Here is a 264,405-nt window from a genome sequence, read left to right as displayed (position 1 = left end):
TTGGGAACAAAGGAAGGGTCAGGCTGCACAACAAACCTATCAGGAAAAAAACGCAAAAAGGGCACAGAACAAAGCAGGGAGCCCAACTCCCCAATCCACCGAGCCGAAGTAATAGTGACAAGGAAAAGCACTTTGATCGTTAAAAAACGCAAAGAAACCTCATGCAGAGGCTCAAAGGGAGGCTTCTGCAAGGCCCCGAAAACCAAAGGCAGATCCCAACTAGGCGGGAAGGACTTAATGACAGGTTTCTGGAGGAAACAACTCCTCAACAACCCGGACACCAGGGGGACCACTGGCTCACAGTCTGAACCCCGTAAGGCCCGAATAGCCACCCACTGAGCCCTCAGGGAGGGCGCAGCCATACCCAAGTTGAACCCATCCATCAAACATTCCAAGACACGCACCGGATCCACCTCCAACGCAGACCACCCCTGCGCCGTACACCAAGTCAGAAAAGACACCCAATGCCTGGCATAGGACCTGAGAGTTGAAGGGCACCTGGACCGTTGAATAAACTCAGCCAAAGTAGGAGAACACCCCAAAGCCACAAGGTTCATCCTCTCAACAGCCAACCCGCCAGTTGCAGGTGGACCAGACACCCCCAAGACAGAGGGGGAAACAACAGGGGACAAGGGACCACGAGCAACCTCCAGCAAGGCCCAACCACCAACCTTAACAACAGAGGGAAACAAGTCCTCCTGGAGCAATTCGGAGCCACCAGTACCACCAAGACCTGATCCAGCTTGATCTTCAGCAGGACTCGCGGAATGAGAGCAATCGGGGGGAAAGCATACATCAGGCCCCCCTCCCACAGGAAGGACAGGGCATCCACCCTTCAAACTGCGTCCGACCGAACCAGAGAACAAAACCTCTCCCTCAAGGCGTTCCGCGGGGCCGCAAACAGGTCCACCCCAGGGACCCCGAACCGGGTCATCAGGCAACCAAACACCTCCTGCATCAGGCACATGTCGGACAGGGAGGGAAACACCCTGCTCAGGCGATCCACCTCCGAGTTCGAAACCCCCGGCAGATGCAAAGCCCTCAGAGATAACAAGTGTGACTCTGCCCACTGGCAGATCTGCTGAGCCAACAAGTTGAGGGAAGGCACCTTCGCACTCCCCTGGCGGTTGACATAACACACCACCACCGTGTTGTCCAACCGCACCATCACATCCCTCTGGAGGAACCAAGGCAGAAAATGAGCCAATGCCAACTGAACCGCCTTCAACTACTTCCAATTCGAAGACATTCCTGCCTCCAGCACAGACCAAAGTCCCTGCACCGACTCCTGAGCCAACACCGCCCCCCAACCCAGTTCGCTGGCATCAGTCGTCAGGATCAACCTCTCCTGGGACCCGAAGGGCGAGCCCTGCAAGAAGTTCCGATCCACTAGCCACTAGGACAACTCCTTGGTGATGGCCACACCCCCTGGAATCAACAGCTCGTAATCCAGAGAGGCCGAATCCCAATACCCCAGAACATGATTCACCAGGGGGTACACGTGCAAACTGGCCCATGGAACAATCATCACAGTAGCTGACATCAGCCCCTGAACACGCAACCACTGGCGAGCAGTGGAAGACCGAGCCCCTAACACCTTCCTCAGTTCGTGCATCAGAGTCAGTCTTCAGGGTTCCGACAGGAAGACCTTCCCCAACCTGGTGTTGAAACCCCCCCCAATAAACAGCAGTTCCTGAGTGGAGCAAAGATGGGACTTCTCCAAGTTTAGAATCCACCCGAACCACTGAAGAAGCCTGCAAACCCCCTGGGTGTGGGCCTAAGCCTGAAGGAGAGAAGAGGAAGAAATCAACCAATCGTCCAAGTAAGGGAACACCTGGATCCCTTGAGCATGCAACAAACCCACCTAGGGCGCCAACACTTTAGTAAACACCCTAGGAGAGGCAGATAGTCCAAACAGCAATACCTGGAACTGGTAATGATGCACCCCCACACAGAAACACAGGAACCTCTGCGAAGTCGCATGCACCGGAACATGAAAGTAGGTGTCCCGGAGATACAGAAAAGCCAGGAAATCTCCCACTGACTGGAAGGGAAGAATCAACTGCAGAGTCACCATTTTGAAGGACCGATGAGGGATACACAAGTTCACAGCCTTTAGATCCAGGATGGGACGGTAGTCCCTATTGGGCTTCTGGATCAGAAACAGGATTGAGTAAACCCCCTGACCTTGCTGACTCACAGGCACCCTCACCACAGCCCCCTTGGAAACCAAGTCCTGAACTCTGTCCAACAGAGCCCAACAGTTCATCTGAGATCTGGGAACAGGGGTAGCCCTGAACAGATCCACTGGAGGAACCCCAAATGCGATCCTGTATCCCAGCCAGACCACTTGCAGAACACATTGATCCTGAACGAATTCCTCCCAAACAGGAAAAAAAGAGGAGAGGCAACCCCCAACTGGCACTCCCACATATTCATGATTTGGAGGGACCTGCAGAAGAGGAAGCACTACTGTTGACCCCGGGATTTGTGGAAGGAAGGGACACCCTGGCCACGTCCCCTCCCACGAAAGCACTGGGCAGCCATTTTAGAATGAAACGCCTGTCCAAAAGCCCTCTTATAACCCGCAAACTTCCCCTTCTGAGAAGAGCAAACCGGAGCCAACAATTTCTTGTCTTCAGCAGTCTTTTTAATAAATGCCTCCAATGTTTCCCCAAACAGTTTAGTGCCTGTGAAGGGAAGCTTCATCATGGCAGCCTTTTGAGAAGCCTCCACCTTCCAATGTTTAAGCCACAACTGCCGTCGAGCAGCCACCGAGGCCCCAGACGCAGCTGCTTCCTCACTAAGGGAATCAAAGGACAAATCTGCTGGAAAACGCAACTGCTGCTCCAACATGGACAAAGACTCTGAGGGATCCTCATCCTGCAAGAGCTGCTCAGAAATACCCTGGCAATCTTTAAGTAGCGACTGAACCAGATAGCTGGTGTAAGCCGCATGCCGAACAGCAAGATTAGAGGCAGCAAAGGACCGCTTCAAGGCCCCCCAACCCGTTTTTGACCAGGATCTGAAGGAACCACATCCTTGGACACCGCCAGGCTCTGGGATGCCATACCAGCCAGCAGGGAATCCAACTTCACTACAACCGGGAATTCCTCAGCGAACCCCTGCAAGTGATACCTCTTAGCCAGGAACCAGGGAAAGGCATGCTTGTCCACATCCTACCACTCTCCCTTCAGCACATTTCTCACAGACTTATGAATATGGAGGTTTTCAGCCTCCTTGTTTTGGTAATTTGCAAAAAATTCTTCCCACTCTCCACCCTCCACGGGACTAGGGAACCCTAAATTGTCCCAAACAGGTTGCAAAACACTGTGAAGGTCAGCCCTCTGGACAAAACGACCCTTCACCTCCTCATCCAAATCCACGTCCGTATCTATGTTCGCAGAGACATCCACATTCAGCCTCTTAGGCCCCTTGGGCTCACAAGCCAGAAAGGCTGCCGCCACAGCAGCCTCAATCATCTTCTGCATATTAGCCAGGAAAAAAGCAGCGGAAGACCCCGCAACCACCACCTCCTCCTCCACACAGCGGAGCTCACTCATGTCTGAACCTCTACCCTCCATGATATGAACATGAGAACAGAGAACCAGCGCCAAATAAATACCAGAGACCAACCAACGCAAGAGACTTAACTTAAGGGCCAACCAGGGAACGCTACCCGGAACTACAGCCAATCCCCAAGAGGACAGGAGGCCGGTCCACAAACTGGCCAATCAAAGTCAACTCCAATCCCACAAAAGAAAAGAGTGAAACAGGTCCCAACTGTAAGGAACCTGAAGGAGCCCAGAAGCCCCTGCCACGGGAACCAGTGCACACCCAGGTGAGCGACCCACTCACATCCGAGAACACGTCTAACAAAGAGAGGGAAAAACCGTACCAGGGAACACCAGCCGCGAACCCAAAACCACATGAGGAAAGAGCGACCACCCCCTTCAAGACACAGAGTTTGTACATAAACCCCATCCCACAGCAGCCATGAAATTTCCTCCAAAGATAGAGAGACAGAGCCCATCCACTTCACGGGGAAACGGAAACCCCCAGCGGCGCTATTTACAGTCTCACCACAAGCAGGCAAATACTTCCGCCCACACTAAACCAACACATCTCTTAAATAATTTCCCAACATTTCTCATAGAAAGCACCATTGGCTATTAATCTACCTCAGAAACCACAACCCTTGGATTTGAACACATAACCGTAGGAGTGATAGTCAGAGACGTTAACCGCCAGGCCATTGCGACTCCGTGCAGAGATAACTGCCAAAAATAGAGGGGAAACATGGGCTCTAAACGAAACAAGCACCAAGCCCCCGCTGAAGACCTCCGAGGAGGAGTCGATAAGCCACGCTCCCGGCATGCATAGAAAGGCCAGCCGCGCCCAGCACACTTCACCTCCCTCCCCGGGTGTTCCTGCTAGAGCAGGAAACAAACCCGGAAGAGGGGAAGCTGCAGCAGGGACCCACTACCCCACACCAGGCAGTCCGGCCCCCCAACCCCACAGTCCCGCTAAAGCAGCGACTCAAAACGCACCCTGACAGGCACGTAGGAGAACCAACAGCCACAAAAGCAGACCGCTTCACACTCACCTACCAGAGGCACAGCCAGCAGCCCCCACGACAAAGTCTTGCCAGGAAAGTAATCCACAGAAAAAAACAACAGGATGGGAATAGGGGGGGTCACATGTTATATGCCTCAGGGTGTAGTTGTGGCCTGTAGGGAAGAGCTGGCCTTATAGTTTTGCTTGGGAGTTTCTGTTGGGAGGAGCTATGCTCATGTGGTTTGGACTGGGACGGGGAGGGCTGACGAGGAGGTAATGACGTTATGCGTCTGCACTCTACAATTTCTGCTTTGTACCATTGAAATTTTTGTAATAAATCCTTGTAATTCCACCCCAGAACTCACTTACTGAATCAGTCCTTTCTTACTTAACTGTATTTTTGATGCACTGATTTTGTACCTATTCTCGAAAGCACATTGCCTCATGAAATTGAGGTTTAAATCTGTCCCTGATCCACCCGGCCGTGGGCATACAATTGAGGTGTTTAGAGGCGTAAAATGTAAGTGGTATACCGTGCCCACAGGCCACAGGCAGAATGGGTGAGATCCCTAATTAGGGGGTCCCTGGTTGGTGGAGGACCCCTCCAGGGGCCTCTATCACGCCTCTATGCAACAAAAAAATGAAAATAATTATTTTTGTATTTTTGGCACTTAATTATAGGTGTTAATTGCCACCTAACTCACTGGTACTCATTTTACCAACCTCAGGCAATCAATCAATAAATCAATCAATCAATCAGTACTTGTATAGTGCAGCACTGTCACCTTTAGGGGTATATGGGCGCTGAGGATTCTGTGTCTCCGTCGAAGAGCCAGGTCTTGATCCCTTTCTGAAGCCTTCCAGGAAAGGTGGTGTTCAGAGGTGGAGAGGAAGTTTGTTCCAGGACTTGGCGGCGATGTAGGAGAAGGAGCGTCCCCCGCTACGGCTGCGACGGATGCAGTGGTGTAGGCGAAGGCGAATAAGGAGGCACACAGTTGTCTGCAGGGTCGATGGTTAATGCAGGATGGACCTTGATTGTGGAGGGCTTTGTAGGTTTGTGTGAAACACTGAAAGCTTGGTTAGACCTGCAAGGCTTAAATGCTCCTTGTTGCTCAGTGGCATAAAGCAAATTGAGGAGGCTCCCCTGCAGAACATGATGGGGCCCCCAAAATTCTCATCTTTCACAGACTTTCATTGAATTTGGATTGAATGGGGGCCCCCTGAAGGTTTGGGGCCCTCTGAATGGTTGGAAGCCCCCTGTGCCTCAGGGGTATGTGTTGCACCCCTATTGTTGATTACATGTAGGTATTTGTAGCAGATGCTAAAGCCACTGAACTGTGATTCAGGAAAGGAAATGTGGGACCCGCAGGTTATAAAAATACCTAAACAAAAAAAAATGGTATCCAGTGCACTATATTAGGAATCCAAAATGCGACTTGCACGTTATAAACAGTGCTTTCCGTGGGCACATTAATTGTTTAACCAGATGTTAGCACAAAGTCTACTTAGCATGACCATCAACCACCTGAGCTGTCTCTCAGTATTATACTTTGACAGTCTCTGGATACACAAAAATGTCTGCAGAAGATGCCATACAGCCGAAGCCATTTTTACCAATACACACAATTGGCCTGTAGCTATAGTTGGTGAGATAATTTAGTGGTTAATGTTACTATTACTGTAAACTTAGGGCAGGGTGAAGTTTACAGGTTGAAAACTTGTTGAGGTCAAATTTGTATTTTTTTCTGCCATCAGTGAATAAAACACTACTGAGTTGAGGAATAACTCCTATTAGCATTGCTATTAAACTACAAGTGGTATGGAAAAAATAATATAAGTGGTATGTGTATGTCTGTATATGTTCAAAAAGTTGTGGTAAACTTTATGCATACAGGTGATAAAGCAGATAAACTGCTGAATCCCTAGTTGACGCATACAACTGATTTTGACACCCTTTGAGAGAAAAATAGCAAATGTGCACAACTCATGCTCACTATACGTTGGAGAATCATGAGAAACAAATCATAAAAAGACTTAGGGCCCGATTTTAAGACTGCCAGACTCTAAGGGGCTCAGCGGTGGCAGTCCTGTGTCTGCCTCATAACGAAGCAGCTTATAGGACCGGCGACCGCTGTGCTGACTGCACCAGGGGAGCGCCGTTCCCTGGCAGTGGCGCAGCGCAGAGGGCCTATATAATATGCAAGGCTGGACCACCACAGTCCACCGAGCATATTGAGTGTCCCCTCTGCGAGCCTTTTCGCGACAGGCTCAATGCCATGAAAAAGCTTGCGAAGGGGAAAAAAGGGGGCCCTGCTCCGCCACCACGGGAATGCATTCAGGGGGGCACTGCATGTGTGCCCCTGTTTGCATGCACCCAAAGTTCCAGGGTGGCATGGACGTCACAGTCCATGCCATTCTGGAACTTCTTTTGCATTCCAATTGCAGTGCTCGTTTTCAGGGCACTGCAGTGGAAATGTGAATGAAAAGACAGGAAAAGCCCGCCAGACAGGAGTTTTACTTGTAATCTGGAAGGCGATGACTTCACAGCTTTAGCGGTGCTGAGCTGTCGCAGAGCCGGAGCAGCACCGTCAAAGTCATAAACGCCCCCTTAGTTACTGCATTGTAAAAACATGCAAAAGAGTGTAGATTAGACAAAAATGCTTGTTTGAATAACACAGGTTCATGTTTACAAATTGCAATGGTGTATTCTTCTAACGTGGAATAGAAATGCGAATGACTCACGTGTGATAGAGATTTCATCCTCCTTTAAATAATGATGTGTGTGAAGAGTGAATGAAACTAATGTAATTCAGGTGACATTATGTGTGCATTTTAGAAGTCTCATGTATGAACTCCATGTTTTGCATACGTGAAAAAGGTGCCCCAAGTGGGGAAAGAAATAAGGGTGCTGCATGTTTATAATAATTCAAATTTCTCTGAAACGTCTACAGAATAATCTTCATACATGTACTAATGAGAATTACTAGAAACAACATTCATTCTTATATTTCACAATGATTTAATATGTTGGTACTTTTGAGTTGTAGTAATCTGCCATAGTTAGACGTGCTAAGTACCATGAAATTGAAATGCTTTATAAGTGACATAAGTTGAAGAAAAGGATATAAAGTCTTCGAAACTTTAGAACGTAAAATGTGTTTCCATTTATTTACATAGTGTATTTCATGAACTAAAATTACATTTAGGCCTGCGTTTTCTTTCTCTTACTTGATTCTATTCTCATGGAAAGGCTTCATAACTTGCAGCATGAGATGAAACTATGTTTTCAAAGAAAGAGTTCTGTTGGACCTGGCCCTTTTGGCACGTTCACCCCCAAACTTTTTGCATTTATCCTGGCCTTTTTCCCTATGTAGTGTTAGTAGTTTTAGGCCTATAGGCACTTTTAGCACTGTGTCCCAGTGTAAAGTGCGTGCGCTCTGTGTTACATGTAGTGAGACTGGCCTGCCCTCCCATAGGAATGCATGGGGGATATGTGTGTCCGTGGTAGTTCCTGAGGTGAGAGGAGTGCAGGGGCGAGTTTGGTATGTGAGAACTTGTGGGAATAAATGCTGCGCAATGGTGTGCGCAGATTTATGGTGACTGGTGGAGAAGTGCCACTTCTAGAAGTTGGCATGTCTGTGTGCTGTGTGATGTGAATTGCCTGTCTGGCTTGTGATTGACAGGAGCTGAGAGGGCTGGGGGATTCCAGGAGCCAGGGTGAGTCTGCCCGGTGGTGAATGGAGAGATCTGCATGTAGATGGGAGGTAGGAGTTGCACCTGGGACCTGAATGGGGCTGGGCCTTCCCTTCACAATGCTGGCTGCACCTCCTGTGGTGTGTCTGATGTCCCTGGCCTGTCCTGTGAATAGAGAGGGGAGCTGGGCAAAACAAAGTGCTCCTGAACCAGTTGTATCTGGTTCTCCCCTTGCCCTACAGTTGCAGAAGAAAGAAAAATGCTGTATAAAAGAAGGGGCTGTGACCCCATGAAAATGTTCTTGTTCTTGGACTCGAATCTGCCAGGGGCATGTTGCTGCTGGGGCCCAGGGGAAGGCTTGCCTCACTGGGCTCTGCCCTGCCCCTGGACCTGGAGGCCTTCTTCCTGGGACCCTTCTGCTTTGCCTTTTTATTTCCAGGACCCTACAAAGACTTTACCTACACTTTTGCGCCCTGGGACTTATTCTGTTTTCCAATACCCCGGACCTCTTTCTGCCTTCAGCGCCCGGGGAGCGCTGCACTTGTGTTCCTTTTTACTTTCCCAGAAGAGGAGCGTGTCTGCTCCGCCCCACGAAGCTGCAGCCTATTTTGAGGGAATCCCGACGTAGGGATTTCCCCACGTGTTGCCCAAAACGGAGCTGATGCCCACCCCGCTGGTGTGCCTAATTGTGGGAGCCTACTCTGCAAGTCTGCTAGTTTTATCATTTTAATCGGGTGCCCACCCCGCAGCGATCTGTATCTAAAGACGGGTGTCCACCCCGCTTATTTTATAATTTTCTTCGCGGGTGCCCACCCCGCTTATGCCGCTATTTCATGGCGGGTGCCCACCCCGCGTTCCAGTGCCGCGGCCCGAGCCGCCAGGGGAATCTGTCCGGGCCGCTGCCCAGCGCGACCCGGAAGAAGAACAAGGCTGTGCTTCCCGTGGGCGGGGCTTCCTCGCAGGAGGAGTGAAGCCCTGCAAGTGAGAGGAGAGCAATGCTGAGCGGGGCTCCCGTTACCGAGGGGAAGCCCCGCGTTCAGCTGCTGAGGGCAGAAGTCCCGGGTCCCCGGAGGGGGCCCGGAGGAAGGAAGGCTGCCAGAGAGCCCTGCGTGCCGCCCCAGCCATCCGGAGCCTCGCCGGCTCCAGGTGAAGTCCCGGTGAGTGGGGCTTAAGTAGTGAGGCGGGAGGCACAGTGTTGGTGCCTGAGCGGTCCCAACAGTTGCAGGCCGCTCCAACTTGGGGGCGGATATGTTTTTGAGCGCCAGTATGCTCCAACAAAGTGGCAAGTTATTTCCAAGCCCCGTGGGGGCCAGGGGGGCACGTGTCCTCTCCAACGATGGGGCCAGTTATTTCCAAGCCCTGTGGTGGCCAGGAGGGCCTGTGTTCTTTCCAACTCTGGGGGCATATTTACTTTAAATGGCCAGAGGAGCCCGCGTTCTTTCCCACGTTTGCCCCCATCCTTTTTAGAGCCTAGGTGGCTCCAACGTTTGGTACATTTGTCTTAAGGGCTACTGAAAGCCCATGCCGCAGTTGAGTATTTACAGCTGCGCAGCAATTAGTGCCAGCTGCACCGTTTAGGCCCTCATTTAATATTCCCAGCTGCCCAGCAAGTAGTGGGAAGCTGCAACGTTTAGGTTTGCGCAGATTGCGCACCCTTGACTTTCGCTGCCTTTGCAGCGCGCCTTGACTTTGGGGACACCGGGCATTTGAGCCCACTTTCTGAGATGGCCAGTTGGCCAGGGGGGCATTGTTAGATTTATAGGGCGCCGGGCCCTACTGTGATTCTTGGGTGCTAGGAAATGTAATGTATGTAGAATGATTTACGCACCTGTGATGATACCTCTAAATGTGCGTTATGATTATGAGGTTGGTTCGCATATAATGGTTTATGCTAGTGAGAGTTGTTCCCTAATGTAGTTATACTTAGGAGATTAGGGTCTAATGTGTTTAGACTTGTCAGAGAATTGCATAATGTGGTTATGTTGATGAGGTTGGCGTACAATGCGTTTTGCGCTTAATGTGATACTGTGCATAAAGTAGTTTATGTTACAGGCTGATGCTAAGAACAGTGATTTCCAGTGGTTGCAGGTTGTATGTTTATGATCTGATGTACTTTTACTAAGTTCGCTTTGTGATGGTTCTGACAGTGGTCCATGTGGCCCTGTCATGTGTACATAATCCCTTGTAAATATTGCCCAGTGCCAGTTGGCACAGTGTATATGTGCTTACTATTCTAATGTGTTATGATAATACAAAGGCTATTTTTATATAACCTTGTGTGGAGTTTCTTTTGTGGTGGGCCTGGGATGTTGCCGCTGGGTGCGTGCGCGAATGCTTTACACATTGCCTCCGGGATAAGCCTGACTGCTTGTGCCAAGCTACCAAGGGGGTGAGCAGGGGTTATCTTTGGCGTGTAATTTCCTTGCCCTGACTAGAGTGGTGGTTTCTGCCTGGCTTTGGCGCACGCCTTAGCCAGCCACGAATCCCATTTCAAACAAGTTCCCATGCACATACTAGGACTACTCAGGGGCAGCTCCTCCACTAGGGTGGAGGAGCGATTTTTTTGTACTCCTAAACTTAAATGCTTCATATTGATGTATTTACCTTTCTTAATTTACTGATAAAATCTAACCACCCTTAAATCCTGTTTTCGTCTCTCTATGACTTGTCTCCCATAACTGATTTTGCATTCCATTCTGAGCATTAATGTTGCATGGTAATTCTAATAGAGAGGTCTCTGGCCAGCAGATACTAATCTTACTATTTTGCGGAATATTCAAAGTGGATTATCAAAGGCTTGTCCGTGCTGTGCAGCCCCTATAGAGTCCGTGGCGCATCTTATGTTCGCTTGCCCAGCATATAAGGTACCTAGGAGAAGTTGGTTAAAACCTTTATGCAAGGGCTTGGGCCTTAGATGCCATATAATGGCCATGCGGGTTCTATGTACTGACACATCCTCTCCTTTGTTAGTATGTGGTGTTGCCAAATTCATAGGAAGTGCTTGGAGGATAAGGATGAGAAGACTGAAGTCCTAATACACCATGTAGATCGGAGTACCTTTAGGAGGGTAGATCCCACGGGCATGTTAGTCGTCTCTGACAGTAATAAGGCAGGGGTGGCGTGGTCTTGTTGAGGAAGGCAGAGTAAGCATGAGGAGTTCTAACTGTTTCTTAAATTGTGAAATATTAAGATGTTTGTCAGTCCAAGTAAGGCTGATGTATTATTGCCTTTTTATATTATGATGTTATATAGGCTATGATTTTGTATTTTTACTTTTATGATGAAAAAATTTTATCGAATAAAGTATATTGACTGACTGACTGACTGACTATTTTGCGTAGCTCTAACTGAATTATTGGTTTGCATGATTCTAGTCCTACTGAATTTCTTCAGGAAATTTGGTCTAGCTGTAATAATTCTGTATTTATATTGTTTATTCTTGAGAGTTATGTACATGAACTTAATCAGTAGTCTGTAGGTCCATTCCCCATTTCCTGGTCCGCATTGGATAACTGGATTGGATCCTGATGAAAAGACGAAATCTTCGTGAGGTAAGGTAAACTCTTTATTCTCGGTCTCCTATGTCCACCAACAGTCAGGCACACATTACCTGAACATTCTAAGGTAGCCTGCAGAGGACAGCGGAAGATACCATGTGATATAACAAGGGGGGGGGGGCGAATGTACCGATATAACTAAGTGACAGGAGTAAGAAATAACATAGTAAATAAATACATAAGTTAATACGTTGTAACACATCTTCCCCCTACATAATGAAAGAGGGAATATGAATAAACCAAAGACAGTTATTTGGACATGACGTAGTCTTTTTGCCAACTGGGTGCTTTGTGTATTCTCTGCATCATAGGTATGTGCGGAGCCTGATTGTGAGGTTCGGTGGTGGATCCGATATTGGATGGCTCACTACATATGGGTTGAAATTTAGTCAATCTGTCCATGCTCCGCATTTGATCATTATCCAATATAGCAGTATTACTTTTGATCGCTGTAATTTGCATAGGTTTGGAAAATTTGGAGCCAGGATTATTAACTCTGGGATTTTTAACACACACCCAATCTCCAACCCTCCATTGCGGGATTTTGGTTCAATGCTTGATATTGTACTGAGTTTTGTATTTGGTTTGGTGTGTGTTTATTTTGTCTTTATAGGCCTGAATGTCATGCATGACACTTTTCCCACCTCCCAACTAGTTGGGAAAGAATTTGGTGCATGGTTTCCTTCTTTTCAAGGCAGAAAAAGGGGATATTCCTGTAACTTGGTTGAGGGTGGTGTGGTAAGCCCCTAACATCTCTTGTATTGCCTGTTCTATTCGGATTCTGTTACTACTAGCTAATTGTACACAGCCTTGATCATACGGTTTATTCTTTCTACCAGGCCATTGGCCCTGGGACAGTATAGGGGTGTTTTCAAATGAATTATGTTGGACTTACTAAGGAACTCCGTCATGGTGTGAGAAGTAAATTGGACCCCATTGTCCGTGATTATGGAGGATGGAATGCCTTCTAGGACAAATGCGTCCTTGAGAAATTGAATGACATAGTCAATAGTGATTTGGTTGACCATCTTCACTACAGTCCAGTGTGAATTGTAGTCTATTAGGGCCAGAGCAAAACGTTGTATTATTCCTCTAAAATTGAAAGGACCAATTATGTCAAGGGCCAACTTCTCCCATGGTTTATCAGGTACAGATACAGGGGAGACGGGTGCTTTCCTAGTTATTCTGGATTTGTCACTACTGGCACAGGTTAAACAGTTCTTTACCTTTTCTTCCAACATTGAGTCCATTCTTGGAAACCAGTAGCGTTCACACAGTCTAGCTTTTGTTAAACTCCTGCCCAGGTGACCCTCATGTACGAGATCAATAATTCTGCATCTAAGTGGTTCAGGTGGTATTATTTTCTCATTTCTAAACAGAACTCCCTGTTCAATGTTGAGTTCATGGCAAACCTCCCAAAATTTCTTTGTTTCTTCATTCATTAAGTGAGAAGAAGTGGGCCAACCCTGTACTGTGTAAGTTAACAGTTGCGTCATAGTGGTGTCTTTACTCATGCAATCTGACCATTCTTGTGAAGTAATGGTGGTGAGATTGAGTTGTAGAATAGGGTATTCAGGGGTGTCAAATTGTTCTTCTTTTTCTAGGGGACTCCTTGAAAGGAAGTCTGCTGCAGAATTTTGGATACCTGGAACAAACTCGACTCTGAAGCAGAAACCCTCTAACCATAGTATCCATTTGGCTATACGGGGAGTGTTACAAGAGTTATTTTTGGGATTAAACATGAAAATTAGAGGTTTGTGGTCAGTGCGTATATAGAATTGAATGCCCCAAAGAAAGAATTTGAAATGTTTAACACCCCAGAAACAGTCTAAGGCTTCCCTTTTGACTACAGAGTAGTTCCTCTCTGTTTTGGTAAGTGTACGTGAGGCAAAGGCAACAATTCTTTCTTTACCATTAATAACTTGGGAGAGGGTAGCTCCTAAGCCCTTGTTGCTTGCATCTGTCGTAAGGATAGTTTTACGGTTGTGTTCAAAATTGCATAAGTATGGAGCTGAGAGAATAGCATCTTTTACTTTTAAAAATGATGTTTGCTGTTCCACAGACCATTGGAAGTGAGTGTGATTCTTTGTGATTTCTCTGAGGTTGGAAGTTAACTCAGCAAAATGGTTGACATACTTTGCCATAAACTCTACGAGACCTAAGAATGACTTCAGTTCATCTTTGTTGGTAGGTGCTGGAGCATCTCTCACTGCTTCTAATAGACAGTATTTTGGTCTAAATCCTTCTTTTGAAATGCAGTGCCCTAAGTATTCCACAGCTTCCACATCCAATTGGCACGTTTCTTTCTTTAGAGTAAGTCCTGCATTTTTGAATCTGGAAAAAACTTGCTTTAGAATTTGATTATGTTCTTCAATGTTAGCAACATAAATCAATACATCGTCTTGAAAGCACAATGTCTTCGGAACGTTTTCCAAGACATGTTGCATAATTTTTATTAAATACTGTCGCCGCAGAGGCCAATCCGAAAGGCATGCGACGGAACATGAATGTACCCATAAGTGTGGTGAATGCAGTGAGTCTTCTAAAATCCGGATGTAGTTCCACCTGATGGTACGCCATGGAGAGGTCCAGAACGCTGAAACAAGTGGCCTCTCCCATAGTGCTTAACATCTCATGGATACGGGGTAATGGGTGTCTCTCCACCAAGATGTTGTTGTTGAGATCACATAAGTCAATACATATTCTGATGTCTTGGCTGTGGTTCTTTCTCACGATAACAATGGGGGCAACCCATTCCGAGCAATCAATAGATTGTATAATATTTAGCTTTTCCAATCTAGATAATTCCTTTCTCAAAGGTTCCCATATCAGGTGTGGTATAGGTCTAGTTTTATGAATCACAGGTTTAGCGTTCTGTTTTATTTGAATCTTGTGTTGAAAGTCTTTCAGTAACCCTAATTCTTCTGAAAAAACTTCTGGAAATTCATCTGCAATGTGTTCACTGTTGCTTGCAGGATTTACCGCTAAAACTTGTTCCGGATTATTACGGTCTAGTTTGATACCTAGTTCTCTTTGATGTTGCCATACTAATAAGCTGGATCCATTTTCTACCACATACACTTTTCCTACTGTGGAACGATCTTTAAAAGAGATAAGAGATTTGATCATGCCTTTTATAGGTATGGGGTCTCTATTATAACCGCTAGGTGAAATGTCTGCTTTACATAGCTTATCTTGTTCCATACCTAAGGTAGATTCAAAGTCCGCGAAATTAACTAGAGTGAATGGAGAGCAAGAATCAGCAAACATTGGAACGCTCTTGCCATCGATAGATACATTACATTCAGGATATCCTTGGTGGTTACTATTCTCGATCTCATTAACCTGTAGAATAATTTTCTTGACTTGATATTTGTCATCAGAGAACCCATTTCCCCCAGTTTTCTTTGGAAAACATCAACAAACTCTTGCTAGGTGACCCTTTTTGTTACACTTCCTGCACCAAGCTGACTTTGCTTGACAAATAGGATTATTGGCTAGATGATTGTTGCTCCCACAACAAAAGCATTTGAATTTAAAATGTTCTGAGTCTCTTGTTTGGTTAGGCCAATTATCATTTTTTACTTTGGGAGGATCCTTCTTTATTTTAGAAATTTCAGATTCTGCTTCCACGTTGGTAATCTCTGCTACTTTATCGTTCGAATCCAAAGAATTTATTTATTTTATGCAAATTGCTGTGTGCTCTATAGATTTGGCAATTTTAATGGCCTCTTGTAGGTTGGGTTGTTTTTCTAATAATTTCCTTTGTATTTCCTTATTGTTCGTACAACGTACCAATTGGTCTCTGATTAATGAATCATTAAGATCATGGAACTCACATAGTTTGCTGAGGCCTCTGAGTGCTGCAACATATGTGGAAACACTTTCTTGCTTGCCTTGAGAAAGACTGAAGAACTTGTGTCTTTCCAATACTATGTTTACATTGTTCCCAAAATGGATTTGTAGTTTTGACAAGGTGGTAGTATAGTTATCTTCATCATCTTCCTCATCCGTATCAACTTCAGGTTCTGGTAAAGTTTCAAATATTTTCCTTCCATCCGGACCTAAATTGTGTAGAAGGATATGCTGTTTCCTTAGAGCACTGCATTTTTCTCCTCCGATTGCTATGAGGTATGATTAAAAAATGTGTTCCCATTCCTCCCATGGAATGCTAGGTTCCCCAAATTCATTCAAGAATGGTGCAGGTTGGGACATGCTTGCGGCAGCCATCACGGCAATAAATGAGTTGTGAAAGGTAAAATAACAAGAAAGAAGTCAGAACTGAAGAATTGCGAAATTCTGTATTCAATAACTCTGCTGAATATAGGTGTACATGTTATCAAGAGCAATATTCAAAGAATAGTAACACGCTGTTCAAAATACACAACTGCTCCAAGGTATGCGTGTCAACATTAATTATCGAAGATAATGCAGGGTAAATTGTAATTGCTTGAAGGTGTGTGTGCCCCGTGTTGATGTGTCACCGTGAAAAGGGCAGGCTGTAATCCTGATCAGCTGATAGAGTGTGCGTGTCCCAGTGGAATGACATACTGCTATATGAAAATAAGGCACTTATGAGCATGAAATTTGCACGGTTGAGTGTGGTAGGTACTGATGCCCAAAGGTGTGCGTGTCACCGTGAAGAGGATTGACACACTGTAGAAGTGATACATTGCATGAAGGTGTGCAAGAAAACTGGTGCCCCAAGATTTGCGTGTCATCGAGAAAAGGACACGGCAAAATGTGAGTAGGTTGCTTAGGTGTAATATAATTGTACAAAAGAGTGCGTGTCTCCGTGAAAGCACACACTGAATGAAGCCCAAAACTGGATCCAAATATATGATGACACACAATTACAGGTATGCGTGTCACCGTAATTCCCTTGTCGAGTTTGGATGAAGGAGTGTGTGTCTCCGTGTCTCACGCTGCATTGAGCCAAAACAGAAGCCACAAATATGATGGCACGCAATTATAGGTGTGCGTGTCACCATAATCAGAGAGCGTGATGAAAGGCAGCGTTATTTAGAGATCAACCGGCCTCTCAGCCGCTCCGTCAGAGCACTAATGGATCAGGAGCCGCCCCCTAGGGGATCACCACACCTCTGGAGGCTGAAGTCCGCCCCCTGGGGAATCACCACGCCTCCAGGGGATGAAAGCGGAAGCAGAGAGGGAAGTCTGATATAGGCAAAGACTGCCGAAGCGTGAGAGGATTAACTCTCAAAAACTTCTGCGCTCCAAAAGTCCTGAATTGAGTTCCTCTGCGCTCCTTGAAGCGTCTTGAAGACTGGAGGACCGCAGGACAAGGAGCGTGACTGAAGCGCAAGTGCCTTAGCATTCCACTATGGCCCAGCGCGAGGCTTCAGTGAGGAGAAGATGTGTAAACAGCGGAAGATACCATGTGATATAACAAGGGGGGGGGAGGGGAATGTACCAATATAACTAAGTGACTGGAGTAAGAAATAACATAGTAAATAAATACATAAGTTAATACGTTGTAACAGATCCCATATATTCAACCCCTCTCAGAAGGGTTCAAGATCCATCGGAGGCCCAAGTAAATGACTTTGAGGTGTAGAGTAAGGAGCTAAGGTGAGACATTGTAAATGGACCTAGTAGCGCTTCAGCACAGTCATATACTCTGCATGTAACAATAATATAAGATGGAATCCCTAGGCAACCTGAGCACCTAGCCACTGCTGGGTTGCTGTCAGTTGATCTACAGCTGACACTACTGCTGCATCTCTGACTGAAACTTATATCATGGCAGATGAAGGTCTTCTGTTAAGTAATGTAGTGAAGTGGAGTGTAGATTATCCCCAGGCTTTGATTAAATTACTAATCCCATTGTTTTTTTCTGAATGACGTCCAGACACGCAATAGTCTAATTGTACCACTAGATCAAAGTTCAACATGTTTATGGACTAATAAACTACTTGTGGCAAAACATCTTTCAATTCATTTTGCAGACCTTGGTAAAATACCTATGCTCTTTTCTTGCATGGTCACCATTTCAACTTCTAAATGACTGAATGTGGTAATACAACATTATTCTTTCACCCACAATTAGTGGCTTGCTTCCTCATTGGGCATGCTCCTTAGTGGGAATCCAGCATTTACTGGATTATATTGGATGGATGTGCATGGGCATCATTTAGCAGATGACAGATGGTTGGAGGTACAAGTTAAAAATTCAGTATTCCCTACATCTGTCCAATTGTGGCTTGTCCTTAAACTACCCATATGTATTTAAACTGTGGGTGCTAGTTAAGCCTACACTGTGGTATTTCTATAAATTCAAGCGAAACCAAGTGATTGAGGGTGGGTTACAAAACCTTTCTGAGGCCCCCTACCGCAAATGTAAAACCACTGGGGCCAATATTATGAGCCTTTAGTGTCATTCAGTTTAGACATCTTTCATCATAGTTTCCCCTAAGGCTCACAAGTGTGAACGGCTTTGTGCATTGTTGGACTTGGCCTTTCTGCAGGGTCATCCCCAAACATTTTTCCTTCACACTCCTGTTTTCTGAATTCCTTTTTGTTAGCTTTTAGGAATCTGCGCACTTTACCACTGCTAACCAGTGCTAAAGTGCTTGTGCTCTCTCCTTTAAACATGGTGAAATCGACTAACACCCAATTGGCACATCTAATGTACTTGTAAGTCCCTAGTAAAGCTGTACTAAACTACTACAGGTACCCAGGGCATCCAAATTGAATGCTATTTGTGGGCCTGAAGCACTGATTGTGCAACCCATTTAGATAACCGTTTAAACATGTTCCAGTCCTGCAATTTAAGCCTGTGTGTGCAGTTTTGAACCTCTATTTCGACTTGGCAAAACAAACATTTTGGCAGGTCTAAACCTTCCTTTTTAACACATATAAGTCATGCCTAGGGATATGCCATAGGGCAGTGTATTTAAAAATTTGGAAATGTACTTTTAGGACATGTATATGTCTTGGTAGTGAAAAAGATTCGTTTTTCACTGCTGTGAGGCCTACGTCACCCACAGGATAAAATGTTGAGCACAATATTACATTTAATAAGGGGTACCTTTTGATTGGGAGCAAGTAAGAAAGTCTTGTTTAGTCTCTGTAGAATTGCAATTTACAACCCTCTTTTATGGTGAAGTCGGAATTTTAGTCCCAATTCTGAAAATACCACTTTTACAAAGTTGTCATTTTCTTCTCCTAACCATTTTGTACCTGCAGCCTGTCTCTGGTTCACATGACTAGTTGTGGTTTTCAGTTGGCCTTTGTGTACTCCTCCCACACAGCATCACAATAGATGGTCTGGGTATTGGCAGAATGGGCCATCCTGATTTAATGAGTGGGCGCATTGGTCACCTACCACACTTATACTTCAAAGCCACTGAACCAGCACACTCACAAAGGACTTCACACTAGCCTTTTGTGCCATGGACAGATAGGGACCAGGGAAGTGAGGCAGGAAATTCCAGACACCTCTGTAGGGGAAACTCCAGATAAGTCTTCCAATTCAAAGTGGGCACCAGGTATAAATACTGGACCCTCATACCGACTCATGCTACTGGAGGCCTGCCCTGCTTGCTGAGAAGGAAGACTGGTCCTGCACCCTTCATCCCAGGCTGCAGTGACTCTGAAGGTCAGCCAACCGTCTTCCTGTTAGAGCTACAGAGACATAACAAGCTCCAGACGCCTCCCTGCAGCTGCCCAGCTGATCTGCTGACTGCACCTGCAATTGTACATGCCTGAGCCCTGCTGGCCTCGGCTGAAGTGAGTTTCTGATCCCCAAGAGGTCCCCCTTAGTTCCTGGACCATTGGTGTGACATTAGTTGAACTCCTTGTAAAAAAGAAGAAATCCTCATGTTGTGGGCTCTTCATGACCTAGAACGGGCCTGTTCATGTCAAGATTAACCACCAATGAGAAGCTCTAATGAACCTAACTCTTTGTGCTGCAGGAACCACCAGCTGTGGCAGGCAACATGAGATCTGCACTTTACATTACAGCATCAACATCCCGCAGTGACTTCCAACGCGAATCTCCAGCAACAAACATTTGCAACGCCTTAGAGGATCTTCACGCTACAGCGACGACTGTCTGAGACGCAGAGCCTGCTCTTCAGGTTACATCAACGACCATTCATGATGCCCTACCTGCTCCTCGCAGCCTCCTGCATCATGAATTGAACTTTTCACAATGGGCTTTAAAAGGGAAATTTTTCAGCAGGACTAACCCGGTCCCTATATCCGGCCTGTACTCCATCGCAGTTGGCCTGAACTTGTGACTTTCACCGAGTGTGCACGGCCAGATAACTGTGAGTGGCACTTTTTGCATTTGGGCGCTATACTTACCTGAAATCTTTGAAAGTGTGTATCTCCGGGGGAATTTTGTCGTTTTGGTGTCAAATAATTTATCAAATATTACTCTATTTTTCTAGATTGATAAGGGATTTTTCTTGTGATTTCACTTTATTACAGTTTGAGTGCTGCATAAATAATTGCACATTGCCCCTAAGTTAAGCCTGACTGCTTTTGTGCCAAGCTACCAGAGGGTTAAGCATAAGTTAATTTAGTGATGTTTTAGGGTTCACCCAGACAAGGATAGTAGCTGGTGCATGCGCAGGGTTTCAATCCCCCTCAACCAACAACCCAATTTCCCACATACATTCATATTTATTTGCATCAATAACAACTTCCAATTTCCCTCATGCATTCATATTTTTATGCATCAATAACAACTTACAGAATGTAGTTTTACTCTTGATTATACATGTACACTTTGATATTGTGCCATTGTATTTGAAACACATTTTCTATGACATGTAGACGTGTGTTTTCCTTCAGCTTGGTAACTAAACCTGCATTTGGACCTGCAGCCATGCTTTCCAAAATAGATATCTCCTCCTGCACATTTTACAGTTTGTTATATTTTCAGCACATAGTCAAGCACAGCCATGTTTGTTTTTAATTCCATGGATATTGTTTTTGCTGTTCTCAATGAACTTTTCCTTAACTTGGTCACAAAACTGTAACTTGTTTCAAGATTTTTCTGCTAGCTCACTTTGCCCTATTTATTCATAATAGCTTGCTGTTGTTCATGTATCTACTTTGCCGTGCCATATCCGGATAATATCAGCATAAAGAGGGCAAAACCAATATTCATGTAGCCGAATAGTGTGTAGGTGCTAAGACAATATGACATTTAATAAAACGGTTCTCTGATTTGCTGAGAATGTAAAGTTTTTTCTCATATCATCATGATTCTGCAGTTTAAGTGATTTAATATGTGAAAATAGTGATTTAAATCCCTGATATTAGGGATGAGACAATTTTCTAGAGATGAGTTCAGATGCTGTCCATTTCTCTTTTGATTTTACTGCCAACGTTCGACTTATGATTCTGCATTACTCAGTAATGGCATATTTAATGTGCATGTAAGTCCCTTTTAAAGTGATACACCATACACCTAGGGCCTGGAAATTAAATGTTACTAGTGGGCCTGCAGCATTGATTGTGCCACCCACATAAACAGCCCTTCAAACATCTCTCAGGCCTGCTACTGCAGAACCTGTGTGTGCTGTTTTACTGCCACTTCGACTTGGCATTTAAAACCCTTTGCCAATCCCTAAACTACCCTTTTATTAAACACAAAAGTCACCCCTAAGGTAGGCCCGAGGAGCCCATACGTCAGGGTGCTGTATAAGTAAAAGGTAGGACATGTACTTTTAAGTTGTATGTTTACTGGCAGTGAAAAACCCTCTACACTAATTATTCTCTACTGTGATGCCAACTCCTTTAATAGGTTAACATTGAGAGTTCCTTAATACACTATTAAGCTGTAATTTCTGATTAGAAAGGCATGGCTGTGTCATGTGTTTTATCTTTGGAATGGTAATGACAAATCCTCTTCACTGGTAAAGTTGGATTTGACATTACTATTTTAGAAATACCACTTTTAGAAAGTGGACACTTCTCCGCTCTTACAGCTCTGTGTGCCTGCAGCATGTCTCCGATACACATCAAGGGTGGGTGACAGCTACACTTTGTGCATTTCCTCTAGACAGCCACAAACACAGGAAGGTTCGGTGTGTCTGAGTACTCATCTGCATTCTGGTGGCTCTTTCTGGGCAGGAAAGGAGGGTGTAGCTGACACTTACACCTGAATAGACAGTGTCCTGTCCCCACACAGAGGACGAATAACTCCCTACAGCTAGTCTGGAGCCAGGGCTTAGAAGAGAGGGTTTCTGTGAACTTCAGAGACACTTCTTTGATGTCACCTTCACTTCAAAAGCACAACTAAGTATAAGTACTAGGTCTCTGACCCCACCAAATCAGACACTTCTGGACTTATAAAGAACCTTTGTCAGAAGAACTGCTGTGCTGCTACAAGGACTGTCACTCTGCTGGACTGCTGATCTTATGTCCTGCTTTTCTGCTGTGCTGCCTTGCTGCCTGATGCTCTCTGGCCCTGTTTAGGGAGAGATGGACTCTGCCTTGCAACTGAAGTTGTCTCCAAGTGCTTGTTGGCCGGCCTTCTGTTGCTTGAGACTCAGGACTATAAAAGTCTCTACCTCTGATTCTCTGCCTGGTTCACTGGAAGTGGGCCCAGAAACTTGCACCAGAGAAATCAATGCATCTCCTGTCTGCCTGGAGTAGAACCAATGCATCGACCCTGTTGCGGGAGTCGAATTGGCGCATCGCACTTGGAACCAGTGAATCGCCTCCATAACCTAATGCATCAGAACTGCCCATCCCCTCCGCAGCAGTGTGGAGAACTCGATGAATCCTCTCAAACTGTGCAGAGAAACCCGTCGCATCACATCCGAACCAACGGTTCTTGGCTTCGGCACTTTGTCTTCGGAACTGACGCAGCACTCCACTGCACCCCACAACTCGCTGTTGCGACCAGGATGAGGGTACTCTGCATGGCTCCTCTATCCGGCAAACACTCCATCACGGTCAGCCTGAACGGTTGACTTTGTCCTAGTCCAGCATGACCAGATAGCCCCATTGGCGCTTTTAGCTTCTAAACGCTAGAAACACTTTAATTAATTAAAAATTCATGTCTCAACTTATACTTATCTGATCTTTTTCATTTTGGCCTTGATTTATTTATAAAAATTCTTGTTTATTTTTCTAACCCAAAGTGGAGTCATTTTGTGGTATTTTCATTGTTTTATTGTGTGTGTGTGTTGCACAAATACTTTACACATTGCCTGACTACTCTGTTCCAAGCTTCCAGAGGGTGGGCACAGGTTATCTTTTTTAGTGTGTATCTGACTAACCCTATGATTGTGGTTCCTACTTGGACGGGGTGCATACCTCTGCCAACCAGGAACCCAATTTCTAACAATTTCCATTTACCAATTCTGTACCACACCTTTTGAATTTTTGTAAAAAAAAAACCTAAAATGTATTCAGCTGATCTAGCACTAAGTTATTGATTGGAGCCTGATAGACCTGGCACAATTGACGTGGGTCTCCCTTCCATTTTTTGCTGTTGCCTCCTGTATTTTTGCTATATGTTTTGCTGGTCTAGATGCTTTGGGCACTTTGCCACTGCTATTCAGTGCCAAAGTGCAAGTGCTCCCTATTGTAAATTGTTGTAATGGATTAGTGACTCCATGATTGGCTTATTTGGTTTACTTGTCAGACCCTAGTCCAGTGCACCATGTGTGTCCAGGGCCTGTAAATCAAATACTGCTGGTGGGCTTGCAGTACTGGTTGTGCCACCCACAGTATCAGCATGTAAAGTGTGTCTCAGGCCTGCCATTGCACAGCCTGTGTGCAGCCCAGTACTGCCATGTTGACTTGGTAAGTGCACCCGCTTATCTGTCCCTAAACCTTCCCTTTTCTACATGTTAGCCACCCCTAAGGTAGGCCCAAGGGCAGGGTTCATTGTATGTGAAAGGTAGGACATGCCCTGATGTGTGTGTCATGTTCTGATAGTGAATTACAGCCATTTTCGGTTTTCACTATTGCAAGGCTACCTGTCCCCATAGGCCTGAATGTGCAGTTTGATTATAACATCTTATAACCCTAACTGACCCAGGGAACATGGTAGAAAAACGAATTTAGCATGCCTGAATTCAGAATGATAAAATACATCTTTTAGTGAAGTTGGTTTTAAAATTCTGTGTTTGAGAATACCACTTTTAGAAAGTAGGTATTTTTTTGCCTAACCATCCAGCCTGCCTCTGCTAGGTTTGTGTATTCCATGTCTGGTTTGTGAGTGACAGGGGCTGGGGTGGCTCTAGGAGACAGGGTGAGTCAGCACTAGGCTGAATAGACCTATCTGCATTGGGAGTGGTGAGAGGAGTAGCACCTGGGCCTGAATAGGGCTGTGCCTGTGATCCAGCGGCGTACCAACAACAATTGCTCCAATACCATATATTCATCTGGGCCCATCAATAATACATACACTCAAAAACACCTGGTTAGCCGCTGGGGGGGTTTGTTGTTTATTTATTTCGTGAATTGATCAGTACTGCAATAATTTGTATTTCTTCCTAATTATTATCACTGTTCAATAAGTTCTTTCCATTAGGTCGATAACCAAATTAGTTGGTACTAGTTGATGGTGACGATGCACTTAACCTATCTTGCAATTATTTCATCTATAATAATAAACACAGACTCAAGAAATGTCCAAAACCTTTATCTAAAGTTTTAAATGTGAGTGAACCATTCAAATATACCACGGACACCATCAATTATTAAGGAGGAAGAATCAATCAATTCAAAATACTCTCACAAATTCAAGATTGACATTGCTCAGAAAGGAGAGGATAGAGACAGCAGTACATCAGGAAATAATAAGAATTTTATAGTTACCACAGATGGTGTGAAGACCACCCCCTGGCCAAAGGGCTGGAGGGTCCCCGGGAAAGATCAGGGACAAAGACTTCACGACAGGAATCAGGACCGGATAGTGAACCTCTCTAGACCGCCAAACACATCGCACCCCTCTCTGACACTCTCTTCCTCCTCGAGATTCTTTCGCGATCTTCTTCTAATCAATTGGTTTGATGTAGGTAATTCTCTTATCGAATCTTCTTCAGCAGCTCACTCCAACAGCATCTTCCCTCTCAGGCATTCTCTCAGGATCACGCACACCCAACTAACTAAACTACATTAGTTATACCCTTTGGGATTCATGTACCACCCCCTAAAGTTGCAATGTCGTAAAAATACGAATTCTGATTGAACAGGCAAAGGGCATTTGGTCATCACACCATGATGGCATAGCACTTTTCTTTGTTCCCAAACCCATCCCCTTAATATTATGCATTTCATTTTATTCCCACCCAAGTTTATTCATAGTTGAAACATTTTTATCAATGATGTTCATATGACTTTAGCCACTGCACTTCTGACATCCGAGTTTCCCAGGGTTTTGCGGACGATGGCCTTAGATGTGGTCCAATCATGGGATCATTCTTCATGGGGAAGTAGCAGTCACACATGCGCAGAAGGCTTTCTTTCAATCACTCGGGTTGTGGCAAGAAGGCCCAAAATACGAACTAATAAAAGGTCAAGAGAGAAAATATTAATTCAAGAAATAAATGATTTCACTGTATACCACCTACATCTACTCTATTCCCCTTTATTTATTTATTACTATCCCTGCATTAGCTCTTAGTAAATAAAGCGTTTTCTAAATAGCAAAGCAGGTGTCAGGCATGTGGGTCTTGAAGACGCCACGTTAGTGCATTCTGCTCATGCGCAAGAAATTCCCTCCAAAGCTTGTTAAATGTCACATTACGTAGATGCAATTGACGCATGCGCAGTACATTTTTCCCTGTTAGAGCTGCGCTTTTAGTCCGCTCTCCGTATTAATGGTTAGAAAACACATAGGAAAGCTTCTCTGTCTTATTTATGTAACTGTAATGTGGAAGGATTAATCACGAAACAAGATTAATAATTCATGTTAATAAGTTAAACGAGTGAATTGAATTCAAGCAAGTCTCACATAAAAGAGTCCTTGCTCCATCAATCCCCTCTCTGATGGCATCTAATGCCATCATAAACTACCCACCCTAAAACAGATACAAACTTTTCGTATTCTCTAAGTTCCAATTCCGTTTCCACTTTCCCTTCTTTCTCACTATTCTCAAAATATTTCTTGTCTTTATAAAGCTTGCCTTTCATTTCTTCCATTTCTATTTCATCATTTTCCATCTTTCTTTTCCTTCCTTTTTCATTTATTTAATATTTTCTTCTACTTCTACAACACTTACACCAAATCATTATTGTTAATGCTCTTATTGCCATGCCTACTAGGCGCAGAATGATTTGACCAAAAAGACTTTTCCCTATATTAGTAAACCAAGTCCCTATTGAAGTTACACTTTTTGTTATTCTCTCCCACACACTGTCAACCTCCAGTGGATTCAAAATTTCATGAAATTTTGTAATATTCTTTATGTACCCTTCAATTTCTTTACTTTTGTCAGGAATATAAGTGTAACAATGTTGAACTTTCAACATTCCACAGTCTCCGCCCTCTTTTGCTAATAGGATGTGAAGTGCAAGACGATTTTGTAAAACCATTGATCTGATCGCAACCATTTCTGTATTGATCATCAAGAAACCTCCAGCAGTATCAGTCGATAGACGATCAACTACTGTTGATATCTGACAAATTCTACGTGAATTTAGTATGACTCCCACTGAAGGTATTAATGCACTAAAGATATCACCTACAATTTCAGAAAAAATAGCTCTCTTTGTTCGTGTTAGTCCATTAGAGTTATCATTGCTTCCAGTGATTCTTTTTATATGGTAGATTTTCGGAAATACAATCCCCAGATAGCAACTTCCATACCACTGGTCATGTAGCTTAAAATAAGCATTATTACCACACAACTAATAAATCCCAGGAAATACAGAATCAGTTCCCCTTTTAGTCCCCAACCTCCCAAGATTATGAAGTTATGTTCGCATTCACTGGAACCAATAAATATGTTATTGCAATCTGTCTTTAATCTGTGAATGCAGATCTTCCCTTTCTTTACAAAGTCCAGGGACATCGCAGCATGAGCCTTGCCAGCGGTATAAATTCCCTCCCTTTCAGTCCATGTTGGAACATGAGTTTTCTGTTCAACAGCTTTCTTTTGGAAGTCCTGCCTTCTTTCCTCAACTAAATTCAGGAATATCTTTTCCTCTTCACGTAATGTACAGGTTAAATTGTTTTTGTGTGCTTTAACTAAATCTATAGACTTCATCGTCAGGAAGAATTCACCCATGAACTATGCATTCTGAGCACTAAGTACTGGATTCACGTTCCCTCGAATAGAAAGTTCTGAAAATACTACATCTAAGTTTGAATAATAATACTGTAGTATCCCAGTTGCATAAAACAGACTTGCTAATACACTACATGATATACCATATGTCAAAGGTATGTGATGGTATGTGACCCCCTCTGACACTGACGTTGGTAACTTCATACAAACATAACAATCACTAACTTCCATTGTGTCAACATATTCTATTAATAACTTTGTGAAGACATTTAATGATGTGTCATTATCTGTCACTGTGTGATGGATATCTGTCTCATCTGCTGCTTGTAATTCTACCTTATCTCTTTTTGTATGTAGCTGTATTCTCAGTACTTGTATCACTTTTATTGTTTGTTGTCATAAGTGACGGAACTGCTACTGTTAAAAATAACCATATTAGTATCACTATTATAATACTACATATCAATGCTTTACAAAATCTTTGTATACAATTTCGTTTCGGTTGCTCAGTAACTCTGTTTCTTGCCATTGAATTTTCAGAATTTATTGTAAAGAAATCTCACTCTTTTTCTTTTACTGGTATAGGATTCTGATTTTCAGATTCCTCTCTCAGGTCCAGATTCTCAAACTCTTCCAATATAATATAGGTCCATTCAGGGCCTTGATACTTAATGTTCAGAGTTTTCAATCTCGGACTTCTTTGTAAGTTTCTCTCTTTCTTTTGTCTTGTCCGGGTTTGACTTGAGATCTCATTCACTTGTTCTGGTTTTTCAATTATTCTTTTCAGAACATTTCTCAGTCTTTTCACTCTTCCTGGCCAGTTGTCATCCTTTCTGTCTCTTTATATTTGTACTGCACTTTCACCCTCTACGTCTTTATTCACTGTTCTTTTATTATTACAGAGGTTTGGCACAATTTGTTCTGTCTCAGTTGACTCACTTTCTATCTGTTCCTGTTCACGTTTATTGTTTATTATCTCGTCCACCTGAACATGTTCCTCTTCTTCTAGCTGGTCCTGTTTGGGACTGTGTTTAGCTTGTCCTTCTTCCACCCAAACTTGTTGTTCTTTTCTTAACTGGTCCTGATCAGGTCTTATTGCAATTTTCTTTGCTGCTGCCCAACCGTGTTCTTCTTCTCCCGACTGTCCCTCCTCAGGATTGAAAATAGTTTCAGTTTCATTTACCTGAGTATGTTCTTCCTTCCCCGTCTGTTCCTGCTCAGATTCTGGATTTGCTTTGTTCTCTTCTTCCTGAGCGTGTTCTTCTACACCTATCTGGTCCTCACTATCATCCTGTCTGTCTAATCTTGTTCTGCTTCTTGTTTGGACAATTACTTCAGGTATATCAAATTCTGGTATCCATCCCTCCTGGCTTGTGCTCGGTTGTTCCAAGTCTACTATTACAGAGTCCACTTCTCTAGATTCTTCGACTTCACAACCTTCAGCTACTTCAACTGTCTCAGTCAGTTGTTCAGTCTCAGAAGGGGCTGGTACCCGTTTGGTATGACTAGCATGAATCCAATTGGGTAATCCTGCACACTTTACTGCAGTGGTAGTAACCAGTATGACTTGATGAGGATCATCTCACCTCGGTGCTAGGCACGTTTTCCTGGCGTGTTTCTTCACTACAACCCAATCTCCAGGATTCAAATCATGCACTTGCGTTGGCTGCCTGGCAAATGCGTCTTCTCCAACCTGGTGAGAGACAGAACACACTAGGTCAGCCAATCCTTTGCAATAGTCCAATACCAAATCATCATTTATACTCATCAATTTATTTCCAGGAATAAATGCTTGTCTCATTGCCCTTCCCATGATGATTCCATGGGGACTTAATCCTATTTCCCTGTCAGGAATACTTCGGGGTCCCATCAACACAAGAGGCAATGCATCTGACCATGACAATGATGTGGATGCACACACTTTACCCAGTCTTGATTTGATTGTGCCATTCATTTGTTCAACCTCTCCAGAAGCCTCTGGGCGGTGTGCACAGTGCAGTTTCTGATCAATTTTGAATGCTTCACAGATTCATTGAATTACCTCATTGTTAAAATTAGGTCCTCTATCTGATTCCAAAGTGACTGGGAAACCGAAACATGGGATGAGTTCTCTCAACAATAACTTGGCAACTGTGAGACCATCATTTCTCCTAGTGGGATATGCCTTCACCCATCGTGAAAACAACCACACTATAACAAGGACATACTTCAGTCCTTTACATGGAGGTAACTCAATGAAATCTATTTGTAGTCTCACAAATGGACCTCCGGCCTTTCCAATTTTTCCCCAACTGACTACTGTTTTCCTGCCTGGATTTTGCTGTTGACAAATTAAGCATCTCTGGCAAAGGCTCTCAGCAACCACCCTGAACCTTGGATTATACCAATTTTGTCTGAAAAGTCCAATCATGGCATCCCTGCCTACATGTGTGTCACCATGATACAATCGGGCCATTGGGGAAAGTAAGCAGTCTGGCATAAATGGTCTACAGTCAGGGTACACCCACACCTGCCCTTAACCGGATTTCCTTTTTGCTCACCTCAACCTCATCCTGTAACTGCCTCACCTATTCCCATGTTTCTGGAACTGAGAAAAACATAAGTTGGCATCTGTTTTCATTTGTTTCAATTTTTCAATTCTGTGCCATATTAGTTTTTGCACAATATTTAGCAATTTGGTCAGCATATCTGTTACCGGCTGTCACATAGTCATTTCCTGACTGGTGAGCAGCACACTTGACCACTGCTACTTCTTTTGGCAACTGAATTGCTTCCAATAGCTCTTTCACAAATTTCCCATTTCTTATTGGAGATACTGAAGAAGTCAGAAATCCCCTCTGCAGACAAATCTGGCCATAGTTGTGCACAATTCCAAAACCATATTGACTGTCAGTGAATATGGTTATCCTCCAATTTCTCCCAAATTTGCATGCTTTAATCAAAGCCATCAATTCAGCTACTTGTGTAGACTTTACTCCTGGTAAATGGGTTGATTCAATTACACCTGAAATTTTACAGACTGCATAGGCAGCATTAAGTCCTCCTCCCTCAATTCTCAAGCAGGAGCCATCTACAAACAGCTCGTGATCTGGGTCTTTTTAAGGGGCTCTTCTCTAATCTCTGTCACATCCAAGCAATCATGATCTATCTCATCCATCACCTTTTCACAGGTGGGATCTGGCAGTAGAGTTGTGGGGTTTCATACTGTACATCTCACTACTGTCACGTTTTCTGCTCCCAGAATCACTCTTTCATACTTAGTCAACCGACTGGGAGTAAGGTGCTGAGTTCGAGTTCTGGTTAGAAGAATTTCAACTGAATGTGGGACGCAAACTTTGACAGTATGTCCGATCACAATAGGTTCACTTTGTTCTAAGCTCATACAAGTAGCAGCCACTGCCTTTAAGCAGCCAGGTAGAGCTGAAGCTACAGGGTCTAAAGTAGCAGAGAAATAGGCTACTGGACATCTGCTCAATTCACGTCTTTGGGTCAAAACCGAAAGTGCACAATTTTCTCTTTCACAGCAGAACAAAGCTAATTCTTTTGTATAGTCAGGCATGCCTAAAGCAGGGGCCTCACACAAGCTTCAACACATTCATCAGTCCAAACAATTGAGTCATTTGCGCATTTCAGGTCATTTTGATTTATGGTTTTGCCAACAGGGAAAACCCCATAATCCACTGTCTACAATATCCAACTATTTCCAGAAGCATTCTCATTTCTCTTTGAGTGTGAGGTAGTGACATTTGTTTTATTCTTTTTATTCTTTCTGTTGTCACTTTTCTAACACCTCTTTCTAATGTATGGCCTAAGTATTTTACTCCTTGTTTACAAACATTTTTCAAGGGATACTTTGTGTCCTCCTTCTGCCAAATGGTTCAGCAATGCAATTGAGTCAGTGACACAGTCCTCGCGAGTCCTCGATGCGACCAGCAGGTCATCAATATACAGCACCAGGACTGACTTTCGGGGCATGACTAGTGTTTCCAGACACTTTTTAAAGATCTGGTTAAATATTGAGGGACTCTCGGTATACCCTTGAGGAACTCGGCACCATGCCAACACACGGTCATCAAACTTAAAGGCAAACAGATACTGACTATCTGGATGCAAAGAGATATAGAAAAAGGCATGGCATACATCAATTATTGTAAACCAACCTGCATTCCAGGGTATCTGATATAAAATCACTGCAGGGTGTTGTATTACTGGACAACAAGACACTACAATTTTATTTATTTTCCGCAAATCCTGCACTAGAGGTGGGCGGAATTTGTGTAGCAGCGCTACGCTAAGCTCCACCAAACGGTAAAAAATCCCCACGAGCACGTAGAGTTCTGCGAACACGCGGAATTGCTTGTTCCGCCCGTTCGTGATGCTTTTTTCCTGTTCGCGAATGCTGTTTGCGTGGTCGGTGGGAAATATCTTGTGAACACGCATTTTGAAAGCACAAACAAGCAAAAAGTTCAGCGAAGCCGTGGATTGCGGATTTTTGGCCAATTCCGCGTTCTCCGCGGAACGCGAAATTACCAGAATATCACAAATTCCGCCAGCGGAATTTACCACCCAGGCCTACTTTCCATTAGGCTTTTTAATTCCTATTATGGGCGAATTACAAGGGCTGCTCATTATTTCTTTTAAAATGCCTTGTTCAATCATTTGTTCGATTTCTAAAGCAACTCCTGCTTTAACTTCTGGACTCATCTTGTATTGTCGGGTGTTTAGATAGACTGCACCTTCTTTCACTGTTACTTTCACAGGATCCACATTTGCCATCAATCCAATTTCTTTTCCTGTAAATTCCCACACCTCTGGATTCACTGTAGTTCTTAACTCTTCTGGTAATTCATTTGAGGTCATTAGAGAAAACATCTCATTCACTTCAGTACCTTGCTTCGCTAACATTATCTTATAGACAATATCTTCATCAGGGGTTTGGAAAGCAACACCATCCGGTGTGCAATAGATTGTGCAGTTCATCATGCACAGCAGGTGTCTACCTAATAAATGTAGAGGTCTAGAATCACAAACACAAAATCGATGCATATCTTTGAAGTTACCAATATGCACCTCGATTGGCCTTGTAAGTGGGGTTTTAATTTGTTGGTTTGAAACACCAACGACTTGGATACTATCTCCCGAGAGGGGTAGGTTTGGGATGTCTGCTGTTCTCACAGTAGACCGGGTAGCACCAGTATCCAATAGAAAAGTGATATCGTTACCTTCCACTTTCCCATCAATAAATGGACCTGACTGATCTCCCGGCAAGGATACGCCAAGTACGCACTCCTCTTCCTCCCCTCTCAGGCACCGTCAATCATCTGAGTCACTGTCAGTACTTTTTAAAAGATATTGTGAAATCACAGAATTTTTCTTACCACTTCCTCCTGGAAATCCGTCGTCCGTGTTCTGCTTTTGAGGGTTCACAAGGTTTGGCATAGGAGCTGGAGGCACCTGATACTGTGGATTAACTTCCTGCTGTGGCTGATTCACAACCCCTTCAGTCTGCGTCTGTGGGTTTAAATTTTGATTTGGCCCATTATTATTCTGAATATTCGTACACTTATTTCTCCAATGTCCAAGCTTTCCGCATCTGTGACATGATAACTTCTTTTTTGCATCCTCTGTATTCATTCGCCATCTCAATTTACCACCATTCATTCCCTGATCACTCTGGTTCAACCCTTTGTCAGTCTCTGCATTTAATTTTAATTCCTGCTGTTCTGCTAATTTCACTTGTGCCCACATCATCTTCTCTTTTAACTTTTTAAGTCTGGCTTCAATATCGTCTCCACAATATTTGGCGAACTTTAAAATATTGTCAATGCTTTTGCTCTGCCAGCAAAGCATATGCTGTTGAATCATCTGACTAATCTCTGTTTTCAAGCCATACACAAACCGACACCCAAAATGCCCCCTGTCCTTATCGCCAATATTCTCAAAACCACTGTACTGCTTGAATACCTGTAACAGCCTCTCATAATAGACATGTACAGACTCATTTGATTCTTGAGTTGTCCTGTCTATCTTTACTCAATCTGTCTCTTTTGGAGAAATGTTTCCTTTTAAAAAAGTAATCACTTGGTGATACTTTTTCATCACATCATCTGAGGGTGCTCCTGTTTTAGCATCCCTTGGTTACTCCTCAATTGGCCAATCAACTGTGATTTTACACTCTGTCCACAAATCTGCAGGTACCACAATGTCAAACAAACCATCCAGGTCCTTCAACAAAACCTTATACACCTTCACGAACCTCTCAATCTGTTTGTACCACTCCACGGGTTTTTCTCTCAATTTCGGAAAATCATTTGTAAATGACAAAATATCCTGTCTGCTCCATGGGACATGAACATATCCAACACCAGGTACTTCTCTCATGGGACACAACCTCGCTACCTTTTCTGTGTCTTTCAATAAGAAAGCAGATGTTGACGCTTCCCTAGCCTTTGCTTCCTCTTTCTTTCTTGTCCACCTAGTTTCCCACTGATCCATATCTCCCCACTTCTGTAAAATGTTCATTAGTTCTTTTACTTGTAATTTTCTACCAGACACATTCAAGTTTTCCAAATCCTTGTCTGTGAATTCCACTGGATAGGGCTTTTGAAACGCCTTAGATTTCCCTATGTCTATTCCAGTTTCTGCAGCCATTTCCATCAATTTTTCATGATACACCTTTGCATTTTGCGTAATACTCCTACATACAAACAACAATTATTCTTCATTGTAATCATTCAATCTTCCTAGTCCCACATTTCCAGCAAACATTTCCTCTAACTCCACTTTCAATTTATAAATGTCTAAAATCTTTGGGACTGAACTACGTCTTTCTATTCCCTGTGACCATCTTTCCAAATCTTCCAGAGTGACCGCTGTTGTTCTTTTAGTGATTGCAGGTGCCACTGTCCCTCTTTCCCTTCCATGATCAGGTAAACTTATTTTTGGAGTTCCAATTACTGGCTCTCCCAAAGGGAGATCCATTAATGAAATGACTGAACTGCTCTCACTGGCTTGATCTTCCGCAATTATTATTTCTGTTCTGGAGTTGTTCACTGGGGCAGGCAAAGTTTGAGAATTTTTAACATTCGCTTTATTCCCGAATAATGGTATAACAGGACCTATAGTTACAGGTACTGACAGGGCATCTGAGGGCAAATTCAACTGATTTATTTTCTGTATCAATTCTTCTCTATTTTTGTTCAGAGCCTCTATTTCTTTTTCTTGGAGTACTCTATTTAGTAAATTATCATGTAAAATTTGCGGAACTAAAGGAGTTCCTAATACTGGGGCACTTGGGGTGACTACTCTATTGAGTCCTTCCTGATATGGGGGAGGATTCTTCGTTAAAATATCCTCTAAAAATTCATCCTCTGATTCACCGTACCCTGTCACACTCATGTGCTTGGTTTTTTCTCTACACTTACTTCCTGTCTGTTCTTCAGCCGTCAACACTGGATATAACCCTTCTGTAATCATTGCTTTCCTCCATTGCTTCATCTGACCATCTTGTGACTCACGTTAATATCTTGAGAAAAATCCTCTATAAGTCCTGCTACTTCTAGATTTATCACGCTCAAATGACTCAGTCTCCCATTCTTCTAAAGCTTCATACTGAGTTAAACTAGGTCTGGGTTCCACATTATTCATTCTCATTCTCAAATTTTGAAGAACCCTCCCATTGAATGTACCATACCCTGGGAAAGATAAGACTCCATCACCTTTGGTGTAATTTACCCAATTCTCCAACCACACACAGGTATGATAACCTCTCTCCATCATCATAAATGAAGCAGGTGTTTTTGGTGGAGGGATAAGAATCCCCTCTCTAGTCAATACGGGCTTGTCTTTCTTTAAAAAAAATTTAATTCCTTTTATTAATGACATTTTTATCTCTACTCTATACATATTGGGTAAGCATTGATGTATAAAATTGTATTCTGCAAATCCTAAAAATCTTCTGTCCGGGCGATGCCCTACAATAGCTTTTTCCCAATCTCGCATACAATTTTTCTTTGTCCAATTCTAATGTAGCTTTTATTTTTCTAACCAATCAAACTCGGGCAACGCTCGTGGTTTGACCAATCCCAGTGCGGCCTTTTGTGATGTCAGTATCACTCCTTACTACTGACCCCTCCTTTACAGTCTGCGTTTGTCATACACGCCCGCTGTTTCCACCAATCCCAGCGTGGCACACTGTGACGTCAGTCTAACTCCGGCGACTGACCCTCCCTTTACAAGGTAAAGCGATGACTTTTCTCAATACTTTTCATTAAATTCTTAATTTAGTAACAACATAAAAACATTTGCTACTCTGCCTGTTCCACTAAACAAAGGATAGATTTATTTTCACTGCGAGTAACACATTCCGCTTACTCTTCTTTGAGTAAGAACTTCCGTTTACTCTTCATACACTGTGAGTAAAACTTTCCGCTCACTCTTCATTGAGTAAAGTGTTCCGTTTACTCTTCACTCAAGCTCAGAAGAACCTGCTACTCCTTCCGTGTTACCCTTTCCAGGTTATGTAAGACCAAAGTTTCGCCAGCAAACTCTTTTGCTGTCACTCTAGCTTGGAAGAACGTGCTACTCCTTAAGTGTTACCCTTTCTAGGTGATATAACACCAAAGTTTCACCAGCGAACTCTCTGCTTTCAATCGCTCTCGCTTTTATATGAAATAGTCCCTAATTTAACACTGCCAGCCCTGCTTAGCTTCTCAGTGCTATTCCAACAGACGAGTAACCTCAGAGCAGTGTGGTTACTCCCACCACCCGCTATTCCTTCCTGGGAGTTCCAGGTATCACCATACCCGTGTTTCCAGACAACATAAAATGCAACGCAAATGGATTTGTTAAAACATAAATTAATAATCAATAATCAATGATCAATACTCATCACCAAACTAGTCAATAATAACCATAACTCAGCTACCAAAAAACTGATCCAGCGGCGTACCAACAACAGATACTCCAACACCATATATTCACCTGGCCCCATCAATAACACATACACTCAAAAACACCTGGTTAGAACGCTGGGGGGTTTGTTGTTTATTTATTTCGTGAATTGATCAGTACTGCAATAATTTGTATTTCTTCCTAATTATTATCACTGATCAATAAGTTCTTTCCATTTGGTCGAAGAACCAAATTAGTTGGAACTAATTGATGGTGACGATGCACTTAACCTATGTTGCAATTATTTCATCTAAAATAATAAACACAGATTCAGGAAGTTTCCAAAACCTTTATCAAAAGTTTTCAATGGGAGTGAACCACTCAAATACACCACGGACACCATCAATTATTAAGGAGGAAGAATTGATCAATTCTAAATATTCGCACAAATTCAAGATTGCCGTTGCTCAGAAAGGAGAGGATAGAGACAGCAGTACATCAGGAAATAATACAAATGTTATAGTTACCACAGATGGTGTGAAGACCAACCCCCTGGCCAAAGGGCTGGTAAGGGTCCCCGGGAAAGATCAGGGATAAAGACTTCAGGACAGGAATCAAGACAGGATAGTGAACCTCTCTAGACCGCCACACCCCTCTCTGACACTCTCTTCCTCCTCGAGATTCTTCCGCGATCTTCTTCTAATCCATTGCTTTGAGATAGGTAATTCTCTTATCAAATCTTCTTCAACATCTCATTCCGAAAGCATCTTCCCTCTCAGGTATTCTCTGAGGATCACGCACACCCAACTAACTAAACTACCTTAGTTATACCCTTTCGGATTCATGTACCACCCCCTAAAGTTGCAATATTCTAAAAATACGAATTCTGATTGGACAGGCAAATAGCATTTGGTCATCACACCATGATGGAATAGCACTTTTCTTTGTTCCCAAACCCATCCCCTTATTAATATGCATTTTATTTTATTCCCACCTGAGTTTATTCATAGTTGAAACATTTTTATCAATAATGTTCATATGACTTTAGCCACTGCATTTCTGACATCCGAGTTTCCCAGGGTTTAGCGGAAGATGGCCTTGGATGTGGTCCAATCCTGGGATCATTCTTCCAGGGGAAGTAGCGGTCACACATGCGCAGAAGGCTTTCTTTCAATCACTCGGGTTGTGACAAGAAGGCCCAAAATACGAACTAATAAAAGGTCAAAACAGAAAATTTTAATTCAAGAAATAAATGATTTCACTGTATACCACCTACATCTACTCTATTCCCCTTTATTTATTCAACACTTTCCCTGCATTAGCTCTTAGTAAATAAAGCGTTTTCTAAATAGCAAAGCAGGTGTTAGGCATGTGGGTCTTGAAGACGATATGTTAGTGCATTCTGCTCATGTGCAAGAAATTCCCTCCATAGCTTGTTAAACGTCACATTCCATAGATGCAATTGACGCATGTGCAGTAAAGTTTTCCCTGTTAGAGCTGTGCTTTTAGTCCGCTATCCATATTAATGGTTAGAAAACACATAGGCAAGCTTCTCTGTCTTATTTATGTAACTGTAATGTGCAAGGATTAATCACGAAACAAGATTAATAATTCATGTTATTAAGTTAAACGAGTGAATTGAATTCGAGCAAGTCTCACATAAACGAGTCCTTGCTCCATCACCTGCCTTCCACAATGCTGACTCCACCTCCTGTGGTGCGTCTGATGACTCTGGCCCACACTGACAAAGGAAGAAGTTGTGCACTGGCAGAATGCACCCAGAACTGGTTTGGACTAGGTACAGACACCCTCTGCCTTCAGAGACAAAGGATTTGTGTTTATAAAAATACGGGGACTCAGTCCCCAGAACTTTAGGTCACTTCTGGGAATCAAGACAAACCCCTGCCAAGGAGAAGAACAGCGACAGCCCGTATAGGGCGTGTTACCGGGGCGGTGACGTGGGGCAGAGGAGGGGCAGGGTGGGGGGTTGCAAAATGCGGCATACGGCCGATTGCAGGTAAGTTACGGAAAAAAAATAAAAAACGAATTTCGTTGCGCGCGCAACATCGCCAAATGCGATGCAGCGCGCGCAACAAAATTTGTTTTATTTTTTTCGGAACTTACCTGCAATCGGCCGTATGCCGCATTTTGCAACCCCCCATCCTGCCCCTCCTCTGCCCCACGTCACCGCCCCGGTAACACGCCCTATACGGGCCATCGCTGGAGAAGAACCAAGGAAGCTGAAGGAGAAAACTGCCCCTGTGCTGGGCTGTTGGGCTTGGCCTGCAGTGGTAACTTTATTGCCAAGGAAAGGAGAAAAGGAACTTTGTGTGTACTTTTGCAATCTTGAGGAAGATCTCCAAGGGCTTGAAGCTGAGCTTGCCTCCTGTTCTGAAGTCTCAGGGACACAAAGACTTCACCACCAGCTCCCCCTGAATTTCCTTGCTGGGAATTCTACTTGAAGAGAGGTGCCTACTGTTGTTTGGGCCCTCTGAGAAGACTGTGTGTTGCTGGGAGCTGGAAGCACGACGCAACAAGGAGAAGCGTGTCGCCGCCGCAGCAGTTCCCGTTACATCGCCGAAGAAGCGTGTTGCCGCTGCAGCTGTTTTCCGTTGCATCACCGATGAAGCGTGTCGCATCACCGGAGAAGCGTGTCGCCACCGTAGAGATCGTCGTCGCATCACCAGAGAAGCATGTCGCAGGGCCTGTCGCGGCTCAGAAGTTACTGAGTTCGCCCCTCGGCCGTAGGGCGAGCACTCATCACTTCCAACGTTGTCGCATCACATCAAGGACGCCATTTTACCGCATCGCACCGGATCGTCGCATTGCATCGAGGCACCATCTTGTCGCATCGTCACCGGGCCGCAGTAAGAAATGACGCATCAACTCCCCACACAGTAAGGAAGCGAGCCTCAACTCCCCTGTGCAGCAGTAAGGAACCGACGCATCCGCTCTCCTGAGTGTAAGGAACGGCGCATCAACTTCCCTGCGACCCTTTTGCTTGTTTTGCGTGACGCATCTAAGGTACTTTGAGAGTAAAGTGTCACATTTACCATCTACAGTGAACTAAGCTATTTCTACCATTTTAAAGTCTATTTCTGAATACAGTATTGTGGATTTTTGTCGTTTGGTCTTGTGTTAAGTCTAGTAAAGATTACTTATTTTTCTAAACTGGTGTGGTGCCCATTTGTAGTGTTTTCACTGTATTACTGTTTGTGTTCACAAATGCTTTACACACTGCCTCTGAGATAAGCCTGTCTGCTCGTAGCCCCTTGCCCTGACTAGAAGCAAGGGTCCCTATTTGGTCAAAGGTACCTACCTCTGCCAACTAGAGACCCCCAGTTCTAACAGGGCCTTACGTAATTGACTGCATTTTTGGTATTTTCATATGTTGAGAGGACACATTCTCTCATCAAGTTCAGGTTTAACACCATCTCCAATTCATCGAACTGTGGGTGTTCTGTTGAGTTAAAGTTATGGGGTGCAAGAATTTTCGGTTTACCCCAGCCCACCCAAGCGTTCACCGCGACATGCAAATAGGGTTAGCAATGATGATAAGTCACATCAAAAGTACATTAATGACTACAACAATAGAGTATTGAAAAGGATATCATCTGATCCCAATCCCTGGTGTTGTACTCTTCAGGGTCTGCAGGAATTGTATGAACAAATGGAACAGCTGGATGTAAGATGCTTCTTTTTGATAGCATATTTAACAGAACAGTTGGTTAATCCTGTGACATGAGCAGCCGCTGCCAACCCACATGAGAACTATAACATCAAATATTAGATGCTCAATTCGCAAAACTGGGAATTGGATTTTGGTGGTGCTACCCTTTTCAATGCTTAAAGCCAATTGACAACTGGCTCAAATCTGGCAGTAAAGAGACTAGATAATATTGCCATGTACTATTTGTGGACTATAGCAGCCAACCAGTAGCAGTTGTTGTTACACATTGACACAAGTCCAGACCTGAATGGATCTGGTTGCTGTTGCAGTGATTGTTATCATTTCTAGGGCTTTGTATTCTCAAAATGATCTCTCATAGTCACTCTTCTTGCTTCTTGGATTAACAAGTTTACAGAAGCGTGCCATGCTTTTTCAAATTGGGTGATCGAGTTCACATGGTGTTGGTATTTCAGATGGCATGGACGGTGTCTCGTTGCCTTACCTCGCTTTACACCTGCATGCAAAACCATTAATTCGTTAGCTGGTTTCCGCTTGTCACTTAAGACGTCTCAAACAAGTTGGGGATTGAGGAAAGGCTTCTTTAATTTGGGCCACAGCGGGTTTGTAACTGAGAAGATAAGATGGCATCATGCATGCAAAGCTTGGCTTTGACTAAGGAACTAGGGATGTGAAGCGGTGATGGCGAGGCCGGACAGGGATCACTGGCACATGACAGCCAGTATCCTGTCCCCAGCCCAGAGCTGATGTAGCTCCAGTCCTCCTGTCTACCTGCTCTTCGCCCTATCAGGTGGCACAGTGAAAGATGAGAGCATGGTGACCCCAGCCAGACAGACACCTGTGCCTGCTACCACCTTCCATGAATAATGGATTGTCCTCACGGGGAATCTGGTTGTCGTGGAAACTGAAATAGACCCGGGAAGGCAAAGACTCAACCTCCTCACTTGCGGATCCCGCCAGGCAGATGCCTTCACTCCCAGCTCTGCTCACCATGAATTACTGCAGATTCAGGCTTCTGCTCTTCCTGCCGCTCGTGTCTCCGAACAGTAAGTCATTTTCCACCTGGGTGAGTCCGTTCACGCCACGCTTCTTGGCAAGAGTCTCAGATGTCACGGGGCTCTGTGCATGGGTTTCATTTCCATCAGTCCTGCGTAGGGTACTATGCAAAAGCAAGTGTGACTTCTCTACAGCCCAAAGTTCGAGTCGTACCATACCTTATGGTAACAGTATATGCTAATATAGTAATGAGTTACAGGGCATATTTTAATTGGAGACAGTGGAAGAAATAATCTAAAAGTGTGTTCGAAGATTGTTTACTGTATTTCCCAAAGGAGTGTTTTTCAATTCGAAGATGGGAAGTTAGGAAGGGTCTGAACTCACGTCCTTCCCATCCCCAGGACACAAGACTAAATCAACTTTTCTCTTCTAATCGGTTTCTCCCACTGCTAGGCTTAAGGAGAAACGGATGTAGAAAGGGACTCACACATACACTATTTGAAGAGGGGCACCGTAAAATTGCATACTTAAGTTCCATTAAGTTCGCACATGAAATGGAAAGCTTCGCAAATGTCATGAAATGACATGGAATGTCCAAGTAGTATTTTAAAGCAAGTCTGCAAAAATTGCTTTTGCATGAACAAAAAATTCACCGTGTGCTGCAAAAAAGTACTCCCAAAAAAGGCAATAATTTTACTAGACGTGTGATTGAAAGAAATCTAAATTTACGAAATGTAAGCATTATGAATTTCAATTGCCTAGGGTGGTGGAAATGTAATTGTGGACATCACTTAAAAAAGGTGTATTACAATCTATTAATAATTTCATTTTTTGGTATAAATATGACTGAAAGAATCAAGAATATGTGTGCGAGAGACGGTGCATGGGGGTATTCACAACATGGTCTTAAATTGCAAAATAAATAAGTTAAATACATAAACAAACAAATAAATAATCGCCAGTGATGCCTAATTCCAGAATTGCCTTTACTGTCGAGTCTTGATTCTACCTCATGCCTCTTTTTCCTACCATCCTACACTTCCTGTCTCTTTACCTCTCTCTCTTGCCGGTTATTTAATATCCCCACTTTCTCCATTCATCAATGTTTCTTTGCTTTTTCTTTTTCAATCAGTTAGCTTTATTCGGCAATTAAGTCATAAAAGCACATACAAACATTACATATAAATACATATAAATTACCTAAAAAGATAAAATTACAATTAAATTTATAGTGGCCGACGAGCTTGTGGTAAAAATTAGATTTAAAAGACTTTACATGTCAGCTTATAATATACAAAGATTAGCTAGGCATAGCTTTCACATCCCAATACTCTATTTGTTAACAACAGGTAGATTCTCCATAGAGGATATGCAATTAAGTGTTAAGTCAAAGAAGAGGGATTGGCAATTTGCCTCAGGGCTTTTGTTCTTATACACCAGGCCCACCCTAGGAATTTAGCCACTGCTATACATATTGGGGGGGTAGGATCAGTGCACAGAATACGAAGGGCAGTAGCATATCTTCTAGTACCAAAGAGCTTGCAGATGGGTTGTATCCATCTTTTACGAGGTGCCACATACATTGGGCAGAAAAATAATACGTGTCCAATATTCTCACATGATTCGGCACATCTGTAACACCTATCATTATTACTGCCTTGCCTCCCCCATCTAGAGGTGAATTCCGCTATGGGTAGTGTACCCACCCGCAGCTGGAAATATAACTTGCGGTCAGTGGTTTTTTCAATGATATCCCAGTAATCTTCTCGATGGGGAAGGGCTTTTAAATCCAGAAAGCGGGCTGTTAAATGGGTAGAGAGGCCTTGGGTAGTTTCCAATCTATATACCCATTCCCAGTACATGTTTTTAAAATTTTCTTTGGAAGGAAAAATGGTGTCTGCAGGTTTTTTCCAAAGATCTGTCAGGCCTATACTTCCCAAAAGGGATTTTATCCCTTGTAGCCATGATATTTTTTGTGACCTGTCAGATTCTATGATATCTTTAAAGCCACTCCTATAATGGGTTAATTCATCAGTACACCAGAGTCGACGTCAGTATAATATTGGACGTAGCCTCACCAAATGTTCTAGGGGTTTTTTGCCCAAATCCAATAATAGCGGTCGCAGTGGTGTGCTGGAAGGGAGGTTTGTGACTTTGCGCAAAAAAGCATTTTCTAGAGCTTTCAAGCTATTCAAGTTATTAAAGCCCCAGAGCTCAGCCCCATAGAGGCATGAGCCCAGGACCTTAGTGCCATAGATTTCTAAAACTGGAGAAATTGGCTTAGTTAGTGAGGTTTTGAATCTAGCCAACAAGGCCCCTGCTTTTTGTTTATGTTGTAGGCCAGCCCGATCTAGTTGGCAACCCCAACGCATGTCATTTTGCAATGTTATCCCCAGGTATGTAAATGATGTCACTTCCTCCAGGGGCGACTTATTCATGATTATTTTCCCTCTAAAGGTTTTTGATCCATTAAAGGACATGAACTTTGTCTTCCCCGTGTTTACCTCCAGACCTCTTTCTGCGCAAAATTCCTCGAAACACCCGACAGCCTTCTGCAATCCGCCAGGGGTCTTAGAGATTATCAGCGTGTCATCCGCAAACATGAGGATAGGGACACGCACTCCTGCCAGAATCGGCGCGTCGGTGGGGGTCCGCGAAAGCCAGCCGGCCACCCCGTTGACAAAGAGCGAGAACAGGGTCGGCGCCATGACGCAACCCTGCCTCACTCCCCTGCCGACCGGGAAGTCCTCGGTCACCTCCCCCGGGCCCCCCCAGCGGACCCTGGCAACATTTCCCTCATGCAAGCGGATGATCACGGTGAGGAGTTCAGGTGCGATTCCCAGCTCCATCAAGACCTGCCAGAACTTACTTCTTGGGACCAAGTCAAATGCAGCTTTTAAGTCTACAAAGACTGCATTAAGGGCGCCTTTCCCCAAGACCACCGTCTTCCAATATAAGTTGACAAACCGGAAGACTTGGTCGATTGTACTTATCCGGGAACGGAACCCTGCCTGCATTGGGCTAAGGATGTCGTAGTCATCCATCCAAGTTTGAATTGTGTATAGAAGCATACGGCCTACGATCTTTTGGACCGAATCAATCAAACTGATTGGTCTGTAGTTGCTGGGGGTTGATTTGTCTCCTTTTTTAAATACTGGGACAATTTCAGCGCACTTCCATGAAGGCGGGATGTCCGCTCCCTGGGCAATTGCGTTGGCAAGTCGCATAATATAGCTCGACCAGAGGCTTCTGTCATTGGTAAACATGTCTGCGGGGATACCATCCATTCCCGGGGCCTTTCCTCTGACTACTCCATCTAGTGCTCTGTCCACATCCTTAAGCGTGAATATGGCCTTTTTGTAAAATACATAGGAAGAGGTCTCAGTAAGAAAGTTTTGGGAGGGCGCGGCATATTGAGGTTTGAAATGGTCTATCCAAGCGTTCTGTGGCACATTGTTTTGAGGACGCTCTGCTATACCACCCCTATCCCATTTGTAGGTATCCCAAAAAACTTTGCTGTTCTTACTTTTTGAAGCCTCAAGAAGATCCTTTCAAATTTCATTTTCCCAGTTTACCTTTGCCTCTTTGAGAGTTTTCCCATATTTTGACCTAGCAAATCTTACGAGTGTTGGGTCCTTCTGCTTGAGTGCACTGCCTAATTCATCCCGGGCTTTCCTGCACTTACTATTATACCATCCCGCTTTTCTTTGCGGCATGGAGCTCCTGGGAGGGGCGGGTTTGAGGAAATATTTCCGCAGGCCCGCAAAAAGCCTTGCGTGAATTTCCACTATACGTTGATGGAAGTCCTGACCCTCGACCGGTGAGCCCAGTTCTTCCAATGCAAGGGTAACTTCTTCTTTTATTGCTAATAAAACTTCTGGGTCATCTACAACCTGGTCCCATTTTAGGTGGCGCATGTCGTTAGACAGGCGGTGCTCTGGCTCATATATTATTTGTGGCTTTTCGGTAGCGCCAAATAAGGATGAATTAAATGATGAGACCAACGGGTGATGATCACTCTCGGTTCTATTTACTACCTCCATATCTATAAAATAGGGCCAGAGTTTGGTATGAATCAATAAATAATCGATTCTGCTTGCCCTACGACCATTGTCAAAGGTGTTTGAACCACTTTTGTCAGACGGGCTCCTGCCATTAGCTGCTCTCAAATGACTACCTAGACATAATCCACTTAGCTGGATTGCTGCCCCAGACCACCTTTTTACTGGGGCTATCTCAAGGGGTGGGATTCCCCAGCTTGCATCTTCTTCAGCAGCAAGCTGAGATATATCGTGATCCAGGGGCTCAAACGAGGCATTGAAATCGCCTGCTATAATGGGTAGATAGTTAGAGGGCAAAGAGTCAATTGATTCTTCCAGCAGTCGTACTACTGGAGACTCTTTCCCCGCCGGCAGACCTCGTGCGTAAACATTAAAAATTTCGAGGTTTACCCCGTCATTTGAGGCAATCTTTACAGATAATATATCGTTACTAATGTTAGAACTTTGGGTGACTTGACATCCTAGGTCTTGCTTAATCCATATAGTTAGCCCGCCAGATGGTCGACCTCTTCCTTTTTTTAAGGCTGGGGTATGATAATTGAGAAATCCACTGCATATCAAGGGATCTATCAACCAAGTCTCTTGAAAGAGACACATGTCAAATTTTGATATAAAACCCAGCCAATCGGGGTCTACCATCTTTTGACCTAGGCCTGCTATGTTCCAGGACATTATTGACAATTGGCCACTTACTTGTAGTCTACCCTTGTGAGGGCTTAAAGTCCCTTGTGACAGGCTTGAGCTTTCCCTTGCTAAAGAAGTCAGGTTGTTGGTACTACTAGTTTTCTCATTAGTTAGAGTATCAAACATAACATTACCAGGTGTACCAGCTACAGCAATGTCAGTGCTTGATAGGGATATAAGTCCGGTCCCAGCTGGAGGCCGGTATATTTCCCCCAGCTGGCGCTGGTCCAGTAATGTTTCATTAATTATGTTAGTGTCAATATTATCGTCCTTGGTTAGGGTGTAGTAAGCTACCCAATTTTCTGCAAGGATTACATCTGTATTGCATGAGTGTTTCCTAGACCTACAGGAATTTGATCGTCAATCGCAATCTTCCAGACCAGAGGATCTGATACCCTCCGTCTGCACGTTAGGATATCTGTTATTTCTAGGCCACGTATTGTTACCACTGTAGCCGACATCCGCTATATTGGGCCACTGACAATTATCATAGAAGTAGGACAAAGGCAGGGAAAGGATGGGAGAACGAGAATTTGAATTTGGCCAGTGACAAATGTGCTCAACTGCCCTAGGATCTCTGAAATTAATTATTACGCAATCTCCTGCTATGTTTTTCTTTTTGGGGCCCATCCAATTAACTCGACGCACGAAAAGGATTTCTGTGGAAACATTCTGGGGTAAGGGGCGATTGGAATTTAGCCAATACACACACTTGTTCTTTATGTCCCTGTAGTCCTCCCTAGAGTCTGGACCCAAGGGTTTAAATCCTGCCAATATTGTAACGTAGGGGCTTGACTCAGGGGGGAGGTGGATATTTGGATGTTTCATTGTCGCTCGAAGACTATAATCTACCCTATCTGCTATTTTTGTTACATGGCTACTGTTAGCTGTCGCTTGTATAATCCCCCCACTCTCTAGGCTACCTACATGTGAGGTGTGCAATGAGTTCCCTAAGACCTTGTCAGGTGGGTTGGTTGTAGCAATAATTGGGTTAGAAGTAGGTGCAGTATTAGTAGTTGAAACATTTTTATTCGGGGTTTTCACAGTAGATTTTTCACACCCCCGGCTATTGGTAGCATGTTTCTGCCGGGACTGCGTTGATGAACACAACAACTCTAAACAAGTCAATCTGTTTTCAATTCTATCCAGCCTACTATAAATTGGTTGGCAGGTTTTGTAAAAGATTGATTCCAGTTTCCCCCAAAAATCTTCATCCAGATTATGCAAGTCCTTGGGCGGGATCAAGGGGGGCAACATAGGAGCGCTCTCCTTCCCACTAGCTGAAGATACTCCTTTGGGAACAGGGATATTCTCAGATGTGGCCCCTAAGCTAATTCTTCTGGACTTTGCTGTGTGTCCAACGTCCAGCGGTTCTCTCCGCTTTCTCTTAGGTTTCAAGGTTTTCAGGGCTTCTTTGTTATTTAGGGTGGGTGCTTTAGCCTTTGGATTCGTGGCGGACCTAGTCTTTACACTTTCCGTCATACTAATGGTTTGTGGAGGATTAGTGGAGCCCTTTTTTGGTCTCGTATTGAGATTAGTTCCATCAGAATCTGGAATGCAAAACATTGGTGAGTCGTGGCAAGAAGGATTATTATCAGGATCGTCCGGCACAAGGCTTACATTGCCGGTATCAGTTCCCGATTCCAAGGTACGAACAGGGGAACGTACTTGTGACAGATAGCCCAACGAGGAGCGTTTGTTGGTAAGAGAACCCAGCGACATACGCTTCTCGGTAACATCAATCTCCTTATCCAAGATAGAAGAAACCCTTACCAAAAATTGGTCTAATGTACCAACAAGGGACTTCCGGCCTGTTACTGGTGAGGTAGACATCATTCAGTGGTGAATATTCAACTCCTTGCGTACGGTTTCAATTGGGCAGCAAAACTCCAGGCACCAGTGCAAGTTATACAAATGTTATACGGCTATGTTATGTTATGTTATGTTATAATAGTTTATAGAGCGCACGATTACCTTGCGGTGTCCTGGCGCTAAACACTGAAAAGCCTGCGCTGACGTGAAGAATTAGAACTCGGAAAAGAACCAGGTTTTGAGAGTCTTCCTAAAGGAGGTGAGATCTGAAGCATTTCTCAGTGTGAACGGCAATCCATTCCAGACTTTAGCGGCTGCATAGGTAAAGCTCCTTCCTCCCCAATTTACCTTGTTTATGTAAGGAACTTTTACCCGCTTGGCTCCAGATGATCTGAGCGTTCTACCTGGTCTATACCAGGAGAATTTATTTTTAAGAAATTCGGGAGCTGTCCCATTCAAGGCTCTGAACACAATACACGAGGCCTTGAACCTGGCTCTAAAATGGATGGGGAGCCAGTGCAGTTTTTTCAACTCGTCTTTAACTGATACCCATCTAGGGGTTCGAGTCAGGAGTCTGGCTGCGGCGTTTTGGATGACCTGCAGCCTGTTTTGATATTGTAACTGCATATTCAAATAAAGACTGTTACAATAGTCAAGTCGGGATAGTATGAGTGCGGTCACTACAGTGCGAAGGCATCCCTCAGTCAGATAGGGCCTGATTTTCCTAATCATTCTAAGTACAAAGGAACAGCCTGAAGTGACACTGCTCACCTGGTCGCCCATATTGAGTTTATCGTCAATCATCACTCCCAGGTTTTTTGCCTTCCTACAGGGAATGGGGCAGAGACCTAGTGAGTCAGGCCACCAGTCAGGAGTCCACATCCGGAGGTTATTGCCAAACCTCACCACTTCTGTTTTAGCCGAGTTCAGCTTAAGACAGTTAGCTGACATCCACCTGGAAATGGATAGCATACAATTCGAGAAGCGATTGCCTGTTTCGTTCTCAGCCCCCTCCCTTACCGATAGCACAATTTGCGTGTCATCGGCGTAGGAGGTAAGCTGGAAGCCGAATGACCTGATGATACCGGCTAAGGGGGCCACATAAACATTAAAGAGGGTGGGGCTTAGTGAGGAGCCTTGCGGCACCCCACATGGCAAAGAAAAAGCTTCAGATGTAGTGTCGTTTAATTCGACTGTTTGAAGCCTGTCTTTTAGGAAGGACTCCAGGAGCTTCCAGGCTTGTCCTGTTATCCCGGTCTTTGACAGCCGATTTAACAAAATTTCGTGATGCACGGTGTCAAAGGCCGCGGATAGATCTAAAAGGATTAGCATAGCACTTCCTCCTTTGTCCAAGGTTTCTCTAATCTCCTCTGTCGTTTTAATGAGCGCCAGCTCCGTGCTATGATTTGGTCTGAAACCATATTGTGAGTGATCAAGAGAATCATTCAGCTGAAGAAAATTGCTGAGTTGTCTGTTCATAGCTCTTTCGAGCATTTTCGCTGGTAGAGGGAGTCTGGAGATGGGGCGATAATTAGATGGATCTTTGGGGTCCAAGGATTGTGTCTTTAGAAGAGGAAGTACTGAGGCCTTTTTCCATAGGGTAGGAAAAGTGGCCGTTTGAAATATATTATTGAAGAGGGGTGTGAGGGCCCTGCAGGAAATATCTGCCACCTGTTTGATCATCCAGGTGGGGCAGGGATCGCTGGGCGCACCTGATTTGATATTATTCATAAGATCCTATGGTGCATGGTGGGCTGGAACCGCTACATCAGGAGTACCTGGGGACACACAGCTTTCAAATATCCAGCCATTACTGACCTTTTGACGTAATTTGAAGGGGGGAGGGCCCGGCCCGGCCTTACTCGGTCTCTAACGGGCTCAAACGGGCCCGCCCTTGGCCCGGGCTTCGCCGGGGCGCTGCCCGCGCGCGTCCCGCGCTGCGTGAAGCCTGCAGGGCTTATGAGGAGCCCGGGCGCTGCCTGATGTCGTCAACGGCAGGCGCCCGGAGCTGAGGATGCTGGGGCTGCCATCTAGGTAAACTCACACATTGTCTTGTGATCTTTTTCCGCATCCTTCCTTCACCCATTCTTCCTTTTCCTTCAATTCTACCTCCTCTTGTAGTTGTCTTACTTCCTCCTATGTTTCTAATCCTAAGAGTAGCATAAGTTGGCAGCTGATTCCACTTGTTTCAATTTTCTTGTTCACTGCCATTTGATATTTGGCACAATGTTGGGCAACCTGGTCAGCATACCTATTACTAGCTATCACATAGTCATTTCCTGACTGATGTGCGGCACACTTGTTCACTGCCACTTCTTTTGGCAATTGTAATGCTTCAAGCAATTCTTTTATGAATTTTCCGTTCTTAATTGGGGATCCTGAAGAAGTCAAGAAATCCCTCTGCATCCAGAGCTGGCCAAAATCATGCACAACCCAGTAAAAATGGTTACTTTCCAATTTTTCCCAATTTTACATGCTTTAATCAAAGTCACTAATTCGGCTACTTGTGCAGATTTGACTCCTGGTAAATAGGATGCTTCGACTATTCCAGCCAATGTACATACAGCGTAAGCAGCACTTAGTCCTCCCTCCTCATGGCGCATACACGAGCCGTCTACAAATAGCTCATGTTCAGCATTCTTCAATGGTTCTTCCTGTATGTCTGGACGGGGTTTGGTGCAAAGTTCAGTCACATCCAAACAGTCGTGCTCGACTTCATCTCTCACCTCTTCTCCATATACATTTGGCAACAAGGTAGCTGGGTTTAGAACTGTACACCTGACTATTGTCACATTTTCAGCACCTAATATGATTCTTTCATACTTAGTCATCCGACTAGGGGTAAGATACTGAGTTTGAGTCCTTGTTAACAGAATCTCAACTGAATGTGAAACATGCACCTTTACTGGATGTCCCATCACAATTGACTCGCTTTGCTCTAGACTTGTGCACATTGCAGCTACTGCTTTTAAACAACCAGGTAAAACTGAGGGTACAGGATCCAAAGTAGCAGAAAAATATGCCACTGGACGTCGCATTAAACCATGTCTCTGAGTTAAAACTGAAAGTGCACAACTATTCCTTTCACAACAAAACAGTGCACATTCTTTCGAGTAATCTGGCATACCTAAGGCAGGAGTTTCACACAGACACTGCCGTAATTTTTCAAATTCTTCCATACTTTCATCATCCCATTCTTTTGGATCTTTTGCTTGCTTCTTGGTCATTTGTATTAGGGGTTTGGCTAGCAAAGAAAACCCTACAATCCACTTCCTACAATATCCCACAACTCCAAGGAACATTCTTATTTCTCTCTGCGTTTCAGGCAATTTCACCTGTCTTATTATTTCTATTCTTTCGGAAGTCACTCTCCTGACTCCACGTTCTATTTGGTGTTCAAGATATTTGACTCCGGGTCTGCAAAACTGCAATTTTTCAGGGGACACTTTATGTCCACCATCAGCCAAATTATTTAATAAGGCAATTGGATCAGTAACACAGTCATCTCTTATTTTTGACGCGACCAATAGGTCATCGATATACTGCACCAGTACTGACTTCTTAGGCAGAACTAAGGTTTCAAGACACTTTTTCAAAATTTGGTTAAAAATTGAAGGACTTTCAGTATAAGCCTAGGCAAAGCACTACGCTACGCTCGCGTAGTTTGCGAAGATTGCGCTACTTCGCACTACGCAAATTGCACGTAGCACAGTGCAAACATGCGTAGCATAGTGCAGCGGTCATTTTTTGCTTGCCCGCGGTCCACAATGTCAAGTTGGCGACTGCGAGCAAGCAAAATGACATCCCGGCGAGACTTTTTCCTCGTTCACGATCAGCAACATCAAGTTGCTGATCGCAAGCGTGGAAAATAAACCTCCCGGCAAGCTTCTCCACGCGGGGAGGTCAGGTTTCTCATTGCGAGTGGTTGTGTATGCTCACGACCGCTCGCGATTAGAAACTACCAGGCCGCGTTGAGAAAGCTGCCGCTCGAGTAGAAATCTACCCGAGTGGCAGAAAACGATCGCTTGCACTGTGCAAGATGCTGTTTGCACTGATTGCACAGTGCGGACAAGCATCCGGCACTGTGCAATCAGTGCGAGCAGCATCTTGCACAGTGCACTACGCAGTTTGCGAAGCTAAGCGCAGCTCGCGTAGTGCGAAGTGCACTTCGCGTAGCTTCGCGTAGCTACGCGTAGCGCTACTTCGCAAACTACGCCCAGGGTTATTTCAGTATACCCTTGAGGAACATGATTCCAAACGAAAATACGATCCTCAAATTTGAAAGAAAACAAATATTGGCTATCGGGATGCAATGGAATAGAGAAAAAAACGTGACATAAATCAATTACAGTAAACCATCCTGCCTTCCATGGTATCTGGTACAAAATTACTGCAGGGTTAGGCACTACATGGCAGCATGGTACAACAATCTTATTGATCTTTCGTAAATCTTGAACCACCCTATATTTCCCATTGGGTTTCTTAATGCCAATTATAGGTGAATTGCATGGACTGTTCATTATATTATTATTTCTTTTAAAATTCCTTGCTCAATCATTCGATCAATTTCTGCTGCAACACCAGCTTTAACTTTGGGACTCATTTTATATTGTCGGGTGTTCGGATAGACTGCACTTTCCTTCACGGTTACCTTTATGGGATCTACATTTGCCATTAGCTCTACTTCTTTTCCTGTAAAATCCCACATCTCCGGATTTACTGTCAATTTGACCTCATTTGGTAAATTGTCTGTTGTCATCAAGGAATACATCTCGTCTACCTCTGTGCCTTGTTTATATAGCATGATTTTATAGACTCCGTCTTCCTCCGGGGTTCGAATGCAACACCGTCCGGTGTGCAAAATATTGTGCAGTTCATTTTGCACAGTAGATCTCTGCCTGAAAAATTTACGGGACTGGCGTCACACGCCACGAATTTGTGCATTTCCCTGAAATTGCCAATGCATTCCTCCATTGGTTCTTTAATAGGAGTTCTAATCTGTTTGTTTGAAACGCCCTCTACTTGGATTGAATCTCCTGAGAGGGGTAGGTTTAGAATGTCTGCTATTCTCACAGTAGAACGGGTAGCACCAGTGTCCAACAAAAGGTAATATCTTTTCCTTCTACTTTACCATTAATATATGGACCTGACTGATCTACCGGTAAGAATGCGCCAAGTACACACTCCTTTTCCTCCCTCCTCAGGCACCATCATTGGTCACTGTCACTGAAATAATTATCCTGCAAAAGAAATTGTCACAGAATTTTTCTTACCACTTCCTCCTTGAAATCTGGTGTCCGCACTGTACTTGGCTGGGTTCACAAAATTTGGAATAGGGGCAGGTGGCAACTGACTCTGTAGATTTACAACCTGCTGCGGTTGGCTCATTATTACCTCATTCTGCGTCTGTGGATTTAAATGTTGATTTGGGCCATTATTATTCTGAATGTTTTTACACTTGTGTTTTCAATGCCCCAATTTTCCGCACCCATGACAGGTAAACTTTTTCTTTGCCTCCTCTCTACTCATTCTTCCCTTTGGTTTCCCCCCACTATTTTCACCTTGGCCTTGCTCTTTCCCTTGATTTCCTGTTTGACTATTTAGTTGGAGTTCCTGCTGTTCTGCTAGTTTTACTTGGGCCCACATCACTTTCTCTTCTAACTTTTTCCGTCTATTGTCAATTTCGTCTCCGCAATACTTTGCATACTTGAGTATATCATCTATTGGCCTTGCTTGCCAACACAGCATGTGTTGACGAATCATATCTCCAATTTCTGGGTTTAACCCTGTCACACATCGATATACGAAATGTCCGATATCTTTATCTCCGATATTCTCAAATCCACCATACTGCTTAAACACTTGCAGCAGTCGTTCATAATAAGTATCTACTGACTAATTTCTATCCTGGGTAGTTCTGTCAATTTTTACCCAATTTGTTTCTTTCACAGGAATTTTTCCTTTCAAGAAGGTGATCACATGGTGATATTTCTTCATTACCTCTTCTGAAGGAGCTCCTGTTTTCTCATCTCTTGGGTATTCATCACTAGGCCAATCAACAGTAATTTTATATTCTGTCCACAAATCTGCAGGTACCACTATGTCAAACAGTCCATCCAAATCTTTTATCAAAACCTTTGAAACTTTCACAAATCTCTCAACTTGCCTGTACCATTCAACTGGTTTTTCTCTTAGCTTCGGGAAATCATTAGTAAAAGAATAAATATCCTGTCTAGTCAATAGAACATGTACATATCCTTCTCCTGGTACCTCTCTCATGGGACATAATCTCTCGACCTTTCCTGTTTCTTTCAACAGATATTCAGAAGTTGTTCTATTTGCCTGTGCTTCTTCCTTTTTCCTCATCCATCTAGCTTTCCACTTGTCTAGATCACCCCATTTTTGCAGAATGGTCATTAATTCTTTAACCTGTAACTTTCTTCCGGACCCATTCATATTTTCTAAGTCTTTATTACTGAATTCTGCTCTGTATGGTTTCTGTAATACCTTGGATTTCCCTATTTCGATTCCCATTTCATGGGCTACATCTGTCAGTTTCTTATGGAATACTTTTGTATTTCTAGTGATACTTCTACAAATCAACAGTAACTCTTCTTCACTGTAAGTATTTAGCCTGTCTAGTCCCACATTTCCAGCTATCAATTCTTCCAATTCTACTTTTAATTTGTAAATATCTCAAATTTTCAGTGGCTGTTTTGGCTTGTCTATTCCCTGTGCCCACCTTTCTATTTCTTTTGGTGTTACTATTGTGCACTTTTGACTCCTGTGGAAGTCTCTATTTGTACTTCCTTTGAACTACTAGGTGAAATTCTTCTCGGGGTTTCATTTATCTGTCCTCTAATTGGTAAATGTATTAATGAAATCACTGACTCACATTCACTGCCTTGGTCATCAATTATTATTTTCTCTTTTCTGGGTTCAATTACAGGTGTGGACATAACTAGAGGTTTGGGGCAGATCCCCTTATCCCCATACAATGGAACAACTGGACCAATAGTCACTGGTATTGTTAATGCTTCGGGATAGGTACTCAATTGGGTTATTTTCTGTATTAATTCTTCTCAGTTCTTATTTATTGCCTCTCTTTCTATTTCCTGAAATGCCCTTCCATTCGTTGGGTCATGTATAACTTGTGGAACCATTGGCATTCCCAAAACCGGAGCACTAGGAGTAGTTCCACGGGCTTCATCTTGGTATGGCCGAGGGTTTTTCATTAAAATATCCTCCATTAAATCATCTTCTGATTCTACCTGTCATCGTTAAATGTTTTGTTTTCTCTGTGCACTTGCATCCTGACTGTTCCTCAGTCATCAGTACAGAATATAAACCTTCAGCCACCATCGCTTATCTCCATTGTTTCATCTGACTATCTCGTGTTTCACGCTTCAGTCTAGGATAAAATCCGCTAAGGTTTCTGCTACTTCTGGATCTATCGTGCTCAAATGCTTCAGTTTCACACTCTTCTAATGCCCCATACTGAGTTAATCTAGGTCTGGGTTCTAATTCAGTTATTCTCAATCTCAGATTATGTGGAATTCTTCCGTTAAACGTACCATTTTCTGGAAAAGCTAGCACCCCCTCACTTTTCGTATATTCTATCCAATTTTCTAACCATACACAGGTATGATAGCCTCTTTCCATCATCATGTATGATGCGGGCGTTTTCGGGGGAGGGATAAGAATTTCTTCTCCAGCCATAATGGGTTGATTCTTCTTCATTTTTTTTTAAACTTTCTGCATAAATTTCATCTTCCTCTTTTCTCCGTACATTTTTGTTGTCAATCCTTTATATACTGGTCTCTGGAAAATCCTAAATACCTTCTGTCTGCGTGATTCTCTATTAGAGTTGGATCGTGTTTCCACATGAAAAACCCACTATCAATTATTATTATGGCTTCTATTCTTCAAACTAATCAAATGTTCACTTTTGCTTGGATAATTGACCAATACCAGCGCGGCTTCTATTCTCCCAACCAATCAAATTCTGTCTCACTCTATGCGTATAGCCAATACTAGCGCGGCTTTTCGTGACGTCAGTATCACTCCTTACTACTGACCCCTCCTTTACAAATTTCACGTCCGTCACACGCCCGCTGTTCCAACCAATCTCTGTGATGTCAGTGCAGCACTCGCAACTGACCCCTCTTTTACAAGGTAACACGCATGACTTATTTTCTTACAATTTTCATGCAAATTCATTAAATGATGGCATAAAAACATTTGATACACTGTTTGCTTCTGCTAAAAATCAGAAAATCGATTTACATTTGCTGCAAGTAAAACTATTCCGCTTACTCTTCACACGCTACGAGTAAAACCTTCCTCTTACTCTTCACTCAAGCATTGATGAACCTGCTACTCCTTCGGAATTACCCTTTCTAGGTGATATAAGACCAAAGTTTCCCCTGCGAACTCTTTGCTATCAATCACTCTCACTCTTATACAAAATAATCCCTAACTCAGCACTGTCGGCCCTGCATAGCTTTTCAGCGCTTCCTTTAGCAAACGAGCAACCTCACTGCAGTGTGGCTTCCATTTACCACCCGCTATTCATTATTGCCGGGAATTTCCAGACAACATAGAACAAGATACAAAACGGGTGTGTTAATACATTAAAATTAAAATCTCAATATTTACACCTAACTTGACTAAAACTAACCATAGCTCTGATACCAGAAAAACTGATGGAGCGGAGGGTTACCAGCTAACAATTCACACCATCCACATACTCACCTGGGCCCATAAACATTTATACATAAAGTAGTAAGCACCGCTCGGATCAATTTAGTGTGATGATACCTACAAGATGAATTTACATCACCAATTCTTACCAACCCTTTCATCCGAATGTAATTTCCTCTGATCAATGGACCCAGTTAGCAGTATAGGTGTAATACCATCAAAGTGGAATACATTAAATGACCACTGACTCGAGAGAGTTTTAAATGTTTATATAGTAAATTTCATGTGAACCAAAGAATACAAAGTACAGCTCGAAGACCGTTTTCTTCAAGGAAGGAAAATCAAATCAAGTCAGAAATTTCAGGCTAAGTTATAATAATGACAGTACCTTGAAAGGGAGAAAACAGAGAAAGCAATACATTGACATACTACACAGAATTATAGTTATCTAGAATGGTGTGGAAACCAACCCCTTGGCCTAGGAGCTGGAAAGGGTTCCCTGGGAGAGGTCAGGAGACCAAAGGATTCAGACAGGATAGGTGGCCTCTTCTAGATCTGACGCCTGCGTCGCACCTCTCTCTGATACTCTCTTCCTCCTCGATTCTTCCGCAATCTTCTTCTAGCTCTTTAGCTAATTCCCTCCTCGATTCTTCCACGATGTTCTTCTAATTTAGCTTTGGCTCTAAGTTCTGAAGTTCGGTTCTGCTTTGGATCTGCTCAATTCTCGGACAGCATCTCGGTCTCTCAGCATCTCTGCAGCACGAGCTCTCTAAATTAACTAACTAAACTACATCAATTAAACTCTTCTAATGGTAGACACCACCCCTAAATGTTTCAAGTTCATGAAACTCCTAATTCTGATTGCTACAACTGTGCATGTGAAATAATCACATGGCACGCGAACTTCAGTCCCACTCGGAGGGCCAAATACGAACTAATAGAGAGGTCAAAGAAAAGAATATTAAAATACAAAATAAATGATTTCACTGTATATCACATATCTCTACTTTAATCCCATTTACTTATAATAATCTTTCGCATTAGCATTTTAGTAAACTTGTACGGTTTAGTTTCAGCAAAGCATGCGCATTATCATGTGGGTTTCAAGCGGCCATTTTGTAAGCAACTGTGCAGCTGCAAAGATTTCCCTCCAACCGATAGTACGTCATACTACGTAGATGCAGTAGACGCATGCGCAATGCAGAGTCCCGCATTTAGCAGCCATCTTTAGTGACACAAGGATTGCTTGTTTGTAAAACACATAGGCAAGCTTCCCCTAGATTCAAATGTACGAACTTATGTTGCGAATTAGTACTTACACAATTATTATGGAGTTACGAGTTATTTGGGAGGACTGCTTCCGAGCAAGTCTCTTTTATACGAGTCCTTGCTTCATCATCTGTGCTGCCCCCTTTTGGCCCAAAATAAGAACTAGCAGTTGCCTCTTACTTATTCTCTAATGAGTTATGCTGTATTAAATGAGAAGTGTCAGCGGTCAGACAGACAAAAAAATCAGACACAGAATCTCCTATCTGAGGGTGATGATACTTGGAGCCCCAGCCTTGTTTCCCAAATAATTATGCACACGCAGTGCTTGGTATTTTACTATCATACGATTGTTCATTTAAGTTTACATTTTAGTCATGTTCGATTAATTCAAAACCATTACATGTCTAAAACTGTACATGACATAAAACAATTAGTGTTGCAACCAGACATTTAAAGACAATATGCAAACTGATTTCATTCATTGGTATAAAAGGTTAAAACAAGCCAAAGAGATGGGACAAATACATTGAAGACTATGGGACTTTGAAGTAACAGAGTCCGAGGTGGTGATGGTGAGGGAATAAAGTGTGTAGTGCCTGGTGCAAACGTATTGGTCCTCCTACTGTATGGGCACAAACTGCAGATGACTGGTCACCTCAGGATGTTTTGACTATTAAAGGGTCCTGTTAGAGTCGGGGATCTCTGGTTGGCGCAAGGTTGCCCTTGTGTCAAGCAGGAACCCTCTCCTCCACGTCAGGGCGCAGGATAACCCCTCGCGAATGACCCTTGCTCACCCTCTAGGTGCGTGGCGTGAGCAGCCAAGGCGATTCCTCAGGCGTTGTTGGTTAAGCACTTACAATCGTACACACAGTAAATACATCAATCCCCCCAGAAACGGACACCAGACTTGGATATATATCAAAATACGATTCTTTATGTAAAAATAAGGTATATATCTCTCAGCAGACTTATCACAAGACCAATAACGTTTTCGCTAGGCCGCCAGGTTATACAGCAGGCAAATGTTCTGGGTTCGTAGTTTCAAATGGATACTTTGTAGTCTCTTTACTTGTAGTTCCAGTACTCACAGAGATCGGTTCCTGCGAACGGGGGAAATAAGGCGTTGCGGGCCCCGAGCCCGATACTGGAACTTCTTTCGTGATGTGGAGAGTCGGCACAGGTCGGTGCGACTCTCAGCTTGGGAAGTGTTCTTGGGTCCTCAATCAGCAGGTGTGGGCACGTAGGCAGGCGCGGCCAGCGACCCTTTAGCACGGCGGTGCCGGAGGATCTCCACAGCGGGGGCGGCGCGGCCTGAGATGTCCGGGGATAGCGAAGCGGGGTCGCAGGGCACGGTCAGTGCAGCTGGATGACCCGGCGTAGATCACAGTCGTCGGACGGCTTCCGGCGGGAGGGGTGATAGCGCGGTCAGCGCGCTCCAGTAGCAGGCGGTGACAGGGATGCAGGCGGCCTGGCCCGGGGACAGAGAGCGGCTCGGGACGGAGCGGGGCTCTCACGGGTTTGAGGCAGGCGAGCTTCTGAGTGTCACGGCCCTAGGAGGGACGATGAGGGGCGCAGTCTCTTTCCAGCGGGATGCACACACGGCTCGAATTGGAGGACGAGCAAAAGCACAGAGAACCCACTGTTCCTGGGGTTCAGTTCAGGGGGCAAGCTCAGATCAAGCCCTTGGAGAATGTTCAAGCACAAAGTAGCAAAGTCTTCTCAGTAAGTCTCTTCCTCTCCTTTCTCAGCAAGGCAAGCAGCAGGCCAGCTCCTCCAGCGTCTTCTTCTCCTTCTAGTCGGGCAGAGGTTCTTTGTGGTAAACAGGATTCTGATTTCTTAGGAGCCAGGCTCCTACTTTTATACCATGGTTCTTTTGTTCTTTAGCGCCAGGGGGCCTAGGCCTGGCTCAGTCCAGTTCTGGAGCACTTTGTTATGGTGACTCTGCTCTTTCCTTTCAGCAGCAGGGCAGAGACATCAGCCGCCCCACAGGGGGTGGCGCCGGCTTTGTGGTGGCAGAGCACAGGTCTATTCAAGAGTCAAGGTGTACTCCTCCCACCCATCCAGGTGTAATCTCTCTACCCACCACCTGGCAGCCGACCTGTCTCTGGGGATTCCCCAACCCTGCTCCTCACTGTTGCCAGGCAGAACACATACACACAGCAGAGGCGGACTGAGATGGTCAGGTCAGTAAATACTAACTTTCCAAAAGTAGTATTTACAAACCCAGGATATTAAAATAAACTTGACTACAAGAAGTATTTTATTACTCTGAGTTCAGGCATACTAAACTTGACACTCTACCATGCTCTCTGAGTCCACTGGGGTCACAGCGTGGGCGTGATCCCAGCAGCCCATTCTGGCCTATGGAGAGCAGGTAGCCTTCAATAGTGAAGAACGGAAAGGGCTGTAATTCACTACTAAGACATGCCACACACACCAGGGCATGTCTTACCTTATGCCTACAATGCACCCTGCCCTCGGGCCTACCAGAGGGGTGGCTAATATGTAGGTAAGGGAAGGTTTAGGGACTGGCAAGTGGGGGCACTTGCGCAGTCAGCGCGACGGTCCCGGACCGCGCACAGGGTCTGCGGTGGCAGACCCTAGACACCTTTTACAAGGCCGCTTCTGTGGGTGGCGCAACCAGCGCTGCAAGCCAACCAGCGGCATTGGCATTCACGAGCCCTGGCACCCCTGGTGCACTTTACTGGGGACTGACAGTGAATCCAATAAACCAATCATGGACATCAATTACAGGTACACTTTACCTAGGGAGCACTTGCACTGCGGCACGGATTAGCCGTGGCGCAGTGCCCTGAGCGGACAACACCAGCAAAACAATCGAGGCACACCATCAAAAAGTGGAGGGGAAACTCACGCCAAGGTGCCAGGTCTAACACGTGTCCCCTCCAGCTGAAATGTGGGGAGAACTACCCTTGCCCAGGGGGTTCCTCGTCACTAAGGCGGAAATACCTGGACAGACCGTCAGCGTTGGCGTGATCTGTACCAGGACGGTGTTCCACCGTAAAGTCCATACCCTGTAGGGAGATGGACCACCTCAACAGCTTCGGGTTTTCACCCCTCATTTGCATCAACCATCTGAGGGGCCTGTGGTCCGTCTGAACCCGGAAGTGAGACCCAAACAAGTAGGGTCTTAGCTTCTTCAGCGCCCAGACCACAGCAAATGCTTCTCGCTCAATTGCACTCCACCTACTTTCCCGTGGAAGTAACCTCCTACTGATGAAGGCTACGGGTTGGTCCCAGCCCTCCTCCGTCATCTGTGAAAGAACAGCCCCTACACCATGCTCTGAAGCGTCTGTCTGGACTAGGAATTCCTTGGAGAAGTCGGGGGCCAAGAGCACGGGCGCCGTGCACATGGCAGTCTTCAGGGTGTCGAAAGCTTTCTGACAGGTGTCAGTCCAAATCACGTTCCTGGGCTGCTTCTTCGAAGTCAGCTCTGTCAAGGGGGCAACGATCGTTCCATAGCCCTTGACAAACCTCCTGTAGTACCCAGTGAGCCCCAGGAAGGCCCTCACTGCGGTCTGCGTCTTGGGGGGTTCCCAAGCCAGGATGGTCTCGATTTTGGGTTGCAAGGGTGCCACCTTGCCACTCCCCACCTGGTGTCCCAAGTACACCACGGAACCCTGCCCGATCTGGCACTTGCTTGCCTTGATCGTGAGGCCTGCTCGGCGCAGCGCCATCAACACTTCCCAGAGGTGGCGCAGGTGTTCAGGCCAGGTGGCACTGAACACTGCGATGTCATCCAGGTAGGCGGCACTGAACGCATCCAGCCCAACCAGTACCTGGTTGACCAACCTCTGAAAGGTGGCAGGGGCATTCTTCATCCCAAATGGCATGACTCGGAACTGGAAGTGCCCATCTGGTGTAGAGAATGCGGACCTCTCTTTGGCCCCATCGGTCAAGGCGATCTGCCAGTACCCAGACGTTAAATCAAACGTGCTGAGGAACCGGGCAGCCCCCAGCCGATCAATGAGCTCATCAGCTCTGGGGATGGGGTGCGCGTCAGTCTTCGTGACTGAATTGAGTCCTCTGTAGTCCACACAGAACCGGAGTTCAGGTGTGGCTCCCGGCGCAGCAGCCTTTGGGACCAAGACCACGGGGCTGGACCAAGGACTGCTGGAGGACTCAACCACCCCTAGCGCAAGCATTTTGGAGACCTCCTCCTTGATGCAAGCTCTGACCCTGTCAGTTACCCTGTAAGCCTTGTGCTTCACAGGTAAGCTGTCTCCTGTGTCCACATCATGGACGCACCAATCTGTGACACCAGGAACCAGGGAGAATCGGTCGGAAAACTGTCCCAGCAAGTGGCGGCAGTTTTCCTGTTGTTCGGGCGTCAGGGTGGGTGAGAGGTTAACTCCATCCACTGACCCATCTTTCTCAGAGGCCACTAAGAGGTCAGGAAGAGGCTCGGTCTCCTCTTCCATTCCATCATCAGTAGCCAGCAGCATGCCCACTTCGGTCCTCTCTAAGTGGGGCTTAAGGCGGTTAACATGTAGGACCCTCAAAGGGTTCCTGGGAGTCTGCATGTCCACCAAGTAGGTGATAGGACTTTTGCGCTCCACAACCTCAAATGGACCTGTCCACTTATCCTGAAGTGCACACGGCTCCACTGGGGCCAAGACCCACACCTTTTGTCCAGGTTGAAGCTCTACCAGAGTGGCATTCCGGTCGTACCACCGCTTCATCTCCTCCTGGCTGGCTTCCAGATTTGCCTCAGCAAGTTGCCTGAAACGCCGAGTCTGGTTTCGGAAGGCCAGCATGTAACTATATACATTCTGGGGAGGTTTCCTGGGAGATTGCTCCCAGCCTTCCTTTACCAAACTCAGAGGTCCTCTTACCGGGTGACCATACAGAAGCTCAAAGGGGCTGAATCCTAGAGACTTCTGTGGCACCTCTCGGTAAGCGAAGAGCAGGCATGGCAAGAGGACGTCCCACTTACGCCTCATTGGACCGTCCAGGCCCATGATCATGCCTTTGAGGGTTCGGTTGAATCTCTCAACCAACCCATTTCCTTGGGGATGGTAAGGAGTGGTGAACTTGTATGTTACCCCACACTCCTTCCACAGGGATTTCATATATGTGGATATGAAATTGGTCCCCCTGTCGCTCACCACCTCTAGAGGGAATCCCACTCGGGAGAAAATTCCCATCAGTGCCCGTCCCACCACGGGGGCCGTCACTGTCCTCAGAGGGATGGCTTCAGGGTACCGGGTGGCATGGTCCACCAAGACCAGGATGAACCTGTTGCCCAGGGCTGTCTTGGGGTCCAGAGGCCCCACAATATCAATACCCACTCGTTGGAATGGCGTACCGACCACAGGGAAAGGTTGCAGAGGAGCCTTGTGCTTCCCTCCGCTCTTACCACTTGCCTGGCAAGTCTGACAGGTTCTGCAGTAGGAATCTGAATTCTTATGCATTTGGGGCCAGTAAAAGTGGGTGACAAGCCTGTCATAGGTCTTGTCCATCCCCAAATGTCCTGCTAACGGCACATCATGAGCCAGCCCCAGTAGGAAGGTTCTGAACTTCTGGGGTACCACCAGCACACGGGCTGACCCAGGTTCAGCAGCCTTAGGCTCGGAATACAGGAGGTCACTCTCCCAGTACACGTAGTGTGTTTTGGCCTGAACACCATTGGCCTGGTCCGCAGCCTGTTGCCGCATACCCACGAGAGAAGGGCATTCTTTCTGCTCCCTGCAGAATTCCTCCCTGGAGGGACCTCCTTCTTGCTGCCAATGGGTCAGCTCAGGCAAGTCTCCCAGTTCGGCAATCTGTTCCCCGGTAGGCTCCAGAGCATCCCCCTCAGGGTCTACTTCTTCCTGGGCCGTGGGAACTTCGGGGGCCGGTTTCCCGCGCCTCCTGCGCCTTCTCCCTAAGGCCGGTTCCTGGACCTCTCCCTCAGGCTCCAGGACCCTCTCAACACCCCTACTGGCTGCCATGGACCGGGTGGTCACGCACGCCCAGTCGGGTAGACCCACCATCCTCAGATGCGTGGTCTTCTCCACCTTTTCCCAAGGGGAGCTCTCCAGGTCGTTCCCTAGCAGACAATCTACAGGCATGTCAGTTCTCACAGCGACTTGTAGAGTACCAGAGACCTCCCCCCACTCAAAGGGAACTTGAGCCATTGGACAACGACTCTCTACGTTGTCAGCATTGACAACCCTACAGTAGGCATTGGGTACAATTTGCTCTTGAGACACCAGGTGTTGCCTCACCGAGGTCACGCTGGCTCCTGTATCTCTAAGAGCCTCAACCTTCTTTCCATTGATGGTCACTACTTGCCCATATTTCTTAGTGTTAGAGGGCAGGTAGGTTTCAGGGACCATCTCACTGTCTCCTAGCGAGACTAGGGTCATCTGCCCGGGACCCCCACCCTCCTGGACTGCTACCTCCTCCCCAAAGTTAACACTAGCTACTTGCCGGGGTGGAGCACCAGTGGGTGCGGTCTTACCAAACAGGCGACACTTAGGATCAGAGGCAATGTGACCCGGGTCACCACACCTATAACAATTGAAGGGCCCCTTTGGAACAGGTCTACCTGTCGGGGCCCCGTTCTGCTGCGGGGGTGGGGGAGGCTGAGAACCCTTCTGCTGGTTCCCTTGGGAATTACTTTGGGGGCCTTTTTGGAACCCCTTCTGTTTACCCTTGTCCCCCCCACTCTTCTGCTGGGGACCCTGCCCACCTTTGGCGGAGTCTCCCACTTGACCCTTGTGGACCCTGGTGCTGAGCCAGCGGTCCGCCTCCTCAGCAAGCTTCCTCGGGTTGGACAGCTTGCTATCAATCAGGTGCTGGCGTAGCTCAGGAAAACATTGACTGGACAAGTGCTCCCATGCAATTAAATCAAGCAGCCCTTGATAATCATTCACTTTGCTACCCTTCACCCAACCATCCAGCGCTCTGCAGAAAAAGGTCACATATTCCACATACGTACTCTCAGGGATCTTCTTGGTCTCCCTGAACCTCTGTCTATATAGCTCAGGAGTTAACCCATACCTGGTCATTAAAGCTTCCTTCATATGGGGGTATGAGGTTTGGAGATCTAAGGGTAAATCTAACAGTGTGTCCCGCCCTTCAGCAAGGAACCTTCCCCACAACCCCGCTCCCCAGTCTTTCTCAGGGACCCGGTGTGAGGACATGGCCACCTCGTAGGCCCTAAACCACTGCCCTATGTCATCCTTTCTGAAATACTCCTTTACTACATCTTTGGGGATGTACACCTTGGACTCTACCTGCGCTGGTGGAGTGCTGCCACCAGAAGGAGCGGTGTCCAAACTTTTCGCCTTCAGCTCCAACTCCTTCAATCTTATATCATGATCCATTTGGCGTTGTTGTGCCTCCAGGGCCAACTTCTGCTTTTCCATTTCCATTTGTCCGGCCAACTTTGCCATCTCCATTGCATGCGCCCTGTCGGCTGCCCTGTCTGCCAGCTCCTCTGGCGACCGGACTCTGCTGGGCTCCTCAAGGTTGTCGGGTGGAACGATGTCCCCCGCATTCCGTGGGTCTCGTGACTCCTTCCAGCCTCTCAACGCCTTGGCGTACTGGACCCTCCTCTTGAATCCAGCATGGGGGACTCGGAATTTTACACTGTAGCCTTTCAATTGCTCCATCGAGTAGCCTTCCAGTCTCTCCCAATCCACCTCATCTATTCCAGAAATCACAGAGAGCGCTCTTCCAGCAGAGAGTGAGCCAGGCATGGTTGCAGTAATGGCAGATGTCTCGACAAAGTTCAACAAATGAAAACCTGTGGCTGCGTTACTTGGTCTGCTCTCACTATCTGGTGATTAATAATTCACTGTATGTAAATTACAAGTGCAAATCCGAAATCCCAACCGCTGCCACCAATGTTAGAGTCGGGGATCTCTGGTTGGCGCAAGGTTGCCCTTGTGTCAAGCAGGAACCCTCTCCTCCACGTCAGGGCGCAGGATAACCCCTCGCGAATGACCCTTGCTCACCCTCTAGGTGCGTGGCGTGAGCAGCCAAGGCGATTCCTCAGGCGTTGTTGGTTAAGCACTTACAATCGTACACACAGTAAATACATCAATCCCCCCAGAAACGGACACCAGACTTGGATATATATCAAAATACGATTCTTTATGTAAAAATAAGGTATATATCTCTCAGCAGACTTATCACAAGACCAATAACGTTTTCGCTAGGCCGCCAGGTTATACAGCAGGCAAATGTTCTGGGTTCGTAGTTTCAAATGGATACTTTGTAGTCTCTTTACTTGTAGTTCCAGTACTCACAGAGATCGGTTCCTGCGAACGGGGGAAATAAGGCGTTGCGGGCCCCGAGCCCGATACTGGAACTTCTTTCGTGATGTGGAGAGTCGGCACAGGTCGGTGCGACTCTCAGCTTGGGAAGTGTTCTTGGGTCCTCAATCAGCAGGTGTGGGCACGTAGGCAGGCGCGGCCAGCGACCCTTTAGCACGGCGGTGCCGGAGGGTCTCCACAGCGGGGGCGGCGCGGCCTGAGATGTCCGGGGATAGCGAAGCGGGGTCGCAGGGCACGGTCAGTGCAGCTGGATGACCCGGCGTAGATCACAGTCGTCGGACGGCTTCCGGCGGGAGGGGTGATAGCGCGGTCAGCGCGCTCCAGTAGCAGGCGGTGACAGGGATGCAGGCGGCCTGGCCCGGGGACAGAGAGCGGCTCGGGACGGAGCGGGGCTCTCACGGGTTTGAGGCAGGCGAGCTTCTGAGTGTCACGGCCCTAGGAGGGACGATGAGGGGCGCAGTCTCTTTCCAGCGGGATGCACACACGGCTCGAATTGGAGGACGAGCAAAAGCACAGAGAACCCACTGTTCCTGGGGTTCAGTTCAGGGGGCAAGCTCAGATCAAGCCCTTGGAGAATGTTCAAGCACAAAGTAGCAAAGTCTTCTCAGTAAGTCTCTTCCTCTCCTTTCTCAGCAAGGCAAGCAGCAGGCCAGCTCCTCCAGCGTCTTCTTCTCCTTCTAGTCGGGCAGAGGTTCTTTGTGGTAAACAGGATTCTGATTTCTTAGGAGCCAGGCTCCTACTTTTATACCATGGTTCTTTTGTTCTTTAGCGCCAGGGGGCCTAGGCCTGGCTCAGTCCAGTTCTGGAGCACTTTGTTATGGTGACTCTGCTCTTTCCTTTCAGCAGCAGGGCAGAGACATCAGCCGCCCCACAGGGGGTGGCGCCGGCTTTGTGGTGGCAGAGCACAGGTCTATTCAAGAGTCAAGGTGTACTCCTCCCACCCATCCAGGTGTAATCTCTCTACCCACCACCTGGCAGCCGACCTGTCTCTGGGGATTCCCCAACCCTGCTCCTCACTGTTGCCAGGCAGAACACATACACACAGCAGAGGCGGACTGAGATGGTCAGGTCAGTAAATACTAACTTTCCAAAAGTAGTATTTACAAACCCAGGATATTAAAATAAACTTGACTACAAGAAGTATTTTATTACTCTGAGTTCAGGCATACTAAACTTGACACTCTACCATGCTCTCTGAGTCCACTGGGGTCACAGCGTGGGCGTGATCCCAGCAGCCCATTCTGGCCTATGGAGAGCAGGTAGCCTTCAATAGTGAAGAACGGAAAGGGCTGTAATTCACTACTAAGACATGCCACACACACCAGGGCATGTCTTACCTTATGCCTACAATGCACCCTGCCCTCGGGCCTACCAGAGGGGTGGCTAATATGTAGGTAAGGGAAGGTTTAGGGACTGGCAAGTGGGGGCACTTGCGCAGTCAGCGCGACGGTCCCGGACCGCGCACAGGGTCTGCGGTGGCAGACCCTAGACACCTTTTACAAGGCCGCTTCTGTGGGTGGCGCAACCAGCGCTGCAAGCCCACCAGCGGCATTGGCATTCACGAGCCCTGGCACCCCTGGTGCACTTTACTGGGGACTGACAGTGAATCCAATAAACCAATCATGGACATCAATTACAGGTACACTTTATCTAGGGAGCACTTGCACTGCGGCACGGATTAGCCGTGGCGCAGTGCCCTGAGCGGACAACACCAGCAAAACAATCGAGGCACACCATCAAAAAGTGGAGGGGAAACTCACGCCAAGGTGCCAGGTCTAACAGGTCCCTTCTCTCAATAGGTGAGGCTCACCTGAAAAAGATATTAGTTCCAAGTTTGTGATTACCGAAGCACGGGCCGCTTGACTACGTAGAGCCGTGCACATATCCCATGGGGTTGTCTGTGCTATTTAGCGGATCTCCTAAGTGCTGACTGCAGAGTGCCGGACCTGTGGTATGTGGCCAGTCGCTGTTGTTATCACTTCAGCAAATGAGAGGCAAATAAGGCTCAGAAAGTTACCCAGTCTAGCTGGAGCGCTTGGAGTGTTTTCAGTGAAGCACAGTTCCGAGGCCTCCCTGTTGCGTTTGACGCATTTCCACCAAAACAAAGGGAAGAGCAGGCGATGATGTTCCTCAACCAGTTTAGGACAGTAGCACAGTAAATGGAGCCAAGAGTATTTATGATAATTGCATAGCCTGTGTGAGATTGCTTCCTCTTGACAGGCCCAAGTAGGATTCAAATCTGAGATTGGCAAAGCGATAAGCCTCATATAGAGAATTTGCATGTGAGCCTGGGTTAATATTGTATTTTGAAACCAGGACTGCGCCTTCCCTGGGATGTACGATGCATCCAGCGCCTCTGTCAGAGGGCTGGGCCGGAGGCTCCCAATGTTCCGTCAAAACGAGGGTAAAAGTGCTTGCCTAGTCATAACTCTTTTACAGGCTGACAATGGAATGACTTGTGTATGCAGACTTTCTGTCCTAATCTTCATAGAGCTTATTGCAGTTGCTAGCTGTGATTGCCAGGGGGCCTGCTCCGTCAACGATTGATCTCAGATCGTGTTTGAGCAAGGACTCGGGCCCCACAGGACCCTGGGAGAGAACTTTTTAAAATCCCCCTGTCCCATGAGGTCAGGGCTTCGAGGCCCAGCTTCAGCCTCAGCCTCGATCTTCTGGCCTGCTGGTGGGCGAGTAGAGTTTTCTTGGAAGCCTTGATCTGGGAGTTTGTTAAGAGCTTATCCAAGGCCCCCGGAAATGCAAGGTGACCATAATTGAGGGCTGGGATCAGTTTTGCTCTCAAAACTGTCAGCATGGGCTCAACTGTTGGACTTTGTAGGCGGTTGTTAATTTTGCAGTATTCATCTATAAATCATGTTTATCATAATCATCATAATAACTGTAAACAACTCAGTAGATAATATAGAGATCAGGGCAAATATTAGGTTAACCCTGACCATATTTCATTACACATCACTAACAAATCAGTCCAATTCCTACACAAAGTCTCCTAATATTGTCATCATTCAAATCATATTTCTGTATCAATTTTACTACGTTCATTGTGCCATGCCAGGTATAGATTCCCTGCATACCTTATGCCCTCATCTGGAGAGCAGCTGGAATTCATTCTTCCTCTTCATCCGGTCCATGTGTCAAACTATGTCCCTGCACTGATATCCTACGCACCTTTAATAATAATGATGCTGCTATGGATCTAACAGGATTTACTTGTGCTTGGCTCCTGCTTTGCTACAAAAATGTGCTAAAAATGCCCATTTGAGGACGCAAGCAGAAGTTACAGAAACTAATGCTACTTTTCCCTTCTTCCTACCAAGACTGATCTCCACAATGTCATTTTTCTTTGCACCAGGGAAGTGTAAAGTTGTTTCTTCTCACCCATATTAGTTGAACGGTGTTAATACATATGGGTCCCTAAACTGAGGACGTGGTGTTTGAGCAAGCTCTCATTACTATTTCCATCCAGCTAGCTTGTTTTTCTGGGCCCTATGTCTGTACATACATTCCGAATTTGCATTCCTAATTTCATATGCATTCGTGTTCGGGTGGAATCGGGCCTGGCTCTCGTGTGACACGAATTGGTTTCACAGAAAGAGTCCTGCCACACACGTCATAACCCTCTCAATCTGCATATTACGTCATTCTCCATCTTATTCTAAGGCTCTGTTTCCGACTCGGCCTGCTGCTGTCGCGAACTATTCAAATTCCCCATCTCTTCCGATGCGACGAAGGAGGGGAGGATTTCAAATCAGTGCTTTAAATGGGCCGGTGCTCTCCGGTACTCAGTACCGGCACTTTTTAGGTCTCGGGACCATCCGGTCGGCAGACCGGAAGTCCGGAGATTTAATGACTTGGGAGAAGAGGGGCTTGAACCCGCCCCTCTTCTGCCCTGTTCTCCATTGGCTGGCCTAGTAAATGCTGGCCAGCCATTGGAGAAGAGGTCCCGTCACTCCAATCATGCCCCGTCCTTTTCGGATCGGGGGGCGTGTTTTTTGCGAAAAGTCTCAAGGAGGAGACAACATCAAAACACGCCCCCGAATCCGAAAAGGACGCTGCCTTTCTCCGAGGCATCTGCTCAGCCTCGGAGAAAGGCGGTGGTGTCTTCCGGTGCCCTCGGCTTGTTCTTTGCTTGCAATAAACTCAATGAAACTTCTCGGTTTTGAATCAAAGCTGCTCTTCCATCTGCGGCCACACCTATTCTTGCCCTCTTGACCTAGAAGTAATTTACTCTCGTCCTGTTGCTGTTTTCGGGTCCTTCTGTGCTCTCACGGATTGTCTTCCTCTGTGCTGGGAGGTCACTCATGCTTGCAGTCACGCTTCATTGCTGCCAGCTAACATCTCACCTTCCCGCCTGCTCGTGCCCTTAGGTCCATACACATTCTGCAGACGCTCGGCTCCAGTAAACATCCAGCAGTGCCCCAACCCTACTGACTCTCTACGTCTGCTGCCCCGGAGTTTAAAGGAGAAATAACGCTCCCCTGCTCTGTGTTGTGCGCGGATGGGCTGCATTACTGTGCAGTAATGCCCTGTGTGTGTCAACATGTCCGACACTGCTTACAAACACCACGTCATGCTACTGCGCCGGAACAAATGCCCAATATGGGCCAGTATGGCTGACGCTGATTACAAGGCCCGACGGCTGCCTCCTTTAGGCATGGCGGGTTTTCAGACATTGGGTCAACTCTGAGAAAGGCAGCTGCTCAAAGTTTGAAAGCTGCCTCACTGTCACGACGGAGCAAAGGACTTGTATCTAGAGCTCGTTGGTGCTGATGCTGAGGATTTACTTGTTCCTTTTATGCCTGCTCCCTGCACCGGCCCACCTGACACCTCACAAGTTTCAGTAGCTGTTGCCCCTCCTGGGGCCCTTGCACATAAGATCACGGGAACCAGACTGGGAGGGCACAGAAACTCGAGTGCCTCTTGGGGTGAACAGGTGCCCGCCTGGAACCCCGCTGCCATCATGCGTAGGGGCCGCACTACGTGGCACCCAGGGAGGTCCGACTCTCGGGCTCGAGGCAGGAGGAAAGGTGCGTGCACAAACGGAAGCAGCAGTTGGCCGCGGAGCTGGTCCTCTGCAAAGTCCACGTTGTCAGTTCAGCAATGTCTATATCGTCCTGTCCAGCCTGCAGTTCCGGGGAGGAATGCCCAAGATTAAATTATCCCTCACCTCCCGCAGTGCCGGCCCAGTCCTGCTCTCCTGCCCTCATGGGGGCTGGTCAACCCTCTGGCAAGAGAGAAGAGCAGGGAGCAGAGGCCAAAGAGTCACGTGAGTGGTGGAGGGTTAGGAATCCACAGGTACCCCCAGCCTATCACCACCACCCCCTAAACAAGGTGAGCCTTCTCAGTGTGTCTGGCCTGGTGCTTTGGTGTGCGTGCACCACTTTTGCCATAGCTTATTTACTTAAAAGTTAGAGAAATAGTTGGGCCTCCAGAGGTTTTCTTTGAGGAGCGCACAACATCTAAATATACATGGCACATGCTCCAGTAGCCGCGCTGAGACCACCAACCTGATTTCGAATATATTGTACCAAGGAATAATCTTGAGATCAAACACTGCCAAATTATGCTGAGCTACTAGGTGTGTCATTGTTTTAAGTATGAGCCCCATTCTTTTTCCCTCTAGGTCCCCCCTCATTACCGTACGAAACATTTGATTTGGAGCTCTGGTTATTTATATTTGCAGTATTTCTGTGCTTTTTGGTGCTCCTTTTATTAGTGTTCCCTGAAAAGTGCCATTGTGCATTCTGTAGAATATGCAGGAAATCCGCAACAGTTGTGTTAGTCGTCTTTCTGCGTTTGGCATCTTCTAAAATTTGAACACAAACTTAGAAAAAAGACTGAAAATGTTCCTGGTTGTAAAGAAATATAAAGGGTTTGTTTCTGCTTTGAGGGCTATAACATTACATTTAAAAACGAAACTACATGTTATGCTTTTTGACTGCCCTTTTCCATTCTTTATTTGTAAACATGAGGTGTTCTCTCATAACCCTAGTGGACCGTTCAGTTGACAGTTTCAAATTATTTTTCCTGAATTTAATGGAAGCATAGAGGTGTTTGGCAATTTAACGAACTCCTGTGAAGAAAATTATATTAATACCAGTTTTATTTTTTAATCGGTTACTGGTATTTGATTGTATTTTTGGATCCAATCGACATCCGTTTTTTTCTTCGGAGATAGTGTAACATCGAAAAATGCTGTTCTGCAGCAGTATACAGGGCAAACCCTTTGTTGCTGCTCAACGGGAAGGCCACAAATAAAACTTAGATTCGTTTTCGCAAAAAGTACATTATTCTTTGATCATGAACACTAATGTATACTGGACAATTAATTATTATTATTTTTTTGTTGTTGCTGTTTTACATCGCACCGACTTGGCCTAATGACATTAGAGCACTTTGCTTTACTAGAGAATCTGAGTAGTTTCACGTTTTTAAGGCATGGGGAGATAAAGTTCTCTGCCCAGAGTCCAATAATGATGAGCCAAAGCCGGGATTCGAAACTGGTTCCCCAGCTCTGAAGTCGGCAGCTATGGTACTGTAGGCCACAATTCCTCCCTAGATACATATTTATGCTTTTGTTTCTGCTGTGGATGAGAAATTAAAATAAAAGTGCACAAAATCTCATCTAGCCCCTAAGACTGGCTTAATTGATTTGTCCATTTTAGTGCTTTGCTTTTAGCGCCTCTGATCCTAGTGTCATGCAAAATCCTTACTGTGGAAGAAATGGCTATTAAGACTTGCTTGTTTGCAAGGCAAATTAACTGGGAGACATCCGCAGTGCGCTTATTGGAAAGGGGTGGGCAGACAGGAAATCTTGGGGTGAATACCTCTGCATGTGTATATTTTTGTGAAAATGGAACACATACATTTACTTGCAATGCCATACGCAACACGAGATCACCAATTTCAGGAGATATCAAGTCCAATTCTCTAAAGAAGTGCTGGGCCCATATTGCACAAAATGTGGATCCCCGTTCTCACAAAATGAGCCCATCTGTTGTGGGATGGGCAAGAGGGTGAATGCAGCAGCAGCACTACCAAGGTTCTCTGTGAATAACAGTGCCACCAAATGCTTAGTTCTTCTTTGGTTCCCATCGTCAATGTGAATGAAGGAACATGGATCTACGGACATTAGCAGGCTCCTGGCTCTCCACCAACATGAGGTCCCTTTCTCTAAATTCTTTCTTTTTCGTTTCCACCTCTAACAAATGGGTGAAATTTGAAATGTGCATAGCAACATTCAAGCACGGTAAGAGCAAAGGTATATTGGGTGCTCCTAGACTGGACGAGCAGAAACTGCCTTCTCTGGCTTACAATTTACTCCTTTCCTTATGCCTTCTAAGATCATACGTTGAGGAAGGCCGTCTTGGAGTGGGCACACCTACGTGAACATGGATTACATGCATGAATGCTCTGGCAGTGCCGTACGTAGGCTGTTTGTGAACAGCCATTGAGCATATTGCTTATTGTTTGCGGAACCACAATGGATTGGCAGCTCATAAGACATTTTGTGGAAAGGCTTCAGGAGTGAAAGTAGTGATAGTGTGCCTTATTCCTCCAAAATAACTGAAGCAGCACAGGTTAGCACAACACGCCATCATTTTGTACCAGCCTCTTCTGGTTTTACTTGGGAGCATTGTCCACCAGGAGCACATTTGGGTTAATCACTCAGTTATCTGTGAAGCATGTCTGTATCTAGCGCCAAGCACACTATGCATTTATAGGCTATTTGAACAGCCTTTAACAATAAAAAAACACCTCGACTAAAGTTTGCTAGTAAAAGAGTTGTGTAGAAATGCCTTTTGTAAAATCCTTCTATATTATTTTGCCCGCTTGCTTTACATTTAGAGTGTGAGCTTAATTTCAGTACCCTTTTGTAGGTCTTGCCTACCAGACAGCGCAAGATCTATTGCCAGCTTACATTGAGCCTAGAAGCCTGCCCACTTCTTACCATTGGTTGGACTTATTGTCCCTCTCACTCACTTGCTTTTTATTTGTTAACTTTTGTGGGCTTTCCTCCTCCTCCCTGTTGTGTTTATCCCACCCCTGGAGAAAGGGCACATTACTTGTGTCCTTCCACTGCTTACTTTCCAAGCACTAGCGCTTTCTTTTTGGTTAAGCACTCCATGAGTGCATGTGCTTTTTCCAGCTCTCTCCCTCGTGTATTTCTCCCCCAGGACCCTTCTGCCCCACTCCATGTTTCTCTCTCTCTCGCCCATGTGCTTTTCTCCTCCCCTCCCCCTCTGGATACTTATTCCACCACACTCCTTGTTGCTTCCCCTGCCCTCTGTGTCGGTTCCCTATGCCCTCTGTATAGGTCCTCCCCACCCCCACCCTCTTTGTCATTTCCTCCCACGCGCACCTTCCATGTTGCTTCCGCTCCAACAATCAACCCTCCGTGTGCTTCCCTCACTCACTTAAACAAGCATTTACAATGCAATGGTCTCGGCATTGGTAAAGTTAGAGCTATTGGCATTGCTCATGACATTATTTTTGTTTATGTTTTTGTTTTTAAAACATGTAGAGAAACGGCATTGTTGTTTACAATGTCAATAGCTTAATCAGTGTGTGTGTAGGTGGCTCTGTGTGTGGGTGCAAATGCAATAGGTCTTGCATTTGAGAGTGATTAAGCTATTGACATTGTAAATAACAATGCCATTTCTTTAAATGTTTTAAAAACAAAAACATAAACAAAAATAATGTCATGAGCAATGCCAATAGCTCTAACTTTACCAATGCCGAGACCATTGCATTGTAAATGCTTGTTTATTTTGGGAGGGAGAGTACCGGCACTTCCTGGCGCTGGGAAAAGTGACGACCCCCGCCACAACTGTTCCAGCTGCTCCTACATTTTCAATTCTAAAACCGACAGCACACTTAATTATTGCGATTCTCATATATGTTTATAAAAATGCAGGTAGGGGCTTCTGATGATTAAAACGTCATGTACTCTTTTCACCCTTCTATGCAATGGCACCCAGTCACGATACTGAGCAAGAATTCCCTCCTTTGAACCCCAAAGCAGGCGGTTTGTAGAAGTAACCCACTGCCACCTCAAAGAAGATTTCTTCCTTGTCAATTAAAAAACAATGAAATGCTATTTATGGAAAAATTCACCTACTCTAAGTCAGAATGAACAGTTGTGAAAGTATCCCTCCAACTGTTTTTCAAAGTGGCAAAGAATGACAATCATTGTCTGCGGTCGCTGGACCTTTGTATATTCAATTGTATCTTGAACATGCTGCTTGTATGAAAAGTGTTCGCTCTTTCATTTTCTCGGATGGTTCACACTGTGAACCTAATCGCCCCGCTGTACTAGAAGCAGGACAAGGGACCTGACTGAGGAGGCGCAGGGAGACAATGTGATTTGCCCAAGATAAATCTCCTTTTGCCTCTAGGCCACGTTATCTCCTCCCCCCACTCTCCTCATAGAAAGTGCATTGTGCTCAGAAGCCTGCCTGGCCTGTGGTCATTCTTCCGGGCACAGTATCTGAGGGCACTGGCTGTGGTGTGGTTTCAAATGTTTTTTTCTTTTTAAACTGTCTTGTGTTTTTTGTTAGATCCATAACTCTGATCTGTTCATGTAGGTATCTCTATTAAGCACACAAATGTATACTAGATACTAGATGTTTTCTCAATCATTAGATGAACGTAGGTTAATTTGTTGATCACATGTAAGTTGTACTGCTGTACACCTGCACTTATATTTTATGTGTTTCTTGTTCAAGCCTGTTTCTAAATATTTAGAATTTTCCCTGCGCTTGGCAAGTTATTTTGTCTGCAGGGGCCTCGGATTTCTAAAATGATTACTGAAATTGTGCGTCTTTTCTTTGTGCAGGTACTGGTCAGAATCACCTTTCGCGGATCATTGGGGGCTATGTTGTGGCACCATACTCGGCTAAATACATAGTGTCACTGAAGAGAAACACTGGCTCCCACTTCTGTGGTGGATCCCTGGTGAGCCGCAGATGGGTCCTGACAGCAGCCCATTGCAAGACGCAGTAAGGCCAATGACTTTCTCTCATGTGATAGACTGTCGAATCCTCCTATACTGCTTGTAATAGACTGTCTCACCTTAATAAATGCAACCAAAACACGTTACCTCCTGCAGGAATGTTTCATGTGATTCTCCATTTATGTAGCTTTTTATGGACTAGATAGACTACTTCTACAACCTTCATTGTAATGGGCTACCTCTTTCTAGAACCGTGCGTACATTACTGTTGGTTGCCAGTAATGAAGAATATGAAAGTTGTATGCCAAGTTACTCACTTGTATGGTCTGGCTTGACAGAGCAGCTATCACCAGACAATTATGTGAGCCTCAATAGGACATGTTGGGAGCCAGGAGTATTTGTTTTGATTGGGCAGAATTTCCCCAAAATATGCTTGCCCACCACACAGCTGTGATCATTTTGCATATTTGCCCAGTTGCCTGAGTTTGAGTATTTAGGAGCACAGATATGCCATTGTAATGCTATTAAAGTGTCTTATATGACTATATAATTTATGGTGTTATTCTCTGGTAGAGGCACAGATGGGAGGAGGGCAGTCATTAACTCACATGGATTTTTTGGTAAGGTTTCACAGTCCAACTGACCTTTTAACCTACACCAACATTATTCTTTAGTCCTTTGCTTCCACACAAATACATATCTTTTCCTATGCTATTTATTGGTAATGCTTTTCATTGTCATACAACACTCGTTTAAAGCCAGACCTATTGGCATTGCCAAGGCTTGTTGACCAAAGGTGTTGCTCAAAATATGTGTGACTCTAGACATGCGACACCCAAATGTGCATGGACCTAGGCAGCAACCCTAACGCAGCCTGCTGAGAGCCTGCAGAGAAATAAGGCCTCATTAAATATTAATATCCATCTTAGCCAGTCACACGAATCTTTGATCAGTGGGTAGAGACCCTTGTGGCACAAAATCACATATGAGGAATTGTTTCAATCTTTCTCTTGTTTTCCATAGGCAGGGGGACATTCTACGGTCTTGACATAAAACCTGAAAGGTTTTGCACTTGCTCTGGGGCAGCAGAGAGTCCATTGGTAAGAAGGCAAGGGAATGTGTGAATTGGTGTGGCGGCATACGTCTTTAGGCCTCTCAGGGTTCCTCAGAAACAGACTAGCATGGAGTCCCTGCCTGAGAAATATGTTGAATACTCAATCGACTAAGATTTAAGTTTAGTCCATATCTGTACCACCAGTGTTGGTAGGCCTAACCTTAGCGACCGGCAATATGTCACCCACACACAGCCTAACCAAAATCATCAGATCTTGATTTTCCCAGTTTCTCTTCATTGAAAGAACCTTGTGCCTGATAAAGACTTGTTTGGACCAGTCCAGTTCTTAGCCTGTCCATAGGATTCCTTTCTTCTTGACAAATAAATTGCCGTGCTTCCTCTTGGAGAACTAACAGAGGCTGCACAGTCCCGAAAACCCTTACTTTTGCTGTGAACACTCCATATTTTACACTCCCTATAAGGAAAGAGAGACCTATATTTGCTAAAACGGCCACACTGTAAGGATTTCAAAAATGCAATCATAAAGTGGCTGTTACTGACATTGTATTATATTGTATTGAAGCAATGATATAGTACCACTCCTATGTGTGATGCCAAAGTGGTTGCCTCTATCGACAACAAGCTACGCGATGTAGTGTGTGTGGTTGCAAGAGTGTTTGTTTTTGTTTTTCATCCTATGTGGGGAAATGTTTCCATGTCATGTGTGCGGCGTGCTAAGGTGCAGTTATTGTTTTATGGAATACAGTACCTGCCCATATGGTGGTTGAAGAGGTGTGAGAGAGACACACAGTTTATGGTTTTCAGTAGGTTAACAGCTTCTGCTCATAGTCTACTTAGCAGGTTAGTGCACTGGGTTGTCCAACCTGATATTTTGTTTAAAGTTTGTTGTGCTCATCTGACATGGTTAGAGGGAGATATGGTGAGGAGATCTGCAGAATGGGCTTTGTTACTATCAGCATGAGTCTGAATGTCATTGTGAGATGTAAAGATACGGTCATAGTATGTAGCTTGTTGGGCATGAAGGCAGTGGTCATCCTTTGAGTTTCAGAGTTTTTCCATTTCAAGAATGATTTACGTGTCATCTGTATAGTTTTAATAGGTGATGTTGGTAAGGGGGTTAGGTAGTTGTTGAATAAGGAGTTGATATGATGGACCCCTGAGGGACACACAGTGTTGTGTGTAAGGAGATGATAGGAAAGGGGGAGGCAAACTACAATTTGTCTGGTACTGAGGTAAGAAGCAATCCATTTTAGAACATTTTCACTTTTTCCAAAATGAAGTCTTCATAGTGTGGTGTAGAGTGTGGTTGTGGACAGTGTCAAATGCAGCTGATAAGTCCAGAAGCAATAGGACAGCCACTCTGTTCTTGTAATCCACAATGGATATGATGGCTGAATATGTGTCTTTGTCTGGTCTAAAGCCGGCCTGTTGGTCTGACATGAAGTCATTTGTTCTGTACATTGTGAAAGTTGAGTAAACGCTGCTATTTCAAATTCTTCCTAAGAGTGGTCAATTTCATATAGGCCTGTAGTTTGCTCGGGTTTTCCTTTTTGGCCAGTCGTCTAATATAGGAGGGTTTCAGCTCGGTGAGAATTAACTTTTGGGAGACTGGTTGACTAAGCATCTAGCTACCTCCGCTGCACAAGTTGTGTGAAGGATATCTTTGAAGATTTTTGGAGGTGCTGGGTCTGAGGTAATCTTAATGGTGTGCCTGCAATTATATTGTCAAGGAAATCTTTTTCTGAGAGGGTATTGAAAGTATGTAGTAGTGGAAGATTGCTTTTTAAGTTGGCTGAGCCATATGTTGGTGTGGTGGTGTTTTTTTTCTTTTCTTAGGATAATGTTATATCGTTCTAATTTTTTAGATCAATTCTGTGGTGATTTTTCACAGAAGTCTTATGATTGTGGTGTTTCTGTTTTGGCACTCTTAATTGCGGATTTCCGCTAGATTCTGCTGAAGTACCTTTGTGGGCAGTTGACTTCAGTTAAGAATTTTGAGTAATGTTGTCTTTTTGTGGTTTTAATTGTTCTTCCAAGGCTCTAATATAGTGGTGCAGAGTTTTTGTCCTTTTCATCCCTTCACTTTCTCTACTCGCATTGTGGTATGTTCAGTTATGTTTCAAATCTTTTGATGTTGTTAATAATCCATATGGTGGATGTTGATGTTTGTTGTGGTCACTCCAGCTAATGGATGAGTTGTCTCTCATTTTGAGCTGACCCACGGGGGCAAAAAGAGCATTCAGACTATGTCCACAAAGTGAGTTGGGCCAGAAACAATTTGTTGCAGTCAAAGGTCTCAGGGTGTGTTGTGATAGCTATGGTTATGGGTAGATTCTTCTCATCAACCCATATTTTGAGGTCTTCTAGAATTAATAGGTTTGTGTGTTTTAGATGGGTCTTGGTCACTTCACAAAAGGGGGATCAGAATCACTTAAAGGCCCAGCAGATTGGCCCCAAATGATACGTGTAGGAGAAGGAGTATGCACTTCCTGTGGGGGAAGGAGGAGGAGGATGCTGGGTTGGTCAACACCCCTACCCTAAGGTGGAAACAGGGTGTCTCCCAAATTGGGAAGTGGGGCCATCACACACCCGGTTGGGTGTCATGCTTCATCATAGGGCTTGATCCTCATCAAGCCAGCACTGCAATGCCTGACGGACACCCCATGAGGGGCTCTTTGGCGGAGATCTTTTTCCCAAGCTGTGAGGTGAAGTGCGGGTGTGGGGACTCATGGTGTAGGTGTGGGGAAAATGTTTAGTGAGGTGGTATGTGGAAGGCTAAAATTAAGCACAGTGGTGCTGCAAAACGATTTATTCTCTGAATCCACTGGTCTTAATTAAAAACATGGCAAGTGTCACCGCTGATGTAATGGTCAGAGGTGGCTAACTGTGAATGGTCAACATGTTTCTCGCCCGAAGTGTAGGAAATAACGTGGCGATTCGTCAGGACTGGGGATACTACACCACCTACACAGTGGTTGGTTACTCCGATGTAAACCAAGCATTCTAAGACCTAGCAATTTTCAATATATTTAGAATTGACCAACCCGACTTGGCTATTGATCTGGCTCCCTCGACTAGTAGGCAGAAGAATACACATTAATAAAAGTTAACGTCACTTCTCACGGAGAACGATGCCGAGAACCTACCCCTCGCTCCGCCAGGTCAGAAGTTAATAATCCAAATGGTGGATGTTGATGTTTGTTGTGGGTACTCCAGCTAATGGATGAGTTGTATGACATTTTGAGCTGACCCACGGGGCAAATAGGACATCCAGACTGTATCCACAAAGTGAGTTGGGCCAGAAATAATTTGTTGGAGCCAAAAGTCTCAGGGTGTATTGTGATAGCTAACGTTGTGGGTAGATTCTTCTCATCAAACCATATTTTGAAGTCTCCTAGAATTAATAGGTTTGGGTGGTTTAGATGGGTCCTGGTCACTTCTTTTTTTAAATGTATCCATTTTCTATATACGCAGTCAGTACATTACATACATTTCACCAGTAATAAATTCAAACATTTAGGTCATCATCCAATATATATGTCACAAAACAGCAAAAATTCCACTTAGAGGGACGGTTGTGTGCAGAACATCACAGTAGGAAGAATTGCCTGTTAATCCTTCTCTCCCAGATAGTTGCCTGCCTCCCCCCAGTTACCCTCAAATCTTAATCTTATGATTCCTGCCTGTTGTCTGCAGAACTCTTCTCGATCGCTCCAAAGCTAGTAAGGTTGGCAAATTCTCCTGTACTCTTAACAAAGGGGGAATCAGGGGTGTTTAAAGGTCCAGCATACGAGCCCAAAAGAATACGTATAGGAGAAGGAGTATGCAGTTTCTGTGGGGGAAGGAGGAGGAGGAGGCTGGGTTGGTCAACACCCCTACTCTAAGGTGGAAACCGGGTGTCTCCCACATTGAGAAGTGGGGGCCTCACACACCCAGTTGGGTGTCATGCTTCATCATAGGGCTTGCTGCTCGTCAGGCTGGCGCTGCAATGCTTGACGAGCAGCCTATGAGGGTCTCTTTGGCAGAGATCTTTTTCCCAAGCCGTTAGGTGAAGTGCAAGTGTGGGGCCTCATGGTGTAGGTGTGAGAAAAGTGTGTAGTGAAGTGGTATGTGGAAGGCTAAATTTAAGCACAGTGGTGCTCCAAAACCAATTTGTTTCTCCGAGCCCACTGGTCTCAATTAAAAACATGGTAAGTTTCACAGCTGATGTAATGTTCAGAGGTGGATAAATGTGAATAGTCAACATGTTTCTCGCCCAAAGTGTAGGAAGTCACATGGCGAGTCATCGGGACTGGGGATACTAGACTACCTACACAGTGGTTGGTTACTCAGAGGTGAACCAAGCATTCTAAGACCTAGCAATGAGCTACATTTTCAATATATTTAATACATTTAGAATTGACCAACCCAACTTAGGTATTGGTCTGGCTCCCTCGATTAGCAGGCAGAGGAATGCACATTACTAAAAGGTTGCACTCAAATCTTAATCCTCTGATTCCTGTCTGTTGTCTGCAAAACTCTCCTTGATCGCTCCAAAGCTAGCATGGGTCTCCGACTATATGGTGGCAAATTCTCCTGTGCATGGCCACCCCTCCTACACTGACGGAGTCGCATCTTTTCGGCTACTGCCCATCCTGTCACATATTTGATTCACCCCTGGGCCCTAACAGAACCATCCATGAAATGGCAACACACCTTTTCACTAGTAGCAGGGCCATTTGTATACATTTCCTTTCCTTTCCATTCCATTTACCTGTTCTTGCATTTCCTGACTGTCCCCAAGAGACAGGTGGCTGGATCTAATTTCACTTCTATACCCATGATGCCCTCTAATCGTCAGACTGAATAAGCGTGCACCAAGGGACAGTGCCGGGCTAAGTGAAGGAAGGTTGCAGGTCTACCTTGACATTGGTGGTCTATTCTATGCAGACACAGGGGTGACATATGTGCAGTGTATATAATTAAAATGTCCTAATTTGACAGCGCATTACTCATTCCTTGCTTAACAAGTGCACAAGCTCCTTTCCATTGTGTGTCTTCTAATGGTGTACCCAGTTCTTCTTCCCACATTGCTCGAGCCTGAAATAGGGTCCTGGTTTACAGTTGGTTACAGTCATGGCTCTGTATAAGTGTGAACAAAGTGTAACATTTGAAACAGTTCAGAGAAAAGGGGCACATCCTGGTATGTAGGCCAGACCTCTCGCACTATGTCCACAATTCTTGCATATGTTAGAAACAGGCCCTGCTCCACTCCAAAGGTCTCCGGTACCACCTCAAATGTGATAAACATGTAATTGGGGTAAGGGTCACCCATAGTCAAGCACCAACCAGCACTCCTGGCGCTAGTATCAACTGCGCCGGACAACAGACAGAACGCTGGGAGATCCCAGAAATTAAACTCTTGTGCGAAGGGGGCACGTCTGAGCACCACCTTCACTGCACGCTTCCATAATGATGATATATGGGTAATTAAATATGGCACCATCGGCTCATTCCTCCCACCATGATGAAGCAACTGTGACAACGTCTCCTCCCAAGAGTCATCCGTGAGTAAAAACTTTTCCCAGCTTTCCCCATCAGACAACCAGTGTGCTGCATGTTGTAGCTGAGATGCTAGGTAGTATAGTTTCATATTGGTCAGTGTCAATCCCCCAACTTCCAACTGTAGGTGCCGAATCTCATGGGTGACCCTGCTCCGACCTACCGCCCATACTAACATTGTTAATAAGGAGTATAGCCGCTTAAAAACTGCCATAAGTACTGTGTCCAAAGAGTGCTGTAGAGTGTAAAGGCAGCGTGGAAGGAACACCATTTTTGTCACTCCTATAAGAGAGAGGGGATATGAGTTCAAAAACTGTACAGATTTCGTCAGGCCCTCTGTCATGCAAGCAATATTATACTGGGTCCACTTCTGAGGTGTATGTGCCACCATTATCCCCATATAACGGAAGTGGTCAGTCTCCCAGCGCAATGGCAAAATCAGCAGTGCAGTGGGGTCATCACCAGCCGGACCAGGGGGAATAGCAAAGATTTAGGGTCCGATTCCGATGTTTTTCGGAAGGTCTCCAAATCAGATTTTACTTTCCCAGATCCGATCCGTAGCCCTTGTTTACAACCAAATCGTACACAGGTCCGAACGGCCAAGTACGATGCGAAGATCACGAACGTGCCAACCGAATAATTTCTAGGACCCGAACCTGTCCGTGCATCTCATTCGTAGGCCAATCCTGCTGCACTATGGAGCCGTATTCCGACTGAACGAGTACGATGCACGATTCAGACAGCCGCATCGCCTCAGTCTCAGCGAGACGAGAAGGCTGTCAAAAGCGTACTTCGGGGGGCCGTAGCAGGCCCCCCTTCACCCGGGGCCCTCCGAATTTGTCACAGGAGTGTGCACATAGGTCGCCCCGATCCAGGCATGCACAGTGTGGCGGGCACTGTGGGGTGCCCACCACAGGGTGTACGCTGTTCCCCACCCACCCCTTTTCTGCTATCGGAGCCTGTGTACGCGTCTGCACACAGGCTCCCATGGAGTTCAATAGGAGTTCAAGCGAACTGAGTCCGTAAGCATACAGCAGCATCGTACTTGCTCGTCCGGACTCCCGGACCACGTCTCGCTTGGAAATCCTTCCGGATTCGAGATGTACGGAGGGCTTTCCTAGCAAGATTAGAATTGGGCCCTTAGTCATATTAATACACAGTCCACAAATGTCCCTAAATGGGTCAAACTGCTTTAAAAACAAGGGATGCGACTCTCTCAGAGTCGCAAATAAAAAAATGGGTCATCTGCATAAAGTGAGATTAAATTATCCTTTTTTTCCCACTCGGATTCCCCACCTCGCCACGCCCCTCCCGAGTTTCAGGGCTGAAGGTTCCAGTGCTATTGCAAACAACAGGGCCAACAATGGGCACCCCTGTTGCTTGCCCCTCTCGACTTTCAGAGGAATGGAGCACAGTCTAACCAACCGGACCCTAGCCATGGGCTCCGTTTATAACAGACACACACCATTTTCTAAAATCGCAGACCAAAACTGATGTCCTCCAGGACCGCTAAAAGGTACCTCCAATTCACGGTGTCAAATGCCTTGGCAAAGCCAATTGACACCAAAGCCAGCTCCCCATCTCTGTCTTCTACTTCATGCAGGACATGTATTAAATGTCAAATATTAATGGTAGTACTCCGCCCGGGTATGAACTCACACTGGTCCGGATGGACCAGCCTGCCAATTTCAGGGGCGAATTGTAATGCAAGAACCTTACACAGTTTTGTAACAATCCAACTCCTCATTTATCACACAGTTAAAGTCGCCCACCCAGAATGTATCAATCCCAGGGGTATCCACCATTATATCCACCATTGTAGGGTAAAAGGAGTCAGCATCAGTATTAGGAGCATATGAGTTAATGACTACCATGTCCTGGCCATCTAATGTACCTTGAATCAAAATATATCAGCCCTCTACATCAGCCTCCATATATGTCAATACGAATGGTACTCCCAGGTTCTATCCACACTAGCACCCCCTTAGAGAATGATGAATAATTAGCGTAATACATCTGCCCACCCCATTTTATTCCAAGCTTCAGATTCAGTTAAGTGGGTCTCCTCGAGACACGCTATACTAGCCCCATGTTGTGTGAGTAGTGACAGCACTAGGTAGCGTTTGTTACAGGTGTCAAGTCCTCGAACATTCCAGGAGAGAAGTTTATAGTTAGTACTGACAGTCATGGGATTGTGTGTTCTGACATCCCTGTTTCTGTGATGTCCATATGCGAAGATGGCTATAACCCCCTGGTATGAACCTGAAAACCCTTCTCAAGGAAAAACATGAAAAACAAACAACCCATGCCCCACCCACCCACAGGCAACCATTGTGCCAACATATGACTACAGGAGCCCACCCACAGCTATGCCAGGACTAACTTGACACCCCAATTGGTCCAACAGAGACCGAGGAACTTAGTAAAAAACAAAAACAATTACTCTGCCAGCCAGGAGCCTCATAATGCATGTGTACCTCAATGTATCATGCAAGTTCCAGGGTACCCCTAATCTCAAGTGCAGTTAGTGACCACAGTAGTTGAATGGATAATCAACAGATAGAAAAAATTAGGCAAGGAACTTTAAACTTTCTGTTGCTGAGTGATGATCGATATATTAAGAGGAAGAAGTAAGTCATAGCTACAGTTGGAGTGGGGTGACATCTATAGCAGGTTGTACTATGCCCAGATCTAAGGGTTTCTCCTTGACTTATTCTGTAAGAAATACCCTGGTCTAAAGAAAAAGTTTGCAAATGTATCCAATTGTGTGATTTTGCTTCATAAAAGTGTTTTAATCCTAACTGCCTTTAACAATGAGCACAGATTGGAATTAGAATACTTAGGTTTTGTTTACCTTTCATGAATAAATTGCTGACAAAACAATGGAGAGTGGTGAGGGCCACTGGATTAATAACGTTTTGGGGCTGCTGCATTTAATGCTTGATTGTGGATTTATCTAATTTGCCACAAAAGTTGCCACATAATTAGCCGATAAATACAAATAAAAATATCTCCGTCGCCCCCAAAATTCTATTTGCACTCAATTTTGAGTCATTATTTAGACATGAATCATTGAAGGTTGCAGGCCACTCGCGTCATGCACAATGCTTCTCCGTTGGGTCTGTTGGAGTTTTATTTGCATTTATCGCAGGTGTTAAACCAATTTTTGAACCAATGAATGATGACTATTTAATTGACATGAATGATTTACATGAGAAAATACTTTTCCGCAATTTACAGAATAGTATTTTTCTTAAAAAAGCTAAATTAGTCCCGACTCCATCTTTTATTCCAACTGGGTACATGTTTTCAGTCTTACTGTTTCCACATGCAGTGAAATGTGCACTAACCGTCATTAAATCCAATATGTTTTGTGATTCTGTCATTTACTGTCTAATGAAATGTTGTTTGTGGTAAGCTCTAGAGGTAACTTTCCCCTTAAATGTTGCTGTTCAAGTTTCTGCCTGCATGAAGTTCAGTGAGCCCAATAATTTCATACGTCTTTCATTGTTTTGTGTGTACAAGATTTGTATTGTTACGTCCACTGAGTTTAGGGCAAATGGGGACTAATTATAGTTCATTTGCCAGAGGGTATTAGGTATTGTTGCATTTTATCCTGTATTATGATTTGCTGAGCCTGTGTATCATTTTGTAAACCTCATGTTGACTTTATTAGTTTGCTGTTTACTTTGCTATAAAAGAGGGCTCATTTTAGATGTGAGCCAGTGTTGCTTTCCCTGATTTTCAGGAAGCAGACTCACATTGGTTTGTTGCATATTTTGGACTTGTTCAATAGAGGGAGAATTTATGTCAATCATCATGTTGATGTGATATGAAATTATCTTATTGTGAGACTAACCATATTTTGCCTTCTGTAATGAACTTTAAAATGTAATAGACCTTCATGGTTTCTAATTTATATGTGGTCTTAGAAGGTATGTTTAACTGATTATGCCATTTGATTTGTCGACAATCCTAATCAATTGGGGGCCATGTTTCTTTTTATATTCTTAAGGACAACACTGCCCCAATCCTGTGCAGGTGCTTAATGCTTAGATTAACTGATAAAACAGCGCCATCTGTTTTAGAGGAATATGCCAGTAGCACAATAGAGTTAAATTTACCCCACTATGGGTCAGTCTACAGTCTTAGCTCATTTAGGGTCCGATTTCGATTTCGTCCGGAAGGGCTCCGAACGATGGTCGGAACCCTTCCGACCGAATCGGAATGTGTCAGCCGGATTCCTTTCTGACCGAGCCATTCTGATGGGCTCGGTCGGAAAGGAATCCGACTCGGATTTCCGGATGGCTTACGACAGGCTCGGAGAGCCCGTCCGCCGTCCGGAAATCCCTCAGTACTCCCCCACCCGCCTCTTTATGACCGAGGGAGTACGATGGCAGTGATTGACTGCCTTTTCATGCCGGTCTTTCTGGCACGAAAAGGCAGTCGGAACCTGTCTTTGGGGGCCCCCAGTAGGGCCCCCATGGGTGCGAGGCTGTTGATCCCTGCACCCGGTGGCAGGAACCTTGTGGTGTCGGCCACAGGGTGCAGGGATAAACTGCACCCCTGCTTTTCACAATGCAAGCATGCATTCCGCTGGGAATGCATGCTTGCATTGTGAAGTGTACGAGTTCGGTCGCATCGTACTTGCAGGGCCGTAACCGACGACAGCAGGTCGGTTACGGCTCCTGACCGATGTTGGACGGACCTGAGTCCGTCTGACATCGGAATCGACACCATAGTGTGGATAATGTTAATTATTTGCAGTGTTCCAGTGTCCTGAAGCAGTTCTTGAACAAAAGAGTATGTGTGTTTGTATGTCAAATACTTTGTGTTGGAGTCTGGCATTCACCAAATGTATTGTGGTACTTGTAGTTTATGGGTGCAGCTTATTGTGGTGTCATGAAATATGGTGGGTGTTAGCTCTATGGTTATGCTACTAGGGGGCCGATTCCGATCCGGGTTGGAAAGCACTCTGACCGAGCCAGATCCGGAGTGTTTTCCGACCGAGCCGGAGTCCTGCAGTCCGACGGAGCGAGTACGATGCGGCCGTATGCTGTCAGACTCGATTCGGTCGGACTCCCATAGAAGTCAATGGGAAACGTACATGGGCTCCCATTGACTGAATGGGTACGTCGCGGACAAGGGCGCCCCCTATAGTGAGTACGCATCGGTGCCATCTGCACCGTACATGCCTGTGTTGGTCTGTGTCCGAGTCGTAGGGCTGCGGGTGACAGGGGGTCCGACTCGGACCCCCAAAGGCAACCACCCGGACAATTTGCGAGCCGGACACTCTGGCTCACACAGGCTGTCCGACGCGTGCATCGTACTGGCTCGGTCATGAATCGCATCCATTGCACGCCACGGTTAGCTTACGACCGAGACGTACGGAGCAGTTCGGATCCGGAAACAAGTCGGTCGGTGAATTTCATGTAGCTCACATCGTACTTGCTCGCTCGTACAGCTGTATGAGTCAGGCGGCAAACACGCGTACGGCGCGTAGTTTTTCCGGCCGGATCGGAATCGGCCCCTAGGAGTCTTAGTTATGGTGATTTGACGACTTTGTCCTCTCTTTGAGTTAGATTAGTGATGCTCACTATTGTGTCTATTCGGGTATCTTCGAAATCCAAGATTTTGAGATAGATAATTTATTTGTAATAATTGTCTGCTAAGTATCTCATTATAGTAGGGTTCTGAGTAACTAAAGGACCATTTGCAAGTCCATAGTAATCAAGATTGGTGATTGTTTTTTCTTTAGTGCACTGGTGTGCGTGCGCCAATCAAAGCTGGGTTACCGCTGGTGGATAACCTGCCTTAGCGTGTTTGATGGTGCCATAGAGGACTATTATCTTTTAATAGCAAGATTGACTACCATTTTATTAATTTTAGGGAAAGCAGAGTAAAAATTGTGTTAATTTGGGATTGTATTGTTTGTCTACGTGTTTAATTTTTTTTTTTTTAAATATTTTTATTGGCAATTGGTAAATAACAAAACATGGTATTGTTGATCTGGTTAACATGTGTACATGTCTCCTGTTTCCGCAAAGTACATTCCCGCCCAGTACAGCCAATACAATTAATACAGTGTACAGTGAATATTCCGGGATGACAACAGGGGGTCCCACCATGTTTACATTCTTGAAAGCATTTTGACAATGGGATTGACAATTTGTCAAATTGAGATGCTGTAATTGCTTGATTATTGCTGTGGGTTGCATTGTGATTGGTTGGTATTTACTGTAGCCGTGCAAAGATTGATTGGTTAGCATATATCATATAGTTTGTGAAGAGTTAGATTGAGCAAAAATTGGTTTTGCATTGAAAAAGCCTTCTATTCCCATTACTGAGGGGAAGAAAATGGTATGCAGAGAGAATATCGAGTTGGAAATGTCGACATACACAAATATCGAGTTGAAAATATCGTGACACAGAAATGTCGACAGCATGAATATCGTGGTCAACAATATTGAATTTGTGGTAAGAAATATGGGTTTTTAAAATATCGAAGTCATTGATATCATTTGCAAAAATATAATTGTGCAAAATATCATTTTTTGAATTAGTGTTATGTATTTTAGTATGCATTTTAAATGTATGTGATCTATTTTTTTGCATAAGTATTGTTTTTGTTTTTTAATATATGTGTTACATTTTTAGTAGTTATCAATTTTATTTTAATTACATTTTGCATGTTTTATTTCTGTAGCGGGTTGTGGGTTTATAGGGGAATAGGTTGGGAAGTAATTTAATTATAAGTAATTAATGATTATTTTTTATTTAGTCATATTTATTTAATTTCGATTTTATAGTTTTAATTGTGGAAAGTAATTTATTATTAATTAATTATTAATTGGTTGTTAATTAATATTAATTAATTATTGACAATTAATTATGTTAATTGTTTCATTTTTTGGGGAGTGGGTTGTGGGGTTTATTGGGCTCAAGGGTGGGAAGTAATTAATTTTTCATTAATTAATAATTATTTGTTAATTAATGCTAATTAATTATTTAAAATTTAAATATGGTAATTGTGTAATTAATTTTAGATGTGAGTTGTGGGGTTTATAGTGGTAAAGGGTGGGAAGTAATTTATTTTTAATTATAATTAAGTAGTTGTTAATTGATATTATTTAATTATTATTACATTAATTACGAAAATGTAATGATTTTCAGGTGTCGGTTGTGGGGTTTACAGGGGTAGAGGGTGGAAAGTAGTTTATGTTTTATTAATATTTAGTTGACCATTATTATTAATTCATCAATTGATAATTAATTAGGGTAATTGTTTATGTTTTTGTTTGTGTGTGAGATTTGGTTTTATAGGTGTAATGTTTGGGGAGTAAATTAATTTTTATAGGTTTTGATTTGTTTTTTAATTAATAATATTGCTTTAATTGATAGTTAGTCATGTTAATTATGGAGGTACATTTTTTTTAAATTTAGATATGTGTTGTGAATTGTGCGGTGTTAGAGGGTAGGAAATAAAAAAGATTAAATCTATGTAATAATTAATGTATTGTTTATAAATAATTTCTACTTTATAATAGTTATTTGTTTGTAAATCAGTTTTAAATGTATTTAATTTAATATTTCTAGGTATTTGTAATATATATTTAACATTATAATATGTTTCTATGTTTTAGATTTTTTAAATATTTTATATATTTTTGATTTTATTTTGTTTTAATATTTTGTGTTGGTGATATTTTGTTTGTTTTTAATTTTCAACTGACTAGAGTGTGAATAGTATTTTTTACCCCTCCGCTATCCAACACTTTCCCTACCGTTGCATTCACTGGAGTGGGAATAGTAACTTTTGTTCCTCCGCTAACCAACACTTTCACTACTGTTGCACTCACTGGAGTGGGAATTGTACATTTTACCCCTCCGCTACCTAACACTTGCCCTACTGTTGCACTCACTGGAGTGGTAATAGTAATATTTATTCTTCTGCTATCCAACACTTTCCCTACTGTTGCTCTCATTGGAGTTTGAATAGTCATTTTTATTCCTCCACTATCCAATACTTTTCTCACTGTTGCACTCACAGGAGTGGGAATAGTAATTTTTACCCCTCCGCTATCCAACTCTTTCCCTACTGTTGCACTCACTGGAGTGGGAATAGTAATGTTAACCCTCTGCTATCCAACACTTTCCCTACTGATGCACTCGCTGGAGAGGGAATAGTAATTTTTACCCCTCCGCTATCCAACACTTATCCTACTGTTGCACTCTCTGGAGTGGGAAGAGTAATATTTACTCTTCCGCTATCCAACACTTTCCCTACTGTTGCTCTCACTGGAGTGGGAATAGTAATGTTTACTCTTCCGCTATCCAAAACTTTCCCTACTGTTGCACTCACTGGAGTCAGAATAGTAATTATCTCCCCTCCGCTGTCCAACACTTTCGATACTGTTGCACTCACTGGAGTGGGAATAGTAATTTTTACCCCTCCGCTATCCAACACTTTCCCTACTGTTGCACTCACTGGAGTGGGAATAGAATTTTTCACAGATCTGCTATCCAACACTTTCTCCACTGTTGAACTCACTGGAGAGGGAATAGTATTTTTTACCCCTCCGCTATCCAACAGTTTCCCAACTGTTGCTCTCACTGAAGTGGAACATTTAAGTTTAAAGTTTTAATTAATAATATAATTGTTTTATTAGATTTTATGTTATTGGTGTATGTATATATAAATATATATCTATATATTTTTAATTGTCATATATACAATTAAAAAATACATTAAAATTAATAATGTATTGGCTATTTTAAAGTAAATATACATATTTATTACATTTTATATAAGTATGTTCAGATTTTTTTAATTATATTTATTTGTTAATTTTTTTAAAATGTAAATTAAATCTAATTTATTTATCTTTAAGTTATTTTAACTATTTACTATTTTTAATATCATTTTTTATACATATATTAAAATTAATATTTTGTACACCTATATTTTTTACATCGATATTTTGTTGCCGTTATTTTTGTACTTACAATTATAATGGGTGTCAATATTTTTGACATCGATATTTAAAACTCGATTTTTGTGTATGGGGATATTTTGGGGGTCAATATTCTATCAATGAACCGAAGAAATTACCTGCAGCGAATTCTCCTACCTATAAAATTATGTTACATTTTGGACTTCATCTGTGTTTGTGGTGAAAAGAATGGAACAATATCACAATTTCTTTTGAATGATCCCTTGTTTGCAAGAAAACTAAACAGCTAAACTTGCACATTTTGAAACATTGAATGAATGGGATCATACAACAATTGAAAAGGATCGAAAGAAAATGAAGAGCTAGGGTAGAAATGCTGTACTGTATTGGTTAGATTCCCAATGGGGAATGCAGAGAAAAGTGTGGGAAATGCTGTGAGCTGGTAGATGGAAAGGCTGAAAAGAAAATGAGAAAGAAAAAGAAAGGGAATTCGTAGAGAATGATTTGGATGTGGAGAATACATTTCGAGATGGTTTATTCGATTCAAGAGCTCCTCCACCTGATCACGATATGAGGCATGTTAGAAATGGGGGTCTCTAATTGGCAAGGGTTTGCACCTTTGTCCAAGTAGGGACCATTCCTTCTAGTCAAGATAAGGGACTACACTCCTAAAATAACCCCTGCTCACCCCCTTGGTTTCTTGGCACGAGCAGTCAGACTTATCTTAGAGGGAGTGTGTGAAGCATTTGCACAAAACCAACATTAATACAGTGAAGCCACTACAAAAGGACACCACACCAGTTTAGAAAAATATCCAATATTTTATGTACTTAAAACAAGACCAAAACAATAAAAATCCACAATTCGTACGAGTAGGTAGCTCTGTCTGGGGCTACCGCGATGCTGAAAACAACAAAGTCTAACTGTTCCAGCCGACCGCGTTGGTACGGGCCAGGGAAAGCATGAACAGACTTGATAACAGTACCTTTCTTGTTCTGGCTGACACGTTGGTGTGAGCCGTTCGTGGCAATCATCGCAGTTGCGTTGCAAAATGGAAGCGGTGAAGGGTGCGGTGTCCTCTCAATGCGGTGAAGGCAGCGGCTCGGTGACGATCATACAGACAGCATCAGTGAGACCAAGGCTTACGGTGCAGGGCAAGACAGTGCTTGATGTGGTGCTGGCAGGTTGCGGACCAGGCGACAGAGCCGGTTAGTGGGAGCTGGCGTTGGTCGGCCCAGACGGCTGTGTGGGATTTGGCGGTGCATTGTGAGACTTGCAAGCAGTGCCCCTAGCCATGATGTGGTCACGGGTGTCAAAGTCAGCTGCAGGGAAGGCGTTTGTGAGATCAGGATATCGAAGTGAAGCTCGGTGGCTGCGGCGGCGGTCGTCTGTGAGACTAGGGTTGGGGTGTGAGTTGCGGAAAGTGCCATCTGCAGTGCCATCTGCGGTGCCATCAGGACACAGAGCCAGTGATGGAGTTGGTGATGGAGTCTGGTGCCTTTCCCTTCTCTGTGGCAACTGAAACAGCAGTTCCAGAAGCGGTACCCAGAGGTGGGTGAAGTCTTTGCAGTCCCTGAGACTTCAGAACAGGAGGCGAGTTTTATTTCAGACCCTTAGAGATACTCAATAAAGAAGTTACAGAAAGTTCAGGCCAAGACAGAAGCAGTCACTGAAGGCCAACACGGCAAAGCACTCAGCAAAGTGGTAGTTCCTCCTCACAGGTTCTCCCGCTCTTGTTCTTGGCAGTCGTCTTGGTTCCAAAACAGTTCTAAAGTTTAGAGGTTTGGGCCCAACTTTTTATAGCCCAAAATCCTTTGTTCTCTGGGAGCAGAGAGTGTCTGTGCCCAGCCAGAACCAGATATGCCCTCCCTGGTGGAGCTTCCTGGCAGGCGGTGGAGACAGCATTGTCAGAGGCAGACCAGGCCCATTCAGATGAAAGGAAATCTCCTCCCCTTACTCTAAATGCAGCCCAGGTCTATTCAACTCATCCCTGACCCATCTAGACTCCCTGGAGCCACTGCTCCTCCCCAGCCCCTGTCATCCCAAAACCAGAAAGTCAATCCACAAACCCAGCTGAGGCATACTGGATGGCTGAGCAAGAAAATACATACTTTCTAAAAGTGGTATTTTCAAACACAGAGGTGCTGATTCCGATCCGTTAAAAAAAATTACCTTACGACTCTTATCCGTATTTTTTTATGTACGAATCGTACAAGTCCCGTACAACCGGTGAAGTACGATTCGTACGTGAAAAATACATACGAATCGCTTCGGGAAAAGGTCTACGAGAGGGAGCTGGACAATTTCACGTACAAATCGTAAAACTGAAGTCCGAGCGCGCAAGTACGATCCGTCCCGCCCTTCCGAATACACAAGCGCATGGAAAACGCCCCGTACGGAGCAAACGCCGTACCACTCGTATCCGGTAAACTTGTGCCCGAGATAGCATTCGCACAGCCCCCTCTCCCCCCACATATGTCAGCACCGTACCCACGTATGTCAGCACCGTACCCCCCACCATGTCCGCACTGTACCCCAGCCCCATACGTGTACACGTCGTACCCCACCACCGTACCCCAGCCCCGTTCTTGGATGCACCGTACCCCAGCACCGTACCCCAACACCGTACCCCAGCCACGTACATGTACGCACCGTACCCCAGCCCCGTACATGTACGCACCGTACCCCAGCACTGTACAACAACACCGTACCCCAGCCCCATACATGTACGCACCGTACCCCAGCACCGTACTCCAGCCCCGTACATGTACGCACCGTACCCCAGCACTGTACCCCAGCCCCGTACTTGTACGCACCCTACCCCAGCACCATACCCCAACACCGTACCCCAGCCCCGTACTTGGATGCACCGTACCCCAGCACCGTACACCTACACCGTACCCCAGCCCCGTACATGTACGCACCGTACCCCAGCACCGCACACCAACACCGTACCCCAGCCCCGTACATGTACGCACCGTACCCCAGCACCGCACACCAACACCGTACCCCAGCCCCGTACATGTACGCACCATACCCCAGCACCGTACCCCAGCCCCGTACATGTATGCACCGTTCCCCAGCACCGTACCCCAGCCCCGTACTTGTACGCACCCTACCCCAGCACCGTACCCCAGCCCCGTACTTGGACGCACCGTACCCCAACACCATACCCCAGCCCCGTACATGTACGCACTGTACCCCAGCACTGTACCCTAGCCCCATACTTGTACGCACCGTACCCCAGCACCGTACCCCAGCCCCGTACTTGTACGCACCGTACCCCAGCACCGTACACCAACATCGTATCCCAGCCCCGCACATGTACGCACCGTACCCCAGCACCATACACCAACACCGTACCCCAGCCCCGTACATGCACGCACCGTACCCCAGCACCGTACCCCAGCCCCGTACATGTACGCACCGTACCCCAGCACCGTATCCCAGCCCCGTACTTGTACGCACCCTACCCCAGCACTGTACCCCAGCCCCGTACTTGGACACACAGTACCCCAACACCGTACCCCAGCCCCGTACATGTACGCACCGTACCCCAGCACCGTACCCCAGCCCTGAACTTGTACGCACCGTACCCCAGCACCGTACCCCAGCCCCGTACTTGTACGCACCATACCCCAACACCGTACCCCAGCCCCGTACATGTACGCACCGTACTCCAGCACCGTACCCCAGCCCCGTACTTGTACGCACCGTACCCCAACACCGTACCCCAGCATCGCATATGTACCAACCGTACAACAACATTGCATATGTGAGCACTGTACAACATCGCGTATGTACGCACCTTACATACGCGAAAACGACTCGTACAGAACCAGGACACTGTAAAACACCACAAGGAGGGTCAATTCGACTCGCACAACACCACAAAATATGTCTACAGTACAAAAAACATCTAAATGACTGACCTGGCACATCCAAACAGGCAAACAGAGTCCCAAACTCACAACCACCTCTTAAAACAAACCCACCACAATTTCAAACCCAGCCACACCCACAAATGGACCAATAAAAAGGGCCCACACACACAAACCATGAGGATTTGCAACAGACCCACTGCTGACAGACACCACACACAAACAACTGCACCCATACACCTTAACTTACACACCTTCACACAACCTCCTTCACACAGAACCCCTCTTCACATTCAGACTCACACAGTCACATTTACACCCACACACCCACAACCATCCACACCCTCACCCCACACCATGCCCACAGATAAGAATCCAAAGTTCACAAGGGAGGAGCTGGACATCCTTGTCAACGAAGACATCAGAGTCGAGCCACAGCTCTTTGGAACATTGGTCAGACAGACCAGCATAGCTGAAAAATCACGCCTGTGGCAGAGGATCGACGATAGGGTGAATGCTGTTGCGCCCATCAGAAGGACCAGGAATGAATGCCAAGCCAGGTGGTACGATCTACGGAGGGCAGTCAAGCGCAAAATGAATGAGGACTACGCCCAGAGCAACATCACTGGAGGTGGGCTGCCCCGCAGACTGGTACATTACCATCCCTGGGAGGAGAAGGTGATGGCCCTGCTTCCGCCGGTGGGAGTACACGGAGTCGAAGGAGTTGCAGAGCCTGGTGAGTACTCAAACAACTTACGTAACATGGGGGTATTGGCATCCACACCCCAACTACACCAAATGCACGCAACTACCCCCAAGCCTTACCTGACACAACCACACTCAAAAACAACGCTCATGCCACTAACATGTGCATGCCCCATTCACAAAGCAAGGCCATGTCCCAGGCTACACAAACCACAAACACAAGACTGGATGTCCGTGATGCTGGGAGGGTGGGGCTCAAAAAACACATTGTTCAACTCAGAAGCAGACATCATTGCCCTCAGCCCATATGACCCAGGTACATACCCATGCACCATGCTCAATGCACAGAGACTGGCTAAGTACTGACAAGGTAGCTGACACTTTGCCCTGCTGTAGGCAGCACAAGGCCCTCCTGTGACCACTGTAAACTCAAACACCAACACCACAAGCTCAGATATCTAGGACAGGAACTCACACTAACTGTCATGCCAGCATGCTCCATGAGGGGACAGACACATCACCTGGGAGACCCAATGCCAAATCACACTACACCCAACAGCAGGCCCTGTCACACACACCCCTTACACAAGCACACACCCCCGGGGCAGGCAATGGATTTACCCACTCTCACAATGGACATGTGACACAACAAGATCAATCCATAGCCAAAGAAGCATCACAGCCAAAAATCTACATGGCAAACACTCATGAGAACATATCAATCTGTCCCCCGCAACATACCAATTCACAAGTGAACATTGAGAGGAATGCTAGGCACATCCAACTACCTGGAGGAACTGTGTCAATTTGAATATGTATGAAACATGGATGTTGCATGAAACAGCATTAACATTGTCTCTCTATCACACACAGGGCCACGTCATGGATCTCCCCCCAACAATGGGAGGTAAGAATCACAGTCCCAGGCTCAGCAGGAAGCTGATCCCACCCGCAGCGATGACTCTCAACACTCCGTGGATGACCCCAACCCACCTGGACCCTCTGGTGCTCAAGCCCCTTCAGCACCTGCTTCAGGTACATCTGTGCCAACCACCACCCCCATTCCTGCCACATCCCAGGAGACACCCAGGAGCCCTGCCCGCACTGAACAACTGAGCCAGTCTGACCTGGAGGGACAAGGTTCTCCGAGCACCCAGGAGGAGACAGACAACCCCGCAAATGCCACCCCTCAGGGGTCCCGTAGACCTGATGTGCCCACAACGGCAGGCCAGGCTCGTGTGGGTAGGGGTGGTGGGAGTGGAGGCAGGCGGAGGCGAGAACCTGACCAGCCAGCTGAAGGGACCGGTATGTCACACATACGCCACATCCTGGACACATACCGGCATGACACCAGGGCCATCAGCCAGGTAGTGGAGACCCTCACAGAGATTAAGAACCAGCAGGCCGAGCAACACTGCAGTCAAAAACAACACCAAGGACGGATGGAGGCAAGACTGGCTGAGCTCCTGGTGGTGCCAACGGACATAAGCCATTCACTCCGTCGGATCGCCGACAACATGGGCAACCCTCCCTGTGCCCCCAGGCGAAGACCAACACCAGCCACAGGGAGGGAGGAGGAGGAGGATTCGTCCGATGGAGCGTCCCAAGCATCGTCAAGGCCTGCATCTGAGGGTCCCCGGAGGAAGGTGGGTCGTCCACGGAAAAGACCGTGAGAGGCAGCGGACCATCCACATCTCCCAGGTCACCTGGCCTGGCACCTGGCCTTCATGCGCAACAGCAGCACCTCATCCACTGACATTCTCTGCCACATGAACTTGCTGGTCACAGTCTGACCAATGATGACAAACACTGTGGTCTGGACTCTGATGACTTCAAATGACAAGGATCCCATCTCCCCCTGTGAACTTTGGATTCTATGCACACTGTATAGCAACTATTTTTCCACACTAAACACGCCCCCCACCGAGAATAAAAGTTAATTTCTTTAATTATTTGTTGCAGTCATTTTGCATGAGTACACAACCTACGTGTGGCGAAATGTCAAACTATGCCTGAGTGTTGAACTAACTCCAGCCATCCATACCCGGGGAACTGAGTCTGGTACAGGACACACATGTGTCACAATGTATCATCCAATACAGACATGGCGCACAATACTCACCCGTGATGGCCTCAAGCTGCTGGGGGGGGGCTTGCAATACTGTGCGGACAGACCAATTTGGAAGAGTATCATTAAGACCTAGAGGTCATGGCTCATGTGGATGTTCCCGGGGAGGGAGTACCAGGTATGTTTGGCCAGGTGGGAGAACTATGTCTTGCATGCTGGAGTACGGTGGATGTGAAGAATGGTGGCCAGGGCAAGGTTGGATGCACGGAGTTGGCCCAACGGGGTCTCGGATGACAGACGTCCAAGGTTTGTTTGCGGTCTGGGGTTGTGGACTGCCTCCTGAGTGTGGTTGAAGAGTCTGAAGGTCATCCTGCAGCAGACAGTGATCCATTGCAGCTATCTCAGGTGGAGGGTGATGTGGCTGGGGTGCGGGATGTTGAAGCTGAGGTGTGCAGATGCACCCTGGATGTGGACAAGTTTCCCGTGAGTTTGGATATACTTGCTCCATAGAGGGCGGGGCAGTAGTTGACATGGCTGTTGTCGTGGACCTGGGGGATGGTCTGTCTTTCCTTGGAGTGGATCTATCTGTGGATCATGTGCATCATGCAGAGGGTGTTGCAGCATGAGGTACAGATGCTGGTGATTTGTATGGCAAATGTGAGCGACAAATCCATGATGCACACCATCTTGTGTGCATGGGCACTGGGTGCCTGTGTAGGGCCCTGGCGGGTGGGACACAAGGAGTTGACCCAGCTGTAAGGGGACAATGCTCAGATGATTACCTCAGTCCTGTACAAGTCCTGCCTCAGGTGGCCAATTATCAACGGACCTCATGCCTTCTTGAATGTTTGATCTGGCAATGGCTGCATCTTTGGTGAGGTTGAGGAGCACCTGGCTGTCAATGGCATACGAGCTGATGATGAGGTTGTGTGCGCATGTGATGGTGGAGAGGGGGGCCTGGACACATTGAAGATTGACATGCTGAGAGATGGGCCCTGGGCCATGTGCCAGATGATGCCACTATACTACATGCTGAAGGCTTGAGTCCCACTCCCCTGGCCTTGCTGGTGTATGGAGCCGGTGTGGAGTAGGAGGGACATGACCTGGTTGGTGTGACAGGGCCTGGAAAGCGGGGCAGCGCTGTGTAGGCAGTTGGAGTTGCACACTCAGCATGCAAAGGTGTCGTGTGTGCGCTTAGGGTATGCCTGAGAGCAGGCAGTTGATTTTCGGATGGACATTGCTTGGAGGGTGGCTGCAACATCAGACTGTAGTGTGATGTGGGTCATGCAAGGACATGAGGGTCATGCAATGTGCATGTTGCACGCGCTGACGGTCCTGCCTTTGGCACCGCGTGGCCGCAACAGTGGCACAGAAAAGCTGATGACAGCCAAATGAATGGGTGGAGGGAGGAAGGGAGGATCATCCTTGAGGTGTGTGTGTTGCCAAATCCGGCAACTTTGTGGGCCCTTGCTGCAGGGGCCGCAGCAGCAGGCGGCATGTCCTGGAAACTATGCCAAAAGTAGCACACAAAGACAAGGATGTCAGAAAGGACAACTGCAACAGGCGTATGTAAAGGAAGGAGTGTCCGGTTACCCATGGCACACCCAGAGAAAATGGATGCACAATCACCAAAGATGACTGACATAGGATCAGGAAACAGAAGGCCGAGCTGCGCACAGAAGACACACCCTCAGCAGGCGTTGATGGCCCGTTGTGGGGACCAACATGCCCAAATACATACACAACCATGGACTTCATGCACAATAGAGATTCTAACCCATGAAGAACTGCATGCATGTTGCCAAACTACACATACACTCATATGCACAATCTTTGACAACTATGCCAGAGATGCCGCATGCAAAGTGGCAAGAGACCTGAATTGACAGAGATGAGGCACCGTGGAGGGTGAGTGACACCTTTATTACTCAGGCTCACACTAAGGGAACTGCATCAATTGGCTGAACATGTGGGACCTACACTGGACACCCCCTTCACAACACAGATGTTGTAAATCCAAATGAACTGGCACACACGTTAAGGGGATGAGCCAAACACCTCCTGCTGCACACGGAGAGGCTGCAATTCCCCATTGAGCCTCTTATGGGGATGTCCCACACTATGTCCACCCGTAGCATCCCGTATGTTACTGAGGGAAGTTTTACAAACATTGATGCCTTCATCAGAATCCACAAACCATTACAGATGACTGTCACGAAGGTTGACTATCAATTCATGGGAGTCATGCTACATGTCATGTGCCCCATGGTGAGTCGACATGTATGCATCGTAACACAACATGCACAGGAGCAGTCCCCACACATTCCAAACACGTACCACCCCCAAAATGCCTTTCTGCAATCCTTACCCAAAATGACTTTTCCTCATGTCCGTGCATGGAACGCTGATTCAGCACACGTTGCAATACTCATGAGGAATAGCAGGAGGCCAACGATGACACGACCAGACAACATGCGCAAGAACCTGTGGATGAGAGACACACAAGAAGTCAGCTAAAAGATTGTTATCCGCATACATGGTCATTTACTCTACAGGAATAATGTTGTCACTATGCGAATTGAAAATTTAGTGTCTCAGCAAAAATGTGTGGAATGACATCATCACTCGAGTGACACATCAGAACACACATCTGAGTCACTTACAGTCAGCTGGACACACACATTGCAACACATGCCACACAAGGATCAAAGCGTCCACACTCAGACCCAGTGACTCACCATTATGAGAAGAAGTTGCGTATGAGCTGACTCCGGATATCCTCCTCCTCCTCCTCCTCCTCCCTTGCCTCGTGACCAAGCCCTTCATCCTCCACGGGTGGGTGTTCCTGCTCATCCTGCTCCAGGATGAGTGGCACTGCCGTCTCCACTGCCATGTTGTGCAGCATGCAGCAGACAAGGAAGATTTTGCAGACCTTCGCCGGTGCATATGGGAGGGACCCGCCTGTCTTGTGAAGGCACCGGAATTGGCTCTTCAGGAGGCCAAACGTCCTCTCAATCACTCGCCTGATCTGCCCGTGTGCATTGTTGTAACGGTGATCTGCAGCTGATCTTGGGTTGCGGAGAGGCGTCACCAGCCATGGCATGTTGGGATAGCCAGAGTCACCCACATGGAAACATCATGTAAAGAAGTGGGTCAGGAGATGCCGTAAGATACAAAGATACCGCAAAACACACGACAAACAGAGTATACCCACCAACAAGACATGCTCATTTGTTGTGCAGGCGCAGCATCATTTGTGGCACCATGCTACGCCTCATAATGTAGGCATCATGTGCTGACCCTGGAAAACGTGCACAGACATGGGAAATCAGCATGTTAGCAAGACACACCACAAGGGCATTTATAGAGTGGTTATGTTTACGGTTGCGATAGGCTACCTCCTGTGCCTGTGGTGGTACCAAAGCCACATGTGTCCCATCAATGGACCCAATTACATGGGGCATCCCTCCCAGTAGTACTGGTAGTACACGTACGGGTACGTGTACTACCAGTGCCTACACTACCAGTGCCTACACGTACGTGTACTACCAGTGCCGGCACGTACATGTACTACCAGTGCATACAGGTACGTGTCAAACGCACTGTGCAACTGGTGCCGTAGGGGTACGTGTGAAACGCACCCTACCTGTGTGTGGATTCGAAAATTACATAGGGGACACATAAGGGACAAGTATTAGGCACTAAATGCATGCTGGTTGTCATGGATACAGAGTTTTCAGTTCAAATTTTTCCATCAGGTGTCCTGGTAAAGTCAGATGGCCACAAAATACAATGTTGCAAAGTGGTTGTTGACTTGACATGATGCTCAAAATTTGAACGATGCAAATGCTGTCACTGGTGTATGTGGAAAGGGATTGGAGTAAAAGTAAGATGCGAATGAATCTGACCAATCACTATGTATTCCTCCAAATGAATGCCCCTCAGCAAGACAGATATAAGTCAGCCAGAACCCATGAGAGGGCACTTGCCTGCACAACTTTCCTGTCGACAACATTGCTGCTGTCTGTGCTTCCTCTGGCACCATGTCAAGGTCTGTGGAGAGGGCCCAGCCATTCACCCAGGAGGAGAATGAGGCATTGCTGGATGTCATCCTCCCACAGTACCCCAGCCTGTATGGGAGACCAGGGGAGCAGGTGAGTGCTGACTCCACTACCTTTGACTGTGCACCTTTTTTGTGACTGTCACTTCTGGCATTGTGTCCAGGTGTGACCGACATGCAATGTTGTTTAGAGTGGGTCCCAGAGAGGGGAATGGCTTATGTCTCTCATGCAGAGCATGATGTAGTTCATGCGTGCACTCCTCACTTGCATTGTGCTTACTGTGACATAGTGCATGACACATTCAGCCTGGCTAATCCTTTGTGGCATTTTTGGTCTATAGTCCTGAGGTGATTCTGGGGTCCCCCCGGTGTGACAGGTGACTGTACCCACAGATGTGTGTGAGTTGAGTGGAGCTGTGGTGAGAGTGTCCAAGTGATGTGTACGCCCCCTGGACATTGATGTGTGTGAATGTTCCTTGTCATGTGGGTGAGTGTCTATGTGAAGTGTTGCACCACAGCTGCATGGAGGAGGCTACAGCTCTACCCATCTGATGTGAGAAGTAAGCCGTGCTGTGTGTCTGACTTGCTGAGCTAGCCCCACACCTGTGACACCCCACAGGCAAGTGGCACATGTGCAGAGTGAGGTTTGTATCCACTGTTGCCAATGGCAGGTGATTTATCTGTGCCTGTGTGTGTCTGTGTACTCTGCTGAGGTTGCATCAGTGGCCTGGGGCATGTAACTGCTTGGAGGTGCTGTCCATCAGCCTGGTGTTGCTTGTGATGCACAGTGTGTGCCATGATCATGGAGTGTGTCCCAACCCTCATGCCACCTGTGTACTTTGCATTGGGGCTTCCACAGAGGACAATGTCCATCTGACAAAGATGCTATTCCTTGGCAGCATCCTATGCCCTGTTCAACATATCAAAGATGTTCAAATGTGTGTCTCTCTGACATGGAGCAGGTGTAGTGATGTTGTCTCACTTTGTCATCCTCACAGGTAATTGCCTACGAGAAGGGGGAAATCTGGAAGCGGGCCGTCAAGGCCGTGAGATCGGCGGATGGTCGCAATCGGTGCCTAGCCCAGTTCCGAAAATGGTGGCAGGACATCCGGTGCTGGACTCGGAGGATCGCCCGAGTCCAGCTGGGGCACTCACCTCCACGCCCCCATGGCAGGCGTCGACGCCTGACCCACCAGATGAAGTGTGTCCTGGCGGTGGTCTTCCCTGACATGGATAGGCAGTTCCAGGAGAGGCAGCAGCAAGGAGGGGGTAGGTACATGTGTGTTCGTTGTGTGTCACCAGCTTTTGGAAGTGCTCAGTCGCCTGGATACACTGCCAGGGTTTATATGTGCAGAGCATATCCTGTTCCCCCAAGTCAACCGGTGCTGTTATTCCTCCCTTCCCCTTCTTGACATGTGTTCCCTGGTCTGTTTGTAATCACTATTGCACATGGTCATCTAGGCTGCCAGTTAATCCAAGTGCACATTGCTTTCTGCATCATGTGTGGGGGTGGTCTGTGACATGTGTTGGTAACTTGCCTGTGCCCTGTCCTGTTCAGTCATTTGGGGGTCCCTATTTGTTGGCACTGATGATGAGTCTCAACATAGGAGTGTGAGGTTTCAAATGAACACACTTGCAGCATGCATGACCGTTGTTGTGGCCTCAGACATGATGTGCATGAGTGGGAGATATGCATAGTGCCAGGACGGTTGCTCATGTTACAGTCAGATCATTCCAGGACCATGGAGCAGTGTGCCCACTACAGTCCCCTGAGACACCCTTGCCTCGTAATCATGTGTGTCATCCAACACTGTGCCCATTCTCTGTGTGTTCAGCATAGGTTGGCCTCTGTGGCATTGTTCCCTGGCCTCATTTGTATTTATCTAAAGTGTGCTACATGTGTCCACTGTACAGGGAGACCCCAGTTGGCTTGTGCATACGCACACTGGGCAGTGCCTGTGTGACTATTCACAACTATCTGTTGATGGTTGTTTGTTACAAATATGTGTTGGCAGCCTCACGAGGTGATGTGGAGTACATTTGGGAATTCTTGCAGCACATTTTTGTAGACCCTGATTAAGAGGTGTCACTTCTTGATCTGTCTCAATCACATTGTCTCAGGTATGGGGGGTTTGTGCGGGCGAGGCCTACATGTCCAAACCTTATGTCTCCTTGCCAGGTCTGACCTGTGTGTGATAATTGTCTGGACAGACACTCGACATGCAGTGACCCAGTCATGTTGTGCAGGGTTTAATGTTTGTGCTTTGCAGCATGTGTCAATAGTTTAAATACACGATTCCTGTTGATCCATTTTTGGCACCAGTGTGTGGCCCAGATGCTACGTAGTTTTGTCTTTGTGTGTTGACATCTGTGTGGACATTCTGGCTTGCCATGGAGGTGTCTCGTCAGTGCAGGTATGCCTTATTCCAACACAATTGCAGGCCCATTAGCTTATGCATTGGCCTGTGTTTGGACATGTGTGCCACTCCATATGACAGGCAGTGGGTCAGATGTGTTGCGAACTGTGTCATCATGGTACGGATGGTCATGTGACAGGTGGCATGATTCAAGTTGTTAGTCAAAAAGTATTGTACCTTGGTACTCACTACACTTGTCAACATGTCTTCATGTTTTCAATGCTTGAGTTTGATGTAGTGTTGTGAAGGACAATAATGTGCCTGCATGAACGATGTCTCCCAAGGAAGTGCACAAGAAACCACCTTTACACTTTCAGGGAACACGCTGGCACATTTTAAAGAAAGGCACAGTTCGAATAAGACTGTTTTTCAGATTATACATATCCATGTTCCCACAGTGTGGTGGAATTTGTGTAACTCCTTGGTTGTTGGTGATACCAGCTTACGAGTGTCAAGTCATCCAGACTGCCGTGGTCTCATGTATATGTACTTTCTGAAACACCATTTCTTTCTAACAGTGGCTTCTTTGAATACGACTGGCAGCTTATCCAATGACTGGGTAAATGTAGTTTGGTGTGCACCTCCTTGTGAGACTTCTTTTATACAGGCACATGTGTGTTCTGTTCACAAAGTGGCACATTCACACATTCTAAACATGTCGATTGTGTAAAGTGGTGTGATTCCCAAGGGATCAAAATGTATTTTGTTTGGGTTTCCAAAGTACTTACAGGTCCCTGAGTGTGAGTACACCTTTAGCATTGAGGTATGGTATTTAGCCTTGGGTGCACCAATACTGTTTCATTCCCGGTAAACAAGAGGTGGCATGACTTCATAGTATTGCTGTGCTCAACTGTTCCCAGACACTAGCTTCTCAGTATATTTCTCAGACAAGTTTTTGGCTGGAGTGTCCTATTTTTCCTTGTTTCCAAGTGGCATGGTGGGTCAACCAACTGGGGAGGACAGGGCTTACATGTGTGCGGAGTCATCTAGATGTTACTCATGATGCATTGCCTGATATGCACTGGGACCTTTTTGTTTGGACTCATGTGTCAGATGTATACTGGTGACTGATTCTTTTTCTGTATCTTCACCTTGCCCACAGCATCATCGGAGGAAACCGATTGAGACACCTGCACGGACCTGGAGGAGGGATCCAGCACCGGTGCCACCAGTGCTGGCGAGTCTGCGGGAGCAAGTGGCACGGAGGGCGAGGGGAGTCAGTCGGAGGACCTGTCTGGTGGCGAGCCCAACTATGATGCTGACGGGTCTGAGGCTGACCTCATCGAGGGGGCGGAGGCTGCTACAACACCTGGCAGCAGCCCAACATCTGTCCCCGCCTCCTCCATTCCCATCACCGCCCTCCCAGTTGCTCCGGTCCCTTCTGTCCGTGCAGGGCACCACCATGTCTCCTTCGAGCCAGGCACTGCACCCCCCTGCCCCTGTCACCCCTGCTGCCCTCACTGCAGAGTCTGTGGACATCCAGCGGCAGTTGCAGGTTGGGCAGACATCGATGCTAAATGTCCTCCATGGCCACACCAGACTGCTGACACAGATGGTGTCGTTCATGGAGGGCATGTCAGCAACGATGTCTGAGCAAAAGATGTTGCTGCGGTCCATGGACTCTTCACTGACGGCAGCAGTGAGTCTCCTGCATTGCTTCGTCCCCCCCACCCCAGCCCCATCCACACTTCCCACTCCCATACCTGTCCCATGCACACCCAGACATTCCCAAGCACACATCCCACCAGACACAGGCAGCACACCACCAAGTAAGGGCAAGCACACACCTCCTGGCACGCACACTCAGGGGGATAAATGCACACCCACTGGGTCTGGGGCACACAGACATACATGCAGCCACAGTCTAAGTCTGCATGCCTCATGACCCAGGACCTCCAAAGCACTCCCCTTGGCTCCCCTGCCACACAGTCAGACAAGGAAAGCTACATGTCTGTGCTGGCCCTCAGCCCCACTGTGTCACCAGCCCGCGTGGGTCTGGGGAGTCAAGGGGGGTGAGGGGCATGAAACATACCCACTACCCAAATTAAAACATACAATATGGAGGACATACATTACCTCCAGGGTCTGGTCACTTCGGGGTGCTTGTCCACCAATCCCTGCGTACCGCAATAACAGAAATGCCCCTCACCCCCCTTGACCCATGGGTGTTGTTCTCACCTTCTGTGGCGTGTGCGTCGGGTTCGGTGCACCAGGTCGTAGGCTAGGAGGTCCGGGATGACACATAGCATGGGGTCCATGTTTGTCCGTCGCGTACCGGGGCTCCTTTTTCAAGTTGGACTCAGGTTTCCGGCTTTTTTTAGCTGTCATAAAAAAATTGCTGTGCGGAATGACGTAGGGACGAATCGTACTTGCTGGTCCGTAAAACGCTACCTGACTCTGTACGGACGTCGGGTACGCGCTGTCCAGGATCAGAATAGTAGGTAGGTATTTTTTAGCCGTACGGTGTTTTGTACGAATCGTACGGAAATGGTATTTCTGTTCGAATCGTGCTTGCTGGTTTCTACAGTGGATTTCCCAGGTACGAGTCGTACGGAGAATACGCTCCGTACGACCATTCGTACCCGGGTTTTACAGGATTGGAATCGGCACCAGAATGTAAAAATCACTTTACTAAAAGATGCATCTTTAGATTCTGAGTTCAGGCATAGTAAACTTTATTTTCCTATCTGATACCAGTGGGAAGATATATTTATAAGATGTTATAAATTAACTCCCATGCTTTCCTATGGGACAGATAGCCATTCTATAGTGAAAAACGAAATGCACTGTAATTCACTACCAGGACATGTCACACACACCACTACATGTCCTACCTTTAATATACACTGCACCTTGCCCACAGGGGTACCGTGGGCCTACCTTAGGGGTGACTGATATGTAAGAAAAGGGAAGGTTAGGGACAGGCCTGGCAAGTGGGTACACTTGCCAAGTTGACATGGCAGTTACAAACCGTGTTCAGACTCTGCACTGGCAAGTCTGTGTTATCTTTTCATGGCTACTCATGTGGGTGGCACAATCAGTGCTTCAGGCCCCCTAGTAAAATTTGATTTACAGGCCCTGGCACACTCAGTGCACTTTATTAGGGGCTGACTAGTAAATCAAATATACCAATCATGGAAACACCACTCCATAGCACAATTTACATAGAGAGCATATGCGCTTTACCACCGAATAGCAGTGGTAAAGTGCCCGGAGTCCTAAAACCAACAACAGCAAGTCAGGAAAAAAAAGGAGGAAGAAGCAAAAAGTTTGGGGATAACCCTGCAAATAGGGCCATTTCCAACAAGGCAGAAGAGCCAAGTATGAGTATACATACAGTGGGAGTGCCAAGTGCACACAAGAATGAAGCAAGCCCTAGTGGCAGTTTTGCTGCTAATGACATTGCACCTACTGCCGGTACATCTAATATTTGTACTGTTACTACTGTTGCTACTGCACAATCATGTGAACCAGCGAGGAAAGAAATTAATATTTTGCAATGCAAAACTGAATTTGGGTTAGTTTTTCAGAGTAGGGGAGTAACGCAGCGGCCTGAAACTTCAGGCAGGTGAGACTAAATCTCCCACAATGCACTGGACCACGTGGATTTGGGCGATCCCTCGTGAGACCCAATAGCCAGCGATTCTTTGAATCCGGTGAGCGCTTTTACCTGCAGTTTGCAGGGGACTAGTGCCATTAGTCCAGGGAAAGAACGAAGGATTTAACCCAGATCTCTTGACTGGGGGAGAATGTCTGCATTGTCAGCATTCCGTCCATCAATTGTTTGTTGTAACGCTTTTCGCCCTAAGTGGGATGGGTATTCCCAGACGTGGGACCCGTGCTCACTACGCCACTGGAGTCAAGCTATCCTGGCTGATGACGGCTGATAGCCAGAAACCGGTACTAGGATGCTTGATTCCGGTCCAGGGAAGACATGGCTTGGCAGTTTGGGCTGGACTGTTCCCATGAGGCACAGGGTCAAGACTGATTTGCATATGGCCATGTCTAAACTGGGGTGGTGTAGTGGACAAAAGAACGATGGATTTAACCCGGATCTCTTGACTGGGGGAGAATGTCTGCATTGTCAGCATTCCGTCCATCAATTGTTTGTTGTAACGCTTTTCGCCCTAAGTGGGATGGGTATTCCCAGACGTGGGACTCGTGCTCACTACGCCACTGGAGTCAAGCTATCCTGGCTGATGACGGCTGATAGCCAGAAACCGGTCCTAGGATGCTTGATTCCGGTCCAGGGAAGACATGGCTTGGCAGTTTGGGCTGGACTGTTCCCATGAGGCACAGGGTCAAGACTGATTTGCAGATGGCCATGTCTAAACTGGGGTGGTGTAGTGGGCAAAAGAACGATGGATTTAACCCAGATCTCTTGACTGGGGGAGAATGTCTGCATTGTCAGCATTCCGTCCATCAATTGTTTGTTGTAACGCTTTTCGCCCTAAGTGGGATGGGTATTCCCAGACGTGGGACCCGTGCTCACTACGCCACTGGAGTCAAGCTATCCTGGCTGATGACGGCTGATAGCCAGAAACCGGTCCTAGGATGCTTGATTCCGGTACAGGGAAGACATGGCTTGGCAGTTTGGGCTGGACTGTTCCCATGAGGCACAGGGTCAAGACTGATTTGCATATGGCCATGTCTAAACTGGGGTGGTGTAGTGGGCAAAAGAACGATGGATTTAACCCAGATCTCTTGACTGGGGGAAAATGTCTGCATTGTCAGCATTCCGTCCATCAATTGTTTGTTGTAACGCTTTTCGCCCTAAGTGTGATGGGTATTCCCAGACGTGGGACCCGTGCTCACTACGCCACTGGAATCAAGCTATCCTGGCTGATGACGGCTGATAGCCAGAAACCGGTCCTAGGATGCTTGATTCCGGTCCAGGGAAGACATGGCTTGGCAGTTTGGGCTGGACTGTTCCCATGAGGCACAGGGTCAAGACTGATTTGCAGATGGCCATGTCTAAACTGGGGTGGTGTAGTGGGCAAAAGAACGATGGATTTAACCCAGATCTCTTGACTGGGGGAGAATGTCTGCATTGTCAGCATTCCGTCCATCAATTGTTTGTTGTAACGCTTTTCGCCCTAAGTGGGATGGGTATTCCCAGACGTGGGACCCGTGCTCACTACGCCACTGGAGTCAAGCTATCCTGGCTGATGACGGCTGATAGCCAGAAACCGGTCCTAGGATGCTTGATTCCGGTCCAGGGAAGACATGGCTTGGCAGTTTGGGCTGGACTGTTCCCATGAGGCACAGGGTCAAGACTGATTTGCATATGGCCATGTCTAAACTGGGGTGGTGTAGTGGGCAAAAGAACGATGGATTTAACCCAGATCTCTTGACTGGGGGAGAATGTCTGCATTGTCAGCATTCCGTCCATCAATTGTTTGTTGTAACGCTTTTCGCCCTAAGTGGGATGGGTATTCCCAGACGTGGGACCCGTGCTCACTACGCCACTGGAGTCAAGCTATCCTGGCTGATGACGGCTGATAGCCAGAAACCGGTCCTAGGATGCTTGATTCCGGTCCAGGGAAGACATGGCTTGGCAGTTTGGGCTGGACTGTTCCCATGAGGCACAGGGTCAAGACTGATTTGCATATGGCCATGTCTAAACTGGGGTGGTGTAGTGGACAAAAGAACGATGGATTTAACCCGGATCTCTTGACTGGGGGAGAATGTCTGCATTGTCAGCATTCCGTCCATCAATTGTTTGTTGTAACGCTTTTCGCCCTAAGTGGGATGGGTATTCCCAGACGTGGGACCCGTGCTCACTACGCCACTGGAATCAAGCTATCCTGGCTGATGACGGCTGATAGCCAGAAACCGGTCCTAGGATGCTTGATTCCGGTACAGGGAAGACATGGCTTGGCAGTTTGGGCTGGACTGTTCCCATGAGGCACAGGGTCAAGACTGATTTGCATATGGCCATGTCTAAACTGGGGTGGTGTAGTGGGCAAAAGAACGATGGATTTAACCCAGATCTCTTGACTGGGGGAGAATGTCTGCATTGTCAGCATTCCGTCCATCAATTGTTTGTTGTAACGCTTTTCGCCCTAAGTGGGATGGGTATTCCCAGACGTGGGACCCGTGCTCACTACGCCACTGGAGTCAAGCTATCCTGGCTGATGACGGCTGATAGCCAGAAACCGGTCCTAGGATGCTTGATTCCGGTCCAGGGAAGACATGGCTTGGCAGTTTGGGCTGGACTGTTCCCATGAGGCACAGGGTCAAGACTGATTTGCATATGGCCATGTCTAAACTGGGGTGGTGTAGTGGGCAAAAGAACGATGGATTTAACCCAGATCTCTTGACTGGGGGAGAATGTCTGCATTGTCAGCATTCCGTCCATCAATTGTTTGTTGTAACGCTTTTCGCCCTAAGTGGGATGGGTATTCCCAGACGTGGGACCCGTGCTCACTACGCCACTGGAGTCAAGCTATCCTGGCTGATGACGGCTGATAGCCAGAAACCGGTCCTAGGATGCTTGATTCCGAGTCCAGGGAAGACATGGCTTGGCAGTTTGGGCTGGACTGTTCCCATGAGGCACAGGGTCAAGACTGATTTGCATATGGCCATGTCTAAACTGGGGTGGTGTAGTGGGCAAAAGAACGATGGATTTAACCCAGATCTCTTGACTGGGGGAGAATGTCTGCATTGTCAGCATTCCGTCCATCAATTGTTTGTTGTAACGCTTTTCGCCCTAAGTGGGATGGGTATTCCCAGACGTGGGACCCGTGCTCACTACGCCACTGGAGTCAAGCTATCCTGGCTGATGACGGCTGATAGCCAGAAACCGGTCCTAGGATGCTTGATTCCGGTCCAGGGAAGACATGGCTTGGCAGTTTGGGCTGGACTGTTCCCATGAGGCACAGGGTCAAGACTGATTTGCATATGGCCATGTCTAAACTGGGGTGGTGTAGTGGGCAAAAGAACGATGGATTTAACCCAGATCTCTTGACTGGGGGAGAATGTCTGCATTGTCAGCATTCCGTCCATCAATTGTTTGTTGTAACGCTTTTCGCCCTAAGTGGGATGGGTATTCCCAGACGTGGGACCCGTGCTCACTACGCCACTGGAGTCAAGCTATCCTGGCTGATGACGGCTGATAGCCAGAAACCGGTCCTAGGATGCTTGATTCCGGTCCAGGGAAGACATGGCTTGGCAGTTTGGGCTGGACTGTTCCCATGAGGCACAGGGTCAAGACTGATTTGCATATGGCCATGTCTAAACTGGGGTGGTGTAGTGGGCAAAAGAACGATGGATTTAACCCAGATCTCTTGACTGGGGGAGAATGTCTGCATTGTCAGCATTCCGTCCATCAATTGTTTGTTGTAACGCTTTTCGCCCTAAGTGGGATGGGTATTCCCAGACGTGGGACCCGTGCTCACTACGCCACTGGAGTCAAGCTATCCTGGCTGATGACGGCTGATAGCCAGAAACCGGTTCTAGGATGCTTGATTCCGGTCCAGGGAAGACATGGCTTGGCAGTTTGGGCTGGACTGTTCCCATGAGGCACAGGGTCAAGACTGATTTGCATATGGCCATGTCTAAACTGGGGTGGTGTAGTGGGCAAAAGAACGATGGATTTAACCCAGATCTCTTGACTGGGGGAAAATGTCTGCATTGTCAGCATTCCGTCCATCAATTGTTTGTTGTAACGCTTTTCGCCCTAAGTGGGATGGGTATTCCCTGACGTGGGACCCGTGCTCACTACGCCACTGGAATCAAGCTATCCTGGCTGATGACGGCTGATAGCCAGAAACCGGTCCTAGGATGCTTGATTCCGGTCCAGGGAAGACATGGCTTGGCAGTTTGGGCTGGACTGTTCCCATGAGGCACAGGGTCAAGACTGATTTGCATATGGCCATGTCTAAACTGGGGTGGTGTAGTGGGCAAAAGAACGATGGATTTAACCCAGATCTCTTGACTGGGGGAGAATGTCTGCATTGTCAGCATTCCGTCCATCAATTGTTTGTTGTAACGCTTTTCGCCCTAAGTGGGATGGGTATTCCCAGACGTGGGACCCGTGCTCACTATGCCACTGGAGTCAAGCTATCCTGGCTGATGACGGCTGATAGCCAGAAACCGGTCCTAGGATGCTTGATTCCGGTCCAGGGAAGACATGGCTTGGCAGTTTGGGCTGGACTGTTCCCATGAGGCACAGGGTCAAGACTGATTTGCATATGGCCATGTCTAAACTGGGATGGTGTAGTGGGCAAAAGAACGATGGATTTAACCCAGATCTCTTGACTGGGGGAGAATGTCTGCATTGTCAGCATTCCGTCCATCAATTGTTTGTTGTAACGCTTTTCGCCCTAAGTGGGATGGGTATTCCCAGACGTGGGACCCGTGCTCACTACGCCACTGGAGTCAAGCTATCCTGGCTGATGACGGCTGATAGCCAGAAACCGGTCCTAGGATGCTTGATTCCGGTCCAGGGAAGACATGGCTTGGCAGTTTGGGCTGGACTGTTCCCATGAGGCACAGGGTCAAGACTGATTTGCATATGGCCATGTCTAAACTGGAGTGGTGTAGTGGGCAAAAGAACGATGGATTTAACCCAGATCTCTTGACTGGGGGAGAATGTCTGCATTGTCAGCATTCCGTCCATCAATTGTTTGTTGTAACGCTTTTCGCCCTAAGTGGGATGGGTATTCCCAGACGTGGGACCCGTGCTCACTACGCCACTGGAGTCAAGCTATCCTGGCTGATGACGGCTGATAGCCAGAAACCGGTCCTAGGATGCTTGATTCCGGTCCAGGGAAGACATGGCTTGGCAGTTTGGGCTGGACTGTTCCCATGAGGCACAGGGTCAAGACTGATTTGCATATTGCCATGTCTAAACTGGGGTGGTGTAGTGGGCAAAAGAACGATGGATTTAACCCAGATCTCTTGACTGGGGGAGAATGTCTGCATTGTCAGCATTCCGTCCATCAATTGTTTGTTGTAACGCTTTTTGCCCTAAGTGGGATGGGTATTCCCAGACGTGGGACCCATGCTCACTACGCCACTGGAGTCAAGCTATCCTGGCCGATGACGGCTGATAGCCAGAAACCGGTCCTAGGATGCTTGATTCCGGTCCAGGGAAGACATGGCTTGGCAGTTTGGGCTGGACTGTTCCCATGAGGCACAGGGTCAAGACTGATTTGCAGATGGCCATGTCTAAACTGGGGTGGTGTAGTGGGCAAAAGAACGATGGATTTAACCCAGATCTCTTGACTGGGGGAGAATGTCTGCATTGTCAGCATTCCGTCCATCAATTGTTTGTTGTAACGCTTTTCGCCCTAAGTGGGATGGGTATTCCCAGACGTGGGACCCGTGCTCACTACGCCACTGGAGTCAAGCTATCCTGGCTGATGACGGCTGATAGCCAGAAACCGGTCCTAGGATGCTTGATTCCGGTCCAGGGAAGACATGGCTTGGCAGTTTGGGCTGGACTGTTCCCATGAGGCACAGGGTCAAGACTGATTTGCATATGGCCATGTCTAAACTGGGGTGGTGTAGTGGGCAAAAGAACGATGGATTTAACCCAGATCTCTTGACTGGGGGAGAATGTCTGCATTGTCAGCATTCCGTCCATCAATTGTTTGTTGTAACGCATTAGTCCAGGGGAGGCAGAGGGTGCTTCTGGTTTCCAAACGGGTCGCTCTCTTCAGGACTGCATAGTTTTAGCCAAGGAAGAGGGTCGTTCACTCAGTTTCAAGTCTGTTGCCTCAAGGACAAAGTATCCTTCTCTTACTATGTACTGGTGAGCAAAGTCCTGTTGTCGGTGACATTGGTCTCTTCTTGGTCATTCTTTGAAGTAAGTTGTTCAGATCTGTGGTTCTTGTGTCAAGGGCAGTGTCGGACTGGCCATAGCAGGCATTGGGCGTTTCCCCAGGAGGCTGGAAGTGTGGAGACTTTTGCAGTGGTGCTGAAATATCGGCCCCCAGTAACAAAGCCATCAGTGCTATACACTTGCACCCCCCTCCTCCCAGGGGGCTGGTCTGACAAACTTGCCAGGGGTTCTTTGGGTTCCCAGTCCGGCCCTGGTCAAAGGGGGCCCTTAAATTCTAGATTTAGGGGAATTAGGTGTGTGGAAGCTAGTAGCAAATGGGCAGCAAGTCCCTGCAGCCAGCCTGCCCATGAGGTGACCACATCCAGTGGTGTGGGTCATCTTTTGTACCCAGAACTCACTATTTTTACCCATCTAAAGATGGCATTATTCTCATTTAGGTATACAGATCAGGCTGGTCACCCTGGAGGTGTGGCCAGCCTTCCTGGAGGTGTACACCTCCTGCATACCTAATTCCCTACCTTGCCCAGGTGCAAGCATGCCTGGGGAAGGGGAGAGCTGTGTCCTCCTCAGGGGGACAGCCCACATGCATATCAGAGGAGGGGCAGCCTCTGAAGCTCACTGCTCTGATGTGTCAATTCATTAGCCTGCTGAGAAGGAGGAAGGTGTGACCTCCTTCCTGCCCAGCCTTTGTATCTGACTCCTGGGAGTGATCACACTATCTGGCAGGAGGTCAGAACCCTGTCGTGGCTGCTGCAGGTGCGGGAAAGCCCAGGCTGGTCAGCCAGAACACAGTCGAAACTGGGGCACCCAGGTGGGTAATCTCTATGGTGTCACCTCGGTGCATGCCATCCTTCCCTGAATACCAGATTCTTGTCAGGAGAGAGAAGGCATGTTGTTTGACATCAAACTCAACCCATTTAGATGGTACCATAATGGAGCAAGCAACCAGGGTTTGCCCGGGTTCATGTTATCCCATGTTATCCCATGGATCACCTATCACTTTTATTGTAATTTAATGGTCAATATTCTAAAGGGTCACATAAGGTTGCACTAACATGTCTACACTCCTAATGTACTGAACCATGCCTTCTGGGCAAAAGAGGCCTTCTATGCAGGTGACTGACATATACTGAAAGCAGTGCATTTCAATGTGCCACACAAGGTGAGGGCACAGTCAAGTTCAAGCAGTTTGAACTGCTCATTCAGTCTGCAATGGCAGGCCTGCTGTCAGTAGTTTGCTTGAGTCACTCAGAGTGGTACAAAACTGTACTGCAGCCCTTGGGACCCCTTTATCACCTATGCCCTGAGTTCCCCTCGTACCATACAGTTGAATAAGGGAAGAAAAATGTGTTCAGAAGTGCAAACAATCAGACAACAGCTCATCAGAAAAAAGGAGCCAAATATACTAATGTTCAACCCAAATGAACATAAAGTTCCTCATCAATATTAAGCTCTGTCGGGGTCTTGCTGTTGAGATTAATGATATATTACGATTTGAGGCATCTGAGGGCTTGGATTCTGTCACCCCTCCTTTTCATGGCAGGTATCCTATCAATGACAACAAATTGTAGTTTGGCTATATCTCTATTGTGGTGGTTGTTAAAGTGTTGTTCCACTGGGTATTGCGGGTCTAAAAGTGTTATGGCCTTTTGGTGTTCCACAATTCTCTTCTTAGTAGGATGAATGGTACTGCCTATGTACCATATGTCACATGGATATTTGAAAACATAAATGGAAAGTTCTGACATGCAGGTAAAATGTGATTTGATCTTAATGATAGAACCATTGAGAGAGGAGTTGTAATCAGTCACAACAATGCTGGATTTACCGCTTTGCATGAGGTCCAGGAGAAAAAGCCTATATATTATTACTATTGTTGGTCCTAGTCCCTACGTCACTCTTGTTGAGTCTATTCCTCAAGGTGACCCTTTCTCCAAATGTCATTCTGGGTTTACCGTCTAAGACATCTGTCAGACTTCATTCAACAGGAAAGATAGGCCAGTCTTTTGGGAGTATTTTCCTAACGTCCCCTGCCTTATTGTTGTATATCATTATGAATCTACTAGTGGCAGTAGATTCCATGGTCGGGGATTTTTTGGGACTTGCAGGTCTTCTCTGTTTCTGTCAAGAGCTTTTTGGGCTGTCGGGCTAGAATAGCTAGCTAGCACCCTGTCTGTTTGAATCTCTATTTGAAAAGCCACGTCAGTATTGCAATTTCTGCGAGGTTTAAGTATTCCCCGTAAGGCATACTTTAAAACTTTCAATGAGAGCTTGGGGATGGCTGCTGGCAGCAGGGAGTACTGTGTTACCAGCTGCGTTTTTCCGATAGAGATGTGTAGTTAATTTACCTTCAATTATCTAAATGGTAATGCCAAGGTTCTCAGCAGAGGTCCTGCTTATGTGAGAAGTGAGACTAGTGTTAAAGGGGTTGCCATTCAGTTGCTTGATAAATGTCTGAGCTTCAGATTTGGTGACTTTCCAAATTACACAGAGATTTTCAATGTAACATAACCACATTTCAACCTCTGTGTTGAAGGCTCTCATCACCCCATGAAGAGTCCAGCATAGCTGGGAGCAAATGAGGTGCCCATTGCTGTTCATTATCTTTGCCAGAAGATTTTGTCTTTAATTAGGAAAAAGTTATTTTCCAAACAGAAATGAATCATAAATAGTAGCATCTCTGTGTATACTTGGATGCAATAAACCCTTTTAATCATCAGCCACCATGAGTGTGCATTTACTCAGACTCAACTGAGTCCAGAGCCACTCTGTGCAGTTTATGTGTTCAAGGTGCCTCCCCTGTATGCATACCAATGCACTTCTTAGATCTGGTGGTATATGTAGAGAACAACACACTACATACTAAAACGTACAGAAAGCCAACTTCTGGCGATTCCATACTACACACCAGCAGTTTTCATTCCACCAAACTTAAAAATAGCATTCCCTATGTAGAATGCTTGCATATGATGCGCAACTGCTGTAGTGAGGGGGATCAGGGTGAAGCCACAAAAGATCTCTTCAAGAGACTGAAAGTACGAGCCTACAGTCAGGATGTGTTGGTGTCAGCAGAAGTGAACACAAAACCTAGAAATAGAGAGGAGATGCTGTTTGGCGAGAGTAAGATTAAGAAGAAAGCGGACCATTCTGGCCCAGTACAACTTATAACAGGTTACTCCGCATACCATGTACCACTACGCAGTATTCTCTATGAGATCTGGAATATTGTGAGAAGCGATCTCATCATAGGCCCTGAATTACCATGTGTCCCACATATATCATTCAGAAGGGCTAAATCCATGTGGGAGAGTTGGTTCATAATTCACCTCAGGCCAGGAGTGGCTTAGAGCAAAAAAGGATTTCAGAAATGCTCCAAATGTAAAGCGTGACGCTCTGGCCGTAATATGAAACCATACAGACACCACTCAGAGTAATACCATTTGAGATAAAAGATACATACAGCTGCAAAAGTGAATTTGCGGTATATGTCTTGGAATGTACCTGCAAGAAGAGGTATGTGGGAAGCACCATACACAAAGTGCACATCAGGATATTGCAACACCTCAGGGCAATAGCAAACGACGACCAAAGCTACCCAGTAGCTAGACATATCAATCAATGTCACCAAGGTAATGCTAAGGACTTAGTATACTTTGTCATTGACACTGTCCCCAAGAGCCCAAGGGGAGGAAACAGACAGCTCCTATTAAGGAGGTTGGAATCAAGGTACATACTTATGTTGAGAACAAAAATTCCACATGGGTTAAACTCCGATGAAGAGTTTTCAGTAGATCGCTAGCTGCAGATCCCCCCTCTCTCTCCAGTAAACAAGGTGGTAAGATGGAATTGAGAATACACTGCTTCAAACTCGTTCTGCTTAAATTTTGTGTTGTATTTTAATATAAGTGCTTTAGGAATGCATCGTCACGGTGTCTTGACAGTTATATGTGATAGTCGCATTAATGGATTTTATATCAACCACATCTAATTGGGTGGTACAAATTCTATTTAGGGGCCTCAAGGCTCTTTGGGACGGATCTTTGTCAAGAGTTACTGTGATAGGACAGTGAGCGTATTTTACATCTGACACACTTGGGCAGGATCCTTGTCAGGAGTTACTGTGATAGGACAGTGAGTGTATTTTACATCTGACACGGTTGCTCATTAGAAGAGTAACCCACTTTGTCCTACCTATAATAAATTTGGAATGTTGCCCCTCCACAATGGACTACTAACACTACAATAGCCAATTGCTTTTAGTTGTTGATTCAATATTTGGATGTATATCGTATCCTAAATGTGCTTGTGATTTCATCTGGTCACTTTCATCTATTTTTGTAACGTAGGTCATACCACTTTGTAATTAATTTGTATATCTCTATGACTGAGTTAAAGTCTTTATATTTAATTTATTTCATTTTAGAATTGTTTGTATACAACAATGATTCTTTATGTCTATGATGCTCCCCCATTTACCGTGACAACCACTGTGAGTGAAGAAGCATAAAATGATTGTCTTAAAGGGTGTCCGATGTTGTTAGCAAGGTGGTACGTCCGCCGAAACGCGTCAGGGCCTCTTTCATATAAAAGACAGAGCATGCTTTCAAATATGAACAATAAAAATTGAATTTCAAGTGGAATTGGGCACATGAAACAATGTGACATATTTGTTGCAAAAAGATATCAGTATTGGTTTATTATAAGTCAGTTTTCTTAAAAAAGGTGCAATAGCTCAGAATGTGTAGAAACATGCAACACGATTCTAACCCATCTAGAATTTCCCACAGTGTGCAAAACAATAAACAAAAAAATAAAAACATTTCCATACATATCTCTTTTTTGGTTGCCACTGCACAACTGGAAACACAGAGCAGAAGAAAGAAAAGATTTTGTTATGTAGTTGATTTTGTTCTATAAACAGCTGTATTATTAATGCTCTATTGACTTGAATTGTCTTTCCCCTTGGTTGCTAGCTCTGGCAACAAGCATTGTGACATCAGAACTTAAATGTAATAATTTATTACAGTTCAGTTCTGACATCATATATTTATAATGAGCGGCTGGGTGCATAACAAGTTGCCAATTATATTAAAGATAGCAAACAGCTTTTAAACAGGGATTGCAGAATCCCATGTATCAAATGGGAGTCTCTTCACTTTACTTTATTGATCCAATTCATATACAAAAGTGTGAAAGTGGTATGCCTGGCGAGCCATTCCAGGGGCAGGTTTCTAAGCATACTTTGGACTGTGACTTGTTAAAGGCTGTCTATTCAACCTCTGTGAAATTGTACTTAGCATAATAATATACAAAGTGGTATGGGCATTTTAAATGTTTGTTTTTTCTTAATGGGGAAAACAATTTAACCCATGGGGAATGTCTTTTACCTATACCCCCATCAAATGGGGGTGATCTGTTGCCTATTACCATCCTGGAATGAGAGTTACTCCAGCCCTGATCAACCTTACAACCATTTCCAGGGTTGAATTTCCATTTGTGAATGTCCACAAATGTCCACACTTATAGAGATTACACCAGATAGGTAAGTCAGTCTGAAGCCTAATGGCTTGTGGGGGGTTAAAAGTGAGGGAAAAGAGGCGAATGAATTGAGGTTTGCTGGATGTTCAGGGTTAGGCTCATCCTCTAAGTGATATTTGCTATTTATTGTCATGAAGTGTCAATGTTGGAACCTGTAGCGATGGACTGTATTAGAGTCTTACGGGGCAGCATTATGTGGTGGCAGATTTCTTAGCCTTTAGGTGCCTGTCTGTTTTGGAATTGAGTGCCTGCTGAGGTCTTTTGAAATGTAACCTATAATGTAACCTATAAAATATGGTATTCAGAAACCTGCTGGTATTGCGTCTGATTTGAATGTTATATAGGGCTGTCAAAGTATATTTATTATGTAGCCTACAATGCTTAGAGTGGGCTCTGGTATTCCCTAATTGCTCTGGTTCCTAGGTAGGACAATTTAGGTGCATGAGTGTTACGTCATTGGCTTGGATTACAGATGGTGCAGTGTCTTTCAGATTCAACCATTCCCTTATAGTTAAAAGGCCCGGGCCAGGTAGCCTGCCTGAGGAGAGTTGGCTCAGAGTGGAACCAAGCATTCATTATAATGTTGTGACTGTAATTCAGTATTTGCAAAAGATGTCCAGTGGTCTAGGTTTTATCTTGAAATTGTCCACTTTTTTACTCCCTGAATATTTCGTATCTTGGCTTAAAAGAAATTCCAGACTTTTGCCATCTCTAAAAGGAGAGTAGATCCACCAATATTCATTTTGTATATAGGAAGGAAGGAAAGATAATCTGAGGTGTTAGTTTTGCTTGTGCTGTGCTTATATGAGAATATTGTACATATTTCCCTTGCATTTTTCATTGATGGCTCTTTAAAGGATGCCAAGAAGTTTGAAGGCCAAGTGTCTTAGTATGAGTAGCCAGAGTATTGCTTGAAAAACTGGTGTTATATGCTCCTTTCGGTAGGATTTTGCAACATGTTCTAAATCTTTTTTTATTTTGCATTCAGGGATGCAGAGGACTTCAAGTTATAGTCTGATAGCATATTTAGTCTTTGCTATAACAAGTGCGAATATGGCACTATTCCAGGTAAGGGAAGATGCATTTCATTGTTCACATTTTGTAGAAGGTGCTATTGTGGTAACATTTACTTGTGGGATCAATGTAAGTTTGAACCATGATCACTCCAAGATTTCATGCTTCTTCTGATATGTATGGCAGTGTATCAAGGTCTTTGGGTCATAATATTGTGAGCTGGTGGTTTTGCCATTGTCCAAAGGTTATGATTAACCTTTCTGTGTTGATTAGTTTAAAGTTGTTTCTCATCTCATCTGTGACACAGAGACATTACTTAAGTTTGGACGTGTTTACATCCTTGAGGTTTTTCAATTTTAGGATGATCTGAGAGTCACCTATGTAGTTGTAGATTGTGAGGTTGAAGAACCTGACCAAGGTAGAGATTAACAAGACTAGGGAGGTAATTGAACTTTGTGAAACACCGCTGTGGGAGATTTGAGGGAAATTGAATTAGTTAGGGAGGATGGAAGTTCCAGTCTAACGTTTCAGTAATTTTATACCTGAGCTCAACCCATGGCAGCTACAGTTTTAGCTTAAGGAAAATCTGTAAAGCATTTGGTAATACCAAAATAGGTTAAAACAAAATTCACAGACAAAACACAATAAAAATCCCACTTCAACATATAAAAACAGAGAAAGAATTAATAAGCAAAATGACACCAAAATAAGACAAACAAATGGAACTAGATAATTAAATAAATACGTATATTTAAATAGAAAAACACAAAGAAAAAGTAAAATACCAATGGTAGTCAGTGCTTGAGGTAGACCGGGAGCAAGCTGCAATTTCAGGCTGATGCAAGGGGGCCTGGGTCAGATACACCCAGTGGATTGGTCCCAGTGAAGGTCTTGAAATCAAAAAGTTCAAAAGAGTTCAAAAAGGGGCTTTGTCACTTTCTGGAAGACAAAACATTACAATTTCTTCTAATTCCCAGCACACAATTGGACTTGTCACTTTTTGAGGTAAACATTCTCCCAACCATGGGTATTCACTGAAGCCCTAACCTATGCTGTGGAACCGAAAGCTGGATATCGGAAGCAGGTTAGTCCCACTGACATTTTGGAACTTCAGAGATTTCTCATTTAAAGGTATCTATGCCCCTGCACAGAATAGGACACAGTTATTTTTCACAGTTGCGGGGATCTATGCGTGGGGGCAAAGCTGAAATCTAATCTGACACTGCGGAACTGATGGTCATTTTCTTTTTCCGCCTGGTCCCACTGAAGCTCTGGAGGAAACGTTTTTAAAGGTTTCCAAACATTCTTCTAGTGCCCACACAGTATACTTGTAAAGCCCCCAAGCCCTCAGTGGAGTCGTTTACAGCCTATCAGGATGTCAGGCAGAGGCCAACAGCGGGGTGCAGTCCTTCTCCAGATCCTACTGGTCAGCTAGACACTTTAGGAAAAAGGCCTTCATGTTTCCTCGCACATCTCAAACAGCAAGTGTAGTCTTTCTTCTGCTCTTCCAAGTGTCCAGAAAGTGTTCTGAGGAGAGTGTCTTGCGGTGTCACCTTTATGCCTGGCACTAGCTAGTGGGAGGGGATTACCCCTGCCTCTTCGCTAATCAGTTGTGTAAAAGTCCCCAGGGGCAATCCTACCCACTAATGCAATAGTTCTTATTTGCCCTACTGCAAACAATACCACAGTGCACTTTATTCCAGCATGGGGAAATACATCTTTCCTTGTGGAGAGTGTGTGTGCCACCCCAGAGGTGTGGCTAGGGTAAAGAGCAGTCCCCTCCTCTGAAGTCACTCAAAATCAGATCTGGAGGGTTGCTTTCCTTCCAGTGGGTTTGGTGTCAGCGTGATCAGTGGAACAAAAGCTGTGAACTTTCTAGATGCCATTTGATATGTACTTGTGGGAAGACAGGCAGCTTTGAAGTTAATTAAGCTCATGAGGTCTATCCAAATGGTTTCCTACCAGTGAAAGATAATACCTCCCCAGTGCCAGGACACTGTCCCTGCTCTGCGAGCAGTTTTCACACCTCTTAAAGGTCAAGCATGTATTTAAGACTGCTGAAGATCTAACGTAAATTAGCATCCAGGAGCTTCAGGCAAGGAAAAAGTCACTTTCTAAGAGCTACATTTCCTCAATATTTATTAAAATTCCAACTTCACCATTGAGTTGAACTTTTAATAAATATTAGGAGTGGTTGAATTATTTTTCTAGCTGGTCCCAAACCTGAGATACAGAATTCATATTTTAATATGTACTCTAATATTTCTCATAGGGCAGCAGAGCCTTTCACAGCGAAAATAAGTTTTAGAAGCTTGTCAATTCAGGGATATGGTGACATTAGATTGCTATATATTCCATTTTTAAATACTATCCACCCTGCAATGCAGGTTATAAAGAGGACTGACTTATTAATCTTTAAAAGCAAGGTATTTCTCCTGTCAAACGGGTAATTTTGACAGGTTGGGAAGTAGGTTTCAACTGCAGCAATTAGGCTCCACAGGTAGGCCTGAAGTCATGTTTTCCTTATTGCGCTAGTGGATGGCACAGGGAGTGCTCTAGGTCATAGGTGACAGTTAACTTTCTATTCCATAAGTGTATTTTCTGCACCATCTACTATGGCTTTATAAGAAAGTAAAATCAATCATACAGAGATTAGCCAATTTCTTCATGTTTTAAGAGTACGACTAAATACACTGGGCACTGAACAGTAGTGCCCCAGTGAGCAGAGTCTAAAAAACCATCAAACAAATTCAGCAAACAATATGGGGGTGACCACACAACAATTGGCATTTTTTCACAGAGATGGAGATGGGAAGAAGTAAATGGAAGCATAATTCTCAATCAAGATCAGCTGGAAATAACCGGTGGTCAAGGATTTCTGAATGTATTAGAACCTAGTGCACTGAATTCGGTGGTGAGTTTTTATTTGGAGCCACTATTGTGAGTGGATTGTTTTGCATTCTTCCCATTGTAGGAGAGAACGTCTCGAAAGAGCATCAGTGCTGCAACCCAGATCATAGTTCAGCAGATGTTCACCTCATCAGAGCTGGCAATCACCACATTGTTATTATTTATGTCCGCTTAAATATGCTGTCTGCTTATGGGACAGGTACAGATGAGAGAATTCCCAAGTGCATCATGCTAGATTGCACACTAAGAAATGGAGTATCAGAAGGCTAGTATTTACCATGGCATCACTAGAGTTAATTAATCATGCTGTCCTGCTACTGTGAAGCAAGTGCCCGGTCCTGCTTGTTAGTACAGGGCATCAGAGGCAATGTTTGAGGTATGTGGTATTTCTGGGCCTGCATGGTATAGGCCACCCTGCGTTCCTTAGCTAGGCAAAATAATCTGTGGAATCGTAGCAGCTTCTCAGGACCAGACACTTTAACATTTAAAGCAGAATGCTTTGAAAATGGGCTCAGGTACCAATCAGCAAGTTGTTTCATGAAGTGTAACTATGGTGTCAGAGTGTGAGAAGTGCCAGCGGAATCGGGTCAGTGGAGAGTAGGGGCTTTGTAGTTTGGCCAGGCATCACTCCAGCCAGTGTATCTAGTCACAGCTCCCAACCACAAGGTTGCATGTTGCAAAACAGAAGGGCAAAAGGTGGAGAATTGTTTGTAGGGTAGCTGTAGCGCTGTACACTCACTTAAAGTATTAAGAAACGTTGCGGTACAATTCCTGCTGTTTCCCATTGGTGGTTAGGGACTCCAGCAATGTGCTGGAAGGCTGTCGGTCTGTAAAGGTTCCCTGGGTCAGAGGGGAGTGTGGGAGTCATTGTCCGCACCATCTCCTTCCCGGTCGTGACCCACCATGCTGCCGGGTATGATGAGTTGCAGCATGGACTTCTCCAGAAGATGTGAAGCTTGAATTTGGAACTCGGAGGAGAAATGGAAGTGTAGTGTCAGCAGGGCCTTCATGGTATTGCCTGCAAGGCCGAAAACAGCCCTAAATTATATCTTGTTGCAATCACACAGTAGATAGAGGAGCCAACAGTGAGGATCACATGTGCCAGTGTGAGGAGAAGATGCCATTTATACGTCAGCTTTGCCTGTGTACCCTGTCAAGCAGAGCTTTGTATTCTACTCGTAGTACATAAATAATCATGGCACTTGGATGTGGTGATTGTTGAACAAAATGACTGCTCGAGACAATGTGAAAAAGAGGAAGGTGCAAAGTGATCTTCACATAGTTAGAACCTTTGTCCCTACACATACTCAGAGTTTAAACTTGACACCCTTACACATAGTCCTAAACTCCCATGCACAAACCCACATACATGGACACATGCATACACACACACTGTCATTGGCGCAATGACTTTTAGGAACGCACACACACGCAGACACACACACACCAACACACAGGTGCATACAATCACTCACATACAAGCACACACTCAGACAAACACACAAGTCATATAGGAACATACACTTTCTCCGATCCACGGACCGACACAAAAATACATATATAGACAACATGCAGAAACGCACAGGTGTACACACACCAATACACAAACACACACATAGCTATACACACCCAAATATAAACAAACAATCTATCTTTCTCTGTCTCGCAGCTGCCAATTCTCATTCTGCTCCGAGGCACATCTGGGACCATGACGAATCAACAAGAACTTGAGATGCATGTTACAATTTGCAACCAGTGCCTGGCTAGAGCATTGTTAGATTTCCTTTCTAAGACTCAGGAAGTCTGAATTGCTCCTGAGGTCCTCCATGTAAACTGTGTTGGTCATTGCAAATGTATGTTTGGCTTACAAATCTATTGCTCTTTCCCAAACCTCTGATCAGATTTGGAATTCTTAACATCAGCAAATGGGTTAAACGTTCCCTGCAAATTTCTGATCCCTAAACTTTCAACGCATGAGATTTGCCTGAGCCCCTGACATGAGTTGATTGCTGCCTTTTCATTTCACCTGCTGTCTACTTTGGGAAATGATTTAAAGTAGGAGATTGTTATGCCGAAAGACTAAGGGCCTAATTACGAGTTTGACATTCCAACTGGGGGTGCAAACATGCAGGGTGTTCCTCCTGCATGTTTACACCCCCTGTTTCTGCACATGAAGAAATGTATGACATAGTGCATTTTTCCCTGTGCGAGGAATGTGCTGAGGTGCTCCCACGGCGCAGGGGCGTAACACAGACCCCCGCAGCCCCCGCGGTGCCAGGGGGGGGCAAGCTGCAGGGGGCCCCCTCAGCACAGCACTCTTGCCGGAGAGCTCTTGATTGAGCCCGGAGGGGGCCCCTTCAGGTTCCTTGCAGGGAGGCCCCCTCAATTTTCGATACGCCAGTGCCACGGCACTGCCTTTCTATGGCTCTCCTTTGAGCCATAGAAAGGCACTGGTGTGGGTCCACCACAGCAGGACCCCCCCCCCCCTGCACAGCATTAACTCATATTTCAGTGGGCGGTCTGACTATGGGTTTGGTGGCCTTTGTAGCGGGGCGCTGGCATGGCGGCCCGCTGCAGACCACCAAACTTGTAATCAGCCCCTAAAGCTTTGTGTGTAATATTACATCCATGCCTGCTCAATAGGCTCCCTTGCATGAAGGATCTTAACACTTTCTTCTTGTGATTCTCCTTTCTGACAGACTGGGGCAGATGCTAATTGTGGCTGGCGAGTATTCCCTGTCGGTCTTCGAAGGAACTGAGCAGATATTCCGCCCAATTCTAATGGTGCCCCACCCAAACTACAACTCTGTTTCCAGAAATGCGGACATTATGCTGATAAAGGTGAAAGTCACTTGCATCCTAACTCCACACCTCCTCTGTTTACAAGTCTTTATCCCTCTCAATTCCACCGAACGTCACCATGCTCGATCTGTTTTGCTGGCAAAGTACAGGTATGGTGACCGTGGTAATTTCAAGTCTTTGTTTGTAAATGATGGGTTGAGGCTGGTCCTGGGATGAAAATGAGTTGGCTTGATTCTATCAGCAATTTGAGTGCTACCCACACTCCGAATTACAATTCGAGCGCACCCATGGTGGTCGCATTCCCTGTATTTTGTATTGTGGCGGGGAAGCTGTCAGCAGCCCCCGCCGCAATACAAAAAATAGGGTGTTTACATATCTCTGCACTACGTGGCAGGCACCATGCTGTGCCCGCCACATGGTACGGGGATATGTAAGGGGGCACGGGGCCCATGTATCTGCCCCCTGTGGTATGGGGTCCCACTACTTGCCCCAAATCTGTTTCTGCCAACCATTCCGCCATGACTGCCGCAAAATGACCGCCAGAATGAGATATTGCAATCCCATGGCAGTGCCTGACAAGCACCGCTGCCATTCTGGGGAGGGAGGGCGGTCCACCAGACGGTCAGAATGCTTCCTACCGTCTGGACCATGTTGTTTGGGCTTTCCAACCACCAACACACTGCCCGCCATCGTAATGTGGTGGGCAGTGATTCAGTCACCGATAGCAGGGAGACCGCAACCGACAGCCTGTTGCAATCAGGCCCTTAATCTTTTTTTAAAATAATTTTTTAAAAACCAAAATTGGCAAAAAAGCAAACCACCCGACGTGGGCCTACATCCGCTACCTGCATAGGGATGAAAATGTTGGTTAAAACACTCAAAACATGCATACAACAACTATCCAAGATCTAACTACCTCCTTCCTCTTGCCTTACAATAACTTATGCCACCCACAATCCCTATTTATTAATAAAAATGTTAATTACCTGAGCATAGCTCTTTCTTGATTCCGATCTTGACTACGCCAATCCAGCGACTATTGAAACAGACGTACAATCGGCAACGTCATCTGTAAAAGTAAAGATGAAAAACTGAGAATTTCTCTCATTAATTTCAATGGGGAAGCATGAGAAAACCTACAAAAATTATTTAAAAAAATTGTTAATATACAGTTTTGATACAATGTATATTTTTGGTAAATAATATATAATTCAGGTTATTTTTATTTAGATTATTTTAAATTTTTATTAACTGTTATAGCTTTTAAAACTGAAATAAACATTTTCTAATAATACATTCTATGTTTTCTATTTTATTATTCCTTTAATAAAATTATGTATAACATTTTTAGATAATTATTTTATTTCGCCTGTCTCTTTTATTTTAGTTTATCCATCCATGTTTCCGTATTTTCAATTATTTAAATATGGTATATTTTACTTATAAAAATATTATAAATATGTTTTTTAAATAATAACTGGGTATTAATACACTCCCCCACCCTAAACCTATTTCCCTTACTTACCGTACCTAAGGATGTACAATATTATTTCATGAACATGTATAAAAAATAATACCTGGGTATTAATACACTACTCCACTCAAACCCTTGTTTCCCTTGCATCCCGGCCCCTAGGATAGGTGTCTGACCCCCATAAATATTACTTATAGTTAATTTTTTTAAAGTAACAATTTAAATTTAAATCACTATTAATTAGTATACACATGTTAAAAATAATTATTGGGTATTAATACATTTGCACAAACCGAGGCTCCTAATTCCCTTCCATCCCAAAGGATGGGTGTTACACGCGCTTAAGGATGAATTTTATTTATTTTTTAAATAATCAGTAAATATTATTAAAAACAATATTAATTAATACACAAGTATTACAATTAATACCTGGGTACTAAAGCGTTACCCACCCAAAAAACCCTATTTCCCTTAAAACCCATCTCAGAGGATGTGTGTCACACTCCCATGAATTTGAATTTTATATATTTTTTAAATTACTAATATTTAAATATATAATCAATATAGATTAATGAACCACTATTCAAATTAATACCTGGGTACTAATACACTCCCCCACCCAAAACCCCTGTTTCCCTTTCATTCCATCCCAGAGGATGGGTGTCAGACCCTCATAAATAGTAGTTATACTTTTTTTAAAAATAGCCAAAATTAAATGTAAATAAAAAACAATGTTCTTTAATTACCAAGCAATAATTTTAATAGACATTTCTATACATTATTACTAGGGTATTAATACACTCCCCTTTCCAAAACCCATATTTCACATACATCCCATTAATCAAATTTTTAAATTTCAATATTTTTTACAGTACCCTCAAATATTCATTTAAAATTAAAATCAATATTGATGAATACTCAAGTAATAAGCACTTACATTAAACACTTACCTTAATTCTCGATATAATAGCATACAATGAAATGGCACATGCGTTGTAATGGCATATGCGTTGTAAAGGGAGCGTTGTAAAGGCATTACGATGTAATGCCTGCATTGTGATGGATGTTTCCCATGGGCTCTTCCAAAGTTCAAGGACCATACAAACAAAAGTATTTTTTGCGGTTGGAAATGGCCCAATTTGCAGAATTGGTCCATAACCTACTGCAAAAATGCATTTTTCATATGTTCGAAACACAAATTGCGATTCTGTAACATGTTACTGAATCGCAATTTGTGTTTAGCAATTTGGTATTTAGAAGGGGCGTGGTTAGGGTGTCCCTTCCTAATACCGAATCGCAGTGGTACATATGAATATTTTGCAACCGAATTACTGATGCAAAATATTAATTTTTTACCAACACCTCAAGGGTGGTGGTAACCATTCACAAATGGGAAGGTGTCCCCAGGGGACTCCTTTTGTTTTGTAAATGTTGAAAGAAACATTTTTTAAGAGCAGGCAGTGGTCCAAGGGACCACGGCCTACTCTAAAAAAAAGGAAACTTTAATGTCTCATTTTAGTTTTTGAAACACACCCCATTTTCTGTTAAGGAAAACGGGCTGCATTTAAAGAAAAAAGAGATTGCTTTATCAAAAAGAAATCTGTCCCCAACAGGCCACCATCCTTGTGATGTCTGCAATTTCTAATGGGTAGCAAATTGTGACCAACCTCATTACCTCATTAATGCTCATGAGGTAGGTTGATTGCCACCCCATTAGGAATCGCTAAATGAAGCTCATTGGGTTTCATACATTAGGAATTGTGATTTCTTAATTGACTTTTGCATAGAATCGCAATTAGGAAATCACATTCCCTAAAATTTGTCATTTTGGCCCCAAATCTGGAAACTACAAAACGTACAACTTTAAGTAGTCAGATGTTCCCTTATAAAAAGTGCCTGGATACCGCTCAGATAATAAGCATGGTATCCAGATCCTCGTAACATAACATAAATTGGGAAAAACAACCACACAACCCAACAGTAAAAACTCCTTGCTGGGTTTCCATGCAATTTAGGGTCATTCTCAAGCTGCTTCACATAATGCATAGGGTCTAAAAAGGTAAATGTGGCATCTAGATTCATTAACTAGTCCCTATTACATTTCTAATAGCGACCTGAAATTCAGTCACACCTTCTCAGTTGAGCAATCTAGCTTCAAAGCTTCAAACCTACCTTTTCTGACAACACACAGAAGTTAAAATCTCACTCTTCAAGCAAGGTTTACTAGTGTCAACAGGCCTAGCTGATCTGTCTTTTCACTCCATTGATTAGGGCCACAGCCCTCTCCATCAGATTCAACAATTGATGCTTCCTCCACAATGGACCCCAAATTCCATTCATGTTAATACCCAACTGTAATAATGAGGTGACTTGCTAGCACTTAATAACAATCCAGAACAAGTAAATAAAGCTGGCATAATTGCATGAGGTTGACTGTGATCAGTTGGTGTCATCTTGTCATTGGAAGCAGAAGTCGATGAGATTCCTAATAGAATTAATAGTTCATAGGTCGGTCCACAATGCATCTCTTAGACTGAGCACGCTCAACCAAAATCATGATAACTGATGCTTATAAAAACCAGTAGTGTTGCAGAAAGGATCTGTGACTATTGACTTATAACAGGCTGTTTGACAGCAATAGGAAACAAAGTCAAGCCACAAATTACTAAAAATTGGCAGAGCAATGCTGCATGAAAATCTGCAAAGAATACATTAAGCATTTGATGAAAAATGGAGCAGTGTCATATTTACAAAGAGTTGCTGGCCAGAGATGTCATTGTCCACGCTTGTGAAAAAATTGACATTTTTTGGTGTGACTCGCAGGGACTTATTCACAAATTGCGCTTTGCACTACATTTTGTAGTACTCCAACCGTACTACAAAACTTACTACAAAGTGCACAAACTGCACTTTTGTAGTAACTTACACCTTTTTAGTAGCTTATGCTTTTGTTGTAAGTAAGTACTGCAATTATTTTCTATGGGATGGTGTTGCAGTACCAGTGGTTGGCCATAGAATGTGGTAAGATCGGCTTATGCTCAATTGAAATATTTAATTTACTTATAATTCCCTAGTAAAGTGCACTACATGTGCACATTCCACGTTAATTAAATGCTACTAGTTGGCCTGCACTACTGGTTGTGCCACCCTCTTAAGTAACCCTGTAAACATGTCTCAGGCCTTCTATTGCAGAGCCTGTGAATGAGATTAAAATGCCATGCTGACCTCGCAAGTTAAACTGCTGCCAGGCCCAAACTTTCCTTTTTAATTCCTAAAAGTCACCCCTAGGGTAGGCCCAGGACAGCCTTGAGGGCAGGCTGCAATGTATTTAGAAATCAGGAAATGCACTTTTTTGTTTTACATGTTCTGGTACTGGTAGTGAAAACATTTTACATTTGTTTTTCACTACTGCAAGGCATATATCTCCCATAGAATAACATTTGAATTACCTTATTACATCGTATACGAGTAATTACCAAATTAGAAGGTAAAACTGGATCAAGTTTGGTTTCTCTGGAATCCTAATTTCAAAAATACTTACTTATAGTGAAGTTGAATTTTAAATTGCAATTCTGAAAATGCCACTTTTAGAAAGTAAGCACTTTCTTGCCTTAGCCAGGATGGGAGTAAGCGACTGGACACAGCCTCACTTACACCTGAACAGGCTGTATCCTGTCCACACACAAAGGGATGCATACCCCTCTGTAGTGAGCCTGGAGTCAGGGCACGAAGGAGGACATCTGTGAACTTTAAAGGCATATTTTTGAAGTCTCCTCCACTTCAAGGGCACCACTGGGTATAAGTACTGAACCTCAGACACCACAACGTCAGTAAACTTCTGGACCTGTGGATACTCTGGCAGGAAGAAGGACAACTGTGCTGCGGAAAGGTTTCCACTCTGCTGGACTGCTAGTCTGCTGGACTCCTGATTTGCTGTGCTGACCTGCTATCTACTGCTCTCCTGCCTGGTTGAGAAGGACTGGACCTGCATCTCTTGAACCCAGAATCCAGAGTTACTCCAAGGGCTAGCTGGTTGGCTTCCTGATCTGCATCCTCAGGGACATAACAGGCTTCCAACAACCTTGCATTTGCAACTGGACTCTGCCATCTGTGAGACTACCCTGCAAAGCTGTGCCACCCAGTCCTGGACCCTTGGATGTGGGTCCAAGGTGGTTTTCAGCAGAGCCAATGCATCTTCTCTTCTGAGTGGCACATCCTCAAGCCGAACCAACGCATCTTCTTGGCTGAGCGTGCATCCTTGAAGAGTGGAGGATTGTAAAATGTAATTAGGTCATTTCAGTGCTATCCTACCGGCGGGTAACCCTTTCTGTAGTAAAAAAACAAATTTAAAAAAGGCTAAAAGGACATGTCCAACTTTTTTAATACATTGCACCTTGCCCTCTGGGCAGTCCAGTGCCTACCTTAGGGATGACTTATCAGTGGTGGCTCCTCCGCCAAGCATCGCCCCATTGCTTTTTGCAGTGAAAAAAAAGGAAAAATAAAATGATAATAACTCTAAGTTATTATCATTTTATTTGTTCCTGCTGTGGCGTCTCAGTGGGGCGGGTGGATCTACTCTGCACTCAGAGCAGGGAGAGGAGTGGTGGGTACTATGTAAGTGTGCATGAATGGCAGTATTGTGATTGGCTATGGGAAGCTCAGAGCCCGGATGCTTCCTGCTTCCTGTTTCCACATAAGAAGACAGGAAGAGAACTGATAGGATGGAGAAAAGGTAAGGTGATTTTTTTTTACCCTCTTCCTACTTTCCCGTCCCACTGCTGCTTCCTGGGAGCAGCGGCCACTGTGACTGATATGTATTAAATAGGAAGGCTTGGGCCTGGCAAAGGGTTTACTTTGCCAGTCAAAATGGCAATTTAAAAGTGCATGGATAGGCTCTGCAATGGCAGGCCTGAGATGTTTTGAAGGCTGCTTGAGTGGGTGTCACAATGTGTGCTGCAAGCTCACTAGTAGAATTTAATTTACAGACCTGTGCACAGGTAGTGCCAATTTATTAGGGACTTAAAAGTAAATAAAGATGCCAATTGAGTATAAGCCAATGTTACCATGTTTAATGGAAGGAACACAAGCTATTTCGCACTGTTAAGCAGTAGTTAAGTGTGTGGAGTGCTAAGACCAGCAAAAATCAAATCAGCAAAAACTGTTCTAAAGGCACAAATTTGGGGAAAATTGAACCAAGGATGCCAGGGCTAACATCACTTTACTTTGTAATCGCTGGTGATGTTTGGTGTTACATCTGAGCCTCAGGCGGTGCTATGATCTTTTAGTCTCTTTTGTCATTTACCATTTTATTTGTCTAATAATTTCCAGATAAACCCAAAGACATATTCTTTTGCAATGTCAAACTCTGGCTGAACATTCATCTTAATGATGTGTGTGATTGTTGTGTCTTTATTATGCACCTTGCTGGCTTCAGCTAGCTACCTATGGAGGACTAATAGAACAATTAGACTGCAATAATACTCAAAGCCATGAAACACCATAGTAAAGAACAGTGCCCCTCACCCAAGGCCCACAGAAAAGGCCTCCAAAGAGTTGTGTGCACATAAGGTTTTCTTGTGAGAAGGGTGGATCGTGATGTCATGAGGAAGCTGTCAATGAGAATGTCAGTTATGGTGCTGGTTTCATATTGTCAGTGAGGTGGTTATCTCTAATATGGGATTGGGTTTCTGCCTACAGGAGGCCCATTAAAAAGCAGATTTAGGGTACAGATAGTCTGCAAAGAGTTTCATAATAGTGGAGCAGAGATCATGGTATCATCTGCATTCTGTGTAAAGAGTATTCCATAGTTTGTTGGGTTGGTCTGTACATATGGAATGTCTTGCAGTAAGGTAGGTTTCCTGATGATGGGGTTTATTGTCTATGTTCTGGGGATTCTGTGTTGAGGGGATTTCTGCTGTGGAAAGCGATTTCTGATTTTGGGGCTAACATGGTGAGGTTCAATTTCTGCTTTCAAGAGAGGCAGAAGAAATGATGGGCAATGCTCTTGTTTGGCTGCAAGCCTTGGTGTTAAGAATTAGAAATTGCATGACAGAAGTCTTGGAAAAAGAAGGGTCTGTGATTTTCTGGTTTTGGTGAGGTATCCTGGTATTAACATGGATACTTGTTCAAAATATTCCCTTTACAGTATGTATTTTCAGCAGTCAAGGTACTATTTGTGGCCATGCCTTTTTTGTTAATTCTAGTTTCAGATCTTTGCTAAATAAAATACACATCTTATATTGTCATGTAGGTTGTTTTTTTCAATGATATGTTTGCGTTTTGATTAACTTTCGCTCTTTCTATATTTCTTGCCTATCTTTTTCATATATATCTGTCTGTTTTACCCTGCATTTATATACTCTTTTTTAAAACTTCTCATTTGCCTCTTTGATCTAGCCATATCCTCCACTATTTTTTAATCTCTACACCCACTTAGATTCCCCTCACCATTCTTTCTCCCACCCTACACACAAGGTGAACCCACCCCGTGCCAGTAAGCAATCTCTTTGTGTTTCAGCTGAGCCGGCCTGTGGTCTATAATACATATGTTTCGATCATAGCCATTCCTCTGCAAGGAGCTACTGTGAACGAGGGCCACTTCTGCCAGGTGTTCGGCTGGGGTTTCACCAGTATAGTTGGCGGAAAGACGTCAGACACCCTGCGTAGTGTACGGCTCCCCATCGTATCAATGTGGAGTTGTAACGGCACATCCTCCTACTCTGGACGCATCAATGGCAATATGATCTGTGCGGGCTTCAGCACCGGTGGCAAGGATGCATGTCAGGTATGTGGAGGGCTCTCTCTTAGGCATTTAGTTTGACAGCCATCATGTCCCTAGAGTGCTCATGGGTGCTGACATTTACACAATGGGATACTGGAGGTCTCACTTAGCAAGAGAATGGCTATCAGATACAAAGTCTAGTGGTCCAGCATTGAACCTGCACTCAGCTTTCCAGTTAATATGTTGGTTTATCCTCAGACACTGGCACACTTGAGCATAGGGGTGGATGCAGCACCCAAATGTCTATGGACTCAGGCTCAGACATAAACACAAAGGGAAGGCTAATTCATAGAGTCTTCTCTTATTTGGCATAGCCATCTGTCATTTTTAGCCTTTTTTTCACTTGTTAAGACCCCTTTTTCTCTTTAAATGTCAAAAAGTGTCTATGGCATACTATGGAAAAGTTCAAACAAGCTAAAATTATCATGTAAAATAACACTCAAGGCAGCTTTGGCAGGTTGTCATGTACTAAGAGAACCAGAGCCTGGATTGTTCTACCATAGTGTATCTTTTACCAACTTGTTGAATCATACAAACACAAATTGCCAAGGTGCAAATATTTGCACCTTGCAGATTTGCATCACAGCCAACCAAAACAGTACTTTGACCAGAGTTGTGTATTGTTGTTGGACTCAAAATAACCCTGCCAAGGGAAAAGGCACACCACTGCTAGGTTTCTTAGCTCAAGAGAATAGCAGGTCATTGACATCTATTCCAACAATGATATGGGTAAACACTTAGGGGTCAATTACGATCCGCCCGCCACCACAACGGCAAAAGGGACTGCCCGCCATAGGTGCAGTGGTCCCGCCATTCCCATTATGTTGCTCCCGCCACACTTGCGAGCGCATCCCGCATTTTTCACATTGCGGCGGGCGGTGCTGTAAGCAGCATCCGCTGCAATGTGTAAAATGCATGTTGTGCTTTTGCATGTACAACGTAGCAGGCACCGTGCGGTGTCTGCCACCTTGTGCATTCAAATGCAGGGGCGTACCATAGGTACCCCCCATGTGCACTCCCCACCACCCCAACATACTGGGGGCCCACAACGGGCCCCCAACCGCGAACACCACATGCCTTTCCGTGGCGGCAACGCCGCCATGGAAAGGCTGCTCTCCGTCTGCATTGTAATATGGATGGCGGTGTCTTGAAGACACCGCCACCATATTCAAGCCAAAAGCAGCGGACGGTCTTCCCGTCCGCAGGAGACCCCCCAGCCATCCTAATATGTATGGCGGGGGGTCATTCAGGCGTGGATGTCGGGTGGATCGCCCCCGACGGGCCGGCGGTGGCTACCGCCGGCCCGGCAGGGGCGATCCGCCCGCCATCTTAATGGGCCCCTTAGGTCTGTCTTGTCATACGTGCAGCTATTCAAAGCATGCATATTTGAGCAAGACATTTTACCTCTCTGAGACTTACAGGTCAAATGCAAGGAACATTAGGCACAGGAACTTTAGACACACACACACACATCAATATATATATATATATATATATATTCACTGAAAAAACCATAGGTTTCACACATGTTATAGTTAGCGGAAATTTTACTGATAAAAAACCAATGAAATTGCCCCGTTATAGTTAGTGCTGGCAACTATAACTCACGCGACCGCAATCCTCTGCTGATGCTAATACTGTATTTAGACACTTATTTGCCCATGTCTTCTTCCATACATTTTTAGCTATACATATATTACAAATATTTTTTTTTCATAAAGACACATATGTCATCAGCAGAAGATTGCGGTCGTGTGAGTTATAGTTGCCAGCACTAACTATAACGGGGCAATTTCATTGGTTTTTTATCAGTAAAATTTCCGCTAACTATAACATGTGTGAAACCTATGGTTTTTTCAGTGAATTTGCAAGGTTTTTTAAATGCTAATTCCTAACTATAACGTGTGTGAAACCTATGGTTTTTTCAGTGAATTTGTACGGTTTTTTAAATGCTAAGTGACTTTACGCCATTCGTGGCGTGCGCGCCCACTTAACGCAGTTCGTTCCGTGCGCGCACGGTGCGCTTCGCGCACCGTGCGCGCACAGTGAGCACGCGGTGCGCTTCGCGCACCGCGCACCTACTTTACGCAGTTAGTGCCGTGCCCACGTTACGCTAGATGGGCCATGTACGCACGATGCGCTTCGCGCACCGTGCGCACATGGAGGACATATTATGCGCTTCCTTGTGATAGGTAATCTGTTGAAATTTTTTGGGAAAATTTTCTGTGCTCTGATAAGCCATGCACAAATGGTGGCCTTCGGCCACTATTTGCACAAGGGGTGGAGAAAGTGTGGATAGTGTTTTTTTTATTTTTATTTTTTTTCCGTACGCTTACGGTAAGCGTACGGTAAGCGTACCCCGCTAAATTGCCGAAAAAAAAATAATGCCGTTTTTGCTCTTGGGGGATGTTTGGGGACTCCCTCAACATGACTATGTGAGAGGGAGTTGTCAAAACATCCCCGTAACATGTTTTTGGCCATCATGTTTGATACATAACACTCAGTGCGGTAGACAAAATGGCGGACGCCGCTTCCTGGTTTCTGCCGATTCGAATGTTTACTAAGATCTAAGAGCCAATCAGAATCGCGCTCGCGCACGCCACCGTACGCTTACCGTAAGCGTACGGTAAGCGTACCGTAAGCGGGCTCAGATATATATATTGATTTAAAGGCTATTTTCTCAGAATCTACTGAACAGATTTACACCAAACCTACAAAAGGCACTTCCTTGACCTAGGGACTACCTCTCTGCCAAATTTCTAGTAATTCTGTTCAGCCGTTCGGGCTGTAGCTCGTTCTAAAGGTCCTATGGAAAAATGCATGGGAAAAACGCGTTTTGGGACCCCCCTTTTATCTCAGCCCCCGCTTGACGAATCCCCCCGAGACTTTCAGGGTAGGAGCGGAGCGTAGCGCCCCACCTATTTTGAGAAATTCGCGAGGATTCGTCGACCGGCGCCAAAGTTATTCAAAATAGAATGTTGAGGTTTTCCTATGGAAACGTGGTCCTAACTATAACTACCTACTGGCGACCGCCAGTAGGTAATATATATATATATATATATATATATATATATATATATATATATATATATATATATATATATATATAAATATATATATATTTTATATATATATATATATTATATATATGTATATATATTACGAGTGTTCCTCCGCTGACTTTCCCCAAACGGCTCTCCCGAAGGATGGACACAGACCCAAAATATGTGCAAAGTATTCCTTTATTCCATTGTCGCCATAACGCGTTTCAGATCACATGACAGTGGCATAATGGTGATAACTCCCTTTTAAAGTGCAAATGCAAGTGAGCAAATGACCACGTGACAGGCATGACGTGTAGATTTCGAATGGACATAGACAAAAGCTTGACCTTGTATGCATTGTGTGAAACTTATATAATATCTAAATAATATTTAAACATTTGATGCAATTTCATTATCAAAGGTGCACTTTAATGCCCTTTTACTTGCTTTAGTTTTCACTTGGTCATATTAATCCAATTCGGTACATCTAGGTAAAATACCGTCATTTTGTTCATAATATCCATTATTTGCCAATGCTTGTCTGAGTATAAAAGCTTGATATAAATGTATCTGTTTTTTTATAATACTCTAATACATAATTCGTGGTACATGAATTGAAAACAAAAACAATAAAAACATATGATAATTGTTTCTGTAAAAGTGCAATGTGTATAGTGCAATATGTGTGCAAATATAGCCTAATAAATAAACCGGGTTTCAGTAGTTTATAGGACCATATGAATAGATTTCAGGAGTTCTTATAGATAATACATTATCATTTGGACTTCATTGTACTGTTTTAAGAGCTGATTTGTCATCTGTATATGTGGCGGGATTCAGAAAATGCCTCAAGTTGTTACAATCTCGTTTAAAATAAAGATGTAAAAAATGTGCTTGTGAAATACCTAGACCTATATTCTAGTAATAATTACATTCGTTGTTAACAATAAAGTAGTTTTAAATTATGGTCATATCTTTTGTGCAAATCCTCTGTCTTGTATTGCTGATGGGTAGAAACCTTGATCAAATGCCAGGTATATCAATACTCATTCAAAGTGAACCGACCGCACCTGTAAAGTGCATATGTGTCAGTGCAATTTAGTATGTGCAAAATATGCCAATAAATAGATGAAAAGGTGATTTAACCTCAAAATTATATCTATCGACCTATTTACATAGTTTCTCACCTAGATAGGTACCACTAAAGACAATTATGTTATAACCATATTAAATACAATAAAACTTTAAGTTACGAGATGTCGATAAAAACACCTTATAAAATAAATAAATAGTAAAATATCGTATTTTTTTAAAAGACATAAGAGGATCTGTTGATAAAAGGTAAAATGACCAATGGTAAAAAATCTAAAACGAATTGTGGTAGGTATTCGAGAGCTAGGGTTGCGTCTGATTGACTTCTACTGTCTGTAAAAACATGCAAGTTTGTTGTTTCAGATCAAACATGTATACAAGTCCTCCGTGGCATTAAGACCTGCAGGATGCTTAGTGTCCAGTTGTAGGATGTACCGTGTTTCAAGTTTTCTTAATTTATTTTCACGGTCACCCCCTCTCCTGCTTGATGGAATTGAATCTATGACAAAATATTTAAGGAAATGGTTGTCAGATTTATGTTGTTCCCTAAAATGCCGTGCAACGGGGTACGTGTTATCCTGATTCGTGATAGCTCTTAGATGCTGGAGGATACGTTTAAAGACAGGTAATTTTGTGCTGCCTATGTACCGTAAATTACATGGGCATGAGAGGACATAAACAGTGTACTCTGTCTTGCATGTTAAGAATTTAGAAATAGTGTAGTTGTAATCGCTGAAAGGGGTTTTGTATGTGCTGGTATTAACTCCCTGAATGCATGCCTTGCACGTTTTACATGTAAAGAATCCTTTGACCGATTGTATCCAGCTACTGTTATTAATCACTTCAGGACTTTTGTGGACTAGTGTGTCTCTCATTGAGGGCGCCTTACTGTAAGTAATGGACACCCTCTGCGATAGCAAGGGTCCTATTACTGGGTCACTGAGTGCCAATGGCCAATTTCGCTGAATAATTTTATTTAGACTTTTGTGTTGTTGACTATATTGGATGATCAGTCGGAATTCTTGTGGCGACCTCGATTAGAACGCCGGCACTCCTCCTCTTTTGGCACGGTGCGATTTTCCTCCGGCAGGGCAGTCGGTATATATAAACAGAAATGGCCTCTGAGCCCAGAGGTCGATTGCAAACGCACTCACTCGGAAACTGCTGCTTCAAGTTGCTTTTTATTTCGTATTAGCAAACATCGCTATGCCCATCGCGTTTCGGTTCTCCACTCGAACCTTGATCATGAGTAGATTGTTACAACCAGGCAAGACCAGACATTATTTATTCCTACTACCTCACCTACTTCCTGTTTGTGTGGTTGCAAGGCATTCTGGTCCTTGTAGTGCACAGACTATTTTTTACGTGTCTTTTATGTTTTCTGAAAACAAATGTGAGTTCTTATAAAAGTGCTTGATATGAAAGGTTTATTTACAAAAACAAAAACATATGTGAGACACAGTGCTTAGTGATTGGGTGGTTAAAACAATGGTATTTAGTATTTACAAGTAAGCCAAACAAGTGTTTTGTTTGCTTGCATTTACAGCATTCCAACAAAATGTTCCCTCCAGTGAGTATTTGTATTAAGACTAGTATTTGCGCATGCAAACCAGTAAATCAATAAAACAAAATTTAATTTCACAAAATCATAATGGCATTCTGTCTAGTCAGAAATACATCTTCTGATTTCCGATTTCAAACATTTCAAAAATGTAGTCACGACTAGTATATTTAGACTCTATCTGCCCTCCAGTGGGTATATATGCTTAAACCAGTTATTAAGCATATAATAAAATGAAAACCAATTTCTTAATAATAAAAAATTACTTTGTAAAACCATAATGGCATTCTATCTAAATCAAAGATACAACATAAAGTTTTTCAATATTATCCTGAATATAATCGTGACTACTATATTAGTTTGCCTGTCTAGTCAGGGAATCTGATTTATGCATGAATCAGTTATGTGATAATGTCCAATTCTAAATTTTAAAGATGTACAAATAATTCTTCATCCTGATTTGAACCTAACGGACTCAAAGTCCTGAACGACACAATGTGCTTTGAGTCTTTCTGTCTTAGTTGTTTCTCACGATTTCCTCCTCATTCTGGGTTAGGCACTTGTTCTATTGCATAGAATCTCAGCAGTTCCCAATTACTCTCATGCATTTTTTCCATGTGCTTTGCAATAGCATTAGAACGATCCTTGTTCACAATAGCTCTTATATGTTCAAGGATACGTTTTTCAATATCACAGATGGTACAACCTATGTATTTGAGTTTACATGGGCATTCCACTATAAATGCAACGTATTTACTCCTACAAGTGATGTGTTGTTTTATCTTCCACTTGATACCCTTTTTGATTTCCGCCTCTTTTTTAGGAATTGCTATTTTACAAGGTTTGCAATTTTTACATGGCCAGAATCCTTCGATCTCAGTCCACGATTTCTGTTGTTTCAGCTTGAAGTGGCTCTGGGAGAATTTATCACCCAAATTTGGAGCTCTCCTGTAGGTGACATTGGGATGGTCACCTATAAATTCTGCAAGTGTCATGTCTAGTTTCAAAATGCTCCAATGTTTTTTGAGTATCCAAGTCAAATCACTTGTTTCAGTTGTATAGGTTGTTATTAATCTTATTTTAGTGAGGTCCACTTTGTTTGTCTGAAGAATAGCAAAAACTTAAAGAGGAAATGATAAAAAATCTGGAAAACATGAGGAACGTGTTAAACAACGCAAACAATTTAAATTCCGGAGGGATAAGTTAGATTTTGAGGAAGGGCGCATCTTCACTTTCGCAAGGAAGTTTGAGCAACAAAGGAGTAAAGAACAGCTGGAAACAACCAGTGGCCAGTTTTCCAGCTATGAATCCTTGACAAGCACTGACGCAAGTGAGAATGAAGGTGCCAGTGCACCACAACCCCCAGCTATTAACAAGAAAATCACTTTAACGGAAATACGCTTGGCCCTGCAACAACAGAAGTGGGAAAAGATAAAACCAGCGGGCAGTGGAAGAGGAAGGGGAAGAGGACGGGGCAGAGGAGGATCAGGAAAACAAGGAGAGGCAAAAGAGGGCAAGGACGGAACCAATCCAGCAATGGAGACCCGGGGCAGGACAAAAACAGAACAAGAAATGACAGACCACAAAGAAGAAACAATGAGTGATGACACTCAAGAACTTAATGTCATCAACCTTTCAGACAGACAACTTACAGTTTCAGAAGAACAGTCACTAAAGAAACTTCTTAACTTTTGCCCCAACATACATTTGGACATCGCACAAACACGTATAGTTCTTTATAAGTACATCTGCAGAATAAAACTGGCCAAAATATTTGCAGAAAAAAACAAGTCAAGAAAGGGCAAATCTATAACAACTGTAAATAGCAAATTATTGGTAGAAGATGAACAAGCTTTGGCAACCTTACTAACAATGGGAGATGTCGAACCAGAAGATTATACAGACAGCTTGGAGGAACTATTGCCTCCATTAGGGGCAGGGACAAGTGGAAAAAAATCAAAATCCTATTTCTACCCAACTCTGCTGCCAGGAAATAAGATTGATTTGTTCCACTAAGCTGTAATACATGATTCAATTGTATTCTAGCATACATGATGAGTCAGCATTGACTTTACTCTCATCAAAGTGAAGAAGGTACAATCCTGATAATGACCCACGTAACCCATGATTAAGCAACATAAGACATGCCTTCTTTGAAGACAGTGAGACCTATATTTATCATTGCTGCATCCAATCTAAAGCCTTGAGATTTGTGAATGGTGATAGAATAGGCCAGACACAGAGGAAACTGTTGTCTTCTCATGTAGAAATATTTTACCAACAGAAATGCAAGAGTGCACCTTCCTGTTTTCCTATTTTCTTCAGTATGATCAAATGTAATCAAAATATAGTCATACTCTGTTCTTTTGGGGTACGTAATAAAGTCAATCATATTCCCCACTACACCATTCGCTAATCCCTCATCAATGCTCAGATTTCATCACAAAATTATTCTGCAGTTTAGAGTCTTTTCCTAAACCAACAGTATGTGAAATGGTTTTCTCTAGTGATTCCAGCTGCTTTGCCACCGATTGACATAGTGGTAAGTTTAAACTTTGATGTTCCATTTTGTATTTACTATTAAGACTTACTTACAATGTCTTGTTTTTCCAAATGAAGCATTTCTATGTCGAATTGAGTGTAATTGTCCAATGTTGGCATGAGGCACATAATCTGTTTGTGAGTTTTCATAATATGTTGCCTTTCAGAGCTGGTGAGCTGTTGTGTGGGAACAGAGAGTGAACCATGCGAGAAGCAAGAGCTTTCTTAGCTTTTTTCCAAAACAATTCCTATTCTCATGTCTTTTAATATATTGCCATACTCCACATCTGCAGCTTGTCTTGTATATTGTGCCAACTCAGCGTACTGAAAATGTAACCATATGCTCAAATTTCCAATACTTCCTATTGACTTTTTAGGTTGTTCATGAAGCAGTTTCTTAAGAACTGGTTGACCTATGACAGGAGTCAACTTTAGAAAGTCACCACCAAACAGATCATCATAGTACATTTTGCGGACTTCTTGCATGCTCAAATGAATGAAAGCTATCATTAGGTTTTATACCATGCTAACTGATTCAATATTAAGAACCTTACATTTTTTCAGAACTCTGGAGACTTCATGACGAGCATCACCAGATAACTTCAAGTACTATAGTTTGTTATCATGTTCCACAGGGAACATAAGTAGACTGTGCAATGTGATTCCTTTAATGTTGTCAGTGGCTAGTCCAGTAGGAGCACTCAACACATGAAAGACCACAGCTAGTCTTCCTGTAACGAAATGTAGTAATCATTTTAATTAAAAAATGTTTTCCTGGACATGCCTGACCACTAACATAGAGAAGTGTAGGCTTGGATGTTCTCTATGAACATTCAAATGTGTCATGTAGGAGTCCATGCTCTACAGATTTAATTTTCTCACACATTTCTAGCTGTTCTTGATTCAATTGAGAGTTCAAAAATTCCAAAACAATGGTCTCACTCCAGACTTGGCCCATAGGATTTTCCACTTCATTCATAGCTATGGATGCCTCATTTTCAATGATAGGCTGGCCAAGTAGATCTTGACTATTAGGTCCTGAGCTCTGGCTCTCTTGGGAACTGTTTTTGCAAACCTCTATAGTAATTGTTACATTTTCTGATATGTGGGAACACTTCGCATTGAATACTATCTTTGACAGCATTGAAAGCACCTTCATAACAGTCATAGTCACCTAGTAGTTCAGTCTCTGAACTCCAAAGTCTAAAAAGTTGTATAAGAGACAGAAAAAAGGATTATCTTTTCTCACCTGTATGACATCTCAGTTTACAATGAGGAGACTTTGTTTGGAATGTGCCACTAAACATCTGTTACAGCTGGTGACCCCAAACTTTCCTTGTTCAATATTTTCATCTATGTTATTTCTGGATGTAAAGTACTGCAGTATACTTCATTCAAACAAGGTTTTCTAGATGGACACTCTGATGTGCATAATAAGTGTCCATCATATTTGTTTTAAGTAGCTCAGTATTTTCCGGATAAAACTGAGCAAGATACTAAGTTTCAGGAAATGGTTTCAACACACATTTTGTGGGGATGTCAGCCCTAAACGGGCTCAAATTGTTGATTTGGACTACCCGTATAAGCTAGAAAATCTGAGCTTGTCACAAGTTTCATAGGATCCAATCTATCTGTGTGAAAGCGTCTTTAAACTGAAACTGTAAAGCTTTTTACTTAAACACTTGTCTGCTGCTATCTTTTCCCATGCATCCTTCATTTCTGTCTTTTCTGACTTTGTTATATATGAAATGATGTACCAAGCTACAGCAATAGAAATGTCTGCTACAAACTGAATATCCATGCAGGCATTCCACATGGACATGATTACAGGATTGTAATCACTGATAAGTTTTGAAGCCTCACTTATTTTCAGGATAAATGTGTTTTTGGGGGATTTTCTAGTAACAGTGAGCCTGATTCACAAAATCCTAACTTAATGACTTTCGGTATTCACAGAAGGCATTTAGGAGTTCTAAAGTTAGGATTCCTAACTTTACTACTCCTAAATGCCTTTTGTGAATACCGAAAGTCGTAAAGTTAGGATTTTTCTACGTTTAGGAGTAGCAGAGTTAGGAATCCTAACTTTAGTATTCCTGAATGCCTTTTGTGAATACTAAAAGTCGTAAAGTTAGGATTTTTCTCAGTTTAGGAGTAGTAAAGTTAGGAATCCTAACTTTAGTACTCCTAAATGTCTTCTATGAATACCGAAAGTTGTAAAGTTATGATTTTGTCTCGGATTAATTTTGTGAATCGGGCCCTGTGTGTCTGTCTGCAGACATAAAAGTGTTTACTCTTCCTTTGGACATTACATGCCAAAATGGCACTTAGTGTAGAGTTTCCATTTTGCTCTGTATATCTGTTGGCAATATTTGCCACATTTATGGGATGGAAATTGTAAGATTTACTGTCTAAGAGTTCTGTTCTGAAACCTTACTGGAATGTAACAAGATACATACTGCTAAATTAATGATAACATTGAGTTATCAGTATCTTCACCAAATGTTGGCACATCTTTTACCCACAATAACTTATGTATATCTGGTGCACCTCTAGCTTGGAATGTTTTTCTCCATAAAAATTCCACCACCTCATCCAGTGATGATTCTTTTTTGTTACAGATAACATTGAGCATAGCTCCACATCTGTGCTTGCAGTATATGTAAATATTTGCAGGATCATTGAAACACAATCCCCCAGGAGTCTTGAAATTAAGCCCTGCAATGTTTGCATTAGCTTGTCTAGGAAACTCATTAAGATCGTCCTAAGCATACTCTGCACAGCTGAATGTGACAAACCAGGTAGGTGCACCTAGATTGCATAAAATGCACTTTATCTCACCATGGCGAGGGCACCAATATTCATTCGTACCACATTGACAAGCCATGATATACATCAAATTACTCTATAGTACTTCATCTTTACCATTTACTTTTTCCACAAAATCTATTGCAGTGATATAGAAAACTGTGTCCCTCTTCTCATAACATGGGCCACATTCAAAATATGGCACTGACAGATCACTTTCAAACAAAAGGTGGAAAATGTATGGAATGTTTTGCCTAAACCGGGGATCTTCAGAATATAATGTAGTTGAACTATATTCTGATGCAGGAATCTGTACTGGACGTTCATCATAATGACCACCTTCTCCTGTAGGAACACATTTCTAAAACACTGTGATTCTAAGCTCTTTTCCCACGCACTTAGCAGTTCACCTATTCCTAAATTATCATCCATCTCGTCTCTTGATTGTAAAGGTTGTATGCTGTAATGTTTATAAATTTCTTCTGCTTTACCTAAGTCAACTTTTTCAACTGAGCAAAAGCACCAGAGGTGGACCTTTGGTTCTGACAGAAGTAAAATGTCTCTCTACATCAACTTCTTTGTCAAACACATTTTCTAGTTTAAGATATTGAAAAGCTTTCTTAACCCTATAAATGCTTACAAGTTCTTACCAATTTGTTTTATCTTTCGTAGGCACTCGATTTGCTAGAACCACTAGAGATTCTTCTTCTACTCGATCCACACCTATACTTTCAATTTTCTTCTTCATATTCAAAGACAAATGCACAATATTACCTTTTAGACCTGTAACACTTCAGAAGGAAGTAGTTTCTTGTTCTCCATTATAACAATTGCTTGGAAGCGATGCATGGTCTGTCTGAGAATACTGTCCTACTGGTTGATGATTTGTAGCTCAGGAGAAATTCCAATTTATTATGAAAACCTTTTATAATTACTTTTATATTTATTTAATTACCTTTTATTAGTATCCAGTTTGCCAATACAATATTTACAGACAATGTGGCTTCTGCACCAATCAGCCGATCTTCAGCTATTGAGGGCCTAATTATGATGGTGGTCAGACCTCAACCGGCTGCTCCGGTCTGACCGACTCATTACGATATGTGCAGTCGGAGTCAGCAGACGGAGGGACCGATCGACATTTTCGGAGGGCCCGTCATTCGGTCAGAAACTCACCATAATCCCTTAAGGACGGCGATCTGCCATCAGGATTATGATGTCAGTTTCTGACGGTCATTCTATCACAGCCTTTCCGACATGGGAAGGTTGTCAGAAAGCAACTTTGGGGGCCCCTAGGAGGGTACCTGTCCCTTCTTGACCTCTCCATTTGGGCCTGGGGGGCGTCGTGTGGCAGGCACCATGAGGAAGGTGTGATGTTCACAAACTTTCATTTTTCAATGGGAGCTTGTACTGCAGGTGTTTTCAGCATGCAGCACAAGCTCCCATAGACAAATGGAAGTCTCCGACCACACAACGTGCGGTTGCATCCTAATTGGAATTGTGGTGTCGGAACCAATGACCTATGGTTCCTTCTCTGAAACGGTGTCAGTGGGAAACAACTCCAAAAGACATTCTAATGAGACCCTAAGTAAAGAGTCTGTTTAAACCATTGCACTACATCACTCTCTTCTGTTCTTTCACAAATATAATTGTTTTGGGCTTGTGATCTGAAATGGGTTCATTTACAACAAACACAGACTTTGTGAGGAATTTCAGCAGTTGTAGTTTCCAATGCATCAATTTCCTTTTTAAGTTTTTTGTAAAACTGTGCTTTTGTTAGAAATTTAACTGTTGGTCCGCACAACCATCTCATTCTCTTCACTTTGCCTTTCAGGGCCAATGTATATCATCTGAATATCATTGTTAACAGAACTAAGGGGCCCATTAGGATGGCGGGCTCTTCATTTTCTGCACCTTGGGTGGCATCTTTAATCCACTACAAACCCTATGTATAGAATAAAAGACATATCATATTAATTTCTGATTCTCGCAAAGTTATCATTAAAAAATCAAATTCTTGCACGGTTCAGTTTACTAAGAACAGCCCTTTTACTTCCTTATTTAAACAGACTGAAGGATTTGTGTAGAATCACTAAAAGAAGCAGAATGCTTTGTATTATCATATTTTAGGACAGTGCAGATTTTCATGCTGCAACGGCCCGTGCAGGTAAGAGCGGTGGGGTCTGATGGGGGAGGGGGGGTTGGGCAGACGACAAGGAAAAAATAAATATTTATTTAATTTTTCCTTGAAGTCGTCTGATGAAACCCCCCTCTCCAACCCGGCCCCACCGCTCTTACCTGCATGGGCCGAGGCTGATTTCATGAAAGAGTTTCTCCCTTTCCTATAACTTTATACATCATTTATACTCAGTTTTTTATGGCAGTATGTCCTCTATGTTGAGACCTGTCAAGTTGGAGGCTGGGTGTGAAAAGCTTTACTTAGAATGTCATCCCTGTGTAAATATTTTCTGTGAGTGAAAAACCCTGTGCAGGGTAAAGGCTGGATGTAAAAGGTTTTAGGGAGTAATTCTGACCTATACAAACATGTTATCTGTGAGAGAAAATAGAGTATGAATAGTTTTACAGACCGCAATGTCTCTACTGATAACTGTGAGCAGTGAACAAGGATAATGTTCACTAGACCCTCTGGTAACACATTTTAACAGGGTACCATTTGAATTTCTCAAACAAAGAGAGAGGGGCCCTTTAAAACCAACGAGGTAGGGCACCAAATAGACCGCAGACAAGAAAAAGATCCTCTTTTGTAGGCACAGTCATCAAACATGCAGACAAATAACAATAAATAATATCACCAAAACATAAATACAATTTCCAAAAAATTGATTCTCAATAAATCCTATGTAGTCCAAATAATCATTCAGCAATTTATTATAAATTGACATGTTAAAAATACATTACAATGCAGAGTAAATCATAAAATATACATTAAAATAGTAAAATGACTTTAAAATATTTTAGTGTTTCAATTATTAAAAAAACACCTCAATTATACAGACACAGTGGGAGAACAAGTTAGACAATAGAAAAATTATACAGTGCATCGACGTATTTCGGTGGGTTCTAGAATTCTAGAACCCCCTGAACCGCGTCGATACTCTGTAGAAAACGTTAACACTAGATCTCTGTGACATTTGTTGGACCAATAAAGGTGAGTAGATGCACGGTTTTTACTTGGAAACAAATGATCTTAGTTACACTAGTGAGGTTCTAATGACAAAAACATTTTTGTGTCTAACTTGTTCTCCCGCTGTGTCTGTATAATTGGGTTTTTGTTTTTTTACTAATTGATATACTAAACTGATTTTAAGTCTTTTTACTATTTTAATGTGTATTTTATGATTTACTCTACATTGTAATGTATTTTTAACGTATCAACTTATAATAAATTGTTGAATGATTATTTGGCCTAAATAGGATTTATTGAGAATCCATTTTTTGGAAATTGTATTTTTGTTTTGGTGATATTATTTCTTGTTATTTGTGTGCATGTTTGATGATTGTGCCTACCAAAGGGTACCATTTGAATTTGGTAGAGTTTTACGAAAGAGTAATGCCTTCTTATCAAAGTCCATACAGGTGATTGGTAAATTTTTATAACAGCACACCATCTCTCCTGAAACCTCTTGACAAGTTAAACTGTGGGTGTGAAGTGCTTTACTAATGAAGCCATCTATCTCTATAGACCTTTTGTCAGATTGAAGACAGTGTTTGGTTCGGTTTACAAACAGGTATCTGTCGACTCACAATTCTGAAGAGTATAAAGAATCTATGTGGAAGAAAGGATCTATGGAATCACTATGCCTTATATTATCACATTTTAACCGGGTGCAGATTGCTTGTGGGAGAGTTTCATGAAAGAGCAACTCCTTCTTATGCAAGTCCAAAAAGAATTAAGGATTCAGTTTTATAGCAGCACACCATCTTTCCTGACACCTCTCTACAAGGTAAATGGTGGGTGTGAAGTGATTTAGTAATGAAGCCATCTATCGCTAAAGACCTTTTCTCAGATTCGAGATGGTGTTTGGTTCAGTTTACAAACAGCTGTATCTATTAAATCTTCTGAAAAGGATAAAGAATCTTTGTGAAAGGATCCAAGGAAACACTCAGCCTTAGGTTATCACATTTTAACAGGGTGCAGATTCTGATTGGTTCAGTTTGATGAAAGAGGGCCTCATTTTCTTATAAGTGTTGCAGGCTAAATGCTTCTTTTTTTAATAACAACATAGCCGCTTTTTTCCCAGTGAAGGCTGGGTGTGTAAGGCTTTACTGAGAAAGTCATATTTCTCTCTAAAGATGTTTTCTCTGAGTGAATATGGAGTTTATGTCTCTACAGTAAGACTACCTTCTGTAATGATTCCTGTGAACAGAATAGACAGCTTGTGTTGAAGGATTTAGAGAATAACTAGCCCAGTGCTAGTATATTGCAGCATTCTTTACATCCTGCATGGTAGAGTTTGATCAAACAGTGATCCTATCTCATACTACCTTTTAACAGTGACAGCTCAACAGAGAACTAATGCTTTGTGCAGAAGACCTTACAGAACCAGCACCTCATGTGTTATATCGCTTTACATTAACAAGCTCTCTACCAATATCTCTGAACAGAGTAAAGGGTGTGTGTATAAGGTCTCAGACAACTACTAGTCCTTGTGGTAATTAAAGGTGGGCGGAATTAGCGAAAGTGCCTTTCACAAAATATTGCGAAATGGCAAAAAATCTCAGCTATCAAGCGAAATTTTGGTGTGCTGATTAATGTGTTACTGAATTTGACCTTCAACTCGGGCACCTGCTTTATATATAATTATATCTGTAAGACTTACAGATATAAATAAAGCAGGTGCCCGAGTTGAAGGTCAAATAAAAGCGCTTTCTGTTGGGGTTTAATTTTTGTGACAGGAGCATCGTGCCAGAATGAATCCTGCCCTGCATATTTACCCAAGAAGATGCCACCGTTTTGTGCAATACCTCTACTCAACTGGAGTACTTTCTACTGGCTAATCAGTAAGTGCTACCTCGTTGGGTAAATGTATGTGCTTTTCCTACACTACAGCTGCGTAAAGGGCCAGAAGAGTTGTCTACAGCGACCATGTGTGTCTGTAACGTTGCCACCGCACCAACGGGCGCCCAAGAAGATGCCACCGTTTTGTGCAATACCTCTACTCAACTGGAGTATTTTCTACTGGCTAATCAGTAAGTGCTACCTCGTTGGGTAAATGTATGTGCTTTTCCTACACTACAGCTGCGTAAAGGGCCAGAAGAGTTGTCTACAGCGACCATGTATGTCTGTAACGTTGCCACCGCGCCAACGGGCACCGGGGTCCCTCGAGTGAGCTGTCCATCATAGTGGGGGAATGGGCGGGAAGACATTGCACACCACTGGTGTGTGGGGCGGGGCCAAACGGGCAGGGCTTCCATGCAGTTTAGATGCCTCTTGTTTATAAAGGGCCAGAGACGGATCAGAGCAGCAGATGAGGAGACAGAACCTCCTGGTGTCAGGAACTACACGGGGATTGCACTTGAGAAACTCATGGATGCACAGAGCTCCATCAAGGATGACAGCAAATTGTTGACGGTAGATATGGGGAGACAGCAGCACACCTGCTTAGGCGACAATTTCCATTTCCTCGCGGATTTTCGTGTTCCGCGCGGAACGCGAAAATGTAGAATTTTCGCAATTTCCGCGAGCGGAACGGAAATTGTCGCCCACCCTTAGTGGTAATGCACTTTATCAGAGGGCAGATTGAGGATACTAAAGTTTGATGTAAAAGTAACGCTTTGTATATAATTCTATACAGAGTGAACAGCTTACTTCTTTCAGTACATTCCCCCTCTACTAATAGGTCTGGAGAGGTTAAAAGTTGGCTGTAAAATGCTTTTGTGATTAATCCAGCCCTGTACAAAGGTGTATCCTCTGAGAGCACATGGTGAATGAAGAGGTTTACAGCTAGAAAGGTCTCTACTCATCCCTCTGAAAAGAGTAAAGGATTAGTGCACCAGATTGTAGACAAACACTTGGCCCTTGCCTACTAGATTTACACAGGGTACTGATTGGTTTCGGGAGAGTTCCATGAAAGAGTAACTCCTTCTTATCCAAGTCCATATAAAGTAAATGGTACAGTTTTATAGAAGCACACCATCTGTTCTGACAGCTCTTTACAAGTTAAATAGTGGCTGTGAAGGGCTTTACAAATGAAGCCAGCTATCTGTCTACTGACACTTCTGAAAAGGATAAAGAATCTTGGTAGAAGGATGAATGGAAATGCTAGGCCTTATATGTTCACATTTGAACAGGATGCAGATTTAGACTGGGTGTTAAAGTCTTTAGTAATATAACCATCACTATAGAGAAACCTTTTCCTCACAGTGAACAGGGTGTTAAATTTACTTTTCAAATATCAATGTCTCTATTGACACCTGAAAAGGGTAAAGGATCTGTTTAGAAACCACCAGAGAGATACTAGGTCTTCTATAAAATGTTTGTAAATCCATCTCTCTACAAATACATTTTCTCTGAGTGAACCACATGTATGATTGGTTTTAGAAACAGAACCCTCTCTAGTGACAAATCTGAACAGACCACATTTTTACATGGAGCATATGAAACAAGGTAGAATTTGATAAAGCCTTGAGTCTACCTTATACAATTTTATGCAGCATGAATGCTTCAGTAAATGACCTCTACAAAACAGCTCTGTACATAGTGAAATCTGTATGTTAAACAGTTTAGTAAGGAACTAATTCCTGTGCAAGCATCTTTCCTCGACAGAGCTGTATCTGGGGTTCAATTCAATTAGTGTAGACTCTAGTGTTAAATAACGATGTATTGACTAATACCCAGATACTATAACCATCATTAAGAAAGTTCCTCCTCTTCAAACACCTTTTATATTAGTGAACACGCTTTAGGACTGTGTTAAGGACAAGCACACTCCAAAATGATATATAATGAGTATAATGGGTTTCAACTTTCCTGTTTGCGGCACTTGCTGCACCAGCTGTGTCCGGTCCCGGTGGGGGGACCACAGCATCCAGCCTGCCTCCCGCTCGTGGCGCATGGCCATCACGTCATCCAACCGTGCCAGGAGGCGCTAGATATACTCACGCCGACTCCCGCAGCATGGGTTTCAACTTTTCTGTTTGCCGCACTTGCTGCACAAGCTGTGTCCGGTCCCGGGGGAAGACCAAAACATCCAGCCTGCCTCCCGCTCTTGGCGCACGGCCGCCACGTCATCCTGCAGTGCCAGGAGGCGCTAGATAAACTCACGCTGACTCCCGCAGCGTGGGTTTCAACTTTCCTGTTTGCCGCACTTGCTACACCAGCTGTGTCCGGCCCCAGGGGGGACAAAAACATCCAGCCTGCCTCCTGCTCGTGGCGCACGGCCGCCACGTCATCCAGCAGCACCAGGAGGCGCTAGATAAACTCACGCCTACTCCTGCAACGCGGGACGCGCGCGGACAGCGCCCGGACGAAGCCCGGACCAAGGGCGGACCCGTCTAAGCCCGTCCGAGACCTACAGAGGCTGGGCTGGGCCACGGTATTAATATCTGCTCATAGATCATCTTAGAAGGTACTGTTGTATTCATATACGGTTTTCTTTTCTTTGTAACATTGAGTCCGTTGATATAGATACACTGCATTTGGTTGATAAAGCCAATTATAATGAGTAAATCCAAATCTGGAAATGGCCAAGGGGTGGTGGGGACATTGGACGCTTTCCTGTTGAGGGCCGAGACGTGTCTTATTCATGAAATTGAACTTACTGAACGTAGACTGTCTCTGGACCCTCAGAATCTTCCCCAATGATTTACCCCTGTTACCCCTGTGTTAGTGCCACAATCCACTTTGGAAACGTGCCCCTCACGAATTGATATAACTCAATTGGCGGAGCATGGAAATATTGACGACCCAGTTGAAGCCTATACTGACAAATCTGATACTTTGTTGAGGCCACATGTTGTCACTCGAGGCCAAAAAGCAAAATCTAATGATGGAATCAGTAATGCTCCTTCTGTAAACAAAAAAAAGGGGCATGCTTTGTACAAATTAACTAAACACAACAAGCAAAGCCTTCCCACTCCCTAAGTCTTTGGGCCCTTGAAGTACATCTGTTGAGCCGAACTGCAACCTAGGGGTCTTCCTATGACAAGCTGGGGAGAATGCTGTATCCACTGTAGTTTGATCTGCTCAAGAGACGGAGGATTCCCTCATGAAAAATTTGGAACTTTTAATCTCAGCTCATTTGGACCCTATTTTAAAAAAGCTAATTGATATTGAGGGACGGATTAATAGTTTGGCGGGTCTTGTGCCTAATATTCCTGTATCTCATGGAGTTGGTGGTCAAAATGTGGTTGGTGGCAGTGGTGTTGCCAAGAATGCAGATGTTCAGTACCCCGACCTGCCCCCTATATTAGAGAGCCAGGTCGATCCCTCACACTCAAGGGCTGCGCACCTCCCTATAAATAGTAATAATGTTGCGCATGAGTCAGTAGGTTTGATCTGTGGGCAAGGTCAGATAGCAAAAACCACCAAAAACATCCAAAAGGATAAGCACGGTATTATTGTTGTAGAAGGAACCAGAAATACAGGAGGGATAGATAGTCAGCTTTCTGGCAAAATACATCTTAGCCCCCCAGACCTTAATCTACACCTACCCCCAGAGGTAACCCCATATACTGTGGTGCTGGCCAATGCTCCAATATTATCATCTGGTGAAGTGGAGCATTGGTCAACACTGAGGAATAAATCGCTCCATTTTTTGAGCACCAGGGCGGGTATTAGCTAAATGTTCCTATTTGAAGAATTTAAAATGGTCTGCTGTATAGGATGGGTGGGGGAATCCAATAAATCATTTCGGGGCGATTGTATTGTTCTGACTTTCATATCCCCAGGTTTGGTAAAGATCATATTGGATAGAATGGAGAACTATTTTGAAGGTGTGAGGGGGACGTCTGTTATGCCCTTGGGGTTTTTCTATCAGCCTCCTAGAGCCAGTAAATATATCAAAGATGAGGGCAGATTTGTAGGGCAAACACAGCCTCCCCCTCCCCCATCCTGGTTTCATTCTAACCACTATGAGGCACAAAGTAGTCTTGCAGACATAGATTGATTTACCCAAGCACAAAATAATATTGGGGATACTGTTGTCCCGGTTGATGTCCCGGAGATTGATACTAAGGAATTGGGTGGTATAGAGGCTACACCGCTTTTAAACTGCAATAATAACAGCCTATTTTACCCTCGGCACTCGAATCATGATCACAGAGAAGCTATATGGCCGGAATCTAATATTGAGATAGATGATCCAACATTTAATGATAGTGTTGATGAGGCATGCGGGGCACAGAATGTTAATGTCAATGATGTTGCCTATGAAGTACCTAGGATCCAGCACAGCAATGCACGGCCTTTTAGGCTCATATCTTGGAACATCACAGGTATTTCTGCAAAATTAATAGATGAGATTTGGCTACAATATGTGAAGTCATTAGATATTGTTTGTCGCCAGGAGATTTGGAGCCGGGTTGACGTTACTTTAGATGGATACCGCTCATTAAACACACACGCAAATCCGTCAGCTGCAGGGAGAGCCAAGGGAGGCCTAGTGACTTTTACTTCGCTTATGTATGACTCAATTAAGACAGAGAGTATAATAGATTCCCATTGGTACCAGCTTATATTAGTTTTTAATCTAACCGATATCATCATTTTATTAATTAATTGGTACTACAACATCTTCGACCCAAATAATACTGGTCTTATTAAGAAACTAAAAGAGGAGATCGATAATGTTGCCGCAAAATTTCAACCTCTGTGTATAATTTGGGTGGGGGGATTTCAATTTACCGTCTGTCCATATAGCTCACACAGAGTATGTGGGGTAACTGATACGGAACATTCTGTCCCGCATTTTAAGCATAAACCGCAGGGTGATGCCCTGAATACTATTATACTGGTGAATGATCTCTGTATGGTGAACACCCTGGTTAATAATCCCTCTGTACAGTTTCCAACTTATCAGGGGGGAGTCAGTGTGAGCACAATTGATTTTATACTAATTACTAGTAAATATACATGGATGGTTGATAGTTTCGTAGTTGAACCAAACCCTGTAAGTGATCACAATCCCCTGATTCTCTATATGAATGTTACAGCAAAGAAAGCTATGGGGGATGTGTGCCCGATAAAATATAATCATAATCAAGAGTTAGGCTTAAATGGAATCTAGTAGACTCAAAGCAATTTGAGGAGGCCATTCTTAAAGAACACTTAAGTAAATGTATGACTTGCCTAACCGTTGACTCCCCCCTGACATAGTAATACAGTCCTTTGAATCAATCTGTGCTGATGTGGGCAAAAAATTAAATAAGTTAATTAGGAAACGGGATACCCCCGAAATTAGGTGGTTTAATGCAGAGTGTTCCAGGGCGCAAAGAAATCTTAGGAAAGCTCCTGCAAGTAGTCCCCCGAAATAAGGCTGAGATAAAAATAGAGAGACAGTCTTACAGACAAGCTATTAATAGTAGGAAAAATTAATTAAGAAGAATAGCTTGGGAGGACTTAGAGAAAGCCAGCTCCCTCAAGGACTCAAAGAGCTTTTGGGAGATTATAAATCGTCCGCTTTTCACTAATGACGCAAGGGGCATGGACTCGACCATAACAGGCGAGGTTTGGGAAGACCATTTTTTAAAAATATTGAATCCACGGGGAATATCAATACAAGAGCAAAGGGATGAGATAGTTATTAATTTTAAAACTGTACGTGAATTAAGCCAAAGTATTTCCATGAGCGAGGTGGAACATGCAATACATTAGGGTATATCTCTGAAAGCGCCCGGTCCAGATGGGGTACCCTTAGATTTGATTAAAAGTAATCTTCACCTGTGGACACCCTTGTTGTCCAATGTTTTTCAGGCGACAATACTCAGTCAAATCCCATCTTCATGGAAGGAAGCAGTTGTGGTACTTATTTTTTAAAAAGGAAATAGGAATGACCCCACACGTTTTCAGCCAATTTCCTTAATAGATGCTACATGTAAGTTTATGGGGAGGGTGATTCTAGCACGCCTGGAGTCCTGGGCTAATGCTTCCGGATTAATAGCCTATACCCAATATGGCTTTAGGAAGGGGATGGGCACAAATGAACAGTGTCTTAACCTGTCCCTGATTATGGGCAAGTACATGAAGGTCAGGGGGGCCTCGATCCACCTGGCCTTCATGGACTTGTCCAGTGCATTAGACACTATTTGTAGGGGAAAGCAATAGAGAATGATGGGGGAAATGGGCTTTGAAGAGCCCCTTATTACCCTAGTACGCTGGCTACATGAATCCACTACTGTGGCTGTGCGCTTTGGACCAGGAGGGGAGAAGACTAGGCCCATTGCCTCCACGGAAGGGGTACGCCAGGGTTGTATCCTGGCCCCCTTCCTATTTCTTGAATATACAAATGGTCTAGAGTCATTCTTGACTAAACAGCAACTAGATTTTCCTAGAATAGGCGGTAGACCGGTCCCTCTGTTGTCCTATGCTGATGACACGGTATTAATGACCCTAACGGCTAATAGTTTACAAAATGCCCTGACCACCTTCACTGATTTTATATTAGGACTGGAACTTAAAGTAAATTTTGGTAAATCATTTATTATGGTTTGTGGTCCAGAAAAAACTAAAACCAGAAAGTTTATTGTGAATGGGAAAATCATTGAGAAGGTGCCCAATTTCACCTATTTAGGTAATGTTTTTAACAACATACTGAATTGGGACAAGCCAATTATGACAAGGGCCCAACAGACCAGTAGATTAACAGAGGGGCTGTTTCATTTTGCCTGCAAATTGGGACATAAACTGGTCACAGAAATGATAATTTTATATAAATCTAAATATTTACCTGTGGCTACTTTTGGGGCCGGAGTATGGGGTTACCATTACAGTTATCAGATTCAAGTTTTAGAGAATACATTTTTTAAAAGGTTATTAATGATTCCTAGTAGTACTTCAACTTCATTTTGTCACTCAGAGGTGAGCCTGGAATATGTGAAAGATAGGATAAACATCACACCATTTATTTTATGGGCAAAAATCTGGTCCTCAAAGAATTTAACATTCACTAGGAGTATACTTAAGGATTGTATGAACTTGGATAATGCATTGTCACTCCCTTAACAAGATTGTATGAACTTGGATAATGCATTGTCACTAGGGGTGGGCGGAATTTGCAAAATTCACTTTCGCAAATTATCGCGAAAATGTTAAAAAATCTCCGCAAACACGCGGAAATATCGCGAAGATGCGGAAGTTTTTTTCCCGCCCGTTCGCGGTATTTTCTGCATGGTCACGGCTCGCCAACTTACCCATGCGGTTGCTCGCGGGCGCGGCCATCTTGTTTTCACTTGTCTCGCGGTCCATGATCGTGAGAAAAAAGACGTGATCGCACAACGCAGGACGTTACTGCGGGTGCGAACTGTCGCGAGACAGCGCAAATGGCTACCAACAATCCAACATCTCGTGGAGAACGCGACCGGATTGGGAAAACTTGTCGGCGAACGCGGGGATTCAGGTAAGGCGATCGCGCGCACGCGAGAATGTATTATTTTACAGCGCGAGCAAGAAACAAATTATCCCTAAGCTGCGGAATGCGGAAATTTTGACATTTTCGCGCTTTCCGCGGAACGCAAAAATGCCAAATTATCGCAATTTCCGCGAACGGAACGGAATTTTGGCTCAGGCCTAATTGTCAGTACCTTGGCTGCGTTATGTTATGGATACTTTTTATAAGATTGGCCTGGAGGAATGTTATAATAACCCAGATACTATAGAGTCTAATATGAAAATGATTATAAAAAACGCATACCACAATGAATTAAGGATGTCTGACCAGGACAGGGGAACGTTAGTTGATAGGGCATTAGGTCTCCAGCAATTTTATCTGTATTTTACTTTGCATGTACAATCCCGTTTTCTGTTGCCCAGATTATGATTGGGTACACTGCATTTTTTAGTGGCCTATCCTAAACAGGCTGGCTGGTGTGACAGACTAGCCCCCAGTCCTTGTAATAATCTGGCCAAACAGAGTACAATGCATTTTATGTTGTTATGTTCCCTGTATAAATACCTAGAGCACATTTTATTAAACTTATATTGAACGTTATTAGGCCCTGCTCTTATCAAGAGAGCTATGCCTACTTAAGGTCATTATCTACGACTGTAATTTCAAGTGCAGTACTTAGTTTTATTAGAACTGCATTTATAATCAGGAAACGTTATGAAGTGTGAAAAGGAATCCAATTTTATTCCTTTTTACTAAGAATTTTTTCTTTTAGTCAATTGTACAAATTGAGGTGGGGATGGCTATGATGATTTTAAAATTGATTAATTTTGCTGGTTTATTAATATTTATGGAAGGGAATATGTGTGAATTTTGTAAATGTTTTATTGTGTAAACTTTCATGATTGTAATGAATCGAATAAAGTGATTTGAATGAACGAGTACAATGGTAGAATATACATCAACCACTCCTGAGAGATATCTACAAATTCATACAAAAATATCTCAATAGGCACCTATAAACTCACCAATATATCAAAGACAGAATCAGCTAAAGTTCAATAGTAAGCACTCTTAATTTATAGGTGGCACTTAATTTTGTAAAAATTCTAAAACTTCAACATCAACTAATACAGAAAAATAAATATAGACAACAAGTACAATTACCACCTGAACAACAATATTACTATAACATTTTCAAAATTAATTTGGTATCATTTATTTAAAAAAATCTAATAGTAAAGACTTTGGCAATCACATTCTTAACATCCAAATTATAAATACACTCATAATAAACAAACTGGTTTCTAAATATATTATATTGTTTAACTATTTAGTTACAGACTTCATACTTTAATTTTGCCATATTTTGAATTACCCACAAATGATGATGTATGTTGAAGGTAGTTGAATACACATCTCTTTTACACAAAATGTAAATGAGCTTTGCTGAGCACAAGTCAACGAGATTACACTTGCTTCACCTCCAATCCACAAAGGGTAATCTCAGAAGTCAGAGATTATGCAACGGATATACGTTTCTGAACTCTCAAGCCTTGCAGTCAATCACATCATAGCTTTTTTTTTTATTTGTAGAGAGAATGTCAACTATTGACCCTACTATAATTTCACTCTTGCATTCTTCATACAACAAATGTATCTGTTCCACATTACATGTATTACAAGTACCACAATCCCCTTTAAAGAGCTTTATACGTTTTTTTAGCTTAACTATTAATATTGAGAACCTGTATTTTAGTAGTTTTGCTTTATGGTTGTTTTAACCAGTTAATAACACTTGTACTTTGCTAGTATACACTTTTGTCTGCCCCTGTACAATCGAACTCACAAGACTCTCACAGGATCGTAAAAAGACCTCATGTCAGAGTCACCCAGTATATTACCATATGACTCTCACGATAGTCATGAGGAATTGTACAACGCCCCAGAGTTAGCTTCATCAGAAGAAGCTTGTAAATGACTCTTACAAGACTCTAGCGGGATTAAAGCATAATTTCAAAATCACCCAATAGAAAAGCTCACACCTTTTAAACTGTAACTGTACTCTCTACAAAGATCAGTTGGTCACAACCTTACCTACTTTTCTGACAGTCAAAAATCTATCAATTTTATGTGTACTTTTGCCTCACTCCCATTCTTTCTCCTCTCGTATAACTCTAAATTCTTCCTGAAGCTTACTCATTTTGCTGAGCACTCCAATTGTGACATATTTTTATACTGCATCATGGTTCTCCTCTGGGTTTTGAGACATAGCTTCATCCACTGGGCTAGAGAATATGCGATTGATTGGGTATTGACAAAAATCTTGGATTTTCAAATTTGGACATTACTTGGATTGACCATAGAGGTATGATGTGGCATCAATTGTTACCAATGGTTGAGAGAATGTTGTATTGTGAGCACCCAGGCTTGTTGATAGTGCACTGTGGTGGCAATGACCTTGGCACAATCACAGGGGTTGCTCTTGAAATCCAAATGAAAGAGACCTTTTTACAATTTATGTCTCTCTTTCCTCACACAGGCTTTGTATATTCTAATATATGTCAAAGGCACAAAAGGCAATGGTCAAAAGAGTTTTATCCTAAGGTTGAGAAGTCCCGGACGCATGTTAATTAAACAATTTCTGAATTTATTCCAGACCATGGCCTGGGCTCTATTTATCATAACAATATCAATTTTGATATAGCAGGTGTCCATAGGCGAGATGGAGTGCACTTCATTTCAGAAGGAAACAGGATCTTCCTTAATAACATCAAGGAATGCATCCAGTTATATGTGTAACTGAATGCAACACACTATAAATACAAAGACTCTTGTTAGAGCCACCCTATTCCTACAGCATGAGATTCTTTCATGTGATAACTCTCATATGCAGTAGGGTGTAGGGACATATAGGGGCATATTTATAAGAAATGTCATGCACTGTAGCAAGTCACCTTGCTGCACTGCATAACAGGGGAAGGGTAGGAATGTGCCATATTTAAAAGGATACAGCACATTCTTGCCTTTTTCCCTGTGCTGGCGCTGTTTCGGCTGCCTGGCACTAATGCAGGCTGCAGGCACCCTTGCACCATGATGCGAGGGTGCCTGTGTTGCATGCAGGATTGCTTTTGTGCCGGAAGGGGCACCTTCCGGCACAAAAGTGCGCAGGAGGCGTGTTTGTAGAGTGGTGGAGAAAGGGGGTGTGGTTACTGACCACCTCTTAGAAATCCAGCAGTGTCGGACATACTAGAGGGGTATTTGCCCCCAAGGACCCTCAAGAGGCAAGGGGACTTCATCCCCCAACTAGTGGTGTGCCAGGAGGCGTGTTTGCAGAGTGGTGGAGAAAGGGGGCGTGGATACCAAAACATTCTCACCATTCCCACAGTGTGGGAATACTGGAGGTAACGGGAGGGGTAGTTGGCCCCCAAGCTCCTCAAGAGCCAAGGAGACTTCCCCCCAACTAGTAAGGCACCAGGAGGTGTGTTTGCAGAGTGGTGGAGAAAGGGGGCATGGCCCCTGACAACCTCTCAGCAATCCAGCTGTGTGGGACTTACTGGAGGTAAGAGGAGAGGTAGTTGGCCCCCAAGGACGTCATTGTGGGGCAGATGTCCCAGCTATTACCTCCAACAAGTCCCATACAGCGGGATTGCTAAGAGGTCTTCGTAGGCCAAGCCCCCTTTCTCCATCACTCTGCAAACGCACCTCCTGGCACACTCCGTAAATTCAGCTTGGTTCATGGTGCACTACTGGTTGAGGGATGAACTCCACTTTACTCCTGAGGGACTTTGGAGGCCAAGAAGCCCTCCTGGTATCTCCTATAAGCCCTACTCAGTGGGATTCCTGAGAGCTGGTCAGAGGCCCTGCCCGCTTTCTCCACCACTCTCCAAATGCAACTATTACTTACAAAACTTGCTGAAAAAAACAAAGAGTACGTGGACGGTATTGTCAGGAATTAACATTCAAACAACCTTACAAATTCACTGAAAAAACAAAGGTTACAGAGACGTTATAGATAGGAAATGAATTTTTTTTAAAAACCTTAGAAATTCACTAAAAAAACAAAGGTTACAGAGATGTCATAGTTAGGAAATGAAATGAAAAAAAACCCTTAGAAATTCAGGTTTCACTCATACGAAACCAGTGAAATTCAGCCGTTATGGTTACTGAGCTAACTATAACTCATGCCCCTGCAATGCACTGCTTATGATCTCACATATTACATCACTCATGACATGGTCAGTGACATTACTGATAACATCTCAAATGACAACACTGATGACATCATCCATAGAATCTCTAAAGCCCCCACTCACAACCGTGTATAACCTTTCATACACCCAGTCCAACTTCAACACTACCATTCTCAAACCCATTCACATACCCATACCAGTATACACAGCCACAAACTGATTCATAGATCAACACACACATCCACTCATACACCCACTTTCTCACTAATACAGCCACATTCATATCCACTCATACACCCATACAACCACTCAGACACTGAGTCAGTCACACAAGCAGCTACTCACATACCTACTCACTCACCCATACAGTCAATCACACAGCCATTTACTCACCCATACAGTTACACACACATCCTCACTCACTTATACAGATTCTAACATGTACTCACCAATACAGTCACTGACACAAGCACATACTCACCCATACAGGCACTCACATTCACTAACTCACCCATACACTCACTCACATAGCCCCTCACTCACCTATACTGCCTTTCACATACCCAGTTACTCACCCATATACCACTGACACATATACTCACTCATCGACAAGGCCATACACACACTCACACACCCATACAGCTCTCACACATACACTCCCTAACCCATACAGCTACTTACTCACTCCATACAGGTAGTCATACACACCCTCACCCACCCACACAGACACTCAGGTACCCATAGATGAACTCAGACAACTAATCACTCACCCATACAGAAACCCACATACTCACTCACATACCTGAACAGCCACTTAGACACTAACTGACTGATACAGACATTCACCCAACTAATCACTCACTCATACATTCACCAATATACCTAATCACTCACTTATACAGTTAGTCATGCACCCACGGAATCATCCAAACAGGCACACATACACCCACGGATACACCAATACATCATGGTATATATATATTTAATACTCATAAACTTTTTTAAAACACTCACAGTCACTGGAAGATGTCATAAGTGATGTCATTTGAGATGTCATCAGTGATGTAACTGACCATGTCATGAGTGAAATCATATGTCAGGTCATTAGCAGTGCATTGCAGGGGCATGAGTTATTGTTAGCTCAGTAACCATAACGGCTGAATTTCACTGGTTTTCACTAACTGGTTGTCATGGAAAGTTTGAGGGATAATCTGGGTAGTGGGAACCGAAAAATGGGGGCACAAAATAAGGGTGCGTTTGTAATGTTCATTCCCTTGAAAACCTTTAGTCACAGCTACAGCCCAAACCGCTGAACAGACTAACACCAAATTTGGCAGGGAGGTAGATGTTGGTTCAAGGAAGTGGCTTTTGCCTATTTGGTGTAAATATGTTCAGTAGTATTTGAGAAATGTAAGCCAAAACCTTTAGTGATATCTCTGGTCACGAAGCCTTCGTGAACAAAGATGAGCTAGTGCAGGGAAATGCACTGCTCTGATTGGATGCCAACACTTCAAACAGGAAGTGTTGGCAGCCATTTTGTGACTTGGTTCAATTGAGTCACAGAAACAGCATAAGAAAAAAAGAAAAGGGGGCAGGGTAGAAACACCCTGATCCCCTAGGTCTTTAGGAGGGTCCCACAGGGACCCCTAAGTACAAAAACGGATAAAAAAAGAAATCGGCTGAAGTCGTGTTAGATTCACAAATAATGATGGGGGTCCATGTGGGGACCGCCACCTCAACAGGGCTTATTCATAGAAATGCGGGAGTGACGGCCATCTCCCCAGGGCTATGTTACAAATAATGCCAGGGTTCCACCCCCATGCAGCCCCGGGGATCTGCACCTTCCCGGGGCTTATTCACACAAATGCGGGGACAACATGCCCCCCCCAGCAGCCCGAAGGAATGCCACCTTCCTGCGGCTTAATTGATGTTGGAGAGGGCAGCGCAGCTCCCCTCCAGGAGCCCTATGTGGCCCTGGGGACCATCACACCACAGGGCCGGCTCCAGCAATGTCCCGGGGTGTCCACTCCCAGGTTATTGCAGTTTGCTATGGCTTGATTGGAGCTCCACTCCTGCCAAGCCATAGCAAACATTGCACCGCTTCATGCAAGCAAGAGCATTGGGAATGCTCTCGCTTCCATGAAGTGGAGCAGAATTGCTTTTGGACAGAGGGAGCTGCATGTTTGCAGCTCCCTTTGTCTAAAAGCAATGCCAGCTCCTTCAGGAGGCGTTGAGCTGGCAGGGACCACGGGGGCCTTGAGGCTCCCCTGTGGCACCCACGAGAGACCATGCCCAAAGGCAATATTGGCCGGGGAGAGGGGTCACGCAGACCATGTCCCCATTTTTTGAAAAATGTGAAGGCCTGGTCCCGGGAGATGGGGCCGAAATAGGCCTGGGGAGGTGGGCTGTAAGGCCCCTCTCCCTTTTTACAAATAATAAAGATAAAGGGCAGGTCTGGGGGATGGGTCGCTGAGGCCAAAATTGGTTTATAAGCAATAAATATAAGGAAAAGGTGGGGATGGGGTCCCCAGGGGCCTAATCGGCTCGGGGAGGGAGGCCGCACTGCCCCCCGCCTTATTTTAAAAAAAAAGACTGAGGGAAGGGGAGCTGCTCAGCCCCCTTCCCTAAAACTAATTAATTTAAAAAAAACTCTGGCAAGTCACCAGAGGCCATGCCCCCTTCATCACTACTCTGCAAACACGCCTCCTGGCACAGTGGTGGTTGGGGAATGAATGCACAAAAACAATCCTGAGAGGCATATTCCTCTATCTATGTGTGCCACCGAAAAGAGTTTTTTGTTTTTGCCAATAACTTTAGAACCGCTTGATGAATCAAGGACCTAAAGTGTCCCCCAACCAGTAGTGCACCAGGAGGTGCCTTGCACACTATTGGAGAAAGGGGGCGTGGTGACAGACAACCTCTTAGTAATCCAGCTGTGTGGGACATACTGGAGTTAACAGGAGGGGTAGTGGCCCCCAAGGACGTCCTTGCGGGCCAACTACCCCTCCTGTTACCTCCAGTAAATCCCCCACAGCGGGATTGCTAAGAGGTCTTTGGAGGCCATACCCCCTTTCGCCACCACTCCGTAAATTCAGCTTGGCTCGTGGTGCACTACTGGTTGGGGGATGAAGTCCACTTTACTCCTGAGGGACTTTGGGGGCCACCTGGTACCTCCTCTAAGTCCTACACAGCAGGATTCCTGAGAGCTGGATTGAGGCCCAGCCCCCTTTCTCCACCACTCAGCAAACGCGATTACTAGTTAAAAAAACATAGAAATTCACTGGAAAAAACAAAGGATACAGGGACGTTATAGTTAGGAATTCGCTTTTGAAAAACCATAGAAATTCACTGAAACAAACAAAGGTTACAGGCAAAACCAGAGAAATTCAGCCATTATAGTTAGTTGAGCTAACTATAACTTACCCCCCGCAATGCACTGCTTATGACCTCACATATTACATCACTCATGGTATGGTCCTGGCATACTAGTGGTTGGGGAAAAAAGTCCACTTTAATCCTAAGGCCGGCAAGAGCCAAGAGGACTTCATCCCCCAAAAGGCAATGCTCCAGGAGGCGCATTTGCAGAGTGGTGGAGAAAGGAGGCGTGGCCTGGCAGTCCAGCGAGTTGCTGGACTTTTTTCTTTTTTAGGGAAGAGGGACTGTGTAGTTCCCCTTTTTGATTAACTTTGATAAGTTCTAGGAGGGCGGCCCCATGTGCCCCCCTCCTATATTTATGATATGCTCCCGCGACCTGGCCCACCCGAGTGTTATTTAAAAGCAAGCATGGGAGCCTGCACTTGTTTTTTTCATTTTTTTTAAATGCTTACATACCATGGTGAGGTACCAGGGGGACCCCAAGACCATGGCATGGAGGTCAGGGTAATCCTACCCTGCTATCTCTTTATTTTCACATTTTTCCTTTCGACTCGGTGGCGCCAAGCCCTAAGATGGCTGCCAACACTTCCTGGTTGAAGTGTTGGCAGCCAATCAGAGCTGTGCATTTCCCTGCACAAGCTCGTCATTTTTTGTGAAGTGTCCGCGGCCAGATATATAACTATAATTTTCTCCTTAAATGTATCAACCACTACTGAATGTTTTTACACCAGCTAGGCAAAGGGCACTTCCTCGAACCAACATCTAGCTCCCTGCCAAGTTTGGCTCAGGCTGTAGGTGTGGCTAAAGATTCCTATGGGAATTAAAATTACAAATGCACCTATTTCTCGATCACCACTGCATGGATCATCCCATACTTTTCATGACACACACAACCTACCTACTTTTTTCATTTCCTATAACTAACATCCTCATGAAATCTTAAAAACTAATTTACCATTCACTTCAGCTGCTGTCTTGAAAGTTTCTGGGTGATTACTCAAGTGGGGGCCAAGGAAAGGGGGGGCCCAAAATGTGATTTCCCCATGTTAATTTTCATAGGAATTTTGAACACGGCTGCAGCTTGAAGCGCTAGACAGAATGACACCAAATTTGAAAGAAAGCTAGCTCCTGTTCCAAAAAGCGTGCTTTTTGTGATTTGGTGTAAGCCCGTTCAGTAGTTTTTGAGAAATCTAAAGAAATCCAAATTTGTATATATAGAAGAGCGGACTCACCGTGGATCCACCCGCACAGAATCCGCAAAGTTGAACGCCAAATTAAAGTCTTGATTGATGTGCTGCACCTTCACAGACAAGTTTAGGCTGCTACTTCTTTTATCCGGAACGATTGCCGGGGCTGAAAGTTGCATGTATAGTGAAAGAAGGGGTCCAGTGATAGCTTTTCTGACCTCTTCTGCGTGTGAAAAATGAGGGGTAAGCATGTGCATTAGGCAGTAAAATGCCTCAAAATGTGTTTTTTTCCATGCTCAAGATCCGCTGACCGCTTGCTGGGCTCGATGCAGCCCTCTGTAACTCCATGAGGGATCAGCACAGCTGGCACAACTCTCTCTCTATATATATATATTACACCCACTCTTACACCCATAGAGGTACTCTCCCACCCTCTAACATACCCATACAGATACTCCCACACCCATACAGATACTCTCACTCCCTTACCCATACAGACACTGTTACAACCACACCTATACTCATACAGACACTGTCACACCCACTCACCTGCCCATACATGTTCTCTCATACCCACATTTACGCCCATGCAGACACCCTCACACCCACTTGCACAGCCATACAGACACTCACACACACACTCTCACATACCTATAAAGACCCTGTCAAACCCACACCTATACCCATACAGATACTGTCACACCTGCTCACATACTAATACAGGCTCTCTCACACCTGGCCTTACACTCATACAGACACTGACTTTTGAGGCTTATTATGCTTATTTTCCCTAGTCCTATCAGACTCATTACTGATGTAGGAACTAGATCTGGTACTCCCATTCCTGGCTGCATTCTAAATTCTGGGAAGATTCCTCCATTTTATCTACCTCCTGGCCCATTGGATTGCGAGTTTCCCTATCAAGATAACAAGTGTGTAGTATGTTCTCCTCATTTGTGTCGTTGCAGGGGTCGCACTTTAAGGTGACTTGTTATGATTCACCACTGAACTATTAATATTCTTCTGCTTCTTAATTTTTTTCAATAATTTACTTTTTTCCTCATGGACAATGGGTCTTCAATAACTCTTTCACCAACGGACTCTTACTATTTTTTGTTTCATTCAAATCTATATCCCTTCATTTCTATTCTTCAGCTCTCCACGTATTCTAGCAACTTAGAAGCACTATGTGCTCGCTAAATATATATTTTTTCTCGTATGTGATAATTGATAACTTCGTTATCTCTTTCTCCACAGACCTTTTTTGACGAGGCATAAAAGCCAATTCATGCTAGTTATTTCTTTATTTTGTTGGTTTATTGTAGTACATTATATCAAGTTTTTCCGCCTTTGAAATACCAATACCGCCCTGAGGAAGGAAGACTCTGAAACGCGCGTCGGCGCAATTGTGTATTTATTGGCGCAAATGCATGTTTATATGGTTTTTGTATTGTATTACTGACATCTGTATGTGATTATTCTTTATATTGCACTACGGTCACCTTCTACATGTTTTTCGTCAATTGTATTGCTTCGTCTACTCTAGTTTGAATTATAGCTAGCGATGTGTGAATATTTATTTACAAAAAATGAAATGATTTATTAAAAAAAAAGAAATTGATCTACAATTATATATATTTTTATAAATAAAACAAAAGCAGATAATAATCCACTGTTCTCATTCTGTGGTTTTTGAGAGGTTATCCTGTCACAGGGGTTGTTTTTCCTTGTATTTTGAATTGTATATTCCCTTCTACTCTACCCCACTATCTATTAGTACAGGGACCCCCTGATGTTCTTATTATTTAAACTTTCAGTCACAGATGCACACATACAGTCTTACATCCACTCAGAAACATTGGGAATGGTAAATGTGCTATTTTCTATAGAATGTATGCTTTTGGTTTGCGGATCTATGATGGATCCACAGAGTCGAGAAAAATTGATCTGCAATGTGTTTATTTAAAAAATGACAAGTGTTTGGGGAATAAGGGTGGCTCTGATAAGAGCCTTTGTGTGTATTCTTTGTATGTGATCACTACAAATAAAACAGGATGCAAATTGTTCAGAAACACCATGTTGCCTGTCTCTGTGAAATGTACTCCATCAGGTCTGTAAATACTGTTCATGGTAAAGGGTAGGTTGTTGTAGATAGAGCCCATGTTATGGTCTCTGAGAACTGCGGAAACAGTATTATTAACATGTTCCTGGCTTTGTCTATCTGTGGAGAGAATTCAGTTGAACACTTCCATATTTGCCTCTAGCATATGTTGCAAAACACCAAGGCAGTGTGTGAGAAAAGTTTCATTAATTGACCAAAGATATCCTTCATTAGGATTGCTAGTCTTACCCCAGTAAGAGTGCTCAGGTCATTGCCACCCAGCGCACATCATGAGGTCTGGATGTTGGCAATCCATAATGCTTTCAACCAATGGAAGCAATTGTTGCCATTTTAAATCTCTCTGGCCAGCTTAAGTAATATCCACATTGGGCAAAACCAAGACCCTATCACTGCCACTCTTTCTAGCACACTCTCTCACTCAAAAAACATAGCTATGGCCCACAATCTTCAAAGATTTGAAAAAAAGACAGTTAAAAAGGAGTCTAATTAAAATTTAAAATATTACATTTTATTGAATGGTGTAAATATGCTAGTGGTTAAAACTAGGTTGAGATATTGAGATAAAAGTAAGTAGAATTGTTATTGGCTAAACAGATATTAGCAAGAAGTAATAATGTTTGGGATATATCTCTAATTGCATACTTTCAACCACACCTGCTATAGTTGGTTTAGGAGCAAGCATGCTTCTCTCAGAAAGTGTTGTGAACTTGTGACCTACTGCTTGCAGAGAATGTGACAATATTAGTCGCCATAGTAGCAGTGCTACAAGAGCATGGGGAGGGAAGAAAAAAGCATAGACTGTAAATTTGAGGGAGAGTGTTAATAGAAGAATTTGTGAATAAAATGTGTCTGGGTCCAAGTTAAGGCATTAAGTGTAAGTGATACTCTTTAGGAGCAGTTTATTAAAAAAGATTTCAGTTTGCAGTGCAGATTCGCAGATCCACCGCCAGGTTACATGGGGGCCACGCTGAGTGCCGCAATGGATCCATGGAGCCGCCCAAAGCCCCTACCAAACTCAGATTTCTTAAGAGGAATATAAGATAGGCTTAACAATTCTGACCATTCAAATGAGGTGTATTACTTATAAAAATTGAAAGCAGTGTGGTGATTAGTCTACAGGCTGTGCAACCTTGAAAGCAAAGTTAAAAGGGTTGCCATCAATGGTCCCCTTGTATGAGAGTGGTGTATCATCCTTGTGCTCAGTTTTTGTGTACTTTCTGAAAGAAAATATTCAATCTGTGTCAGGATCAAGGTGACGTATCCTGAAGTGCTTGCACAGGAACAGAGATGCTGGTTCCCAACTCCCACTACGCGGCAGCCAGAGTTCCAGTAATATTCACCTGGACTCCGTAACTACCCCGCAGGGGGAAGGGGGGAGTGGATAAAATAATAAACAAAGAAGAGACTGGTCCTGAAACACCGGTTCTTCACTATTTTCCTCAGCTTCTTCTTAATGCTGTTGCCAGCTCTTGTAAATGAGAACCTTGAAACAAACACAACACAATAACTTTCTAATTCTCTTCTACTTCTAAACTCTCTCTCTCTATGTGTTAACACCTACCCTGGGTTTCAAGCACTGTGCCCCTCTTCTGTATGTCTGTCTTGTTGTGTGGTGTTTCTCCTTCAATTCTTTTCTGTGGGTCTGGACTCTTCTTTCCAACTCTCCTTCCTACAAAACATCTTTCTATTAATTCTTTCTCATTCCCTCTTTTCCTTTTCTAAATTGTTTCTTAACTTGAAATTTATTATTTTTGACTTACTTCAAGAGTGGAATATTTCTTGCTTGTCCTCTTCTTCTGTGTAATCTTCTTACAGTGAATCCTCTACGCTATACTATTCTAGCTCTAGCTTGTGTTTTCCTACTTTTCCTTATTCCTTGTTATCTAGTGCTAGAGAACTGCGGTGAGTATATTTATTGTATTGTATTTCTTCAGCTCTATAAATCAGCACGTTTATCTTTTTCCCTCAGGGTAAATTTCTGTTGACTGGAGTTATTAGGTACATCTTCTATGCAATCTTTTCTGTCATATACTTTTCCCATTCAATCTCTCATGCCTCACTAATATACTTAGCTTCGGTCTTCTTTTTTCTGTCACAGGATGGCGCCAAAAGACCTCCAAATATCTGCTCGGGAAACACGGAGATGTATTGGAAGTCTTCACGAAGGTAGGAGCGAATTCGTCGTCTTTTCTGCCTCAGTAAATCTTTCTGAATTCTCTTCTGTAATTTTCTCGGAGTTGTGTGAGCTTTCTGACTTGGAAAACTATTCTGTTACACTGGCGCTAACTAACTAATTCTAATTCTACTCTCTCTAACTCTTTACTCAGGAACTCTAATCTCAAGCTGCTTCTCTCTGAATCTCCTCAGTGAAGTGTGCATTCCTCTTGAAGCGCGCGCCTCACCTAACCTCTGGACACCTGTGGGGGAAAGACTAGACTGCCGCTATGCTTCCAGCGCGGCCGCCATCTTGGAATTCCTCTTTCTTTGTAATTCAGTCCATGAATTGTTCTTTGCCCTTCTGTTCAGTCTTGGGCAGCAGAAAGACCCCAACGTTGCCCCCATTACCGCCTCTTCGTCCTCTGGGGGCCTGACAATCTGATACAGAGGAAAGAAAAATACCGAACAATAATCAGATTTAACAGTTATGTGAATTAAGCTGTAGAATAAAAGCAATCATAGAGAAGGCATGACTGTCTATAAGGTGAATGAATGTTAGTAGGATGTTTAGAAAAAGTAAAAGGGGATATGAAAAAGAAGAAAGCATATGATGCAAATAAAGAAAAGTACACTGATCCACAAAGGAGAATATAAATTTGTTAAGAGTAACAAAATGTATGTACACACCAATGTAGTCATGGACACAAGCGGTGACACACAAATGTAAGCATTGAGATACCTAGGCATTCTGTCATGGATATTCAGAGACGATCAGGAATACACTGATATATAGATTGAGACAAGCTAGCACACACTGTTGTTTACAGTGAGTATACTATTATGTATACAGTAGCACAGGTATGCACACAGGTGCAGAGTAATGGGGCACTAATACAGCTATGCACATACAGGTAGGTACTGACAGAACCAAACCAGACAGAGTAATTCAGGGAGAAACACATCAAAATAGAGACTAATATATCTAGAAAGTTAGCTAGCTAAATAATAATATCAGCATTTAGAAGGCCCAGGTATACAGTGAGGCACAGAATAATGGACTGATTCAAACTGTCTATCACCAATACCTATGACCAAGAGAGGTAGATGGTTATATAGTTATATCTGCTTACTGTGGAAAACAGAGCATAGGAGAAAAGGAAACTATTTACAAATTCATGTAGATGTTAATTTGTTTTTCTTTTCATTCCAGCTATACACTTCTAAATAAAGAAGAAGAATTACCATGCCTTACAAGAGACAACGAAGAAAGACACAGAGGAAACAGTATTAGCAACTTCAAACCGAGAAAGAAAAAGAATATAGGGTGGAGAATGTCGGAGGGAAAAAAAGAGAAGTTGGTAAGAGTACTAAGCAGTTTCTGAAAACAATATGTTGTAAAATGCAGAATGAGAGTAAACTCTTATCTAAAAATTGAATTTTCACTTCAACTGAAGAAAAGCTAGGAGTACATATTTTTGACAGTAGGAAATGTTCTAAGAAAAGAGGAAGTTTGTAAAGGAGACAGAAACAGTTTAAGGAGCTACGAGCTAAAATGTTTTGGATTAGAGTAAATCAGAATTTGTTTCAAAGGATGAAGGAATATAAGAGGAAACGTGCTGCAGTTAAACAAAAGCAACATATTGAGAGTGTTGTTGAGAAAGTGTTTGCTCTAAAGAGGAAACTATTTATCCGAATATTGACTAAAATGATGACACTACACAAAACAGTACTGTGTATGAAGAAATAAATATTTGAAAAAGGCTTATTAATAGAACTAATTTTTGCAAGATTTTTAACGGTGAATGGAAGCATACCTCTAGCACAGAAACATTTTTTAATGAGGAAAGCCATTTCCAAGATAACACACTAGTGCATGCAGTTGATTTAACTGGTTTTTGTTACAAGGTAAAAGATGGTACTCTAGTTGCAAAAGAGGAGATGGTACATACAAATGTCGAAGAACTGATAGCTGAAGAGAAGCAATGAAGGTGTAGACAGGCCCCTGTATGCACATGAAACTGTCGTACCATTTGCAGTGTTCAGCAGCAATCAATTGACATATTTAGAGATTTATTTACGTAATTTTCCAGATAGAAGTGTTAAGCGGAAATTGCAATTTTGCAAAGATTAAATCCATGCAAATTGAGGAAGTAGAGTAATTTACAGGGACATTCACTGACACGTCTATTAAGGAAAGTGTGCACAAACACCTTACATCATTTCAGGATGTTAGCTGTTCACAACTCCAAAATGTGAAATTTAGTTAGGAGACATTACTATGTAAAACCCCCTGCCTTATGTTTTGGAAAGATGAAAGAAATCTATTGCATGTGCAATAGGTGAGGTAGAAAAAGTTTGTGAATATATTCAGTTTCATTTCTTTGGTCCTGAAGAGGAGTCTATGGAAAAAATTAGTGGTTGATTGGAGGTGTAGAAGAGCAGGATACAGGAATTATTATTGAAAACTTTGCACATTCGATTGCAAAGTTTAACACAGTCTGTTCAGAGAAACCAAACTATGGGGGTGATTACGATGGCGGGCGGACTTGAGTCCGCCTACCATCGAGGTGGTGATTGGGACCGCCTGCCTGTATGGCAGCGGTCCCGCACGTGAAATCACGATGCGACCGCCACCGTGGCGGTCGCATCTTGCTTGTTTACCATTGCGGCGGGTGCTGCTGGTGGGGAAATGCAGATGGGTACCTTGGGTACCCCCCCAGTTCCCAATCACCTCCCCCAACACAAGAGGGACCCGCAACAGGCCCCCAAAACCAATCCCCGCCAGCCTTTCCATAGCGGTTTCGCCACCATGGAAAGGCTGACTACAGCCAGCATCGTAATTTGGTGGACAGTGCCTACTAGGCATGCTGACCGCTCTGCCAGGAAATCGGTATGATTGCCTGTGGCGGAAGCGTGGCAGGCGGTCTTTACGACTGCCATGGTCAGTAAAACGATTCCCCCCGCCATCGGAATGTGGTGGGGGGAAAATTGCTCTCCGATGGCGGAGGGCCCGCAACCGCAATGCTGGCAGTGTCGGGCCTCCCGCCATCGTAATGACCCCCTACGTCTTTATTTGATGTCGATGCACTCACTATAAAAGCCAAACTCGTAATGTAGTTGTGCACTCGCAGATTGAACAGGAGAGCAGAGATAAGTCGCAAGAGTTTGCTGTATATTTATTTGTAGAATACCGGTTTGATTTGAGCACACGGCAAACAATATGCAAGTACTGCTATAAGTTAGAGGATAAAAAAATTTAGAATTAGTTTCAATTCCACAAGAACTTTGAGATTTAAATGTTTACAAATCAATTCTAACACAATGCATACATCCTGTCCAAGCTATAGTTCGTATAGTTCGTATGGAACCAAAAACAGGGAGATTACCTCCAAGGTACACTTCTGTACTTGCCATTATATTTTTTTTAAAGAATATTGAGACTATAGGGGTACAAAGAGATTTCCCATGATCCACTCATTATTCTAGTAAATGGTGTCCCTACCAAGAGCAAAAAAATATGGCAAGGGTTAGGGGATGTTAATAAAGTAAAAAAAGCAAAATTAGGTCTGGTAGAAATTAATATTTATTATAACAATGCAGATGTTGTTCGAAATATAACACATATGGAGAAAGAAACATTTCCATCAAGTGGTCATATAGAAAAGGTGGATCGATTGAAATCAGAAGAAATTTATGAACACTATAGCATCAATCCTCTGCATTCTAAAGAAATAATCGCTGATGCTATTGATCTCTTTCAAATTAAACAAGCTAAAGGAGCTCCAATGAGTGTCTGGAAAAAAAACCTTAGAGGCTCACTGTTTTCCCCAACACAATTATATTCAGAGGATCCAAGATTTCACAAGTGCAATCCATACATTTTCCATCTTCTATTTGAGAGTGACATGTCTGGACTTTTATATGCTGTAAACCACATACTAAAGATAGGAGTTAATCTACAGTATAACTTGATGGCATGACAGCATGGTACCAAGGAATATTGGTATCGTCATCATGGAGAACTCAAATGTATGTTGAGAAAACTAGGTGCACCTAATTGGTTTCTAACACTCAGTTGAGCTGAGTGAACGCGGGATGGCCTGCTTCAATTTTTTTAGAGTAGCAAACTCAAAGATTAAGGACATCGATGTCAAGACAGTAGGAGAACTTTGCTTCTTAGATCCTGCTAATGTTTATGGATATTTTAACTAAATATTTCAAGCTATGCTGTCTTTCATCTGCAACAAAAGAAATCCTCCTCTTGGTAAAGTAACTGATTTCTCTTGGCGAAAAACCACCAGGCAAGAAGGCTCCTCATATTCACATGCTGTTATGGATAAAAGATGCACAGAACTATGGAACAGACAGTGATGAGTCTATCTTATCTTCCATAGAACAGTATGTGACGTGCACAATCCCAAAAGACTGTGGTAAAAAGAGCTTAAAACAACAAGTTCTATGCTTTTAAACTCATAGATGTAGGAAGTACTGTCGTCAAAAATACAGATGCAAAGGAAAATATTGAACAAAATATCGATTTGGATTCCTATGGCCTGCATTTCTTAAGGAAGTTCAAACAGCTTTTTGTCTGTAGTCAGACATACACTGACACGGAAATCATCAAAAACCAAATATAATCTGAGAAGAACAGAGGCTTCCTAGTATGTTAATGCCTACATCCCTGTGATTCTGCAGATGTGGAATGCAAATATGGATATCAAATTTCTTGCAGACAACTCCATCACTTTTGCTCAGTACGTTACTCTATATATTACAAAATCAGAGAAGACAGACATGAAGGAGATCTGGGAGGAGATTTCTGCAGAAAAGACTCTAATCAAGAAATTGAACAGCTTTAGCTTGAAATAGTTTTTTCCATAGGGAGATGGGTTCCTATGAGTGCTTTGACCTGTTGAGCTTGGTCCAGGTTTGTTCTCAAAGTCAAGAGGAATTGTTTGTGTGAGTCTAGGCCTTGCAATCACATGAAACAGAGTCTTGGTATCTTTCCAGAAATTCAGTACCTAGTAGAGTTTGACCCACAAAGTACAGACATTGTGAAATCAAATATGTTGAATACATACTATCCAAGAAGGAGTCCACATCTGAAAAATAAGGTGCCTTTATGAAGTACTTCAGCAATATAGAAACAGAAGCAATGTAACCTAATTACCACAGAAGTTATCAAACTCCAGATAGAAGAGAGTTTGTCATTTTGGCACTTCTACAACTCTGCAAGCATTAGCGTGCTGAATCAGAGCTACTAGGAGACTAATACTGCTATGAAGATTCTTTCAATGCTGTAAAAGACAGCATTCAGTGTTTAGTCTTCACAAAACTACTTGCAAATGTTGAAAGATGAGATTGAACAAGAAGAAGGCATTGCTGCTGAGATAGCTTAGGAGAGTTCACAAAGCAGTCATAATTCTGGACTGCGGAGTCAAGATCCTCCTGGACAACCGGTTATTGAAAATGAAGCAGTAATATCTATGAATGAGGTGGAAACTGCAATGCAACAAGAAAGAGAGGGAAGTGTTGATTTAGAATATTTAGTAGCACAACTAAACAACGAACAGAAAGAAATTTGAATCAAGGTAAAAGATAAAATAGAGCATGGATTTCTTTACAACAAGAAATAATTTTAATGCTCTTCATTTAAGCCAATACTGCTATACATCAGTGGTCAAGCTGGCAGTGGTAAAAACTTTTTAATTAAATTTCTTGCTGCTTACCTACAGAGGTCAACAGAATCAAATTTATTGTGTGTAGTAACAGCACCAACTGGATGCGCTGCATGCAATATTAAAGGAATTACTCTACATCGACTACTAATGCTACCTGTTGAACATGACAATAAACTGGCATCCAAGAAGTTATTTGGTGAAACTTGTCATGAGGTGTCTAGAGTATTAAAGAAACTGAAGCTTTTAATTATCGATGAGGTAAGCATGGTATCAAACGTAATGCTTGCCTTCATTTACTTGAGAATGTGCTGTTTGGAGGAAAGCACTTAATTGTCTTTGGTGACCTATTGCAACTATACCCCGAGAGAGGACAGACTGTTTTTAAGACCCTTCTGCATGATTAAACTCGTAATTGTTTAGGAAGTATTGAAAATGTATACATTTGGCTAAACTTTGAGTACAAGGAACTACTGAGGAATATGCAGAAAGCATCCAACATGGAATACAGAAATATTCTGAAGTTAAATAGAGTAGGAGTTCTGACAAAGGAGGGGATAAGTATCTTAGAAAGTCAACTTAACGTAACAACTTTTTTCCTCTAAGAACACAGCTGCAGAGCTAATGTTCAATTTCACTGAAAAAAGGCAAATCTCTAGTCTGTTTAATGCCTACCCTTCAAGAGTGCTCCAATTTTAATGACTAATTACTAAAACTGGAGAAAGAAGAAATTTTGGAACTCACAGCTATTGACAAAATTGAACACCAGGGAGTAACAATACTACTAGGTGGCAAACTGCAAGCAAAATTGGATTCATTGGAGAAATCTGTTTCTAGTACTGCAGGATTAGAAAAGTGTTTATGTGTGTGAAAAAACAGCAGAGTAAATTTGTGGTACAATTTAAATGTTGAGGAAAAATTAGTAAATGGTGTGATGGGTAAAGTGATTGATTTAATTAATTTTCCAAATAGGGATGAGGTTGTATACTTAGCTATAAAATGTAATCAAATTGATGGCTTGAAGCAGATTGGCCAATGTATTGTATATTTTTTTGCTTGCAAATACTTGTATGTCCAGCGACAGTTGTTCCCACTTTCTCTAGCGTATGCTGTAACTATCCTTAATCACAAGGTTTTAGTGTAGATGCACCTTTTTTAATATTGGAAATACTGTTTTCAAAGAAGGATCATATGCAGCACTGGCCCGAGTTAGAACATTATCCGGTTTGTTTTTGGTGAAAAGAAAGTTAGTGCTGATGCAAGTTGTGTCAGAGTACAAATGGTAAATAGGATACTCTCTTCACTTAGGACAGTATCCTATTTATGAGAAACATTTAATCTGTCATAAGCAAAAAATTACAAAAGAATTGATGGATGTTCCTCAAAATAAGCACAAGAAATACAAAGAAGAGGTGTTAACAAGAAGAAATTGGAAAATTTGTGAGATATTATAGGTTTCCAGTTGAAAAACAGTAATTGTGTCAACTGCTATGCTAATGTTGTTCTCAATGTACTCTTCCATTTACCACACCTTATAAATGCAATTCAACATAAAGCAGTCAACAGATTCTGCTCTCAACTGTATCATTTGCTGGAATTTTTATGCAGTGATTGGACTGTAGTACATTCTGCTTCAAGCATTAAAAATCTAGTAGACAGATATAGTGTATCTGTAGTATTTACTCTCAACACTCCACAAGATACATAGGAATTTATAATGGTCATCCTTGGAGTTTGGGAACAGGAAGAAGTAAACAGTAATGACTTATTTGAACTGATTTACACATGGAACCATTACTATAAAGATTGTTCTTTTACATCTACCACTCAAATACATTCTGAATTATTTCTCTACTAGACAGTAGAGGAGTCCATAAACTGTGCCTTTTGAACGGACTTATCAAAAAGGCTAAACAAAATATGATGTGCCCAAATTGTAGATCAGATTGTATGCCTACGTCGCAGTTACAGAGAGGTGAAATGCATTATAAGAATGCTACAACTATGCAGAGCAGATGGATCTAAAATGGAAGCTGAAATTAAAAACTTCAAAACAGGACATATTTACATTTTTGGAAGAACATACACTACAGCGGCTGTCATCTTTCATGAAGGACTTTGTGTAACTTCAGGACACTACCTTATGTACTTAAGAAGTATAAGTGGATGGATGGAATGCAGTGACAGCAAGCATACATTGAAACAAAAACTGCCTTTCAAACTTCCAAATTCATAACTTTTATTTCTTCAACCAAAGTTCTAAGGAGGATTAGTGTTTAAAAAATGGTATACAGTGTTTATTCATCATAGATCATCAGTGTTTAAGACATCATTCGGCCTACCAGGGGTGATGTGTTCAAAACAGACTCCAAAATTCCAATGTACTTTACATCTATTTTGAGAAATGGACTACTTGAAATATCATAACATTTTCTTTTTTTCTGATATGTTTCTTTAAATTAGTCCAGTAACTATAGCTAACATAACTTATTAATTATTTGCAGTGAGTGCAATGCATAGTGTCATTTATGGATCTAAGCTGTGCAGTTCTGGGTTTTCTTTGTACAATCTACATGATTCTTTTTCCCTCTGTTCAAGGATGAATATTTGTACAGTACATCTTTATGATGTACAAGTATGAAAGCTGAGAACAGGAAAAGGGGAAATGTAATGTTTAAATTAAATGTATAGGTTGTTTATACTGTTTTAGCTGTGTAATGCTTTATTAATATGCTAAGCATTTGAATTGCAGAAACTTAAACGTTACTGTGCAAGTTTATATCTAACAATAACTTCTATTTTGTTTTCTCACTTTTTACAGATATCAATGGAACCATTTTTTATAGTTATGTAGGTGACACATTGGGGAGAGGATGTAGCCTTACGGCTAGAGCGGTCGACCTCGAAGCTGGGGAACCAGGCCTGAGTCTCTGCTATGACGCTAAAACATCCTGTGATCCTAAGTAAATCACTTAATCTCCCCATGCCTAACAAAAATGAGTGTGTCCTGTAACGAACGAGACTGATGCTCATGTAAAGCACTCTGATACCCGATTTCTCAGGTCTCGTTTGTGCTATATAAAACTCTGAAAAAACCCAACTTCTTTAAGCTATATAACACATCCAGTAAGATATATTGGCAGACACTGCTGGATACGCTGTGAAACTAAAGCACACAGTTATACAGACAATAACATAGCCAGGCACACACTGATGCATACACTGAGACTCCATTGAATACATCTATGCATACCTTGACATACCAAGTCACACACTGATTCATACACTGAGACAGCCATGCACACACGTATTCATACAGTTAATCACCTAGGACACACTCATACATACATTGATAACCCAGGTATACTATTTAATATTGCTGTTTCACTCGTTTTTAAGTGCATTCTCATTGCTTTAATTCCATTTCTCCTGTGACATCTCCTTTATTTCACTAGTTAATAAAGTCATTTCATTTGCTTACCACATATTACTCCACTGTCTATGCTTAGTTTTTCCCAATGTCTAAATTCTTTTGTTTTCACTTTTAACCCATAATTTAAACTAAAAGCCACACCAACACTCAGGCATCCACTACAAGAGATATTCAACTACTCTCAAATTTACTCACAAACCCATGCACCCGCTCACACAATCATTCATCCTACCATACAATCACACACACACCCACTCACAACCCCATACAGTTACTCACACACACACTCATACAACCACAAAGGCACTCAGACACCCACTCAGAGACACATACTGGCATTTTCACAGCAAGTCAATGACCTACACAGACACTAACACACCCCCTCTCAAAGCTTACAGGTTACAGTTAAGATTAAAAAAAATACCTCTTTAATCCACTAAAACATTACAAGATTACAGGTACATTATAATTAGGAAATAGAATTTAAAAAAACCTTTGCAACGCACTGAAAAAAACAAAAATTACAGAGACGTTGTACTATGAAATAGAATTTAAAAAACTTCTAAATTCACTGAAAAAAACAATCGTTACATGTATGTTATAGTTAGGCTTACATTTCACATGTATAAAGCCATAGAAATTCATCAGTTATGGTTACCTGAGCTAACTATCACTTACGCTCCTGCCATCCCATAGAAAACTGCAATGTCCCCGGAGTGGGCACCCCGGGACATTGCTGGAATCGGCCCTGGGAGGTGGGTGTTCCCTGTGCCTTTTACGACTCCAGGAGGGGGGCCCTGTTCTATTTTTTAATAGCCGCGGGGAGGTTGTGGTCCCCGGGGCTGTGGGGGGCTGGAGCCCCCCCACGCATTAGAAATATAATAAAGCCCTGGGAAGGTAGTGGTCCCAGTGGCTACGGGGGGCCGCGTGGCCTCCCCGCACTTCAAACTATTAGCCCCCATGGGTGGCAGTCCCTGGGGCTGCAGGGGCCTGTGCGGGCCCCGCATCTTTATTTCTAATTGCCCCCGGGGCCCTAAAGTAAACAAAGCGATGAGCCTGCATTTTTTTTTTTTGTCATTTTTGGCCGGATTCACAGATCTGCCCCGTATCCTGCTTTAATTTGGCCCTGGGGGTCCCTGTGGGACCCCTGAACAGGCCTAGGTGTTCAGGATGTTTCTACCTGCCCCCTTTTCTTGTTTTTTAAGGTTTTTGGTTGTGATTCGGTTCAACCAAGTCACAAGACGGCTGCCAACACTTCCTAGTTTGAAGTGTTGGCAGCCAATCAGTTCTCAGGCACAAGATCAGGAGGGTTCGTGGAGCCGCCACAGTTGAATGTCTGGGAAATCTTTACATTTCTCAGGAATTACTGAACGGATTTCCACCATTGCAGAATGATTTCTGGACCAAGAGCTACCTTTTTGCCAAATTTGGTGTAAGTCCGTTCAGCAGTTCGGGCTGTAGCCGCGTCAATATTTTCCTATGGAAATTAAAATGGAGAAAAGCATTTTGGGACCTCCCCTCCCCCTTTATCTCGGCACTCGCTTGACAGATCACTCCAAAGTTTTTAAGACTGTAGCTGACGTGAATGTCCCATTAGTTTTGGACATTTTGCGAAGATTGTTCAAACGGTGCTAAAGTTATTGGCAAATCAAAAAATGCTTTTCCTATGGAACCTAGGTCCTAAATATAACTGCCTACTGGCGACTGCCAGTAGGTAATTCACTAATAAATTTAAAAAAAGGTACAGGGACTTTATAGTTAGTCTCAGATTTCACAAGCACAAAACCATAGAAATTCCGCAGTTATAGTTACCTGAGCTAACACTACCTTATGCCCCCGCAATGCACTGCTTGTGACCTCACATATGACATCACTCATGACATGGTGTTAGAAGGTGGTTCTGACCATCTGAGCCACCCAGGTTTTTCGCTTTTTGAACACTTAATTGTTTAACTTTTAATGTGGGAGAGTCTCATAAGATGGGACTCACCCACAGTGAACTCATTTATTTATTTATGCAATTTATATAGCGCACAAATACCCTAGGGTGTCTCGGCGCTGTGGAGTGAAAGAAGGGCAGTTGAGATGGGTGACTACTGGTTGAAGAGCCAAGTTTTTACTAGCTTCCTAAAAGTCAGGAGGGTGGGACTGGTTTTAATGTGAAGGGGGAGGGTATTCCATAGCCTAGCTGTGGCAACTGTGAATCGTCTATCTCCCCAAAATGTTTTCTTTGTGCGAGGAATGGTAAGAAGGTGAGCTGAGGAGGATCGCAAGGGTCTGTTGGGGGTGTATGGGCAGAGTACTTTTTTTAGGAACTCAGGTCCAGAGTTGTTAATCGCTTTATATGCAATGCAGAGTGCTTTAAATTTGGTTCGACTTCTGATAGGCAGCCAGTGAAGATGACGTATGACTGGAGAGATCGATTTGAACTTGGGGGTGCCGGACAGAATTCTGGCAGCTGAATTCTGAACTAGTTGCAATTTGTTCAGGACTTTCTCCTGGGCGTTTAGGAGGAGTTGGTTGCAGTAGTTGACTTTCGACATACCCAGTGTGCACATGAGGTCTTGTCGGCGCTGGGGGGAGGGATAGTAGGAGTTTCATTATTTTAAGGGTCTGGAAAGATGAAGAGACGACCGCGTTCGCATGGTGGATGAATGAGAGCTTGTCATCGAACATTATGTCCAGGTTCCTGACCTTGGTAACAGGTCCTGGGGGAGATCCCAGATCGGTTGGCCACCGAGTGGAGGACCAACCAGGGGATAGGCTGCCAAAAATCATTACTTCCGTTTTATCGGCGTTTAATTTTAGGCAGTTGATTGCCATCCAGGAGCTGATGGCTAGCATTCCCTCCTGGAAGCTGGCAGCAACTGCTCCTCCATCATTGTGTACTGCCAGCACCAGTTGGGTGTCGTCGGCGTGCAAGGTTAGTCTCATCCCGTGTGCTTTAATGACCCTGGCCAAGTCTGACACATAGATGTTAAATAAGGTCGGACTTAGGGAGGATCCTTGGGTCACACCACAGGCAAGGGTAAATACAGGGGAGTAGAAGACACCAAGTGTGACTGACTGTGTGCGGTTGGAGAGAAATGAGGTTATAAGGGCTCTGGCCTTATGCTGAATGCCGATGGAGGAGACACGGTGGATCAGGATGGTGTGATCGACCGTGTCAAAGGCTGCGGACAGATCCAGTAGAATCAGGACTGCCGCGCCGCCTTGGTCTAGGATCATCCTGATCTCATCAGATGCCTTAATGAGGGCCGTCTCGGTCCCGTGGCCCTTCCTAAACCCAAATTGGGTGTCATCCAAAAGATTGTTGTGGTCAATGAACTGAGATAGTTGAATGTTCATAACTTTTTCGAAAATTTTTGATGGAAAGGGGAGGCATGCTATGGGTCTGTAGTTTTTAGATTCAGATGGATCAAGATTGGATTTTTTCAGTCGGGGTTTGATGATGGCCTTTTTCCAGACTGAGGGGTAGGAGCCTGTAAGGAACATTGAATTGCAAATATTGGTAAGGATAGGGCTTATGGAGTCCGGGATGAGTTTTAGAATGGAAGGGGGCAAGGGTCGAGGGGGGATTCTGATCTGACACATGATGAAAGAGACTGCATGTGGATTTTACCGGTGTCCCCCTGGTGAGGGTAGGCCACTGCGTTGCAGCCGGAGTAAGGGGCACCGGACTGGTTACATGCAGTCACCTGTTTACATGTGTGTGCACACGTGTAGGGCTGCGCAGGGGAGATTCCTGGCGTGTGCAGCCCAGGAGCAGCTACAAATTGAATGGTGTGGCAGGAATGATGCAGAGCTGGGTGGTGACATTGAATAGGCTTTATACAATGGGAAGAAACATGTAAGGGAAAGTCAGTGTGCTGCACTGTTTTCACTAAAAGACCACTTCATTATTCCCCTATGAGGATGGGGACCACATGGGATAGTTTCACTTCCCTAGGGCCTACAAATTCCAGACACGCACTAATGTCCACTGTAACTTAGGTGGCAAGAAGTATTCTGCAGAGTCCAAAGTCATATCTGTACTGTGTTGTACTTACATTTCCTGCTGCACTATCTTCCTTCCTATATACCTTCACTCATCCTTCTATCCTCTGTTCTTTTCCAATATGCACTTATCTTTCTGCATCTCCATTGTTCTTGTTCATTATGCATCTTTTCTTCACCAAGTTTATATTCATTTGTATGCAATGTTGTAACTAGCCTTCTGCATATTCTTTTTACTCTCATATAAGCGTGTTTCTATTTGTTTTAGTTCTTTTATTTCTCAAGGGAAGAGGATGTGTTGTACTTACATTTCCTGCTGCTCAGCCAGGATACATGAGTGTGTGTTTGGAATGTTGGAATGCCTGATGACTATGTGGAATGTTGGTGTGCCTGGTGGACTGGAGGAATGACAGTTAGAGAGAGTGTGCTGAGCAGCAAAGATGCAGCTCCTGGTGGGGTCTTGAAATAGTCTTAAATTAGCCATTAACCAACTTATCTACTTGTATCTACCATCCTGTAACTTACCAATAAACCTCTACTTTGACTTACCTCGTGACCACAATCCATCTTTTCAACATACTGCTTTTGGGTCATCCAGAAATGTCATATTCCTCTGAGTTAGCTCATAACCAGAGCCTGGCTGGGGCTGACCCTGCCAGGCCTGGATTAATGACCTTCCTCCCCAAGCTGTAGCATCAGAGGCCTAGCCCTTCACGAAGGGCATTCCAAGGGCGAAGGTCTCCTCTCCAAGAAGAGAAGATGGGTGGTGCTACACGGTTATCCATCAGCAGCTGTCACCTGGTGCCAGGCACCAAGCAGCTCTGGAGAGAAGGTAGCAAGGGGGGAAGGGGCTTTCAGAGACCATGTGGCATGAGACCCCTGGACAATGCCATTTTGAACTAACCCAGAGGCCTGGGCACGGGAAGAGGAGCTCTCTCTTGGGTGTGATCTGCCGAGGAAGACTGGTGCTGGAGCCTGGCAGCATGGGTGGCTCGGTGGCTGGAAGGAAGAACCTCCAGACTGGCCCAGAACCCTGACTTGTGCCACAGGGGAAGACCAGGACAAGGGAGCAGAAGCCTGGGCTGCTGCGCAAGGAGAGGAGAGGCCCAGGAGGAGAGCCAGGCAAAAGACTGGCGCAGGGAGCCAGAGAAGACTGCTTCCTGCTGAGTTCACCCTCCTGGAGACCAAAAGGGCAAAACAAAGTGCTCCCAGTGGCTGGGAAGAGCCACCAGGAGCAAGAAGAGGCCAGAATGGAGCCGATCGCTCGCCTGGGGGCCGAGCTATGCCCCCCAGAAGGTAGGCGAACTTTGACCTCTGCAAGGACCGATGACGAAGCGGGTGGGGCTCCGCCGCCGGTCCAAAATGTGCCCCCGGGGTGGGTCAGGTCCGGGGGGCTGTCCCCAGAAGAAGTAAATTCGGGGAGCGCCGTTGCGCTTCCCGTGAAAACGCCTACAAGGGGTCCAAGGAGCCCTCCCTGGCCCCCAGTGACATCAGGGGAGGGGGAGTGCCACCAACTTCAGGCCACGGTGATGGCGCTGAAGAGGAAGGGGTGCGCCGTCAAGCAACCACCCTCCCCATGAAGATTCTTCAGGGACCCGGGACCCCAACTCTGGGCCCCGATGCGAGAAGCAAAGTCGGGGAGCGCCGTTGTGCTCCCCGTGAAGGTGCGCTGGGGGCCTGGGATCCCAACTCCGGGCCCCGATGCGGGTGGCGAGGTCGGGAGAGTGCCGCCGCATTCCCCCGTGACTGGAGAAAGGCGTGGGGAGTGCCGTTGCACCCCCCCGAGGTCCTGTTGGACCGGAGGTCGCCTCGCATCCAGACCATAACAGGAGTGCCGGGTCCCGCTGCAGCACGCGAGGGTGCTGGCCAGGCGGGGAGCCGGCAGGAGCTGCCGGGGATGGGCTTCCCAAGCAGTTCTCCAACAAGGAGGCCAGACGTGGTGCTCGGGTGGAACCGGGGCCCCGAAGAAGAAGTGAAGAGTAGCATGGTATGGGGTCCCCGAGCCGCGTTAGAACTCACCAGGCAGTACAGGGTCTGGGTGGGACCGGGCCCCCAACAAGAGCAGGAGGGGCGTGGGGCTGCAAGCAATGCAGAGCGTCTCTCCCCGGAGCAGCGGGAGAGCCGCTGCTCTAATATGCACGGTGCAGGAGCCCCTCGCCCCATAATGCCTCGAGGCCCGGACTGGCCTGCAAGGAAAAACAGCAGATTCTCTGTATGTGGTGGCCCCAGGAGACCGACGTCACCACTACGGGGATGTAAAGGTGCAGGAGAGAGGCAGGAGTAATGCAGTCTTCCCCAGCAGAAGAGACAAATTCCCCCCCTAAGTCTCTGGGGACTCCAAAGAAATAACCCCTCAAGGGCTCAGCCTACAGTCAAAGCATCCCGGGGCTGGAACTTTTGTTCTGCAGCTGGGGGTGCGTTAGGAACTGTCTCAATGTATGGAAGGCTGGCTGGGGATGTCTGGTGAAGGGCATCCCCTGGAGAAGAAGAGGTGCAATTGCACGAGAAGTGCATTTACCAATGTTATTTCTATGGTGGGACTGTAAGTCACGTGTAATGTGGAGTCATAAGCAAAGTGGGGTTATGTTGTCAGACATTCCTGCAAGGGTGTCTGGCTGTATATTCTTAATCCTGTGATTTTAATTGTGATGCCTTTTAGGGGCTTTAATTGCAATGCATTACAACTGTAATCAGCTATGCTAAGTACCTCATTTAAAGTGATACCCGAACATGTATTCTTGCTACTGCATTAAGGGAAGAACAACCCAGACTGTTAGCCACTAAGATGTAGAGGTGCATACTACATGGTCAGTATGAGATGCTCAGTCAGGGTTATGTGTCCAGAGGGCAGGTGTACCTATTTTTAATGCTTGTTGAAATGATGGGGTATGTCGCCACTGGAAAGGTGCCAGTGGGTAAGGCCCTAGCTCCAGGTTGTGTCAACCCACTGCATTAGGGGGCAAGATGATGTGCATACATGGGAGTGGGGGGTGACCTGCAAACATAATTTGTACTAGACCCCGACCCCCCCATGGGAGGAGTGGATATGTTATGCAATGTCACAAAGTAATTCTAACAGCTTATGTATATTTGTAAATTGGTGCATAGTATTGAGTAGTGTGTGTGTTTAATAAATGTACTCTTTCTTTTATAAAGCAAAGTACAGACTGGACAATCAATTATTGAGTATTATTTCTGCATACTGGTAAATGGTGATTACTAGCCTACACCACCTCCCTTAAGTAAGTCTTAGACTGCTCTGCAACGCTACCCTCTGAGAGTCAAGCACTACAATAGGGTGTTTGGTTCCCAGTGAAGGACAAATGTGACATGTTATTTGTGCAGGCCTCACAGATACTGCCTCATTTTCCAACACATGGTCAGTGACATAACTGATGACATCATTGATGACATCTCAAACTCATCACTGATGACATCATTCATGACATCACCCACCCAATCACACCTCATGCAACATCTCATATACCCACACACACACATAAACAACCACTCACATACCCATTCACAAACCCATACAAATACTCATGCACCCACTCACTCGTGTATTTTGCCACTTATATACCCACTCACTCCCTCGTACAGGCATTCACACAACCAGTCACTCACCCATACAGATACTCACACACCCACTCACTTACTCATACAGATACTAACACATGCAATCAGTCACCTTAACAGTCACTGAGACAACCACATAGTCTCCCATAGAGCCTCTCTCACATTCACTTACACATCATACAGGTACTCACACACCCATTCCCTCACCCATACACCCACTTACACACACATGCATGCACCCATATAGCCACTCCTGTACCCTCATACTTACCCATACACACACTCATGCATACACTCATGCATCTGCTCACTCACCCATAGAGCCACTCCTGCACCCTCTCATTTACCATTTACAGCCACTTACAACCCAACTCACTCATCCATACAGCCACTCAAACAGCCACTCAATCACTGACACAGCCACTCGCTCACCTATAAAAAAAACTCACACAACCACTCACTCATCTATAGAGTTGAGAACCCCTTCTTTAAATCAAGGACTCTATAACACCAACAGCACTGTGAATCTACTCAGCTCAAATGTCTGTTTTTCTAGCAGAGTTTTTAAGCATGGGATTAGCACAGTGCCCTCCATGGTGAGCTAGAACGTAACAAAGCCTTTTAACATTTTTACAATAAATTCTTTAAGCATAGGACTTATAAATCCATCCATGCTGAGCTGAAAAATGATAAGAGCCTTTTACTACTCCAGCCACAGTATGACAGCTTTGCATTCGGGAAATACCATACAAGCCAACCTGGATTGAATAATGTGTGTGTGTGTGCGTGTGTGTGTGTGTACTAGTGTGCGTGCTTGTGTTGATTACTATACAAAATGAAATAAAGAATATGAATGTTAAGCATCAATGGTTGGTTTTCTCTCCAGATCCTAAAACACTATTCTACCAGACTCTGCCTCATTTAGGTGTTAGTAATGTTATTAAACCACGGCAGTAAATGCTAAGTGATGCATTAATATTTCTATGCATACCTGGAAAATTGCAGGTGCACAGGTATGCCCTCTGAAGTCATTCATTCCACATCTTTCGCATCTCCGAAGATAATAAATACTACTCCTGAGACTTCCTGTTAAAAATGCAAGCACTAACTGCAGGTTTCTCCATGCCCTTGTGACACTGCTCCAACAGCATCTTCATTCAGCTCCAAGATCTCTCTACTTGGCTTTTAAAAGCCATAGATTTTATAGTAGACTTAACCACTCCTCCTAATTTGGGATTTATTCACCCAAGTATCTCATTTGTTTGGATCCAGTTACAATGAACTTACATTCAGATCTCACCAAATCAGAATTTATATGAATTCTCGTCTTTCAGCTGCGCAAGTCTTTTACATGTATCTTTTAGTTCTTGACCGATAGCGATCTCTTTAGTTCAAACTAAAGGCACATAGTTCAGTTCAACCAGTTAACATGTTCTGTGATTACGTTCTCTGTTCTGATGTTTGAACTGTACATGTACCTCACAGATGCATTACGTCAATGCATGGAACACATGCGAGAGCCATAGCATGCCCTTCATACTGAAGCATGATTTCTGTGCATGCTCCACAAATATTCTAAAAGTGTGCTCTGCTTTGAAAACATTGGCTGAAGCTGTAGGATTTCAAAAACTCCAATGACCCTGGATGACAGCCAATGTCTTAAGAGTTAAGAAGGATACTGGGAGCATAGAATACATTGACTTCTGAATTACTTCCCACTGAAATTCTGGTAAATTATTAATATTTTTATGACACATTAATATATTTCTAAAATATAAAATTCATAAAATATAACTTACTAGGTTAATGCATGGTGCACAAGCTCAAGGTATTAAGGGCCAAAATTATGTTTGCAGGTCACCCCTTACTCCATCACCCTGACAGAGGTGTCACTCACCAAATTTTGAAAGGCCCAGCAGACATTAAAAGCATTGACAGGAACCACATTCCTGATGGTTACTGCCCATGCACTGTATGCTTGACGGACGGCTCCGTCAACATGAAGGACCTGCACATCAAATTTACAATTATTTTTATATTTTCAAAAAGAAAATGCCAAAGCGTGAGTTTCTTTTTTTTAATAAAACTAAAAACAATACCCCCCTTGCTATGGGAGTCTCCTCCCATGGCTGAGGGGCATTGAGCACTTTTCAGTGCCCTTTGCCACCAGATTTTTTCTGGAGGTGACGGGCATTGAAGAACGGCCATACGTCAACCCATTTGAATTAGGTGGGCGGACATTTGGCCAAACCTCTGATGTCCTTTACTGTGTCTGAGGTGTTTGTCCATGGGGGAGACTGAGTAGTCTCTGCCATTGTCAAACTATAGTTTACCCAAATTTAAATCGGGCATGCGAACAGTTTTGTTGGTGGGGAACTCCATTGCTGTTGCACCAGCAACACATACATTAGTCCCTACGACTTTGTACTGTGTGCATAATCTTAAGAGCCAATAGTTAGCACTGTAGTAGCTTCACTATGCTAATATGGTGATAATTTCATGACTGCTCTAATATAATTCAGCCCAAAAAATTAAATCAATAATACTAAGGTATGGCCATGGTAATATAAGGTTGAGGCCACCAAAGCCAAAAGCTTATTAAAACTGGAAAATAAATTAATTTTGAAGTTACTAGAACCAAAACACAACACTATATCTACCAGAGCCACAATTCAAGGCCAGGACAAACATGCATGGATACAGATTCTAGAATAAAAGAAAAAATCAACACTACAACCACCAAAATAAAAACACCAGGATAAAGAAACTCAAGTCAAAATGTCAAAGCACATAATTCAGAGCCACGAGGCAATGGGTGGGCACCTTCCGTGAGAAAACCTCTTCTGGATGCATTATCTATTAAACTCCCTATTTGAGTCCTACAAGAGTTGGCTGTGTTCAGTTAATCTGTATTTGATATGTTATGCAATTAATCTGAATGTGATATATGCTGTCATTTTTATTTTACTTTAGGTAAATGTGTTTCATGAAGCTGCATCTTACATGTAGAAGATGTGCTTTCTAGGTTTCGCCTGCACAGCGTGCTTGAGAAATCTATTGTTTATAATATAAACTTAAAAGGGACTTACATCCTGCCTACTCTCTTTCCTGGCTTCTTATTGGTTCCTGTGTGTGCCACCTAACTTTCCTCCATTTCTATTGGCAGTAGCATATTTTCCTTCATTTACCAATGCTTGTTCCTTGCCTGCTTCTCTTATATGTTTCCCGCCACCGAAATACTGTTAACATCCGCTTTGGTGGAACTATATTTTCATAAAGTTTTGCCTTTTACCATTGCAGCATATTTATATAACAATTTATCACCAGGAGATGTTAAGTGAGTTGCATAGAATCACAGGATGTTACTGGGACACCCAGTTCTCGAGTCAGCAGCTCTGGCCGCTGCTCCACATCCTCCCCACTCTCTTATAGTCAACACAAAGTTGCTAAATCATCTTCTAAATGTCACTGCAAGAGACAAAAAATCTTATAACGATATCACACCAAATGTTTCTAAAATTGTTCACACGTCAGCTAATTAACCCAGTTACATTGTTTATCATATATCTATGTTTAAAGTTTCAACACATTTTCCAAGTTTGTTACTGTGGTCAGGCTTCCTTTACACAAGCCAATGCTTACACTATGAAAGAGTATAATTCAACAGCTCAATATCACCTTTAAGTGCTGAATAATCGCTTGTCAACTAGTGCAATGTTAATCCTGGACGTACCTCTTTAAGAGTCACAGAATGTCTAAAATAGACAGGATCATGGCGTGTCTCCATCCGTTTCAGGATTTTGATGTAGCTCTCCATTTTGCAAATCTTTGCATGTTTCCAATTTCAGTGCATGGCATGTGTATCGCTTAACACACCAAAATCTGCATGGTATGTTAAATACCCTATACTTTTCTCCAGCTAAATTACGATAGGCTTGACCCTGTCAAAACGTAACGAAGGGTGAAGTATTTAAGGTTTTTTAAAGAACACCCACCTTGGAATTCTGGGCCGGAAAACACTTCCCTGCTCATAATCATAACCAGGGCCTCTGTCTGTGAGTCAAATTTCCCATTATAAGAATTTGGTCTCTTCTCTACAAGATCTCATTCTGAAATGAGTGCTAGGTATTAGGTGAAAAATGAAAGGTCTTTATGTTTTTATGAGCCATGAGGAAAGAACAATTACAGGTGCAAAAATTGTCTTTTTTGCCATCCTGGTGCACAATTCATTTAGAAACAACATTAAGTATCCAAGTGGCTGAGAACGCTCAGTGGGTTCTTCTGCTGAAATTGCTGCATCTTTTCAAGCATCTCACTACAGCAAGCTCACCATTCAATAAATCTGAGGTCAACAAATTGGGTACAGCTGAGGTGAATACTAATAATAGGTATCAGCACTTGACCTAATTTTGACTAGAGCATGACCTAAAATGTCCATTCTAACGATAGAAATGCATTGAGAAGGTGTTACACAGCAAATGTATGTTGTATAGTCATATCAAAAATTTAAAGTAGCATTTCAATTACATTGTATTTTTGAAATCAACAGAGTCCTTTATCCTAAATGTTTACCAGATCTCTCTTATCGTATATTTTTCAGATAGAAAACACTTTAAAGTTCTCACTTCCTATAAAGCTATGTCCCAAGAGCCTACTGTGGTCATCTGGTATGAAGACATAATATGTATTCACTTGCAAATGACCATAAAGTTGTTGTAGCAGTATAATTGATTGGTCATTTGTATATTTTGGGACAAGCCCATCACTCTGTTTGCAGATTTTGTTTATGAATAGCTACCCCTTCATGTATCCTACACCAACTTCTCTCCCAACTTATCTAACTGTTCCTGACTCCTTTTCATATATATATTAACAAAATGGGGTGACCCTGTGTCTCTAGGAACCTGGGTATTTGATATATAAAGAACAATGGTTCCCTTGGGTAGAAACAATGCGTATTGCGGTTAGCCGTAGTTACTTCAGCATAACATATGATACATTTCTGAAAGCCAGAACATTTCTTAAGCAAATGGGGGAAGGAACAAGAACACAGAAAAAGGGTTTTTCATTAATTTATGTATCAGAATTGATAGCATTCGTTATGCGAACCAAATTACATACAACAAAAATACATTGCAGAATTTTTGCACTTCAAAATTCATACAGTGATACACAATGGTTTTGATAGTAGTGCTCAGTGGTGATATAGATACACAGTGCAGTGAGGTGGTAGTGGGGGGATGTGGTTTGCTTTGGAAGGCCAAATTCAAGAAGCAGTGACAAGTACGTTAAACAAATTATATAGTTGATAGCGACTATGTCCTGCAATCTGTGCCAAAATAGATCGTCGACATTTCAACCCTATGGGCGCTTGGTGGAGTGTCACAAGCGGGTCTTCATCAGGACTGTGGAGGAGGAGAGGCCGCCTATGGGAAGGAGTATTATAACAATGAGTGTTCAAGTTCCCATTGTTCGAAAGTAATTAAATCAAGGAATTGTATTATAGACTCACCCTAGAATTTCAAGGGCGGTCAAGGCAATTGATTGAAGGGGTTGGTTTATTCTAGCAACATGTCTGTGAAAAATAAGGTATTTGTAAGTGCTAACTCAGATGTGAGTAAAACACATTAGCTTGGAATAATTCTAAAATCTTACCAACTGTGATATGAATTGCACAGAAGATCTAAAGGAAAACAAGATAAAGGGGAAAATTAATCCCTAAGAAACCGAAAGTTGATTTGAGAGTGGTATAATCAGGGGATAATGGTAAAACTCACCAAAAAATTATTGTATTCTGGTAAAACGGAGTCCTCACGAAACACTGCTTTCTGGTTGCAGAGCAAGTGAGAAATGAGCTCTTAAGTACTCTAGGCCAAAGCTCCAGCTGGGAGCTTGATGATGATTGACAGGTGTGTTCAAGGAGAGCATCACAAGGCCTCACTGCCGAGTCAAAGGGCTACAGCTGAACTGTAGCTAAAACAATCAATCAATTAAATTCTGCCAGGTAAATGTGTGCAGACGAAGTGAAGGGAAAAATGCTGATTTGGATAGTTAAACCCGAATCGCTTTGGCGAATCTATTGGGTAAGGGAAAAAGAATATTCAGGGTGATTCTACCTTGCATGGAAACAATTGATTAATTCATAGAGGAGGGGCCTACGCAGGCAAGCTGGGTTGGGCTCCCACCATGAGCTTGATGATGATTGACACGAGTGTTCAAAGAAAGCAACCAAAAGGGTTTCACTAGCACTGGGTAGGATTGAAGCTGAAAAAATCCAGCTGAAAGAGGCTGTAATAAATCAATTGAACTTCTGCAAAGCAGATACATGTATTCAGGGAAAAGCAGTATTATAAAAATACACTTCATGAATTCTGCATGTGGGTGCTGATCATGCAATCTTGCCTAAATTTAGAGGCTTAGAAAGGTATTCGGTCTCCATGAAAAAAGTGTGTTTTATGTAATGGAAACACAGTGATTCATGCAGGAGTAACAAGAATATCATGAAAGAGCACAATAAATGATAGAGACAACAGATCTAAAGCACTCCGAAAATACAATGGTTTTAATAGTCATTAAATAATAATTTTTGTAAACAACGCTGTGGTTTTTGGACATGTAAAAAGAAACATTAAGTGCTAAAATCTGTTTAACATAACAAAGACATGTTATTTTAAAGGACATTCGTACTGTTGGGGGTTACTACATGTAGATGGTTAAAAACAAACAGTAAAAGTGCCCTTATGTAATGTGTGCAATTGTCCTTGAAAAGGGGGGGGGGGGCAGGGGACTGGGGAGAACTAAAGTTGGCCCATCTGTCTCGAAGTCTCTTCTTGTTCATTCAGCCCCTAGGTTACTGAATTAAGTGAATGTATCCATTTGCACTCTTTATACCTGAGAGCTTGAACAATGGAACCACCCCTGGGACTGGCAGTATCCTCTCAAGTATAAGCCATTTGAGGCTTGTAGCTGTGTGCATTTTGTTTGAAAAATGTTCGACTAGGGGTGCTCCTGGGACATTGCATCTCACCCTGCTCATATGTTGCAGTATCCTCGTTTTTGCCTTCTGAGTTGTTTGACCCACGTAAACTTTTTCACAGGGACATATAATGGCATACACAACATTCATGCTGTTGCAATTGGTGAATGCTGGAAGTTTGTGGGTTTTGTGGTTGTGTGTAAAGTTTACGTGGGTCAAACAACTCAGAAGGCAATAACGATGATACTGCAACATATCAAATTATCGCAATTTCCGCGAGCGGAACAGAATTTTCGTCCAGGCCTAGTCTTCAGCACATTTGTTACTGAAAGTGTGATTGTTACCACATTGAGCATGTGTACAATTGGTATTACTACTGTATATAATCTTGATAACAAAAGGGAATACCCCAATTGCAAACTAGCTAGCAGCACAACTGTATACAATTGGCAACCTTAGGTTGAGGTTTATGGTAAAGCGGTGAGAAAAATGTTAAGTTACTATTCCTGGATTCATGGTGACAATTTCAACTCGCTTTTCCTTCTTTGAGGGTGCTGATGCCTCTTTACAACAATTGTCCTTGCTTTAAGATGATCAGGCAGTGTCCATCCACTACACTATACTACCTCAGCTGGAACTATCCGTTTACTGTGAGTCCCTACTTCGTCCAATTTCAGTGCTGCTCACAAAACGGTCATCTGGTTGTAAAGTGGCCAAGATCCATGGCTTTCTAGAGACTTTGTCAATTGATTTATTTTCTTGTTTTTTGATTATGGTGTACATGATAATGCATTTTTACTACCTGGAGGTTGTTGCCGCTTGGATTTGAGTTACAGTTGATTGCCGAAAGTCCCAAATATATTGAAGTTTGGAAGTCTGATGCCACATTCTCCAATGATACCAGCAACTCTCTTACTATTACAAGTTATATTCTACTACCTACCCCAATATTCTTGTGACTTTGCATGATTAGCTTGCATATTATCTCACCTCATTGATCGTTATTGCTTACAGTCTTCGATGATTCACTAATTTCTGGCCAGGAACCCACCTCTGCCCATCTCAACTACTTACATGAGTAAGTTGATACTTACCGCACATATGGGAGCGAGACATTACCACACAGCTGCCACTTAATTCCCTTCAATGATTAAGATAGAATTCTTAGAATATAACAAGAAGATTAAATTCCAGCGCTATCTTGTATTTGAAATATCCTGCAGTTCTCTATTTTCCAGTAGCCAAGGTAGCACTCAATTATTTTTTCAAGTGGAGATGTGGATTTGTATGCCAACAGCTTACATTCCCAGGATGTATTAGTGCAGACAGGGTCCGGTGCTTCCTTGGTCTTGAGTTAAGTTTTCTTAAATCAATGCGAGTTATTAAATATAAAGAGTAAATTTTTAGTGCATGAAATCTTTTTGAAAATGGTTTTATTTGCTAAAGAAATGTTTTTCTATTGTACCACGCTTAGCTTGCCTCAATCTTTCTCACACAGCAAATAATAATACCACTGCGGATCGGGCAAGCCAGGCACATTTGCCTGAAAATTGAAATGTAGCTGTTTATACGACATTTTTGCTATTTGTAGAGTATCCAAACATTGACTGTGATCACTGTGTGAGCACAACAGAAATATCAAAATGGAATATAAGAGAATGTAGCTTGTGATATACCTATATACAAGAATCCTTGCATTGCCTACACATTTACACCTGGCCAAGGGTGGTAGTTAAACAGAAGAATAAATAATTTGATAAGAAGCTCAAACTTTAGAAAAAAAAGATTAATTAGAGCAGATATAATTTACCTCTGAAGGGACTCATTTGGAGTTTAGCAGATCGGGAACTCCGTCACAAATTTGGCATATATCCCTTCACGTTATCACAAGTGCAATGTTATATACTGCACTTGTAATAAGGTGGATGGGATGTTACGTTTACGTCAGAATAACTCATCCGCCAACTCAATTGTAAATAAGAAGAAGGAAAATCAGGAATGATTGTCCCGAAATATCGCCCCCATCATCCTCGTGTCATGTGGGTGGAAGGAAAAAGGAACAAGGGACGAAAATTGGGCATGGAAGAGGAGACAAATATCGCCCTAGAGTCCCATAAAAGGCAGCAACGTTTTCCATTCAATCGGCTGAAGGACTAGACCGCACTAGTTAATTTCATCCTGCAGTCAGGTCTCCCGGGAACTACTGCAAGGCCCCGGGCGGCCATTTTAGGTGCAGGTCGTCCTGCTGCTGCCTTCAGAGAGGCAGAGGAAATGAATGTGGACATTCCAGGCATTATGTCAAGAACTATCACTAGCTGAACAGGCATTATCTTTGACATGTAAACTTTACTGGTTCTTTGTAAAACAAGATCTAAAAGAAACGAAATGGTTATATAGGTAACAGTTACGAAACCAACTATTGCTATGTATATAATTGTTTCTTATTTAAAGCACACTGACATGCACTGGGACTCTATCACAAATTGCAAAGCTGCTATATAAAACAATACATTTTTAAACTAAATAATATGGTCTGTCGGGCAGATTTACAAGAAAGTGACGCATCGGTAGAGATGCATCCCTTTCCCTGTGCCACCCTGAGAAACCCTTGCGCCACCATGGATGTGCCGTATTTACAATACAGTGCACCATGGTACAAGGATTGACAGATGCGTCAGAGATTCTGACGCATCTGTTAGCGCAAAAGTCACACATAGTTGGAGTTGTGCAGCAAGCACAACGGAAATCCACCAATGCATGCGGAGGCCTATCCTCATTGTGCTGCGTCACTCCTTACGGAGGCATAAGGTTTTGACGCAGTGGCGTCCTAGAAGTGGCGCAGTGAAATCTTGTAGATTTCACCGCGTCACTTCTACGAGGCTTTCGTGCATGGGAACGCCCACCCTGCATACATTATACCTGACGCATTTCGCGGCCGCATTTTTAGGCCGCTGCTGCGTCATAAAAAGTGACGCAACGGCAGAGCAAAAATTAAGCAAGGGGCTTGTAAATCTGCCCCTGTGTTTTTAGAGGTAACATAAATGCAATCGATAGTTGTACAGCCTCACTTAGAAGATACTTTGTATGCAAAAGGCTAACATTATTTCACAGCTAAATTACTGCTCAGGCGTTTGAAGGTGGAAGGGGTGTCTTTGAGGAGGTGCTCTTTTCCAGGGTTCCAAGGCGTGTGTGTCTGTTGCTGAGCCTCTGTGTACATTCGGTGGTGAGTCTGTTCTTTCAATTGATATTGTGCCCTGAAATCACACGGAGCAGCTGGCAGAGGTGTTACGCAAGCATATTCCTTGGGGACCTAGAAGGTAATATTATCTGCTAAGCCGCTGGCAGACAGAATCGTTTATTTATTTATCAGGACTATTTCAGGATCTCAAGTTCACTTCTAATTCTGGAAACAGGGCGCTGTTCCTTCTGCAGCCCTGTGTCACAGTTAAACACAAAGAGTATTGATGACAACTGACAGAATGACTTGTCAGAACATGAGATGTTTTCACTCCTCCCAGGAAATCCTCTGAAGGTAAAACTAAACATTTGACCTGAGCTTGTGTTACAGGACAAAGCTAATACTCGAAAAGTTGGACAGGTGGTAAGAAACTTTGGCAAATTCACGAGAGTTCTTTACCACTGAAACTTAGGAGGCCCAAAGGATCAGAGAGTAGTCGGCTCGTCTACAGATGTCTCATAAGGTCTGGCTACACACAGCTTTAGCTGACTGTATGCATACCTATTGGTTCCCATACATAACACATGCTAAGGGCCGGATTTAGAGTTTGGTGAACATTTTACTCCATCACAAACACAATTAATATCCTGTCTATCTTATTACAAGTGCAGTATATAATTTGTATACTTTCAGCAAGGTGGACGGGATATCTCTATCACGTTTGTGATGGAATAACCTGTCTGTCAAACTCTAAGGCCCAAATTGACTATTATTTTTCATCAGCGTTGCATCACTTTTGTCTCGCAGCCCCAAAGCAAAAGATTTTTTTTGAATTTCCTTGGATTTTTTTACGTCGGATGCATGGGTGGATTGACCACTTTCAAAACAACAGTGGTCATTCCAAAGAACAAGCGTATGCCAATCAGAGGTAGGGCTTTTACAGTTCAGAATTCTCACTTATGGACAGTCTGCCGCTATCCCTTCATTACATCCCAGACTCACTGCGATTCCCTAAAGCACTAAAAACTTGGCTTTACACTATATAAATTATTAAGGAGCTAGTACTTTCTATGTGATGAAGCGTTGTCCATGCCAGGATGCCTTTTTAAGTAACAGTTTGCACTTAAAATAGAACATTAATAAAATGAATAAAATTAATAGTAATTATGCTAATTGTAATGCTAATAATTATAAAAGTACTTAATTATTTTGTGCCTTTATTGCATTATCTTTAAGCACTGGTTTTGGGGAGGACCTGATGGGCTGTTTTAGAGTTTGGTGGACGAGTTACTCCACCACAAATGTGACAGAGCTTCTAGTCGCCTTATTAAAAATATATTAAAATGCTATGGTATTTGTAACATTGAGGACAGGATGTCTGACACGATTGTGACCGAGTACCCATCAGTCGAACTCTTAATCAGGCCCTTATTATCTGCAAATCTCAAATAAATGACATATTATGTCGAGCATCCCTGCAAGAGCTTCCCCTGGCCCCTTCCATCCTTGTCATGCCTTGCGCGCCCATTTTTTTTCCTATGCCTGCTCATCGGCTCATTCCCAGGGAGGCCTAGCCTGCCTCAGCCCCGGTCTCGTCTCCTGCCCAGGGCACCGCCGGTGCTCCCTCCCACTATTACCCTTTGGGAAAAGGTTTACCCTCGCCTGCCTCCTGCTCCCCCGCCTGCTCCTCTGATACCCCCCACTGAGGTCACCGCCACTCTCTGCCTTCAGCTCCCTAGTTTTCCACAGCATTGGAGACTGCAGCACGACCATGCAGCAGACAGGCGCAGGATCCCCAGCACCGGGTCCCCCACTGATTGCCACTACTTCACCACAGACCAACTTTGAGCCCTGAACCCCAGACCCCAGGAGAACAACAACTGCTCCCCTGCCACCCCCAGTACCAGCGAAGCCCCCTTCTCCTGCTGGAACTGCAGCTCACTTCACGTGCATCACCAAGGATACCACCCACGCTTCTCCAATCAGCCACAATGCATTACACACACCCACCAACAAGACGGATGCCAACACCTCCGGAAAGATCAACTGTCTCCTGCTCACTCAAAAAACATGCCACGGAAATCTGAGACACCATCACGACCCACACCCCAGACACAGCTTTCATCACAGAAACTTGGCTGAACCCCGTGTTTGCTCCCAACATTACCACAGCCATCCTCATAGGATACAAGATCGCGCACCAGGACCAAACCAACAGAAGCAGCAGAGGCATTACAATTATCGACAAACAAAACCTTGAATGCTCAACCACCACAGACGATTCCACCCTCTTCATGGAGCACCTCCAGATCCAATTCCAACCAAACATCAAAACCACCATCAGAGGCATCCTCACCTACAGACCTCTGGGCCCCTGTCCTGCCTTCTGTAATGCAATCCCTGACTTCATCGTCCCTTTAGCCATTGACTCAAATATGTACATACTCAAAGGAGACCTCAACTTACACCTTGAGAACACAGAAGACGCCAACACATCCAACTCCTAGAAAGCGTGGTGAACCTCGGACTCAAGCAGCTTGTAACTGAGTCCACCCTCACTGCAGGGCACGCAATCGACCCCCATCTTCTCTGCCAACAACAGAGTTAAATACACACACACAGAGGAACTCACCTGGACTGATCTCCACTGATTCCATTTCATCATCTCAATACCTTCCAACACCACCCTCCGCCTGCCTACCCACCACCAGCAAAGACACAGAAAAGACAATGGATAACTTCACGAACTAGAACACAGCAATTGCTGAGGAAGTCGCACCAAGGAAACTCAGCAGCCCCCAAGAAACAAACACGAAACCCCAACTGGTTCACGTCAGAACTGAAAACCTTAAAATGCAACTGCAGGTAGAAGGTAAGAAGATGGTACTCCAGTAAGATCCCCGAGGACAGGAAACATTTCAAAGATGCCCTCAACAGATACCGCCACCTCCTGAAAAGCAATCAAGAAGACCACCCTAGCCATCTGCATCACCGACAGCTCCAACAACAGCAAGAACTGTTCAGTGTAGTCAAGGAGTTTACCTACCCCTCTGCAACCGAAAACATCATCACACCATCGCAAGCTCTCTGCAACACCCTATCAGACTTTTATACAACAAAATCAGCACCATCTACATAGATTTCACAACTCAGCCCCCCATCAAGGACAACATCACCCTCCTCATGCCGTCAGATACCCATCAACTCCAGCTCACCTCATGGAACACCCTCACTCAGAAAGAAATGGCATCCATCATGAGATTCATCCAATCTGGAGCTCAAGCTGACCCCTGCTCCTCCACATTTTCAACCTCTGCAATCAACCCCTCAGCAAAGAACTCAGAAAGGTCCTCAACCTCCTCAATCACCACAGCCCACTTTCCCCATAAATGGAATCATGCTGACATGAAGCTGTTGTTAGTGATACAGATCAGGGTATCAAAAATATGCCCACTACCGCAGATAGAGTAATCTCACAGTTACACGCACATACATTCTTCATACGCTAGGGCCCATTTCACTAACATACGCTCAAATACTCTACCAGCATAAGACCTGTGGGAAGGAAAACCCTGCATCTATATCTAGGACGATTGGATCTGATTATAGTGGTTATCCTTAATCATACTCTATACAAACTATACAACAACAATAATCAAAATGTACCCAATAATTGACAAGAAAGAATATTCAACACCATGTTTAAAAGTTATATTGCTTTATCTAAATAAGTCAAAGTAAATCAATCAGAATAAATCATTTCTCATAGTTACCTATTCTAACTAAGTGTCAGAACGGGTCAGGACCAGTCTCTCGGTAAAAGTCTCTCAGGATAATGTCCTCAGTATCGAACCTCAGCAACGCGTGAAGGCGGCCAAAGAGTGGGGAGAGCCCTCCCTAAGCTAATAGTTTTTATAATAAGAAATACAATGGAAACTCACATAAATTTGGCAAGAAAAACTGTATCACTGAGCAGAACGAGAAGGAAGAGATGTAACTTTGCAACATCTTGAAATCTCCGCTCAGGAAAAGTCACAATACGTAAACTACGGAACAGGAACCAAGAAATAGAAACTATTAAAGTATCCATCTCGTTCATTTCCCTCGGCAACCCGGCTTCAGCACATTGTTCATTTCAGAAGCTCCTTTGTGCACCAAGGACAAATCTTTTCTTTTGGAGATCCTCCAAACTGCTGATGTCCTCATGGAAAGTTTTATAGAAGGACTACGATCAGTTGTCTTCAACCGATTTCCAGCAGGGGTCTCTCTTGCCACATCACAGAAATATTCACTCGAGGCCAGGCTTTCAAGTCAGCCGACAAGAATTAGGCCTCCATAGGCCACAATAGACCATCTCAATTTAAAAGAAATAAAAACAACGTTAATACAACATAATGATTAAACAGTGTTAACCCCACTAATACCCTTATGTGTATGCATTTATCTAGCTTTGCGACATAAAAAGCATTAATTCTGACAGCGTTTTGTGCTCAAAATAAATAGCACACAGCAACATTTAAACATGAAAACTTGCACGCTATTGTAAATACATGAACAGCACAAATAAGCTAACCCTCATGTAACTTTCTCTTATGTTAGAACAAACGAGTTGATTATTGAAACATACCTTCACAAGACAAATAATTAGTTGTTAATTATTAATGAATTAATAAAACGCATAGACATGCCAGAGCTTCAAAAGCCCAGAATTTTCTAAAAGAAAACTCTGCTCCAGCAATCCCCCCTTTGGTGATTTCATCACCAAATAAACCCAAAAAAAAAATTAGTGAAAATTTTAGTCCCATTTTAGGAAATCAGAAATGTCTCTTCCCTTTAGACAACATTAAACACCAGTCACTCTTTCATCATCTCTCTTTGTTTCTAAATAAACACTCTCCCTCAATTCTTCTAGTTCAATCTCTTCTGGTTCTCTTTTCGAAATTTTCAAATTCTTGTTTTTCTTTTTATTTTTCAATTTCTCTTTCCCTCTCCTGTTTTTTACAACACACACACAAATCAGTAATATTTTTGATATAGACCTTCAGGTCTTTACTTTCATCAGGAATGTAAGTGCAACAATGTTGAACTTTCAAAATTCCACAAACTCCACCTTCCTTAGCCAAAATAATATCAAGGGCAAGTCGATTTTGCATAGACATGGCACGTACGGCACTTAATTCCGTATTCACCAAAAGAAACCCTCCTGCGGTATTTGTCGATAAGCGATCAACCACTGTGGACAGTTTCCGGATTCCATAAGCATTTAAAGAAATTCCCACTGCTGGAATTAAAACCCCAAAAATGTCACCCACAATTACAGACCAAGTTTCTCTCTTAAAACGTGTTAATAGATTAATGTCCTCTACATCTTTTACTTTATCCGTATGAAAAATCCTAGGGAAAACCAGGCCCACATAACATGTGCCATACCAATGGTCAGGCAACTTGTAATAAGCCTTGTTCCCACACACATAGTACACTCCTGGAAAAATCGTATCCTCTCCACCTCTGAAACCCCAACCTGTCGCAATGAATTATGTATCATGGCACTCACTAGTTCCCACAAAATATGTATCATATTGGGATTTCCTTCTGATAATGCATAGTTTACCCTTCTGCGGTGCATCTAGAGCCAAAGTTGGACTAGCCCCATTCCTCAATTCTTTTCCCATCTCAATGTCCCAAATTGTTTCACTCACTTCATATTTTCCCTCTTTCTCATGCATGTTCATTCTCCTTTCCTCAACCATGTCCAGGAAAGCTTTCTCCTCTCCTTTCAAATTGCAAGTTAAATTATTCTTAAAAATGTAATCTAATGTTAGTCCTTTTTCTTCAATAAAAATTTCACCAAAAGTGTTAGCTTCTTTAGCTGGATTCAGCTCTTTGTTCATTGGCAAGTGCCCAAAAATACTATCTCTGTTAGACATCTTATAATCTATTTTCCCTAACAAATAAAAAACACTACTTAAAATACTACAAGAAATACCATATGTAGCTGGTAAATGGTGATAAGTAACACCCTCTGAGACGGATGCAGGTAATTGCATGCAAACATAGCAATCCCTCACTTCCATTGTCTTCACATATTCATATAACAGTTTAGAAAAAACATTACTAGAAAAATTATTAATTGACCTATCTTTGTGTATGTAACTACTACTTCTAATTGGAACTACTTTTTGTGAATTCTTCTCTTCATTAGTCACATTTGCTATATCCATTCCAAATTCTACTCTAAAAGTAACTAATAAAATTAAAACACCCCATAGAAGCATTAATAATCCAGTACAACAGCAGCACATTTTGCACCACCTCTTTAAAAAGGCACATCTGTTTCTATTCTCCTCTATGTTAGCCATTTAGTTTAGCCTCTACTACTCCACTACTGTTTGAACTTCTCCAATTCTTCTGCAACTCTTCAGCTTTCAGTTTATCCAAATGACTTCCTTATTCACTTGATCCAAGTGAGTCTTTCTTTCACTCAGTTTGGATACTTGTCATTTTTCACTTCAATTTCTTCAACATCAAACTGTATCAGATCTCCAACGTCGGAATCCTCAGTACTCGACTCTTCTCCAATGTCAGTCAAGAGTACTTTCAGAATCTCACCAGTATCTTCCTCAACCACTTTTCTCAAGACCACTTCCGGATTATCTCGAGTCACTGTTTCTTCTTTTCCTTCTTCAGACAGTGTCACATAAGACCATTCCGGTGATCTGTACTTTTGGTTGGGTCTTTTAACTCTTCTTATTTCTACTGGTTCTTTTGATTTCTTTGATTCTTTTTCCTCAGCTCTTGAGGTTTGGCTTGATACTTCATTCACTTGTTCAGCTTCTGATGAATTTGCTCTTATTATTCTGTATCTCACCCTCTTTACTCGGTTGTTAGGCCAACGATCTCCTTTCACAACCTTTTTCGGCTTCAATTGTTTAACACTCCTTTCTCCAATCGAAGTTCTCTTTCTCAGAACTCGACCTTCTGTTTGTTCATCTTCATCATCTGTTTCAAGTGCCTCTTGTTTCCGTTTCCCAGTAGCTTTTCTTTTCTCCACAGATTTTTCCACCACTGTTTGAGACTTCCCTGCTTCTGTCCCTCCTCGGGTCTCCGACACGCAATCTTCTTGCTGTCTATTTGTCCCTTCACCTAGCTCCTCATCAATGTTCCCTACACCTCCTCGGGGGTCTTCCGCAATCTGTCCCTCTCTATCTTCTTCTGACCCTGTTTCTTCAAGGATAATCTCAAGTGGTTCTTCAATCTCCTCCTCTTCTGATTCAGGAGTAGGCTCAATGTGTTTCCTCTTTTCTTTTCTTTTACTCCCACTGCTACTTAAAACTTCAGGCTCTACAACAGAATTAGATTTTCCCTCTGATACTCGCAGTGAATCTCTTGAAGCTCTCTCCGCTTCTTCTCTCACTGATTCTGTATCTTCAGGATCTTCACCATCACTGGAATCTGACTCTTCATAATACTCTTCACCAGTTCCCTCTCTCGGGCTTGGAACTCTCAGAGTATGACTTGCATGTACCCAGTGCTTCACTCCAGCACACTTTACTGCAGTCGTTGTAGTCAGAATGACTTGTCTCGGCCTTCCCCACCTTGGAATCAAGCAATTTCTTCTTCTGTGCACCTTAATCCTTACCCAGTCACCTGGACTCAGATCATGGGCTTGCTTCTTCTCAAGTGTGGTAGCTTCTTCTCCAATCTGGTGAAACACAGAATGAACTGCGTCAGCCAGGCCTTTACAGTAATCCAAAATCATGTCATCAGTTATTGACACCAATTTATTCACAGGCACGAATGCATGGCGCATAGCACGTCCCATGATTATTTCATGCGGGCTCAAACCAGTAGTTCTATCTGGAGTAGATCTCATTGTCATCAGGACAAGAGGCAAAACGTCTGGCCATTTCATGCCAGTGGCTAAACACATCTTTCCGATTCTGTTTTTGATTGTGCCATTAATCTGCTCAACCACACCAGAAGCCTCTGGTCGGTATGCACAATGTAACTTCTGCTGTATTTTCAATGCTTCACAAATCAAACCAATGAGTTCATTTTGAAAGTGTCTACCTCTGTCAGACTCAATTGTAACTGGAAACCCGTACCTAGGAATCAACTCCCTTAACAGTAACTTTGCCACTGTTAATCCATCATTTCTTCTAGTCGGGTAAGCTTCCACCCACCTCGAAAACAAACAGACTACCACTAGAACATATCTCAGTCTGTTCACTTGGGGCATCTCAATGAAATCAATCTGCATTCTTGTAAAAGGACCTCCTTCTCTGCCTATTGTCCCCAAACTCACCACTGTCTTTTTCCCAGTGTTAAATTGCTGACAAATCAAACATCTTTGACAAATGCTCTCCGCAATTGTTCTAAACTTTGCATTGTACCAGGTCTGCTTAAAGGACCTTACCATTGCATCCCTCCCCAGATGTCCCTGACCATGATACATCCTTGCCATTGACGACAAAATTGAGTTTGGCATCACTGGTCTGCCATCTCTGTAGACCCAAACATGGTCTGTTTCTCTTGGAGCACATCCTGCTTTAACCCAATCTTGTTTTTCTTCCTCTCCTGCCTCATCTTGTAACTGCTTTACTTCATCCCACGTTTCTAGGACATTAGTAAACATCACAGAAAGGAGAGACATTTCCTCCATCCTACTCCGGTTAATAGATTAGTTGGTCTTAGCGCAATACTGCGCCACATCGTTGGCAAACCTGTTACCAACAGTGATAAAATCATCCCCTGAAACATGTGCGGCACATTTTACAACCGCTAACTCCTTAGGCAGCTGTATCGCCTCAAGCAATTTTCCAATCAACTCAGCATTCTTTATCGGGGTTCCACCCGATGTCAAGAAACCTCTTTGTAGCCACAGTTGGCCAAAGTCATGCACCACTCCAAATCCATACTGACTATCAGTCAACACTGTTGTTCTCATGTCTTTCCCAATCTCACAAGCTCTTGTCAATGCCACTAATTCAGCAACTTGCGCAGATTTCACTCCTTTCAATGGTGATTCTTCCATAATCTCTGAAACTTTGCACACTGCATATGCTGCACATAGCACACCATTATCATTTCTCAGGCATGATCCATCCACAAACAACACATGGTCATTCTCATATAAGGGAATATCTTTTATGTCTGGTCTCGGTTTTGTACAGTACTCAAGCACATCCAAACAATCATGATCATCTTCCATCTTCATATCCACATTTTCAATATCCGGCAAGAGTGTCGCTGGATTTACATTCACACATCTCTCAAGAGTCACATTTGATGCTCCCAGAATCACCTTTTCATACTTAGTCAGCCGACTATGTGACATATGCTGAGTTCTGCTTCTTGTCAAAAGAATTGCCACATTGTGAGGTACGAATACCCTTACAGGATACCCCATTATGATTCCCTCACTCTGTTCCAGGCTTCTGCATGTCGCAGCTACAGCCTTCAGACAACCTGGTAACCCCACGGCTACAGTGTCAAGTGTCGATGAAAAGTATGCAATAGGCCTTCTCAATTGCCCATGTTTCTGGATTAACACTGAAAGTGCACATCCATTCCTCTCACTGCAGTACAGTTCGAACTCTTTTTCACAGTCTGGCATACCCAAAGCTGGAGCCTCACACATTTTTGTTTTAAGCTCCTCAAATGCTGCCAGTTGTTCTGCATCCAGATCTAATTGATCTGTCATTTCACTTTTTGTCAGCTTAATCAGTGGCCTTGCTATCAGGGAAAAATTAATTATCCACTGACGACAATATCCCACCATTCCCAGGAACATCCTTACTTCTCTCTGTGTTTTCGGTGCTTTCATTTCTTTGATTATTTTGATCCTGTCAGTAGTCACTTTTCTCAGACCTTTTTCAATATTATGTCCAAGATAATGCACCTCCTTCTTGCAAAATTGCAATTTGGCTGGAGATACCTTTAACCCTCCATCTGCCAGATGATTCAGTAAAGCTATGGTATCCACTTCACAAGCTTCACGTGTCTTTGATGCCACAAGTAGGTCATCAATATATTGCACTAGCACTGAGCTCTCAGGCATGATCAAACTTTCCAATGATTTCTTCAATAACTGATTAAATATCGAAGGACTCTCCGTATACCCTTGTGGGATACGACACCATGCTAAAATACGCTGGCCAAACCTAAATGCAAAAATCGGCTGGCTGTCATGATGCAATGGAATTGAAAAGAACGCATGACACAAATCAATCACTGTATACCACTCAGCATCATGTGGAATTTGATACAGAATCACTGATTGATTTGGCACAATGGGACAACATGCCACCACAATTTGATTAACTTTTCTCAGATCTTGCACGATCCTGAACTTGCCATTAGGCTTTTTTAGTCCCATTATCGGTGAATTACACGGACTACTCAGTAGTTCTCTCAGAACTCCCTGCTGAATCATTTTCTCAATTATAGGAGTTATCCCTTCAATTATTTCTGGTGTCATTTTGTACTGAGGAATGTTAGGATATGTAATTCCCTCTTTCACTGCAATTTTCACTGGATCTACATTATTCATCAATCCCACATCCTCTCCTGTAAAATCCCAAACTGCTCTTTTCACTGTGTCTCTCAGCACTTGAGGCAAATCCTCCGGATTGAACACTGGAAATGCACCAATTAACTCATTTTCTCTATTCTCTAGAGTCATTCGGTAGAAAACATCATCATCCGGTGTTTCAAAAGCTATTCCATCCGGTGTACAAAAAATTGTACAATTCATTTTACACAATAGGTCCCTACCTAACAGGTTCACTGGACTCGTATCACAGACAATAAATCTGTGCATGTCTGAAAATTTCCCTATCTGTACTCTTACTGGCTCAGTAAGACGTGTTCTGATCTGTGTATTGGCTACACCAACTACTTGGATTGCTTCATCCGAGAGAGGAAGATTTTTAACATCCGTTGACCTGACAGTTGATCTTGTCGCACCTGTGTCTACCAAAAAAGTAACCCCTTCTTCATTTATTTTCCCATCCACAAATGGTCCTGCCTGGTCTATTTCTAGAGTTGCACCAAGTATGCACTCTTCTTCCTCTCCTCGGCACCGTCAATAATCACCCTCAGACTCACTCCCTTCACTTTTTAACAAGTACTGCTGTACTTTGTTAGTACGTTTCGGTTTGTTTACCTGCTCATCATTGAAGAATCCTGAGTCCTGATTGTACTTTTGTACCCCTCTATTCTGCGGTAAGGGCGGTTTTGGCTCTTGACTCTGCTGCTGTCTCACAACTTTCTGCTGTTGTTGCTGCTGGTTATTCCCATCATTCTGCACCTGTCGATTTAAGGATTTACCCTCATTATTCACTAATGGTGGATTAGGACATTCAGATCTCCAATGTCCCAGTTGGCCACAGTTGTGACATGGGAACTTCTTTTTCGCCTCTTCAAGACTTCCCCTTCCTTTTCCTGCAAATCTCGGTCTATTTCCTCCATTATTTCCTGGATTATTTGCCTGTTCCACTAACTGTGCTTCCTGTCTTTCTGCAACTTTCACTTGTGCCCACATTGCTTTTTCTTTCAGCTTTCTCTGTTTTGCTTCAATTTCATCACTGAAATATTTTGCATGTCTCAAAATCTCATCTACTTTTTTACTCTGCCAATCCACTGTGTGTTCACGAATTCTCTCACCAATTTCAGGTCTAAGACCATATACAAACCTGTATACAAAATGACTCAAATCCTTGTCACCCAGATGTTCATCTCCACTGAATTGTTTAAATGCCAGTATCAGCCTTTCGTAAAAAGCATGAACTGATTCTTTTGCTTCCTGTTGTGTTCGATCTATCTTAACCCAGTCTGTCTCTTTTGGAGGAACTTTACTCTTCAGGTATACCATCACCTGATCATACTTCCTCATCACTTCTGGATCTGGTGCCCCTGTTCTTGAATCTCTTGGGTATTCCTCATTAGGCCAACTCACAACTATTTTACACTCAGTCCACAAGTCTGCTGGAACAATTATATCAAACAGACTATTCAGGTCAACCCACAGCACTTTTGACAATTTCACAAACCTATCTACCTGCCTATACCACTCGACGGGCTTTTCTCTCAATCGAGGGAAATCATTCGTAAATGATAAAATATCCTGTCTGGTCCATGGAACATGTACATATCCTCCTCCAGGTATTTCTCTCATGGGATAATTCTCCACTGGTTTCTCTTTTTCTCTCACTGGAAATGCTGAATAAGTTGTTCTATCTTCAGATTCCTCTCTTTTCTTATACCACCTATCCTTCCACTTTTCTACATCACCCCATCTACGCAATAATGCCACCATTTCTTTAATCTGTCCTATTCTACCAGAAGTATTCACATTTTCAATGTCTTTCTCAGTGAAATCCATCCTGTATGTTTTCTGCAAAGCTTTTACTCTATCAATGTCAACTCCTTGCTCATTTGCTATTGCTCTTAGTCTATCATGAGTATTTCTTGCTCTCCATGTTATGCTCTTGCACATAAACATTAATTCACCATCATGATGACTCTTCAGGATTTCTGTTGGAACTGTTCCTGTCACAAGCTCTTCTAATTCTATTCTTAACTTAACCACATCAATAACTTGTGAATCTTTATCCTTTTTCTGAAGAACTTTCATCCAATCGTTTAGATCGTCCACTGTTATTTCTGCAGTTTTTCTTACTGGAACCACTTTTTTCTGCGGTTCTAAAATCGGCATCCCTGAACAACTAGGTTCACTGACATCCAATAGTTCACTACATGTTTCATGTCCGGTTTGTCTCAGGTCACTTCTCCCTGTCCTTTTTTCTGAATCTCCTGAAGGACCAACTGAATTTGTCGATTCATTTGCAATATATGGAATTACCAGTCCATTCTCACCTGTTCTCTGTTTGTCAAACACAGGCATTATTGGACCTATAGTTACAGGTACCGTAACAGCTTCCACATTCTTCGTTAACTCTCTAATCTTCTCAGCTAGTTCTGTTGTCGTCTTTGCTAATTTTCTAGCATTTTCCTCACTACCTCCATTCTCCCTCTCCCTGAAGGAACTACTACCTCTTGATTCAGGTGTCATTTTTTCTTTCTCAACTCTATCTCTTATTGGAGAAACAACTGGTGTACTCTCATCTTGTTCTGTTCTATATGGAGGTGGTCTCTTGTAAATCATGTCATTTAAGACTTCATCCTCATATTCTCCATACCTTCTCATGTCTGACTCAGAAGCTCTTTCTGTCGAAGGAGCAGAAGCTTCAACTGTTCTCATTGGATATAATCCCTCTGACATACAAGCATCTCGCCATCTTTTCATTCGATCTTGATGTGTTTCCCGATCATGTCTCCTCCCAAACATGTACCTGTAATACCCTCCAGACCTTTGTTTTTCTCGGTCATGAACTTCTTCTTCCCATTCCACTAAAGCCTCGTACTGTGTAGGTCTCGGCTTCGGGTCAAGACATAACATCTTTTCCCGTAAGTTTCTCAACACGGCCAAATTAAATGAACCATGTTCTGGAAATGCTAGAACACCATCTTCTTTAGTATATTTAACCCAATTCTGCAACCATATACAGGTATGCAATCCATATTTCACAGCCATGAATGATGCAGGTGTTTTCGCTGGAGGTAACAACTCACCCTCTCTTGTTTTAACATCCTTATCCTTGCTAAACCACTTTTTAACTTTTCCAAAAAAGGTCTTTTTCTTTTTCTCTTCTTGGTAATACATTTTAGCAAGCGTTTATCAAATTCTCTACTTTCTCCGTAATATAAATATACAATACGAGTTTCTCAACCAATAGCAGCGCGACTCACACTAACGCACCAATCCTGGAGCGTCTACGTCACTAAACAGCTCTTCCAATCCCTGCGCGACTCACACTAACGCACCAACCCTAGCGCGAACCCGATTCTGATTCTCTATCCAATCAGTGCGCGGACCTTCTGACGTCAACAGTCGCTGCAGTCTCTGTCTCCTGTCTCTGTCATTCGTCTACCCCTCCTTTACAAAACTCTCAGTAGACTTCGTGTATCAAAATTTCTACAAAATCTATTAGTTACAACATAAAAACATCTCCATTGTCTGCTTCGCTAACCACAGAATAGTAAAAGAGAGTCTATTTTCAAGAATCAACAACTTTCATACATCGCATAACCGTTTTCCCTAGGACTTATCCAAAGAGTCTTACAGTCAATAAATGTATATGCATTCACGCACATTCATACGAGAAAAATATAGTACATGCACACAGAATCCTGCTTCTCAAGAACAGCACAACCTGTCTCTATACAGAATTATAACTCAACAACTAAGCAGCTTACCTCTGCCCAGTTCCTCAAACAAGCTCAGAGAATACCTATTACTCCTCCCGCGATAAGCTTTAACGGAAATCCTTACGGATCCCTGGGACTTAAGACCAGAGTTTCACAAATAACCTTCACTATGACTCACACTCCTTATATACCAGAAATGTCTAATAGTAACATACGACAATGTCACTGATTCCGAATCCAGACAATGTGAACGCGCAACTTCAATTGTCACACGTAATTCCTTACAATCCCGTCTTTCCCGAGAGCAGCATATACACCTTACTCTGCCCTACTACGGAACTGTTTCCACGGCTTCCAAATTCCAGAAGCACTACATATAACTCAACATGACGACTCCAACATATAGTATTAGTACATATACCAATAACATCAAAATAAATCAATAATCAATAAGCTAGTTTACAAGCAATCTTATCTTATCTTATCAGATCAAGACAACCATCTACAACCATCCTCTGCTACCAGAGAAATTGATACAGATCAGGGTATCAAAAATATGCCCACTACCGCAGATAGAGTAATCTCACAGTTACACGCACATACATTCTTCATACGCTAGGGCCCATTTCACTAACATACGCTCAAATACTCTACCAGCATAAGACCTGTGGGAAGGAAAATCCTGCATCTATATCTAGGACGATTGGATCTGATTATAGTGGTTATCCTTAATCATACTCTATACAAACTATACAACAACAATAATCAAAATGTACCCAATAATTGACAAGAAAGAATATTCAACACCATGTTTAAAAGTTATATTGCTTTATCTAAATTAGTCAAAGTAAATCAATCAGAATAAATCATTTCTCATAGTTACCTATTCTAACTAAGTGTCAGAACGGGTCAGGACCAGTCTCTCGGTAAAAGTCTCTCAGGATAATGTCCTCAGTATCGAACCTCAGCAACGCGTGAAGGCGGCCAAAGAGTGGGGAGAGCCCTCCCTAAGCTAATAGTTTTTATAATAAGAAATACAATGGAAACTCACATAAATTTGGCAAGAAAAACTGTATCACTGAGCAGAACGAGAAGGAAGAGATGTAACTTTGCAACATCTTGAAATCTCCGCTCAGGAAAAGTCACAATACGTAAACTACGGAACAGGAACCAAGAAATAGAAACTATTAAAGTATCCATCTCGTTCATTTCCCTCGGCAACCCGGCTTCAGCACATTGTTCATTTCAGAAGCTCCTTTGTGCACCAAATACAAATCTTTTCTTTTGGAGATCCTCCAAACTGCTGATGTCCTCATGGAAAGTTTTATAGAAGGACTACGATCAGTTGTCTTCAACCGATTTCCAGCAGGGGTCTCTCTTGCCACATCACAGAAATATTCACTCGAGGCCAGGCTTTCAAGTCAGCCGACAAGAATTAGGCCTCCATAGGCCACAATAGACCATCTCAATTTAAAAGAAATAAAAACAACGTTAATACAACATAATGATTAAACAGTGTTAACCCCACTAATACCCTTATGTGTATGCATTTATCTAGCTTTGCGACATAAAAAGCATTAATTCTGACAGCGTTTTGTGCTCAAAATAAATAGCACACAGCAACATTTAAACATGAAAACTTGCACGCTATTGTAAATACATGAACAGCACAAATAAGCTAACCCTCATGTAACTTTCTCTTATGTTAGAACAAACGAGTTGATTATTGAAACATACCTTCACAAGACAAATAATTAGTTGTTAATTATTAATGAATTAATAAAACGCATAGACATGCCAGAGCTTCAAAAGCCCAGAATTTTCTAAAAGAAAACTCTGCTCCAGCATTAGAAAAAACATCTGCTGACCCAGGAGATCCCAAGAGCTACCGACCCATCTCCCTTTTCCCCTTCCCGGCCAAGGTAATTGAAAAAGCTATCAGCATCCAGCTAACCAGACATATTGTATACTAGCGCTTTGATCATTCTAGACTAAACGTTGATTGATTTGCAACATCAGTTACACTCTTTAGAGGACTAACGTGCAATAAAATAAAAATTTATATAAATCAGACCAATGTGATGCACTTGAAGGGAAGAAAATCTGCTTTCATTTGGTCTCTAAACAATGCAAAACAAACTGGTTTGAACAGATATAAATATTTCAGAATTGGATTTAATACAAATTAACTTATATTGAACACTGTACGCAAGTACAATAGAGGAAAGGGAGCCATGTTGGGTCTCTTACTCTTGAATTGCCAATACTGGTGTGTTTAACTATAACTCCATTGCTCAGGGTATTTCTTGCCAAGGTAGTCCCATTTCTGGTGTATGACGTGTGGTCTGCTGGGTCTAGTCATGGAATATAGGCATGGCGACATGCGTTACAGATGCCCTTTAGTATGGGTTTAGAGGTTATTACACTAGAATTGGGGTTAGGAGCATTACAAAATAGGATTAAACGCCTAAAATTAGTAGCTTAGAAAATGCTGATAAAAGTAGGCCGGTCTTTGAATCATTGAAAGTATTGCTACAGAATAACCTCAATTGTGGGATAACAGATAATAAATAGGATTACAAGATTATCGGGTAATTATAACATGAACTTTGGCCATAAAAAAATAATTGAATTGAGTCTAGTTTATGATTGGTGACACTACTGAGGCCTGGCAGTGTGGTCCTGTGCCCGACCTCATGGAGTGCAGCGAGGAGTACTATTATTACTGAGACTCACTGTATGAGGAAGCACCTCACGTCCATGCTCCAATAATCCCCAGAAGGATGCCAGGTGGGGTAGTTGGAGGGGCTTTAAAAATGGCCTCCATGCTCCCAGGTCTTCCATAACTGTCAGTTTGACTGACATCCAAAACGGCCAGTCTGTTCCTTTCTAGCACATCACATGTGATTCCAGAAACACATTTCATTCTTTTGCAGATCCCTGAAGTACCAAAGCAAAACACAAGTCCTCTTTATTGACCATTCCAACACTGAATTGCTGTAATGTGGGCTGATCCAATGTGTGAATGATAATTCTAAGAAGTGTTTGAGGCAGGCCGATCCTCTGTCCCTCTCTCAGTGTATGATTAATATGTATATTTATATTTGAAAAGATCTGGCACAGAGCTTAACCTATCTCTGTCAAAATAGAAAGGCCATTCATCGGCAGACTAAGAAAGCCATGGCATTGAACAGAAGAATTGCTCAAACAAACAAGCAACAGAAATATATGTTGGGAAATTCAAGATATGTTTATAGATACGATAAGCTTATATTGTTTTAATTTGTTTGAAAATAATAAAAAATAAGTAGGTATTACATTGGTAACCCTTCTTATTGAATATTTGCCTGTGGGTTCAGAACTTGTATTTCTAAGAAAAGTGATCTAACTGTGAATTAATATTCATATTTCGAAATGCTGAATTCATTTCAAAGATGTTTTGCTTCCCTAAACAAATGACAAGAGTTAAATGGATGGTTAACACTGCTTTTCCTCTTTCTTTCAGTACTAGTAAAAAATACTTTCATAATAGCAGTGATACTCCTAGGCTATTAATCGACACACCTCTCAAACTCACCCTTGCTGGCCAATCTTTAATCAGGCATCTACTGATGTCTCTTTTCTGGTGTCTGTAAATAAACTCTATCAATGCAAAATACAGTCAGCAAAAAGTTGCACTGTCCCACATTGCACTTTATTTTCTTTCGATGTGTATGTTTTTGTTAAACCTACTCTATAGTGTCAATGTCTTTGAAAAGTACATCACGAGTTAGAATACATGTTTTTTAATTTCCTTTCAATGTGTTTTGTATTTAAATTTTGATTAATAAAAATCCACATTGTTGCTAAAACAGATTTTAAATATTAGAACATAATTCCCAACAAAAACACAAATTTGTAAAGATTTTGACTGAACTATCTGCTGTTTCAGGCAACCAATGAATACAAAATGGATGAGGCTTAAATGTTGTAAAAGGATTACCAAAAGTGATATAAAATATTATGCGATATATAACGAGTAACGAGTAATATGGTTCTATATTGCACTCTGGGGGCTCGTATAATATTTAGAACCCACTCGGCTAACATGACTTCTCACTGTTTGATCCTTTCACGTGCCACTGTTAAGGTGTCACATTTTTATTGATCCCAGTTAGCAAACTGGGAAGAGGTGTGGTGCAGGGGCCAGGGCAGCTGACTCCGTAACATGGGGGTTCACTGTTCAATCGTCGGTGGCAGGTTAGCCCAGCACCATGTGACTCTGGGCAATAGCTAACTTAGGGCCAGATGTAGGTAATCCACAAATACCGAATTCTTAATACCGAATTTTACCGATTCGGTATTTCTTATGTAGGTAATGAATGGGTAAAAAATACCGATTCCTTAATATTCCTTATTACCAAATCGGTAATACCGATTCGCTAATAAGGAATACCTACCCATTCATTCCTATGGGCTTGGAGGCCCATAGGAATGAATCTAAAGCCACTCTGTATACCGGGAGGTATTTCAAGGGTGCCAGGGTGTCCAAAGGACACCCTGTTGCACCCCTGAAATGTGCCTGTGTGCACATGTGGCGCACATACATGCCTTAAGGGCATGGATATGTGCCACATGGCACTTAAAAAATATTCAAAAGTGAATTTTTAACGGAATTTGTTAATTACCACCAACTTGAAGTTGGTGGTAATTAATGAATTCTTAAAGCACATAAGCACTCTTTTATGTGCTTTCTACATTGCATTTACCGAATCGGTATATACAGATGCGGTAAATACAGATTCGGTATTTGCCGAATCATCACCTACATTAGGAATGGCTAAATACCGGTCGGTCATCCTCAAATTTACCGAATTTCGGGGTTACTAACCGGTATTTAGCCACCTACATCTGGCCCTTTATCTTCCCGACGGCACCTAGCGCCTTGACACCCTCGGGTAATTGTTTGCGCTTTACAAATACTGGATTTCATTTCATTTCAAACTTCTCCGTCTTTTATGTGCGTTTGTGGTGGCCAACGAGGACACAGTGTCTCGCTCACTGTAGACTGTCCAATGGCAGGCTTTCTCTCATGAGCATCTGGTCCTTGTTAATAGAAAGGAAACACCATACAGTCTCTCAGAGATGCAGTTTGCACAAACTCAGATGTTACAGAAACAGAAAAGGAATGGGCTCAGATCAATCAAGGGGTGCATTCTCATAGAATATATCCAGATTAGTAAATTACATTTAATAATCTGTGACACAACAGAAATGCTAATGATGTAAATAGTGAAAGTAAATAAAGGAAGTGTGCTTACTATACATTCCAAAAATCTGATCCCTTTTGTGCATGAGTGCTGCTGCCTTCAGAGTAATTCTAGTAACTGCAGCCCCTTTATTATGAGTTCCACACCATTTCCCTGGGGACCTGGGCATGCAAGTTGAGGCCTAAAGTACTATTCTAACTACATTTGATTTCTGATTCTTTTACAGGGTGATTCCGGTGGGCCACTTGTGTGTAACGGTCGTCTTTTTGGGGTCGTGTCTTGGGGAAATAGCTGTGGTAGCCCAAAGTACCCCGGTGTGTATACAGCTGTGGCCAAATTTCAAAGATGGATTTACAAGAACATCGTCTAATGAGTCAAGGAGTGAGGGTGAATCCTTTGACAAGAAGAGCCATCAAGAACCTGCTCCTCATCATCTTTTAGAGTCCTTTATTGATACGTCAAAGGAGATCTGTGAAGGATTTCCACATAAGACTATCCTTCCAAAGCCACTTCTGAGGATGACGAATACTGCACATTGGTACAGAATGGGTCGGCATTTGGAATGGCAACCCCTTTTTTTGTAACATTGAGACATTACAAAATTAAGGTCTTCAAAATGATTTGAAAATCGCAAAGGATAAAAGAAGTCTGTGCTGCAACTCAAGCGAACAAAATGAATGATGTTATTCAAGCCCAGATTTATGAAATCATCACATGCAAGAAGAAAATGAGTGAAATATTAAGAATACACCTGACTGGACATCTATTTTCTGAAGAAAAAAAAGGTTTTCTTTAATGCATGATTAACTTTTAAAGATAATCTCTACATGATCAATTCAATATATCCGGAATCAAATACATTCAGATGCTTTCCTATTTTAAGTTCTAATGCCTTAGGATAGGTTAAACATAGTATAGAATGCACTAAATTCATGGAAGGAAACGCTTGGATTAATCTGAACTACTTGCAATTACTGTAATGCATTCCATTCCATCGCATGTATGTTTTATTAGAGATTATCGCGATAATTTCTTCAGTACTAAATTTGAGCCTGTGATTTCCGGTTCTCGGCAGCGGCAATTTATTGCCATCTCTGACACAGTGTGCCACATGGTGGCGCTGTCCATTACATTTTGGGATGAGCAGACCTGTTTAATAATTCAGTATTGATTACAAATCAATAATAGCTGCCACAAAACCAATTCGTATGTCTTTGGGTGGCCTGGAGTAGCCAGATTTGTCACACTTGTAGAAGTGGGAGGGTTATTTGTTATGTTGCTACTGGCAGGGGCAATGGGTGGTGCAAGCTGCATGGGCGTCTCTTGGAGGACCCTAGCGCTTACTTTTTACAAATGAACCACTGGCTACAGTTGCCATACCTGCACTTTAGGCAAGGGGTCTGCGTGCAACAGCCATCTCACAAGAAGAGAGCCTGTTCTGAATAATTTGCACACAAACACATAACATTTTTTAGAGCCCATGCATCTGCGAGCAATCAGAAGGCTGCACTGGCTGGAGAGGTAAAAAGAAACAGGCATCCTAATCGAAATAACAGGGGGAACACTTACTTTCTTTATAAGCAACATAAGCCATGTATTATGGATTAATTTACTTGAATGCACTCTCCCTAGGGAGTGATCAAAAGTGGTGCATGCGATTAAATATCAATATTGTACACAATCACAATCTGTAGGTAAATGAACTGAGTTCACTCCTCCAAAATACGTTTTCTCTGTTGGTGCTGAGTTCTGGCCTTTAGGGGAGGAGAGGGAACCTAAATATGGTGGCAGGCATGGCTGCCTTGTGGTGGTAAGGCAGGAAAGGCTCAAAGTCTAGTGATGTTGGGGCTGCCTGAGCCACAGCCAAGTGAGAGATGACATCCTGGAGCCATTGACCAGAGATAGAAAGGTCTAGCAGGCTTGCATTCCTTCAAAGAGGTGAAAGACGTATTCTGGTAGGGTTCCTGGAGTTGTTGGGTATCCGATGGTGAAGGGAAGTGCATGCATCACAACAGCAAGGCTACCTTCTTTCCAGATTGTTGGTCTCAACCCAGATATTAGTCCCTTCTTCCTGACTGAGGTGTGGCCAGGGCCGGATTGGGAACCAAAACAGGCCCTGGCAAAGTGTTTGCCCCCCCCTCTCCCCTGGGGGGGTTGGGGGTGCCGCCAAGCTCTTTGCCAGGGCCGGTTTTCGGCCGATTTTGTTACGGGGCCGATTTTGCAGCTATGCTGCAAAAAACGACCCTGTAACAAAATCGGCCCACAGGGGCCCAAGAACTGCCCCACCCTTGCGGCCCACCGGGGGATTGCCCGGTGCCCGCTACGGCCAGTCCGGCCCTGGGTGTGGCCCCGACAGTGTCCTTGCTTCTTGGTCATTCGTTAGGCTGCAGCATTTCCTGTGACTGACATATGACTCTGGAGATCTCTGTAGAGAGGAAAGTGCAGTTTGATGTCCAAAATAGGCAGCGGACACAAAGGTCACTGGAGAGTGTAAACCTGTTACCACTGTCTCTGGTGTGTCTTGTCTCCACACTAATGAATCTTATTCTTGTAAAAAGCAATTACAGACCAAGCCTCTTTAACCATGGTGTTCAGTTTCTCGTGTACGCAACATTACTCTGTCACAATCATAAAAAAGAAATTCTGGCCATGAAAAAATAAATGTACAATAACTCATAATGCAAATAATACAATCATGACTCTACATTTATTTTATCACCTAGCATACTCTGATTTTTATTGAGTTCAACTTCCTAGCACATACTGCAAAGTGAATAGACTCAGTAATAGAGTGTGATTCAATAAGAATCACAGATTTTAGTCAAGTGAACCTTAGATCCAGATGCAGGTTGCATGTAGCTGAAGCTAGACTAGTTATAACTACACTCTACTCTATGCATGTATTAGAGGCCAGATGTTAGTAGCATTTTACTGGTAAAATGATTTTTGGTATGTACCAACCCTATTCTGCGAGTCGGAAACCTATTACCAACTCTAAAAATAGGGTGAGCGAGTTGCTATTAGGAAGGGGCATGTTCAGGGTGTCCGTTCTTAATAGCGAGTTACACTGGTATGTAGGAATGTTTTGTGACCGGGAACGCGGTCGCAAAACATTCGCAGTTACCACCAACTTCAAGTTGGTGGGAACCCATCCGCAAACAGGAAGGGGGCCGCAAAGGACAATTTCCCCTTTGTGAATGTGAGTGCCAACATTTATTAAGAGCAGCTAGTGGTCCAATAGACCACTGCGTACTCTTAAATAATGCAAAGGAAACTTTTCATTTTTTCTTTTTAAATGCATCCCGTATTCCTTTAAGAAAAACAGGCTGCATTTCAAGATAATATACTGCTTCATTTAAAAGCAGTCCAGTGGGCCACCATCCATGCGAGTGCTAATCATTCTCAATGGGTCGCAAATTGCGACCTGCCTCATGAATATTAATAAGGCGGGGTCCCTTGTGACCCATTGGGAATCGCAAACAGTGTAAAATACACTGTTGTACATAGATCTTTGCGATTTCCTAATAGCGAATCACAAAAATTTGCTATTAGGTAATCATAAACCTAAGTCTATGTATTTCTGTCCCCAAATTCATAAAAATGTCACGCAACGCAGTGAAGTAACTAAACTCGCTGTGCTCCGTTGCTGAAACGGAAAGAGCAGAATAGCGCCACATCTACTAAGCTTCGGTGCTGTTTTCCTATTTCCCTGCACTGGTGCACTTTTGGGGGCCATGCGCCAATGCACACAGCCTTGCACCATATCCATTCTCTAAAGCATATGTATTGTACTGGAATGGGAATCGTTCAGGAAAAAACGTATGCTTTAAGGCTTTTCCCGCTTTGTAGGTGTGCTACACAGTTTAGCAAAGTTGGAAAACTGAGTTTAAATTTTGGCCAAATCCTTTTTTTACTAATGTTAGCAGATAGGGATTTGCTTCAAAACTCATGGGTGATTACCTGGGAATGCCCATGCATCACCCATGCAATGCCCCCTTGACACAAAGTAACACAAAGCAGTGAATAGCACACTTTGTGAAACTTTGGGATGCTATCCTAAACAAAACCATATTTGCGTTGGATGGTAAATCCCACAGTAACACTTTGTGGCAGTTCATGGTATTTGTGTCGCCAAACTTTACTAAAAAAGGTGCAGAGTTAAAGCAAGCATACAGTCAAAGAGTGATAGGAGATTTAGCTGGGTTGTGGACTGTTAATTCATTTGGATGTAGCGTTCTTTAAAGAGGGGTATCTTCAACACTTTCGTAAATTGGAGCATCACTGGGGGCAGACCTGATGGACACAGGGATGTTGTTCCAGATCCTGGATAAATGGCCTCCTCACATTCCTCTTTCTGGTGGAGTCAGAAGGAAGAATAAATTGTCCTATGTATGTGAATCATAAAGTGGCAGCGTCTTGGTATGAAAACATTATTCTTCCTATTGCACTATTCTGAGGAATATTGCCTCTGCAACCACAACGTTTGTGCGACGAAAGGTAAAAAGAAAATATATCCTATTTCTTTTTCTCAGAGTAATCTCTGTCTGTGTTGGTGCACATAAACAAGAATTCGGGGGTGATTCGAAGGAAGCATCAAGACTTCGCCTTAACAGCAATCTTATTTACAAAAATAGTCATAAAATGATTTTTTTTTAGTTTAAAGAGCTTTATTGAAGCAAATAAGAACATAGGTACAACATTACAGCAATTATTATAGAGAAATAGCAAAAACTAGCAAGCAAAAATTATAATATGGAAGAATGAACACTTAAGATAACTACCATTGTCAAACGAATAAAACCAAAGATGAAAGCAATAGTGAAAGATTGTACCTTGAAACCAAATAGCATTTTTCATTTTTCAGAATAAAGAGAAAGTTAGAAGAGAGGAAAAGAAGAGAGGAGGGAAACGAAAGGAAAAGAAAAGAAAGAAAAAAGAAAAGAAAGCATCATCTTTATCAGATATCTTAAGTAAGACTACCGAGGTACAATCGTTATATTATTTTCTGAAAACAGAGTAGGAGCCATACATTATCTTATAAGAACTATATGTGAGAAAATAAACAAAATACTCATGGTGGTTGATAAACGAAGGAACTGTCTTTGTTGCGTAATGCAGATGCGGATAGATAGTTGATGAGTGGAGACCAGAAGGCTTCCTTTCGGAGAAGTTGCTGAGATGTGATGGCAGAAGCTCTATCAAGTCTGTGGTAATAGCAGAGAAGGTTCCACCAAGCAGAAAAATAGACCTTGGTGGCATCCTTCCGATTAGATGTAATTACCTGAAAGACAATAGCAATTAACAGATCCACAAAAATGCCCACCCTGCGGGATCCAAACCAATTTGCAGAATTACTTCCCAAGAATATGGAGTAAATGTCAAAGGGAAAATTAATAGAGCAAATGGAGGAGATTGATTCACAAGCCTTAGTCCAACACAGAGTAACGCTGGGGCAAAGAAAACATTAGTGTATAAATGAGCCAGGCATGTTTTTACAGGACAAGCAGTTCGGAGATAGATCTAAACTATACTTGGAAAGAGATAATGGAGTTAAAAATAACCTCTGATAGAAATAATAGAGGGTCTGAGTGGTCCTGGTAGTGCAGGAAGTGCGGTGTATGCAAGCCCAAATAGAGTTCCATGTATGAATAGAGAGGGTACGCTGCAAATCAGATTCCCATAAGAGTTCAACTTTACTCTTGGGGTGGTTGGGAGAGGAGAAATGAAGATATTTGTAAATTTGAGAGGCCCGAAGGGAAAGATTGGTGGACAGAGGTTCTAAAAAGGGGTCAAAAGTGGAAGGGGATCAGGTGAGGAGAGAAAACTGATTAGTTAAAAGCAATCTTAAATATTCATACCTAGGGAGTGAGGAGACAGGTAAGCCAAACTTAGATTGAACTTCATGGGGAAAAAGAAAAAGCGAACCATGTATGAAATGTTTAACCAGGAAGATCCCCTTAGCCGCCCAGTTTTTCCAGAAAATAGTACGATTGGACAGTTTAATGGGTTTATTATGAGGTGAGGTGTGTCTAGAAATATTTGTAGTGGAGAATGAGATTTGCGCTTGATCGGATGAAAGGTTGAAATAAATTGTGAAATGGTCGGGTAGCTAAAAGAGCGAGGAGGATGAGTAAAGTTGGCTAACGAGGAAAAAGGGAACGGGTGAATCAAGGATGCCTCCAATTTATGCCAAACAGATGCACGAATGTCTTCCGAAGAGGACAAATAAGGTAACACTTGACGGATTAAAAAGGAGTTAAATTGTCAAAAAATTGGGAAATGGACACTTCCCCTATCCTTAGAAACAGACAAGAAAGATAAAGAAATACGGGCTTTCCAACCATTACAAAGAAATTTACTCAAAACACCATTAAGAGTCTTGAAAAGATTTTAATGGAAGTTTCACTGGTAACATGGACAGATAAAAGTGGAAAACAGGTAGCATCATCATTTTGATTACGTCCAGTCTACCCCACCATGACAAAAAAAGGGGAGACCATCTTCCTGCCATGTTATTTACTTTTAATAAAACATCCTCCATATTAGGCTGAACCGTTCTCACAATTGAAGAAGAATATTTAATCCCCAGGCAAGTGATACTATTGATATTCCATTTGAAATCAGTCCAATTGAACATGCTTTTTAAACAATATTTGTTTAATGGAAGCACTTCGGATTTAGAAACATTTAACTTGTAACCCGACAAGGCGGTGTAAGAGGATAGGAGATCTGTGAAGGCAGGCAAAGAGGTAAAGGGATCAGAAATGTATAGCATAATATCATCTGCATAAGCTGTAAATTTGATTTCAATTGCCTTGTGTTTGAAACCTCGAAAAGTGGATGAATGATGCAGAGAATGAAGAAAAGGTTCAAAAGATAGGATAAAGAGCAAGGGAGAAAGAGGACAACCTTGATGAGTACCTCGTTGCAAAGTAAAATAAGAAGATTGAGATCCGTTAACAAAAACTGAAGTAGTTGGGGAGGAATATAACAAATTGATAAGGGACAGGATAGAAGGGTCAAAACCATGCCATTTGAGTACACGCATCATAAAAAGCCAATGAATATGGTCAAAAGCTTTCTCCGCGTTGAGGGTTATGGCTGCAACAGGGGAGGAACTCTTAGATGCTAGATAAATAATATTGAGGAAAAGTTCTAGAATTATCAGCCAATGTCCTTCCCTTAACAAATGCCTTCTGTTCAGAACCAATCAGTTCTGGAAGTACCTGATTAATACGGAGGGCCAGTACTTTAGCGAAAATTTTACAATCTAAATTCATCAACGAAATGGGGCGATAATTGGCACACAAAGAGGGATCCTTATTTTTTGGGAAATCATAGCCTCAAGAAAAGAACCACAAGCCTCATTGTGAGAAACAAAATATTGAAAAAGAGATAAAAGATGAGGCAAAAGGATTTGAGAGAAACAGGAATAAAATTCAGCAGTAAAGCTGTATGGGCCAGAGGCCTTATCTTTGGGTAACTTAGCCAAGGCTGACTTAATCTCCAAAAGGGACATCTCTATATCCAATATAGAACAATCAGGGGGGGAGAGCGGGGGGTAGTAAATCAAAAAATTAATCCAAGGCAGCATCAGAAGGGGAGGATTCAGGGGTATACAGGGTCTTATAAAAGTCAGTAAAGCATTTCAATACCTCTTCGTCTGCAAAGCGATTAACACCATTGTCATTGATGATTTTTACTATTCTAGATCTTTGGGACTTAAACTTCAAATAATTTGCCAGCAGTTTACCAGCTCTATTGTGACCGCCATAAAATTTTGAATTAATTTTTAGTAACGTCCCGGAAGCTTCCTCTGTGGATTTTCTATTAAAATTTAGTTTTGCTTGGACCAAATTCTTAAGAGTAACCTCATCATTGTAAGAAAAATATGCATGTTCCAATTTCTTAATGGAAGACAGAATGGAGGCAGACTCCTTACGATATTGTTTCTTTTTAATAGCAACATAGTCAATGATAAAGCCTCTGGCTGTCGCATTAAAAGCGTCCCAAATATTATGAAAGGGCATATCTGGATTAGCGTTAAAGAGAAAGAATTCTGACACGAAATCTTTAAAGTGGCCAATAAAGGTAGGATCTTTGAGAAGATAATTATTAAAGCGCCAACGGAAAGTAGGGAAGGGAGATCTAAATTGATAAAGATGGGAGCGTGATCGGAAATAAGAATGGATCCAATCTCAGCATGTTGTAAATTAGGAAGAAGCTGTGGGCTCAAAAAAATGTAGTCAATTCTAGATGAAGAGTTACGAGTGGGAGAATAAAAAGTTAATTCCAAACAGTCGGGATTATACATCCTCCAGGCATCAACCAGGCCTCTCGAAAGTGCTGTGCTAGCAAAGGTCTTGCATTTTATTAGGAATTTATCTAGAAAAGGATTTCCTATCAGTAAAAGGATCCATGACCTGATTGCAATCCCCACCCACTATGAGATTAGAGTCAGAACATGCATGAAGAGTGTGTGACATGGATTGCCAAAACTGTGAGTCAATAACTGTATGACCATAAATGTTTAGGAGAGAGATACGGGATCCATTTATGAGAGTATGAAGAAGAAGACATTGTCCATCCCCATCCTTTTTCTTGCTCTCTATAGTAAGGGAAAGGGACTTATGAAGTAGTATCACCACTCCATTTTTCCTATCTTTAGCTGGGGAATTATAAACATAGCCTACCCATTGTTTTTTAAGGGAGTTAACGTCACTGTCATTAAGGTGTGTTTCTTGTAACACTGCAATCTTACATAGTAAGTTGGAAAGATGTGTAAGCACCCTTTGATTCTTAACAGGATTACGTAAACCCTTTACATTCCAAAAGATAATTCGAACGTTATCAGTCATCACAAGGGGGAAAAGAGCATAAAACAACACCACGAGTATTATAAAATTGAAAAAAGTTGAAAATTCAATATGCAAAAATTTAAAGTCAACAAGGTTATAACATTGAAGTAAAAACAAATAAGAAGAAAGGGTGTGAGTACTTACAATTCAACTGGCTTCATAGAACATACCTCACGCCGCACAGGTTATGGATAGCTTTCGGGGGGGGGGGGGAGCGGGCTTGTCCTCCGTGTGCTCAGGTTGATGCTGACTGGACTCACATGATCTGGGCCTGCCCGCTGGTCCAGGAGTAGTGGACGAAAGGGGTGGACCTGATTAACAAGGTAGTGTCCCTGGGATTGGGGTGCTTACCAGCGGCTTGTCTACTGGGCCTTTTTCCGAGACCCAAGGCCAAACGGCTGCGGCACCGATTCGCGGACTTGGCCTTGCATTTGGCTAAGCGGCGAATAGCCCTTAGATGGAAAAAGCCGCAGGCCCCCTTGGTGACTAAATGGGAAGATGATGTATCCTTCTGGGCTTGCGCAGAGGAGCGAGCCTTGATCAAAGGAGACAAGGTAACTAAACGGTGTAAACCGCTAGCGGAACCCTGGGCGGATATAGTTAAAGCATGGGAAGCCCGAAATGAGACGCCCCCACACTCAGAGTCAGAAGTTAGTGACCCGGAGGCCCGCAGTTAGATGGCTCTCCTACCTGGCCATGAGCATTGACCATCATTGTTTCGGAGTACTGCGCCGACCTCTTAACATATAAGGGTGTCATTTGAGCTACAGCGACGGAGGGTGTAGGGGGGAACTGCACCGCTATCTAGTCTGCCCCGCCCATGGTCCAGCACACTTATTGATCCTGGGCTTTAGTTCACATACTGCCTGCCGCATAAGTCCCCTGGTAGATGGTTTTTATTAAGTTTAGTGTTTCTTGTTACACATAAGATGGGTCACGTATTGGGGACTATTTTGTTCCATTACTAATTATATGATCATTTTGGGCATCCATTATTAGCCACACCTCAATAGTATGTTCTCTGAATCTGAGATGCATCAGACTATATATGGCAATTAGCTTACAGAGACGTGAGGGAGCCTAAACTGTAAGGCTTGTCCCCCAGAGGGGCTGTCCACTTCCTTCATGACACTCACTTGGTTTCCTTTGCATCTCGAAAGCTCAATATGTTTTGATCTCCTTCTTGTATTTTTTCCTTTCTGTCTGTATTTGTTCGAATTGTGGAAGTTGCTTCCTTTTGTTATGGATATTTGTAAAATGTATTTTTAGGATTATGTCTGTTCACCCTCACATGCGATTCAAGTTGCGGATAACTGAAGAACTGACGTCCTTATATGGGAAAGGGTTGAGTTATTTGGAGCTATAGTATGAACAACAGTATACAGTGCATAGAAATGTAAAGATTGTTGACTATTGATTTGGAATTTTTCTTAAATGCCAATAAAAATTATATTTAAAAAAAATAAGAAGAAAGGGTGTGAAATAGATGAAAAGTAGGGGTTACAAAAAGGTAGAGAAGAATAGGAGATGATAAAACTGAGGAAGAAAAAGGAGAAAAGGGATCAGAAATCAAAGAGGAAAAAACAGAAAAAGGAAAACAAGAGAGGAAGAGAAAAGGAAAGAAAAAAGGGTGAAAAGAGTAAATGGTAGACAAAGAGAGGTTGACAGGAAGCCGAGGGACTTCAGTCAATAATGATGGAATACATATCCAGAATAAAGAGAATATCATGTGGAGGCGGGGAGCCGCAGAAGGAAGACAGATGGCAAAGCCAGCGAGGACACTGGGAAACGACAGGAACCAATAGATAGAAAAATGTGAAAAACAGGGATCTAATTAAGAGGTAACAGAAAAGGAGAGACCAACAACACAGAAAACATACATTGATAAATGTAAAATAGGCAAACAACTGCAACAAGGATATATGATGAAAGAATTAACACTTACCAAACATGGGGAGTAATAATGAACATTAGGAGCTGGATGGGAAGGCAGGAAGAGAGGAAACATCAGGGGAATGAGTCTGTATGGGAAGGGAGACATCTGTGAAGAAAAACCAAAGAAATAATAATAAATGGCCTCCAGAGAAGGCGGACAAACTACAGCAGTCTGCAATAACACCAACAGGCCACAACTAACAAGAGCAAAAGAAGACAGATGTCTTCAGAACATTAGAATGAGAAAAAATAACTCAGAGAACTTAAGACAAAGCAAGAGGGCCCCTCTAAAGTCCATCTCATCTCCTTTATGGTGAGAAATAAATTGTCTTAGATCTTGAGGATGATCAAAAGATTGGACCGTTCTTTATGGGTGACTTTAACAGAGCAAGGATGCACCAGGCCGTATCTGGCATTCATGGATCAAAGAGCCGGGTGAAGAGAAAGGAATAACTTTTGACGAGCAGCAGTGGCGCGGGCCACATACTGAGAGAAAAAAAACTCTTTGACCGGACCATAACATCTGCTTCCTTAGCTTTCCCGCAGAGAGAACCATTAACAGCTCAGTGTACTCCAGAAATAGAACGATTATCCCTCTGGGGTGATTGACTGACGAGGTAGAAGATGAACCTCCGGATTTAGGAACAATGCGATGGGCATGTTGCAAATTAAGAGTGGTGCTGTCCTTGAGACCAACAATTTTAGGAATGTGTGTTTTTAAAAAGGCTAGCATGTCAGACGCTTCCTCTCCCTCAGGAATTCCATAAATTCTAAGGTTGTTGCACATATTGCGATTTTCTAAGTCCTCCGTTTGCAATTTGAGGAGAGTAATCTCTTTAGACATACCTGCAACTTGAGGGATCACATCCTGATTATCACTGATCCCCTGTTCCACCACAGACACTCTTGAGTCTAAGGTAGACCACTTCTCCTCTAGCCTCTGAAGAGTAGCATTAGTGTCAATCACAAAAGGTTTAATAAGCTTTAACTCCTCCATGAGGTCCTCCAGTGTTATAGGGAGAGGAGATTTAGTAGGAGAGTTTGGTTCCTTCTTTTGCCGTTTGGAAGAAGCAGCAGTGTTGGAGTCCTTGCGGAGGGAAGACACATTTGCAGTGGTACTCTTCTAACCAAGGGAGGAAGAGGGCTCCATATAGATGAATGTATTAGGGTGTTGAAGACTCGAGAGACAGGCGGCGGTGTATAGGAATATAATGTACAACCTATAGAAACTGCTAAACAGAAAAAACGAGACAAATCTTTAACATGTAATCTCGCTTTAACAACGTGCAGAACAGTCAGAGGTGTCTCCAATAATCAATTGGTGGTGGGAGGTTTTAGAGTCAGCTCAGAGGAATCCAAAAGCGGTAAATGACTGTCAGATAGATATTAATGGCTGGCTGCTAATAAGGGTTGAAGCATATAAAAAAACATGCAGAAAAAAAATGCTCTTCTAAACACCACCACAATCCACTGGGAACATAGTGTCTAATGTTACTGGAGCACAAATGGAGAGCACACTTAATGCGTGACGACCAGACACAATTACAACCGTCTCGCAGGAAAGGCAAACCAGTTCAAAGAGCGAAGCCTCAATTGGATGTAGCCACCTTGTTATGATTCAAGCTGTTCCCAACACTTGACTTAGCTTTAGTCACATAAGGCGGTTCCAGGTTATTGTTAATGGCTATAATGTAAGCTTCTCATAAGGTTGCAGGTGGGAGATACTGTTTTAAGAACCAATAACACTGCCAAAGACATGGAGCTCCCAAAATAGAACAGCAGCGTTGCCCCCAAGACGCACCTCAGGCAGTACAGGGAAAGCCATAAATCAGGGCAGCATCCCGCTGCGAAGAAAATGGCAGGCGCAGCCGGAAATTCTGAGGGGAGCGTGGCACGGAGGAAACAGGGCGAAAAGCAGCTCAAAATAGTTGTTCCGAGATCGCCTCTCCAAGTTGCCTGCTCCTGACTGCGAGGACACTAAAGAGGCACAATGCTCGGCTGACCTGTTCCCTCTGCACTTTGCCCCAGCGGCCCCAGCACCAACTAGCCAGCTCTGCTCCCATGGTTCCCAGGCCCTTGTGACCTCCTCCCTCTCAGAGGACCCATCGGACTTACCTGTAAGTCCACCTGTGCAGTGCATTTACAAGTGGCCAGTTTCGTCTTTGCGCACCAGTTTCCAAGACCCTCAGTACTCTGCTCCCTCCCGAACCAGAAGTCTTCCGAACTTCTCCTGCTGGAAGTTTTGGACCTGGTCCTGACATCGACCTAAAACAAGAAGGTGAACTTTGTGAAAACATTGCCTGATTTTATTTGCATTTCTCCTCTTTTTCCCCATTGGTTCCTAATTGCAGCCAAAAGTGATATATTTTCTGAACTTTGAAAAGTTGTAACTCCAAAAGTACTTACCTTAGAACTGTGTTCTTGGTCTTATAAAAATACATGAAAATCGACTTTATATTTATAAATTGGTCCCGTATTTATTCTTGAGAGTGTGTCTCATTTATTGGCTCTTTGAGAACAACAAATGCTTAGCACTACCCTCTGATAAGCCTAACTGCTCACCCACATTACCACAGAAGAACATTAGAATTATCTGCTTTTACCTGTGTGTACCATTTGGGGAGTCTCTGGACTCTCTGAACAGTGTACCTTTTAGTACAATATATAGAGAGCCAGCTTCCTACAGTCACTATCTGAAGTCACATCACACCCTTGACTTATTACCTTTACCTTCCGAAAAGGACAGAGAATACACTACTTTCCTCCCTCTCATAAGCTGAAATGGTACTTTCCTGGTGATCAAGTGGGTTGTCGATCTATAGCCACAGATTAACTCTCTAATAGCAATTTTACAATTTACTCCTGATTTTGCCACACTCTGGATGCATTCCACTAGAAGCCTGTTGAATCTCTCAACTCTTTCATAGGCTGGGGGCATGATACAATCATGTACATAAATATTTCACTCCACACTTGTCCAAAAACTCTGTTGTGGTGAATGAGGTCAATTGGACCCCATTATCCATAAACAATTCTTCAGGAGTCTCTTCTCTACGCCTCGTACCTCTACCTACGTAGAAAGGTGATCGAATGATACAATAAAATATCTCATTTTGGGAGGTAACGGGAAACAACCATTACAACGCAGTCATTACAATGCATTTCCTTTACAACACAGTCATTACAATGCAACATCCTTTACATTGCATGCCATCACAACACAGCCATTACAACGCATGTCACTATAACGCATGCCATTAAAACGCATTATAAGGTAAGTAATGGGAAATAGTAATTTTTACCCCTACACTATCCAACACTTACCCTACTGTTGCACTCACTGGAGTGGGAATAGTAATTTTTACCCCTACACTATCCAACACTTACTCTACTGTTGCACTCACTGGAGTGGGAATAGTAATTTTTACCCCTACAGTATCCAACACTTACCCTACTGTTGCACTCACTGGGGTTGGAATTATAATGTTGCCCTAAAAGTATTATGCATTGTAATGGTATGCATTGTAATGGTATTGTAATGGAAGGCGTTGTAAGTGTAGTTTCTAGAAATGCGATGGCATGTGTTGTAAAATCATGTGTTGTAATGGATGTTGCGATGTAAAAACCGTGTTGTAAAGGCATGTGTTGTAAAAGTTTGCGTTGTAACGTGTCCTATTCGGAGGTAACACATGATAAGGTCACAAATACTCAACACTAACTCTCTGTCAGAGTTTGCTAGGATAAGTAACAGGTGCTGGCACAGGTACTGAAGTTACCAAATGCTTGTCACTGTAACAGCACTGCACACAATTCCTTACTAATCTTTCTACATTCGCATCCACTCCAGGCCACTAGAAATCATTCCTTATCCTATGTTTGGGTTGCACTCATGCCCAGATGTCCTCAATGAGCGGTCTCCAATATTATTTGTCGATAACATTCTGGGGGAAGCAACTTATCACCTCTTACCAGTAATTCTCCATCCAATGATAACTTGTCCTCAACCTTGCTATAAGATTGCAATGGTACCTCTAAAGCTCTTTCGCTTGGCCACCCATATTTCACAAAATGTATAACTTTGCTCAAAACATCGCCCCCTCTCAATCGTTCACAACAAACATTCATATCAGAACAAATTACCAAATATTCGACTTTAGCAATGATACTCTCCTCAATTTATTCATCCATCTCCTCCTTGCACAAATCCTCATCCACAGTTAACCGAGGCTGAAAATCTGCTCTAACTTTTTTTCCTCCTGCAATGTGAATAACTTTAAAATTAAACACCAATAATTTTGTCGACAATTCAGCCAATGTAGCAGTGGCTTGATTAAAGGTCGGTGATCTGTCCTTAAGCAACATTTTCTACCCCAGAGATATGGCTTGAATTTCTCGAAACCCCAGACACATGCTAACATTTCTTTTTATATGACAGAAAACTATTGTTTCTGCTACTTTCATTCCTCAAAATACAACCCTCCAGTGACCTCTTTACCATCTTTTACCAGAGATAAACATACCATTCCATATGCACTTACATCCACAGTCACGAAAATTGCACATTCTTCAGCATAAGGCTGTAGTGAGGGAGTAGTCAACTTTGTTGAGCTGGAAATAATCTGCCAGGTTGAATTGTTCACGGAGATATTTACTGATAAACAGCAGAACCACTTCAACATGAACAAAAGGCTCAGGAGATCTGAATAACTGACCTACTGTTCAAACAATTACACATGAGGTTCCATGAAAGAACAACCAAGGAACCAATGGCCTTATAATAAATAATTGTATCACATAACGAAGGACAGTAAAGAAATCCTACCTACAAATGCCACAAATCCCTTGCTCATTTTCTATGACAAAATGCTAAAGTTCTATTTATGTGTCCCACTCAAGTCTTGATGTAGTAAAACCGCATCCAAAAAACATAGTACCATGGGGTCGGGTTATGATTGCATGCAGTTTTTTATGCATTGCTGCACATTTGACCATTAGGAGTGGGGAATAACTTGGAAATTAATGTTTCCAAATGGATTCCTTCATATTTATTATCGATTTGAGGGGTTTTTTTTCTAGTCAGATTTTGCTAGGTTTTTCCTGGCAAAATGTGCATGCGTCAAAACCCAAATGAGCACTATTGCTGCGCAGATTGCGATATCTCTTTGGACAGAAACTCCTGTTTGCACTTGAGTCAGAATTAGGCCTAGGCGGTAAACTCTGCTCTGCCAGGGGAGTTTGCAGAGTTTGCCGCTCCGCATGGAGCATGGAGTTCCTCAAAAACTCCAGTAATCACCAATGGAGTGGAGTTTACCAGCGCGGTCACCCCAAGCGATACCTTAAACTGACCAGGAAGCGAAGCAGAGGCCATATGTCCTCTGCTTGTCATATTGCTTTCTTTACATTGTCAGTCATTGTAAGTCTATTTCTGCCTGTCATACTTCAGGGTTCTGGAACTCTGATTACCAAGCTTCAGCATGGAATGTGTATCTTTAATTTAGGGAAACTGTCATTCTGTTGTCTGCTCTGAAGGTGGTACTAGCAGGCTGAGGTGTTACCTATTACACCTTTGACTCTTTTGGAGGATCTTTACAATGGTGACTAGGATGGGATTTAAGAAGGAAAATGGAGAGGGACATAAGGAAGATAAACTTGATAGAGTCTATGATTCAAAGAACAAACCTAATTCTTTTACGAACACTCACCAAAAGAAAAATGACCCAAACAAATCGTTGTCCAACAAGAGTAATTCCAACATAAATGTCCCTTACACTGAAAAATTTCAAGTTACATGCTATAGATGTGGGGAACATGGTCATGTAGCCAATTTTAAAGGATGCATTGGATGGAAGGCAACGTGCATGAAATGTAAAACAAAGGGTCATTTAACTAAATGTTGTTGCTCTACTATAAACAAAAAACAGGTGCATGAAATTGGTTACTCTGAAGATTGTGATGTGGAGGAGATTATACTCAGAACCTTTGATGGTGAAAAGAGTGGTCCTTTTGAGACTGCTTACATTAAAAAGTCTCCCTTACAGGTGTTATTTTTACTGCGGGGCAAAAATTACGCTTATTCCCAAGGAAATTTTCATAAACATTTAAAGGGTTTTGTAGTTTTAAACGAACCAGACATCAAAGCCAAAGGTTAGGGAGGAGAACCTATTAAACTCTCTGGTTATTTCAATGGTGTCATTGCGTTCAAAGATTGCAGTACCACTGGGAAAGTTTATATTTCTGAAAGGGGTGATTCACTAGTTAGTTGGATTCATCAAAGAGATCTTAGAATGATCTTGGAACCTAATGAGACACCTTCAGTTTTATTGAAAACCTCTATCAGTAATAATTTACAACCTGCCTTGGGTCAGGTCAATTTGTGTAATTCTGGTATTTCATTTGAAAAAGAATTTCCTTTAGTTTTTAATGAAAGTTTGGGATGCCTAAAAGGTTACTCACACAAGATCATCTTGAAAACAAATGCTGTGCCTGTCATCAGTAAAGTTATCAGAGTTCATATCAAAGTAAAATATAATATGATGGTTGAGTTAGAAAAACTACTCAATACAGGTATTATCACAGAGGTTGAAGCCTCGGAATGGTTATCTCCAGTCGTCATGGCGCTTAAAAGCAATGGAGGGTCAAGACTTTGTATAGACTTGAGGGAACTCAATAGGTGTGTTGTTGTTGACCATTACCCCTTACCTAACATCTCTGAGATGCTGCCCCTCTTAGAAGGAGCCAAATTATTTTCGTCGTTAGATCTGGCTTCAGCGTACCATCAGGTGAAGTTACACTCAGATTCACAATTCATTTATTATGCCCTTTGGGACTTTCAAGTTCCTTAGAATGCCTTTTGGGCTATTATCTGCCGCAGCTGTCTTTCAGAGGATGATGGAACACATTATTAGTAAGGTCACAGGCATAAAGATATACCAAGATAACATGCTTGTGTATGGTTGTAACAAGAAAGAACATGATGACAGAGTGAGACAGGTTTTAAAGATACTAGAGTCTAATGGTCTCACCCTTAAAGCAAATAAATGTAAATTTAATCTCACTGAAATAGATTATCTTGGTCACAAAATCTCTGGTTCAGGTATAGAGCCCAAGAAAGAGCTTGTAGACCCTATACGTCACTTAGCCAGTCCCAGCGATAAAGAACAAGTGGTAAAGTTCTTAGGTATGACCGAATACTACGCAAAATTAATTCCTAACTTTGCACTCAAGACACAAAATATGAGACTGCTTCTAAAAAAAGGAGCAACTTTCACTTGGAACAATGAGTGTGAAAAATAATTTGTTTTGATCAAACAATTGTTGTCTAAAGCTTCTTGTTTGAGCAGCTTTGAGCCTAGTCACGACATTGTTATCATGACGGATGCCAGCTCTGCTGGTTTGGGTGCGGTTATGTTACAAAATCATGGAGGTATAGAGAAAACCATTTTGTTCTTTTCCAGAGATCTAAGGGGAGCTGAACACAACTATTCTGTGGTTGAGAGTCCCATGGTATATACTGGGCAATAAGGAAATTGTGCAAATTTCTTTGGGGTACCCATTTCACTATAAAGACAGACCACAAACCTTTGAAGGAAATTTTCACAAAAAAGGGTCTTTACAACATCTCCTCCAGAATTAGAAAATGGGTTGTAGCACTCCAAGAGTTCAACTTTACTGTTGTTTATGCCCCTGGTGCAAAGAACAATTTAGCGGATTGTTGTTCACGCTTGGTAAACACCGAAAACACCAAGGATGATGAGTTTGAGGAGGAAAGTGATGATTTTGAGGACTTTGCTGTCTGTCTTGTCAATGAGAGTATCATCAAGAAGTGTGGGAACATGAGCTCTCAAATGATGTGTCTCTTCAATCTGTATGTAAGGGCATTGCCGGAAATTGAGTTAAGAATGCAAAGGTAGACCAAACTCTTAGTGGTTTCTTTCTGTTAAGGATGAACTGGCATGTCAGAATGGAATTTTGATGAGAGGCACAAGACTCATTCCACCAACTTCTTTGAGGTCACAACTTGTAGACTTTGCTCACGAGAGGCACCCTGGAATCCCAAAAACAAAGGAGATTCTTAGGCAAAACCTACTGGTGGCCTGGAATGGACACTTTTGTGGAGAGAGTTGTTAGAGACTGTAATGAATGTAACAGAAGTGACAAGATTTTAAAACCACGTGTACAACCTATGTCTGTGAGAACTCTTCCTAAAAATGTCTGGTAGGAAGTAGTTATCGACATCTTGGGGCCTATCAAAAACATAAGTGTAGATACATTTGTTATAGTTCTTCTTGATATTTTTTCCAGGTGGCCTGAGATAAGAATTACTAATTCAATAGAAACCAAGGACGTTATAAAGTTTCTTGAAAACATATTTGAAAGGGAGGGTTTTTCTTCAACTCTACTTTCGGACAATGGAGTCCAGTTCACATCCAACAATATGGTTAGCTTTTTAGATGATAAAGGGATTGTGCACAAAAAGTCAGCACTTTATCATCCAGAAACTAACGGTATTGTCGAGAGGTTCAACAGAGTTCTCAAAGAGATTATTCAGAGAGCTCTTTCTAAACATATCCCTTGGGAAGTAGAAATTCATAATAAAGTAAAAAATTACAGATTAACTCCTCATTCTTCTACAGTTAAGACACCCTGTGAGCTTTTTCGTAAGCGTAAACCTTCCACCTTGTTGTGTCCTTCTTGGGTACCCAGAGGTTCGGCTCATTCTTTGTGCTTGGATGAAGACAAAGAACGTATCAAGAAAGAGATTAACAATCAGCCGTGGCCCGTGGAGGGAGTTCTGTGGGGCGGTAAGGCGGGGCGGGGGAGGGGCAGGGTGGGGGGTTCTAAAAACCGGAATATGGATAATTACAGGTAAGTAAACAATTAAATAAATAAAACGAATTTCGTAGCGCGCGCTGCATCGATGCAGCGCGCGCTACGAAATTCATTTTATTTATTTAATTGTTTACTTACCTGTAATTATCCATATTCCGGTTCTTACAACCCCCCACCCTGCCCCTCCCCCGCCTTACCGCCCCACGGAACTCCCTATATGGGCCGCGGCTGTTAACAATATGTACATGAATAAAGGAATTTTTGACAGAAGAAAGGTGGTAAGAGAAACTATTGTGAGGGTTGGAGATATGGTTAAGATTTGCAGCCCTCGTAAGACATCTGTCTCTGGGGGTTCTAAGTTCTTACGCCCCATGAGAGTCTTCAAAGTGTTCAAGAATGCCATAAGAACAGAAGACCATAGGGTATGGAACCTGAATAAAGTTGCAAAACTTCCTAATGATCCTTCTGATGTTTCCCTTAATAATGGTTCACAATGTAACAAAGAAATTGGTGGAGAAGATATGCTACGTAAAAGAAGTGAGAGAACACGTATCAAGCCAAAATATCTAGATGATTTTGTTCAATATGAAGTTTTAACTTGTAATGGTATTTCTACTGTTTAAGTTTACTTATTGAGAGGAAGATGTGTGATATTCTGTACCTTTTGTATGTGTGTTTTGCTTTATTTACATTGTCAGCCATTGTAAGTCTATTTCTGCCTGTCATACTTCAGGGTTCTGGAACTCTGATTACCAAGCTTCAGCATGGAAAGTGTATCTTTAATTTAGTGAAACTGTCATTCTGTTGTCTGCTCTGAAGGTGGTAGTAGCAGGCTGAGGTGTTACCTATTACTTAAATAAAGAATCCTTTATTACACCTTTGACTCTTTTGGAGGAACTTTACAAGGGGCTACCAAAGAGGAGCATTCTTAAGTGTAAGAGAGCCTCACAGCTTTTATTTTAGAATGGACCACAAATCCCACCTTCTTCTCTAACCTAATAACAAACTCCTCACTTTGATGAAGGCTCTAATACAACCTATGAGAGTCCTCCTCTTCCAGCAGCCTATGAACACTTCCGCTGTAGTGAGTTCTTCCTAGCCTATCGAGGCTCATGAGTTTGCAGTTACCATTATCCACGCTTGAAGATGTCTGCTCATCTCGCATTTCTTCTGCTGCTCTTTGCTTCTGCCATCCTTTTGCTGTCCCTTGCCTCTGGGAATCAGCACTTCAAAAAAACAGACATCTGAGACTATAATGATGCAGACATGGCGCAGTTGCTTGAGGAGCAGGAGGTGAGTGAGAAAGAAGAAATGAAAGGGAACTCTGGGGGTAGATAAAAACACAGGTGGTTCTAGGGATCCCAGGGATGCACAGCTCCCCAGCATAGAAGTACTTGGGGAGTGTCAGAGACCTTTCTGCATGAGTATTTGAGCCCTTCCCTCTCGTTCCTGTGATCCGCAAACCACCGAAGGAGCCACGTGTATTTACCAGCCACCATAATAAATTCCAGCCACGGCACTCTCTGCGTTAAAAATTAATTGTGGTGCCATTCGCAACTGCTTAATAAAAGAAAGCACATGCTGCCCAGTGCTAAAGTAAAACAAAACATAGAGACCAGCCACAGCGATAAAGCTCCACAGTAATCTCAGCAGTAAAACATGAACTGCTGTTTAACAAAAGTAAAGCACTCAGCACCCCAGCAACCACCAGTACATTACACAAAACACATAGAAAAGCCACAGTGATGTTGGCAATTTCGATGGTTAGAGTGAAATGTGGCACCAAATGCACCCGCTAAATAAAAGTAAATTTCACGGTGCATCTGGCAGCCGCAGCTGGAGGATAAAAAAAGGCAGAGACCAGCCACAGTGATATAGCTTCACTCATTGCAATCTCCCTAGTAAAACTGCGGTGCCACCGGCAGCCTTTAAACATACGGTAATTTGTACAGTAGAAGTGAAATATGGGTTGCCTGCAGCCACTTAACAAAAGCGAAGCACACGGCGTCCCAGCTGCAGTAATCAAAATGCAGAGCCCAGCCACAGTGATATAGCTTTACTCATGGCAATCTCCACATAAAAAACTAAGGGGCATATTTACAAAGAGGCGATAAAAAATGATCGCCGCTTTGGTGGCCGTTTTCGGCCTAAAAGTGGCGATAATTTAACTTTATATTAGCAAGGCCACGCTAACGCGTGAAACCTTGCTTTAGCGTGGGGATGTCTAACGCCCGGCTTTGCATCTCTAATGAGATGCAAAGTGGGCGTTCCTGACCTGACATGATAGGAGAAATGTCGCTAAGCGACATTTCTCCTATCATCAAGCCCCACGCTATGAAACATAGCGTCAGGAAACGTAGCGATAAGCCGGCGATAATTATCCGAGCGCTAAGTGCGCTCAGCAATAATTATCGCCGGTTGTTGTTGATATGCCCCCAAATGCAGCACCACTTGCAGGCGCCCTTCAAAAGTAGAGGGCACAGCACCCCCAGCAGCCCTCACTATAGTAAACAAATGTGGAGACCAAACTAGCAATTGAGGAGGTAATGAAGCTTTCAAGATAAGACAGCAAACCTTAGTTGCTGCCAATGTCTGCATGGATAGCCACTGAGCATATCTCATGGGCATCGACATTCTCTAGCTGTAACTTTACTTAAATACTTAAATTAAACAAACAAGAATGTGACTCCACGAGCAGTGACCGAATTTCATAAAGTAGAGGTGTTCGAGTAATACTCTGCCTGCTCTCAGGACTCTTCAGAATTAGGCTGAGTGTTTCGGTAACCATGAGGATTACGCAAAGTGAAACTCCGCGAGATCCGCTTAGGCCTAGTCAAAATAACCAAGGCACATGTAATGAATGTCTAAATCAGGTGGTAAGGAAGTTCATTTGAAATTGGATCATAGGGTTTTAAACCCTGATATAGCGTGAAACGATAAATAACAGCAGAGTTATTGGGTGTTCTGGGTTTACCTCATAACATTGTGGTAACCATACAAATAAACATCCTGGAATGATTGATCCTCTTTGGATCTGGAATGCATGCAGGTTGGATATACAGGGCGAAATGTATAGCAACACAGCTTGGATGGGGGAAGAAGGACTGTGAGCTTCCCATGGGTAGTGGTAAGAGCATTCCCAGGTGGTCCAGTCCTTGCAAGGCATGTTTCAGGTTTCTGGATCTGCAAATTGTAATATCTCTCCAGGCCTACAGGGGGGCAACTCAGGGGCACAGCTTCTCATGAGTGACAAAGAGCTGAGATAATCAGACCTCAAAGAAGACTTCCTTATCCACTGAGGTAAATGTCCATCCCAGGAAACTCCAGACTCTGGGTCCGCGTTCTATTTGGTTCCGCTGATATCAGTAGACTGCCTGACAGCTGGTGCCAAGCTGTGTTAAGATAAATATACCTTATTCATGACTATCACTCTTACAAAATATGCTTTTTTCTTTAATCAGCTGAAGGACACCCCTCATTGCAATTTCCCCAAGGTTAAGGCATGAAGTTTAAACAGAACAAGTTAGAAATGGTAAGCAGAGATTGCCTCTCTCTTTAGCTGACTTGTTCAGTCTAAAATTCATGCATTAACTGTTTGAAATTCCGAGTTATATGTATGATCTTTAGACACCTCAGTTGTAAGAATATAGGCGCTCAGCTCCATGTTGATCTGACGCTTATCTTGATATGGGCCCTAACTATGAAATAGCTTCTCATCTTGTGATATTTATTCATTACTAGGGGGATCCCTGTAACAGCACAGTAAAATGGGGAACTCTATTTATTGAGCAGAGGAGGCACGGAAATAATGAGAACATGTTCAGAGAAATGCTTTTTCTTTTAGGTGGTGTCAGGCAGTACTTTTGGGATGTAAGTGCATAAATCTGGGGAGCATCTCGGTTCCTCTGAAAAATTGTGAAAGATTCTGTGGTGCAGCTAAGTTAAGCACCTAGCCACAAATGTTTCAGTCTCCACGTCATGCATCAAAGAATTTCATATCATTTGAGGACAACAGGCCAAATCCAGATGAAGAGTGTAAGAGGCTTTGGGACATTTTAGTGAAGGAAGATAATACATCTACTCAAACAAATGTCTTATGATACTTGTGTAAGCCATAGAGAAGAACTTCCAAGATAGATCCCAGTAGGCTCCAATAGCAATAAGGTAAGGGTTACCACATGTACAGCATTCTCAGCAACATAAACTAAAAACTAGAAAACATCCTCCACTGTGCATGTAAACAGGTTGAGTTTCTCCACTAGTGGCTAGTGACTGATTCTGAGCCATTTTTCCTTGCACTCAGTTCTTGTGGAGGTATTCCTGCTGTGGTCAGGACTCTGTGTTCTCAGAGTTGAGACCTGGAGGTACACAGCTCTTCAGGAACCATGCATTCAAGCTGGACCAATGCCGTGAGGGGTGCAACAAGCTCCGTTGACAGCAGATACTTCCTCCAGCAGATACTTCCTCTAGGGAGAATGGTTTGGTCCTTCTGAAGCAGATAGATCAGGCCAAAGAACTAGACTTGGTGAAAATAATGCAGAGCTCTCAGGATGCCAGAGCTCGCCACATTCTTCTTAAACGTTTGAAGGACCCTCGGGTTTCGATGTTCCGCAGAAAGGCCTACATGAATATCCTAACTGAGCCTCGCCCATTAGTGTTTGAACTTCCTGTCCATCTTGTGAGTATGAAGACACCTGTAGCTGCACAAGCTGAGGCCCTGAAGATGGTGTAGAGGCATTCGAAAATAATTTCCCACTTGTACAGTGAGAGGAGACTTCTTCGCAAGCTATCCACTCTAGCGTGAATCTCCAATTCCTCCAACCTAAAGATATATGACCCCTTCCAATTTGACTGGTCAGACCACATGCAGATCCCCTTCTGCCCTGCCCGGCTCTCCTACCAAAACACAGGCGCAACCCAAGAAAGAGAAAATATGGTTCAGGGATACAGTCAACCTTGAATCAGAAACCATGGCCATCCTGGCTTTTCCCACCCTTTATTTTGATTACACCTCATCTTGATACTAACAAGGCCAACAGTACAACTCCTGCCTGGAATCCCTTATCAACAAATGTGCATCCCTGAAGTGCAAATTATCTCACCCTCTAGGCCCGGGTTTTCAAAAGAACATTACAAAGAAAGAAAGCTTATCAGAAAATGTGAAAAAGAATGGAGGCAAGCGCCATCTCATCTAAGTATGACTAAGCTTCTCAGAGTGAGAAAACAAAACAAAGACCGAATCTTCAGAGCCAAATCCTCCCATATCAGAGCCCTCCTGGATTCCGCAAAGAATAGACTGAAGCGCCTGTTTGAGGTCATTGCACAGGCTACAAACTCCTCCACCACTTCAGCCCCTAAGCCATCTGTGGCCCGCTACAACTACTTTGTGGATTTCTTTGATAAAAAGTTAGAGACATCCATATCTCACTACCCACCAACAATTCCCAAGAAATGGTTGAGATTCTATCATCTAGGGTACTACAATCTTGTTCCATAATGAATAAAAGTGGGTCAAATTTCCCCTCTTTTGGAACAGCAATCTAGGGATTCAAAGAACTTGAACAACTACTGCCCAGTCTCCACACTCCCACTTTTAGGCAAAGTAATCAAAGCCTGCGTAGCGTCTCAACTCGCTTCACACATTCGAACAAACAACCTCCTAGAAACTCTCCGATCAGATTTCTGCCACAGTCACAGTACATAAACTGTGATCCTCCAAATAATCAATGACTCACTTAGAATTCCGACTCCAGTAACTCCTGCCTCCCGGTCCTCCGGTATTCTTCCACTGCATTCAACACTGTCAACCATCTGGACCTCCTTTGTACTCTAGAACAACACATGGGATGTGGAGGTACAGTCCTCAACTGGTTCTCCTCATACCTAACCAATCATTCCCAAATTATGAAAATGGGAAATTCATTCTTGAGAACAGTCAGCATTCAAAAAGGGGTCCCTAAAGTTTGTTTTTGATTCTCTCCACAACCCTCTTTAACCTCTACCTAGAACCACTATGTGTTGTTCTCAGAAATATCTGGAATTCTTTTCCACCTCTACACTGACGACACCCAAATAGAGATAAAAACCTCATGCCTGTAAGATGTTGCCCTGCTTTCAAAAACACTCTTAAAGATTCAAAATTGGATGTTCAACCACCATTTAAAACTCAACCTAACTAAAACTGAATTTCTTTTGATCTCACCTCTGAAAGCAAAAACTCCAATACAAGAATGGATGGCTAAACTTTCCACCCTGGATGGCTGCCCCGCCATTGTCCAGAGTGCCAGATCACTTGGCATCACCCTTGATAATCATCTCCATTTTCACAGAGTTATCGCAGCCATGGCCAACAGCACATGACAGATGACATCAACTTGGACAGCTTTGGGGCATCAGACAATTGATTCCAGAACAAGACCTTAAAACAGTGGTGCAGGCTCTCGTTCTCTCCAAACAAGACTATGAAATTGCCCTTCTCTTGGACATTCCCAAAGTTTACCTAGGTTCACTGAGAGCAACACTACATGCTGCAGAATGCTTCTTTTTAGTACTCAAGAAATGTTACCACATTTCCCCTGCCCTGCTAACCCTTCAATGGCTTTCCAGTGAAGCGCAGGCCCAATTCAAAACGCTTGCATTACCTACCGGGCTTCGCCTCCTCCTCATCCTCCTATCTAAACAAGAAACTGAAAATCTCAGGAGCCCACAGGGATTCCAGAAATGCCCAAGCCAGGCTCCTGGAACCCCGCCCACCTGCAGCTGAGAACGATACATGAACCTGTCTTTCTCTGGTAGTGCCATTAGAATCTGGAACTTTATGACTCCCTCCTCCACCTAATCACCTACCTAGTCACCTTCAAAAAGGACCTTAAGCTCCTCGACTTTGACAGACATCTTGGATAATCACCCTCGACCAGACATAAGTACTCTTTCCACTGTGGTCTGAGCTTCCTCCGTTATATGACCCCACCTTCTAAATCGATGCTTTAACTGTGTATGTCCTCTGAACAACTGCTGTAACTATCTTTTGGAGTAACACCTGCACACATCTATTGATGTAAACGTCTGAGTGTAATTACTATAACCGTAACCCATGTATCCAGTTTGTTGTAAAGCATTCTGATGCCTTCAGACCATGTCCGCACAATATAAATTTGCAAAAATAAAATAACTAAATAAATAAAGTGTTGTCAAACTGCACAATTTTAGAGAAAAGTGTTGTACTGTACCACCCTTGTGAGAATTCTGATTTTTAAAGCTAAAAAGTGCTCAATTTAGGCATTCATCCACTCAGACATTCCTCACATGTAATGCAAGACAATGTGGAAATTAATTTCCTCTTCTCTTTTCTAAATCTCCCTCTGCCTATATTCCAAGTGTATGATCATGGTTGGCGGCTTTTCACCTATATCCCTAACTGCCGATCAAGTGAACAGACAGTTCCAATATCTTGCCAGTGTATATTGGGGCAGAAAAGGTGGTACCACTCGAGCACAGGATTAGGCCAATCTTTGATCAACGAAGCTGGCAATGATGTATTAGCATTCAGAAGAGTAAAGAAATGCTGACTCTTTCTAGTTCCCTTTGAGAGATGTAAAGTTGGGACCTTGGGGGTTGGAGATTAGAGGCACAATGTTCCAATGTCCTTTTGGGCAGTTGTAGATCTTTGGGGTGGAGCTGCTAGACCACTGAGCAAAGATTGTTTTTATGTGTAAAGGAAGACCTAAATCATTTCACCAATTCTCACTGGTATTAATTAGTACTGTAAAGTGCTGAGGCCAGATTCTTAGACAAAGCATGCAGCACGGTGGGTGGTGAGGGTTCCGTTCTACAGATAGAAAGGTTGTTTGGAAGGTACATTCACATTAGGGAAAGAACCTATACATAAAGCCTTTATTTGGCGGTCCTATACTATTTGTAGGTTGATATCCTTGTTATGGCAAACATCCTTTATTACGAAGCCAGAATCACGCTGTGCCTATACAATGTTGGCAATAGAACAAATGCGTCAATACCAAGCATTCGTTTAGCACTCAAGTTGTTACAATGACTTGCTTTATGGGGCGTTGGTGGAGTGATGTTGAATTGGAAGTCCAACACCTTCCCTACTGTTGCGCAGACTGGAGTAGGAATAGTAGATGATACTATTCCAAAGTCCAGCGCCTCCCTAAGGCAAGTCATTTTATCGACTGGCATGCTAAAGGAACTAATGCTGGTGTTGTAAAGGCATGTGTGCTAAACGCATGTGGGATTACGTCATACAACCACTTGGTATATTGGAAGAGACTATTCTAGGGTGCACTCTCCTCAGTTTATGATGGGTCCAAGATGTCAAGTTTGTTTTTAGTTCAGGTCTGTCTGGATAGAAGTTGGGCATGGTGTAACACTGTAAGATCCAAGCTCCTGTTCTTTGTGAAACTACAGCCAGGAAGTTTGCCTCCACCCTCCCTTCAGCTGCTGACACAGGCACATTGTGGATCTGCACCGAACTCCGTAACTCAATCACTGCAGACACAAAACACTTTCTGTTGGTGTTTTGTCTGATAAAAGAAGACGCTCAAATTGCAAAGGAGCTCACAGTGTGATTTAAAAGGGATTAATCTAGGGACAATATGTGATTTCGCTCAAGTCCATTGCTTTGTTATGGGAACAAACACCAGTGGAGCCGCTGATGCCGTATCCCAACGTCTTCAGTTTCTGATCCATGTGCGCATGCAGAGGCGAAGACTGTGGTGTCAGAATCTGAGATTTCCCATCCAGCACTTTGGTTTACCCAATTTAAAACAGATGGTGCGCTGAGGGTGCACGTGTCGAGGGGTTCGAGGGTGTTAGGCTGCTGTGGGAGGCAGCACAATATCTTGAGAAGTCAACAACCTTTTTAAAGCCCTTCAAATCCATTCAAACACTGAGCTTGAGGAAAGTGGGCAATACAATGGTAAGCCGTGCACATGCCATGAAAACTGTCACCTGCAGGCTTTAGGCTCCAAAGTGATAGCTGAGAAGGTTCTTTGTCAGCTGCAGACATCCGGGTGTAATATACAGGTCACGAGTTCTGGTGTCAGTGTGTGTGGGTGGCCATATGTTCCATGTAGGTCAGTGATACTCAAAGTATGGCCCAGTGGCCACATGTGGCTCTCCTGACCTTCACATGCGGCCCCCTGATCAACAGTAGCATTGGGCTGCTGTATATTTGATTCAGCACTATTTTCAAGAAATGTTAAATTAACAGGCAAGTGTTTGTTTGAAAGTTAATTGAAGTTAAAGAAAGGAAGTACCCAGGGTGTCCTGAACCTCTTAACCTTAGAATCACTTTCCTTTAGAAAAACATTTAGCAGCAAAAGAGTAAAATTATGATAAAGTCTCTTCAGAAATCAGAAAGTGTATTTTATTAACATGTAGAACCATTTCACGTTAGTACATCAGATTATACCAGTGCACTGAGAAGTATATTTTTTTTAAGTGATAGTTTTCAGACATGAATTTAGGAACATTCATTTTTCCCCCACAATGATGACAATGACAAAAGTAAACTAAGACACAAGTTGATTATTATGTGCACTCTTTGAGTGTCTGGGTTCCTATTGTACATGAGCAACAGTATAGTTTATTAAATCAAGCACAGGAAAAGGTTTTGTACAGCGCACATCCTGAATTCATGTATTTCGAGGTCCTCTTATATGTGATAATGAAAAAAAATGAGGGAAAGTGAATACAAAAAGTGCCTACAATCACACAATTGTGCTAAATTGGGAAGCTGGGATTGATCCCAGGTTTTCTGGTTCACATTGTCCAATCCAGCAACTAGATGTATATGCATCACTTCCCTACACCCACCTTACTGCCAACCCTCATACACGCAAACCACCTCACCACCACCCTGCTAGCATCAGTGTGGCCCATGGTCACATCACAGGCCAAACTATTTGGCCCCTGATAAAATGTTTGCGGGTACCTATGATGTAGACTATGGAAATTTAATGTTAAATATTTGATATAGTGTGAACCCAGAAGACTCTGGTGCTAACCCCCCGGCTGATATTCCTGGGAATCTGGGGGGGAGCTGACCCATACACACATACTTTCTGCAACACGACCCTGATGATCACTGGGTGTGACATAATATGATACTGGGGAAGAGGGGATGGGAGCCCCTGACAGTGCAGGAATGGAGGTCCAATATGGAGGGGTGCTGATAGGCATAGGAACTTATTTACTGGGTGAGAGAGTGCCCCAGGAGTTTGTGAAGCTATGGGGCCAATGGCAGGGAGATGAGGACGAGTGGTGGTGGTGGAGGTGGGGACGGGAGGGGATATGGAGGCTCAGACCCCAGGTCCTGGTTTGAGTGATTAGACTTACACCCTGGTTATACACGGAGGGCTCAAAATACCTCCTGGGGAGGTGCCATGGCGATTCCATGGAGGAGAATCCATTCCTTATTGATAAGGAACTGGGCAATTAGTGTCCACAGCTGCTGATATGTACTCCTGTAACACATGCCTGCTTACTGCAGCACCCGGGATTGGTATGATCATTGCTCATACACTGTATACAGGGGCGTAACACAGGCCCCCGCATCCACCGCAGTGCGGGGGGGGGGCCCTGAGCTGCAGGGGCCCCCTCAGCACTGTACACACACCGGAAAGCTCCAGATTAAATCTGGAGAGGAGCCCCTCTGTGTAACTTGCAGGGGGGCCCCTTCAACTTTTGTTACGCCACTGACTGTATAATATTAGAAAACGCTCAATAAAAATATATTTTTCAAAAATGATGGTGAACTTATATGCAAGATAAGCAGGGGTGCTGATCGTGATGGCTTTGTAAATGTTGCAGCTGGTTTTGACGATGGTGAGGTGCTAAGAATAGAACAGTATTTTATTAATGGCAGTTGGTAAAACCCAGATTACGAACACCAGAAAGTGATGTGGCGGTGGGATACGACCAGGCGCGCAACACCCATTGTGCTCAAGGGGCTTCAGCCCCACCCCCCCGTCGTGTGTGGCAGCCCGGGCTGAGACAGCCTCCCGGGCACACACACAGCCGCACCCGAGTACTTCACAGGTCTTTAAAAGACCATTTACGTGTTAATGAGGCTTTGTTTCTTTTCACCCCTTCTTAGAGCCCCTGCATCTCCACTCTGCATATTACTGGAAGAGTCACCCCCCACCCCCCGAAATTTTTTGTAGCCCCCCCCCCCCCCTGAAGTTTTCGTAGCCCCTCCCGAAATGTGGCTCTAGTTGCGCCTCTGGGTACAACAACATTGCATTGAGACATTTCTCGTCTTGGGAGGCTGGGCCTAGGAGCCTGTGGCCAATTAACATGCCTTCTGCTCCTCTGACCCACTCATCAGCCAAAGGAAGAGGGCCCACCCATGCAACATCTGGCAGAATGGGATTTTAAGAAGGAAAAGGGAAGCAAAACACATACACATTTTGTAAATAAAGATCTGAAAGTTGGGGTAAGCATGCTAAAGAGCGACATGAGAGGTAAGACATTTGAACATATTTATTGATAGCTCCAAGCACATCAATTAAGTAAAATAAACTGGGTTTTTTTACACAATAAATGTAATTGGAAAATTGTGGTTCGAAATATATTGTTAAGCTCAAAATTTGTTTCAGATAAACTTGGTGGGAGAGGCAAACTCTTGCTGCAGAGGGTCAGACTCTCATGTTACACTCGTTGACTGGCATTAAAACGTTTCACAGGGCTGGGTTTAGCTCCCAGACAAACTCTGCCACACGAAGGGTCAAAATACAAGGGGGTGCATTGTGTTCATCTATACTGCTCTCTCGCGGCTTAATCTTCCATTACAACAAAACAAAAAAACACAATAGCTTTGAAACGGAGAGCCAATGGTGTTTATAGCAAAGATGGTTACGCATTACATTCATTAAAGACTCGAATACACAATAAAAAACAAAACTGGTGGTAATCTCTTTGCTCAGGTTAAAATGGCTTATTTGTATCAGATCGTACGTAACAGAGCCATTTACTTCGCAGTGAGTAAGCACTGCCCTGTGGTATGTCATGCGGAAGAGAGGTGTTCAAAATGAATAATCGTAGCCGGTTGCTGATCCCAGGATTTATTTGCAGTACCAACGCGTCTGACTTCCTGTAATACCTATAATGGGCACCTGGTGGGGCTCTAGTGACGTATCTCGAATTGTTAGTAGGAAACGTCGCTGCTTTGCCTGAGACATAATGGGGTCAATTAAGCAATGTATACATCCGGATATGCCCTTGGTCGCGTAGTGTGGACCTCATTAGCTGCCAACAGACCGCTACAGCTGTCTAGTCCGATGCTAAAAATGACTCAGACGCAAGCAGGCTCAGTTTAGAGCCCCCAGAACCCGAGAAGACATTTCAGATTTTGTGGATGACATTCCAAAAACAACCCCTGAAGCTTTGCCCCATGCATATGGAATTTGTATTTAAAGGGCTCCAAAAGTCATGGCCAACTAGGTGCTTATGTCTTCAGCTCGCGACCTCTTTATTTTTTTACTTCACTGTGTCTTGGTTCCCTCCCTCTCTTTGAGTAAGAGATTCTTCACTCTAGAATGGAGGGGGGTCCACATTCTGGTAATGGGCTCTTCTCTCTGATTTTGAGACCAGCTCTCAGAGAGGGCCCCTTTCCTCGTTCGGTTACACTCTTTAAGGATGCTACCCCTTTCACTGATGGTGAACCTGACACCTTTCTCTTGCTTTCTCTCACTTCTTCTCACTAACTCTGATCCACATACCTTTCCCTCCCACTCACCTTTTCTTCCTCTCCGTTGGCCATTGGCCACGTGAGCTTTATTTAAGCCATGTGGATGTAGTTATTTTTACAGTTTTATATAGCATGTTTTAGACCTTGAATAGTATCACCAGAAAATGTACTAGTGGCAAAGTATCATAATACAGCTCCATTGTAATGCCAATAGGGCAGAAAAACACGTTTCTGCCCACATCAGAATAACAGATTGTGAGCCTAATAGGAAAAAACACACAAACTGTATGTGGTATGACGTGTTTGCATGGTAGAAAGAAATGCAGTATTATGTGTCCAAGCTCTGACTCCAGAGGCTATTATCAGTAGTGTGTCAAGAATGTCATGGGCCCTCGTGCAAGCAAGCACAATGGCCTCTTTGACTGTTGGATATAAAATTATCAGGGTTCAATGAGTCCCGGTGCCACTGCACCTGCTGCACCAACGGTAGCTACACCCTTGGTATTAACCCATGCTGTAAATCCATATTTTCCAGGTACACATTTCACTAGGTAAAATCTAGTGGACTATGTTTCATGAAACAGCATGAAATTGGCGGTAGCCCCATACTTTCAAAGTAGCGCAATCAGTTGTTAATTACAAGTTCCACACAATTTATTTTATCGTACACTCTAAGGTCTCTTTTATGCTCTTTGAACTTCAGAAGAAAAGGTCACAGTGCCTTTTTTTAAATATCAAATAGTTTTATTAAATTTTACCATGTTCATCTTTACCTAAAAAATAAATCACCAGAGTTGAGTTGGTCAGTTCAGCAGTGCCAGGACATTTTATGAGGCCAAGATTTACTGAAGTTTCATGCAATGCAACACAGCAAGGGAGCTTGCTGCCCTGTGTTGCGTGAAAGGGGAAGAGCAGAAGTGAGCCATATTTCTGATAATATGGCACACTTCTGCTCTCTCCTTGAGCTGGTGCACTTGTGGCAGCCTTATGCCACAACACAAGGGTGGCTGTTTTGTGGCCAGAATATTTTTGTGTAGGAATGGGTACCTAACTGCACAAAAACTATTCTTCGAGGATTATTCTTCTTTTAATGTGTGCGGAAGAATGCATCACACAACATCTTTTTTTTATTTTATTTATTTTTATTGCAACCTTTAGTATTACAATCAGAATTCATTATATTTTTAAACTTAGAGATTGAACTTAAATATTGGTCACATATAGGAAAATTTATACACATAATATCTAGAAACTAAAACAATAATCCATTAGATACAGATAAATACATTTAAACATAATTCAATTACACAGATCTATTAATATACGTCTCAATCGGTTTCCAGATCTTATTACCTAAGGCTATCGCCGTTTTACCTTTACATGCAAAAATCGCCTTCTCCTGATTATACATGCCTAACAGCCTGGAAAACCACACCTGGAAATTGGGGGGGTCTATATCCTTCCAGCGAGCTGTCAAAATTATTCTATAGACGCCGCCCCCAAAAAAAGACATATTTCCTCTTCCTTAGTGTGTCCCAGTGAATTATCATAGCCCAGCATATACAGGGTGGGTGATTCAACTACTGAGTGCCCAAAGACATCCCTCCAAAAACCAGCTATCATATCTTTCAGATCTTTAAGTTTATCGCACTCATAAAGCATGTGGAGTAAATGTGCCCCAGTTTTCCCACATCTTGGACATTCTGAAGTTGCCCTTTTCCCCCAGGAATAAAGCTTAGATGGTGTAAAATAGAGATCATATATGGTCTTGTATAGCTGAGCTTTCAAATTAGATGTAACAAACACCTTCATTGAGAGGGTTAGGGACATATCAATATCCACGTTGGGATTATTTAATTTACTTGACCATCTCGTTTCCGTTTTTTCCAAATCATCCTGCAGACTTTCAATTAGAATTCCATATATAGTACCAATCCTAGTTGTGGGTTTGGTCAAGCAATCAAATAAGGGGATATTGTCAAGAGATAAATCGGCACTTTTTATATTTAGGATCGTGTTTATCTGTATAAATTTGAATACACTGTTAGCGGGGATGAAGAATCTTCTCTGGAGTGCTTGAAATCTATTGGTGTTGCTATGCAGTAAGAAATCCCCTATTGTTAAAACTCCCAAATATTCCCAACTTTTGGATATACTATCATATACCTGTGCTGGTAAAATTGTAGAATGCCACAGTGAAGTATACCTATTGTATTTAGATATATTTAAGTGCCTCGTAGTTTTCCTCCAGATTCCCCAAGCACTTGTTATGATCTTAAACTTGACTTTCTTATAGTACGAGGGTTCCAGCTGCTTTACCAAGAGTCCGTTAGCCTTCTCTCCCATAGCCAGCTCGAAGATTGATGGAATGTACTTATCCCCGACTTCATTTTGGGGTGTTTTAACAAAGAGTAATATGGTCATCTGCTGAAGAAGAGTAGCCCACAAATAAAATCCCAGGTTAGGCATTGACAAGCCCCCTCTCATAACTGGTAGCGAAAGATACTGAATAGATCTTCTTATTTTCCCATACCCCCAGACGAATTTAGCCATCTGGGATTCCAAGGCCTTAATAATTTTATCATCGACTAATAGCGGGATCGTCCGGAATAGATATAAAACTCTAGGTAAAATATTCATTTTGAGGAAGTTACCCCTTCCAATAATTGAAAGATGTAAACCATCAACCCTTTTCAAATCATTCTTCATTCTTTGGAGAAGAGGATCGTAATTTATTTTAATAATTTCCTCTATTTTAGAAGATATCCGAACACCTAGATATACTGCGCTATCGACCCTTCTTGGGTCCACAAATTGGGTATCCTGAGTGGAGATGACCATTGTTTTATCTCTATTTAGAGAATATCCAGAAAAACGACCAAAGACGTGAGTAATCCGTTCAATTTCTACTATGACCTCGGTGGGGTGCGATGTTATTACCGCCACGTCATCGGCATAGGCTAAAATTTTTGTATCAAAAGGGCCTACTGTAACAGGTTTAATTACCTCTGTGTTTAGTAACTTTAGGATTAGAGGATTTATATAGAGGGCAAAAAGGATCGGAGAGCATGGGCAGCCCTGGCGAGTCCCTCGAGATATATCGAAGTAGCCAGACTCAAGACCCATTACCAAGACCCTTGCCTTAGGTTTATAGTACATCGCTTTGATAGATTTCATGAGGCGGGGACCAACTCCGTTTTGCTCTAGTACTGCCCATAAAAACTCCCATGAAACCCTATCAAATGCCTTCTCAGCATCTAGGAGGATCATCGACATCCGGCCCCCCGCGACACCCTCGGCATCAAACAGAGCAATAGCAAGACGGATATGGTCCGTGGTGCCCCTGCCCGTAACGAAGCCGTGCTGCCACGGGGAGACCAGGTACTCGACGACCCCCCAAAGGCGGTTGGCCAGAATCTTGGAATAGAGCTTCGAATCAGTATTTATTAAGGAGATTGGGCGGTATGAAGCAGCCAGATCGGGAGGCTTATCTTTTTTTGGAAAGATAACTATATTTGTTTCCATCCATGATCTGGGGGGGATACCGCGGACCTGAATACCTATAAATAGATCGAGGAGTAACTGTATTATAATATTACCTAGAATTTTATATAGCTCCAGTGGTATTTTATCTGGGCCCGCGGCCTTACCTGAGGCGAGCTCTGTGAGGGCCGTTTGTACCTCCAACTGGGTTATATCCCTTTCTAGATCTTGTCTAGTAACGGTCTCGATTCCTGAAATACCCTCCTGCTCAGTTGCCCATCTAGCAAGTTCATCTTTAATTGTTATAGGATCCAACATATCCTCATTTTGGTATAGTTTCTGGTAATATTCTTTAAAGACCTCTGAGATGGCTTCAGGTGTTGTATGTTCTTGGCCACCTGCCTTAATACTATCAATTGAGCTCAGAGATTGTTTTTGACGAGTGCGGAGGGCCAATTGCTTTCCGACCTTCTCTCCCGCCTCGTAGATCTTCTTACGATGAGATTGATATGTCTCGGCCGCTCTTTGTGATAGCCTGCTGTTTATCTCCATCTTAAGAATCGTCATCTCTCTAAGAGTCGGCGCACCATCTCAACCTTGCATTATTATAGCAGTGTGCTTCTGCTCTATTCTGGCTAGTTCTTGGAGTTGCAGCTCATTAACTCTAGCGAGTTCCTTCCTCTTTCTAGCCACATAGCTTATTGTTTCCCCGCGGATTGAGGCCTTAAAACAATCCCAGACCATTTCTCGCGAGGCACTATACCGATTGCAATCGATAAACCCTTGTGCCCATACCTTGATGTAGTCTAAATAGTCATTATTAACTAATAATTTTCTGTCGAAGGACCAGTTTGACCGAGGTCTAAGAATATTATTAACACTCAGGTGCCGATCACAATCCGGTAAAAAAATAGCCCGTACGACTCGTATCCGGTCTTTTTACCGTACGAATCGTACAAGTGCCGTACAAACTGGCAATCACGATTCGCATGGTAAAAAGTCCATACGACCCGCCTTGGGAATTATTACCCACACGTCCTCAGGTCGGAAAATGTGTCCGACACGTCCTCCGACGATTTACCGTACAAATGTGAAACGTGAAGTCCGACCGAGGAATCACGATCCAACCCGTGCGTCCGATCTTACAACCGTATGGTAAAAACACCGTCCGCACCGAACTCCCATTGCAACCATGGAGACATGTGCCCGCATACACGCACAACACTCCCCCCAGCACCCATACGTACGAGTCATACTCCCTGTGAATGTACACCCCCCCTGTATGTACACCCGTGTACGTGTCGAACCCCCACCCGTGTATGCACACCCGTGTACGTTCGAGTCGTACCCCCACCCCTGTACGTGTCGTACCACCGTGTATGTACACCCCTGTACGTTCGAGTCCTACCCCCACCCGTGTACGTGTCGTACCACCGTGTATGTACACCCCTGTACGTTCGAGTCGTATCCCCACCCGGGTACGTGTTGTACCACCGTGTATGTACACCCCTGTACATTCGAGTCGTACCCCCACCCCTGTACGTGTCGTACCACCGTGTATGTACACCCCTGTACGTGTCGTACCACCGTGTATGTACACCCCTGTACGTTCGAGTCGTACCCCCACCCCTGTACGTGTCGTACCACCGTCTATGTACACCCCTGTACGTTCGAGTCGTACCCCCACCCCTGTACGTGTCGTACCACTGTGTATGTACACCCCTGTACGTTTGAGTCGTACCCCCACCCCTGTACGTGTTGTACCACCGTGTATGTACACCCCTCTACGTGTCGTACCACCGTGTATGTACACCCCTGTACGTTTGAGTCATACCCCCACCCCTGTACGTGTCGTACCACCGTCTATGTACACCCCTGTACGTTCGAGTCGTACCCCCACCCCTGTACGTGTCGTACCACCGTGTATGTACACCCCTGTACGTTCGAGTCGTACCCCCACCCCTGTACGTGTCGTACCACCGTGTATGTACACCCCTGCACGTGTCGTACCACCGTGTATGTACACCCCTGTATGTTCGAGTCGTACCCCCACCCCTGTACGTGTCGTACCACCGTGTATGTACACCCCTGTACGTGTCGTACCACCGTGTATGTACACCCCTGCACGTGTCGTACCACCATGTATGTACACCCCTGTACGTTCGAGTCGTACCCCCACCCCTGTACGTGTCGTACCACCGTGTATGTACACCCCTGCACGTGTCGTACCACCGTGTATGTACACCCCTGTATGTTCGAGTCGTACCCCCACCCCTGTACGTGTCGTACCACCGTGTATGTACACCCCTGTACGTGTCGTACCACCGTGTATGTACACCCCTGCACGTGTCGTACCACCGTGTATGTACACCCTTGTACGTTCGAGTCGTACCCCCACCCCTGTACGAGTGCCGTACAAACTGGCAATCACGATTCGCATGGTAAAAAGTCCATACGACCCACCTTGGGAATTATTACCCACACGTCCTCGGGTCGGAAAATGTGTCCGACACGTCCTCCGACGATTTACCGTACAAATGTGAAACGTGAAGTCCGACCGAGGAATCACGATCCAACCCGTGCGTCCGATCTTACAACCGTATGGTAAAAACACCGTCCGCACCGAACTCCCATTGCAACCATGGAGACATGTGCCCGCATACACGCACAACACTCCCCCCAGCACCCATACGTACGAGTCATACTCCCTGTGAATGTACACCCCCCTGTATGTACACCCGTGTACGTGTCGAACCCCCACCCGTGTATGCACACCCGTGTACGTTCGAGTCGTACCCCCACCCCTGTACGTGTCGTACCACCGTGTATGTACACCCCTGTACGTTCGAGTCCTACCCCCACCCGTGTACGTGTCGTACCACCGTGTATGTACACCCCTGTACGTTCGAGTCGTACCCCCACCCCTGTACGTGTCGTACCACCGTGTATGTACACCCCTGCACGTGTCGTACCACCGTGTATGTACACCCCTGTACGTTCGAGTCGTACCCCCACCCCTGTGCGTGTCGTACCACCGTGTATGTACACCCCTGTACGTGTCGTACCACCGTGTATGTACACCCCTGCACGTGTCGTACCACCGTGTATGTACACCCCTGTACGTTCGAGTCGTACCCCCACCCCTGTACGTGTCGTACCACCGTGTATGTACACCCCTGCACGTGTCGTACCACCGTGTATGTACACCCCTGTACGTTCGAGTCGTACCCCCACCCCTGTACGTGTCGTACCACCGTGTATGTACACCCCTGTACGTGTCGTACCACAGTGTATGTACACCCCTGCACGTGTCGTACCACCGTGTATGTACACCCCTGTACGTTCGAGTCGTACCCCCACCCCTGTACGTGTCGTACCATCATGTATGTACACCCCTGTACGTTCGAGTCGTACCCCCACCCCTGTACATGTCGTACCACCGTGTATGTACACCCCTGTACGGGTCGTACCACCGTGTATGTACACCCCTGTACGTTCGAGTCGTACCCCCACCCCTGTACGTGTCGTACCACCGTGTATGTACACCCCTGCACGTGTCGTACCACCGTGTATGTACACCCCTGTACGTTCGAGTCGTACCCCCACCCCTGTACGTGTTGTACCACCGTGTATGTACACCCCTGTACGTTCGAGTCGTACCCCTACCCCTGTACGTGTCGTACCACCGTGTATGTACACCCCTGCACGTGTCGTACCACCGTGTATGTACACCCCAGTACGTTCGAGTCATACCCCCACCCCTGTACGTGTCGTACCACTGTCTATGTACACCCCTGTACGTTCGAGTCGTACCCCCACCCCTGTACGTGTCGTACCACACCGTGTATGTACACCCCTGTACGTGTCATACCACCGTGTATGTACACCCCTGTACGTTCGAGTCGTACCCCCACCCCTGTACGTGTCGTACCACCGTGTATGTACACCCCTGCACGTGTCGTACCACCGTGTATGTACACCCCTGTACGTTCGAGTCATACCCCCACCCCTGTACATGTCGTACCACCGTGTATGTACACCCCTGTACGTGTTGTACCACCGTGTATGTACACCCCTGTACGTTCAAGTCGTACCCCCACCCCTGTACGTGTCGTACCACCATGTATGTACACCCGTGTACGTGTCGAAGCCCCACCCGTGTATGTACACCCCTGTACATGTCGTACCCCCGTGTACCTACACCTGTGTACGTCAGAGTCGTACCCCCACCCGCGTATGCATGGAGCGTACCCCCAGCACAACATCCTAAGGACGGAGCGCACCCCAGGCCCCAACATCACAACCGAATGTACGACTCGTACCAAGCCACACACAAGGACAGCACTGTACAACAAAATGGGCCATGTACACACCGTATACACGCCAAAAAACGCACGTACACAACCAGGACAAACCAAAACGACACAAGAATACACCATTCGAATGGCACAAAGCCACAAAACATGTCCAACAACCACTAAAACAACACATTCACTGACCTGCAACTGCCAAAAACAAACAGAGGCCCAAAACACCACCACTCCTTATAACACACCCACCCAAACTTCAAACACAGCCACACCCACCAATGGACCAATAAAAAGGGCCCACACACACAAACCATGAGCCTTTGCAACAGACTCACTGCTGCCAGACCCCACAGACAACCTACAGCACCAAACTAGAAGCTTCACCACACCTTACACTTGCACACCTTCACACAACCACCTTCACAAACACCCCCTCATCACATTCACACACACACCTGCACAACCACAACCACACACCCACAACCATCCACACCCCCCCCCACCATCCACACCCACACCCCTCACCATGCCCACTAACAAGAATCCAAAGTTCAGTAACCGAGAGTTGGAGGTCCTTGTCGATGAAATCCTCAGAGTCGAGCCACAGCTCTTTGGAACATTGGTCAGACAGACCAGCATTGCAGACAAAACAGCCATGTGGCAGACCATCGTCGATGCTGTGAATGCTGTTGCGGACACCAGAAGGAACAAGCAGGAATGCCATGCCAGGTGGTACGATCTGCGGAGGAGGGTCCGAGCCAAGATGACGGATGAACACAACCAGGCCAACGTCACTGGAGGAGGGCCGTCCCGCAGACCCGTACACTACCATCCCTGGGAGGAGAGGGTGATAGCCATACTGCCGGTGGAGGCAGTCACAGGATTAGGAGGACTCCGAGACCCGGGTGAGTACACAAACAACGCACCTCACATGGGGGGAACGTCATCCACAACCAAACTCACAAACAGGCACGCAACCACCCCAAGCTATCGCATGACTCAACCACACTCCATGAACACGCACATGCCACTGGCGCCACCATGCCCCATGCACCCAGCTGGACAATGCCAAGTCACAGGCCACACAAGACACCAACACATGACACGGTAACCCGGATGGCGGGAGGGTGGGCCCAAAAAATCACATAGTGCAACTCAGAAGCAGACAACAATGCCCTCTGCCCATATGGCCTAGGTCACAGCCAGACAAACAGTGTGTCCCCACACAGGAAAGACTCGCCAGCAAATGGCGGACGCCTTGCATTAACACATGGGGGTGAAGGCACTGTTTTGCACATGACAGCAGCTAATGAACAGCCAACATTGTGAAAGAGTGGCAGCACACGCCACCACAGCAGCAGCGCAGAGACACACACTACACCCAATGGGTGCCTGGAGATCAGAAAAAAACTCACATCAACAAGCCAAGGGCCATTCAAAGATCTGCTAACAGTGTGTGCGCAGGAAGCTGGGCTGAGGTGACAGAGGGTGACACACAGAGGGAGGGAGAGGGGGATAGAGAGGGAGGGAGAGGGGGACAGAGAGGGAGGGAGACACAGGGAGACGGACAGAGGGAGGAGGCTGACACACAGAGGGAGGGAGAGGGGGACAGAGAGGGAGGGAGACACAGGGACACGGACAGAGGGAGGAGGCTGACACACAGAGGGAGGGAGAGGGGGACAGAGAGGGAGGGAGACACAGGGACACGGACAGAGGGAGGAGGCTGACACACGGAGGGAGGGAGAGGGGGACAGAGAGGGAGGGAGACACAGGGACACGGACAGAGGGAGGAGGCTGACACACGGAGGGAGGGAGAGGGGGACAGAGAGGGAGGGAGACACAGGGTGACGGACAGAGGGAGGAGGCTGACACACAGAGGGAGGGAGAGGGGGACAGAGAGGGAGGGAGACACAGGGACACGGACAGAGGGAGGAGGCTGACACACGGAGGGAGGGAGAGGGGGACAGAGAGGGAGGGAGACACAGGGACACGGACAGAGGGAGGAGGCTGACACACGGAGGGAGGGATAGGGGGACAGAGAGGGAGGGAGACACAGGGACACGGACAGAGGGAGGAGGCTGACACACGGAGGGAGGGAGAGGGGGACAGAGAGGGAGGGAGACACAGGGACACAGACAGAGGGAGGAGGCTGACACACGGAGGGAGGGAGAGGGGGACAGAGAGGGAGGGAGACACAGGGAGACGGACAGAGGGAGGAGGCTGAAACACAGAGGGAGGGAGAGGGGGACAGAGAGGGAGGGAGACACAGGGACACGGACAGAGGGAGGAGGCTGACACACGGAGGGAGGAAGAGGGGGACAGAGAGGGAGGGAGACACAGGGACACGGACAGAGGGAGGAGGCTGACACACGGAGGGAGGGAGAGGGGGACAGAGAGGGAGGGAGACACAGGGACACGGACAGAGGGAGGAGGCTGACACACGGAGGGAGGGAGAGGGGGACAGAGAGGGAGGGAGACACAGGGAAAGCAAATCAGCCATGTGGTGTGTGGGAATGTCTGCTCGTCAGCAGGTGGACTGCGTGCATGTAGACAAGGGTGGCCAGTGCCAGCACCCCCCCTCTCCTCCATGGCAAAACACAGGGCCATGTCACAACCTGTGCACAAGCACAACAACAGCTACCTGCACCATATAAGTGTGTGTAACTACTTCATGTGCCCACGTCCAGTGCAACACGGAAGGCGCCAATGCACGGCTCGCCACACCTGCCCACTCCACTGCTGACTGCAGTCACACTTGACGCAGCAAGTAAGACTGTGCCACACATAGTTAAAGGCGCCAAAGCTGTGCCCAAGGGACACACCCATGCACAAGTGCACTGTGAGTGGAATGCAAGACAGATCCAAATTTCCAGAGGAAATGTTCCAACTTTGAAACTGATGAAACATGGATGTTGCATGGACCAAAATTAACATTGTCTCTCTCACACACAGGTCAACCTCGTGGTTCACCCCCCAACACTGGGGGGGAAGACTCACAGGACCCAGCTCTGCGGGAGGCCGATCCCACCGGCAGCGACGACTCTCACCACTCTGTGGATGACCCCGACCAACCTGGCCCCTCTGGTGTCCAACCACCTGCAGCACCTGCGTCAGGTACAACGGGGCCAACCACCACCCCCACTCCTGCCACATCCCAGGAGACACCCAGGATCCCTGCCCCACCACCACAAAGCAGCCAGGCTGGCCAGGAGGGACACGGTGTCCCGGGCACCCAGGAGGAGGCAGACGACAACGCCAATGCCACCCCTCAGGGGTCCCGGAGACCCGATGTGCCCACAAGGGCAGGCCAGGTGCAAGTGGGCAGGGGTGGTGGGAGTGGAGGACGGCGGAGGCGCCAGCCTGACCAGTTGGCTGGGGAACCGGTATATTCCCATGTCCGAAACATCCTGGACACATACCGGCAGGACACCACGGGCATGGCCCAGGTTGTGTCCACCCTCAATGAGATGGTGGGGACCCTCGATGAGATCAAGACCCAGCAGGCCCAGCAACATGCCTGTCTACTGCAACACCAACGGAGGATGGAGGACAGACAGGCTGAGCTCGTGACGGTGTTCACGGGAATTCACGATACACTCCATCGGATGGCCGACAACATGGCCAACCCTCCCTGTGCTAGAAGGCGTAGAACATCACCACCCACAGGGAGGGATCAGGAGGAGGAGGATACATCCGACGGAGCATCCCAAACATCGTCACGGCCTGCTTCTGAGGGTCCCCGCAGGAGGGCGGGTCGTCCACGGAAAAGACCGTGAGGGTCAGCGCTACAGCACCATCTCCCAGGACACCTGGCCTGGCACCTGGCCCACTGGAGCAACAGCAGCACAGCATCAAAAGACAATCTCTGCCACATGGCCTTGCTGGTCACTGTCTGACCAATGTTGACAAAGACTGTGGCATGGACTCTGAGGATTTCAAATGGCAAGGACACCAACTCCCCTACTGAACTTTGGATTCCAAACACCCGGAAAGCCCCTCATGTCATACCCCCCCCCCCACTAAAATAAAAAGTCACACCATGAAGAGAAGATGCCTGCTGGTTGCATTATTACCTTACATGTGTCTTGTAAAGTCTAAACATGCCTGAGTTCTCTTTTGACTTCAACCATCCACACCCTGGGGCATGAGTCTGGCACAGGACACACGGGTCACAGTGTATTAGGCAAGACAGACATGGAGCACCAAACACACCCGTGATGGGCCCAACCAGCTGAGGGGGTGGCCGCACAACCGTGCTGACAGACATATTGAGTACAGCAACAGTCATGCGCAGAGGTCAGGGATCATGTCCAGTGTCCTGGGGGGCACCCAGGTATGTGTAGACAGGTGGCAGAACCATGTCCTGCAAGCTAGAGTCCGGTGGATGCACATAATGGGGGCCTGGCCAACGTTGGATGCATGGGGATGGCACATGTCACAATACCCACACAGTCATGGACATCATGCACAATACACAGTCTCATCCCACACACACAGCTTGCATCTTGCTACTCGACACATAGACACATAGCCACTATCAGGGAAAACCATGCCAGACATGCTGGATGCACCGTGGCAACACACCAGCATTGACTGAGAAGAGGCACCTTGGAGGCATAGGGACACCTTTATTAGTCATGTTTTCGGGATTGCAGAGGCAACTTGAAGTACACATGAACACTTCATGTGGAGTAACATGTGGGTCCAACACTGGCACCCCCCTCCTGCAGCACAAATGCGTGATAGCCATGGAACTGGCACACAAGTGTCGGCTAACAGCTAAACACCCACAGCTACTCACGGAGAGCCTGCCATACACCATTGATCCGCTGATGTGGAAGTCCCACAGCATGTCAAGCCAATGCAAACAGTATGTGTCCGAGGGCAGTGTTACACACATTGATGCCATCATCACAATCCACTATCCCATCACTGATGACTGTCAACAAGTCTGACCATCTATTCAGGTGTACCCAGCTGCATGTAATGTGTACCATGGTGATGCAACATGTCTGCAGAGGAACCAAACATCGACAGGGGCAGTGTGCATACATCGTGAACAACTGCCACACCCAATACACCCCTGATGCATCCCTTACCCTAAGGAGACTTCCAAACGTGTCCGTGCCTGTAACGCTGAGTCAGCACACGATGAGGTGTCCATGAGGAATAGCAGTGCCACAACAATGCAAGCAGCAGACGGCATGCGCAAGTACCTGGGCAAGAGAGACACACAAGAAGTCAGCCACAAAAAACACAGCCACTTGCATGTGCATTTACTCGACACATGTATGGATGACAACATGCTAGGTCACAATTATGACTGGGGAAATACAACCATCACTGGCACCATCACTCCAGTGACACACCCACACACACCTCTGACTCACGTGCCATACATGCAGGTGGAGACACACATCACAACACATGCCACACGGGGACCAATGCGTGCACACTCAGACACCGGTACTCACCACTAAGCAAAGAAGTGGCGTATGAGCCGAGTCCGGTTGTCCTCTTGCGGCTCCACATCCTCCACATCACTAGCCCCATTGCCAAGCCCTTCGTCCTCCACGGGTGGATGGTCCTCGTCATCTTGATCCAGGATGAGTGGCACAGCTTTCTCAACTGCCATGTTGTGCAGCATGCAGCAGACCATGAAGATTTTGCAGACCTTCGCCGGGGCATATGGGAGTGCGCCGCCGGTCTTGTGTAGGCACCTGAATCGGCTCTTCAGCAGGCCAAACGTCCTCTCTATCACTCGCCTTGTCCGGCCATGGGCGGTGTTGTAGCGGAGCTGGGCCGGCGTGATGGGGTTGCGGAGAGGTGTGATCAGCCATGGCATGTTGGGATAGCCAGCGTCCCCTACATGGGAAGCACATGGACATCGTTAGAACAGGAGAAGCGGTCGTGCTGGTGGAAGTCAACGCAAAATACAGGACAGACAGACTGTACCCACCAACAACACATGCTCGTTCGTTGCGCAGCTGCGTCATCATTTCAGGCATCCTGCTACGCCTCATGATGTAGGCATCGTGTGCTGATCCTGGGAAACGAGCACAGACATGTGAAATCACCATGTTGGACAGACACACCACAAGGGCATTGATGGAGTGGTAGTGCTTGCGATTGCGGTACGCTACCTCCTGTGCGTGTGGTGGTACCAAAGCAACATGTGTCCCATCTATGGACCCAATGACATGGGGCATCCCTCCCAGGGCATAGAATCCACGCTTGACCCCAGTCAACATTTCAGGGGTTGGGAAATGGATGAAGTCATCCAGGTGAATCAACATGGCCTCTAAGAAATCATGCAGCACACGGCAGAACATGCTCTGGGACATGCCACCAACATGAGCTATGGTATTTTGAAAGGTACCCGTGGCTAGAAAATGTAGGGCTGCCATTACCTTCAGCTTGGGTGTCAGTGCCGTAGGATACCTGTGCAGCGGTTGCAGGTGTGGTGCCAGTCTCGCCGTCAAATCCAGAATCAACCGTTGGGGGAAGCGGTAGCACCGGATACAATCATTCTCCCGCATGGCAGCCAAGTCCGGAATTGGTCGGGGAAGAGGCGGCGCCCTGCAGTAATTTGGAAGTGACAAGGAAGAGTGAGTGCACCACAACAACAAATAATTTGTCCTGAGCACACGTTAATCTGTCTATACACATATGCGACATACGGAGTCAGGTATGTGCCACATGCCCTGGACACGTATGGCTGGCAGGTGACACTCCTACCAAGACCCAGCTATACATGCAGATTGAGAACCTCCACATGCCATGGCATGGGATTAGCTGTGTCCCAGTGCAAGTGAACAGCCAGACGCAAGACAGGAGTGACATACACCCACACATCAGCAGAAGTAGGATGTCGATT

The 264,405-nt window shown here is 43.9% G+C and overlaps 1 protein-coding gene across 1 annotated transcript; it reads left to right on the top strand.

Moving 5' to 3' along the window:
- Positions 1–40,542: 40,542 nt before the first annotated feature.
- Positions 40,543–218,449, top strand: LOC146867305 (trypsin-3-like). The gene is made up of 5 exons (XM_085614893.1): positions 40,543–40,657; positions 75,278–75,440; positions 126,047–126,188; positions 134,141–134,407; positions 217,631–218,449. The coding sequence occupies exons 1-5, from the start codon at positions 40,576–40,578 to the stop codon at positions 217,772–217,774; spliced, it is 798 nt and encodes a 265-aa protein (XP_085471019.1). The 5' UTR covers positions 40,543–40,575; the 3' UTR covers positions 217,775–218,449.
- The last annotated feature ends 45,956 nt before the right edge of the window (positions 218,450–264,405 follow it).

Source organism: Triturus cristatus, chromosome 1_2 (assembly GCF_964204655.1).
Source record: "Triturus cristatus chromosome 1_2, aTriCri1.1, whole genome shotgun sequence".
NCBI lineage: Eukaryota > Metazoa > Chordata > Amphibia > Caudata > Salamandridae > Triturus > Triturus cristatus.
This window is presented reverse-complemented; position numbering and strand designations above follow the sequence as displayed.

Bases quoted from the DNA above. Each gene is read 5' to 3' on its own strand.
- LOC146867305 (XM_085614893.1), top strand. From the start codon at position 40,576: ATGCCTTCACTCCCAGCTCTGCTCACCATGAATTACTGCAGATTCAGG. The intron at 40,658-75,277 runs GTAAGTCATTTT...TTCTTTGTGCAG, and splicing joins GCCGCTCGTGTCTCCGAACA to GTACTGGTCAGAATCACCTT. The intron at 75,441-126,046 runs GTAAGGCCAATG...CCTTTCTGACAG, and splicing joins GCAGCCCATTGCAAGACGCA to ACTGGGGCAGATGCTAATTG.